The sequence below is a fragment of the Amblyraja radiata genome, chromosome 10 (genome assembly GCF_010909765.2).
Source record: "Amblyraja radiata isolate CabotCenter1 chromosome 10, sAmbRad1.1.pri, whole genome shotgun sequence".
Classification (NCBI taxonomy): domain Eukaryota; kingdom Metazoa; phylum Chordata; class Chondrichthyes; order Rajiformes; family Rajidae; genus Amblyraja; species Amblyraja radiata.
In genome coordinates, this window is record NC_045965.1 from 19,056,417 (window position 1) to 19,344,774 (window position 288,358).

At 40.5% G+C, this 288,358-nt stretch overlaps 4 protein-coding genes and 1 long non-coding RNA gene across 20 annotated transcripts; 4 read left to right on the forward strand and 1 right to left on the reverse strand.

The window, feature by feature from the left end:
• The first annotated feature begins 4,112 nt into the window (after positions 1 to 4,112).
• usp1 (ubiquitin specific peptidase 1) lies at positions 4,113 to 33,252 on the forward strand. Of its 5 annotated transcripts, none has more exons than XM_033028265.1 (10): positions 4,117 to 4,362; positions 5,372 to 5,478; positions 10,601 to 10,772; positions 14,080 to 14,209; positions 16,950 to 17,057; positions 17,530 to 17,699; positions 21,092 to 21,819; positions 26,960 to 27,118; positions 28,130 to 28,331; positions 31,188 to 33,252. In XM_033028265.1, the coding sequence occupies exons 3-10, from the start codon at positions 10,609 to 10,611 to the stop codon at positions 31,939 to 31,941; spliced, it is 2,415 nt and encodes an 804-aa protein (XP_032884156.1). In that variant the 5' UTR covers positions 4,117 to 4,362; positions 5,372 to 5,478; positions 10,601 to 10,608; the 3' UTR covers positions 31,942 to 33,252. The 5 variants fall into 5 exon arrangements, with proteins under 5 accessions (XP_032884160.1, XP_032884156.1, XP_032884157.1 ...); XM_033028266.1 differs by having other exon boundaries at positions 4,293 to 4,414; XM_033028268.1 differs by lacking the exon at positions 4,117 to 4,362 and adding an exon at positions 4,465 to 4,483.
• A 776-nt stretch (positions 33,253 to 34,028) lies between these two features.
• dock7 (dedicator of cytokinesis 7) lies at positions 34,029 to 166,272 on the reverse strand. 11 transcript variants are annotated; one of them, XM_033028253.1, is made up of 51 exons: positions 166,133 to 166,272; positions 163,162 to 163,264; positions 152,239 to 152,414; positions 148,379 to 148,447; positions 148,156 to 148,285; positions 147,407 to 147,619; positions 141,639 to 141,724; positions 138,691 to 138,757; positions 137,329 to 137,478; positions 135,853 to 135,933; positions 135,424 to 135,589; positions 132,018 to 132,160; positions 131,783 to 131,876; positions 129,212 to 129,374; positions 112,681 to 112,798; positions 111,263 to 111,333; positions 107,480 to 107,618; positions 105,373 to 105,474; positions 103,142 to 103,228; positions 101,757 to 101,988; positions 95,913 to 96,077; positions 93,598 to 93,773; positions 90,511 to 90,600; positions 85,528 to 85,614; positions 84,561 to 84,656; positions 81,489 to 81,629; positions 80,580 to 80,693; positions 79,535 to 79,705; positions 78,322 to 78,461; positions 76,966 to 77,135; positions 73,440 to 73,594; positions 72,470 to 72,652; positions 71,947 to 72,082; positions 68,725 to 68,821; positions 67,177 to 67,194; positions 61,697 to 61,793; positions 59,415 to 59,549; positions 58,274 to 58,426; positions 57,996 to 58,154; positions 56,756 to 56,856; positions 53,620 to 53,812; positions 51,129 to 51,272; positions 50,170 to 50,301; positions 49,903 to 49,917; positions 40,630 to 40,755; positions 39,151 to 39,240; positions 38,538 to 38,774; positions 37,704 to 37,847; positions 36,574 to 36,680; positions 35,074 to 35,241; positions 34,029 to 34,548 (listed from the first exon to the last, which is right to left on the reverse strand). In XM_033028253.1, exons 1-51 carry the CDS (start codon positions 166,168 to 166,170, stop codon positions 34,506 to 34,508), a joined length of 6,411 nt encoding a protein of 2,136 aa, XP_032884144.1. In that variant the 5' UTR covers positions 166,171 to 166,272; the 3' UTR covers positions 34,029 to 34,505. The 11 variants fall into 11 exon arrangements, with proteins under 11 accessions (XP_032884144.1, XP_032884150.1, XP_032884149.1 ...); XM_033028259.1 differs by lacking the exon at positions 90,511 to 90,600; XM_033028258.1 differs by lacking the exon at positions 85,528 to 85,614.
• LOC116977637 lies at positions 97,301 to 102,099 on the forward strand. The gene is made up of 3 exons (XR_004413264.1): positions 97,301 to 97,311; positions 98,664 to 98,667; positions 102,062 to 102,099. It is a non-coding gene; the product is annotated as an uncharacterized LOC116977637 (long non-coding RNA).
• On the forward strand, positions 116,037 to 119,308 carry angptl3 (angiopoietin like 3). The gene is made up of 2 exons (XM_033028270.1): positions 116,037 to 116,600; positions 118,122 to 119,308. The coding sequence occupies exons 1-2, from the start codon at positions 116,052 to 116,054 to the stop codon at positions 118,224 to 118,226; spliced, it is 654 nt and encodes a 217-aa protein (XP_032884161.1). The 5' UTR covers positions 116,037 to 116,051; the 3' UTR covers positions 118,227 to 119,308.
• A 6,132-nt stretch (positions 166,273 to 172,404) lies between the features above and the next one.
• On the forward strand, positions 172,405 to 218,499 carry atg4c (autophagy related 4C cysteine peptidase). 2 transcript variants are annotated; one of them, XM_033028272.1, is made up of 11 exons: positions 172,405 to 172,446; positions 178,521 to 178,630; positions 180,589 to 180,672; positions 191,368 to 191,601; positions 191,908 to 192,268; positions 197,405 to 197,475; positions 201,665 to 201,810; positions 206,694 to 206,772; positions 212,664 to 212,740; positions 214,349 to 214,468; positions 218,126 to 218,499. In XM_033028272.1, the coding sequence occupies exons 2-11, from the start codon at positions 178,555 to 178,557 to the stop codon at positions 218,300 to 218,302; spliced, it is 1,425 nt and encodes a 474-aa protein (XP_032884163.1). In that variant the 5' UTR covers positions 172,405 to 172,446; positions 178,521 to 178,554; the 3' UTR covers positions 218,303 to 218,499. The 2 variants fall into 2 exon arrangements, with proteins under 2 accessions (XP_032884163.1, XP_032884162.1); XM_033028271.1 differs by lacking the exon at positions 172,405 to 172,446 and adding an exon at positions 172,474 to 172,522 and having other exon boundaries at positions 218,126 to 218,460.
• Positions 218,500 to 288,358: the final 69,859 nt, after the last annotated feature.

Here is a 288,358-nt window from a genome sequence, read left to right on the forward strand (position 1 = left end):
ACCGGAACCTACCCGACCCGACTCGCAGGGTAATCTTTGGTCAATAGTGCGCCTGGGCAAATGCTTCTGCACTGCGCATGTGCGCTTGGGCAATTCTTCTGCACTGCTCACCAAAGATCCTATAGCAATAGGATCCTCCGCTATAGGATCTTTGCTGCGCACAGCGAATGCTTTCGTCGATGAGTTTGCTTTGTGGATAAGGTGATTCAGGGAGTTGTTAAGAAGGGATCGAGAAACGTATACGTTGCTCTGCGTTTTCAGGCACTCTTATTAGGCTGAATTCGGAGGTAGCAAGAAAGTTATGAAGACTGAAGGAACTACAGATGCTGGTTTACAAAAAAATAGACACAAAGTGCTGGAGTTCTTCATTCAGAATGCTTATTGTGTGCCATAGTCATGGAGAAGAGCATATATATGTGTGTTGTCACATGTTTCCAGGATATGATGAAAAGAGTAAAGGCTGCTGATATCCGCGAGTCTTGTAATTTAATTAAGCGGACTTTCAACCAAAGACCACAAGTGTAACCTGCAGTTGCAACGAATGCTACATGGATAATTTGGGTTGTGAAAAGATATCGGAAACCGAACCCTGCCATAACCTGCGGCGGGGGTGGGGGGCACCTGTGCCTTGGTTTAAAATACAGAAAAAATGTGACCTGGTGAGGTTGGCAACAACGTATTGGAAAGATGACTAAGTTAATAATGTATTGTAGCAAGTGAGGCCAGTGTGGGAATTGAAGACGTACAGATGGAATAGGAGATAGTTTATAGGAAGGGCAGGGTGCAGTTTATGAGGTGCACCACTTCTGCTGTTTACACAGGCTTTGGTGCTCAATGCTATCCCAAATACCCCACCTACACTCCCCATTTTGACTGGTCATGAGCCAGAGTGTGCAGTTTGGATCTCTTTACCTATAACAGGATATAACTACCATATAAGGGGCACGATGAATGTTCATCTGATTGTTTCCAGGCTGGTGGGCTACAGTAAGAGGCAAGATTAAGTAAACTAGGTTTATATTCACTAGACCTTGGATAAACTAAGATGATCTGATTGAAACTTGCAAAATGTTGACATGGCTGGACAGACAACACGTGCAGAGGATGTTTTCCCTGGCTGGGGGTATCTGAAATGAGAGTTCATGGTTTCAGGTTAAACAGCAAGAATTTGGACAGCTGAGAAATGTGTTCACAGAAGGAGCTGTGAACCTGTGAAATGTACTGTCATGTAGGGCTGTAAAAGTCAAGTCATAATGTTATTAAGAAAAAATAATTCTAGATGCAAAAGGAATAACGAGGGATAGGGCGAGTATAGGAATATGATATTGATGTACATTGAATGATTAAGTTGGCTCAAATGGCCTATGCTTCTATTTTCCATTGTTCTGTGTAAGCATCTAATACTCCATACCATTAATTTCAAAGTCAGGAAATTAGAGGATATAAGGTACACAAAAATGCTGGAGAAACTCAGTGGGTGCAACAGCATCTATGGAGCGAAGGAAATGGGCAACGTTTTGGGCCGAAACCCTTCTTCAGACTGATTAGAGGATATAAATGGAAACAAATGAAAGATTATTTTAAAATGTCACTACATTATAGTAAAGTAGATTTTGATTTTCATTCATTCTGATTTTTGAGACATTTTGTGGAGGAACAGAGTACTGGCTGCAAACGAATCATCTTTCATATTATAGTCTTACATTATAATAATTATAATGACGCTGCATAATTTACATTTAAAATCCTACAAGCATTCCATTTGTCATGAAAAAAGATTCCCATAAGAATCCAATATCAACATCTTTCTCAGATGAGTTGAATGGACTATAGTTTATATATACAATTATCTTTATGTCCACCCACCTAAACAACCATCATGCATTAGAAACATTACAGTAGTATTCTTAAATATTAAAGTAGAAATTTTAAGAAATATTTTTGAACCACTAGATGTTCTGTCAGGAAAGGAAACGTACAACATAGATATGCATCATCTGATTTTTATTTCAGTTTTATCCGTAAGCATCAGTCTAATCAACTCAAATTGTCTTGCTTCTTTGTTTGAACTGTGTGGAAATAATTATAATTCATCTATATATTACTAAAACTCTTATCTTGTTCGTGATTCTGTCTGTCTGCTTGCGTGGCCTTGTGCTCCTGGAACTACACCAAAACGGTACATGATAGCACTACAATATTTGGACCACCTTACTCACAATTGTCTTGTGGTGTTTTTTTTTTTAAATCAAGTTTTGTTCAGATTGATATATTTTACAAGTTATTCACATTTTTAACTTCACAAAATCGTAGTTGAAGTTGAAGTTGCAGTTAGCAGCTATGATGTCACAATGGGATCTCATTTACATAAACTACCCCTCAGCAGTGTTCCACTGGCAGTTAACAGCGAATGATGTCACAACGGGATCTCATTTACATAAACTGTCCATCAACAGTGTTCCACCCAGTGCAATGAGAGATTTGTTAATATTGTTGTAAGGAGAGGGAGGGAATGGGGGAGGAGAAATGTTATTTAAACATTATGTTTAGTGGGGGAGTGGGATTGGAGGGAGGGGGTGGGGAGGAGAGGGGAGAGAAGAGGGGGGTGAAGAGGAGGGGGAGTGAGTGTTGGCGGATGAGGGGGAATGGAGGATAGGGGTAGGAAGAGGGATGGCGAGGCGCAGTTGGGAGGGTTGCCGTGACTCACGTCACAGCGGGGATCTCTGACGTCACATGGGAAACCAGTCAGCCACGCCTGTGCAGTTGGGGGCTATGGGTGAGTGGTGGAATATTGCGTTTGGGGACCAGCCCTCCCGTGTGACAGGGACTCAACAGGTCCCACTTGGTCTAGTATTATTTAAAAACTCGAGCAATTGAGGACTTGGCCCACTAGCTCTGCATTTTGGAATAATTGCAGTATCATTGTTACAGTCGGTGGACAAGGCTCTGTATTACTCATTGCATCTTTACTGTTTTCTGTCCTTCAACAATGAATGAATATGAAAAGAAACATAATGTAAAATATTAAATTGACAGGCAGACCCCACCCCTATTCGATCCTAAAATCTCATTTGTTCAGTGTTCAACATTCAAAAGGGAGAAACGGCAACAGATAAAAATCAACAGATGGGGCTGGAGACTATTTACCACGATTACCATCTCACTGGTGTCTCACTAGTAGAGCCTCACAGCTCTGGCCACTCAGGTTCAATTCTCAACACAAAATAAAACTCCCAATTGCTGAATCATGAGCAAAATATAAAGTGTGGAAGAACACAATGAGTCAGGCAACATCTTTGGAGGTAATGGACCCTTCTTCAGACTGATCTTCTGACCTTCTTTAATCCTAAACTGGAGTTTGCACGTTCTCCTTGAGGTTCCTCTGGATTCTTCCTAGTTCTAAACACATGTGAGTTGGTGCATATCTACAGTGGCCAATATAAATGCCCATTGTGTAGTGTCCCTATTTTATAGGTGTGGTAGAATCTGCAAGAGGTCGATATGATTAGTGATGGTTGATGCAGATGTTTCCGTGCTGCCCTTTTCTATAAACTCTTCTATAAAACTAGCCGCCCTCTCATTTTTTAAATGTTTTAATTACACTGAAGATCTCGTGGGTCTGAGCTATAGGGGAGGTTGAGCAGGCTGGGACTCTGTTTCTTGGAGCGCAGGAGGATGAGGGGTGATCTTATAGAGGTGTATAAAATCATGAGAGGAATAGATTGGGTAGCTGCACAGAGACTCTTGTCCAGAGTAGGGGAATCGAGGACCAGAGGACATAGATTTAAGGTGAAGGGAAAAAGATTGAATAGGAATCTGAGGGGTAACCTTTTCACACAAAGGGTGGTGGGTGTATGGAAGAAGCTGCCATAGGAGGTAGTTGAGGCTGGGACTATCCCATTAAGAAACAGTTAGACAGATTTGGAGGGATATGGACCAAACGCGGGCAGGTGGGACTAGTGTAGCTGGTTGGCCGGTGTGGGCAAGTAGGGCCGAATGGCTTGTTTCCACGCTGTATCACTCTATCAGCCTGCCACCTCCTTGAGGCAACCTCGACTATTGGTTCACCCACTATTTCACTCCAGGTCCGGCTGCGGGTCCCGATCCGCCCACACACCATCCACGATGGACCCCTCATCGTTCACTCATGTACATCCTGTGAAGATTTATATTGGTCTGGCAAAACATAAAACGACCTTAACAGTTCGTTTAAAATTAAAAAAAAAAAAACAAACAGTTCATTGCCAGTCGGAATTGTAATAAAAATAAAGTCAATTAGTGAAAAGGGGAGGCGGGCGATCTGTGCAGCCGGCTCGTTGGGTCCTGGTGCGAGAAAGGGCGCCAAGCTCCGTTGCTAAGAAGGTGAGCGAGCGGCTCCGCGCCGGGGCTGGTGGTCGGTGGTTGGTGGGCCGGGGTCTGTAGGCCGGGGTATGTAGACCGGGGCCGGGGTCTGTAGACCGGGGCTGGTGGTCTGTGGGCCGGGGTCTGTAGACCGGGGCTGGTGGTCTGTGGGCCGGGGTCTGTAGACTGGGGCCGGGATCTGTAGACCGGGGCTGGTGGTCTGTGGGCCGGGGTCTGTAGACCGGGGCCGGGATCTGTAGACCGGGGCTGGTGGTCTGTGGGCCGGGGTATGTAGACCGGGGGTCGGTGGCCTGTGGGCCGGGGCCGGGATCTGTAGACCGGGGCCGGGGTCTGTAGACCGGGGCTGGTGGTCTGTTGACCGGGGTTGGTGGTCGGTGGGCCGGGGTTGGGGGTCTGTGAGCCGGGGTTTGTAGACGGGGCTGGTGGTCTGTGGGCCGGGGTCTGTAGACCGGAGCCGGGGGGGGGTCTGTGGGCTGGGGTCAGAGACTAGACCATCGCCGGGGTCGGGACCGGGTCTGTACACTGGCTCTGGGGTCACTGTACACCTTACCGCGGACCCTCGGGCTTCTAACAGGATGGGCGAGCGCGATGTACATACAAGGGTTGTCCACCGGTTTCTGGCCAAAAGGGAACGGGAGAACGAAACTAAGCGCGCGGGAGAGAAAGGGAAGGAATAGGAAGGTGGCGGGAATAAGACGGGGGTAAAGAAATATGTCTGTATCTTTCGGCCTTGTGTCATCCCAAAGCGTGTTTACGGACGATTAAGTTCTTTTGAAGTCTTCGTCTTGTCACTGTAATAAGGAGCAGGAAAAAAAAGAATGGGTGAAAGGAGGGAAAGTGATTTAGCGAGAAGGAATTAAAATTAATCCCTCATTTATGATGTGAAATGCTTATTGGAGAGCATGTCCCCGTCACGAATGGGTTCCGTTTTTCAGACATCCATAAGTTGAGTTTTGTTCATAAATCGGAAAATACACAATCGCTCAATATGGTAACCATATCTCCACAGCATTGTAATGTATGACATCAAAAGCAACAAGAAAAGACTGTTAAGAAAGAACAATTAATAAAAGTGGAGGAGAGGGGAAACTAATTCTGCCATTCACAGGAACAAACGTAAGTACATCCGAGCTGTTTTTTTAATTTAATATTATGTGTGCGTGTATGGCTGTCCTTAAGTCAGGTGTTTGTAATCTGGCGATGGCCTGAGTAGATTGAATACATTTTAGTTTGCAAAGAGTGCATGGAAGCTTCACATTCAAACTGCAAGATATAAATGTTTTGGTTTATTTGATATGCTTAAGACTTACAGTGAGTGTGACGTTGAAGTATTCTTCATCTGTAACTCAGCAGGTCAGGATAATGTGGATGGGTGACGTTTTGGTTTGGGACCCGTCTTGAGACTGAAAGTAGAGGGGAGGGAACTGGAGGTAAGAAAAGGCCAAAACAAAGCAGGGGTGGCAATAGATGACCAATGAGACTATAATGGCCCATCGTTAACTGGGGAAGAGGCGATAAATAATGAGGGATACAAGGAGGCAATCAGTGGAACTAGTAAAACGACTAGAGGGGGTGGGGAGGGAATGTAGTGGTTACTTGAAATTAGTGAAATCAGCGTTCATACCGATGCATTGTAAGCTGCACAACCCAGTGGTATGATCATTGATTTCTCTAATTTCAAGTAATTCCTTCCATTCCGCCCCCCCCCCCCCCCCCCCCCCCCGGCATCCTAATGGTTCCACTGTTTGCCTCCTTTCCTTACATCCCTTGTTAACACCTCTTTCCCTAGCCAACAATAGGCTATTGTAGGCTCCACACTTCCTTGGTCATCTGTACTGACCCTGCTTTGTTCTAGTCTTGTCTTCTCTCCGGTTCCCTCATCTGAATAAGGGTCCCGACCCAAAATGTTGCCATTTCTCGCCAGAGATGCTGCCTGACAAGATAACAAGAGAAGTTGAGTATAGGAGCAAAGAGGTAATTCTGCAGTTGTACAGGGCCTGAGTGAGACCTGGAGTATTGTGTACAGTTTTGGTCCCTTAATTTGAGGAAGGACATTCTTGCTATTGAGGGAGTGCAGCGTAGGTTTACAAGGTTATTTCCCGGGATGGCGGGACTGTCATATGCTGAGAGAATGGAGTGGCCGGGCTTGTATACTCTGGAATTTAGAAGGATGAGAGGGAATCTTATTGAAACATATAAGATTATTAAGGGTTTGGTCACGCTAAAGGCAGGTAACATGTTCCCGATGTTGGGGGAGTCCAGAACCTGGGGCTGCAGTTTAAGAATAAGGGGTAAGCCATTTAGAACGGAGATGAGGAAACACTTTTTCTACACAGAGTTATGAGTCTGGAATTCTCTGCCTCGGAGGGCGGTGGAGGCCGGTTCTCTGGATACTTTCAAGAGAGAGCTAGATAGGGCTCTTAAAGATAGCGGAGTCGGGGGATATAGGGAGAAGGTAGGAACGGAGGGGTACTGATTGGGGATGATCAGCCATGATCACATTGAATGGCGGTGCTGATTCGAAGGGCCGAATTTCCTATTCCTGCATCTATTGTCTGACCCACTGAATTACTCCAGCACTTCGTGAATAATTGTGTTCAGCTTGATTTGCCATTACAGTGCCAAAAGATGACATAATCTAATAACTTGTTTAAAGGCGTTTGCAACTACAATCAGATATCACTATTGTCATATTTAGAATCTTCCAAGTAATAACAAGCTCTTCCTGTTCCTGCTCAATGTGTTGCTTTCTGTGGCATTATCTTGAGCAAAGTGGTCATCTTCACATTTTTCGATGACAACCATCAGTGTTTTGACCCTTTTGTCTTTTTGTTTTGCTGTTTTACTATTTGCTGAATATCCATTCTGATGAGCCTCAAGGTATTCTAGCTACTTTAGCAAGAAGATTAAAGTAATTCCCTGATCTTTGTAGCAGACCCCATCAGTGGCTCACTGGCCATTTTTATTTTGCAAGCTTTTTTAAATGGTTTGATACTGCATTTTCCCCTTTACACTAAAACCTTCATTTGTGCTCATCCTCCCTCCCTCTGTTCTCTTCTGTTCTCTGTTTGGGGCTTTCCCGTGACAATTTGTGCTGGCCTCTTGTTGATGTGCTGACCTATTTTGAGTATTGCGTTAGTTGTACTGGTACAGTGTATTTGTTGGTATTTCTGTTGAGTGTTTCCTAATGTAAATATGAGGTACTACTGCAAAATAGTATACCTCTAACTTTGAGTGTAGGCTCTAAATAATTTGGCATATATGGCACTGATATAGGGCATTTAATCAATCCAATCCATGTGTTTCTGCTCCATTTGGGCTGTCTCCTTTGTTTCCTCATCCTATCAGCATAACTTTATATTACCTTCTTTTTGTTGTTACGCCTATCCAACTTGCTTCAGCCTATTGTAGCCAGTTCCACATTCTTGCCACTCTTCTGGCAAAGAAGATTCTTCTGAAGTCCCCATTAGATTTCATAGCATCTTTTTAATGGCCTCTCTTTTATGCTCCTCATAAATGGAAACATTGCTCTTTGTATCCACAACTTTCATAATTTCAAAGATCTCTATTAGATCAATGTCTTCTCAAGACAAAAGAAACATTGTTCTTCATGATATGTATATCCTTTCATTTCTGTTAGCAATGGTATACATATCAAAGAATAGCATTCCTTTCTAAATAATTTCTGCGACCATCCATTGCAGCTTCATCCTATTTGTAAAGACGACAACACAAACTGCCCAAGTTTTCCAAGTGTAGCGTGACATAGATTTAATGCAGTTGTAGTGTAACGTTTGCACTTTTCAATCATGTCCTCTGGAAATAAACCCTTCTTTTGGCATTTCTAACTGATGGTGAAACATTTTTCTATTCTACAGACATATTGATGTCCTTTTGAAATGTGTTGCATTTATGATCCATATTGACTAACTCTCACCTTCCATTCCCTCCAACCTTCCCCAAATAAAATGCTAGGTATCCATGGGTTTAGAAATAATATTATTGTTAAAATAATTAATATAAATTATGAACTGCATTAGACACAGCACTGATATTTGTGCAACATTTCTATCCATCATCATGCATTGTGAATAGCTAACTCTAACTTCCACATTGTTTTTAGTTTGAAGCCAACGAGCAATCATTTCTTCCATTTGAATCCTAACTTTGCATTCTCTGACCTTATTCATTCATTTATTATTGCATTGTCTATTTCCCATTACCTCTTCAAATAATTCAAAAAGGTTCTTCAAACTAGACCTGTCCTTTTGCAATCCATTCTTACTAATCCATGCATTCATATATTATTTGTTTCTGGATGATTTTCTATTTTACTTTAGTAAGAAATCCATTATTTCCCCCAGCAATGTTAAATTGACATCTATAATTCCCTGGAATATTCTATCCTTGCTCTTGTATTATTTTAGTTAGCTACTGATGATCATCTGGCATTAAACCTTTTCTAATGTATTAATACATGTGCATGTAATGCCTATTGTTCCCTAAATCATAACGTTTGTAGATGCAGCCATTCCCAACTGGTATTTTTATACGCCTTGCATTTATCAATTTTAATGTATCCATTTTTTTCTACATTAGATGCTCTAATGCTATTACCATCATACAACATTGTGTTCACCTGTCACATTGTCCCTTTGTGGAATATAAAATATATAACAAGCAAAATAGTAATAGCATACTATTGTTTTAGTTCGTATGATGTTTTAAACTTCTCAAAATCTGAACAATTTATACAGTGTAGTTAAACTTCAGATCGTTAATTTGTTAAATTTTCATCTGTTAAAAGAGCTCATTCTAATAAAACATTTCACTGAAATAGTTGAAATCGCATGATAATTTCTGACAAATGGTATCATTTTTTTTTCCATTTTGTTTTTTAAGTATGTCTTAAAGTATGTTTTTAGTGTTTCTTTGTGTGTTTTGTGTGGGGGGTGAGGGGGAAACCGTTTCGGCCGCCTCCTCCATGGAGAGGCGACTTTTTTCCAGGTCGCCTCCCCCGTGGCCTAACAATCAGGATCGGCGCGGCCTTTCCCGGAGACGCGCCCGGGGCTTCAGCGGCGGGCGCAGCGTGGACTCTCGCCGTGGAGCGGGTGAGCCCTCGCAGGGGCTCGCCAGAGGGGAGCGTTCCGCTTTGCTGGCCCGCGGCAGCCTGAAGCCGCAGTCTGCAGAGCTCCAGCTGGTGCGGCGTCTACAGCCCAGGATCTCACGTTGGGGACCCGGGGGGAAGAAGAAGCTCCATCGGCCGGCCCGCGGACAACTTCTACCGTGGGTCCGGCATGGACTTACCATCACCCCTAGAGGGGAGCTTCGACCGCCGACCCTGCAGTCTGTGGTGCTTCTGGCTGCGGCGCGGCGGGAACTTTAAATCTTTGACCGCCGGCCTGCGGCCTACACCATCCTGAAGCCGCGGTCTCCGGTGGGGAAGAGCCGATCCTGGGCTTACCTTGACTTTACTTTGTTCTTTACCATCTGGACGCCCGCAGCAATGGCTGCGGAGGTGGAGGTCCCGACCACGGGGGAAAATGGAGGACTGGCCAATTTCTGTGCCTTCCACCACAGTGATGAATGCTGTGGTGGATGTTTGTGTAAAATTTTTATTGTGGTTGTGTGTTCTTTATTATTGTACCGCTGCTGACAAAAAATCTGAATTTCCCTGAGGGGATCAATAAAGTATTTATTATTATTATTATTATTATTATTATTATTTAAGTAAATCTCTTTTTTCCATACAGCCAAAAATGAAACTTTCTACTTTCTACCTTATGCAGTTAGTGAGCCAAATTAGAAACCTGTGTAAATGCCAGTTGTCAATTATAAAGACAACTGTCACAATGCCTAGTGATGTCACAAAGTAACATCAACTGAATTTTCATAAAACAATAAATAATGATTTATTTTCAGTTGAAATTCTCCAAGCAAAATGGTCTTTTACTGTACTTCATCCCTGTGATTCTAGCTGGCAATATTCTTGTACCTTTTTCCTATTATTTGTGATGGGATCTGCATATTTGGCATGGCAAGAGGTTGGAATCAGGATTCTCGTAAATTCGACAGATATTGTTTGCCTATTGATAGTTTAATTTAACTGTGACATTGATTTCACAAGGCAACTGAATGAAGATTTATAACAAGTTTTAAATACTAAATCTATATGCTAAATCTGTTATGTTATTGCTCATATTTATTTTAATCCACAAACTTTGTTTCTGTTTTCTAGCGAAGAGGATGCCTGGCCTTGTCCAGAATGAGTGTAATGGAAGGGGAAGTCCTACCAAAAGAAAACGTCTTTCTCTTAAGTTCTTTCAGAAAAAAGAAGCCAAACGAGCACTGGATTTTACTGAGAAGCAAGAAAATGAGCCCATTACTTTAGAGCCAAAAAGGCTTGATAAGTATGATGCATAGTTTACTGCACCCAAAACATTTTCAGACAAAAATTTGTAGAAATGATATATTAATGTTTTATTTTAATCAAGTTTGAGGAAAATTTGATATACATTGAATAAAGGACAGAAGGCTACATCATAAATATGCCTTGATATGTTAGATACGCTGTAATAACAGAAAATCTTCCCAGAATTTTTCAAGCTGTTTGCCTGGAAGCTTTGGAGCTGATACAAACTATTATGTTTTTATAAACATTAATAATTGCGTTGGTCTTGTTTTTCACATCCATGTGTTTTATTAACTACTTTTTCTCAATCTGTCTTGCTGCTTTCAAAGTACCATGCAAGTATGCCTCCAGATCTCCATGTTCTAATGTATCAGAATTAATGTTTTAAAATTATTTCTTGTAGTTCATACTGCCACCTTTCTTCCTATCTACACTTCACATTTTCAAGCATTACATTTTGTCTGGCACTTGTGTCCCAAGTCACTAATAAAAACAGATGGTCCTTATAGCAAGTCACATGGGACTCCTATGTATTTCCCTCCAGGCAGAATTGCAGCCTTTTAGTTTAGTTCAGTTTAGAGATACAGAATGGAAACAGTCCCTTTGGCCCACCGAGTCCGCACCAACCAGCGATCCCCGCTCATTAACACCACCCTACACACACTAGGGACAATTTTTTTACATTTACACCAAGCCAATTAACCTACAAACTTGTATGTCTTTGGAGTGTGGGAGGAAATTGAAGATCTCAAAGCGAACCCACACAGGTCATGTGAAAAATGTACAAACTCGGTACAGACAGCACCCGTAGTTGGGATCGAACCCGGGTCTCTGGCGCGGTAAGGCAGTAGCTCTGTCGCCATGGGATTGTCTCCTGTAATGTACAAATGTTCGTCGCTGAGGCCAAGTTTATCTCTTGGTCTTTGATTGTGACAAGCCAATTAAGTAACATCGTATCATATGCGTTTTGCAGTGCATACATGTCATCTACATTTCCTTCATTGACCCTCCATGAAAAATCTCATCAAATTAGTTGGACACCATTAGCTTTTAACAGTTCAGCCCTGGCTTTTTGAACATCAATTCACAGTTGGATCCACAAGTGTTAATTCTGTCTCTACTTTGCCTAACACTGAGATTAAACTGATTGATCTATAGTTACTGGTTTATCCTTGAAGCCACATTTTCTAACAAGAGCATTGTTAATTTGCAATTTTCCAGTCCTTGGCATCACCTCTGCTTTTGGATTCCCTTTTCTGTTTGCTTCCAGGCTTTTCTCATCCAGTCTCTCTAGTTCTTATTTCATTTTTAACTTCTACTCCTGAACTTCTTATCGTCCAAGCTCTCATGTATTAACCACCTGTCTTTTTTTTTGTTTAAACCCTGGCGTATTTAAGGCCTTGTCCCACTTTCCCGAGTTACTCACGAGCTCTCCCGAGTTTTCCCCTTGATTTGAACTCGGGGAATGTTGGGTAATGTGTGTAGCGAGTCCGTACATGTTTCGTAGCGGCTCGTAATGCCAACTGTAGGAACTCGGGGCATCGGCTAAGTCAGGACGTTTTTTCAACATGTTGAAAAATGTCCACGAGTTTAAAAAATAGCCCCGAGTACCTATGAACGACTATTACTGTAATTCTCCGAGTTCGAATCAAGGGGAAAACTCGGGAGAGTTTGTGAGTAACTCGGGAAAGTGGGACAGGGCCTTTACACCCTGATCAACCAGGAAGATAGAGAACCTTGCATTTACCACACTTCCCAGTTTGATGTTATTTGCAATTTAGAAATGTTGATCTATACACAAATGTTTAATTTTTCGAAATATATCCAATAAACAGTGGTCTGAGCACTGATTCTTGAGATCTCTACTGACTACAATCCTCCAGTTGTAGGAAAAACACTACAAAAATTAATTATGACTTCAGTTATTATGGCAGGTTTTCTTTTATCAGTGATGTCGGTAATGCTTTTATTCTATTACCCTCATCTGTTAACCAGCCTTTATCAGTTTCTGAAAATCCATATAGATGAAATACCCTTCAATCCCTTCTACTAGCAGTCGTGACACCTGCCCTAAGGCTCGTCAACCGGCGGGACTGGGAACCCGCCTGAATATTCGGCGGAGCCCGCCTGAAAGCTCATCAGTTGGCAGGACCCGGAACTTGCCCAAAGGCTTGACGGTTGATGGGACCGGGATCCCGCCCGAAGGCTAGACAGCCGGCAGGATCGGCGTAACCGGGAGGGAGCTGAAGAAATCGGACGAGAGGAGCATGGAGTAGGAGGGTGAACTGGGGTAATGCCTCCAGCGTCTCCGAGAGACACAATTGGCCGGGCAAGGAGAGGATAGGGACAATGGTTCGCAGGAACTGATCCAGTACATCAAGCTCAGGGGCTGACCGGACTTTGAATAATGACGCCAAAAATGGCTGCTCCCGCATGTGCAATATATATATATATATACAAAATTAATTTCACTGCAATTGCATACGTAACAAATACAACATATTGTAATATCCCATTACTTATCTGCTAGTCTATTAATGCTTCCCATTATTTTCATAATTCAAAAAATAGATTTATATTCATGAATAAAATAGAGCTAACTGACACTGGACAAGTGCGCAACACAAGAACTTTGTATAAATGTGTCTTTAAATCTGGGAGAGTGCAAACAAAGACAGTGCATGAACGAATGGGAGAATCAGTTCTGATTGAACATTGCCCCGTGTAATCAAAAAAAAACAATCAGATGAGGAAGGGTTTAGAAATCTACAGATTTTTGTTACTAAACTGGCCATACGGAAAGTATAATTTCTCTTGCTAAGATCTGTAAACAGTTCACTTTTCAATGGTTCAGGTGTATGTTACCTAGCATTTAAGAAATAACTGGTTATATTTAAAAACAGCATTACTCATTCTCAAAAACAGGTTACTCATTCTTGCATTTCCATAATTTAAATTACATAAATGATCTTCAATGAAGGAAATTTTAAAGTATTTTTGTGTCATGTTGAAAACATTCGGGTAGCAGAGTAGTAGTTTTCAGGTAATGTAGCTTTCAGATAATGCTGCTTATTTACAGTGATCAACCCACATGTGAACTTTTGTTTCCCATTCTTTTGTCAGTATATTGATTTTATCTCCTCTCTTGCACCTCGCTATTGTTCCTTATTTACATTCAGAGTAATTTATTTTAATGTAATTTGATTTTGCTCAACTGTTGTAAGATTGTTTGAACTTTTTCAAAATTAATTACTGTTTTGGTAACTTGGTGTATTTTTCCTTCCCCATCTGCTCATTTAAAATAGATGTGACAAGAACATTTCTGGAGCCCAACTGGTATCTTCTGCAGTTGATTGTGAAAACAGGGAGGAGCTTCTACCTTTTGTGGGCCTGAACAATTTGGGAAATACATGTTACCTCAACAGTGTGCTTCAGGTAAAGTAGTCTGATCTTGGTGATGCAAATTCTTGGAACTATCTTCATTAGAATCAGTTACGTTGTATTTGTCACTTTCTGATTTTTGTAACGAATTAAGGGCACTGATTCTGGAATATTGTTTAGTTGGTACTTTTTAATTTGAATATGGAAGTTTTAAGTTCTTTTAAATATAAATTGACGAGCATTCAACATGATAATTATCTTAATTTATAAACTGGTATGCTAGTTTTAAAAATATACTTAATGTAAAAAATCAGATCCCTGTCAATATTCAATACTAAAATGGATATGGATTAGGTGAAAATGGTCTAATTTAATTCTGAAACAGAACCATGATAATCAAATTAAGTTTAAATTCTTTAATTGACTCTTGCTCTATGTGGGACTAAATCAGGCACGTGCCATGAGTAATTACTCAGGGTAGGCAGTCAGTCGGCTTTAAAAAATAAATTAAAAAAAAACTTAAACCGCGCATGCGCAGATTGTTCTCTCCGTAAAAATAAAAAATAAAAATAAAGACAGTAACAATTCAATTTGCCCAAGGCTTCCAAGTCTCCTTTATTCTGAATTACTGAATGGGTGGGTGTGGGGGTTGGGGGGGGGGGGGGGGGGGGGGTGAAGGGTGATGGCAGATGGAGAAATGGTGGGAAAAACGGGAGTACAGGGAAAAGTTGAATCAGTTGTCATCTTATTGAATGACAACACTTGTTCAAGGGACCAATTGGGGGGAGAGTTCCTTTCACAGCGTGTGGAGAGTCTGTGCCAGGGGTAAAGTTGCGGGGAGGGCAGGAGTGTTGAGAAGGAGGGGGTCGGGGATCATGCCAGTAACTCACTCACCGCTGCTGCTGCGCTCCGGACGTGGAGCCACCACATTGCAGCCGAGGATAGAAGCAGCTCGGGTAGCTGCGAGCGTCCGCCAGGACCGGACAGCGGACTGGCCACCACTTCAGCGCCTTCTGCCGGCCCGCTCACCTCTGGCAGTGCTCTCCGTCTGACCTCTCACCTGCCGCTCGCCGACTTAGCTCATGTCAGCTGCTTTCCGCAAATCCTTAAATTCCCACCGCCGAGTAACCTCAATCGCGCTGTCAGAATTTAAGGATTTGCGGGAAGCGGCTGACGTGAGTGAGGCCAGCGAGCGGCAGGAGAGAGGTTTTTAGATGGAGAGCAGTGCCAGAGGTGAGTGGGGGCCGGCAGAAGGCGCTGAGGTGGCGGCTGGTTCCGCTGTCCGACCCGCTCACAGCCACCCGAGCTACTTCTCCTCCCCCTGCTTCAATGTGGTGGCTCCGTGCAAGGAACGTCGCAAGTGGCATGATCCCGACCCCCTCCTTCACAACACTCCTGCCCACCCCGCAACTTTACCCAGGGCCAGACTCCCCAAATGCTGTGAAAGGAACTCCCCCCCCACATCGGGAAATACGTTATTTTAAAACATATAGCACCAAGAAATGTACTCACCACATTATTGGTACACGAACTCCATTCTTCTCTCTTTGTTTCCTAAGATACTCTTCTGATAATGGCAATCCCTATTTGAAAAACCCGCCAAGAAACTATCGCTGCGCCTGCGCAGTACAGCAAAGGCAGAATTTCAGCTGCCTTCAGCTCCCCTTGAAATTGACAGCTTGAAGCAGCGCTGAAGGCACCTGGGCTGCACAGAGCTCCGCGTGTTGTAAGTGCTGCGGATGAAAGGCACGGAGAATTATGCCTACCTAAGAGATCGATCTCTTAGATAGGCATAATTCTCCCATGCCTTTACTATTTATATTTAGTAATTACCATTTTATAATTATAGTCAGGGTAGGCAGTGCCTGGACTAAATGCACATTTCCTCTCGTAAGTTGCTGCTTTTCAAGCAATTTGGTGTTCTGAGGTGCTGTGGGACACAAATGTAACGAGCAGAGAAAAATATCTATTTTAATCAGTTCCATTGGTTATAGATAAATGTTGCAGAAACAGAAATGGCTATTCAGCCCAACCAGTCAATTTGCACCCCACTCAAACCAGCTTCACATATTTCATAATAATGCTTCCATTTTGAGTATTCCCTTGACCGCATGTGTGACAAAAAAAAATCCAAACGCAGTAAGCAGTATAATTTCTCAATTAGTCAGTGAGAAAATGAAAGGCCACATTTGTAAAATTATTCCGAAAGAAATTAAACTCGGGGAGGGCATGGCGGGTGGGTATCAATTTGAAAGTAAGCTTAAACCAAGGTTAGAATTTGCCATAGATCCATTGCTGGTCAGCTTTGGTTCAAATGATAGTACTTTCCTCCTGGGAGGATGTGAAATATCCCAGGAAACTTTGAAGAAAAGTAGGATAGTTATCAGGAATGTTCTTGTAATAAAAAAAGTGGTTAACCATTTTTTTGGTTTATGTTCATATTGGCTGCCATGTCCTTGTATAACAGTTATTCCATTTCACTGTCTGTAAAGCAATTGGGGATGTTTTGAGAACCTAATGCAGATCTTTCCTTATTGAAACAGTTGATAAAATATTTAATAAATCATAATTATTGTTGATTAAAAGAGCATTTTTGCCACAAGATGTGGACAAGCTGGCTGATGATAAAAGGCTGACAAACAAAATATCTGTTGTGCCATAATAAAGTGTGATTCCATTTAACAGTTCATAATGAGTGATTTTATGCTGATAAATGTCCATTTGTAAATTCAGACTAATATCTTAGTTTGTTTAGATTTGTTTAAATTGTTTAATTTGTTTAATAAATATCTAGGTGTTGTATTATTGCCCTGGATTTAAAAGTAGGATGGAATTTATGTATGACATAATCACCAAGAAACAGGAGATACTGAAGAGGGATGAGGACTCCAAAACAGACCAGGTAATTTAGAGTGGGGAAAAAAACTTGCATGTTATCTGTGGAAAATGTTATGCATTTATAGGGGCATTATAATTTACTGCTAGGTCTGTATCTAAAATAGCTTTCTTCATTTGTGTTGGTAATATAATCATGTTGTCCACTGGCAACGCTAAAAAAAGACTTGGTTTGAGTTCTTCTCAAACCTGTAAGTTGGTACGAGGTGGTATCTTAAACCAGCACCAACTTGGAGAAACTAAAGATTCCAGCAAAGTAAATCTCAAAAGTCAGTAAACAAGCGCAAAACTGTTATGATAAAAGTATGACGGCTTTTTACTTTTCAAAGTAACACGAACATATACATGTTATATTAACACGAGAACAACAGTAGTTAATCTTAATCAAGTATGTCCTGACAGTTCTAAATTTAAATTTGAAGCTAACTAAATTTATATAAAATGTACACGACTGATCTGTGAATGCTTCTGTGCTGCAGGACGTAACAAATGGCCGAGAACAGTTGCCAATTTGTCTAGAGCTGATCTGCAACTTGCATAGCTTGATTATATCTATGGAACAGATACGGTCCAGCTATCTTCTGAATACCGAGAATTACACAGAAGGGGAACTGGCTATTCAGCCTAAGAGATTGATGGGCACATTGAGGTAATGTAACAATAAATGCAGCAGCAAATTGTTAATAATATGTGGAAGGGGAATTGCAGAAGTTAGAATGCCCTTTCTCAACCACTGAGTACTTTACCTTTCATTAATTATTTTTAATACCAGAATTGTGTAAAAAGATCAGTAATATGAATATTTATACATGCCCAGGTAGAAATTTTGAACTAAGCATTTGTCATATATATACACAAGTATATATACTTAAATATACCATGAAAATCTTGCTTGCAATAGTATCATTGGCAGATAGATTCAGGCAACACATAAATATGTAAATTATTGATAAATTATCCAAATTCTACAAGACAGTGGGGAGAGAAATGCCTGCAAAAAAAAAAAAGACAGTAGTGCTAAACATGTGGAAAACGAGTCAATTAGAGTACAAGAGGCATTCCTTTGATGAGGTAGAATTAAGGTTGTGCAGGCTGGGTCAATAACATAATGGTTGTGACCTGGTGGTGCGGGACTTCAGATTTTTGTACTTCCTTTCCGGTGATAGAGTGAGAAGAGGGCATTCCACAGTTCCATGATGAAAAATAAGTTTTCATGAGGCAGTGCCTGAATGCAGATGCTTTTGATGTTGAGGAAGTCTGCCCACGTTGGACACTCTTAAGCAGGGGTCGGCAATCTTGTTCTGCATAGGGGCCAGGACTCATGTCTGAGCGGATGGCGGGCCACACCTATCACGTGTACACATGGATCCCGCATCGGATGGCAGGCATCAAATCGTGTTCACATAGATTCCGCCCTTTCGAGGACACCACCCGGAGCACTGGCACCTAGTTACGGCGTTCATGAACATGACGCACCTACGGACCATTGCTTTGGCTCTGTCCTGAAGATGGTGGCTCAAATACTCATACTCACTTGTCCCCGGTCTATTGACAACCCCGATCCCGACAGTGAAGCCTAGACACAGAAGGTGCGCGGCCGTGCGGCGGCTTTGCGCAGAATGCAGTACAGCCAGAGCTCGGCCGCGTTCTGCAGCTCCGCCATTGCGGCCGCCAGCGCAGGTTTCCTTGCGTCACCGCGCCTGGGCGCTGCAGCCTCGGGCCCGGGAGGAGGAGCCCGACCTCGCGCAGGGCGATGGGCAGCAGGATTGAATGTGGCTTTCACAGTGTTTCACCCGACCCTCAGTCCGAAAATCACCTTCCAGGTGACGGAAGTCTGAGGGCCTGATGATTACGGGGAAAAAGATACGCCTGCGGGCCGGATGATTTCGGCTTATGGGCCGCATTCGGCCCGTGGGCCGTAGGCTGCCGACCCCTGCTCTAATGTCTTGCATTCCTGTACATTGGAATGTTTAGATGTACCCCTCTTGTTTTTCCTATTCTTACTGCACGTCACTTATCGTAAAGGCGATGACAAGAAAATCACAATGTAACTCCATGTGCATACTTCAGACATTTAGTAGTTTAAAAGTATCCAATCTTCGTGAGCCTAAACTTTCATAGGTTGTCCTTTTCCAATAGTCTCTGTTTGAATTGCACTGCAGGTTACTCAATATCAGAAATAAATATGAAACTAAGATTGTCATTTTGCAGTCTGAAAACATCAAGTAATTTTTGCACTGTTTGTACAGCTCCTGACACTAATTGAATCATTCCTTGTCTCACTGTAATTGAACTTGGATTCATCATGGTCACTTATGTCGGATAAATGTTGCAGAAACAGAAATTACTATTCAGCAGAAGAGTACAAGTACATTAGCTTCCTAACAATGGCTTCACAGGCAGATAAGGTTGTGAAGGAGGCGTCTTCATTCGGGGTACTGAGTACAGAAGTTGGGACACAAGTTGTAGTTGTACATTAGCGAGGCTGCATTTATAGTATTGTATGCCGTTTTGGTTACTCTGCTATAGGAAAGATGAAATTAAGCTGGAAAGAGTGCAAAGGAGATTTTCTAGAGGTGCTTGAGTTATACGCTCAAGGGTGCCTGAGATAGACAGGCTAGGATTCTATTCCTTGGTGTGTAGGAGATTGAGGCTGGTCTTGGAGGGGGGTGCCTAGATGTGGTGAATGCACACAATCTTTTTCCAGGATAGGGTAATCAAAAACTGGAGGGCATAGATATAAGGTGAGAGGGGAAAGGTGCAATTTCTTCACACAAACGATGATAATGAGCTAATGGAGAAATTAGTGGTAGAGGAAGGTACAATATTTAAAAGACTCCCTTCTGCCTCCACAATGCTGCAGAAAAAACAATCTAAGTTTGTCCAACCTCTTCTTGTAACTAAAGACTCCCAATTCCTCCGTCGACGCTGCATCTACCTAAGACGCATGCGGTGCACCATAATTGGACATCCGAGATGTCCTCATTCTTTAGGGATCGGGGGTTCCCACCTTACACCCCATCAACTGTTGCATACAGTACATAATCCTCCAACATTTTCGCCACGTCCAGCGGGATCCCAACACTAGTCGCATCTTCCCATCTCCACTGCGTTTCGCAGAGACCGTTCCCTCCACTACTCCCTGATTAACACATCCCTTCCCACCCAAACCACCCCTTCCCCAGGTACTTTCCCCAACAACTGCAGGAGATGCAACACCTGTCCCAATACCTCCTCCCGCGACTCTGTCCAAAGCCCACGACAGTCCTTTCAGGGGAGGCATAGGTTCATTTACGCCATTTCCAACCTCATCTACTGTATCTGCTGTTCCAGGTGTGGACTCCTAGATATTGGCGAGACCAAATGCAGCCTCGGCGATTGTTTCGCTGAACACCTCCGCTCAGTCCGCCTGGGCCTACGTGATTTCCCGGTCGCTAAACACTTTATCTCCCCCTCCCATTCCTATGTTGACCTTTCTGTACTGTGCCTCCTTCAATGTCAATGAGGCCAAATGCAAATTGGAGGAACAGCATCTCATATTTCGCTCGGGCAGCTTACAACCCAGCAATATGAATATTGATTTCTCTACCTTCAAGTAATCCTTGCTTTCCCTTTCTCTCCGTCCCTCCCCCACCCTAGTTCTCCAACTAGTTTTACAGTCCTAATTAATTTTATGCCGTGTTATCTCCTTCCCCATAGCCAACAATGAACCATTCTTCTTGAATGAACACATTTCCTTAATCATCGTCTGCTTTGATTTGTATTTTTCACACCTTACCTTCTCTCTGTACCCTTCCATATCACTAGATTTCCTCTCCCCTGACTCCTTGAAGAAGGCTCGACCCGAAAAGTCACCCATTCCTTTCCAGAAATGCTGCCTGCCCTGCTGAGTTACTCCAGCATTTTGTCTACCTTCCTTATATGATTACAATTGCAATGTGTTACCAATATATCCAAGTTCAGTGTAAAGAATGAATTGACATCAGAATAAACTAATGCACAGTCCAAAATAATGATATATACTTTCCACATGTGTTTTAGAGAGCTGAATCCAATGTATGATGGATATCTCCAGCATGATGCACAGGAAGTTTTGCAGTGCATTTTAGGATATATCCTAGAAGCTTGCCAGTTATTAAAGAGTCACACATCTACTGAAGAAAATATCGATCCTGAAACAAGTATGGAGAATAAAACGAACAAGTCCATTGAAATCTCCAATAACAAAAATATTGTTGTACAAGACAACCATGAAATGCCTGATCTGAAGAAAGAGGATATACTCAAGAAAAACGGAAAAAGAAAAAGTGACACACAAACAGGCAATGCCATGAAAAGAGCCAAGTTGCCAAAGGATCCAAAAAACATAGAAGGGAAACGACAAACACGAGGGAAGAGGAAACCTTCAGGTGACGATATTGTGCAAGAACCTGACACTGATGTTAAGCGTGTATCTGTAAATGGCACTGCTTGCATAGTTGCTGAGAAAAAAAAACGACTTGGGTTAAGATGGCTAAAACCTACATTGAACCAGCCAAGTATACTTTCAAAATTCTGTAGTCTTGGAAAATCAGGATCAAATGTAGGCACGAAAGATTCACGTAATGTTGTACGACATCAGCCAAATGTTAGCAAAAATGTAAATGGGGACTGTTCGACAGATTGCAACTGTTCTTCCTCAAGCTGTGCAACCCAGTGTGTTAAAGAAATTGCCAATAAGAAAAATCAAGACTTGTGTGAAATTGAAGACGTGTGCAGAAGTAAAACAGGTTAGTGAATCTATAAGATCCATTGAGTTTTTTGAGCAAAGGGAGGATGCAGAATATCAGGATTCACTCATTTATCTCAATTGGCATCTTACAATGCCAGTTGTAGACTTTTTTTTGATCTTGGTATGATATAATTCCAGCAAGATGTAAAGGCAAATAAGATCTGGAAGAAAAGAAAAGCAAAGAGATGCAATCAAGTTGTTGAAAGTCATGACAGAAAAACGAGAAATGAAATTGTCCCTGAATCTGGTGGTATGTGTTTTCGCACTTCTGTACCTCTTGCCTGATGGGAGAGAGGAGAAGAGGGTGTCCGGGTGAGACTCGTCCTTGAATATGCTGGCGGCCTTGCTGAGGCAGCGTGAAGTGTAGATGGAGTCAATGGAAGGGAGGTTGGTTTGCGTGATGGCCTGGGTTGCGTCCACAATCTGCAAATCGGCGGAGCCCATGGCCTAGGTCAGAGCCTGCGGTTTATGGAGCACGTGGCTTATGGAGTCTGAGTTGGCAGAGCCCGCACACTGCGAGTCGAGAAACAAGCCACGGAAACGTATGGGGATGACCCGGCAGTGATAGTGAGAGGTCTGTGTGGCGGTCGACCGACGGACAAGGGCGGACCATGGGGAGTGAGGACGCCGCTGCCGAGGGAAGGAACAAAAGAGAATGCGACGTGGGGAGTCGCCATGAGGGAGAGGGAAGTACAATGTGGGGACCGTTGGGAAGGGGAGAACAAAGGGGGACCTGCCGCGGATACTGTGTATGCTTCGTAACTTAGTCAGCGCCCTTGTGTTGGCGACCTTTGCATACCTTGGGTATGCAAACAAAGAATTTCACTGTTGTCACGTGACAATAAAGTATTCATTCAATTTCTTGCGGTCTTGGATGGAGTTGTTCACAAACCATGCTGTGATACATCCCGATAAAATGCTATCTATAGCGCCTTTAGAAGTTGGTGAAATGCTGAACTTCTTAAGCCTTCTAAAGAAGTAGAGGTACTGGTGCGACTTACTTAAGGGTTACGTTCCATAAACCTTTGTGTAAGTCAGATTTTATGCAAGTCGGAATCAACAATAAACACAGACTCCCAAAATATATCTTGTATGGGAGAATGAGGGAGTAGGATTGAATGTATAAAACCAAACGTGAAGAGTATTCCTCAACAGACTATACCAATCCAAAGGGTCTTGTGCAAATTGCTCAGGACAAGTGATTGGAAGTTATTGACAAAATTAGCATATGGCAATTTTATGCTCGATCAAGAGATAACTTCTCCAAACTGTATGAAAGTTGATAGATCTGCCACTACAACCAACACTAACAGAATTCTCATGACCACACTGACCAGCAGTCTGCAGCTTAGATTGGATTTAAACACGATCACATTGCCTGTGATCGAGCATCTCTATTTGATCTTATTTTCAGAACCAGTTGCTATAAAAGAAACAGTAAGGGGTTTATTGCTTTTACATGATGAGTGAGCTGCTCAATAGGTTTCAGACTAATTCTAAGCGGAGTCAACAACTCAGTGTTTAGCGAGCACAGCATCAACTATTGATGCTTATGTAACAGATTGGTTACAGTTTCTGCCATGCTTTTGACATTTTCTATTGAGGCTGTACTTGTGTCTACAGTGCTGATTAACTGAACAATGGCTTTTGTCAAATTAGCAGACAGCTCCTTGTGCAGCCATGATTCGGTGAAATCCTTTACGAAACCCAGAGCAGCTCCTGTAAGTGGGACAGCGCACAGCTAGAATGGTGCTTGTCAGCATAATTTGCATGAACAATTGTACGATGTGCTAATGTCACTCGTGGGCTTTGGAGTTGGGTGCCTATGCTTCAACACTTATACAATGTGAGAGAGACATATTTTGGCACATCTCAGAAATTCAGAAGTGGGCTTAAAGGATTGTTTATGCGTAATTTATTTATTTACCCGTCATTTATTTATTTGCCCCTGTACTCTACAATTTGAGATTTGTAATAGACAGGCGTGATATTCTTCCAATTTAAATTGGAATTCAGTTTTTTTTTGTCGTCCAATCAGCCGCTGTTGCTAAGGGTGTCCCGTCCAATCACATAATGCGCTCCACACTTGGCGGCCAATCAACCGCTGTCTCTAACGGGGTTATGTCCCATCACCGACCAACTTCTCTTAAAATTCCCGTCCAATCAACAAATCGGTCTCCTGCCGTCCAATCAGCTGCTGTTTCCAAGGGCGTTGCGTCCAATCACATAATGCGCCGCTCACTCGCCGGCCAATCAGACGCAGTCTGAGGGGCGTTGCGATCAATCACTGACCAGCTTCCCTTACTGAAGCAGAAGATGGCTGCAGAAGCCAAGGGAAAGGAACATGTTAGCAGCTCAACAGGCAAGAAAAGCACAGGGAAGCCATGTTGAGCAAGTTTACAAAAATAAAGTGTCAGGCAAAGAGGAAGTCAAACTATTGTTTAGGTAATGCTACCTGTCATAGGTTTATCAATCACTTTTTCTGTGCTGTTTGCACACAGTGCTAGGTAGGCAAAGAGACATTTTCAGGTAACATTTTTTGTAAAGATTTTTTTAGCTATATGAAGTCATTTATTTCATGAAATATATATCTTTTGGGGGTTATTTTACTGGTTATGTGTTAGAAAAATTCTACGCTGTTATGTAAACTACCAGCAGAAAGCTTGGGAATCACTTTCAATTTATTGAAAATGCAGGAGCTTGCCATCTGAACCCCCACTGGGGCGTTGCCCCTGGATCCCACCGGGGGCCTAGCTGGCCTCCTGGACCTCCGGCCTATACGTCCTATTTTTTTTTTCTGGAGGTGAATATCATGCCCGAATAGAAAAAAATCACATGTGGTTAAAGTGCACATTGTCAGATTTTAATAAAGGCCATTTCCATACATTTTGGTTTCACCATGTAGAAATAACAGCAGTGTTTATACATAGCACCCTCACTTCAGGGCACCATAATGTTTGGGTCACAGCAGTCATGTAAATGAAAGTAGTCATGTTTAGTATTTTGTTGCACATCCTTTACATGCAATGACTGCTTGAAGTCTGTGATTCATGGACATTCATGGCTGGGTGTCTTCTCTGGTGATGCTCTGCCAGGCCTGTATTGCAGCCATCTTTAGCTTATGCTCGTTTTGGGGGCTAGTCCCCTTCAGTTTTCTCTTCAGCATATAAAAGGCATGCTCAATTGGGTTCAGATCGGGTGATTGACATGGCCACTCAAGAATTGACCATTTTTTAGCTTTGAAAAACTCCTTTGTTGCCTTAGCAGTATGTTTGGGATCATTGTCTTGCTGTAGAATGAACAGCCGGCCAATGAATTTTGGGGCATTTGTTTGAACTTTACCAGATAGGATGTGTATACACTTCAGAATTCATTATGCTAGTACCATCAGCAGCTGTATCATCAATGAAAATAAGTGAGCCAATACCTTCAGCAGCCATACATGCACAGGCCTTGACATCCCCACCACCGTGTTTCACTGATGAGGTGGTATGCTTTGGATCTTGGGTAGTTCCTTCTCTCCTCTTTGCTTTGCTTTTGCCATCCCTCTGATATAAGTTAATCTTCGTCTCATCTATCCACAGACCTTTTTCCAGAACTGTGGTTGCTCTTTTAAGATAGACAAAAATGCTGGAGAAACACAGCAGGTGAGGCAGCATCTATGGAGCGAAGGAAATAGGCAAAGTTTTGGGTCGAAAATGTTGCTCTTTTTAGCACTCTCTTGCTCTTTTAAGTTGCTCTTTTAAGTACTTCTTGTCAAACTGTAACCTAGCCATCCTATTTTTGCGGCTAACCAGTGGTTTGCATCTTGCGGTGTAGCCTCTGTATTTCTGTTCATAAAGTCTTCTGCGGACAGTGGTCATTGCCAAATCCACACCTGACTCCTGAAGAGTGTTTCTGATCTGTCGGACAGGTGTTTGGAGATTTTTCTTTATTATAGGGCGAATTCTTCTGTCATCAGCTGTGGAGGTCTTCCTTGGCCTGCCAGTCCCTTTGCGATTAGTAAGCTCACCAGTGCTCTTTTTCATCTTAATGATATTCCAAACAGTTGATTTTGGTAAGCCTAATGTTTGGCTGATATCTCTAAGTTTTATTCTTGTGTCTTAGTCGCATTATGGCTTCTTTGACTTTCATTGGCACAACTTTGGTCCTCATGTTGATAAATAGCAATAAAAGTTTTCAAAGGTGTTGGAAAGACTGGGTGCTGAGAGCTCTCTTTATACCTGCATTAAGGAGGCAATTAAACACACCTGAGCAATTACAAACACCTGTGAAGCCAGGTGTCCCAAACATTATAGTGCGCTGAAATGAGTGGGGACAATGTATAAACACAGCTGTAATTTCTACATGGTGAAACCAAAATGTATAAAAAATACCCTTTAATTAAAATCTGACAATGTGCACTTTAACCATATGTGATTTTTTTTTCCTATTACAAATCACAAATTGTGGAGAACAGAGGCAAATAAATAAATGATGGGTCTTTGTCCCAAACATGGAGGGCACTGTAGGTTGCTTATTGCGTAATTCGGAAACTCTATTTTAACGTACTTACTCCCTTATTTGAACAACTGCATTTCACACTGCAGATAATAACACTTAACTACAATTCAATCACTTTTCACCATTTGTACAATGGCAATGTAACTATCAAGGAACAAAAAAATCTCATTCATTGGGGAGTGTCTAATTGTGGCTGTCAGCAGAATGTGAGAAATTTGAAATGTAATGCTTCTGTGTTTCCAGATCATAAAAAATAATTCAAAGCTACATATGAGCTTTATTTCTGCAGTTTTTCGTTCAATTGTTGTGATTTATATGACATACAGGAGTAGCCTAATTGTTAAGTTACAGTATGTTATGATGAGATTTATATGTGGTAATTAGTGAATAGAATATAAATATCTGTACAGTAGTACAATATTTATCAATAGTTCCTACCATTCATTACCTTTATAATGCCTTCGCAAAGGTTTGGTTTGTTGATTTCTGTTCCAAAGCATAAAAGAGACAAGTGGGCAAGAAATTTAGCTTTGTAACTTCAAGGACACTTGCAAAAATGTCAACACTCTTCGCTCCTTAGATCACAGGATTTAAAAAAATATAACACATGGTATTAACAGTTCTTTTTTGTTTAGAATTGTCTGGCTTTGAACTGATGGATGCAATGTTCCAAGGGCAGTTAGTTCTAAGGACACGATGCTTGGAGTGTGAATGTTACTCTGAACGAAGAGAGAATTTCCAAGACATCAGTGTACCTGTTCAAGAGAATGACTCCAAGGAGAAGAGCTCTGAGAGTAAGTTATTTAATTACTCCTTTGCATTTAGTAAATGCAGTGCATAATATTTAGTATAGTGGAACATTATTTTATTGCTGTAAAAGCAAACTACCGCAAAAGCAAGAAATCTGAATTTTTAAAAAAATGCTGGAAATACTCACCTTATCAGGGAAAAAATATTGATTGCCCTGCTGGATATTTCTGTCTTTTTTGTTATGTTTTTGTGTTACTTTTGCATTTGGGTAGGTTGGAGAAAGCTTAAAAATTTGGGAGGAGAATGATATATCCATGAAATTACCTCTTCTCAAACACCAGATGTGGTCGGACTACATTTGAATACACTATTCAGTTCTGAATAAACCCAGTAACTACAGACCAGACAATTGAATGCTGGTGGCGGGGAATTATTCTAAGCAATGATCAGGGACAGAATTAACAATCGCTTGGAGAAGCGTAGATTGATTAGAGAATGTCTGCATCAATTTGTTTAAAGATAAATTCAGTCCAACTAATCTGAAAGTATTTGGATGGAGTAACAGAAAGAGTCAAAGATATGGTGGAATACAGTAGAACTCTGATATCTGACTTTGGCGCCAGCCAGACCGATTTCCAATTATTGGGGCAGTTATAGAAAAACCATCCAATACAGTATTCAGGTGACTTGAAAGAGAGCACAGCAAACATCACCTGGTGAGCCAGAAGCTGAACCATTCACATTTCTTAAGTCTAATAATTGGAGTTTTACTGTCAATAAATTTGCAACCATTATTTGATACTGTCATGGAATGGTCTTGTCATCAAGGTTGAAACCCATGGAATAAAATAAGCTGTAAAGTGAATTTTAAACACTTGGCTAATGAGCAGGCAGCCATTGTGATGAAAGTATATGGTCTGCGAAGTGTGCAGCGGTGATCCCCATGGTTCAGTACTGGGATTGTATTGGGAGTACTGAAGTTCTTAACAAATTGCTTTAAGGCACGAAATTACAAGGAAAAAATTGAATAACTTTTGTGATTAATTTTCTTCCAGTCTCACCCGAACCAAAGATGGAGATAAAAACATTGAAGTGGGCAATATCGCAGTTTGCTTCAGTGGAAAGAATAGTTGGTGAAGACAAGTATTTCTGTGAAAACTGTCGTCATTACACAGAAGCTGAACGCAGCTTGTTGTTTGACAAGATGCCAGAAGTTGTGACTATCCATTTAAAGTGCTTTGCAGCATGTAACTCAGAGTAAGTATGAAAATCACAGTGATTTGAATTTTATGTAATCTGAGTTTTATTTTCCCCCCATCTGCTTTGTTTTGCTCCTTGTATGAGATTTTACCATTATACTTTTTAATAGTGAAAACTAGGGGGAGAGAAACTCCACATACCTGTATAGATTTAAAAAAAAAAGAAAATTAACAATTGAAAAAGTGTTTCGCCGTCCACAGTGTTTTTATTCATTTCTTTCTGGATCTGGGCACTGCGGACGAGGTCAGCATTTATTGTCCATTCTAGTTGCCCTTTTAAGTTGGTGGTAAGCTGCCTTATTGTACCCTTGCCTTTCTTCTGATAAGGGTATTCCCGCAAAGTGTTCCAGGATTTTGACCCAGAGACGTTAAATGGCTTGATATTTCCAAGTCAAGACGGTGCATAACATGGAGGAGAAACATAGAAAAGGTGCAGGAGTAGGCCATTCAGCCCTTCGAGCCTGCACCGCCATTCAATATGATCATGGCTGATCATCCAACTCAGTATCCCGTACCTGCCTTCTCTCCATACCCTCTGATCCCTTTAGCCACAAGGGCCACATCTAACTCCCTCTTAAATATAGCCAATGAACTGGCCTCAACTACCCTCTGTGGCAGAGAGTTCCAGAGATTCACCACTCTCTGTGTGAAAAAAGTTTTCTCATCTCGGTTTTAAAGGATTTCCCCCTTATCCTTAAGCTGTGACCCCTTGTCCTGGACTTCCCCAACATCGGGAACAATCTTCCTGCATCTAGCCTGTCCAACCCCTTAAGTTGGACTGCAGGTATTCCATGGCATTCCATGTGTCTGCTGCCCTTGTCCTCCTGGCTGGTAGAGATTTTGGGTTTGGGAGATGTCCTTTCATTTTGTAGGTGGTATGCACTGTAGCCATTGTGCTGCTACTGAAGAGAATGAGGTGGAGATGAGTATTTAATTGTCATTTGTACCAAAACGGAACAATTAAATTATTTCTTGCAGCAGCATAAAGTTTGTAAACATAGTACACAAACAAAAAAGTTCAATAAGTAAAAATACCAATATAGTATAAAACAAATCCCTAAGTCTTTGGTACAATCAAGTCAGTTCGTAGTGTTTAATAAATAGCCTGATGGTTGTTGGGAAGAAGCTCTTCTTTAACCAGGCCGTCACAGTTTTCAGACTCGAATAACATCTTCCCGATTGTAGGAATGAAATGAGAGTGTGGCCAGGATGATGTGGGTCCTTGATGATGCTGGCATCCTTTTTGAGACAGCACCTTTGTTGGGGATGTCAGCACCCATGATGGGCCAGCCAGTATCCACCATTTATTGAAATCTCTCATTCCAGGGCGTTCCCGAGTTGCCAAACCAAGCCATAATGCTCTTAAGAGAGTATTTGTCGACATACCAAATCCCCTCAATCTTTTAAGGAAGTAGAGTTTTCATTATGATTGCATCAATGTACTAAGCCCAGGACAGATCTTCAGAGATATGCGCATCCAGGAACTTGAGCTGATGGTTATTGAGGAACTGTTGATGCCAATTCTTGCCAATTGTGTTCTGTTAATGAGGAAGTTGAGGATTCAGTTGCAGAGATGAGCTTGGCAACAGGTTTGGAGGAGATAGTGTTGAACGCTGAGTTGTTGCTGAACAACAGCACAATGTGTGTTTATATAGTCCAACTGGTCCAGTGTAGAGTGGAGAGCCAGTGAGATTGCATCCCCTGTTGATCAATTGTGGCAGTCGGCAAATTGTGTGTCCAGGTTCTTGCTAAGGTAGAAGTTGCTCTGCACCGTAACAAACCTCTTAAAACACTTCTTCACCATGGACGCAAGTGCCATTGGTCAGTAATCATTGAAGCACATCACCTTGTTCTTTTTGGCCTTTTTAAAGCAGGTGGGAACCCCAGACCTCAGTAATGATAACTTGGAGATGTCCGCATATTATTGATTGCTGGTGTGCCAAACAAATGGACTGCTTTGCCCTGGATCGTGTGAAACTTGTTGAGAATTATTAGAGCAGCAATACTCCCGGAAGCTAGCAACTTCATTTTTTTTTAGAGATACAGTGTGGTAACAGGACCTTCGGCCCACCCGAGTCCACACCAACCAACAATCATCCCGTTATTGTAGAGGGACAATTCACAGAAGCCAATTAATCTACAAACCTGCAAGTCTTTGGAATGTGGGAGGAAACGGGAACGTCTGGAGAAACCCCACTAGGAGAACGTGCAAACTTCGTACAGGCAGCATTTGTAGTCTGGCCTACCAGCTTTGCTGAAATTCATAATGTTTACTGCCCTGTTCTCATCAATTTTCTTAGTTTCCTCCTCATAAAAACTCAGACTTTGTCAAACAGGATTTTTGCTGCATAAAAAACCATGTTGACTCCTAATTTGCCTCTGCAATTCTAAGCAAACATGAATCCTATCCTTTAAAATTGATTTCAAATAATTTCCCTATTGATTACAATACTCACTGGTTTATAGTCTCCTGGCTTATCCCTTATGCCCTTTTTGAATAATGGAACCACATTGGCTATTCTCTGGTTAACGAAGAAGCAACTTCTCCCATGTAATGGCATCCGGCCTTGGGAATGTATCCATCTTAATGTGCTAATATATCTAACATTCCTACATAAAGATTGAAATATGATTTAGAAATTGATGTTTCACCAGCTTCACAAATCCCCTATTTTCAACAGCGCATGTGAAGATCGTGCAATTCAGATAACATTTTAAGATTTAATATGCCATTAAATGTGGGGAAACCCTAAAATTGCAATTAATTAGGCAAATCCCAATTGATTCATCTTTCATTGTTAATGCAAAATCCAAGCCTACGTCATTGCTATCTATGGTCTCTTATTATTTTTAGGTTGGAACCGTACGGCAATCTCTCAAAAGTGAATACTCCATTACTGACGCCTCTTACACTTTCGCTGGAAGAATGGAGTACTAAAGAGGCCAATGACAATTATGAACTGTTTGCGGTAGTCATGCATAATGGGGTGAGTATTAGTAGTGGTCATTACACAGCCTACATAAAAATGCCATATTTTGGCAGTCAAGAGATGCACAAAGAAGAATCTGCGCCAAACTGTGCGAAACAGGAATCACTCGGAGAAGAAGAGGCAAAGAACACTGTTTGTTCACATGAATATGATGATGGCGAGGTGTCGGTTACATTGAAAGGAAACCTCCAAACAGCACCTGGTAAAACTACAAAGAAGAATGCAGAAAGTGTTGGGCTGTTAGGTGGACAAAAACACATGTCCAGCTTTTATCTAAATGCCTCCAAGAACAAGAATAACCTTGAAAAACCTGGATTTGCATTAAATGAAAGTGACAAATCTAACGCAAACTATGAAGACAAACAACATTGTTTCCTCAACAACCAAAGCAGTTTTACCGGTCAGCATAGTGTATTTAAAACTGAGGGGAATACTCCAGAAAATCTATTTCCTCAAAGTTGCTCTAGTCTGCAGGAGCATGAAGGAAAATGGATGTTGTTCGATGATGCTGAGGTAAAGCTTACAGATGAGCAAGATTTTCTCAGCTCACTTTCTCCTTCAACTTCTTGCACATCAACTCCATATCTATTGTTTTATAAGAAAGTGGCAAATGCATAAAAATGCACCTTTAAAGATTACTATTAATAATTTCACCATGGGGAATCTTTCATTGCTTGTCTGTAATATAGAGGACTATTTAAACTTTACAGTGAAGCTTCATGAACAATCAAGTATAATCAAAACAGCCTGATAAAATAAGCCTCCAAATATGAAAAGATTGTAGGCTCTAAATTTATTACCAGTTAATAAAAATTAATATAAATACTGTATTCACACGTTGTGTGCAAATTATACATCCCTTGTCTCCTTAGGAGATGGTCTTGAATTTACAACTGTACTCCATCCTAATTTGTTCAACTGGTTAAATTTAAGTGATTTAAAATCACCACAGCTATGTGTAAAACACTTGCCGTATTTATAAAACTGCCCTGCAGCCCATAATAATAAAAATCTAAAGAATGTAATCACATCTATTTTAGATGATTGGAAGATGGTAGAAGCCAGAGTTTGATCTCAACCCCCTCCTTTACCCCTAACATTAAGATATCTTGAGGCACCTGCTATGCTACTCAACTCAAAGCCCAGATATTAAAGTTAAATGTGATTTACTGCCAAGCATTCGGTCCTTGATCTTGCTATGTTGGCGAAGATCAACTCTGAACAAACTGCCTATATAAAGTCTGAATGAATCTATTTAGATCTAATCTTGGCACTTTTTGCTGAGCTAACATCTTAATAAAACTACACATAATTTAAGAGTATAATGTTTTGCTCTTAGTTAAAACATCGATGTAGATATATCAGACATTAACATTTATCATTTATTTGCCACACAAGATGGTGATTTCAGATACTTCATATCCTAAAAGGGACCTGTCCTTTGATTACCTTCTTAGAAATTTCTACATTTGACAATATGTGCAAGGAATCTGGAATATTGTCACATTCTATTTTCTTATGCATTGTATTATAGATATTAGTAATGTAAATATAAGTCTTTGTACAGAATTATTTGAGTTTAATTATACAATTGGTGTCTAGTTTTTTAAGGCATTCTAGAAGCTGTCCTTATTAATTCAAATCCAATTTGTAAATGCACTTAAAGATTGTACATATACTGCACTGTCTTTCAATAACATTTATTTGAGTTGATTAGCCTGCATGCTCATGTCTATATTATGTCTTTGGTCTTTTTTTTACATTTCTCACAAGTGATATGTTTAGCATAATGTGGAGATGAAACAAGATCTGATCACTGACCTACGTGGGTATCAGTAAACCACAGCAGCTTTACTGCCATAGAAACTAAAGGTGTTTTGTAGATGTTCATTTAGCAACACAATTAAAAAAGAAAGCCATTACCACAAATATTGTATAAAGTGTTTTTTTTTCCTTTAACATTGGCAATTTTATCTTCACTTGAATATTTTAGTGAATTGTATGATTTCAATGTTGCTGTAACAGGCCTGTGCTATAATGGACTGTTTTCAATGAATTGGTGTGGGCATTGGCAGAACACCATTTACTTCTGATTTGAAGTTAACTAACCCTGAATACAACTTATTGTAGCATAAGAAACTATGTTCAACCCTTTCCTTCCCCCCACTTCTAATAAAAACAAAGGCAAAATCATATATGCATTGTTATAAATAACCTTTTTAATATTTTCATTAACTCCTTTTAAGAGTACAATTCTATGCAAACTATCTCAGTTTGAATGCGAGCAGTGATTCCAATCAGACCTCAATCCTGTTATTATTTTTTTCATATTTACTAGTCCTAAAACGAATCATTGTAAAACGTGCAGGAACATTCATATGCATATTTCTCACTTTAAAGGAATGCACAGTTGCAAGAAATTGCTGTTATTTCTCATTTTACTTTGGCATTAATATCAGTGCAGTCTTGTGTTCAGGTTGAGTAGCATATTAAGTGATATACGTGATAAATTAAGGGAGTAAATGTATTTCTTTTACATTAATCCAAAACTGTTAAAAGAATAGCTAATGCTTGATTGGTGTTTTTATTTAAAATATTCTTATCTAGATTACGCGAAGCGTGTTAGGTCTTAAATCCGCTCTCTCAGTAATCAAACACTTATATAAAAATGAACCGGCTAGAGGAAAACAAACCAATGTACCAGATTTTTAGTAATTACAATATTTAATCGTACCTTTTAAAAAAAATAAATGCCAATCACACAAAACTCTTCAAAAGATCTTGTTCAAACTTGATAAATAGTACATCAGCTGACATTAAGAACTTTTAATACATAATGGTAGATAAATAATATGAGTTAGTGAATCTGATCAACTGCAAATGCTTGTGACAAAACTAACAAAAGCACAATACCGACTTTGTGCAATTGAATATAACCGTGGGAATATTAAAATAATTACAAGTACCATCAATGCTGACATTTATCCTTGCTTTCGCACTTAAGGAAATGTAGTGTTTCTAAAATATCCCCACATGTGGTTGTATTAAAAAAATTGAGGTATGAATTTGTTTTTTAATTTTAAATTATCTTTTCATTACCATGTTTCTTGGGCGATGATGAAATGGATAGCTTTTTATTGTATTCCTTCACATGCAACCGGATAAATGTCAAGTCCGCCTTTTCAGATGTCTATTTTTCGAAGGCTCAGACGACTGAAAGAATCCCTGCAACCACAACATGAATGAATCAATTAGTGTGTTTTTAATTGCACATTGTGGAAAATTGAGACCAACTCCTCAAGGATATGATGGATGATAAACGTTGCTGAGATTTTAGGACAAGCTGTTCACTGATGTATTATACCCCAGTTAATGCCTGCCTTCACCCAGGATCTTTAAATGTACATTGCCGGGGAGCTTGTAATGTTACAACACCAATTTAGGAGATTTTACATCTTTTTTGGATTCTGGTTTAATAGCTCATGAGATGATACCTTGAACAGCGCTTTTGCAAATCAGGTCCCATAAGGAGAAATCGTCAATTTTTAACAGAATCCTAATCAAATTCAACTGACATAATATAGTGCTATTTAATTAATGTGCAATTGCAGATTTACCATCCTTACCGTTTTGTTTCCTGAAGACTTATTGGGCAGTGTGAAAATCTGAACAAATTCATATTAAGCAGACATCAAGCCAGTCTCATGAACAAAAGCAATGTCATAGGCGAGTATATGAATTATAACTTACCTATGGCAACTGATTGGTAGTACTGGTTTATAAAGTTGGGGAATTTTCCTGTTTATCAAAGGCTGGAGAGCTTCTTTGAGACGGTGATAGTTCCGTTCGAGCTCGCGTTGATATTCTTTCTGATCAGGACCTATTAAACTCTTATTCTTCCGCAATGCATCTTCACATCTTAATTTAAAAAAAATTGTCAATTAGCATCAACATCCCCACAACTACTAAACAGGAAATATGTTTCAAGCTGACAACATACTGTATTTCCTGGCAATGAAGACGCACACAGCGAAGTTTACTACTTGGTGCAGTCTAGGCCGTGCTGACCCAGGCCAGGCTCCCCACACGCTGTGAAAGGAACGCCTTCCCCACCCCCCCAGCAGCGCTGTCCTTTTACAGCCGTTTCCCATCAGCTGCCAGCAATGAGGGATAGACCTGGCTATTTTTCTTGGCTAACAACCTCCTAACCTTCGGCCTCCAAGACACAGTCAAATTTTCGTGCCTTATTTTTGGGTAAAAAATGGCGTCTTCATTACCGGGAAATATGGTAATGTTATTTCAACTTGTACTAATTATTTAATAGCATAGTTGAAGTACAATGTTCAGTCTAGAAATGCAGCCCACATGACGATTATTCAAAAGATATGGAAGTGATGTGATGACTGTACAGGGCCCTTATAATAATCTATTATGAAATGAACTTGCATTATACACACAATGCACATCAAGATCTACACAAATATATAGAACATTAAAATACATATTTTGAAGATAGTGCCAATTGGCCTGTTACATGCTTATTACAACATATTGTGTTTATCTGGTAAAGGCCTTGGTGCCACCTAAGTTGATCAGATTGCATTTATCTTTAAATGCACTTTATATAATTAATTAATTTAGCTGCCTTATCCTTAGCTGTATAGTGTATTTATTACACGAGTCATCAGAGGATCTTGGTCTAAACCTTGAGAAATAATGTCATATTAGTATAGACTTTTGTCACGCATCTTTCGTAAGCAAGACAATTTCTGATTCAGAAGTTTGCAGAAGTGAAGAGGGATCCAAGAAGTCTCAATATAGCATAAACAATGGCTTGCAGCAGTTAGGCCAGCTAATGAAAGGGAACACTGCCACCTAAGGACGACAGATGGCACAATGGGCTAAGTGTTCGGCTGGCAACCGGAAGGTAGCTGGTTCGAATCCCGCTTGGAGTGCATACTGTCGTTGTGTCCTTGGGCAAGACACTTCACCCACCTTTGCCTGTGTGTGTGGATGTAATTATGTGAAGCACTTTGGGGTCAATGCAAGTTGACTAAAAATGTGCTATATAAATAAAGACATTATTATTATTATTAAGGCTTTCTTCCTGAGTTGTATGAGCAAAGTGACATAGCAAATCTGACACTCAACATGATCAACAGCAATTCCAGATAGCTGAGATTTCAGTTCCATCTAAACACTAGCATGAATGATGGATTTCTTCAATATGGAAAATATAAGAAATCTTACTTTTTGGTGAAGTCTTTGAAGCACAAGCGTAACTTGTTGTGGTGTCGGAATAGCTTAGGATCATTGGGAATTTCAGACAAAAATACTTGAGCAACTTCTAAAGGTCCCTATGCAGAAAGATTAAACGTTACAGTAACAATTATTTAGCTTTCATGACCATCAACAACATTTAATGCAGGATGGAGGCAATATGCCAGGAACCTACTGTTCATGTTTGAGCATCGAGTGAGAAAAATAAATTGCTAGTTGACTATAGCGATATTAAATTAATATAAGAACAAATATCAGAAGTAGCATTACTGATACATTATTCCTAACCAAGCAACACAATGAGAACAAATGCTATCATTTTAACTTCTTTTACCTTTCAACCATCACATTTAAAAGGAATAACACATTTTCTTGACCAATAAATGTTTTTGTTGCCAAATGGGTATGATAACCTTGTAATGACATTTTCAGTATCATCAGCCTCTTCATTCTTTATCATTAGTTCCAATTTCCAAAAAGTAACATCAGTAATTCAATAAAACTAATTCTCAGAAACACTCTATTTGATTACGGGTTCAAATTAGATGAATTATAAAAACATAATGGTAGCCATAAAGCTGCACTGTGTTTCTTTCTGCCTAATGTTTGAATTCCATTTAATGTGCTTTTCTAATTCTAGTGTTTGCACCTTGCACATAATCTTTTCCCCTTAAAATAACCGGCCAGCCTCTTACATCACCCAAATAGCTACTCAGTGATTTCACAAAACTGCCAACCGTTTAAGGTACTGAGGAAAATAAGGAAGACACATTTCTGTCAAACTCAGGCTAAGTCCTCAAATGGAACATAGCCTGGGGTTGACTTAGTGGAAATGTGTTTACTTGAACTGAAGTAATTGAAACAATGCAGCACCCAGACTCGTAACAAAGCACCATATGAATAGGGCCTATCCTTAGGTGAAAATTTGTGTATTTATTACATAGGCCATCAGAGAATCATGGTCTGAACTTTGAGAAATAATGATATATTAGCGTAGACTTAAGTCACATAGCTTTTTATGCTGTTAGACTCTGGTTAATATAATAATATGTTAAATGTGGTATTGGATTTTTTTTCCTCTGGTAGATTAGAAGCCATACTTGATTAACTGTTGTTCCCACTGAGCCCTGTAACACCATCTGAAGCATTTTAGGATCAGCTGGATCTTGATGTGTTGCAAAAGCCAGCTCTTGAGTTTTTTTCTGCATGTCTTCTATTGCCACTTCGATTGGTGTTAAAATGACCTGTGGATAAAGAGTTTCATTGTGCTTAATTTTTAAACATCATTTCCATTAAACCCAGTAACATTTCTTAAGATGGACACAAATAGCTGGAGTAACTCAGCGGACCAGGCAGCATCTCTGGAGAGAAGGAATGGGTGATGTTTCGGGTCGAGACTGTTTGAAGAAGGGTCTCGACCCGAAACGTCACCCATTTCTTCTCTCCAGAGATGCTGCCTGTCCCTCTGAGTTACTCCAGCTGTTTGTGTCGATCTTCGGTTTAAACCAGCATCTGCAGTTCCTTCTTATACGTTTCTCAATGCTAACCCTGCCTGTTATTTTTTTTCAATGAGTAGGACAAGAAAAAATTAAGGACTGTTGATATATCAGTTGTTTCAAACTGTAGTCATCTATTTTCCCTCTTGGCTGTAATTACTGCACAATCTATGAAGAAAACGTTACCCTGAAAAGAATAGCCACACTTCCCAAAATAATTCAGTTTTTAAAATTTAGATATAGATTTCCACAATAGTAAAAAGTGAATACTGTTGAAATTATTTACATAACATCACAATGAAAGATGGACTAGAGATCACAAAACATTACCATTCTCGTATTCATTGAAAATTAAGCTCCAGAACGTACTATTTTCTGTTCATTTTGAGCTTCATCAACTGTAACAGTAAATGCCGAATCATGAAATCATTTCCTCACCTCTTCTTTGTGTATGGCATTGATCCTGGTTTTAATGTAAGGGAACGCATGTGACACTGTCAGGATCGTTTTGCGTTTGAACTGTTCATGAAGATCACCGTGTGCTCGTCCATCTAACGTGAATGGCGTGCAATACATGAAACGTCTCAGGTTATAATTTTTGTCAAAGTAAGTAATCCTATCCTTCATTTCATAGGCGTCAAAATATGGTTCCACGTAAGTTATCTGAATATACGCCTGTAAAAATAATTTATAGAACATCTGATGAGCACAAATTACAACTCTTTTTCAAATTACATAGGTTTAGATTTAGATTTGTTATCATTTAGGTTTAGTTGTATTGTACTGAGGTACAGTGAAAAGCTTTGTTTTGCATGCTATCCAATCAGTTCAGATACTACTATGCATAAATACAATAGTCGAATACAAATCAAGTCAAACTCAAGTACAACAGATAGAGCAAAATGCAGAATATGGTTCTTAGCATTGTAGCACCCCAGTTCCATAGACAAAACCTAATATCTGCAATGTGGTAGAGGTAAGAACCTTAGTTTATGGAAGGACCATTCAGAAGCCTGTATTACACCATACAGACATATTCATATGTTCTTACCTTATTAGGATCCAATTTGCATTTGTCCACTGGATTAGAGTCTTTGATAACTTCCACACCATCTTCACCAAAACGTTCCCCATAAAACGCCTAAATCAAAAGAAAACACGTTTGTTATTGATGTATGGTGTACAGGATTCTTTTGTGAAAATGCTATCAAGTCGGTGAAGAATGGTGCTCTGTACTTGCAGTACCTATTATGATGACAGGTGGCACTGGAACTGCCTTTCAAACATGAGTAGGTGCATCTGTTGTTGAACCAATGTTACAAAAAATATTCAATGTGATGAATTTACCTGCTTAGAAAAATGAGTTACCCTGCAGTCATGAGCAATGTCACTATTTGCTATTGGATAACAAATTCTGATCTGTCCCTTTGTGTTTACAAATACAATTATATATCAGAATTATATATATATATAATACAGGACAATTTACGATACTATATTTTGTACTCCCAATAAAACCACACAAAGGGGAGAGCATATGGAAGAACTCGGCGGGTCTGACGGCATTGTGGAAGGAAATGAACTAGATGTTTCGGGACAGGACCCTACATCTAGACTTTTCATTTCCCTCCAGACGATGCCTGACCTGTGTTCCTCCATGTGCTCTCCTATTTTGTTCCAGGTACCAGTCTCTTGTGCATCCTAATCAACCAAATGAGTAAATCATCCTTAGACTGACATATCTGGCCAGCAAGCAGTTGATTTCTCTGCTCCGCTCGCTGTAATCTGATGGTCTGTGATCTGTTCTTGCACAATTCTACATTTATCATGTGTGCAGTCGAACCATAACTTTGCTACTGCCTTTATGTCTAGGTAAGGAAACCATGATGTTCCCATGAATATGCTCAGCTCTTCTCTCAAGAATGCATCAATGTTGTAGTCTGACATTTGTCTCCTGAAAATTGTCTCTTGTTTTTTATTCCAGATTCCAGTTTCTTATGCATTCAATCAAGCAACCGAACAAATCCCCCTCCTCTGTTATGTTAATTGATTCCTCTCCTACAAGTTTGGGCTGTTTTACTTTAACCCCAGAAAAAATTAAAAACAGCTGCTGCAGTCTATATTCTTCCCTGCACTGTCCCAACTCTACCTGAACTTATGCTGATAACATTCAGTTTTCCCCCCTTTGGGTAGCAACCCACTGTGACAATCTCATTGGCCTTCAGGTTTCTTTATCACCTCTCCTCCTCTGGTCTTCTACAATGTTCAATCTTTTCCTGACATCTTTCAGGAAAGGTGGTAGCTTTCCTTTGCCACTTTCTCCCAGACACCAACTATTTTCACTTTCATTATCTCTTGCCTCTAATCAGATAGGATCTAAAGTTTTACCTGTTCTTGGTTCCTCGTCTATAAATCACTGTCAATTGACTAGGTTTTTGTTAAAAAGGAAGAAAATCTAGTAACAAAGGATTCAAATTGGCCATTTTTGTGGACAGAAGGTCAATATTATCCCATCATTATCTTAGCATACCTCAAGCCGATGAGAGATTTCAGCCAGTTTTGTAATGGCTGGTTCTTTGTAAACAAATTCTTGTTCATCCAGGTCACCAAACCTGGACCCATAAAAGCCAACACGGAAGTAGGTACCAAACATCCTCTTTCCATCCTATAGAGGGAGTAATTTGTATAATTATGTTGGAGTAACCAGATAACATCCAAAAGAAGCAAATATTCTTACTTTATGAAAACATGAAATGAGAAATGCCCATCAAGCTCCTTGCCTCCAAAGTTTATGCATATTCTGCTGCATTTATTCAAAATTACCATCTCAATATCCTTTCATTTGCAAAAGGGAAACTGAATTGCTTTTCCATTTAATCACAACTTTCTGCAGCAGTTTCCTTTTAAGTTTAACACCTCATTCATTTTAATTATTTATTGCATTTTAACCATGATGATCTATCATAATGTGGATTGTCTTCCTGCTCTAAGATATTTTCTGTCCATTCCGGCATTGTAAAGCATGTAGTGCATAAAGAATGAGAATTTCCCAATCTTCACATAAAAACTTAGGATAGATTTTACAATACCCCTCAATTTTCTTAACTCTCCAGTAAGAATTTATATGGCACTCTAATAGGCAGATGGCGACATTTTCATTCTGCCTTCCATTGATACAGTGTTTTGTTGGTATTTATATTTTCATATTTTCCTACCTAAAGTCAGTCATTTAAAGATTTAAGTTGGTGAAACTGTGTGAATTCTTATCACTAAAATGCCAGTTTATACTTTAAATGTATGAGCTATGATACATATCAGATTTAATCCTTACAATACCCTATATTTCTGCGCTCCACCTACGCTATTTCTCTGGAATGCTGAGGAGTTTGTGTGGTGAGTTGTTGCCATTATTGAGATAAACATGTTCAATACAGATTCACGACGTCCTTATCTACTGTACAATCACAAAAAATGAAAGGCAGCTTTTCAGTATTATAATGGTCGAAATGATCAAAGACTGAAGTGCCTACACATTTCTTCTGTTAATTTGTGACAAGGGGATTGTCCCAAGATAACTGTAATGCAGAAAGATATTTAAGAATTTGATCCTGGAGGCTTAGAAAGATTGTGCTGGATACTGATGTGCAAGCCCCACCATTCCAATGTGCAAAAACTGTATGTCCCAGCATCTCTGAAAGTAATACTTCAAAAAGTCCATTATTCCCTCAATAACATTTATGACAATTATATTAACACAAGTAATGTGCACAAGTTCTGTGCACATTTGGGTAGTGGAAAGAAATGATAAAAAAAACAATTCACACCAACACGTATTGTTAATCCTTAATCACCAACAAAAATCTTTTGATATGTTAATGATTGCTTTGATTGCATGTGTTGAATGCAATTATAAATAGATTGACAATTAAAATATACGTTTTATAATCATGAATAATTTTTGCCTGTTTATGTGGTTTATGCTAACTGTCATTTCTAGGTGTCAGTTATGGATGCCTTTGACGCATTCTGCTTGTCCAAAATATTCAAATTGCAGCTTTTAACGTAAATAATATCTGTCATACAGTGGAAAGGAAATACCTACTTTTAGCAAAGATCAAAAGCAGACACACAGATTTCAGATAAATGTTACTGGATTAGAAGATTGAGGATTTTGCTTTCAATTTGCTATTGTGGAGTGGGAAAACAGCATTTGCCTTCCCGATCTGTACTACTATATTGGCATTTCTGCATGTATATATTATTTTGTTTGTTTTGCTGTATGTAACTGAAGCACAATGAACCATGTATTTGCAACACATGGAAAGTGTACAAGTGAAACAAAGACATGGGAGATAACAGCAGGAAAAGCAACAATGATCAGCCACAAACTAACCATCAGAAGAATTACTAAACACAACAGATATTTAAGATTGTAGACTAAGTGCAACATGCAGGAGACAAAGCTGAGGTGATTTAAGATACATTCATGCAATATTCACTCCCAAAGGCATTACGTTAAAACCCCCCCCCATTATTTTTGTACATTAATGTGTTTGAAAGATCCACATTTAAATATGACCATATGTATTTACCTTACAGTTAAGTAATATGTGAACTAAAGAATAAGGTTGATAACTGAACTTTTAAGCAGATTGTTTATGTGCACAGAGACCATCAGAAAAAGGCTAGACTACATTAAATTGGACAATTGGAAGATAGACATAAACTGCTGGAGTAACTCAGTGGGACAGGCAGCATCTCTGGAGAGAAGGAATGGATCGAGATGCTTCTTCAGAGTGAGAGTCAAGAGAGAGGGAAACTAGAGACATGAAAGGGCAGGGTGTGAAAACAACAGATAAAACAGATGATCAAGGAAATGTAGAATGGTTCATTGTTGGCTGAGGGGAAGGTGACAACAGGGCATACACACAATAAAATTAGTCAGGAGGACAGTGAAACTAGTCAGAGAACTAGGGTGGACGGAGAGAGAGGGAACGTATTGGACTTGTCTTGGAAATAGGTCCTGGAAATTTTGTGTTTTTATGACTTGACAGATCAATTTCCCTCCTGGGATAAATAAAGTTTTATCGTATCTTCTTCTTCTTGCGTATGGTGTGCACAGCCTAACGTTGTAGGACAACTTGCTCTATTTGATCTTATTTGATTGTGTCCATCGTAACGAAATAGGAATACAGGATATGCATTCTGAGTGATGGGATTTAACACATGATGTCCTTCAGGGAGATGCTCTAGAGACTCAAATTTTTCACCAAACTTAAGGATGATTGTATTCATTCTTGAGTAGAAGCAACAATAAGTGATGTAAGCATTACAGAAACATAGCTGATTGAGGGGAAAAAGTTTAGCAAATTGTGTTTTACATGGACAAGTATATGAGGCCTTCTTTCTCACAACCAAGCATAAAATAGAATATATAATGAAGCAAAGAGAACTGGAAGATCAACCATAAATCATTAAAACCAAGTTAATAAAATTGCAACCAAGTTACAAGATATGGGGATGGTCATTTTAAACTGAGGTGCAAAATAATTTCTTCTCAGGGTGGTAATCTCTGGAATTGCTCTACCACGGAAGGTTATAGAGGACAACTAACTTGGGTTACTGAAAGAGGGAATTTGAAAGATCAAGAAATTGAGGGCAATCGGGAACTGGCACAGATGAGATGAGGTCCGAGTAGATCAGCCATGATCATATTGACTGGAGAACAGGCTTCAGGGGCTGGGTGGCCTATCGTTGGCTCTATCAATGAAGCAAGTAGCCTTTATTTCAAAGGAGATTGAAAATAAAGAAAAGGAAGTTAGTTATATTACATTTCTGCAGAGTTTTGGTTAGATCCCAACCGAAAATATAATTATTTTTTTTGGCACCGCTTGTCCCATTGTCTGTAGGGGCTGCATCACAAGTCCACCAGATTGATCATATATTTAGACGGTTCAGTTATGAAAGTGACTTGCACACATAAACGTAACTTGTATTCCTATGTGTTTGCGGAAGACTGAAGGGGTGGTAAACTGAATAAGATGTTTAAGCATGTTCATTCTTATTAGGTAACCAAATTCAGTACCACCCACGTAGCACAAATGTTCCAAACGATCAATGTAAGAACAATTCGACCATCTATTTTTTGGTGGTTTCAGTTGATAGAAATCAGACAACTCTTGGGACTCCAAATGATTACTCCAAAAATGACCAGGTTGTCAACTATTTTAATCTGATCTCATGAAACTAAACCTCTTTTATGATCATATATCACACTAAAATAGTATTTCGAAAATTACTTCTCAAAGAGAATCTTAGCAAGGCAAACACCAACCCAGGGAGAAATAGATAACATAATGGAATAGTTTCCTGTTTTTGTGTAACAATTCCATGGAACGGCATAATACACAAGCTATAATTAAGATATTAGACAGTAAGAAGCCTTTCTTCTGTTCCTCCAAGGAACAGTTATTCTTCCCATTCCAAAGGGACATTGGAGGTCTCTGCTCCCCATACGGGGCCTTGCGATTGAGAGTTTCCTGTGAGGTGAGTGCCTGCCTCTAGCTAAAGGCAAAGTGTGGCATGTCTAGAAGCTGTTCCCATTCTTCTTAGCTGAATATCCTCTGTATCCAGTATGCTGCTGATTTGAGAGAAAGCAGACTTTCGACTCGGCACCAGCTCATTTCAGGTCAGAAGAATGAATAGTCATAAAGTCATGTGATAGGAGTAGAATTAGCACATTCGGCCCATCAAGTCTACACTGCCATTCAATCATGGCTGATCTATCTCTCCTAACCCCATTCTCCTGCCCCCCCCCCCCCATAACCTCTGACACCTGTACTAATCAAAAATTTATGTCTCTGCCATAAAAATATCCACTGACTTGACCTCTACAGCTTTCTGTGGCAAATAATTTCACAGATTCACCACCAGCTGACGAAAGACATTTCTCATCTCCTTCCAAAAAGAACATCTTTTAATTCTATGACCTCTAGTCCTAGACTCTCCCACTAGTGGAAATATCCTCTCCACATCCACTCTATCCAAGCCTTTCACTGTTATGTATGTTTCAATGAGGTCCCGCCTCATTCTTCCAAACTCCAGCGAGTACAGGCCCAGTGCCGACAAATGCTCTTCATAGGCTAACCTATTCCTTCATAGTGACAGATAGCAAATAACAAGATTCTACTAGCAGGTCCCATTCAGCATTCAGTCAATGGACCAGGGAACATCATTGCAGTTTCATAGCTTTCTGGACAACAGCCAGAGGAATGACGAACAGCACTTGTCTTTTCTCAGATGGGACTCTGTTGGGGAGCTGGGGTGCAATGAGAAACTGCGCAGCCTTTTAAATGACATGACTCTGCAAACAAAGCTTTGCTTCATTCATTTCATTCATAGAGTTGCTGTCTCACAGAGCTTGTAACGCCAAAGACCCAGATTTGATCCCAACTATGGGTGCTGTCTGTACGGAGTTTGTACGTTCTCCCCGTGACAGCGTGGGTTTCCTCCTAGATATTCGGTTTCCTCCCACCCTCCAAAGACGTACAAATTTGTAGGTTAATTGGCTTGGTGCAAATTGTCCCTAGTTGGATAGTGTTGCGGGGATCATTGGTTGGTGCGGACTCAGTGGGCAGAAGGGCCTATTTCCGCACTGTATCTCTAAACTAAACTAAACTAAATCATGTGAGGTAGCTTCACACAAGGCATCAACTTATTAACAGGACATTAACTAGTTGAAGTACCTCTGCAATCTACAACCTTCTCTTTTGGGGAAACCCCCTTATACAGGTCTAAGATATGTTTACATATCAAGTCACCAACGATATAAGAGTTCTCCATGATGAGGGAAATGCAGCTCACATACATATGGACCTCCAAAGGATGTCCAATGAATTGGTGCGCAATAACATGCTTATCATCAAGATTGAAGGCAATGGGATAAAATAAACTTTCATATTATGAACAAAAAATTGCTTAAAGAAAATAATTATAGTGAAAGGGTTTTCAGACTGAAGGGAAGTATACAATATAGTGTACAATAGAGGTCAGTTCTAGATCACTGATATTCTTAATGTATATTAATCATCTGGACTTGGGTATACAGAGCGATAATTTAAAAGTTTTCAGATGACGTAAGACATGTAGTGAACTCTGAGGAGGTTAGTAGTATAGATTGAAACTCTCTGGTCTGGCACTCATGGATCCTGAATACAGACCTGATGGACTACAAACATTGCCCCCGATAGACCGTGGGCCGAGGTGCTTTTTCGTTTCATTTCGTGACCCAAATCACGTATCTACCTGTATTTATAACGAATTGTGTAAAAATATTATAGAATTCATACCTGAAACTCGTCAAGAACAAAACCTGCATATATTTTTTAAATATGAGAAAAATCTCAAATTTTCCGAGCAATAATTGTCCAATCAAAGCACGTTTGACATTGAGTCGGACGCCAATCACGCGCTTTGTTTCATGCTAGCTAGGCAGCGAGCACACTGGGATCATGGCTGCCTCCTAATAACATCACAAAAATAGCAAGGTTTCGAAGGAAGAAAGGTAATGCTAACATTTTGTATTACAACTGATTTATCTTTGTAAAGTTATAATGTTGAGAACTGAAATAAAAATCATAAATAAAAATGTAGAGCTAGGGTTAGGATTAGGGTTAGGGTCAGCGTTATTGTCAGGGTCAGGGTTAGGGTTAGGCATTTTCCTCTCAGTGGAAGAGGGTTAGGGTTAGGGCAACCTATGGCCCACGGGCCAGATCCTGCCCGTAACCCGAAAACATCCAGCCCGCAGACGTTTTTTTTTCTTCTGAGGACTTCCGTGACGGAGCCGGAACTATGGGGGTGCTGAAGGCGGCCCTGGGCCAGGCAGCAGGGGGTCAGTCAACGGTCGGGCAGTCGGCCAGCCGGTGGGTGCAGTGAGGGGTTGGTCGGGCAGTCGGCGGGTGCTGTGAGGGGTTGGTCGGCCAGCCGGTGGGTGCTGTGAGGGGTTGGTCGGGCAGTCAGCCAGCCGGTGGGTGCTGTGAGGTGTCGGTCGGCCAGCCGGTGGGTGCTGTGAGGGGTCGGTCGGGCCGTCGGACGGCCGGTGTTGCAGCGAGCGTTCGGGCGGACTGACGGAGCTGGCACTATGCGGGTGCTGAAGTCGGTCCGGGCGGCGTGCAGGGCAGAGCTACTCCCCACCATGTTGACATTCGGTGTAATCGTGGCGTCGGGTGGGCTGCTGCTGATGATCCAGAACGGCATGCTGGCTGAGGGGGACGCGCTGAGCGGCCACATGTACGGAGCCCGCAGCCGGTCCCAGATCGGCTCCAGCTCCAGTCGTTGGCAACTCTGGAAGAGGGCGGCGGGTTAGGGTTAGGCATTTTCCTTTCAGTGGAAGATGCCTTAGCCTTCCCCCAGCCCGGCACTGCCCCAGTCCCACTGTGGCCGTGACCCCCATTCTGCACACTGGCAGTCAGTGAGGTTCAGTAAACTGGGGAATGCACAGGATCTGCCCTCACCCATTTATTAGGCGGGTTCAGGAGCCGGTGAAACCCGGGACCTCTGCGGCAGTCCCGTATGCAATGTTCCCATATACCTATATATTATTGAGCACAAGAGGGCGCTATTACTTTTCCTAATTAGCTTAATTAATTAGTGTGTAACTTTTTGCACTGACGAGTTATGAATTCCTTATCAATAGGTAGACAAAAAGGCTGGAGAAACTCAGCAGATGAGGCAGCATCTGCCTCACCCGCTGAGCTTCTCCAACCTTATTGTCTACCTTCGATTTTCCAGCATCTGCAGTTCTTTCTTAAACAATTCCTTATCAATGATGTTTTATCTAAATCTGTGCCAAATTTCAAATAGATATCAGACATGGGTCACAAAAGTTGAAATCTAGAGCCCTTTTGGCACCTCGACCCACGGCCTGTGATAATCTTCCTCTGTGCAAGAGAACTATTAAGGGCCTGTCCCACTTAGGCAACTTTTTAAGTGAGTGCAGGAGACTCTGTGAAATTATACTTTTACGAATAATGAGAAGAGGCACTATAAACCTGAAGGCAGAATTTAAAAGGAAAAGAGAGATCTGGGACATACAAGCACTGTTCATTGAATGGGTAGGGTAGGGAGGATCCTGGGCTTCATAAAGAGAGACATAGAATACAAGAATAAGGAAATCATGGTCATATTTGGCCCTGTTTAAGGAACGATGTCACAGGCTTTTTAGTTGGCAAGGTAAAGATTTAGTAAAATTATTCCAGTAAAAGAGGCATTTGTTGTGTGGATATAATGGAGAAGCCGGTCCTGTTCTCCAAAGAATTGGAGATTGTCCCAGAATCTGAAAGAGATATTTTTAGTCAGCCAGGTAGATAGCGAGAGGCAGAATCAAGAACCAGAAAATCTAAATGAATTGGCAACAGAACCGAATCAGATGTGTGGAAAAGCCTTTTTTACACAGTGTCTGGGTCAAATTAGAACCACACTGCCTGGGAAGGCAGAGTAGGATAAGTGTATGAACGGAAAGAATGGGGAGAATGGGGTAGTGCTCCTACATAATGACTGTGTGGATGTGAAGCACACAATGACTTTCTTCTAAAAGTAAGAATGTAATTGCTCTATCTGGCACATTTGACAATAAAACACTCTTGACTATACTATACCTATTCTGTGATAACTGGATATGAAAGCTTTGTGGTAACTAACTGTCAGGATTTTGCCTCAATTGAATTTATTCGAGTGAACAAGTAATTGCTGCAGTAATCAACATAAACAGGAGAGGATTTGGCAAAACTGATGGTCCTGGAATAGGGTTGTTGGCTTCACCTTTTACTCTGCTAAAGTCAATAATAACTACAGATAAAAAAGGTTTTGGGAGTGAATATTGACGAATGATTTGAATATTTATTCACATAAAGCACCATCTTGATTCTAACAAAATGAACACAGGTAGGTGGGATGCAATACTTTGTGCAATACAGGAAAATAAAATAAAACGTGTTGAATTATAGCAAATTTAATTTCTTTCCCCCAACAAGGACTGCTCAGTGATTGCATCAGCTATTGCAATAGATCAACAAAGTGCAAAACTTACCACAATAGGAAAGTAATAAAAGTGGGAAGAAGGGGCCACCACCAGGGCGAGCAAAAAAAGGAGAGAGGGGAGAAAACATAAATTATTTTAATCAGGGCGGGGATCTTTGAAACAAAAATAGCAATAAATTCCAGCAATAAAAGTAAATTAAAAAGACAACATCAATCAAACACACTCAAATAGCACAGCAGAGCAGGCAGCATCTGTATAAGAGGGTTAACATGTACACACCACAAGATAAGTGATCAAGATGTAAAGGAAGCTAACAGTGATCACCATTGGACAGGCAAACAGGCTAGTAATGTACTTTACCATGCAATGTTGCGATGTGTGACTCGTGAATAATGAAGGCAAACAATTGCATTGAAGAAAAAATGTATAAGTCAGAACTAGAACAAATAATAACCTTACTGCCAATAGCAGTGAGAGGCAATAAGATGTCTGTGAAATAAAAAATAAATAAAAGCTAGCGATGATGGAAGTGACTCATTCACAGGACTCTTCATTAGTGAGAAAATGTTTATTTGACACGCACTGTCTGTGAGATCTGTTCTTTTGAAAGCATTTCATATGACCTCAGCAGAAGAATTTACAATTCTGAGATCAAAAGAAATGACTTCACAACAGAATCCCCACAGGCAGCACACACGGGCAAAGCATTCGCATGAGTCTCAGAATAAACATTAGTGCTCCAACATCAACTGAAGTGATACCTACCTCCCAGCCAGTACTCTGTGTAATAGAAAGTAGAGTCATGTCAAATCGTCACAAAACAGATAACGTTCCTGGAAAATTAGGATTAGCATGCACGTTCAATTTAAACCTAAACTTCCAGATACATGATTCCAAATGCGTAATTCTTACAGGAAAACTGACTTAAAGTCAATACTTTTGCTAAGAACTTACCTATATCAAATATTTTCAATTATATTTTTTCCAAAACATCTGAATTTACATTTAACCAAAGACTGTAAGGTTAATTACCTGATGAACTATTTTGCTGAATGCATCTTGGAGTCTACCATGAATAGCCGCTAGTTTTTTTGCATCACGATTAGCCTCGTGGATTGGAATTAGAACTTTGTAAACTTCATTAACTGCCTCGTACATTCCAGCCTGTTATTCGAAAGTCCGAAATTATTAACAATAGCAAGAGAAAAATGAGCCTCATATAATATGCAACAACCTTACTCAAAGTAAGTTATGAATTCACAGAAATCAACAATCATTCAGGGAATGTTTTCTTATACAACCTTAACCAGCTTCTTCCAGCATTATTTCTCTGTGTCTGTTTGCTGTCACTGTTCTGAAGTGTGTAACATCAAACACAGCTCAGTTACATATAGCCCATGGTATCCTGTAGTCTTGATTGCTGCTGTAGAATCACCTGTCTGTCACCCGAACTATCGAGTCTCCTCCACTTTAGCTCTGCCTGACATTACCTTTCACTGCTGTGCCTCAGAGACTGACTCAGTGCCACAGACCTGACTGCTGCTGCTCATCCCTGACTTCTCAGCCACCCCCCCACCCCCCCAACAGTATCCAAATCTGTTTTGAAGGAGAATGGACACAAGGGTCACCTGCACTTTCTGTCTACTACTTTTCCTCACGGTCACCCACTACCCTTTTCCTGTACCTTAGGTGTGACCACCTCATCATAACTTTGATCTGTGAAGCTCTCATTCTCCCGTATGATCCTGAGGTCATCCAGCTGCAGCTCGAGTTCCCCAACTCATCTTTAAGGAGCAGCACCTGGACACACTTCCCACAGGTGTAGCCAGTGACACCAGCAGTTTCCCCGACTTCCCACATTCTGCAGGAGGAACATTGCACCTGCCATCACTACTCATTCACATGTAACTTGGTCTGGTGCCCTTCATGGATACCATTCCACTCACCAAGACAGCAACACAAGACAGCTACGAAATTGGAACAATATATACCATTGAAAACAGGTCGGCGGCTTGCTCCATCAATCCCACAAGACCAGCTTCTGTAAAATACTTCCCAGAGCAGATCCCTTCCTCATCTGGTGAAAGGACATCATCAGAAACTGCAGACTCCTCCAAAACATTGAAAGAGATGTTCTGGAAGGAAACATAACAAGATACAAATTTCAGATGATTGCAATGACAAAAACACATTTTACCATATGCTTATTATAGAGTCTTACATTGTGGAAACATGTCCTTGACCCCATCTTGCCCACATCTGCCAACATGTCCCATCTACACTGATCCCACCTGCCTGCATTTGGTCAGTCTGTCTGTCTGTCTGTCTGTCTATATATATATATATAACTAAAAGTCTCATATTGTATGTATGTTTGTATGTATGTTCCCGAAATACAGTCAAAACGGTACACGATAGTACAACAATTTTAGGGGCGCCTTACTCACCATTCGCCTGCGGTGTGCAGTATCAACTTTCGTTATATTTTAAAAAGTAAATCACTTAAATTTTTTTTAATGAACTTTATATTGTGAATGGGACAAGTTTCAATGTGGCCGTCGCGCCTGCGCAGTGCGCTCCCACTAGCCAGGCCCGTCAGCCGCGCTTACGCAGTTGGGGGAGGGTTGCCAGGCCCAGCGCCATTTTCATCTAATACTTCCGTGTGCACTTAACTGGCGTCACAATGGCAACCCGACGGGCCGTCTAGTATATCCCTCTAAAACTGTTCTATCCATGTACCTGTCTAAATGTTTCTTAAACGTTAGGATCGTCCCTGCCTCAACTACCTACTTGGTAGTTCATTCCATACAGCTACCACCTTTTGTGTCAAAAAGTTACCCCTTGGGTTCCTATTAAATCTTTCCCCCTCACCTTAAACCTGTCCTCTAGTTCTCGATTCCCCTGCTCTGGGCAAGAGACTCTGTTCGCCTTCCTGATCTATTCCTCTCATGATTTTATACACCTCTATAAGATCATCAACCCTCCTGTGCTCCAAGGAATAGAGTCCTAGCCTGCTCAACCTCAATCTATGGCTCAGGCCCTGGAGTCCTGGCAACATCCTCATAATTTTTCTCCAGCTTATATTGATTATAGTCTACAGGTGTACAGTGGAGAGCATATTGACTAGTTGCAAAAGTAGATTGCAAAAAGTGGTGAACACTGGCCAGTCCATCACAAGTACTGACCTCTCCACTATCGAAGGAATCTACAGGAGTCGTTGCCTCAAAAAGGCAGCCAGCACCATCAGAGACCCACACCACCCTGGCCATGCTCTCATTTGTCTCTTGCTATCGGGAAGAATGTATAGGAGCCTATAAACTGCAATGAACTACATGAACTTGGTGTGTGTGGGGGGGGGGGGGGGGAATCATCTCATCCACGTTTGATCTTACCAATTAGGAGAGACCATATCAAGAAAACAAATTGCATCAGACGAGATTGGAGGAGGTGCGTGTCAACCTCTAGCTCACCTGGAAGGGCTGATTGGAGGTGAAGGATGATTGGGCGGACATGTTTGGCATCTGATGTTGCAAGGAAAAGTGCCTGGGGAGGAGGAAGGATGAGTGGGTAGGGTTTAGCAAACCAAGGAGTCAGAGAGAATGGTGTCTGCAGAAAGCAGAAACGGTAGGGGAAGATGTGACTGGTGGTAGAATCACCATTAAATCTCGCAGAAGCGTCAGAGAATAAAGTTTTGGATGCAGAGGCAGATAGGGTGAAAGGTAAGGGCAAGGGGAACTCAACCCCATTTCTATCTGGGGAAAGTGCAGGTGAGAGCAGAGTTGTGGGAAACAGAGGAGGTACATGGATGAAGTTGCCACCAGTATCTCCTCCAGTCAACGCTATTGCTATTGCCCCCGCTCCCTCCAGGAACATAAATTAAACTGGCTGTGATTAGAAAACGCACAGCAAAACATACAGACTTAAAAGGAGAGAGAGAGAAACAAGTTTCAACGTGGCAGTCGTGCCTGCGCAATGCGCTCCCACTTGCCAGGCCCGTCAGCCGCCCTTCATCCATGTATCTCCTCTTAAAGGGAGAGAGAGAGTTAATATTCTAGGTCTATGATCTTTCATCAGAATATTTATCAACCTGGCTGTAGTTCTCTTTCCAAACAAAGGGCTTTAAATGTAGTTAATATGTCTCCATCTGACACAAGTTCACAGCATCACCACACTATACAGGGAATGATCCTGATCTGAAGGTATAAGGGCATTTCTGTAATAACCATCACGTCAAACAATCAAAACAGTCATTTGGCCCAATTAGTCTGTGCCAATGCGTGCACCTTACAGGAACCTCCTTTCATCCTACTTCATTTCACCCTATCAGTACATCCTTTCATTCTCTTTATGGGATGGAACTTCATTTTGCTTCAGGCAACATTAACATTTATCCCAGGAATATCAAAAATGAGAGGATAAAGAAAAAAATCAATTTATACTGGATGATTTTATGCAGATGTGAAAAAACGAATCCTATCTCACCTGGAAGGTCACACATCCAACTGGGAGATACTTGCGATCTTCCAACATACTTAGGTATTCTGCTACAAGTGCTGCTGAATGCACCAGGCACTGTGCTGCTTCAGCACGGTTGCTCTTCTCTGAGTGCTTTCCAGCCATGTTTTGGAGCCATGTTAGACGCAGATCTGGTGAAGTCTGGTACCCTTTAGCAATTCTAACCGACGAAAAATGAAAAAAACATATCAAGCACTGATAAGCTTGCAGGCTCAAATCAAAATAACCCAAGCATACCATTTATTTTTAGTTTTCTTCTTCTCTTCCTTTATCCCATCTCCAAATCTTCTTCTTTTCCCTCCTGAAAGTATCTATTCTTCTCTGCAAGGATCAATTGGGTGCTGTCGAACTCTTAGGCATTTTTCTGAGTCTAAATAACAAGCCATGACTGACTAAAAGGAAGTACCATCTAATCCACAGTGGCCATCTCAGCTGTAAACTGTACAGATTCAACTTTTTGTTTTCACGCTACATGGCATCTTAATGGGTAATCTTGCTGAGATTAGATTATGCAGTGAATCTTGAAATCCTAGTTCCATGACTCAATAATATCCTCGATGGTGGATTTAAATAAGTCTATAGGTACGTCTCTACCCGAGTTATACTTACATTATTTCATCTATTACTGGAATCAGCCAAATAACTGGTTTCCCAGATATTCTGTTTTGTGGTCATTTTAATGTAATTGTTATACACACTTGGTCCATACTTCTAAACTACCACACTGAATCAATTTCCTTTACTGGATATTTCATTATTCATTACAATCTACAAAAATGAAAGTAGGAAAGTTACTGGAAAGGATTCTGAGGGATCAGATATAATTGCATTTGGGAAGACAGGGATTGATTAGGGATAGTCAGCATGGTTTTATGTCATGTGAATTTGATCGTTTTTTTTTAAAGAAGTAACCAAGAAGACTGATGAGGCCAGGGTCATGGATGTAGTCTTTCTGGAGTTCAGCAAGACCACTGATAAAGTTTTGCATGGCAGGCTGCCTGGAAGGTTAGATCACTTGGGTTTAAGAGTGAGCTAGCTAAATGAACACAGAATTGGCCTCATGGAAGGAAGTAGAGAATGGTGGTGCAGGAATTTTTTGGACTGGAGGCTGTACCTACTGGTGTGCCTCAGGAATCGGTGCTATGCGCATTGCTATCTGTATCAATGATTTGGATGTGAATATACAAGGCATGATTATTAAGTTTGCAGAAGACAGTAAAATAGGCGGTAGATTATGGTAATCAAGAATTACAATGCAATCTTGTGGAACTGGGCATGTGGGCTAAGGAATGGCCGATGGAGTTTAATTCAGATAAGTGTGAGGTGTTGCACTTTGAGATGTTGAACCACAGAAGGACCATCATGGTGAACGGTAGGGCCCTGAGGAGTGTTATACAGTAGAAGGGTCTTGGAAAACAAGGACATAATTTCCTGAAAGTGGCATCGTAGGTAGAAAGGGATGGTAAAGAAGGCTTGTGGCACACTAACATTTATCAGTCAGGAAATTAAGTATAAAAGCTGGGAAGTTATTACAGTTGCTCACAAGGTTGGTGAGTCGTGCCAGAAGTATTGTGTTCACCATGTTATAGGAAGGATATCATTAAACTGGATAGGCTGCAGAGAAGATTAACAGGGATGTTGCCAGAACTTGAGGGGCTGAGCTATAGGGGAGAGATTGGGCAGGCTATGACTTGCAGAGTGTTGGAGGTTGAGGGGTGGTCTTACAGAGATGTATAAAATCATGAGAGAAATAAATAAGATGAATGCACAGTCTTTTTTTTAGGTTAGGGAAATCACAAACTAGAAGGCATAGGTTTAAGGTGAAATGGGAAAGATTTGTAAGGAACCAGAGGGGCAAATATTTCACAGTGGGAGGTAGAATATTGAACAAGCTACCAGAGGAAGTAGATGAAGTAGATACAATAACAACATTTAAGTCATTTTAGTGGGTACATGGATAGAAAAGGTTTAGATGGACATGGGCCAAACGTGGGCAAGTGGAACTCACTTTGATGGGGAAACTTGGTCGGCATGGATGAGTTTGGCCCAAAACTCCAGGGAGCTGTATGACACTATGAATGCATTATTTGCAGCACAGAATGATAATAAGTGTTTAAAACTGTATGATAACTGACACATAGTTTGGCAGGAGATGTCATCCATATGGACCTACTGTTCTGCTTGTCCCTTCAGCCAGATGAATGGTAAGTGTGTAGGAAGGGATTACAGATGCTGGTTTACACCGAAGACGGACACAGAATACTGAAGTAACTCAGCAGGACAAGCAGCAGGGAAGGAATGGGTGACGTTTCGGGCCAAGACCCTTCGATGAATAGTAAGTTTTGGCTAGTGGATGGGAACAATTAAAATCACCCAAGTTGAACTATATCCTTCTTTTCTGATATTCCATTGCTCTCATAAATTCTGTTTTGTAACAACTGTTCAAGCGTTTTGTTCTAAAAGGGCTATTTCTGTCATAGTTTCCTTGAGGAAACCTGTTACTGGTCTACCAAATATTACTCAAGATTCAATGGAAATTTCTCACACGGATTCTTAGATGTTTCCGATATTCATGACTAAATATGATTGCTGCCTTTTGGAAGTACCAGCCTACAGACTTTTTTGTTAGCCAAGTTGCCGAACTTACATTTTTTATGTGGGAAGCACAAGAAGAGGCCACTCCCATGCATATTCCTACCACTCGCTTCACTGTTGAAGGATAAACAATCCTCCACCAACTTTCAAACAACTGCACGATTAAATCAGAGGCATGGCAAAAGGAACTCGGGGTGTAGGGCAAGCTGGATACTGAGAGCCAATAAATCTCATGGAAGGCAACGGTAGTGTTGAAAACTCCCAGCTAAGTTCCTGGTCTAGATTTCTATCTAATGATTCCTGCTCTGATGTTATGATGGATGAGTACAGCATGAATGTCTGTTAGCAATTTGATGTCTGAGTGAGGAGCCATGAATATTACTGCCCCTGTGACTTCATGAATTGGAGCCTTGAGAAAAGCAGAGGCTAGCGGAATAAATTCAGAGGAAATGTAGAAAGCATCCTATATTATTAATTTGACAGCCGCTGAACATTTGCAACAATGTACCTGTACATGAGATCAATGAGCATCTCTGGATCTTCTTGGTGTTCTTTCATTTTCACAGTGTCGGAGAGGATCATGTGGAGATTAAAAACCAGGTCCTGCACCTACAACAGAATTAGCACAGTAATAATGAACAGCGGGGAAATGCAAAATATTTACTTCAACCATGAAGAATACCCAAACAGTTCAGGCAATATTCAAAAACAAGCCCAAGAATAAAAATTAGAACACAGAGAATTATAATTTAACCAAAAATATCATGCAAAGCCAAATCAAAGGTTAATTTTAATACTATGCAATAAAAAAACAAATGACTTTGCTAATAAATCAATCACAAATATGCATTCTTAAAATGCACAAGATGACACATGTCCTGAGTTTCAGAGAGTGCCACTCCTTTGATTTAAAAACCTAGTTCTGGTCCAGGTAACTGTTTCCATAGTCCCATATCGTTTACTTCTCTTCCCTAAAGTGCAAATTCATGCTTCCAAAATAGAACGAGGTTATACTTATGTATTTGTTATCCAACAAAGTCCTTCTGACTCCAGTTGGAAGCATTTTATAAATTATGAGGAAAAGATTTTGAAATAAGTGTAATTAGGTTTTAGCTTGTAGCAATTTTGCTAAACAAGGTGGCAGGTTTATGTCCTACTCCAGATACAAGCACGTAATCCATGTTGGTACTCCAGTAAAGAACCGATGATGTTCTGCACTGTACAAGATGCCATCTTTCAGGTAAGAAAGGGTGACATAGTGGAATTACTGCCTCACAGCCTCCAGCAACCCAGGTTCAATCCTGACCTCAGGTGCCGTCTGCTTGGAGTTTGCCAGTTCTCCATGTGGATTTAATCTGATGCTTGTCTCTCCCACAAAACAGACAGGTTAATTAACCACTGTAAATTGCATAGGGAGAATAAAATGGGATTAGAGTAGAGTTGGTATGAATGAGTGCTTGACGATTAGCATGGACTCTGTGGGCTGAAGGGCCTATTTCCATGCCAAGTTTAATCAAGCACCTATCTGCTCTTGCAGGTAGATTTAAAATATATAATTGCTCTATTTGTAATTAAGCTGGGAGTTCGCCAGTTGTCCTGGCCAATATTTATTCTTTAGCCAAATGTCACTAAAAACAAATAATCTGGACATATATCCCACAGATGTATCTAATCTAGATGTGCTGAATTTACTGCAAAGGACTTTGTGATATCCCGTAGTCTTAAATTGTATTATGTAAATAAATTACCTGGTCAGGGAAGGTCGTTTCTCTCAATTCCAGATCCTCCTCGGCATATGTCAGTATTGTCTTTAAAGACCTTCTCAGGAATTCTTCATTAAAATTCTGGGACGTTCCAACCAGCGAGGAAAGGGACATAGTCACTTGCATCTTCACCCGTGCAAAGTTCTGAGAGCAAAAACAACAATTACCTAATGTTCCTACTCAGACTGGATTTTTAACAACAATTAGAAAATATAACATCTGAAAACTTTAAGCAAAGTTCAAATGGTGTTGAAAACTCTTACATTTCCAATCTCAAAGTTTTGCCTCATGAGGAGGTAAAGTGATGCACTGGCATGTGCTCGGATCGTGCCAATACTGCTGCTGCAATGTCGCAGGAGCCTTAAGCAAAGATCAGCACACTGTTCAGTTTCTTCTTCAAAAAGCAGTTCAGGAAACTGTAACAAAGGGGATAAATCAAATTAATCAACTTCTTAAATTCCTTGTTTTTTGTTTTTTGAAAGAAACGATGCATATTTTCTTCAGTTCAATAGAGGTCATCAACATGTACTCTCGCCTTCATAGTAATAAGAAGTATAAGCATATTTTAAACCTGGAGAGTCACAGACATTTAATATGAAGAGTATGTTTCCACCACATCTAAGCTAATGGTAAAGTACTGCAGTCACCTAAATGCCGTCTTTTCACAATGTTTCTAACAGTAGTCTTTCAGTGTTGGTGCATTGCTAGCCTATTGAGACTGGATTTTCGAGTGCATCATTTAAAATAATCAAATATATTTAGCTATTCTAAATTCATCGCTCAGCAATATCCTGTGCTGTCAAGGTAAATTATTAAAAAGTAACATAAAAACAGAAAAAACACTGTCTGTTTAAAGAGATCTGAGGGTGACTGGTGCTTTGCTCTTTTTTCTCAAGTGAAAGAAATTGTTGGATTCTTTCCCTTATACATAATAGTGTGATGTCTGGATGGTAAGAAATTCTTTCCAAACATTTTTCAAATAAATTGATTGGACTGGCATATATTCTCCCATACAATATTGAAGAATCACACCAATGATCTTTTATATTACCAAAATGGAGAATCTAAGCTGGTAATTGGAGTAATGCTACATTCTTGTAGGTCATTGCTTCAAGTATACAGGGTCTGCTGCATCTTGTACTAGATCCATTGTGCAGCTCAACAGAGAAACCCCAACCCAAAGTCTGCAAGGAAGAGTAGGGTTTAGGTTTTACTCTTCTTCTCTCCTTATCTGGCATCTTTTTATCTCTTTTTCATCTCTAATCTTTATCACTTACTCCACCCATCTGCCAATGAAGCCCCTCCCCTCACCTATATCTACCTATCACTTGCTTTGTCCTGCCCCCACTTGTCTTTTTCAGCTCAACAGTCCTGCACGTTAATCCACAACAATGCAACACCTACTTTGGATACCAAGGCTCTCTGTGTCGCAAAACAATGCTGAAGGTAAAGCGCACTCTGGTTACAGGCCATAGTGTGAAGAAGAACCTTCAGGACTCCTCCAAGCACACTCTCCTTAGACTCTGTCACTGAAACAGTCTGTAGCAAGAGAAAATAAAGATTACATTCACAATTTTAAAAATCTGATATTCAACAAAAGGTTTTATATTGTTGTAGTGCCAGAGAGTCAGAGCTGTAGAGCATGGAATCAGGCCCTTCATCTTACCTTGTCCATGTCTACCAAGTTGGCATATTGAGCTAGACCCATTTGTCCACAGATGGTCTATGGCCCTCTAAACCTTTCCTTTCCATATATTTGTCCAAATAAAATTGTAATTGTACTCACTCTATGACTTGAGTAGCCTGAAAATTGTGAGCACCAAGTACAGAAATAGCTTCTTACCATCAACCATCGATGTAACAGCATGCTCATTGATCCTGGGTGTACAGAGTGTACATCAGCTGTGGAACAGGTTAGATGTAAAGCTGTCCCAGCCAATACTATCCCAATGTCATGATAATGTACAACGCATGATTAGTAAATTTCCAGATGATACTAAAGAGGGTGGTATAGTAGATAGCGAAGATGGTTATCAAAAATTACAGAAGCATCTTGATCAGTTGGGCAAGTGGGCTGAGGAATGGTTAATGGAGTTTAATGCAGATAAGTGCAAAGTGTTGCATTTTTGGGAAGTCAAACCCAGGACAGGACCTTCACAGTGAATTGCAGGGCTCTGGGGGATGTTGTAGAACAGAGAGATCTAGAGGTTCAGTCCATAGTTCCTTGAAAGTGGCACCACAGGTTGATAGGGTGGTCAAGAAGGATGGTCAAGAAGGATGGTCAAGAAGGCTTTCGGAACATTAGCCTTCATCAGTCAGGGTACTAAGTAGGGAATGTCATGTTACAGTTGCACAAGACATTGGTGAGGGCACACTTGGGAGTGTGTGGGAAGGGACTGAAGCTGCTGGTTTACACCGAATATAGACACAAAATGCTCGAGTAACTCAGCGGGGCAGGCAGCATCTCTGGAGAGAAGGAATGGGTAATGTTTTGAGTTGCGACCAGTTGCGTTCAGGTGCTGAGGGGTGATCTTATAGAGGTACAAGATAATGAGGGGAATAGATAGGGTGAACACACAAGAGTCTTTTGGCCAGAGTAGGAGAATCAAGAATCAGAGGACATAGGAATAAGGTGATGGGGGAAAGATTTAATAGAAACCCGAGGGGCAACATTTTCACACTTCCGTCAGAAGGGTGTAGCTAATTTCCTCTGATATTCAACAGCATTTCACATTGGGTGTATGGAACAGGCTGCCAGAGGGGGTAGTTGAGAAAGGTAATGTAATAACATTTAAAAGACATTTGGACTAATGTAGATGGGGTACCTTGGTCGGCATGAACAATTTAACCGACGGGCCTGTTTGCATGCTGTATGACTCCATGCATGGCAGTTAGTCAACTTCAGATCTATTAAGTATCAATGATGTAAAATAATTTAAATCTCCAAAACGCATTCCCACATCACCATGTGACCAATCACATAGTTTACATATATTTATGTTTTTTAGAGGCACTTCTTTTTAAAATTCCATTTCCATTTGCCAATTCTAAGAAAATTTAACATTTTGGAAAAATAGCGATATACCAATTTTCACAAATGAATAAACGAGCCTTTCAACCCCTTAACGCAACCTGAATTTGTCAAGATCTCAAAGTGGAAGACACTGTGAACTAGATTATATTTCATCTAGGTTAGAGTGCAAATAAGAAAGGTTGTTGAAATGATGCCAAATAACACAAATGCGCTGCAGATTGTGAAGATCTTTCTTTGTTCCAGCAACCCAGGTTCAATTCTCTTGCTGTTTGTATGGGATTTCAATGTTCCGCCTGTAACTGCATGAGTTTCTTCTGGGGGACTGCAGTTTCTTCCCACATCCAAAAGACATGCTGGTTGTTTGACTAAACTATTCCCAGTGCGGATGGCTGTTGGGAGAGTCAGAATGGAGGAAATGATAATGGGCATATCAGGAAGAGCAGGTCGCATGCAAATAAGTGAGGGAATAGGATCAATGGGATTATTCTGAAACCCATCATGGACTCAATGGGCCAAGTGGCCTCCTCCTATCTCATACAGCCAAATGAACAAAAAGTGAAAATAGGTGTCTTCAGCAGAACATTGCCAACTCTATCATTGGTACTTCCCCGTACCTTTGGGTTTGCTCGTATCTAAATTATTCTTCACTTACCTGAACAACTATTTCCAAAGTATCCAAAATAATAAGGCTTGCTTCTGTTGCGAGGTTACCGTCAATCAGTGCTTCATGTTCCAACTCTGCCCTTGATCTGCCATATACAAATATAGAGTCAGAAATTGTTCACACTTTTGCATGGTATCCTAAAATGTCATGAATTCAGCCATAATTTAAAGGCTAATTTAATCTGAAGGATTATCATGTTGTGTGCTTTGAATTTCGTCTTTGTGAGCTAGAAATTCATTATAATGTAAAACTAATATTTGAAATCAAGATATTTTGGTTAGCCTTCAGTTTTCTTCCTTATGAGTACTTGGTGTTTCCATGAATTGATTCCAAAAACAGCAGACTCCAATGCCTCCCTAGATTTTGTGCATCCTGTGGTAGGCCTGGAAGCCAAACCGTTTCCATCTTTTTATCTCTCAGTAAATCTGCAGAATTCAGTGGTAAATGATTTGAAATACAATATGTTGGGTAGTGATTACCCCTCGGGATGCTAATAACAAATTGCATACTTACTGCTTCCCCCATTGGAATTTGTTAAACAATAACCTTGCTGACCTACACAGTTGAGTTTCACAAATTGCAAATGACTACACAGTGGGAGGGCTAAAAAGTATGACAATAACTCATACAGTCAAGTAAAAGTTCTACCCACATCACTAGAAAGTGGGGAGGGGGAAACATGATAAAATATAACAATTTGGAAAGAAAGTAATATTTTCTACAATGGTGGGCAGTTCACTCCTGAAATACAGCCAACAGATACTCTCATTTATTTATAACTTGATTAATCATGTGACACAAGAGTTCGATCTTTTGCACTTTTACTGCAAAAATGTTAAATATATAATTGAATATTTATCTTTTTTTATGGCAATCATTTCTATTGCCTTTAAATCAAATTAACTGCCACAATAATGTGGAATTTCCAATAGTGATCAAGGATAAAATGAAGTAAGAATGTAGATAGCTGAGTAATTGAGCCATGAATGTGGTAGACTGTATATTTAACGGTGCAGATAGATATACATCTGAAAGATCGAGGAATTGAGGGTTATGGGGAACTGGCAGAAGAGTTGAGGCCAGCTAACATTAGCCATCATCATACTGAATGATGGAGCAGGCTCAAGGAACTTGATGGCCTAGTCCTGCTTCTATTTTCTTGTGTAGGGACAGAGCAGGTTTGCAATTTAACGACTATAAAATAAAATGTAAATCTGGTTTTAAATAAAGACAAGATCCTTAGGTGGGGCAAGAATTGAACAATTAGTGGAAATCTATGGCGAGTTCCGCATGGATTTCTGCACCCAAACCCAATGTATGGAAGAGGAACACACAAAGTGTAAATTAAACATGAATCAATATTGAAACCATCCTCTGTACGTGCTGCACTGAGAACTGAAAGCAGATGACCTCCCCTTCCACAATTCCCTGGGATTATATGTGAAGTGCACACTGGTGAGATTAGCTTCATGAAGGGACAATAAATCATTTATAAAAATTGTTACAGCAAAGAAACCTAACAAAAAAAACACGAAAATATCAGTGCCATGTTGGTGACTCCAAAAGTCAGCTTGAAATATATTCGACTAAAAGATCCTTGCTGCAATTTTCAACTGGCTATAGTCTAAAATGATAATTTAATTATTGGGATGACAAAAAATGGATTAAGGGGTTGAGGAGACAGGGAGAGAGGAAGAACTATTCTCACCATAAGGTGTAATATAACCTTAAAACATACTTTAAATAAATGTACACAAACCACGTAACAAAATTATAGGAAGAAAGATGTTTATTTAAATGCAAGAGTAAAAAAGGAGGCAGAGTGGAGAAAGATGAAATGAACTCGAGACAGAGATGCAGAGGAAAATGGATGGATAAAATGAGATGGTAAAGATTCATGAGGAGATAGAAAGAAAAAAAATCACACCCAGTTTTCATTTGTAAGATTTAGGCACAGCGTACCATGTTTGAATTAGAATGCAAAAATACCAGTCATGTATTGTGATTACAGGCCTTTGTAACCATCTAAAGGAAAGTAATGTAATAACTTAATATATGAAATTCTACTGTTGTACATGTCTCTTGTTACATGTAATCCCTTCAATATGAAACTGCAAAAGATTGTTAAATCTCACATTTTGCACTTCATTATTCATGCTGCAATCTCTCTGTAAATTTTGTTTTAGTGCTTTAATCTTCAAGCCACATGCAGACCAGCAGAGGCATCAGTGCAAGCAGAGTTTTTCCACACCTCTTAATGTCCAGTTGGTGTGCTTAGCAAGCATTCTACTCAGCGTTCAATTAATCGTACAGAAATAGCAATTGCACCAGTAGATTCAATAGGTCAAATTGTTTACAGATGAGTTGAATCTTTTAGGGTTTTAAATGACTTTTTTATTTGCTAACTGTCCTATATACTAGAAGAAACTTTTGCTAATTATTATTTGGGCTAAGTCCCAGTGAAGTAAAGATAGGTTAGTGGCCAAGAAAGCATGAAGCCAAATATTGGACATATGTTGAGGAACGTATTTCATTCACAGTATACATCAGCTGTCATACATTCAAACCTATTTATTAAGATGCACATTACTGTGTGTTGCTGCTTTCTGGACAGAATCATTAAGTAACCCCATAGTGATCCAATATCTACTTCACCAGTCCCTCACTTCAGCAAATGTTTCTAAAATAAAATCACTGTGGGGGTTGTACATTATCAAAAGTAATGGTTGCCTCCAGATATAAATCACCCCCAGCAACAAGCATAAATGACCTGTAATGACCATAATACAGCAAAGGTAACCTCTCATGCCGCAATGTAAATTAGCCACAGTGTGACTTGCATCATTTTGATCAACTGCAACATTTGCTCCTTTCATACCAAATCCACGCAACTAGAAAAATAGGAGGAATGTGGAACAACAGGAGCTGGATCACACGTGAAATAAATTGCAGTAGCCGTGCGACATTACTGAATGCTCTTAATGCTAAGGTGCTATTTAACCACTGCAGTATTAAAAAATCCTGGAAACTTAAGTCAATGGGAAACCAATGTATATAAACATATCGAGCATTAAGAAAAAAAAATTGTGGTCATTGGAGGCCAGTTCCCGCAAACCTAGAATATCAGAGTAGGAAACCATCCTGACATTGTCTTGGACCCAATCATCTTGAGCCAATTATCAATGACCTTGCCTTCGTCATAAAGTCATAATTCGGGGGAACCTTCAGTTCCATTCACAACTCTTCAAAAAAGGATGAGATCCCTGGGCTTATGAAGTCGATCTGGATAACTTTTAGGCAAGACTGATCTGAGGAAAGTCACTTTCATTCCACACAAGTTCATGCCAGGAGCATCCGTCAGAAGGGTGTAGCTAATTTCCTCTGATATTCAACAGCATTCTGCTGCCGCTACCCCCCCCCCCACCCCCCCCACCCCCCCCCCCCCCCCCACCTTCTGCGACAACAGCATTTTGAGGAGTGCTGAGATTGGGGTCATCATAATTATACCAGCCACACAAATTTTGAGGCTACAAGCAAAGATCAAAAGCTGGGTATCCTAAACTGAATGATTCATCATCTGAGCTTTTCCATCACATGGCAGTCAGAAGTTGATGGAATACTCTTATTTTGCCAGGATAAGTGCTGCTCCAACACACAAGAAACACAACACCATCCAGGCATGCTTAACTTGTATTCTAGCTTCCAAGAAAAAAGTTCTTCCTTAAACTGTGATTAGTCCACAATGGCAGGAGTATGTATCAATTGCATGGCAGGAACTCACCAATATATCTTTAATAGCAATGCTCAAATCCACAAAATTAAGTGCCTGGAAGGGCAAGGACAACAGTATCACACCTGTAATGATCCGATGATGACATGAAAGTTTGTTCCTGGTCCTTTACCAAAAAAAATAGTGGATCTCCCTATCATCATCACTTTGTCTTCAATCCACAAACAGATATGCAGCTGATCACTGTCCTCTTAAAAGTAGTTAGATGTGGGAGATACATATGGGCTTTGCCAACTACACACATCTTTAACAAAAAGATAGAAAGTGCCACTAAAACATCAACTATTTACAAACTAAAATAATGGCAGATGTACAAAATATGCTAAAACATAAAATGCTCAACAGATCTGGCAGCATCTGTGGAAAGACAAACAAGCGATAACACTTCAGGTGCAAGCTCTTTTGACAGATCTGAGAAAGAGAGAAAAACAAGTTAGTTTTAAGTTGCCACAATGGTAGGAGGGATGAATATGGTAAAGAGAATATCTCACAAAGGGTGAGGCAGTTAGAGGATACCTGACTGATAGGTTATAAGGACAATTAGAGAGAGAGAATATGATTCAGTCTTATCTCTCTCTAACCACTCACAAAAGTAGACCAACTAAATAATCAGGATAACAGAGCAGGTACGTTAAATTCATTTCCATTCTCTGATCCTCTTGGACCATTGGACCAATCAATAATTCTATACATAACTTAATCCCACAACAGCAGAGGCCTCACCCTATCCCAGCAGAACTTCCTTTAGTTTAGTTTAGAAATACTGCACGGAAACAGGCCCTTCGGCCCACCGGGTCCACGCCGACCAGCGATCCCCGCATATTAACACCATCCAACACCCACTATAGACAATTTTTACATTTACCAAGCCAATTAACCTACATACCTGTACATCTTTGGAGTGTGTGAGGAAACCAAAGATCTCGGAGCAAGCTCACGCAGGTCCCGGGGAAAACGTACAAACTCTGTACAGACACCGCCCGTCTCCGGCGCTGCATTCGCTGTAAGGCAGCAACTCTACCGCTGCGCCATCGTGACCTTTCTTTTACTTTAGAGCTCACCAGCTGGTATTCTGAGACTATTTGACCATGGAGCCAAGATCTCTGTCCATGAGCAAATCCATTATTTCTGACTGGATGGTGTTAAGTGGATGGAGATCTTGGCACTGCCTCTGCTAAAGCTGACTTTTTACGGAAAATGGCTTGATCAGCAAGCTTTCGAATGCTGCCCCATTAAAATGGCCGTGCACCACATTGTTATTTTGTATCCAATATCTGGCAAGATATATCCAGCTGGGCTGGCCAAACTTTTAAATGGGGTGGGATTTGAAGAAGGACATGAAACATCAAAACAGCAAAGTTATTTAGCTGGATAAAACGGAAAAATACAAATCCAGCATTTGCAACTAAAATTAATATTTTTAAAAGATGGTGGCTAATTTGTAAAGTGTTCCTTCTGGCATTTAGCAGGCTCATTCCACTTTTAAATTTAATACACAGAAATAATTTTTGCTATTGATCTCAGGGCACAATAATTATTCACACACACAAACACACACTACATATTATATCAAGCAGATGTGTGCACCAAACAGAGCCCAGTTGTAAATCAATGTTTTAATTTGTTCACCCATGTTATGCAGAAGCGGGGATGGAAGCAGCAGCCAGTGTTACCATACCTGACAGATTTCTGACTTCTTTAACAAACAGCACATGTGAAGAAATAATTACAGCTGTGGATTAGGATATAGGCAGTGAGACAGAATAAGAGCAAACTTAACAACCAAGAATGCTACATCAGGAACACACCTAGCAACTCAGCCAGCTCAGGTGCTTAAAGTCACTAACTCTGTTGTACTGAGCCAAGCAGACTGGGAAGGTCCCATACTCTATCCTTGGCCTTAATGAACCAACGAATCAGACAATCTCCTTAACATCAACATTGAAATATGTGAAAAACAGAAAAGCATTTGTCTGTTGAATTTGTCCAATCGCAGCTATCTTTCTTACAAATATCACTATTGGCCTCCAGAAATGTTTGCCCCCCCCCCCCCCCCCCCCCCTTCCAACCCCCTCACCCAACTACAGACCTTTATAACAGAGGGTCTTAATTAAATGAGGCACATACCACACTATTTTTTGAATCCTGGATGAATGCCAGGTGAAGAAAGTTTCAGGTACAGTAACTATTGTTTCAGTTAGTTGAACAGCCTGCTGACATTTAATTATATAACGAAGGGTGGGAGGATTGTAGGGAGTTGCATTTCAGCAATCAATGCTTTTAAAAGAGGGGAAAACATAAAGGGTTATAATTATTGGATGTTTTATCTCATAAAATTTGACTATTTTACCTGGGGGAAAAGGAAACACAACAGGCTGTGGATGTTGAAATTTGGAGCAACAAACAATTTGCTGGAGGAAATCAGGACTGATACAAACTTTCGACCTAAAACATCAACCAATTCCTTCCCCTACAGATGCTGCTCAATCTGCCGAGTTCCTCCAGCAGATTGTTTTTTATCCGAAAAAAGACCTGGTTTAATGCTCAAATATAATTCTGCTGGTACTTTTTAATCCAGATTTCACATCACACCTCACACCTTTTCCAAAATTTAAACCAGTGTTTGGAGGGCTGTGTGACCAGAAAATGCACCGTGTTCGAGTCTAATTCTTCCCTGATTTCATGTTAATGGATGCTCATTATACCAGCACGGTCTAGTGGCAGTAAAAAGTTTATGATAAATCACCCTTTTTTGTTTTTCTCATTCAGAATAGTTGCAGGATTCCCGAAATCAAATTTCCCCCAAATAAAGGCAAGTGCAGTGAAAATATTCTTAGTATGCATCAAAATGCATCTTCAAGTTTCAGCAGAAAACAGAACCAGTGCACACCTAGCGGTGTGTGTGTTCAAGTCAAATGACCTTTTAGTCTACCAAATCTACCAGGGACGGACAGGTGCTTCTTCACCAGACAGACCCAATGCATCTATGCAATGCAATTTAGACTGTCTTCTGGAATGCACTGCTGGCTCACAACATTAGGTAATTGGAGTCAATGCTCCCATCCAGCAACCAACAGCCATCAATAGAAATAAATGTTGTTGGAGGAACTATGTTTTATATACTGTGAATCCATCCTGATTCTCCATTTTCACAATCTATTATGGCAACAGTACAATGTGATATTGTTCCATCTTATTTACAATAATCTCATTATACTTAACGCACTTATCAAGTTTTTCGCTGTTCTGGCGCCAATGGGTCATATCTTTTCTCCACCTCAGATTTTCTTGGCTTCCAAAAGCACTGCCAGATGGACTTCGCTCTGCATGTGAAGCATACATTAGTAAAGTAACATTATATGTGACACGTAAAGGGACAGGACATACAATAAAAAGTATTTACTTAAAGATTATAATTACCAACTTAAATATGCATGCATTACTATTTTGTAAACAAGATTTTAAGAGTATAAATAGGTAAGCAGGTTCATAGGTTACAGTAAATTACCCTCCGTGTAGGTAAATGGTTAGAAGAATCAAAATGGAGTTAATGGACATTAAAAATCGAGGCAAATTTGATTTTTTCCCAGATGTTGGGAAGGACATAAAGGGCCTCATCATTGGACCTCTTTCCCAGGGTGGAAATGTCCACCACTAGAGGGCACGACTATAAGATGAGAAGGGGAAAGTTTAATGGAGAAGTGTGGGGCACATGAAGGCAGATATGCCAGTGGTGTTTAAGAGGCTTTTGGAAAGGCACATGGAAGTACAGGGATAGAGGGGAGATATGGATCATGTACAGGCAGGTGAGATCAGTTTAATATGGCATCATGTTCGGCATAAACATTGTGGGGCACAGGGCCCGTTCCTGTGCTGTACTGTTCTATGTTCTGAATAAACAGTAAGGTACAACATAGGAGCCGACAAAATGTGTAAGAAAAAACTGCAGATGCTGGTTTAAATCGAAGGTAGACACAAAATGCTGAAGTCACTCAGCAGGACAGGCAGCATCTCTGGAGAAGGAATGGGTGATGTTTCGGGTCAAGACCCTTCTTCACACTGATATCAGTGGAGTGGGTGGGACAAAGGTAGAATGTAGTCGGAGACAGTAAGTCTGGTGGGAGAACTGGGAAGGGGGAGGGGATAGAGAGGGGATTGAAAACCTCTTACTTTGGTTGTGCTTTTGCCAAGTAAAACCAAGGGCAATCTCTCCAAATGATATGAAATTAATTAAGAGTTGGTCTGATTACAAAATAACATTTAGATGTGCTGCACAAAGTCTATATCTAGGTAATCCAACTACAATTACTGCTGAGCAAATTTGCTAACACTAAAATAAAACCATGTGCTTGATTTTGTGATTCCCTCATATTTCAATGGCCATTATAGGCTGAATGGTGCCCTAGATTCCTATGATTATATCAAATATTTCAAAATTCAATAAATTTTGAATGAAAAGTAATTGTAAATAAAGCTTTGATAGTTTAGCTTCTACCATAATCACATGTATATATTCCAACCTTTATTTCACCCGTAGAATGTTTATAAAATGAATTTTAAAATGTTTTTTCCCTTGTGTTCAGTTTATTTAGAATGGAAACAGGCCCTTCAACCCACCAAGTTAACGTTGACCATCAATTACCCATTCACACTAATTCTATGTTATCCCATTCCCTACAAACTAGAAACAATTTAGAGGCCAATTAACCAAACCTGCACATCTTTGGGTGTGGGAAAAAACTGGAGCACCTAGAGGAAACCCACGTGAATACAGGGAGCTAGACAAAAATGCTGGAGAAACTCAACGGGCGAGGCAGCATCTATGGAGCGAAGGAATAGGTGACGTTTCGGGTCGAGACCCTTCTTCGGATCACAGGGAGAATGTGCAAACTCCACACAGACAGCACCCGAAGTCAGGATCGAACCAAGTGTCTGGCGATGTGTGGCAGGAGTTCTACCAGATGCTTCGCTGTGCCATCCTGTCTTACTGCCTGTGAAAATTCTTTAATGTAATTGGCTGGCCATCAGCCAGAGGACATTATTGCCTGGAATTATGTTAAAGTGACAGCAATCATGATTGGATAAAGAAAGGCTCTCTCCACTGAGATCAGTAGAATTTCTGTGCACCCTTTTTTCAAGGCCAGCCGTGACCACTGTTAATTTGCTGACCACTGCAGAATGCAACCCGAAAAACATGTCATTTAGAGGGTGAAACATTTCATTTAGAGGAAGAAAATTAATTTAAAGGATGAAGCAAGCTAAAAATACAGTGGAAAATCAGACTAGTGGAAATTGTAAATATTCAAAACCCAGAAAACTAAAACAAGGTTAGAAGGAAGTGTGATTGGAAAACAAGGTCAGAAAAAATGGCTGTCATTCGAATTTAACCTTCATTGCTTGTTCTTGGGAGAGGAAAAATATATATATTTTGGTTGAAGAAATTAATTTTTTTTAAATTGTGAATTGTAATGACAATCTGGATTTTGGAGTAAATTCTATTAAGAATAATGGTAGAATGGTAGAACAAATACATGGTATTAAATATTGAATCGTGTGGTTACATATCGTAAGCACAAACACTAGTTCATCTTGAGTCCATGTGAAATTTAAAAGGAGTAAATTGGGACAGTTTGTTTTATGGGAAAGATGTGGAAGAGAAATGGAGGACATTTCCCTGAAAGTGGAATCTCATGTAGATATGGTGGTAAAGAAAGCTTTTGGTGTGCTGGCCTTTATAAATCAGAGCATTGAGTATAGAAGTTGGGATGTAATGTTAAAATTGTACAAGGCATTGGTGAGGCCAATTCTGGAGTATGGTGTACAATTTTGGTCGCTTAATTATAGGAAGGATGTCAACAAAATAGAGAGAGTACAGAGGAGATTTACTAGAATGTTGCCTGGGTTTCAGCAACTAAGTTACAGAGAAAGGTTGAACAAGTTAGGGCTTTATTCTTTGGAGCGCAGAAGGTTAAGGGGGGACTTGATAGAGGTCTTTAAAATGCTGAGAGGGATAGACAGAGTTGACATGGATAAGCTTTTCCCACTGAGAGTAGGGAAGATTCAAACAAGGGGACATGACTTGAGAATTAAGGGACAGAAGTTTAGGGGTAACATGAGGGGGAACTTCTTTACTCAGAGAGTGGTGGCTGTGTGGAATGAGCTTCCAGTGAAGGTGGTGGAGGCAGGTTCGTTTTTATCATTTAAAAATAAATTGGATAGTTATATGGACGGGAAAGGAATGGAGGGTTATGGTGTGAGCGCAGGTATATGGGACTAGGGGAGAATACGTGTTCGGCACGGACTAGAAGGGTCGAGATGGCCTGTTTTCCGTGCTGTAATTGTTATATGGTTATATGGTTATATAAATGAGAAGTGTCCAGATAAAGGTACCAACAGTTAGAATGGGGTCTGACAAACATGTTGGTACGGGTGAAAATAATGAAAGTACCTAATTGGCCTCTGCTACGCCGAACCATTTCCTGACGAGCTCCAATGCTTCCTAGAATCGCTTCTTCAAGTTTTGCTTTCATGTCTTTTGATTTTTTGAATGTGAGACTGTTCATTCGCTCAAAGGCTTTCTTGCCCTGTTATGATTTGAAACAATATAAGCAACTCAATAACTTTTCAAACTGGTGTATGTAAGTATTGTGGTACAATTTTATGTCCGGTATGTAATTCACTTCAGCTTTGCAATATTCTATCTCCAACACAGCATTAGGGTTAGGCTTTGTGAACAGGGACCATAATGTTCAGAGGGCATTTAACTATGGAGTGCATTTAAACAGCTCAATTCAATCATGTTCTGACAAATATAGCAAAGTGCATTAAATAGCAGTAAAACAGGGATCATGGCTTTTCATTAACATTCTTTCACACAGAAATACAGTAAATTTGTTATTTCTGTTTCATGATTAAATGTTGGGTCTTGCATTAGCAAAATCAGGAAGCTTAGTGATTTGGGGGGCACATACCTTATACTCATAGCAGGACACACAAAGATACATCAAGTCCAATAAGCGGTTTAGTTGAAGGACAGAGAGATCCGCAAACCACTTCTGCAAAATCGCATCATCTGCATTTTTCAAAACCCAGAGAAGGCAAATCAGCAAGCTGCGGCTTGATTCTGCGGAGAAGGTAGTATACTGCCGTCCACTCTAAAACAAATCAGAGTTAAAACTCGGTTATTTCAATTCTAACTTTCTGCCACAAAGCAATGACTAAGATTCTGATACTGGTGCATATTTAGTTTTATTCATGGGCCTTTCTATCATTATTTCATTAGATTCACAGGTAATCTATATTTTCCCGTCAGTGAGGGATTGGCCTCTCAGCACCTTTTCCTTTAAATTGGAAGGTCATTTGTTCCATCCAATTCAAGAACCCAGCACATAATCCAGGTTAATATTAGAGTGCAATGGAGAGTGAGTGTTTGAATCACGATGTTCTATTGAATTGGATGTTAAACTGCATAAGTGTCCACCGACCCCCACCCCCTCTCTCCCCGTAAGCATAAAAGATCCAATGATACTCTAAGATGAGTCCCTTCAACATCCTGGGGAAAATCAATTTACATCCTTAAGACAGATGATTTGATTACTCATCTTACTGCTGATTATGCAGCTTTACTCTGCAAATCAGCTGCCGCATTCCCTCACTGCAACACTCCAAAGATATTCAATAGGCTGCAAAGAGCTTCAGCATGCCTTGAGGTCAGGAAAGGTGTTACAAGTACATTGTCCTCCAAACTACACTTCCTACACTGCATTAAAATTCATCGTTGCTGCATCATCTTCTCTGATTCTTTCAAAATTGTGATATCTAAAATCTTGTAAACGTTATTTAACCACTAACAACTGACCTATCCCATTTTCTCTTTTATTCTCTCTCTACGAGCCGTAGCCTCTCATTTGGACCCTCTTGTAATAAAGTTGATTGCATTACCCCAGATGTCAGCAAGAAACTGCTCGGCCGAGAAAGCTGAGGGACGGATGCTCCTGCGATTGCCATTGCGACAGTTTGATTGATCATGCTGCTGCTCTCCATCTCATAATCATCTGTAGATGCAACGTTAGGGCGACCTCGCAGATTTTGGGATTCTTGAGAGAGGGCAGGCAGAGCAGGGGAAATGAGGAAAAATAATATCTTACATGATGCTTGAAACGTTATCAACAAAGTCATTCTCAAATAAAAAAGATGCTAATTTAATGGTTTATAAATTCTGAGATAGTTGATATACTTTTATAACCTAAAAGATAGTTCAGTTTTTGTGAAAGGTCTGCAATTACTTATTTTGGTAAAGTAAGTACGCTCTACAGATGCATGGTTAGTTTCCTACAAAGCCAGGTTGGTGGCTAGTTGCCTTACATCAGACCAATTCGCCAAACACAGAAACACTTGTGTGATCAAATCCTTGTCAAGCACCCTGATGATGCCACCTGTAGGTACATACCAGAAAATTCTACATTAACAAGAATTGGTTCATCTGTTCATCTACCATAAGCATTTTTCACATGTTCATGTTCAAAGTATGTTTGATAATCTGGAGATTACAAATAAAAACAGAAAACACTAGAAATACTCCGTAGGGTAGGCAGCATCTGTGGAGAGGGGAAACTGGGGTTGACATTCTTTCATCAGAAGTGGATATTTTTATTAAAATAAAAGAGCTGAGAGCTCAGTGATGGGAACAAACAATTTCGAATTTAAGACACACTTTGGCAACATTGCTAGGTAAGATTATCAAGGATTAAATGTATAATACTTCCTCTCTTATAATGGACATCGATTTCAGCCTTGGAAGTGTACCTTGGAAGTGTGGTCAGTGTAATATTTTAAATTTTACATCAGTGTTTCGAGCCATTTCATGGGCAATCTCAAGCCAACTATCAATGAAGCTGAGACTGTCCCACAGCTAATTTAATCTATCATAGATATAAAAATACTTTTGTTTTACTCCAGGTGGGATTTGGACACTGAATCCAGATGTCTAAGGATAATTTGCAAAATAAATAAGAGGCAGAGAGAATGGGAGATGAACAGGAAGGAACACAGAGGAAATAAATGAATACAAAAATCAAATAGAAAAATGTAGCAGGAACAACTGAAAAACGTATCTGACATAAAAATAGGAGTGAAAGTCAAACAGAAAGAGAGAACAGGAAAGTGATATAACAAGAATTCACAATCTGCCTATAAAAAGAGAAAGTCCAGATTTTTCTTGGAGATATTTCCAGATTACACAATATACAACATTCTGAATCTGACCTTTCTGGTCTGGGCCTCCTCCACTGCCAGAGTGAGGCCCCAGCATAAATTGGAGGAACAACACCTCATATTTCACTTGGGTAGTTTACACCCCAACATCGACTTCTCGAATTTCAGGTAGTCCTTGCTTTCTCGCTCCTTCCCCTCCCCCTTCCTAACTCTCCCACATAGCCTACTGTCTCTGCCTCTTCCTTTCTTTTTCCCACCCCCCCTCCCCCCGACATCAGTCTGAAGAAGGGTCTCAACCCGAAACATCGCCTACTCCTTTTCTCCATAGATGCTGCCTCACCCGCTGAGTTTCTCTAGCATTTTTTGTCTACTTACAATATACAAGTACTTTGAAGACCATTAAATACTATCAGCCACAATACAGGTGCAAATTTTCCAGCCTACCCAGAGCATGAGATCCTTTGTAAATAACCAATGACTAACTCTTTTTCTCAAATACATCAGTACTCAATATTTATGTTATGATGAAACTATAGATATGTTAAAGACTGATTTTTTAATAAAGTGTTAGATATGGTAGAGACTGAATTAGACACTATGATGGGGAAGACTTATTTTGACTACATGGTTGGTTGGTTGGAATTATTGCCTTTCTTATCTATATCCATCTTTTGATTTTCTCACATCGACAAACTTTCGTTCAACTCCTGATTCAAGAACAGTTTCTTCTCAGCTGATATCAGGCAACTGAAATCATTTTCTCAGCAGCAGGAACACGATCCTAAAGATAGAGAACTATCTTTAATTGGACTTTATCTTGCACTAAACAATATCCCCTTTATCCTATCCCAAAACTCTGGGGATGGCTTAATCGTAATCATGAATCGCCTTCTTTTTGACTGGATAACACAACAAAAAATCATTTCACTTTATCTTGATACATGTGACAATAATAAACTAAACTAAATATCTTGCTCCTTATTTCTTCTAATTTAGCATCTATTTGCAGCAGTTTTCATGCTCATAATACTTTCTGATCTACCTTTCTCCTGAGAGGGGGAAGTGGCTTGAGTAAATTTCATGATTTCAAATGAAAGTTATGTTCAAGAATAGGTGTTTGTAATGAAATGTCTTTCGATACAATATTATTGAATGAATTTTCAGAATGAGATATCCTTAATGTTGCAAATCAGCATTTCCACAAAACAGTTTGTTCAGAATGGAAAAAAATGCCCAGTTGCAAAATATTTCCAAGGATTCTAACAAAACCCCAGTGCTTCACCAGGTGTGCCTTGACAATGCAGTACAACAAGCTGTTGACCAGTGGAAGTATCTTAATCAAGCCTGATGTTCTTAGGAGCACCATGGATAATTATCTTAAATGAGACCAAATAACAACTAATGACACCTTCAACCACATTAATAATTGCAATTGTTGGCAAAATCTGTTGAAGTGAACACTTTGATGTAAAAGCACTCCCTTGTTCAATTAAAGGATTTGAAAAATACCATCCTGACTTTCTATCCTGGCCCCCTCCATTGCCAGAATGAGGACACCCCCCTCCCCTTTTCCCCCAACTCTACCACCCATTTTTCCCCATTAACCCTTCCATTCCCCTCCTCCTACATCCCCTTCCACCTACATCCCTTACTCAGGCTTCACGTTTCATTCCTCCTTTCTCCTTTCTACACCGTTTTGTTCCATTTACATCTCTAGCCTTTGTCCACCCACCGAATCAAAACCTCCCCTCACCTGTATCAACTTATCAGATTTATCAGGTTTTGTCCCGCCTCCACCTCTTTTCCAGCTTTCTCCCTCCTACTACAATCACTTTAAAGAATCCCCGCCCAAAAGGTCACCTCTCCATGTCCTCCAGAGATTCTGTCTGACCCGCTGAGTTACTCTAACACTCTGTCGCTTTTTTGTTTGTAAATTGCCACCTGCACTTCCTTGTACCTCCGCAGCAAAAAGCTTTCTTATGGAACAAGTATTTAGAGTTGGAATTGCATTGCATCAATTGCATTTTAAAAGGAGCTGGACAAATATTTGAAAGTTTAAAAATTGCAGAATAGTAGGGGAAGATCAGTAGGCCAGCTGGATTGCTCTTAATAGACTCATTAGATGGGCCACAGAATTGAATCAATCCTTCCATGTTGTTTCTGTCATTCTTAGAAACTTACAAAATTCTTAAGGGGTTGGACAGGCTAGATACTAAAGATGTTATAAAGTGCTGCAGCAAATTGATTAAATTACCTGTGAAATCATAAAGCTGCGGTACAGTTTCCATAATGATGCCAATGAGCGGTAAGTATAACATTGCCACACGAGCTTTCACATCTGGGTCTGCATACCGAGGATCTGAATCATGACTCGACAGCAAGTTGTGAACAACACTGATGACCTTCTTGTGTAATCCAAACAAGCTGTAAAATGGTAGATTATTGGTAAAGGTTATCCAAACTACACCAACCTCATTAAGGAGACAGATTTGTTGTCAAGAGACAGTTACAGAGGCAGGTAAAAAATATTTACATATTATCCTCCGAAATTCACTTCAAAAATAAATCACAGTTATAACCAACCATTTTGGTTCATTCTTTTCCTGCTCTCATCTTTTTCTTTAAAGGTGCATCAATAACATTGGGACAATTCTGAATGTAGCAGTAGGATGGAGAAGTATTATTGGTTAATGCTGAATACAGTCGAACCTCGTTATTGCAGACCTCTTTATAACATATTTCGGTTGTAGAGGGCTCAGGCATCTGTTCATGATGGTGGTTTGCAGGCTGCGTGCAGCGCTGCGTTGGGCAAGGGACAGGCAGCAGACGGGAGAGAGCAGGCAGTAAAACATGGTCAAGGGTTACAGCGGCTGCAACAAAGCAAGACCCTGGGGTGTTGGATGCAGATGCAGCACCCGTCGCTGTAACGCATGCGTCAGTAAGCTGTTAAGAGCACGAGGCTCCGATTGCACCCCCCCCCCCCCCGCCCCCCACCAGGTTATCCAAAGAGCTGGCGCCACGTGGCGTGCTTCCGATTGTGAGATCGGAGAGAGCAAGCAACATGAAAGTGGTGGGAATCCCAGGCCATACCTGTTGCACCACATGTAGGGTCGGGGCTCTGCAGCTCCCAGGCCTGTGAATTCCCCCTGGATTAACCCCCCCCCCCCCCAAATCCCCCAGCGAGGTCGGGTAGTTTCCTCCCACCCGCCTCGAGTTAAACGAGTTGATATTTACCTTCCCTCACTCGGTTATAGGGGACATCGGCAATAACGGACACAATTCCCCCTCCATATTGTCCGTTATAACATGGGTTTATTATATTCCCATATTTAACATCCACCCACATCTAGTTAAGCAATACAACTCATTAGAATTAGATTCAGTTCTAAGTTCAGTTTCTAAAATCCCTTTTGTGCCAAGTTCACAATTTTGGTGAAATTGCCGAGTGAACAGAAGAGGAAAGTAGTTGTCTAGAAATTCGCCCTGGTCAGCATTGCAGAAATAAAATTGTATACTACATCCCCACTGCTCTGGAGAAGGATACTTTCTTTGACATGTAACAGTAACCTGTGTGCAAACATGCTATGAACATGCACATTTTCCAACTTACCCCTCTGCCTCTGGGTCTAGAATAAGTGTTAACTCAGTGAGCACAAGGCCTGCTGGGTAATGCTGCTGGCGGAATGGGACTGACAACTCAAACATATTTGCAATCTTCTGGTCTTGGACAATCGTAGAAAACCCAGAGCTCTAGAGAATTCAACACAATAGAATGAATTACATCATGCAAATCAACCCTACCCATTTTTCTATCCTTGTTCCTACATACATTTATTTTCACTTACTCAAAAACATCTTTTGATCCTTTTTTTGAATATAATAGATTTGAGTCCATTGCCTCTCAAACACGAGTGTAAAACAGTTTCTCTTGTCACTTATTGAAACGTCATTCATCCAATTATGTCCATTTTCCTCTAATCCAGTTCATTCATTTGCAAGAAGCACATTGTTTCTTCCTAACCTTTCCCATTATTTCATAATTTAGAACACCTCTAACAAATTATCCCTGTAATATTTCCTGAGTAAAAAAATATTTATTCTTTTCATTTTTTATTTTCAGTATCAGACAGCAGCCTAACAAATCCATATTTCACCAAATTTGCTCAACACTGTTCCAGAAGGGTAAATTGCAATAAAGACACACCTCAACCATGATTTTACCTACATTTTATAGGAATTATCCATTACATCCTCTGTTCCATATTTTTTTTTTTCACATTTACTCATAATTACCAGGTAATCGATTACATTTCTAAGGCCTTATCCATGTTAAATATCCCTTCTAATATTTTTCGAACCCAATTCCAAACTTCCCAGCTCTTCTAAATCATCCACCATACAGTTAACCCACTTTTAGTTAATTTCTTTTAAATTTACAATCTCAATTTAAGCACATTGATTTTAAAAAAAACGTTTTTTTTGTCATCCATGCATTTTATTGGCTTCTCATTAAAAGTTTCTAAAGTACCTTTGCAAATCCAAAGCCTACCGCCTTTAACGTTACTGATATAATCGCAGTGGTCTCACAACAGAATCCTGTGAGACATCATGAAATAAATTTTCAACCATTCTGATCCACTGGTCTTAGCTTCAGATTTGTTTCCTCCCTACCAATATCTTTTCAATCCACTTTGCCTACTTACCATTAATTCCACATCCCTAATCTTTCTGAATAATCTTATCCAATTATCTCCTGTCTGCTGCCTTGTTCAATGCTTGTTTTGTTTTAAAGTTTCAAATCAATTCCCAGTAAAGAAATCTACCTGACTAGTTGCAGACGACACGGAGGGGGATGGAGAGGATGGAGGCGTGAGGAGGCTGCATGGCAAATTCAGTGTGACGTAATGTTCATGACTACAAACGATCCGCAGAAAGTCTAATCTCAGTGATACAAGCATACTTGGTGTCTGCAATGCATAGAGCTTTGAGGAAACCTGCACAGAACAGATAAACAGCAGATACAATTTTTATAAAGACATGGAAATCATTGTAAAATGGTAAAGTCAAACAATACATATCTACAATTAAAATAAATAATATTTGACATATTATTAGTCACCATGAATATATTTTCCTGTCACGGTGGATGTGTGTGTATGTGTGTGTGTATATGTGTGTGTGTGTGTGTGTATGTGTGTGTGTGTGTGTACGTGTGTGTGTGTGTGTGTGTGTGTGTGTGTGTGTGTGTGTGTAAGTGTGTGTGTGTGTGTGTGTGTGTATGTGTGTGTGTGTGTGTGTGTGTGTGTGTGTGTGTGTGTGTGTGTGTGTGTGTGTGTGTGTGTGTGTACGTGTGTGTGTGTGTGTATGTTGTCAGCCATGATTTGCCAACAGTGGTAATATTTCATGGAATTATTTCCAAATGGGAACATGAAAGGATGATTTGCTATAATGCAATTTCTTTCTTTCTGTTAATCTGCATAAGTGACTTAAAATTCATTTTAAGATTACATTTTTTTTAAAGTGATGACTTATTTAATAACTTCAGAAAGCTATTTCCTGGGCAATTTGGTCTGCTTCATCTGTATTTAAAATTTAGTTTTCTGTTTGGAAAGGCTATGGAAGTTTATGGGTGGTTGAACACTAACATTTCTAATTTCATTCAGTGGGGTCAACATGAACAAGTCAAATGGAACCATGGTTAACTGCTGTTGTGCTTGATGTCAGTTATTTTTTGCGGAACAAGGAACAAGGAACAAGGAACAAATCTGGATTTTTTTACATGTACAGCTTGGTATCAAACTTGCAACTAACTTTATCTTTTGTATCATGGGGCAGAGACAAAAAGTAGGTCATCATAATTTCCAATACCTGCTTCCAATAGGTTTTGATGAGAGAAAAGACAAAGCCACGATCCATCACAGAAAACAGGTCGTTGAGAAAAAATGCAATACTGATGTTTAATCTCTCAATCAGTTCTACATCCTAAAAACAAAGGACTCATTAGTTGCACCATCAGCATCCTTCTGCAAATCTTAATTTGGTAAATAATACCGAATGAATACAGTAAAATCCTGTCACTAGAACCCAGAGCTGGAAAGAGAAAATTTATATTTTCATTTTGCCCCCACTCTTAGGACTGGAGTTATGGCTGGATTATCTGTTATTTACCCCCATCCCCTCCCCCCCCCCTGTTCCCACTGTTTTTCAAAATGTCTCTCCTTTTCTGAAAGCACGCTTTTCCAGCCAGCATCCTGCCTGTCCAATGCAGCCTTCATCATGTTGTTCAAGAAGGAACTGCAGATGCTGGAAGATCGAAGGTACACAAAAATGCTGGAGAAACTCAGCGGGTGCAGCAGCATCTATGGAGCGAAGGAAATTAAATTGGTAAATAATACCGAATCTGAGTCTGAAGAAGGGTTTTGGCCCGAAACGTCGCCTATTTCCTTCGCTCCATAGATGCTGCTGCACCCGCTGAGTTTCTCCAGCATTTTTGTGTACCTGCAGCCTTCATCATGCCTGCTCAACTATGAAAAGCTGCATGTGCAATCATAACCAAACTCCAATTATTTTGTTGCCTTATATTGACCCAACACCTGCAGGATAGAAATCAGAAACAGAAATCATATTTTGTTTCTCCTCTTCTTAGCCTGTAAATAACTAACTGATGATCTGACTGAGGTCAGTTAAGGCAGCAAAGATCACTAATCAAATTTGATTTTATCACATCCGTACTTTCAGGCAACTGAAAATTGAAATAAGAATGTATTCAGTCCTTACCTTTTGAAACCTTGTAACAATATCTCCTGTGATCATGCTGACCAGTGCAGCAATATCATCCATGAATCTTTCTGGAAATCGAGCTTTTCTCAGGATGTCAAGTTTATCAGAAAAATATAAATGGTGCACCATGCTTTTCACCTGTTTAATCAACAACAAATTAAACAGCATTAACCCAGATATATTTTAGTGATTTTAAAAGAAGAATTTTCAGAATACTTCAGGCTCTGTATGGGTGCCAATGGACCCAATGGCAAATCTAAATTGTGAAAGCAGGAAAAGATTATTTGGACCCAAAAGCCTCCCTATTATTGATTACCCCAAGCTCATTTAACTTGCATTATTTCTCAATTAATGGGGCTGTCCCACTGTACGAGCTAATTCAAGAGTTCTCCCGAGTTTCCCCTGATTCGAACTCGGAGAATTACGGTAATAGCCGCTCGTAGGTACTCGGGGCTCTCGTGGACATTTTTCAACATGTTGAAAAATCTTCACGAGTCTTCACGAGCTTACCGCGTTTCCCGAGTACCTGCAGTTAGCGTTACGAGCCGCTAAGAGACGTCCCGAGTTCCGACGTACCCGCTCCGTACATTCTACGTGCTAACCAGGGGTTTTTTTTTTTTTAAACTCGGGAGAGCTCTTGAATTACCTCGTACAGTGGGAAAGGCCCTTTATTCCCTTATCAAACATATAACTATTTATGTCGTTGATATACTTATACCCTCCACATCCATTAATTTCCCTTGAAACTTATTGCCTACTACTTTGAAAGGATTAGGGAAGGAAGGAAAATTATTTTTACTCATTAATTAGTTTCCTGATAATATAAAATAAGAGTTTAAAATAAGAAGTACGGTCACTATCTTGCAGAAGTTAATTGGGTAATTTTGAACTCTTTTGAAAGAGTACAGAGGAATCTAAAATTTGAGAGCATGGGTTTAGGGTATTGGGCAAGAGATATCGGAGGGATCTGAAGAAATAACTTTTCACCAAGACGGTAGATGGTATCTGGAAAATACCAACTACCTGAGAGGGTGATGGAATGGAATGTATTACTTTATTGCTAAGGCACAGGCACAGTGAATTTTTTTGTTTGCATACCCAAGGTATGCAAACTTAATTTTTGAATTAAGGGACCGTCACAATATTTAACAAGTATCCAGACAAGAAGTTACCTATAAAGCCATGGAGCCATGAGCTGGTAATTGGGATGAGTCAATATGGTGTTTGATTGACAATATGGACGTAAAAGACTGAGTGGCCTATTTCTGTGCTGTACAACGTTCACTGACTTCCCACTACAATTACATTTTTCAAATTTTCAATTGGAACAAGTCAAGAGTGTTTTATTGTCATATGTCCCAGATAGAACAATCAAACTCTTACTTGCTGCAGCTCAACAGAAAATGTAAACATAATACACTGTAAACAATATAATAAACAAGAGAAAAATAAGTTCAATGTGTATATATGCACATACTCACAAGTACACACATATCACACACATACATACACACACACACACAAACAATAGTAGTGCAATAATAATGATAGTCTATTGTAGTTCAGAGCTTATTTGAGGTTTAAGTGTTTAATAGCCTGATGGCTGTAGGGAAGAAGCTGTTCCTGAACCTGGACTTTACAGTTTTCAGGCTCCTGTACCTTCTTCCCGATGGCAGGGGTGAAATGAGTGTGTGGCCGGGATGGTGTGGGTCTCTGATGATGCTGGCTGCCTTTTTGAGGCAGCGACTCCGATAAATCCCTTTGATGGTGGGGAGGTCAGAGCCGGTGATGGACTGGGCAGTGTTCACAAAGTTTTGCTGTCTTTTCCGCTCCTGGGCGTTCAAGTTGCCAAACCAGGCCATGATGCAACCAGTCAATATGCTCTCTACTGTACTTAAGAAGGAAAATCAAAGGTACACAAAAATGCTGGAGAAACTCAGTGGGTGCAGTAGCATCTATGGAGCGAAGGAAATAGGCAACGTTTCGGGTCTGAAGAAGGGTTTCGGCCCGAAACGTTGCCTATTTCCTTCGCTCCTTAGATGCTGCTGCACCCGCTGAGTTTCTCCAGCATTTTTGTGTACCTTCCTGCTCTCTACTGTACGCCTGTAGAAGTTCAAGAGAATCCTCTCTGACAGACCGAATCTCTGTAATCTTCTCAGGAAGTAGAGGCATTGATGTGCTTTATTTATAATTACATCAGTGTGCTGGGTCCAGGGAAGATCTTTGGAAATATGCACCCCCAGGAATTTGAAGCTTTTGACTGTCTCCACCACTCTCTCCACCATTGATATAAACAGGATTGTGGGTCCTCGTCATCCTTTCTCTCCAAAAGTCCACAATCAGTTCATTGGTTTTACTGATGTTGAGAGCCAGATTATTGTGCTGGCATCATTTGGTCAATCGGTCGATCTCACTTCTATACTCTGACTCATCACTATCTGTAATTCGTCCAACAATGGGGCTGTCGTCGGTAAACTTGAAGATGGAGTTCCCACTGTGTCTGGCTACACAGTCATGAGAGTGTAGAGTGAGTAGAGCAGGGGGCTGAGCACGCAGCCTTGAGGTGTTCCTGTACTGATTGTTAATGAGGATGAAGTGTTTCTGCCAATTCGAACAGACTCTGGTCTGTGGATGAGGAAGTCGAGGTTCCAATTGCAGGGATGCGCTGAGACCCAGTTCCGTGAGCTTGGTAACCAGCTTGGAGGAGATGATGCTATAAACAACAGCCTGACATAAGTGTTTTTATTGTCCAAGTGGTCCTGTGCGGAGTGGCGAGCCAGTGAGATCGCATCCTCCGTTGACCTGTTGTGACGGTAGGCGAACTGTAGTGGGTCGAGGTTCTTGTTGAGGTAGGAGTTGATGAAAACATGAAGGCGGCTTACAAATGAGAACATTCTGGTTAAGGTAAGGGGAAGAGGAATAGGTTCATTCAAGTTTCAGATATCTTTAAAATCCAGAACAACATTCTCGTTTACTTCAATTGAGAATGAACTCTTCAATAATCGTCAATAGAATTTGGGTTTTAAAACTTTTAACCAGTGTTTCAGAGATCTTGTCTGGCTTACTCACCATTAATTCAAAGAAGAACCAAGCTTGATGGATGGCAGTTTCACGCACACTCCCACTGCTCACAACCCATTGTAGGGCCAGCTCCTCATGCAATAGCTGTGTTACACAAGTCACACAACACAGTAAGCATTAAAACTTATTCCAACATGATACTTTAAAAATAAAGAATAAGGTATTAATGCTGCCAGATCTCAACCATTTACAAAGAGATAACGACTATTATTTGAGCTTTTCCTGGTTTAACATTTTTGGAAGAAATGTCTATGTTTGTATATGTACAATATCCAGAATCTATTTGTAAAATATTCAAGTATTAAGTTGTAGCTTTATCAGAGAAATAGGAGATCCAACACAGTTTTTTAATCAATATTCATGCTTGAGAGAATATTGAGTGGGTTAAGGTAGGAGGGAATTCCATTATAAATGGTAATCCCGCATTGCAGAGAATTATATTTAATTATTATTAATTTTGTAAACATTTTGATAGTCCCTACCACCAATTTAAATCGCTCGGGAATCAAATGAATCAGCCACTGCTGTAACTGTGAAAGTTCAACGTCAGAGAAATGTTGTCGCTGTTAATAATTAATTGTGACCTACAAATGTCTATTTGTTCAAGTTATGTCCCAATATTAATAACAAGCTCTAATATGGAGTTATTTAAATGTATATAAGTCTGATTCATCTTTTTGTCTGCAATTCTGTATGAACTGAATCTATTTCAAGTTGGTTGATTTTTGTAACACTCGTGCATTCCAATTAGGTATTGGGTAACACATAAACTGGGTACAATCAATATAGTCCACAGATTCTGCAACTAATTCTCCCACAAAGCCCAACTTGATCTCGGTCTAAATTGCAATCTATTAAATCTGAGAAAGTAGAGCTGGAGGCTATATTTAAGATTTCCTGAGATATATTTATCCAACATTCCTTATGTGGCCCACACAACAGTACCATCCACTACCTTCTTAGTTGGCAATCGTCCCGTTAACGTTTGTAAAAAACTTGTACTCTCGGTATGCGATGACATGCGATTACTTCGATCCATGGCCTATGGAATGGAATGAATGTTGGTAACAGATTGGTGATGGAAGAGGTGGCACAAACGAATGTATTAATTTAAACAGACAAGAGTTGGAAGCATAGAATGGCTGCAATCAAATAACACACAAAAGAAAATGATTGTAATTTCTCGTCCATAAGATGGGTTATACTTTTACTCATTCCTGAAACTGAAATGACAGCAGATCAAGGGGATGATTTGTGCATTAAGTCCTTACAAGAATGTTTTTAATTGAAAATGTTAATTATTTCTTATGGGAGATGGAAAGTTAAGACACAGTATTTCATACATTTTCCACCAATATACAACTAAACATTAATTCATCGTGTTCTTTGCATTTACTGGATTGATGATACATTGTACCTTCCCATCATACTTAAAAAGTAAACTCTCTCCCTGATACTTAATTATCATTTTCTGAATACATTTTAATCACTCCAACTGCTTTAAGTTGATGATTTTTTTGTCAGAAATTTAAAGAAAACAGGCCGGTCTTATGATGCAGAGAAGGAGTAGCATTGGAGAAAACAAAGGGAATGCCACACAAATCCAGGTCACATTATATATAGGAGAGGATGGTGTATGCCTGTTAATCTCGACTGATCTGTCTGGAAGACGTATATGTTGAGGGAGGATGGTGCAGAAATAAGTCATAGAATCGGAGACCAGGAGAAAATAAGTCGTCGAGCAGGAGGAAGAAAGGTCTCGACCCGAAACGTCACCCATTCCTTCACTCCAGAGCTGCTGCCTGTCTCGCTGAGTTACTCCATTTTGGTTGATATGTTAAGGGAGCTCCATATGCCAAAGAAGTGAAAGAATAATCATTTGCCGAACACAGCACCTACTGGCAATGTGCAATAAAAGAAAATGTTGGAAAACCTCAGCAGCTCCAGCAGCATGTGTGGATTGAGAAAACCAAAATTAACGTTATAGCTGTTGAGTGTGAATTCAATATCAAATCTAGAAGATTGCAATGTGGCAACATGAAGATGCTATTCCTCAAGCTTGCATTGGGTATCAATATAACAATGCAGGAGGCATAGATAGATAGACCAGAGCTAAAATGGGATGGAGAATTAAAGTGGCACACAACAATAAATTCTGAGTTGCTCCACTGGGCTGAAGTAGGTGCTGCATCCATCCTTTTATCCCTTCTCTTCCTTCCATCCAGTCAATCCAAACTGACCTTCCAGGCAAAGCAGCGATTCACTTGTAGTTCTTTCAGCTAAGTGCACTGTATTCGCTGCACATGATATGATCTCCACTACACCGGATAAACCAAATGCTGTTAGGCGATTGCTTTGCAGAGCACCAGTTAGTCAGCGGGGAACTACCTCTTGCCTGCCATCTTAACTCTTCATCCCACTCGCACTCTGACCCATCTGTCTCTGGCTTCCTGCACTGTTGAATTGATATACACAAAGTAAGGTTGAGGAATAGCACCTCATCTTCCGTCTGGGCCTGTTACTGTTTTCTAGACTCAATATCAAACTCAATGACTTCAGTGAACTCACTTTCTGCTGTAGATAATCTGTAATATAAACTCAGTTCTCTCTCTCCATCTAACCTGCTGAGCATTTCCCACAACTCTGTCTTTCCCATCGGATTCTCCCTCTAACTGCATCGTCTTGTCAGAGATATCCTCATCGTTTCCTCACCCTCTGCAACTTAAAGGAAACCTATTTTCTCTTTTTCACCTATACCTACTCTGTTCAGTCCGCCTAACCTACCTGATCTCCCGGTTCCTCAGCACTTTAACTACCCCTCCCATTCCCAATGTGACCTTTCTGTCCTGGGCCTCCTCCATTGTCATAGTGAGGCCCAGTGCAAATTGGAGGAACAGCACCTCATATTTTGCTTGGGTAGCTTACACTTCAGCGGTATGAACATTGACTTCTCTAACTTCAAGTAGCCCTTGCTTTCCCTCTCTCTCTATCCCCTCCCCATTCTCCCACCAGTCTTACTCTGACTACATTTTATCTCTGTACCGCCCACTCCCGACATCAGTCTGAAGAAGGGTCTCGACCCGAAACGTCACCCATTCCTTCTCTCCAGAAATGCTGCCTGTCCCGCTGAGTTACTCCAGCATTTTGTGTCTACCTTCTCTTTTCCAACTTCATAAGATCATAAGTGATAGGAGCAGAATTAGGCCATTCTTCCCATCAAGTCTACTCCATCATTCAATCATGGTTGATCTATCTCTCCCGCCTAACCCCAATCTCCTGGCTTGTCCCCATAACCTCCGACACCCATACTAATCAAGAAATGCTGAGAGAACTAATCAAGAAGTTCTGACAAAGGTCTTCAACCTGAAACATTAACTTTCTCTTTCGAAGATGCTGCCCAATCTCTAGATTACTAATATATTAAATAGAAAATAGGAGCAGGGGGCCATTTGGTCCTCCGAGCCTGCATCGCCATTCATTGTGATCATGGCTGATCATCCACAATCAGTAACCCGTGCCTGCCTTCTCCCCATATCCCTTGATTCCACTCGCCCATAGATCTCCATCTAACTCTATTTTAAATTCATCGATTGAATTGGCCTCTCCTGCCTTCTGTGACAGAGAATGCCACAAATTCACAACTCTTGGGTGAAAAAGTTTTTTTCTCATCTCAGTTTTAAATGCCCCCCCACCCCCCTCTCGCCACCTTTCCCCATTCTCCACAAATTAGGACAAGTTTGTGTTCTCATATTTCCAGTTCTGATGAAAAGTCATCTGAGATATTAAATGTTTCTCTCTCCATGAATGTTGCCTAACCTACTGGGCATTTTCAGCATTTTCTGCATCACTATCCATAACTTACAAACTTTTCTCTTCCTCCTAAATACCTTAATCCAAACCAGAAGTTCAAAACTGTAATGTTTTTGCCTGCTCAGTCTTCTTAGCAGGAACATCATATTCAGAAAGTCATTTTATGTTAAGCAGAATCAGCCTGAGATTATAAAATTTCTGGATGCAAAAGGAATCAAAAGATATGGAGAGAAAGTAGAAATGTAATCCCATTGAATGGTAAATGAGGCTTAACAGGTTAAATGGCCTCCTTTTGTTCCTATTCCTGAAATCATTATGCCCTGTGATCTTCATGGTTTTGAAACCCAAGGTTAGTACTATCAAATCATTACATTCAATTTTATTCATTCTGATCCTCTTTAAGGATTCCCAATGAAAACTATGTAAATCGATTTTCTTTGCTTAAGAATAATTATCTGGATGCTTTTCTAAACACTATTCAAATATCCAATGAAGATAAGTTAAAAATGTGAAAATACCATGCAGCCAATTTTGAAAAATGTTATTTTACACATGAACCTCCACAGTCATTTGGTACTGAGGTATTTTCTACCACAATTCCTAAGTACTGGTTTAATCATGACAAAGTGCTTTTTAATGATTTTTTTAAAAGTTTTTTAATTTAGAGATACAACGCGGAAACAGGCCCTTTCGGCCCACCGAGTCCGTGCCGACCAGCGATCCCCGCACATTAACACTATCCTATACCCACTAGGGACAATTTTTACATTTACCAGGCCAATTAACCTACATTCTGTACGTCTTTGGAGTGTGGGAGGAAACCGAAGATCTCGAAGAAAACCCACACAGGTCACAGGGAGAACGTACAAACTCCGTACAGACAGCACCCGTAGTCAGGATCGAACCCGGGTCTCCGGCGCTGCATTCGCTGTAAGGCAGCAACTCTACCGCTGGGCCCGACTATATAACACATGCAATGATCAGACTCTGAATTTTATAAATTAATAAAATGAACATGGAAAGTAACTTAAGGGATTCAGTTTTTATTTTCAGACAAGCTTCTTGACTATCCATTCTCTCTCTGTTAAAGCAATGTCCAATGTTCACATACCAAGTGGTCTAGTCACATAGGAGATTGGGGCTGTTGACATACAACCCACACTCCCTCCCACACTCAGTTATGAATATATCTTTTCATCTTTAGCTCCATTCCAAGGTCACATGTAGCCTCCATTGATGAAAAAAAAAACAGGCGACTTGCAGACACTATTTGACCACGGCCAATAAGCAATGTTTTTTCTGAAATTATTTATGTTAGTGCTATAAGTATTTTCTAAACTGGAAAAGAGGTATATATTTAAACACTGCAGTCGCAATACACTTTAAAAAATGCAAAGATGCTGGATATTGCGATAAAATGCGTTTCTGTGACTTTTCCTTTAAAGATGGTAATGGATGACAAATGTATATGCTGCATAAGCCAGAGTTTAATATCCTTCAGTTGAAATGATGTAACCATACAATTACTCTGTTCTTTCAAGCTTGCATTATGTAAGGTGATTACACTTTGAGCTGCACATTTCCACACTGGAGTAATGGTGATCGCTTTTATCACTAGTGTGGCAACATTTAGAAAAAAATCAATTAATTCCAACAAGAGTGTTGCACTCCATTAAACAGAGTTAGTTTTGAGATCACTTTCCTGACACCCACCGACCGGTAAAAGTACAGTAAATAAGTTGAGAGGCATTAGCAACATGAGAACTTTCAGCAATTGAATGACCATAAATAAATTATTTTATTAAATATGCAATGAATCATAACTTATTCCAGAATTCATTTATGATTGTTACTCAACCTATAACCATAAATTTATAACTATGAAAATACATATATTTGAAACACATGCAATGATGTCTTGATGCACTATGTACTTCATGCATTTTTATTGCATGCACAGGCACTTAAGCATAAAGCTATGGAAAATGGACAAAAGAAAAAATCAGACGCACGCACTATTGTTCAAAGTACACAAAATAATAAAATAATGAAATGGAAGGAAGTTTAAAAGAAAAATCAAGCTGCAAAATAATATCCTAAAAAAAGATGTATTAGCATCTGAAACCACCTGCATTACTTCAGAGCTTGATCTGGGGGGGCTTCTCCATGGGACAGTTGGGCCACCAGCATTAACCCAGGAATTGGAACGATCTAGTCCCTGAGCAGGTGAACGAAGCAAAGGGAAAAGCGAATTTTTAAGTATTTAGCTGGATATTCCCTAAATTCCTCCAAAAGCATACAATTTACAAGGAAATTAACTTGGAAGAAGTCCATCGTAGATTAACCAGAGTAATGATATATCTTTCTCCCAAACTTCTCATTAATTACTCAAGATTTTAATTGTTTCTGTATCTCACCGTACTTGTGCATACGACAATAAACCAGACTTGACGACCATCTCTGGCGTAGGATTCTACAATAAATGGGAAATCCTCCAATTTGCACAGACACCCTTTATTTTGAGCATGGAAGTTAAAGGGAGTACAGTACGAGAGAAACAAAGCAGAATAACATATTATCCTGCTCTGATGTCCATGCATATACACTTTCCAGTTTGGACCACTGAAAATAATCAGCAGGAATGCACTGATTTTGACCCGCTTCCCCACAAAAAGTGACAAAAGGCTAATTACATTTAACGAGAAGGTAATTCAATACGGAATACTTATCGAATTTTCCAGATTTACATGCCTTGAAACTAGCCAACTGCTAACGACCTGGCCCACTAGGGTAGATGTAGGAGAACTTCATAATTGAAATAAGCAGAAGAATGAAATTGCAAAAGCAACAGGAGCATCAGAAACATAATGTTTTTTTGCAAAGCCTTTTAAGTATTTAAATCTCAATTAAGTTAGATTAATACTGCAGATGATTTTAACCATAGTTAAGAAGGTTAAAAATGCAAAATATATTTACTTAATCCAAACTTTAGAATTAGAGAGACAGAAAAGTATGTCAAATACAAATTATTATTCACGGTGAAAATACAAGATAAAACAGAAAATGCTGGAAATACACAACAAATCAGGCAGCAATAACAGAGCTAACATTTCATGTTGATCTCCTCCCTATCACATATATCCCTTTCGTCTTCTCTGCAACTTAAATCTTACTTCATTTCTATTTTTTCCCCGATCGGATGGGAGTTTGTTGACCTGAATGATTAAGCCTGTCCCAAAGATGGACGCAAAATGGTGGAGTAACTCACAGGCAGCATCTCTGGAGAGAAGGAATGGGTGACATTTCAGGTCGAGACCATTCTTCAGCTGGTGTAAACCAGCATCTGCAATTGTTTCCTGTGCAGAACAATTCCTTCCTATGCATAACAGAGGGTCTGAAGAAAGGTCTCGATCTGAAACATCACCCTCTGCTCTCCTGAGAGGCTGCCTGGCCCACTGAGTTATTCCAGCATTTTGTGTCTATCTTCAATAATAATAATAATAATACATTTTATTTATGGGTGCCTTTCAAGAGTCTCAAGGACACCTTACAAAAATTTAGCAGGTAGAGGAAAAACATGTAAGGGGAATGAAATAAATAGTAGAGACATGACTAGTACACAAAGTAAAGACAGAATTCAATTCAAAACACAGTATGAGGCAATTAATGCACAGATGAAAAGGGAGGGGGACGTGGGGCTAATGATAGGCAGAGGTGAAGAGATGGGTCTTGAGGCGGGATTGGAAGATGGTGAGGGACACGGATTTGCGGATCAGTTGGGGGAGGGAGTTCCAGAGCCTGGGAGCTGCCCTGTAGAAGGCTCTGTCCCCAAAACTGCGGAGGTTGGACTTGTGGATGGAGAGGAGACCGGCTGATGTGGATCTGAGGAACCGTGAGGGTTGGTAGGGTGAGAGGAGGACAGTGAGATATGGGGGGGCCAGATGGTGGAGGGCTTTGTAGGTGAGGATCAGGATTTTGTAGGTGATCCGGTGGGAGATGGGAAGCCAGTGAAGTTGTTTGAGGACTGGAGTGATGTGATGCCAGGATTTGGTGTGGGTGATGAGTCGGGCGGCTGCGTTCTGGACCAGTTGGAGTCGGTTGATGTAGGTGGAGCTGATGCCAAGGAGAAGTGAGTTGCAATAGTTCAGTCGGGAGGAGATGAAGGCATGGATGAGTCTTTCAGCAGCGGGAGGTGTGAGAGAGGGTCTGAGTTTGGTGATGTTGCGGAGATGAAAGAAGGAAGTTTTAATGACATGGCGGATGTGAAGCTCAAGGGAGAGGATGGAATCAAAGATCACGCCAAGGTTGCGGGCCTGGGGAGATGGGGAGACAGTGGTGCCGTCGATGGTGAGAGTGGGGTTATTGATTTTGTTGAGTGTGGCTTTGGAGCCTATGAGGAGGAATTCTGTCTTATCGCTGTTGAGTTTGAGGAAGTTATGTTGCATCCAGATTTTTATAGCTGACAAACAGGAGTTGATATGGGAGAGGGGGGGGGGTTGTGGGGGGATTTGGTGCCGAGGTAGATCTGGGTGTCATCGGCGTAACAGTGGAAGTCCAGGTTGAAGTGGCGGAGTATCTGACCAAGGGGGAGGATGTAGATGATGAAGAGGAGGGGGCCGAGTACGGAGCCTTGGGGAACGCCTTGAGTGACTGTGGCTGTAGCAGAGGTGTGGTTGTGGAGAGAGAGATGAAGTGGGATCTGTTGGAAAGGTAGGAACGGAGCCAGCTGAGTGCAGAGCCTTCAATGCCGAGGTCTTTGAGTCTGATGAGCAGGATGTTATGGTTCACTGTATCGAAGGCTGCGCTCAGGTCGAGGAGGATGAGGATGTTGAGGGAACCAGTGTCAGCAGAGGTGAGGAGGTCGTTGAGGACTTTGAGGAGAGCAGTTTCTGTGCTATGGAGGGGGCTAACGCCAGATTGGAGCCACAATGTAAACCAGCATCTGCAGTTCCTTCCTACACATTAAGTCTGTCCCAATCTCTCCACAGATGCTGCTTGACCTATTGAGTATTTCCAGAATTACAGGATACAGAATTAAATATCCAGGATATTTAAACGGGTAATTTTATCACCAACCCACCTTCTAATTATTAATTTTGTTTTACCACACTGGAAAGAACTCATCAAGTGAAATAATAATTCAGTTTCAACACTACAAAATGTTTAACTCCTCTTAATACTTATCAATGTCTATGGAGTGAAATAAACTGTTTACCTTGCTGCCAATAATTGTCCTTACTTCATCATCTGGTGAGGCTGGAGTACCTGAGATGTCTGGGTTGCTGTTGCTGAGACTCCTGGACCGACTGAGGCTCAGGCTGGCCAGCCTTGCTGCTGAACGGGCCATCGTAGCATAATGCATAGATCCCCCCAACATACAGCCACCAGGCCCTGCCGCAAGGATTCAAACATGAGCAATGTGTACAGATGCAGGCCCTGCCTAAATTCAGATGAACTACAAGATGAGACATTTAAATAAGCACATCAATATGCAGGGAATGGATGGATACGGTTCACATGTAAGCAGAAAAGATTAATTTAACTTGACATCATGTTCGGCAGAGAGTGTGGGCCAAAGGCCTGTTCCTGTGCTGTACTGTTCTATGTTTTTTTTGCAACAAAAGTAAATATTTTGTGTGCTTCTTAATTACTTGCTTATCTACATGCTAACTTTCAGTGATTTGTGTACAAGGCCACCAGGTCCTTCCTTACACAAACAATTTTCAATCTCTCATCACTTGAAAATACTCTATTTTTCTATATGGTACATTTTTCTATATACATTTTACAAATTTCACACTTTTCTATATTATATTTTATCTTCCCTGCCTTTGCCTGCTCACTTATCTCCTTTGCTGTCTCTCTGCATCCTTCTGCCAAACAGCTTTGATTTATCTGCACATTAGGATATATTGCACCTTGTCCCTTTATCTAAATCATTGACCTAGATGGTTAACAAATTAATTTCTAACATTAGTTCCTGTATCAGTTATAACTTTCAATTTATTCCTACACTGTTTTCTGTCTGTTAACCAATCCCTAATCCATACCAATATATTAACCCTAATGGTAATATATTAACCCTAATGGTATGTTATTAAAGGCCTTCTGAAAATCCATATACATATCAACTAGTTCATCCTTGTTTACTCTGTATAATGAATTTCAAAATTAAGCCAGAAATCAGGAAAACAACCCTTCACAACTACCCTTTGACTTCTTTCCCCAAAGCAATTTTGAATCCAATTGGTCAACTAACCTTAGATTCCATGCACTCTAACCGTACAGACTAGCCGACCATGCAGGACTGTGTCAAAGGCCTCGATAAAGTCCACATGGACAATGCCCACTGCCCTGTCCTCGTCAATCCTCTTGGGGACCTCTTCAAAAATACCTTATCAGCTTTGCGAGACTTGATTTCCCAAGCATAAAGCCACACTGACTATCCCTAAACAGCCCGTGCTGGTAGATCCCGTCTCTAAGAATTTACTCTGTAGTGGCCATTTGGCCTGTTTTGAATGTCATTGAGGATGGCATGTGCCTTTAAATTTTAGACTGCCCATTATACTGTGGGTGGGATTTATGATGTGTATTTGGGCGTGTTTGGAGCTTAGATGCTTGTGCAGAAGTTTAGTTTTTAGATTAGTTTGGAGAGACCATGGGGAAGGTTAACCCTTCGACCATGTGAGATCGTGCGGGCCATGCGGGGTCCATGGGAGATCTAAAGGAGATCATGCCAGATCTTGCCAGTGTTACGGAGACACGAGGAGTTTACTAATATCTAAAGTAATAAGCTGGAGTTCGAAGAATATTGTAGTAACGAGTCGGAAGAAACTTGGATGTATCTCACTGTTTTCTATCAATAATAAAGCATTTATTCATCAAAAGACTGTGTTTTGAAGCCATATCTGAGAAGAAGCTCTGAAGGTCTCTGTGAGCGAGCTTGCATGCGTTTAGAAGACACCCCCTTCAACCATTCTCATCCAAATAGCGGCTAGGGTGCTAATTACCTGAAAGATTTGAAAATCTGCCGCTACACCCTCAAATAACCATTCATCAGATTCATCTTCCAAATTCTAATCTGCCTCTTTCTGCTCTGTGACACTCTCCCCTGCCATCCCAGTTTAAACCCTCCCAAGTAGCATTAGCAAACCTTCCTCCCAGGATATTGGTCCCCTTCCAATTCACATGCAATTCTTCCCTCTTGTACAACTCACCTCTGCCCCGGAAGAGATCCCAATGATCAATGAAGACCTGTCCTTCTATTCCTGCCCTCATTAGCACATGCCACTGGGAATAATCCAGAGATTACCACATACAAGGTATTACTTTTTAACATCTTTCCTAACTCCCTATATTCACTCCGCAGAATCTTACTCCTTTCCCAACCCATGCTGTTCGTAAAGATGCACACGACGACTTCTGGCTGCTCACCCTCCCACTGCTTTGCAGACTGTAGACTGGTGTATATTTTCATAAACTAATCCGAATTTGTCGCGGAATCTGAAGAAAGAGAGATTTTACTCTGACCTGGCGACGCCGGGGTTGACTCTGTGCTTGGAAGACGGAAAACATAGTAAATGTAGGATGCCAACAAATTGTGTCTGCCATGCTGGTCCTGGCTTGTTTCTAAATTCTTGTGCAATCTGTTCACAATGGATGTCATTGCCTCAAAAGATGGTTGTCCCATGTTCACTGAAACCAAAAATATGGCATACAATTGTTTACAATCACTAAGTTGCAATTTAATCTTTAGTTCTTCAGGCAAAGTCAGGGAGGCAGTGGAATAGAGAAATAAAGTGGTTGGCAAAAGGGACCTCTGAGTCTCCCCTGCAGTGAACTTGCCCTTCTTCCAATCTCATGTTCTGTACTTAGTGTTCACAATGTGATCTCCTCTACAGTGGAGAAACTAAACACTGTTTGGGTAACTACTCTGCAAGGCGCCTGTTGCCCACCATTATAATTCAGCATCCCACGCTCACTCTGATCTATCTGCGGCCTCCTGCAGTGAAGTCCAATGTAAGCAGGAACAGTATCTCGGTTTCCGACTGAGCACATTATAATCTTTGGACCCAATGATGATTCTATAATTCATATAACTTGCTTTCCCCATCTGTATCAAAATGGATCATTTGTGTTTTAAGTTATCCATTTGTAACATCAGCTCACCTTTTCTCCCGCAATTAGCAGAGCCTGACCTGCTAATGGGTGCATCCTACGGCTCTGCATTTCATATCTTTTTGTCTACCTTTGTCTCTATTCCCACTCTCTAATGCCCTCATTTCAGATTTTGTTCCTTGTTTTTCTCTTTAGAACTGCCTCCATTAACCCATTGACCAAATGACCTCTACATCTTGTCCCAATGGCAACCATTTTGTGTACTATCAAAGATATTCTCATGCTTCCCTTCCCCACCTTCTCTGTAATTTAGGAGTTGTAGATGGGTTATGCATGCAACCTATAATGTAGTTACCTCATCACCACTAACCACGCCCCATCATATTAGTATAACTGTAGTATCCTCCCATTGTTCCTCCCACTAGGTTCCAGTACGCCTGAAGGCTGGATGCAGTCAGTGCTGGGACGTGTGTGCCACGTGCTATATTAAACTCACAGTAAATCTTACAGTGTGTCAGCTATCACTCATTTACATGGTGTCAGAAGTTTAAAAGACTCGCGTTTCCCGTTTACCGGTTTTCATTTATTTTGTCCCCGTTAGTGCCCAGTGTTGGGTTTCCCTTGACATGGCATCTTCATGCCGAAAGCCATCTCCCCTTGTCTTCGACGCTGACATTGCGGAGCGATGGTCGACTTTTGTGATGGACTACACGCAGCTGCATGCAGGTCCCGTGGGAAAGTGCCCTCAGCTCCCAGACAACTCCTAAACAACCTTCTACAAGTTGATAGTGAGTTGGATTCTCAGCCCTCTGTTGACGCTGCCCCCGACTCTGAGCTCAGCTATTCCACGGGAGATGTAAGTATTTACACTCTCCTCCACAGCCGATCTCGCCTCCCCGATCCTTCTGTGAACATAACTGTAAACAAAAAGTCCTTCTCTGCTAAACTCGACACGGGGGCAAAAGTGAACGTAATGTCAACAAAGTTGTTCCACCAGATAAGGAATAATGAGCTGCTGATTGCAGACCGCTCTGTTTTGCGTGCCTATGGGGGAGAGGAACTAACACCTGTGGGGAGGGCGACTTTCCACTGCGTGCTGCAGGAATCTTCCCAGGACCTGTCTTTCTTCATTCTGGACAGTGACTGTGTGACGTTGCTGAGCAACCAGGCCTGCCAGGATCTTGGTCTGGTGTCGTTTGCCCCTACGGTCCACGAGGTGCAACCAGTGATGGATCCACTATGTGAGTACCCAGACCTGTTTGATGACAAGTTGGGGAAGCTGCCGTTGGTGTACAAGATCGTGACTGACCCATCTGTGGTGCCTGTGATCCGTCCACCCCACAGAGTGTCTTTTGCCATGAAGGGCAAGGTGGAAAATATGCTGACGGACATGGTCAACATGGGAGTGCTGGAGGCTGTCAGCGATCCAACCCTATGGGTCTCCACCATGGTCGCCATGTTGAAGAAAGGAAAGAATGAGATACGGATATGCATCAACCCCAAGGACTTGAATATGGCGATTAAACGGCCCCACTACCCCATGAGGACGGTCGAAGATGTTGCCGCCCAGGTGGGACAAGCCACTGTGTTCTCCGTCCTCGATGCCAAAAGTTCGTTTTGGCAGATACCACTGGACAAACGCTCCACGGACCTGACCACTTTCAGCACGCCCTTCGGCAGGTTTAAGTTTTTACGGATGCCGTTCGGCATCAACTCTGCCAGCGAGGTATTTCAGCGTTCAATGGAACAATTATTTGCAGGTCTGCCCTGCGCAATTATTGTGGACGACATTCTGGTCTATGGGAGGGATGTGGCCGAACATGACCACAACCTCCGGCGGATTTTGGACCGTGCTCGGCAGATCAATTTGAAGCTCAATCGGTCAAAGTGCAAGTTCCGGGTGCCTGAGGTCACATACGTCGGCCACATTTTCACGGCCCAAGGGTTGAAACCAGACCCGCAAAAAACCAGCGCAATCTCTGAGCTGCCCGCCCCGACAGACGCTGTCAGTCTGCAGCGCTTCCTGGGTATGGTGAATTACCTGGGGAAGTTTATCCCCGACCTCAGCGAGTTGAGCGCACCCCTGAGACAGCTCACAAAGAAGGACATTGCCTGGGCATGGTTTCCACACCACCAGCAGGCGTTCGACCTGCTGAAGACGAGGCTGGTCAGCACACCTACACTAAAGTTTTTTGATCTGCTGCTTCCGATCGTGGTCACCTGCGACGCCTCTCGGTTTGGTCTGGGTGCTGCCTGCCTGCAACTCCACGCTGACGACTCGCTGCTGCCTATCTCCTATGCCTCTAGGACCATGACGGACACAGAGCAGCGCTATGCTCAGATAGAGAAGGAGCTGCTGGCGGTGGTTTTCGCGTGTTCGAAGTTTAAGGACTTCTTATTTGGCACCAGGTTCACCGTTGAAACGGATCACCAGCCACTGGTAACAATACTTAACAAACCGATACACTGTGCTCCTGCCAGGCTACAGCGGATGATGCTGCAACTACAGCGCTTTGACTTTAAAATCATATATAAGAGGGGCACCGAGATGCACGTGGCCGATGCACTGTCCCGGGCCCCCCGGACCTCTTGTGACCAACACCCCTTCGAGCAGTCGGACTTACAGGTACTGAACGTTAACTTCGTCCCTTCTCACCAGCTGCAGTGCTTGGTTGAACATACCGCTAACGACCCCGACCTACAGCAGCTTGCTGCTGTCATCAAGCGCGGGTGGCCCACCAAGCGGAATTCGTTGCCTGCCAGCGTCCACCCCTATTTTCTGGTCCGCGATGAGTTAGTCCTCCGTGACGGTATTATTATCAAAGGGCACAAAGTTGTCATCCCGGCATCGCTGCATAGCTTGTATTTTGATGCCGCCCACATGGGTCATCCCGGGGCAGAAGCCACTATCTCTCATGCCCAGGAACAGTACTACTGGCCGGCCATGGCTAAATACATCCAGGCAAGGGTGGATTCCTGTTCGGACTGTCACTCGCTTGCCCCGCATCAGCAAAGACAACCACTTTTGCAGCAGCCGGCACCTGAAATGCCCTGGTCTTCTCTGGCTGCCGACATTTTCGATTGGCGCGGGAGGCATTACCTTGTGCTAGTGGACTCTTACTCGAATTGGTTCGAGGTTGACCTCCTCCCTGCCATCACCTCCGAGATGGTGATCAGCAAGCTTCGCCGCCACTTTGCCACGTTTGGTTCCCCGGTCCGGCTGCAGACCGACAACGGTCGCCAGTTCACCAGCACGGAGTTTCGAGCGTTTGCCACGAAGTGGAACTTTAATCATTTCACCAGCAGCCCGGAGTACCCGCAAAGCAATGGTCTAGCTGAACGGGCGGTCCGCAGCGCTAAGCACCTGCTTGAGCAAACCCGCCTCTCGAACGGGGATTTCTATCAGTGTCTCCTGAACCTTCGCAACATTTCCAGAGACAGTACCATGGGATCCCCTGCCCAGCGACTCATGTCCCGAGTTGTCCGCCCTCCGATGCCTATTGCCCAGCAGTCCCTGATGCCTAAAGTCCTGCAGCCTGCTGATGTCCAGAAACGTATTGCCCAGAAGCACGAGATCCAGCGCCGCTCGCATGATAAATCCTGCCGCCCTCTTTCGCCACTGATGCCTGGACAGGTCGTCCGTTTGCAAACGCCCACCGGCTATTCCCGACTTGCCACCGTTGTCGGGTTTGACAGCGCGCCACGGTCCTACCTCGTGGATTTCGAAGGGACTGTATACCGACGCAGCCGCCAGCACCTGTTGGCGGTCAACGAGCCCAAACCACCTCCTGCGATTCCGTATACCCCTCCATCGCGTGTCGAGCCTTCCTCCACTAATGTACCATCTGCTCCCTGCATGCCGCGGTCGGTCCTTTTGCCTCGGGTAGCCCCCCCTGCTCCTCCCGGTTTTGCTCCCCAGGCTCTGTTGTCCCCTGCAAAATCTTCTCTCTCTCCAACTTCAGCTCGTTCTACCCCTTCGTTCTCACCTGGCTCACCTGTGCCTCTCCGTTCCCCCTTCAAGCTGGGTTCCCCACCCATCTTCTCTCCCCCTCCTGTTTCTGTTCCTGTCCCTCCTCCTATTCTTTCGGGTGGGGAGGGTGAAGGTGCTGTGCGCACTCGCTCGGGTCGGGTTGTAAAACCTCCGGCTCGCTACGGAGAGTTTGCTTAGCTTTGCAGGTTCTGTATAATAAACCTGCCACTGTAGTAACTTGTTTAAATCGTAAGGGAAAGGATGTAGATGGGTTATGCATGCAACCTATAATGTAGTTACCTCATCACCACTAACCACGCCCCATCATATTAGTATAACTGTAGTATCCTCCCATTGTTCCTCCCACTAGGTTCCAGTACGCCTGAAGGCTGGATGCAGTCAGTGCTGGGACGTGTGTGCCACGTGCTATATTAAACTCACAGTAAATCTTACAGTGTGTCAGCTCATTTACAGGAGTGAATAAGCATGATCCATGCTTCAGATCTTTGCTGTGTAATCTGATGATCCATCACAAAGAAGATATTTCTACCTCCATGCACAGTCTGCCTCTGACCCCTTTACCGCTTAAATCTCGAATCTATTTTAGATTATCCACAAACACAACTATTCCAATTACATTATGGCTGGCTGTCCATCTCATACTCTCCCTAAATGCATTAAGAACTTTAATCTCTTTCATCCAAACCACACCATGCTCCAGAAATATTTTAAAATTTGTCCATATAAATTTCCCAACTTGTAATAAACTTTCTGACATTTGTCCTGCAGGCACTGGTTTGTGTTGATGCCCACACACAAACACTTCATGCCAGAGGCTTTAATGGCATCCAATCTTGAATATTAGGTATTAACAAGCTATTAGAATAACATCCATTCAAACATAAGCACATGCCCCCCCATCAGTGGTGTTTGCTTAGTGACCAGAGCAGGTCCAAAACATTTATCCTTCTGCCTTCCTTATTTTAACTGTAGTAAACCTAATACTGATGTGGCCAGGATATCTAAGCCAGTGTACAACTAGGATCAAATCTATTCTATGTATTTGCGAGTTTTGTGCATTGCTGACAAATATTCATGGCTAAATAAGAACATACATTTGTCTTCCAAGACAGTTGAATCATATATTCAGCATTTTTGACAATAATGTGGCCTCCTGACCTATTTGACATTTAATGCAGAGTTTTCTGTAAATTCACTTTAGTAAACAGAGAGTAAACTCACAGTTAACCCACTAAAAGAATCCAAACAAACATAAATGGGCATACCAATCTGTCCAGCAATTACTGGGGGCCTCACAACCAACAAGGCAAGCTTGTCAAGTAGCTGATGGAGGAATCGAACCACCAATTCCAGTTGAGCTGAACTCAACGACGCTATACTGCTCTTCAACTCATTCTCCAAGTCAATCTCCAGAATTCTTAGATCTCCAATCCGCACAGGAAAAGAATGCTCCTCCAGGGCATGGACTAGCGCAAAGAACTTGTCAAGGGAGGAATCCTGTAACAGACATGAAATTCATAGATTTTTTTTAATGTTAGTCCTTTAAAATAAAATATCTCTAATATCTTAGCTATTGTAGAAAAAAAGAAACTCCAGATACTGGTTTACCAAGGAAAGTCACAAAATGTTGGAGTAATTCAGCAGGTCAGGTAGCATCTCTGGAGGACATAGATAGGCGACATTTCAGGTCTGGTCCCTTCATTAGATTGATTGAAGGGATGGGGTGATAAAAAGCAAGAAGAGTGAACAGGCAGGAGGACAGGTCGTAGGTGAACATAAGCAAGGGGGTTTTTAGCTGTTATTCTTTGCTCAATCCTGTGTGTTCAGTGAGTGATACAAATCTAATACAATTTTTCCGATTAAGATCCGACTACCCTCTGTGTGAAGAATTTTACGCTAACCATTGCCAACAAAAGAAAGCCAAACCATATTTCTGTTAAAACAATAGTGCCAATTCCGGGTGACATTTCGGGTTGAGACCCTTCTTCAGACTGAGAGTCAGGGGAAAGGGGAACGGGGAGGGGGCACTACCCTTTCCCAGATCTTGTTCACAATAATCCTTACACGGGTATATATTGCTCATCCTTCATTCCCATGGAGTCAGTATCCTAGTGGTCAAACTAAACAGCAATTACAGAGAGGTGTAGGACTGTACATGGTGTAGGTTCCAGAAATGGGGTTAACTAGGGAGGTACAAAAACACTGACCTGGCCAGTAATGCACATACGCTGAAAGTGAGAAATACACAAACTTGGTGGATCAATGTTACATGGACCCTCTGATCTGATGGGCTAACAAATGTTCATCTAATCACTTGCTGGACATGTATTTGTATCTTTGTGTTTTTGGTAAGAACTCCATAAACCCCACAGGCAATTCTGGAATCTCTGTCAAAAGTTTATCTCCAAAGTAAACAAAATGTGCCTCACTTCTTATTTTCCATGCACCCATGTACAGAAAAAATATTATCTTTTTTTTTCCATTACCTCTGACGATATCACCTTTAATGAGACAGCTCTGGTCCAAAATAAATTGTATGAGACGACACATAAATCATTTAGGCATAACTCAATCCTTGGGGCACAATGCAGAACATGGAAAGAATCTCACTTTCCAATTAAGTGTAAATCAAATTCAGCTTTGTTCTCACCTGGGTGTGAATGGAAGATACAGCAACCACCTCCACATTGAATACACCCTTATGATTATCCACCCATTTCATTCCAGGCAATGGTACCTAAAAAAGTTGCAAACTCGTACATATTAGTACATCTTGCATGAATCCGAATGGTTCATTTGTCAAGTACAATATTCATGTTTCACAAAGTTTAAACTTCAATTAAAAAGTTAACACACAGATGGAATTTATTTTCAACCAGTGGCTATGATAAGGCCAATGGCTATCTGTACTCAGTGGCACAGCATGCAAGTTTGATACTCAACATAGGATCCAGTGGAGGGGCACTGGCATACTGGAGAGACGGGCTGGACGATGTACGCCAAGGCTGACTGGTGCAAGAACTGCATTGGTCACCAAACCCACAAAAACACTGAAGTTACTGCAAATGGATCATTTATTTTGTTTTATTTTATGAAGTTAATGCAAATGGATCATTTATTTTGTTTTATTTTAATATTTACATGCAAGGTATTTTCAATTAAATGTGATTAATTTAAATTCTTGTACTTTATTAGCTTATAGGTATCCTTTAGTTTAGAACAATTTGATAGTCAGAGACATTTAAAAGCTGTTGCTTTTGACAATGGTAAGTAGCCAAATGTTCTCGGGGCATTCTCGGGCAAGGCCTCAATATCTCAGGCCCAAGACCTGTTCAGTGTAGGTTGCCCATTCTATTTTACATGATACCTCTCAGATATCAGCTATCCTCTGTATCCAGATAAGTTAGTGTTGGTGGATTGGCACAAGAGTGATGAGTACGGACAGTGGTAAAGCACCAGAATGTTTCTGGCTAATGATCCTAAAGGGGAAACCAGTTACAGGAATGTAGGAACTCCGAACCCACTGGGGAATGGCCCAGGTGAACAAACACAAACCAAGTTAACGTCAGGTAAGTTGAAATGAAAGAACTACACCTATCAAATCTCAAATACTAGTGACACCAAATAAAGTAGGAGGTAGACAAAAACTGCTGGAGGAACTCAGCGGGTGAGGCAGCATTTATGGAGAGAAGGAATAGGTGACGTTTCGGGTCGAGACCCTTCTTCAGACCAAATAAAGTAGCTACACATATTAAATCCAAAAATAAATTGCACTTAAAAATAGCCATTATTCTATTGGCTCCTGTTCAGGGCATCCCACATCCGACAATATAACTATAAACACACAAGCACTTATGATTGTTTTCTGCTTCATTTATTTGAGGCACAATGGATCATTTATTAGAATTATCATTTGACCTAAAGAGCATTTTCGTTTGTATTTTCCTGAAAGCAGATATAAACCTGAATTTAACCTGAAGGCAAGTATTAACATTAGAAAAGTAAAATGACAGCAGTTTCATGTCAAACTGTTGACATTTTTCAATGTAAGACCACTAGGTTTGAGTATCTTATATAAATGTGGAATTCCAAACTTGCTGACTGTACTCCACTGAGATTTTTCCAAAAGTGCTCTAACATCAGGGTCCACATGAGATCCAGCAACACCCAACATTATGCTGGGGAATCAACCCAATGAACATCGAGCCCATCCATTTCAATATGTCGGAGAATATCTTTTCATACACATATTTTGAATTGAGTTGTATCTTTCAATTAATTTATTTTTCATTTTTTATGAATGTATCCCTTGTTGATTTGTATTTTAGTTTCTAAATGCTTCTGAAATATCATAGACTGTTTGACAACTGGCAAAGCCCATAGGCTGGGTTTAGCAGACTGTCAACTATTTCCATGAATAAGGCTTCTTCTAACCCACCTACGTGTGTGATGGCACTGCATCACAGAAGATGTGGCAAGGACCTCACAGCTCCTGATCAAAACCATTTTCAAAACACTTCCCATTGTGACTGATGCAGGGTTATCATCAACCCGTGATTTTCTTTAAAACAAACCCACATGCACTCAGAGCTGATCTGATCAAACAAGCGAAATGAATATTTTTTCACTCAGTGACTCTCGTGCACAATTTTGTATCACTTGTTTCGCTGGCACAATCAAAGATTTTTGAAGTTCTGTGTTGTTATTTTCACAGAGCACCACTTTTGCCAGCAGGAGTGAAGTTCAAAGTCAGCTACCCAAGATGAAAGGACAAACAACTCAAGAACTGTCTCCTTGTTTCCCTCTGTCGAACAGCAAATCTGAGCAAATGTGATACAGGGCGAATATAATCTAAATGAAGTATTAATTAAAGTAACTTACTTCTGGAGATAAAACTGAATAAGACTGTGGTGGCTTCTCAAGTGACACAGGAAGGCATAACTGACCAGTTTTCAGGCGACCATTCTGGAGCATTGGAATCCACTGACATGGAGGGAAGAATAAGGAAAGATTACTGCCAACCTGTGTCTGGTCACAATTACTTTTTTTATGAGAGAAAGTGAGATTCTAAGTTATTTGCATGAACTATATTGCCCTGGGGAAACAGCTGGGACATCTGCGGCTCACTACAGTAAAATGACTGTGAACGGAAAATGCACGGACTGAGAGAAATATATTTCTATATCCCATCTGCGGAGCGGTGTGGAGAGAATGAAGGGAATTTCTGTGATAGGGTGCAGACCAATAATGTAGCAGCATCAATTACATTAAAAAACAGCAGAGACAGAATTTTAACTATAAAAAAAACTAATTTAAACCGGAAGGTACAGCAACATCTGTCAAAAGAGAAAAAAAAGGGCGGATGCCTGAAATTATTGAAATCAAAATTGAGTCTAGATAGTTGCAAAATTTCCAAATGAAAAATGTGATGCTGCTCTCAAGCTTACATTGGAATAATACAGGAGGCCAATGACAGAGAGTTCGGAGTAGGGGTGACAGGCAACTGAAAGCTCTAATACTCTTGTGGACTGAACGGAGGTGTCACCCCATCGCCGTTTGGTTTTTACAGTGTGGAGGAGACCGTATTGCAAGCACCAAATGCAATACACTAGGCGTGACAGTGAATTACTGCTTTATCTATAAGAACTGTATGGATCACCGGCTGGTGAGATAGAGGTAAAAAGGTATATGTTGCATTTTCCCGTGGTTGCCTGCATAACTGCAAAGCGAAGTGATTCATGGAGATAGAAGAGCCAAAGAGGGAGTCGTTGAAAGCTTAAGGGGAGGGAATGAAAAGACCAGTTTGGTGCTGAAATGCTGTAGAAGGTGACAGATTTATGTAGGGTAATCCACTGAATGTGGAGGCTGGCAGGGTTGAAGTTGAGGGTGAGGAAATCCTACACTTGTTCTGGGTGGGGGCAGCGTGGTGAGTACAGAACAGGGTAAATAGAGACAAGGTAAAGACTCTGGCAAAGGGAAAGTCACAATGAAAGAAGAGGATGATGCCTTAAAGGAGGTGTAGAGCAGATAGTCACAGAGTAATACAGGGGAAACAGACCCTTGAGCCCAACTTGCCCACGCCGATGGAGATGTAGAAACTGGGAGAGTTACAGAGGTGTAGAAACTGGGAGAATGGAAGGGAATTCTTAAAGGACGCAGGTTGGAAAAATTCGTAGTTAAGAAATATATTGTCTGTTCATTTATTCCTTTACGGGACGACAAAATGATCATGTCAGGCCAAAGAAAGTAGTTGAAAAACATTTAAATATCAACTCAATGGATTAGTGTTAAAGCTCTAAACATCACAGTCCTAAAATCTATGGCAAACCTCCTGGTTCTTCCCCTTCCACCCCACCCTCAATCGCAACTGAGAGGCTGCCCATGCAATTATAGGAGGTCTCGGTGACCCCACCTGATGGCTGCAATGAGACCCGTGCTGAAGTATATGGCCATGCATGGACACTGGGTCCAGATGGGTTAGGCTCAATTGCAACAGCCACACATCATTTCTTGGCAATCGAATAGCCTCACCAAACCCACGCACAATATAACGTGATGGAAGTTTTAAAGGTTCAGGGCATAGAGCAGAGAATGGGCACGTCCTTTTGTTTAAAGATGCAGCATGGAAACAGGCCCATTGGCCCACCAAGTTCACGCCGACCATCGATCACCCGTCCACATTGGCTTTATATTATCCCACTTTCTCATCCTCCCCCCACACATTAGGGCCAATGTACAGAGGCCAATTGCAAACCTACACATCTTTGGACGAAATCCTCACGGTCACAGGGAGAATGTGAGAACTCCACACGGACAGCACCCGAGGTCAGGATTGAACACTGGTCCCTGGTGGTGTGAGGCAGCAGCTCTATCGACTCTAAAGACAGTATTTGCATGGGACATGTTATATTTCATGTATTCTCACTTTGAACATGTCATGATCACCACCGAGAGACCAAAACAACAAAGTCTGAAAGTTAGAACATACCGTGTACCCGACTGGAGTTTCTAAGGGCGTGTTCTGCTTCTGCTGACAGCTGACGTGGTAGAAGGTGAAGAGCAAGTGATGGTGATCAGTCAGATAAGCAGGAAGTTTTATTTTAATCTCTTCATGAAAATCAGGGGATCTAACAAAATAAAAATACATTTCATGTAAAATACCACTCACACATTTAATCCAATGTGAAAGGTTATTAACCTACACAATGGTTCCTTCATAGTGTCAACACGCTTTCTCATAAGATACCTATGAAGTTGCCAAGTTTATTTTGGTTTAGTTTATCCAGTCTGTATTATGCAGTCCCCAGTTAGAAGTCAAAAGTTAGCACTACTGTTATGTTGTTCCGTGGAAAGTTTGCATTCATAAAAACAAGATAAGATTTGGCGGTGGAATCTTCCACATCTCTGCCAGCTCCATATCACGAAAAATGACAAATCAAAATAGCTAGTTAGGGAAGCTGTTAAAAGGTTTTCAGGATCCTCGACCTTTATCATAAATTAAACACTTCAGGAGTGAAGGAGTGAGAATTGCAAAAATAAATGCACCAAATGCTTTAAGTATTTAATTGTATGCGCACCATTTTTGCACACTCTTGAGCATTGGTACCCAATTCAAGTTTTACAAAGCAATGCAATGTTGTACGGTAGTATGACATGAACTATCGTTATTCAGTCTAAGGGCCTGTTTTACAAATACTGATGTAACAGAGCCTGCATATAACCAATTTGCTAACTTACTCTCCACAGCGGTAGAGTTGCAGCCTTAAGGCCTTGTCCCACTTACGTGTCCTTGGCACGCAAATTACGCGACCTTGTTGTCGCGATGAGGCACACGGGCATCTGGTGGCCGCGCGGGGCCGGTCCTACTAAGAAGCGCGGAGGAGTATGGAGTTGTGCGCGGTATCGCGCGGTGCTCTGAAATTTTGTGTAGCGAACAAAATCTTCGCGCGCCTCCGGCCTGTCGCGTAACTGACGGCCAAAGTGGGTCAGGCCCAAGACCCTGGCGCGATGCAACGTCTCACCTCCAACAGCAACAGAAGCAGGCTCGGCCTGGTGCTCACGGCCGTTGCGGTCCGGATCTGCCCCCACTTCTACTCCCAGAGCGGGGCCAAGAAAATTGAAGATAGACACAAAATGCTGGAGTAACTCAGCGGGACTGGCAGCATCTCTGGAGAGAAGGAATGGATGACGTTTCGGGTCAAGACCCTTCTTTCAGACTGAAGAAGGGTCTCGACCGGAAACATGACCCATTGCTTCTCTCCAGAGATGCTGCCGGTCCCGCTGAGTTACTCCTGCATTTTGTGTCCATCTTCAAATGCTCCAGACGGCTGTGCGGGCGCATGAAGTCGCGCGCGACCTTCGCGGGACCGTCGCGCCTCAACGCGACCACAAGGTCCCACTTAGAGTGCCAAGGACACGTAAGTGGGACAGGGGCTTTACAGCACCAGAGACCCGGGTTCGATCCAACCACGGGTGCTGTCAGTAAGGAGTTTGTACGTTCTCCTTGGGACCGCATGGGTTTAATCCGGTGCTCTGGTTTTCTCCCACACTTCAAAGGTGTGCAGGTTTGTAGGTTCATTGGCTTCGGTAAAATAGTAAATTATCCCTAGTGTGCAGGACAGTGCCAGTGTATAGCGTGATCACAGGGGGCAATGGGTGATCTTATAGAGCTGTACAAAATCATGAAGGAAATAGATAGGGTGAACGTAAAGTCTTTTACCCAGAGAAGGGGAATCAAGAACCAGAGGACAGAGGTTTAATGTGAGAGCGGAACGATTTAATAGGAACCTGAGGGGCAAAGTTTCACACAAAAGGTGGAGGGTATATTGAATGTGCTGCGTGGAGGTAGTTTAAGCAGCTACATTTAAAACATTTAAAAAGACATTTAAAAGACACCGGGACAGGTATATGTTTAAACAGATATGGGTCAAACGCAAGCAGGTGGGACTAGTGTTGATGGGACATGGACAAGTGGGACGAAGGGCTTGTTTCCGTGCTGTATGATTCCTAAGGTTTCCATTAATGGATGCAGAATTGAAGAAACCATGCAAACATTTCTCAGAGTATATTGAGAGCAGGGAAAGACTCTTGGTAAAGCACACTTCCAGAAATGGAACCTCTTTAAAAAAAAAAGAAACAAGCAGTCTATGTATTAGCATTTTGCAAAGGCATATGGTCATGAAAAATTGGAACGAGAAGCTAAATGATTTCATCATCATTTGAACTTTAAAGCATGACATGTCATTGACCACAGTTACATAGATCTCATTCACTTTCTGGTGGACTGTATGTACTGCTGATGAAATCTACCGAGGGTCACTTCACTGGTCAGCAATTTCACAGCCATGCCAACTCAATAACTGGTGCTTATGTTTTGCCATTAACCATTTCTGAATATTTCAAACTGAAGGTAAAATAATTTCATAACTTTAATGTTTCCACAATTATATTTCACCCTTGATGACTATCATCACAATGTTAGATTCCACTAACTGAAGTAATTTAGTTTCATAGTACATTTTTACAGATCTTTATCAATGGGTTAACATTATGCATAAACAGGCATCCTAACCACGAAGGATGAAACAACAAAGTCCAATATTGACTTTATCTAATATCCAGCCAATTGCATTTTTCAGCAGAGGTCAGCTATAAGGGGCAGAAACCTCGGCTGATTTTATTCAACCATGGGGCAGGTGTCATGAAAAAGGAATTCAGCGGGTCAGGCACTATCTGCAGATGGAATGAACAGACAACATTTTGGGTCAGGACCTTTCTTCAGACTGATTCTTCATGACCAGGTGGTCATGACCAGTTCAAATACTTCGACCGTCTCCTGACCAACGTGAAATCATAGTGTAAATATACAAGATTTTATTGTGGTGTCACTTTGGTTCAAGAACAAACGTGTGAATGAAATGAAGCTATTTAATATAACACTTTCAGATTTTGGGAGGTCTTATGTAGCACTGGAAATAATTTCATACACTGAAGCAAACACACATTTTTAACCATCTTAGATAACATGAAAATATGGTCAACCACAGAGGAAACACCCACAGTTTACCCCACAAAATTCAACTTTGTTTGACTCAGACATGACAATGAAAAAATTAGGAAGAGATCCATTTTGAACAACAATCTACTTTACCTAGCACTACAAAGAAACACAACAAAAATATATATCTTCATGTAATGTAAAAATAAATGTTGGATAAAAACCCAGCAAGTCAGAAAGTATGTGAAGAGTAAAACAGAGTTGCCATTTCATGGTGACGACTTTTATCAGATCAAGGTAAAAGCATAACTCAAAACATTGCTTAAGACAGAGTGAAGCAGAAAACAAAGAGAATGCCTGTGATAACTGGAGACCTCGAAAGATGGAATACTACAAGTGGAGGTGATGCTAGCTTTGATAGAGTATTGAAGGCTGGTTAATAGTCATGAACAATGAACAAGGGAAAAAAAATCATAAAGACCCTTCTGGTTCACCAATATCCTTCAGTGGGGGAAATCTGTCCTTGTTCCCTGTGCCCTATTTGTGAAAACAGTCTCGCTAATGTTGACTCTTCACTGTCTCTTCATTTCATGGGCAGATAGAATGGACAGTAACTGATGGTCTTACGAGCGGTGTCCACGTTTTGGGAATAGCTTTTTTTAAAAAACAAAAACAATCTCTCTAAATCGCTCACTTCTTTATCAAGTATAAACCAAAAGAATATAAATAATCTGATTGTTACTAAGACAAAAATATTTCAGGACTTTTACTTACCTGTTGTGGTATATAACTGCAGTATATGACTCTCTTGTAAATTCTGCACAACTTGACTTTCCAAAAATGGCCTAAAATGGATAAAGGTCATATTCATGAAGATTTATTCATTAGTTTAGTGCCCTTGCTCAAGCCAATCCATTACTCCATCATTCAAACAAGCCTACAGCCCCTACCCTCCCACCACTGACTCCATTTGTATTTTACGTTGTTTTGGGAAAGCAACCAACAATATCATGGACTGCTCATACTCCACTCATCCCCCCTTCTCCCCTCTTCCTTCAGGCAGAATATACAAAAGCTTGAAAACATGTACCACCAGATTCAAGAACAGCTTCTCTGCTGTTATTAGATTCTTGAGCGGAATTCCCAAATGCCAAGAGTGTATTTTTTAACCTGCACTTTCTCTGTAACTGTAAAATTATATTCAGCATTATATTTATTTCTTCTTTTACACTGCTGTTGTCCTAATGTATGGCATAATTGTAATTATGTATAATCCCATCTGCCTGGATAGCACACAAAGGTTTTCACTGTATCTCGGTACACATGACAATAATGAACCAATACCAATACCAACTTTAGAAATGATTATATGAATGACGAAGGTCCTTGCTACAATAATCAGACAGGTGCATACTTGGCGATGCTGTTCATGTAGACATAAAAGATGCCACCGAGCTTTTAAAATCACTTAAATTGGGCTGAGATATACCGCAAAAATCTTGTGAAGGAACATTGCCAATAATGTTTTGACAATACTGGCCAGGAGGCAAATCCAAGGGGAGGGAATGCCTTGAAATTGAACAGACATTTAAAAAAAAAACATTTATCCCTGGTGTTAACAAAAAAGGAAAGCGGTTGAAGGACTTCAGCAGGTCAAGCTGCATCTTTGGAGGGAAATGGACATCAATATTTTGGGTAACGATCCTTCTTTTGACTGAAAGAATAGAGAGGAAGTACATGTTATGAAGAAGTTAGCAGGAGAAGGGAGTGGGGGGGGGTGCGGGATCCACTGGAAGCAGTATGTGGGGAAGGATGGAAAAAGGAACAGCGTGATGCGGACAGTGGGTAAGGTAGGAGAAGAATGTGAGAAAGGACTAGGGCAGATAGCAGAAGAGAGAAAGGGACAGGGGGGTATAATCTTTGGGGTTATTTAGAATGAATTCTGAGAGCTAAGTGTGCAATGTTTACATTTCCCACAACCACTTTCCCGGTAACATTCCTTGATGGCACTCAACATCCTAATCTAAATTCATACCATCTTCAGGCTTCCTCTTTAAATTCTCATCTGGTATCACCTAACCTCTATCAGTGAACTTACTTTACTGCCACTTCACTTTTCAGAGTTTAATGATGTAATGGAAGATTAAACTGCACCAATTTTTTTACAATTATAAAATGATAATTTGTTTTACCTGCATTGCATTGTTCTGATCTTCCCCAGCCATAAACTGGACTTTCACAGTAATGTTTCGAGCTGAACCTTGACGATTTGCAAAATTAAGACTCTGTGGATACACATACAGCAAGTTCCTAGGGAATTAAACAAAGTTTTTTTTTATTTTTATATTTTATTTTATTAGAAGTTAATACAATACAAAACAATACAGTGGTACCTAATTTTAGGTGCCAACTATGTCATAACATAATACATTCTATGTACAACCTCTAGTTTTATGTTTTTGAAAAGTTTTTGAAAAGGAAGTAAGAAAGACAGGAAAAAAAAAAGAGAAGAAAAAGAGGTAAAATAGATAGTAGAAAATAGAAAAACGTGAAGTGTGTATATAAGAAAAGTAGAAAGTAGAAATAGGAGAAAGACCCTTAAAAAAGAAATGTTCAAATCTTTGTTCGGAGATGTAAATCTATCCACGACCTGACCTGAAATCAGCAATCTTTACGGTACCGCTGCATCATATGATTCCAAAAAGTCGATGAAAGGAGACCAACTCCTTAAGAATTGGTTCCACAATTCCTTTGCGCCCTCGAAAGTTGAAAGTGAAGCTAATGCTTTCTCAATAGTTGAGTGACAAGTGGGGAGAACTATTTATTTAAGAAAGAACTGCAGATGCTGGAAAAATCGAAGGTAGCCAAAAATGCTGGAGAAACTCAGCGGGTGAGGCAGCATCTATGGAGCGAAGGAATAGGCGACGTTTCGGGTCGAGACCCTTTTTCAGACTGATGTGGGCGGGGGGCGGGATAAAGAAAGGAAGAGGCAGAAACAGTAGTAAGAACAACTTATTACTTAATTACTTAAAGTGGGGAGAACTAGATGATTAATGCCAGTAAAGCAGTCGTATAATCTTTTCATTCCAGCCTCAAGTATACCTATGAAACATTGATGATCATTTGCAACAGTCCCTAAGAGATGTTAATGAATAAACATCCATGAATAACCATCCAAGAGTCCCAAAATCCATAATGAAACAAACCTCTAATGTTCAATGTTGACAACAGTCTTGTTGTTGATTACATTAATGTCTGTTTGAGTAGAAATCATGAATCCAATGATCTATCAGTCAGTTAGCCCAACATTCATTTTCATCCAAATAAGAACATGAACACACAGTTTAATGATTCCCTTGTGCATCTCATGACTGCAGATTTTCAGTATGCCTTTACCAGCAACTGCTTCCGCTCAGTGTGGCTGAGTGATAGCAACCAGCTGGAAGATGGATAGTTCCTTGCCACAGAGGATGCAGCAGATGTTTACTAAGGACAATCTCAAGCAGGTCTGGGCTTAGACTTCAGATGAGAGTGTCTCACCCCCAGTGCAGCAGTCTGGGATAGATAGACATCCAGGCAGTGGAGAGGGTAATATATCGTAAGGCTGAGTTGCCTGCTACCAGTGCAAGTGCTGGAGTAGTGGTAGATGTATGGAGGTGCGACTGCTTAAATGAATGTTAGGTTAGGTACGAAGAGTAACTGCTGGAGATTATTGTTCAGAAAGTGTCAACAGAAAGGTGCAGAGAGTAGTGCATGAACATTTTGGAAGGGAATTGCAGAAGCATTCACTGATTTTCACTGCATGCTGTGATTATTAAGCTTCCTGTCGCAATGCGACCTGGTCCGAGGGTCATCACTCCAAGCATTAACCTTTGTGCCAGTCTCCTCTTATTGTCCATCCCCACGTAAGCAAGCAAGCACACTCTCTCTCAGCATCAATCTCTTCAAAGATTTGCAGGGGAAGTGATGAAAAGCAGTCAAAATTCCAGAGTCCGAGTAGACAGTATTATGCCAAGTGCAGCCACAGCTATCCAATGATATTCAGCAATCATTTCTGGCAGTGAACAGCTCCACTTCAAAAGATGCCGGTAAGACCTCAATCAAGGTTAAGATTAACTGGTCCATGTAATTTCTCTTATTGAAGACTATTTGCAATACAATCTAATTAGTGCTGACTGAACATTGGACAAATCATTTTAGGTCCTCAAAGCATCAACATCTCCATTGTCAGAACATACCTGTTTGGGAATACATTTCATCAGGCTCTGGGGGTTAATCCACCATTCAGTGCTCCAAGACTTCCAATATTTTTTTTTTCTAGAATTCCAATATCTCTTTGTTCCTTGTTTCTACTTAGATTCTTATTTCTGAGCAATTTGACTCAGTATAACTCTGCTAATCCATCAAATTTGGGACTTCGGTGCTGCCACCCAGGCATATTTTCCAGACTACTACTGTTATTCTAATTAACGCTCCAACACACTTTTTACTCACAATTTTCCAAAGAATCCAGTATATTTAAAGGAAGCTCAGGGACTGGGTCCTTGTGAGTTTCAAGAGAACACAGGACTTGGGCTGAAATGAGTTTCAAGGGAGACAGCAGAAACTGCAAGTGGTAGAATCTTGAGCAAAGCACAAAGTTTAGTTTAGTTTAGAGATACAGCGTGGAAACAGGCTCTTCGGCCCACCGTGTCCGCGCCGACCAATGGTCACCCATACACTAGTTCCATGTTATCTCAATTTTGCATCCCTGACATTCTACAAACTCTGTACAGACAGCACACGTAGTCAGGATCGAAACCAGGTCTCTGACACTGTAAAGCAACAACTCTACCACTGCACTTGCTCTTAATGCTGGAGGATTTCAGTTGTCAGGCAGCATCTGTGGAGGGAATGGACAGATGGCGTTTCGAGTTGGGAGTCTGCTTGAGACTGAGACGAAACGTCAGTCCATTTCCTCCACAGATGCTGTCTGACCTGCTGAGTTCCTCCAGCACTTTGAGTTTCTGGAGACCACAGATATGGGGGCCCTGTGTATTAAAGGGAGGTGCATGTACTGTGGCTCAAAAGAGTTTAAAGGGAGCATGGAATCCAAGGTCCCAACATATTGAAGAAAATGTGAACAACCCAAATTTCCAATTAATCACATAGCAGAATATTGGAGTTTTATCGAGCCATATATCTGTTGGAATTTATCTGATTAACAACATTTTCAATTATCCTGGTCATAATGCAGCAACCTGCTGAAATCGTCTATTCTTGCTCTGTCCAGGAGGTAAGGGGTTAAGTGCAGAGCTGTGGGATATAAATGATGTGCAATCAAAAACTCTATCCACTTTGGTGGAAGGGAAGTCCAGTTAAGGAAATAAGGACGACATTTCAGAGAAACAAAGGAATGATGTACATGTGGGGTAAAACATCTTAGTATTTAACTAAGTAACAATCATATTGTTTGCTCAGTTTTGTACTATTTACACATGTTGACTTTACCGGTGGTTCTTCCCCGTTATGTCTCAACACCAGTTCAAGATGAGCCTGTTTAATCATCAATTTGTGAAATGAAATGGTCAACACAGGCATGTATAAAAAGGACTTTGCTGGAAGGGCCAGTGACACAACTACTGACAGAACGAAAATGTTTTTTGCAGCATTCCTCATTTTATTACTGTCCGGTTACTCTGTCCAGATGCATGTTGACTATTCTGGTTCAAAACCTTCTTCTGGGTTTGCAATGCTGGATGATGTGAGGATTTTAGCCAATGGGCTACTTCAGTTGGGACATGGTCTGAAAGACTTTGTCCAGAAAACTAAAGATCAAGTGAAGGAAATATTTGAAAAAATTAGCATTTTCGACAGATCCTTCACTGAACTCTCAAAGGAAACCAACGGGATCAAACTTGATGAGCAGACGCTGAAAAACCACACTGCAATTCTGCAAGCCAGAAATGATGAGCTGAAAATTATATCACTTGATATCAGAGAAAAATTAAATGGCATCGTGGAGAATCAAACTGTTCTAGAAACAAAAGTAGAAGGTCTAGAAGACAAATTATACAAACTGAATGAAATCAAATCAGAAATATTGGAGATAAAGAAGATCCCATCTCTAAAAGTAGGTATATTTTTATGTTAAAAATATGGGGTAGTATGGCTTGGATCTTGTGTTAGAGACCAGAAAGGGCCTGGGAATGAACATTTCTCACTGTGCTTAGCCGTCTCAGTCAAGTGGGAATACTACTGCTCTCCGTGCACTTGAGCCAATAAACAACCTTCCACAATCCCATTTAGTGATCCCCGTTGGAAAGGGAATTTGTGGATATTAGGTGCAGGCAATGTAAGTTGGCTACAACCCATATGGTCAAGTGACATAGCAGTACTATCTAAATTTACATTTGAAAGAATCGTCCCTTGCATGACTTGCTGTAATTTAAACAACATACAATACCACAGAAACCCAGCAGAGAAAGGGAGGGGGTAGATCACTAAGAATGCAAGATTCCATTATGCCAATCCAGCTGCGAAATATTGAGAGTTTCAGTGAAATTTTGTATTTAATTTCTCACCAGCAAAAGTATAGAACGCCATTAATATGGGCGCAAAGATCAATACAAGAATAACAACGTGCACACAAGAATAACAATTTTTTTTTTTAATTAATGGCTTTAGAGGGTTTTTTCCATTAGACAAAGTCCGTACTGTCATGACTGATATATAGGCTTGCTTTGAAAATGACAAATACTGATCTCTGTCATGTCTCATGTGGTGCGGCTTAATTACTGCGTTCTTTAGAGCAGCTCACAAGTATAGCTTAGAGAATAGAAATGTTTAGCTACAGCTTAGCATGTTAAATTACACTGTACTATATTTGTATCTACTGCGAGAAATAAGTGTGTTCTGAAATCAGTGCCGAGTTATTGAGAAGCTTGAGATGCATGCCAATAGTTAATGGCTTTCCATATGTTGTATTGCAGAATGCATTATTGTGTAAATGCCTTACACCACGTGCTACACTCATCTTGTGAAAGAATCCATGCAAGATGTGATAGAGAAACATTTCACAGTAGAAACTGTTTTGTGCTGGAAAGGGCACATTAAAACAGTAAGGTTTGGTGGGCCATAAACATTTAATTGTGGACCTCCCATAGTTAAATCCTATGGTAAAGTTTACTCTCATTAGGCGTTGTCAGGGTCAGGTCAGGGTATCGGGAGAGTGGGGTATGGGATTTGCGAAATTGCAATTGGATCTTGAGAAAGGTGTCTGGCATTATTTGGGATAATAAGAGATTCCATATATAATGGCGGGCATCCAAAGGAGAATTGCGTAGAGGGCAAATACAACATTTGAAGGAGTCCAACCTGAAGGTTCTCTTCCACCACTGAGTTTAATTGTGCACATCTGAGCACTTCCTTTCAATCAAGCACCATATGCACAGAGCATCCTAAAGCAGTTGACAACCTTCATAAACTTTTACTGCCATGTTCATATCAACATCGCACTGTACCAATAGCAATGACGACCTACAAATTACATTTAGTTATTCGTTACAAATGTTAAAATGGTCATTGGGAAGTCTGGTACAGAAATTTACTGTTATTTACTTTGAGTATTATTTCATCCATTTTGTTTCACTAGGTTCTTATTGAAGAACAAAACAAAAATATCAAAAGCTTGATCAACACTTTACATAATCAACTGAACAAGCAGAAGCTTCAAATACAGAAACTGGATGAAAAGTAGCTGCTTTTTCCGAGTCGTTTTTCTTTCAAACAAATAAAACTCTAAAACTGTTGTGTCACACAATCCATTTAGGAGCTTAATGAACTGGGCAGAACTATCAAAACTCTGATTGTAAGGACCATTTCTCACCAATAGCCAGGTTCAGCCTTACAATAAAGTTTATGTGGTATCTTGATTGATAATTTCCCTTGTAAATACATACAGATCAGCAACACCCTACGTCCAAGGATATGTAATGATACAGGAAATTACAACTATTCTCAGCGTCTGTTTATTTCATATGGAAACAAAATCGAGATTACAAATTCTGCACCCCATCTACAGCCAGTCAATATTCACAGACAAGACTCATAAACAAGCATGTCTAATCTGTGATGAAATGGACAAGAGCAAAGTGTGGTGGGTCTGTTAAGCCAGAAATTATGCAAACTACAAAGAACGTGCTGAAGACAGAACTATGCTTAAAACATGAAGGGGTGAAAGCTGAGCACTAATTTAGACTGTAGACCACGGGACTGAAAAATCACATGAAATAAAGCGCTATGGAGACAGGTATATTGATTAAATAGCATGCTGATGAAGTAAGGCACTGGAAACAGTTGGGCCAGAACACTAATTAAGAAATAAATAGAGCAAAGGAAGGGTCAAATGGTTCATGCTGTTGAGGCAAGCAACATTTGTCACACAATTCTCCACAATTAGTACAAGGGTCCCATTCAAGTCTGTAAGAAAGTGAACAAGGATGATGAAGAATAGCTCAATCTGCAGAAGAGAGGAGAAGGCAAGTAATAAATTAAAATACAAAATGCAGTTTTGAAAGGAAAGGAACCCGAGGAAGATTCTGTGAATACAGTATGTAGTTTGAGGTTAGATTAAAGAGAAAAAGCACATCAAATATAGGGTGCGTGAGAGAGGGAGAGAGAGAGATATAGAGGGAGAGAAAGTGCAACCAGAGGGAAGAGAATCTACGGTCAACAGGGGACAACAGACACAACACCACCAACTATCATCTTTGTAATGTATTGCTTCTTTGTACAGGTTACAACTTGCGTAATAAATCTGTTATTCATATAATCAATATACCTGTCTCCATAGCGCTTTGTTATACAAACAAATCTCTTGGGAAAGATTAAATTAATTATGGATTGGCAAATCCTACAATCCCTTTTAGTTAAGTACTATTAATTTTGATTCCGATATCTAATCTTTTATTTTTAATAAATGCAGACCTTCCGGCTAATTGCAAAGGCTTTTATAGTCAGTGAAAATACAACAAAACTGACATACTGTAAAGTCAATCATTGTATGTTAATGTTCCTGTAGCCAGTTGGATGTTTGGAGAGTGCTACATAAAAGCAAGTGCTGCCATATAAGTACTACACAAATACTACACCAGCAGTACAGAGACATAGCAGGTAATGTTGCTGTCTCTTGGCTTCAAGGACCAGGGACTAATCTGACCGTGGGTGTTGTCACTGTGGAGTTTACACACCCTCCCCATGACCGATGTGTTTCTGCTGAGTGCTCTAATTTCCTCCACCATTCCAGAGACATGGTGGTAGAATAACTGACTATTGGACATTTTCTTTTTATACAAAAAATGCAACAGAAAATGAGGGGGTTGCTCTGTGGGGTTGCTCTGTGGGGACCTGCAAGGATCTGCTTAGGTAAATGACCTTCTTCGGGGATGTAATGATAGGTAAATTGTTGTAGTGTGGACAGCACCATTCAGAAAACTGTTGAAATAAAATCCAGAAGACTTGAGTGAAATAAAGTGAGAAAACATTACCAAAAAAAAAATAGAACAAATCAGAGCCAGCAACAGATGAGGTGGTACAGGAGGTAAGTAAGGAGGTTTGTTGGGCAATTGTTGGCTCGAGACAGGTGGGATTTCAAGAGGGAAACATAGTTGTGAACTGTGGAACTGGTTAAAGGACTTTTAGTGGAGGAAGAATGGGTAGGAAGGGGATTTGTCGAAGTTACTTAATATTGGAGAATTCAACATTCATACCACTGGGTTGTAAGCTACCGAAGCTGAACACCTTTGTTCAGTCCGCCTTGGCCGACCGACTGCCAAACACTTTAACTCCCCTTCCCATTCCCACAATGACCTTTCTGCCCTGAGCCTCCTCCACTGCCAGTGTGAGGCCAAACGCAAATTGGAGGAACAGCGCCTCATATTTTGCTTGGCAGCTTACAACCCATAAATATTGATTTATCTAAATTTAAGTAACCCTTACATCCCCTCTCTCTCCGTCCCTCCCCCACCCTAGTCTTCATACTAGTTTATTTGTCGTCCTGCTGAGTTTCACTGTGTTTGTATCACTTGTTATCACCTTCTCCACAGCCAACAATGGACCACTGTGGGCTCCACCTTTCCTTGGTCATTATTGCTGGGTTAGATTTGTCTTTTTGCATACCATTCATTCATTTTCTCTATGTACCTTGTCATATCTCTCGTGTCCCTCTCCCCTGAAGATGGGTCTAAACTCAAAACATCACCTATTCTTTTTCTCCTGAGATGCTACCCGACCCGCTGAGTTATTCCAACGTTTTCCGTTCCTCTGGCAATGGAGGAGGCCCAGGACAGAAAGGTCAGTATGGGAATGGGAAGAGGAGTTAAAATGGTTAGCAACCAGGAGATCCAGTAGCCCTTGGTGGGCCGTCAACCCTATGCTTCATCTCACCAATGTACAGGACCTCCTACTGGCCTGTCTATCCTGGGCCTCCTCCTTTTCCAGTGAGGCCACATGCAAATTGGAAGAACAGCACCTCATGTTTCGCTTGGGTAGCTTACATCCCAGCAGTATGAATGTTGAATTCTCCAATTTCAGGTAACTTGTACAAACACCTCTCTCCACCCTCCCTTCCCTATTTTCCTCATGTTCCAGTTTCTCTCCCCCCCCCCCCCCCCCCCCGACTGCAATCAGTCTGACGAAGATTCACGACCTGAAATGTCACCTAATCCTTTTTTCCAGAGATGCTGTCTGACCTGCTGAGTTACACCAGCCTTTTGTCTGCCTTCAGCAGAAATCTTATGTGGTACTATAAATATCTTTGAAACAATGTTTTGTGCAGTTTATTCATTGTTTATGCTCAATGTTCCTCCTTATGGAGGAGCTACTGTAGGGTTTTTACATTTGGTTCTTAGTCATCCAGCAAAGATTTAATGGATCAGGCAGATTTGACCAGCCTATAAAAATGGCTTTGATTCACTGGAAGATAAGAAGATTATCTCAACATCTCTGGAAAAATCTTCAGTAAATTATATCCGTCAATTTGAGAGGGATTGTTATGATGGAGTAGAGTTGGGAGTTGTTGAGATGCTGGTTGAGTTAGATTAATATACATCAAATTGTACTTGGTCATTCCCATGGAAACAAGCGTGTACGTGCATTAATGAATATTATACGAATTGGGCAGAATCATTTTTTGGTTACAGAAAGACCTGCTAACACTGACCAGACCTACACTAAAAAAATCAGAATTTGATAAGATATCAAAATTGCAGTTTCCAGAGGGACAACATCTTTGTAAAAGGAATTCAGAAAACTAAATTGAATAAAATGGTCTCAACATTTATTTCTCATATACTGATTAATTTCAATATCACTGAAGTTTATATGAAATGCAATTCCATCAAAGATGGATCCAAAAATCCTCCCAACCAATGAACCATTCTGGTTTCCTGCTGAGCTTAAAACGTGGAGAGAACATTTTAAAAAGAGCCAACATGGAGGCCTATTTCCATCCGGCTGTTTGGGGGAGGAGAAAAAAAATTACATTTAAAGTCTCTTTATTAAATTGGTCAGGTAGGGCACAGCAGCACACTACACAAAGTCAGGCAGAAGTACAGTAGCACAGTACAGGTCGCAAGGGGAACAGTAGTACAGTACACTAAGATTGGAAGGGCTACAATAGCATTACTGCAAGTCAGGCAGAGATATAGCAGCACTGTACAGTCAGTCAGGTAGGAGTACAGCAGCACAATATACAAAGTCAGGCAGGAGTACAGCAGCACAATACACTGTGTCAGGCAGTAGCATATTACAGTGAATCAAGCAAAGACTCAGCCAGTGGATTCTGGTTTGGAACTCCAACCAGACTGACATTTTTTTTTGGGTTTGGTGTACATTAGATGTCAGAAGGTTACTTTCTGAACTTTCACAAACACGTGTCTCCGTTGTTTAAGCTGTTTTCGTGAAGGGCTCTTTCCAGCATGTGTTAAACACCAAACCAGCATCATCTGACCCTGTTTCCCCAACCCTCAATCTCTGAAAGCCACTCAGCAGAGATGATTAATAGCTTCTTGATCTGTAACCAATGTGCCCACAAAAAAAAACCGGAACTATTGGGAGCTTTCAAAGTTCTGCCCAGAGTTTGAACTTTCGGTCATGTACCTCTTTCCGCAAGTTCCATTAAAAAAAGCGAGCCAATCATATCAAGCAAGCTTTATCTGACCTCAATAACCACCACAGTCAATTTTTAACCCTAAAACCTCAAATGATAATTAAAGCAAACATTACAGTCCTATTACACAACCCTCCATCAAACTTACTGATCCTACATGTTCTTTACATGCCTTAGCAATGATATGGTGATTGCATCAATAAAATAGGTGCATAGTAGGTTTATAGTGCATTCACAAAAATACAAAAAGCGTTTTAAACAAGGTTGGTGATCCACAAGTGCAGCTAATCACATGGGATTCTGGTGTCACATTAACAGAGGACATACTAAAAAAAAGATAGGTTTGCGTCTAAATCTAACCTAGAAACTAGGTGTTAAATAATCATAAAACACAGGAAGGGAAGAACGAAGCAGACACTAAAGACAGTACTAATAGTATTGCATCTCTGGAGAGAGTTGACATCCTGAAATGATCAAGAACGGAATCTATCTGTTAAGACATAAAAAGCTAAAGAGGTGCAATGACTCCACTGGGACTGCTCTATAGGTTGCCATATACAAGGAACTAAGGGTAATGGCAGAGAGGTGTTAACTTTACAGAAGAATGATAATGATGATTTAACTATCCAAATATAGACCTGGATATTATAAAAGGCAAAGTAAGAGTGAGGTTTCTGAAGGTGACCAAGTCTCTTCACCAATATGTTTTTAGTCCATTGCTAGACCTAGTTCTGGAATAGAGTCAGCAAAGAGGTAACAAGTATTAATGGGAACATTTGGCTGAAAATATCCTACGATATAAAGCAGTACAGAAAAGAATGCAGACTGATCCAAGATAAAATCAGTGAATCAGAGAAGGCCCAATTTCAAATAGATGAAATCAGATACAGATCAGGTAAACTGGAATCAAAGACTTACAGGCAGAAATGTCATTAAACAATGGGAAGCCTTTAAGATTAAGATTTTCAGCTAGTCTAGGTACACTCCATGATGGTGGAAAGCAGAGAAATTAAAAGCAGTGCTTCATGGATAAGCAAGCAGAGAGTAATATAGTGCAGAAAAAATAAAACACAGCTGTTAACATAATTGAAAACAATCGTCACCTATCCATATTCACCAGAGATGCTGCCTGACCTGTTGAGTCACTCCAGCACATTGTGTCTTTTTTGTAAACCAACATGTGCTGTTCTTTGTTTCAGCATGTGTAGCTAACTGTACAGAAATGTTGGATACTGGGGTCTAATGAGGCAAGTCTTGTTGATGAGGTATACTAGACTCTCAAAAAGCTTCTAATGAAATGCCCCAGCAGCATTGTCAGTAAACTGGTTCAGCAACATGGAAACAGGGAGTAGCAGTGAAAGGTTACTTTTTGAACTGGAGGCAAGTGGAATACTTCAAAGGTAAGTACCAGGACTATTGTTCATCTTAATATACATAGGTCCAAGGTGAAGGGGAAAAGATTTAATAGGAATCCGAGGGGTAACTTTTTCACACAAAGTTACAAGTATATGGAACAAACTGCCAGGAGAGTTAGTTGAGGCTGGGACTATCCCAACTTTTAATAAAGTTAGACAGGTACATGGATAGGACAGGTTTGGAAGGATATCCAAATGCAGGCGGGTGGCACTAGTGTAGCTGGGATATGTTGGCCGGTGTGGGCAAGTTGGGCCAAAGGGCCTGTTTCCACACTGTATCACTCTATGACTCTGTACACTAATGACTTGGATCAAGTATAATTTTACAAAGTACAAATCTGCAGATAACGCAAAACTTCAGAGGCATAGTAAATTTTTAAAGAACAATAAGACGTATCTAAATCCTCTGGTGAAATTGAAAAACAGATGGCAGATGAAATTTGAAGTTTTACATTTTGGTGAGAAGAATGTGAGGAGGCAAAGTTATAAAAGGGGCAAAGAAAGTATATGTACACAGTTAGTTGATACATGAGCAGGATGAGAAAGTGATTCAAAATCATTTAGGAAAATGTTTTTCATTATAGCACCTCCATGACCTCTACCATCAAGGACAAGGGCATTTGGAGCAGGGGAACACTGTGAGGAGCTGTGAGGAGATCTGAAAGAGGTATTTAACATATGGTGGAAAGGTGAAGACCAGTGTACAAAGAATGAAAGTGATTAGTTAAAATAGAAACACCATGAGAAACATTTTATTTACACAGAGAGTGGTTTGAGTATGGGATGAATTGGCAAGGCTTGCAGTTGGAAGCAGATTCAACCGTACCATTCTAAAAGGTACCTGCTATGGGAAGAGGGCAGGACAGAGACCAGATGCCAATTTGGTAACATTCAGCCAAAGGGAGCATTTCCTTTTCTCTCTGTTTTCGCTGAATAATACAGTACAATAGCACAGGTACCTCAAGAGATAAAGTAAGATAGTAAAACGAAAGAGAGAGAGAGAGAGAGAGAAAATAAACAAGCAAGCACAGACTTATAAAAGTCAGAAGTCTATTGAAAGGACATCACAGTTAAACAGTTAAGCTCATATTTATATTCACGAGTACATTTGAGAATGAGTCAGTGGAGAACAATCTTACGCTGAAATGCTACATCATTGGACAGGCGAGAGTAATTAATTTCCTTCCTTTGGTACCCAAAATGAAATCAGGAACTCAGCAAGACTAAGGATGGAAACTATGATCATCCAAAGTTCAAATAACTTTTTAATTTGGCCTCCACAGAAATTATGAAGATACAATGCTGTGTTAGACTTTGGCTATGATTTCTACTCAGGTCACCATTTTTCAAAATGATAAAGTGGGTCACTTGGACATGCGGAGCTTGGCTGAGTGGAATCAAAGCTGATCTGGGCCTTAAGTTCCACTTCAAGCATGTACTAATTCACTTTTATAAATGTTTTTATTCTCAAATTCTTCTTCAATGTTGTTTAAAGCTGGCAGCATATAGCAGATGCTTATGATACATAAATTCTGGTTCAGACTGGAAAAGGTACACCATACAATATGACAAGGAGATTACAGCCTGCACGTTGAATTGGAAGACTAGAAAAGTGACAGGCATTTCATAAAGTATACCTCCAGTCTGCAAGAAAGGGAGATAGATTACACTGTCTAGTAACCTCCTGGGAAATCTCTTCAATACAATGACTGAAAAGACAAGAATGAAATTCTCTACTAAAGACAGAGACAACAGCATGAGAAATGATACCGGCTATGCTTAAAGTTATTCAGGTAAATCTAATGAAATAAAGCCTTAACTATCATTTCCCATGACAATGGATTCAAATACAAAATAAAAAATAGGTGATTAGAAGAAAGGACATCATGGTTTTCATCTGAAAGGTAATTAAATTTTGAAAGAGGGTAGCTGTAAAAGACAAAGAAAGCAGCCAGTAATTGGGATCCAATAAACATTACAAAGGATTTGGGGAAAGGTGAAGATTAAGAGATCTGATGAGGTAATGAATAAATGCATTAAAGAGAAATTGAAATAGAACTGGCTGTTGTGTGTAAAAGAATGTCCCTGTGCTGCAACATGCTCATTCAGTCAGACAGCACGTTCTAGAATTTAGACTTAGCAACGATGAAAAAACAGATGTTTCCAATTCAGGATAATGTGTTAATTAAAGGGGAACCTGTAGATGGTGGCTCCCATATGTCTGATCTGAGCGAAGGTAGACACAAACAGCTGGTCAGACAGCATCTCTGGAGAGAAGGAATGGGTGACGTTTCGGGTCGAGACCCTTCTTCAGACCTGATCCTCCTGCTTGAAAGCAGGGACAGAAGATATGCAAGGTTCAATCATATAGCCCAAGCAAGTAACCACAATATTTTCTTTTTGTGGCACCCATTGAAGTCACAGCGTTTCAGTGGTGAAGGATATGACTGTTTAGTTGGATGGGATGGGTACAAAAGGATGGGGCTCAGCTGACCACTATTTTCTGGACGATGTTGAATATCTCAAGTGTTGCTGAAGTTACAGTCATCTAAGCTAAGTAAAAGAGTACTTATTCACACACCTGACCATGTTTAAAAGCCCTAGAGGTGAAACATTTAATGAAAGGTGCCCAAATTCTAAGTTGCTCCTCTGGCCGAAATAGTTATGTGACTGATTCAGCTGAGTTTCTGGTGACCCCAGGATGTTGATGATAATGGAATCTATGGTGGTATTCCCCAAAACATCAAGGTTGAGTCATTACTTTATCTTCTAGGATTATTGCCAGGCACTTGTGTGGTGCAAATATTAAATGCTATTATCTAACCAATGCCAAAATAATGTTAGTGCAGCAAAGACTTTGAGCTTCTAGTCACTCAGAAAAATAAGCATAAATATCAAGTTTAAATATTATACTACTCTATTTTGTGTCAATAATATTGACTTAAAAAAAGTTTAGGGTGACAAGTTTAGGGTAATAGTAAATGAGCTGAAAGGGATTCAAAAAGTCAAACTCGGGTACTGGATGTATTAGTCTTCGGCCTGGATACAAAGCACTTCTCCATCAATCATGAACTCAATCATTTCAGATAACCAGTTTTTGTCAGAAAGGTGTAGGAAGGAACTGCAGATGCTGGTTGAAACCGAACATAGACATAAAATGTAGGAGTAACTCTCTTTGTCAGAAAGGCCCTTTCTAATGCTTGTGCATCAACCTGAGTTCAGCTTTTCTCAGGTGCTGCTTGATCTGCTGATATTAGCAAGATTTTTTCAGCTCCAGCATATTGTTTGATCCCAATTTGCGCACAATGTTGTTGATGGGTTTGAAGAGATTACAGAGAACAAAAGGAGAGAAATATTAAATCTGTCTGAGTCATGGGTGGATGGCCCAGCATGGTTGGGATACAAGGAACAGAGTTGTAAATGAGAGAAGATGGACAAGTGGCCAAGAGAACATCACAAAACTTGAGTCTGAACATAATGAAAGTATGGACAATGCAGAGAAAGAGGTGCGTGATGTTACTGACATTACAGTAGATGGGTTATATCTATAGAGAGTGCATGAGCTCGGAAGTTCACCTTGATGTCTAACAGTTGGCTGATTCAGCCTATGGCTGTGCCTCGAAAAGGGGGTGGAATCATTAACAGATGTGAGTGGAGGGTTGTGGTCAAGAAATCTGACCGTACAGAGAGAGTAGAGTGGTTGGGAGGATTGAGGAGGGTGGTGCTGAGACAAACCAAAAGTGTGAACGGGTTCACATGGAACCTGAAATTGTGTCTTGAATGTGGTGTTTTACTGTTCTTAACATTTTTATTTCGAAAATTATAAATGTTAAATTCTTGTTAAAATGTTCATAAAGTTAACTAATCACGTCATAGGTACAATGACAGCTGAACCAAACTGAAAACAATAGCACTGCATTTTTAATTTTAATTGAAAAAAATCTTCCAAAATAATTCCATTGTAAATTAGCTTTTATTTGTTTCTTTACGTCTACACAGATACTAATTCCAAATAATTACATTAATGTCTGATAAGATAAAGTAGAATAAAGATATATTCCTGGCTCGGAATACTTCCATTGTACTGAATGCTATTTTACTCATATAATTAGTCATATTATTTGTTTGATCCTTTATCTAATCTTCATGGTAAGTCACAATCAGGTTTCCCATGAATTAGTAGAAATAATACCATCTTGACCTAGTTAAGCACTTTTCCAAGGTGCCTCGACAGAGTGACCACAGTGAATATAATGTTGCTAATTTCATAAAAAATCTTTACATAAAGACTAACCCGTAAAAGACAAGATACCACTAACTCCTTTAAACTTTTACAGAATAACGTAAAAGTGGGACAGTTAGAAGAAAATCTACCAAAGGAAGGTAAAAATGCCGCGGGATAATTCAAGAGAAACATTATCTCCCGGAAATCCAATCTCATTAAATCTAATCTTTATTGACAAATTCTCAGTGTTCTCACAAAAACAAATCCCCAAATCCTGATGGCAAACTGATATTCAATCTTATCTTCATCTGCTTTATCCAAATCTGCATAGAAGATATACAGGTCACTGTATTGGCACCGGTAACACAGCAGTTTATAGACAAATTTAGATGCAAGATGATGAGATGGCTTTTGATCCCAATTTTACTCCGTCATTTTGACATCGCTATATTTGCAGTACTTCATTGGCTATTTTCATGCAGTAAATACAGATAGAATAACACATTTCTGCAGCCTTTCAACCAAACAGATTAATCATAACAATCACAAAAGAGAAGCCTTTGACAGGAACTACTCCACAGCCTCAAATGGTCCATATTCAATGTATTAATGACAGCAATGTTCAATTAGACACAAAATGCTGGAGTAACTCAGTGGGATAGGCAGCATCTCTGGAGAAAGAATGGGTGACATTTCAGGTCGAGACCCTTCTTCAGACCCTTCTAATGCTGCCTGTCCCGCTGCGTTACTCCAGCATTTTGTGCCTATCTTTGGTTTAAACCAGCACCTGCAGTTCCTTCCAACACAAATGTTCAATCAGAATTGACTGGGAGTTGCAGCTCTGCTCAATGTCCCTATCTATTTCCCCCAAAGAATTATTTGCACACTATACAAGTTATGAAGAACCAGTATAGTGTATGGTGTATTAATCTCACCTGTAGGTGGTGTAAGGAACATAGACATCCCTCGATGGAAACTCCAGGATATCTCTTGTCGGTCTGACTCGAGTGTCAGGATAGGGTTTGACCTGCAGTAACTCGGGCGTGAGGCAATAATGGGGATTTTCTGGAGCTGGAGAAATATCGATTTTGAGTTGGGCTGCATAAAGAAAATAAAAATGAAACATTAAGTGATGCCCTTTCAGGGAAAGGAGAACTTCAAAAAATTTTAACACTATTACATTTCAGAATTTTTAGGGTTTAATTTTTTCAGACGGTAGAGCTGCAAATTATGGAATTTTGAAACAATGAATCATCGTTTAAAAATGTTGGTACATTTCATCATAGCTAAGTGGGAGGCTCCGAAGATGTCCTGAATGTGAATGGACAGAGAATGAACTGAAGGGTAAAAGATTAGTGAGACTCAAGCCGAGTGATACATCTCTGAAGAAGGATCTTGTCCCGAAACGTCACCCATTCCTTCTCTCCGGAGATGCTGTCTGTCCCGCTGAGTTACGCCAACTTTTTGGCTATCTTCGATATATCTCAGTACGTCAGTCCAGTCAAACTCTGGCCTTTGATTCAACCATCTGCCTCACTTGCGTCTAGCTATTACCTGTCACGCTTTGTCCTGCCTCTCCTCTCTCCTCACCCCTGCAATCAGTCTGAAGAAGGGTCCCGACCTGAAACTTCATCTATCCATGTTCTCCAGGGATGCTGCCACACCCGCTGAATTACTCCAGCACTTTCATATCCCAGTGATACAAAGATTATTCAGTCATTTTTGTGAATTTTAAGAACCAGGCAGAAAGGAGGATCAATTTGGAAAACAACGAGTAGGAAAGGGGGAAGATGATCTGCCTTAGAATGTTGGGAACATTTGAAAATAAAGTTAATGTTGAAGATCACATGAAAATCTAGTACTTCAACAGCTGACAGATCCTGATTGTGCATTTCCAGTATTTTCTAGGTTTAGAAGTATTTTTTAGGAATGAAAGAAAAAACTCTCTACAATCACTAGAAATCACCTTTGTCTTACAGCACAGTTGGAGGCCATTAAGTTCATCAGGACAATGCCGACTGCTAGAAGCACAATTCCTTGGTCCCATTCTTCTGTTTAATGCTCTGTCAATTATTCTTTCTATCCAATTCTTTATTGAAGGCATCATTTGAATTTTTTCCACTATCCCTACAGACAGCGAGTTCCAGATGATGACTCTCTCTGGTGAATATAAGGTCATCCTCGTATCACTCTTGTGCCTTGCGCGCAAGATTTTAAAACTGTATCCCTTGGCCCACACACCATCTGCTAATGAATGCAAAATCCCTCTATTTATCTGATATAAACAAGTCATTATCTTGGGCACTTCCAGCAAATCTTCTTTCAATCTTTTTTGCTCAAGGAGAATAATCCCAGATTCTCCATTTTGAAATTAATCTGAAAAGAGCCATTCAAATCCTTGTTGCATACCTCAGTATAAGATCCATCCTGCAATCCAAACGTTTTTGCAACCTACATCCTTGTTTAACATTAGACTTGATTTATGCAATAAATATTTACATGATTGACTGACAAGGAAACTTCCATATCTCGTTTTAATTTTTTCATCTGTAGAATATGGATATCGCTGGAAGAGTAACTGCAAATTTACATTTAAATAATTAAATGAAAAATTCTTATTACTAATAGCATTTATGGCCATTCTCAATTGCCCTTCAGAAGATCTGCTTGAACCACTGCAGTCTTTCAGGTGAAGCTAATAGACAATAGACAATAGGTGTAGTAATAGGCCATTCGGTCCTTCGAGCCAGCACCACCATTCAATGTGATCATGGCTGATCATCCCCAATCAGTACCCCGTTCCTGCCTTATGCCCATATCCCCTGACTCCACTATTTTTAAGAGCCCTATCTAGCTCTCTCTTCGCTCTAGATATTCCCACATTATTCTTATATTGGAAATTCCAGGCAATAAAAGAGCAGTAAATATTTCAAAGTTCAGATGATGTTAGAGGGGAACCTGAAGCTTCAGGTGTTCCCTTGACACGTTTGCAGACGTAGTGGATTTGTGAGCATTGTGGGAGCAGCCAATATGTGCAACTGCAGTGCATTTTGTACGTGGTCCACAATGCAGCCACTGTGTATCAGTGGTGGAAGGAATGAATGTACAGGGTGGTTGGATGGTATCTAACTCTTTGAGATTCATCTCACTCAGGCAAGCATAAAGCACTCAATAATAATCTTGTGTGATACGATACCCATCCTACTGACCTGTTCTTTTAGCCACCACATCTGTGTGGGTGAGTTGAGTTTCTGGTCAGTGGCAACCCTTGAGTGTTGATGAAGGGGGATTTGGGAACAATAATGTCTTTGAATTACGATCATAAGTTGGGTGCCCGGCTGATTTTCTCTGGCCACTGAGACTAAATATCATGCTTCAACCATTCTGTCTGCAGAATAGAGGCTTTACCATGAAACATTCCATGTCAGCATGTACTGTCCCATTAACTGTAGTACTTTCACCCACATTTCAGCTACTGTCAGCAGCAACAGAGAAGAACAACTTACCTGTGATTGGTCTTAGTCTTCTCAAAACAGATGAAGGTCTTCTCATGTCAGCAAGGAATTTATACAAATCTTCATCACTAAGACGATCTCCCTCCTAGACATTAGCGTGAGGTGAAAGAGAAGCAAAGAAGGGAGTGAAAGAGGTATGTTGTATTTATGGATAAAATTACTAACTGCTTTTATATCAGGTGGCCTTATCTCCTCTTATGTATGATGTGAAACTATGTCAGGATACCTGTTTGAAGAAGTTTGTGACCGTCAGTGTAGCAGGCCGGAAGCTCGAAAGGTTGCACGATTCGTCCCCGGTTGACGTTCGTTCAAGAGAGCGTCTCCCGACCAATCCGGAGTTCCTTCTTTCTGACCAAGAACCTTTTCGCTCTATCGGGAAATTACGTCACACAATTAAGAATATCCTCAGTGTCACAGAAAGCCCCTTCCCTCAAATACTGCAACATAACTTCACAAGTTGTATCTAATTTCCTCCCCCAAGCCTTAAACTTTGAACATCCCTCCAAAATCCCACATGTTATTTCCGCCATTCTCAATCCCATCATTCCTTCTGATGTTGCTGTTCAGGAATAACTGCTGCATTGGTCCTTTAAAATAGTAATTGTATTCCTTTACATGAAGAACTAAACCAGTAATTTCCACAGAGTTAAAGTATTTTTTTTTAATTCACCTGTTGCTTACTAGGCAGTGCCTTAATACTAATCCATCAACCAACAGTCAGTCTTTTTCCCCAAGGCAGGAATATCAAATACTAGAGGGCATAGCTTTAAGGCGAGGTGGGGAAAGTCTAAAATTGAATTTCACCGAGACAGGAATGTGCTGCAAAAAGAAGTGGTGGAAACAGATATAACAGCGACGTTTAGACGGCATTTAGACGGACACAAACAGGCAACAAATATGAATGTAGACCACGTGCAGACAGATGTGCAGTTTAAATTGGCATGATGGTCGGCACCAATACAGTGGGCTGAAAGGCCTGTTCTTATGTCGCACTGTTCTATATTCTAAAGCTTTGACAGCAACAGCAGAATCTGGGAACGAGAAAACCAAAAATCTGCAGATGCAGGAAAACTGAAATAAAACAGAAAAGTTTGGAAATACTCGGCTGGTCAGGAAGAATCAGTGGAAAGTGAAAAAAAGTTAACATTTTATATAAAAAATGACCCTTCATCAGAACTGTGAAAGAGAAAACAAGTTAGTGTTAATCTACAGAGAGAATACCTCAGGTCAGGCTAGTCACAAGCAGTGGTAGGTGAGGAAGCAGTCTGGTTGATCGTTTAATAAGGACAGTTATAAGAGCAAAATAATTTTTTAAAAAACACAAATAAAATCAGGGAGATGACTGGCATGTTAGACCTTGTCAGTTCACAAGAATAAATAAACAATTATATAATAGATGAACGACATACAGTAGAAATGGCCAGTGATAATACTCCAAGTGAAAACAGGAGCTTTTAAATAATTTTTAAATTTAACATTGAATCTGGAAGGCTACAAAATCCCATTAGGAAGATTAGATACTATTTCTCAAGCTTCCATTGTAGCATTGTTACAAAACCTACCATCAGCGGCGCTAGAGATCTGCCACTGCCTCTGCATGCGATTCCGGAGGCTTTGGGTGGGCGGGATTAAAATGCAGGTTTGTATTGGTTGTCGGAGAGGGATTTCCTCGTGCTGCTAGCTGATGAAGAAAAATCATTCGCACTATCGTTCCCGTTAAAAAAAAAAAAAAATTGCTGGACGATTTAATCGCTGGATTGAAGTTAAACGTGACTAAAACAAAAGGTATGTTGTTTATTTAACATATTATCTTGCCGTTTGGTGTGGCTTCATTTGTTATTTGGGCCCCCATACTAATCGGCCGTGTCTTACCTGCCGATATGGGCTTAAAATTTATGGCAACGGCAACATTCCAATCGATCACATTCCAGAAACATCCACTCTCAAGATAATCAAATTCATTCTTTTTTTGCACAATAATGTCATAACAACATCTAAATCATCTATATTTTGTGTTATTGTCCATCCATGATCAATATTTTCAAACTAAATATCCACACTACAGTTTTAGTCAGACGTATTGTGCAAAAAATAATGATTTTGATTATCCTGAGAGTGGATGTTTCTGGATTAGTTTATGTGAATTAAACATTAAATTATTTCCATTTGGCATAGAAATTCATGACAAAGTGAGATTTAAAAATCATGTTATATTGTGAATTCTTGTGTGAATGGGATCAGTTTGTTATTTGTTATTTGGATATTTAGGCTATTTAAAATGGATAGATGTTTAGATCTTAGTAATTGAATTTAGATGAATTTATTAATTGATCAGATTAATTTAATTTATTTGATGAAACTGATGAATATGATTTTTTTGTTGTGGGTATTTACTATTTGTTTTAGCGTTTAACATTATCATTTCTACCTTTTTTTCTAAAACTGCAAACAATAACTTGTTTTTGTTAATGCTGTTCAGTGTTTTATTTTCTTTACATTTTAAACAGATGTCTCCGAAGAAGAAATGCAAAATTGTCAATCCAAATGCCCAGCAAAAGAGACTGATTTAGACAGCATTCACAGAGATTATCTGAATTTGGACTACTACAAATGTGATGATCTACAGGACATTCTTAATGGGAAAGTAGTGGGTACAAAGGCATGTCATGCGTGATTTGAAGAGCATAAACCTATAGTTTACAATGCCAAATTTGAAAGGTTGAGGAAAAACCAGGTGCACAGAGTTGCTTATTGGTTACAATCTGAGGAGTATGATGATGCTACTGATTATGATATGCCAATATACCAACTAGCAACTGATCTTCTCCATAAAGACTTGGTCTTTTGTTAGAAATTGTAATTTCTTTATCTGTCTGTTATGGACAGTATATAATATAATAATATTAAAGTTCTGATCTTGAGAATATCACATTTTTAAATTTTCGAGGCAGTCTGGGTGTTTATTACTATTTCCTTCACAACAGTCAGATTTGTAATTAGCTACAATTAGGTAACTAACTAATTATATGCTTTAATTTCAAGTCATCCAAGTAAGATATTTCATATTTGATTTGGAATGCTTCAATCTATAATAAATGAAAATTTCATTCAGTTCTCCTAATTTTTAAGAAAGTTATGGCTTTTGACTGTTCTCGATCTTTTGGTTTGATCAATAGAAAAGCAATAGGGAACAAGATGCTAATTTCTGAGTATGAAAATGACCATAACCTTTCTAATACTGAAGATATGAAAGTGAATTAGATATTAAATTACAGTTCTTTTTATTCTTTATCTGATGGGATAAATTACAGGCTTGATTTTTTAAATCTCAAACTTTTGTATCATTGCTACACATTGGGCCTTGTTATGACAATGCACAAGGCCAGGGATGGACGAGTCAGGAGTGAGATAGAGAACTAAAATGGTACGCAGCAGGAAGGTTGGGATCACCCGCACGATCTAAAACAGATGCTCCACAAAGCAGTCACCCAATGTGCATTTGGTTTCTCCAAAGCAGAGGACACCGCAAAATGAGCAGGGAATACCATTCTCTAGACTGAATCGTTGCTTCACTTGGAGGAACTGTTTGGAATGGAAAGTTATTTACAAAAATTCAGTTAAATGTGCATCACCTCCTGTTCCAATCTCCAAATCTGTACTGTCTCGCTCCAGGCTTCCTGCACTGTTAACAATGTTCATTAGATGTATGGCAGTCCAAGCAAAAGGCATGCGGTACTTTCCCAGTCTATGACAGAACTGTTCTGCTTGGCTCTTCAGCTTCTCCAACTTTTCCTTGTTCTGTAAGAAATGAAAATATATATATAATTAGGGGCAACTGAAGTTCTGTCACCGTTCTTAAACTTGCGAGTTAGAAACTCAGCTAGGGCAGTCTACCCTTCACTGTCACATAATTAATAACTATGTGCAAGCTTGTTAAAAGCAAATCAGAATTATAACATTTCAATTACAATTTAGAAATTATTTATTAGGTTTAGGTTAGAGTCATTGCTTGGTAAATATAAATTCCTAACATTCCCAAAATATTTCAGAAAGACTATTACTTTGGCTGTTTCTGACTCCTTGAAGATCATGTAGGGTTCTGCACATTCACCAATGTCTCCTTGTTGCAGAACTTTCTCCAACTGAAAAACGAAACAAAATCATTTATAAATTGCTTTAGTGAACCTAGCCTGAGTCTCTTGGCCAGCAAAGAGTTTATGCACTACCTTCAAAATAAATATAAATTGCCTTTCACAGAGGGATGACTCAAATGGAAATAAATCTAAAGCTAAAGACTGGTGACTGAATGCTTATTCAAAAAGTGAATTTAAAGAAGCATCTTGAAAGATGTGAAGAGGCGAGAAAGTTTTATGTGAATAATGCCTGACTAGAGATCTTTGACAGCATATTGCACACACCTATGATGAAAGAGATCATCAAAATCGTTTTGCGAAGGGAATCTGTAATTGAGTATGACTGCTCTATATAAACATCTGTAGTACAGTCCTAACCTGTAGGTGAGAAACAGTAAGCTTCCTGACAAAATGTAGTTAAACAAGGTGCCCTCTCCCATCTCTTCTTTGGGTGATACATAGGGCCTTTGGCTAGATCTGGAAATGCATAGATACAAGAAGCTTACCTGCATATGGGTGATATCTTCTGTTCAATCTCAATGTCAGTCTGCCGATGAATCTGCCATCTCCGACCAGTTTGAACTGGCCATGAGGGCCAAAGTCAATTCCGGCAAAGCTGCATTCTTCAGCAGCTAGTGCAACCAATTTGTTACCTTCACTGTCACGATTGCCTGAAGGCGTTGCTCCAGAGGGGCTGGAGCATGCACCAAGATCAGGGTGGAGCATATTATTAAGGTAAAGAAAAAAAACAATATACTGGCAACGGCAATCACTGTCCGTCAGGGGAAAGAACCTGGTCAGCAACGCAAGGTGCACTTGATCTTGCTGAACCTGGCACAGGTGTGGCCCATACCCAACAAATGTCCTGTGGCAATCACAAACGTTTCTCCTTGATTTTGAGCTCATAAAATAAATGATCTTGTAGCTTGAGTATATTATACATATATTGCAAGGAGTGTATGGGGAAAGACACTTTCCCCACATTATTCACGTAAATTTAAAAAAGACCAATTAAAACTATACTTAATTGAGCAGAGCAAGTTCACTGGGTGATAATTTGGCACTTCACTCCAGTAATCTGCAAATGGCTTGAATATTCATGCACTAGTTTTGGGTAACAGGGCAGTAAGAAATATCAATCAATGTTTAACATTAAAGCTGCTTCAATAAATCCAAGTTGTTATTGTTGCTCCTCCCCTCTCCTTCTGATTTCAAGTAACTTCTGCCACTAAGCAAAGGTAACAAAACCCATGCTGTTCTCCCACCCCCATGCCCATTACCATATAATCAGTGTCCAGGTTCACATTTGAAGCAGAATAAAGGGAAAACGAACATGACTACATCTTACCAGTGTTAAGAGAGCTGTAGAAGGGAAGAAAATATTTAAAAACAAACATTTCTTACCTTTATTACTAAAAAAACATCCTGACATGGATAAGTGATTGAAAAAATTGCTGATCGGGCTAACGTTGAAATAGCTGCAGGAGGAACATGAGGACGCAGCATGCCTTTAGTTTGCTCAGAATTCAAATCAAAGAAGAAGTTTTCAGAAATCTGTGGAGTAGAAACAATATTTGGTATAACGTAGAAAAATTAAAGACCCGATTTTAAAAACTTACAAAATATTCAATGGAGCTATAGCATTTCGTTCAGACCGAAAGGTCTGAATGACAAATAAAGGTATTCAATTCAATTCAATTCAATATTTGCATTAGCTCCACGCTACCCTCTAGAGATGCACATTTGGAATTTCAGTTAATAGGGAACAATGCACAATGAAGTAGACAAGCCAAACACAATTATTAATTTAAAAGTAACAGCACAGCAACTAGAAAATAGATAACATTACATTTCATGGAAAGGTGAGTTTAACATTTGCAAATTAATTTCCTCTTAAAAAAAATGACCATTAATATTACTATCATAGATGCCTTAATATTACTATCAAAGTCATTTTTTTTAATAGATTGAATGCATTGGGGAGAACCTACAAATTCAGCCTTGGAGTATTCCTCATGTCACTTGCTATCTTTGATTATAAAAATATAACAATTCCAAATTTTAAATTAACAAATGACCCTGCATCAACTGACATTTACAGAGGAATTCAAACATTCGCATCTTTTGCATGCTGATTTTTGTTTTCCTCTCTTCACCTCTAAAAACACCTTAATTGCCCCACAAAGGTTCCAATTTTAGATTATATGCCTTAATCCAACATTCCCTAACAAGCAAAAATAGTCGCTGGCCCATGGGTACTTTAGGTTGTGTCCTATCCCAGTTATTTACAATGCAACAATCAGATCAAGGAAAAGTACAGCAAGGAAAATCTGCAATCCATCATATAAACAAAACTGCATCAAAACAGAACCAACATTGTAACTGGCCCATGAGAAAATTCTGTTGCGAACTGCATTCACATGACATGTGATGAGCAAAATAACATTAATCAAAGGATCTATTTTACGAATCCAGACACTTTGGTTGGTTATGGTGCTGTCCAAAGTTGGTTATGCACCGCTGCGCAGGGGGCCGAGATATTTCACGTTTGAATACTTAATTGGTTGATCTCACGCAAGACAGTATTTCGAATAGGAAGAAGAAAATGTAACCCGAATTTCTGCTCTTAATTCTTGTCCAGCATTAAATGCAAATTTGACAAAAGGTTCCTATTTATATTTAAGGGAACACAAGTTTCATTAACTTGCTAAGTGTCCTTTAGAGAATAAAAACAATTAAGGGCCGAAATATATTTACAGTACAAACCTTTTTCTTTTCTCTCACGTCATACAAGGCCAAACTTGCAAAAATTGGCTCAATTTCAATTTCAAACCTATAAAGACAAGAATTTTGTAGTCAAATTGCATAAACATAGAAATTAGAAACAAGCCTCTTGTATCTGCTCCACCATTCAAGCCAACGATGGTTGATCCATTTACTCAATATCATATTCTTGCTCCATCGCTTATGTCTAGATACTTTTTGTGTCCTAAAATCTACCATCTTAAATACATTTAGCAATAAGCGAGTTCGGTATTCCGATAAATGCAAGGAATCATTGGATTTGTCAAGTCATTCTGGAAAAAGTGAGCGCAGCGCTGTATAAACTGTCTATAAATTGTTAACTATTCTACCAATGAATTAATCTAGAATTTTGTCAACTCAATAACTTCCTTTCTTGTTCTACTGTTCACACACTACTTACACAGTCCCAGTTCTAGTTCAGTTCATTAATCTGCAATTATGAGATATTCAAAAAGTTAAAGAATTTATTATTTTCATTTAATCCTTAATGTGTTTGCTACTGGAATAAGAAAATATTACTTGTGTTTAAAACATTTTCTTATCTTTATTCATAATTTATGTGTAAAAATATATTTAATCTGAGGCAGGCAGCGACTGTATCAGTGTGATGTGTGCTGATGCTTTACCTACAGGTGGTGTGAATGTACCGTTAAGGCAAAGATTAATCTCCAAGGAAAACTGAGTATATGGTTGGCCCTGTGAAGGAGCCGCCAATCCGATATAAGACATTTAACTGCAAAATGCCTGCCCTTTAGTATTGGATAGATTAGGTGGAGAGTCTGTGCTGTTCCACATTTGCGGTGAGTTCCCCCAGCCATCGGGTTGGCTCCGCGTTTGCCCACTCGCTGGGCCGGGCGGCACCTCCTTCAAAGAGAGCGAGAACAGGTACCATCAGCTGGGGAGCTGCGACCCACTCCTGATTGAAGCCTCTAGTTTGGCTGCGGTTCAAATGGCTGCAAGTTCTCATAATTAGTTGACTACACAACCTGTAATTCGTGTAAATCAATATCAAATTTGAATGGCTGTGACTCAGGCTAATGCCAGGGATTTGATAATTGACAGGTTCGTTCCAGGCATTCTTGCATTTTCAAGGCTGGTGCTGTATTGAGTCAATAATTTAAATAGATACAATTGTGGATTTGTGCAGCCTGTAGTACACTGGGGCCTACTGCTGACGTATTTGACGGATACATTTATTTATAAATCTCATTGAAATGAATAAGCAGGTCCATACACACGCAGCAGTTCAGCCAGCGAGAATGTTTTTCCCGAGTGACCTATGACCTGGGCATGCGCAGTTGAAATACCAAACTCGCTTATTTGGTCTCCTCCCCACCCCCCTCAAATGAAGAAATCTCTCTTCAGATTTCTCTTCATTTCATTTGTGTCTTTTTGTTGTACCAACATGGCAACCCCTGGTTCTAGACACTCCCAACTGCCACCCACCCTCATCCCAACCAAAGAAAATATCCTTCCTGTATCCAGTTTCCCTATACGTCAGAAATTAACATAATTGAGATCCCTTCGCAACCTTCTAAACTCAAGTGAATTCAGGCCTAGTTACATCAAACATTTCTCATTTTGTTATACCATCTTCAGAATCACTCCGATCAACCTTCACTGCATTCGCTTTAACGGCAGGTATATCACTCTTTAGATATGGAGACCAAAATTTCACACAATGTGGTTCCACGGTATTATTATAGATATACACTCCAGTATCATTATAAACACCCCACATATTTTGAGTTTCTGAAGCCAAACCAGTGCAGAACCTTCAGTAAATAGTAGGGTGCTGGGGAGTGATATAGAGCAGAGGGATCGAGGAGTACAGTTACATCGTTCCCTGAAAATTGTGTCACAGGTAGATACGGTGGGAAAGAGGACTTTTGGTACATTGGTCTTTATCAGTCAAGAGATGGCGTGTAGAAGTTGGGACATTATGTTGCAGTTGTGCAAGACTTTGGTGAGGCTGCATTAAGCCCAGTTTTGGTTACCTTGGAAGAATGTCATTAAGAGGGAAAGACTGCACAGAAGATTTACAAAGATGTTGCCAGAACCAGAGGACCTGATCTATAGGGAGAGGTCGAGCAAGCTTAATCCTTAGAGTGCAAAAGGCTAATAGGGGATCTTATAGAGGTGTATTAAATCATGGGGAATTGATAGGATGAATGTACAGTATTTAACCCACAGTATGCAAATCAAGAAACAGAGAACAAGTTTAAGGTGAGAGGGAAAGATTTAATAGAAACCCAAGGGGCAACTTTATCACTGGGAACTTTATGTGGAACAAGCTGCCCAAGGAGGTAGTTGAGGCAGGTACCAAAACAGCATTTAAAGGACACTTGGACAAGTACATGGATAGGAAGGGTTTGGAGGGATATGGGTCAAATGCAGGTAAATAGGACTAGCTTAGATGGGGTACCTTAGTCAGCATGGATGGGTTGGTCTAAGGGGCCTATTTTCTTGCTGTGTGGCTCTATGTCAATCAATTTTCAAACAATGCATGCATATTATCCCCAATCCTGTATGCCTTTATTTCCCACATGTGGAATTCCTTACATGGAACTTTATCAAAGGCTTACTGCAAATTTAAATAATCTATATCCTTTCTTTCCAATTTATTTATTTATTCAACAGTTACATCCCAACTCCAGTCGGTTTGTCAAAAATGATTTTCCATTCATAAATTCATGTTGTCTTTGGCTAATCCCCTTGAAATTTTCTGAGGATCCTGTTATCATCCTTTATAACAGACTCCAGATAATGTTAGGCTAACTGGCCTATACTATCTGTTTTCTCTCTCCCTCCTTTATGAGATGGTGGGGATTGCATTTGCCATAATTCAATCTGCAATATAATTTAAGCATACCATATAGAATTTATTTTTAAAAGGTAAACATACATACTTCAATGATAAGCATTTTACAAGGAGCCTTTGACCAAAATGTTCCCTGGGAACTTCTGGAATACTGTGCCTTTCTATTGGTTCATCCTGCAATTAGAGAAGTTAGTACATGTCAAGGAAACATCAATGAACATTTCATACTGGCCTTAATCTCCCAAGAATGGGATATAAAATGTCTCACTTTTATACGTCACATTCATCACTGCATCATTCTGGATATCTTCCCTAATGAGAAATATGTTGTGATTTTGAGCCAAGCATGCAGATAACTCATTTCTAGACAGGATAGCTGCTGGGCTACTCCAATTAGCCTTTAGACTTTAGTGATGCAACATGGAAACAAGCCCTTTGGCCCACTGAGTCTACACCAACGAGCAATAACCTGCACACTGGCACTATCCTACACACTGGGGATAATGTACACAAGCCAATTAACCTACAAACGTTACATCTTTACGACTAGGGAGGAAACCAGAGCACCCGGAGGAAACCACCGCAGTCATAGGGAGAATGTACAAACTCCGTACAGACAGCATCTGTAGTCAGAATCCAACCTGGGTGGCTGGCGCTGTAAGGCAGCAACATACTACAATACAATACAATTCAATTTATTGTCATTTGGACCCCTTGAGGTCCAAACGAAATGCCGTTTCTGCAGCCATACATTACAAACAAATAGACCCAAGACACAACATAATTTACATAAACATCCATCACATTGCTGTGATGGAAGGCCAAAAAAACTTCTCTCTCCACTGCACTCTCCCCCCCGATGTCAGAGTCAAAGTCAAAGCCCCCGGCGGGCGATGGCGAATTGTCCCGTGGCCATTAAAGCCACGCCGGGTGATGCAAGGTCGCGCACCGGGTCTTGGTGTTAGAGCCCCCGGCGCGCGCTCGCAGCCCGCAGCCATTCCAAGCCGCACGGGGCGGTGCTGTAAGGCCCCGCTCCAGGTGCTCTTCAACCCCGCAACTCGGGCGGGAGAAGTCGCCGCTGCGGAAGCCCCGAAAAGCGGTCTCCCTCCAGGGACCCGCGGGCTCCCGGTGCTACCGTCCGCCAAACCCGCAGTTGCAGCCACCGAATCTCCGGGGGTCGGGTCGCAGCAGCGTCCACCACAGCTCCACTCGCTCTGGACTCGGCCAGCTCCGCGACGGTGAGGTGAGTAGTCGGCACCAGAGCCCCCGGTCTTCCTGTTGGAGGCCGCTCCTCGTTGCAGCCCCAACGACAACGGAGACCCGACAAAGAAAAGGTCGGGTCTCCCGTGCAGGGAGAGATTTAAAAGTTACCCCCTCCCCCCCACACCACCCCCACCCCCCCACACACATACCCCAACAAAAATAACAAAAACTACATAAAAACATAGACATAAAATAATAAAAACGCAGACGGACTGCAGAGGCCGCTGCTGACGAGAGTCGCGCCGCCTACCGGATATACTGCTGTGCCTTGTTCTTAATTTTGCAGCAAGGGAAATCAGACAGAACTCAAACTTCTGAGAACTGAAAATGAGCTCTGCCAGAAAGTACCATATGGGCGTTGGGTGAAGACAGATCTAGGAAAGTACCAATACCCTTCAGTATTAAATAGTCTGAGATATATGGAGCAGGCTCCTGCATGAAGTTTGGCAATCAGAACAGTGGGGAATTGAAATCAGTGAACGGTACTCCGGTAGAATCATCTTCTGAACAGTCAGCCATGGCTCAGTAAAACTATAAAGGATAGTATTCGGCTGAAGGCAAGGGCATATAAGGTAGCCAGAGATAGTGGGAGGGCAGAGGATTGGGAAGCATTTAAAGGTCAGCAAAAAATAACTAAGAGATTAATTAAGACGGGGAAAATAGACTATGAAAGGAATTTAGCGAACAACATAAAAACTAATAGTAAGAGTTTTTATAGCTATATAAAAAGAAAAAGGGTGGCTAAGGTGAACGTTGGTCCATTGGAGGGTGAGACTGGAGAGTTGTTGGTGGGGAACATGGAAATGGCAAAGGCATTAAACGAGTATTTTGTATCAGTCTTCACCATAGAAGACACAAAAAATATTCCAACGCTGGATAAACAGGGGGCGGTAGGAATGGAGGAGCTAAATACTATTAAGATCACCAAGGAGGTGGTATTAGGGAAATTAATGAGACTGAAGGAGGATAAATCCCCTGGGCCTGATGGATTACATCCAAGGGTCTTGAGGGAGATAGCGGTGGGGATTGTGGATGCATTGGTGATAATTTTCCAAAACTCCCTGGAGGCAGGAACGGTCCCAGTGGATTGGAAAATGGCCAATGTAACACCTATATTTAAAAAAGGAAGTAAACAGAAGGCGGGTAACTATAGACCGGTTAGTCTAACATCGGTGGTGGGTAAAATGTTAGAGACAATTATTAAAGAAACACTAACGGGGCACTTGGATAAACATGACTTCATCGGACAGAACCAGCATGGTTTTGTGAAGGGGAAGTCCTGTTTAACGAATCTGCTCGAATTCTTTGAGGAAGTAACAACCCGGGTGGATAAAGGGGAACCGGTGGATGTGGTATACTTGGACTTCCAAAAGGCTTTTGACAAGGTGCCACATAAGAGACTATTGCTAAAAATAAAAAATTATGGGATTGGGGGTAATATATTAGCATGGGTAGAGGATTGGCTAACAAATAGGAAGCAGAGAGTGGGGATAAATGGTTCATACTCGGGATGGCAACCGGTAACTAGCGGGGTTCCGCAAGGGTCGGTGCTGGGACCCCAGTTGTTCACAATTTATATAAATGATTTGGAGGAGGGAACCAAGTGTAATATATCAAAATTTGCGGACGATACAAAAATGGGAGGAAAAGTAGGGGATGAGGAGGATAGGAAGAGTCTGCAAAAGGATATAGATAAGCTAGGTGAGTGGGCAACAACTTGGCAGATGAAATTTAATACTAATAAATGTGAAGTCATTCACTTTGGGAAAAAAAATGATAGGGCAAGTTATTTTCTAAATGAGGAGGAGCTGCGTTGTAATGCAACGCAAAGGGATCTAGGGGTATTAGTACATGAATCACTAAAAGTTAGTATGCAGGTGCAGCAAGCAATCAGGAAGGCCAATGGAGTTTTGGCCTTTATTGCTAGGGGGATTGAGTATAAAAACACGGAGGTCTTGCTGCAGCTGTACACAGTATTAGTGAGACCACATTTGGAATACTGTGTACAGTTCTGGGGTCCATACTTAAGAAAGGATGTACTAGCCCTGGAGGCAGTGCAGCGAAGGTTTACAAGATTAATTCCTGCAATGAGGGGATTGACATATGAGGAAAGGTTAGGTAGGCTGGAACTCTACTCTTTGGAGTTTAGAAGAATGAGAGGCGATCTCATTGAAACATATAAGATCGTGAGGGGCCTTGATCGGGTGGATGCACCGAGGATGTTCCCAATGATCGGGGAAACTAGAACTAGGGGACATAGTCGCAGAATAAGGGGGGGCTCTTTTAAAACTGAGATGAGGAAGAACTTCTTCACCCAGAGGGTGGTTAATTTATGGAATTCACTGCCCCAGGGAGCAGTGGAAGCAGAAACGTTAAATATATTTAAGTCTAAAATAGATGGTTTTTTAGCTGCCAAGGGGATAAGGGGCTACGGGGAGAGGGCAGGGATATGGACATAGGTATGGTTAGTATAGTAAGACCTGAGTGATCTCCTGGACAAGTGTCGATCGCCTGGATTGGGGTCGGAGAGGAATTTCCCGGATTTTTTTCCCGAATTGGACCTGGGTTTTTATCCGGTTTTTTGCCTCCCCCAGGAGATCACGCGGTTCTTGGGGTGGAGAGGGGTGATAGCGGTATAAAGGGGAGGGTAGTGTCTTGTGTTCTGTGTCTTGTGTCTACTGTTTGTGGGTAAGTGTGTCTGTTTAGTGTTCAGCCATGAGCGAATGGCGGTGCGGGCTCGACGGACCTGGTGGTCTACTCTCGCACCTACTTTCTATGTTTCTATGTTTCTATGTTTTCAAAAAGTAAAATCGAAAATTGGAGAAGTTAGGGTGCGAGGAGGTGTGTGTGTGTGTGTGTGTGTGTGTGTGTGTGTGTGTGTGTGTGTGTGTGTGTGTGTGTGTGTGTAGGCGGGGGGGAGGGGGAGGGCAGTTCGAGTCAAAGGAGTGTTGGAAAAAGCAATTATTTAAAAGCAGTCAATAAGTTCATAAGAAAAGTTTCTCGCAAAGTGGTAAGTATAAATTAAAAGACTGGGTGAAACCCTGTTCCTGTTCTTGTATTTTTCTGGGAATAGAGAAATGAAAGTACTAAGTAGAACCCATGGACTGACAACAATAGAATAAGGAAAATAAGCATAGTCATTCAAAATGAAAACTTTCTTATTACTGGTTTTCACCCAGCTGTCCACACAAACTGCCACCAAATAGCATCAAATTCAGAAACTATTTTGCAGGAAAAGCAATCTAATCGTGCTAAGCTTTGGATAGCATATGCCTTCAGCTAACTGAACAGCACAGCAGAGCAGAACATTATGTGGAACAAAAATGGAAAGGGCTTCATCATATTAGTCCCAAATAGTTAATTTACACATACATGAAGCATTTTATAGCAACAATAAGTACATTTTATATAACATAAGTTTTTCCTGACCAATTTTTTAAAATGTTGTACATAGTAGTGAAGAACTTCAGTTCTGCACAATAGAACAGTTCACAATACAGGTGTTCAACATCCACATCAAGTATTATAATGGTAAGCAAAGCACATTGGATATAAACATAGAACATAAAATAATACAGCATTGAATAGTGCCCTTCGGCCCACATTGTGCCTAACATGAAAAAGTTAAACTGATCACAGCCGCCTGTACATGATCTATATCTCTCTATTCTTCACTTCCATGTGCCTATCTAAAAATCTCTTAAACGCCATTATCATACCAATCTCCATCACCACCCCGGCAATGCGTTCCAGGCCTCCACTGCTCTGTGTAAAAAAGTTGCCCCGCACATCCCCATTAAACTTCCCTCTCTCACCTTATAAGCTATGCCCTCTAGTGTTGGACATTTCCAATCTGGGAAAAAAGGTCTGAATGTCTACCCTATCAATGCCTCTCATAATGTTATACAGTATACTTCTATCGGGTCTCCCCTCAACCTCCAATATTCCAGAGAAAACAATCAAAATCTAGTCAACTGCTCCCTGTAGCACCAAGTGCGGCCTAACCAGACTCATAGGGAGCTGCATCCTGAATTCCTGACTCTTATATTCCTGCAATGATGGCAAGCGTACCATACGTCTTCTTTACAACCCTATCTACTTTTATCTATTCACCTTTAGTGAGCTATGAACTTGGAGTCCAAGATCCCTCTGCATATCAATGTTGTAAAGGGTATTGCCATTAACTGAATGAATTATACTTTATTAACTGTATATTCTCTCCTTACATTCAACCTCCCAAAGTGTGATACCTCACACTTGCTCAGGTTAAACTCCATCTGTCATTTCTCCACCCACTTCTGCAGCTGGTCTATCTCCCACTGTATCTTCAGACAGAATTCCTCACTGTCTGCAGCTCCCCCGATGTTGATGTCGTCAACAACCCTACTGGTCATCTAAAGCAATCTCAGTGTATCTCCTATAGCACCAGTAGGACAATTTTCATTTCCGATACCTGCAATTGTGTGGTTTATGAATGAAGTTGCCATCAATTAATACCAAACTTAAGTTACCTATAGATAAAGTCACACATTATGTAACTCTGTAAAGAACACAATATGCAAGTGCTCCATGAAACACAATTAATTTTCCAACCTCATCTGGTGCAGGATAAAGTGCAAATAGCTCCCTGTGTCGATTTCCCTTCCTCTGTTCTTCATTCAGTTGGTCTATTTCTTCAATAGGGGAACGATCTAGTAGATTTGGAAGGACAGCATCAGGAAGCGAGTTTTTGAGATCAAAAATACTGCAGGCCCAGCTACCTCTAGGAGTATCATCTATTGATACAGAACGCCGTTTCAAATCATCCTGCAATCAGAGAGCCGTTTGTTAAATTCCATGCTCCAATTTTTTGCTCTAAAATAAAAGTAATTGAATGTCGATTTGTTTGTTTCCAAATGAGGCGATAACTCCAGCAAGTCATGGTGAGTGAGAACATTTGGAAAGTTAGAAATATTTGAAGAGGCATCATGTAATAAAATTTCTAATCACATAAAATCATCTAATTCTGCATAGATTGTAGCCTGCACATTAATCCTTGGAATTGATCATTCCACATGACCATTTGATTAGATATAATGACTTGAATTTATATAGTGCTTTCACAATTTCAAGATGTCTCAAAGCACTTTATAGCCAATTAAGTACTTTGTTGTGTTGCCATTATTGGAATGTATGAAATATGATCAATTTGTCCATAATAGCTTCCCATAAAGAAGAATGGAATAATAATCAGAGATTTCATTTTATTGATCTCTATATTAGATAATATGAGCCAATAATTCATATTGGGTTTTGTATCTAGTTATAACTTTGCAAATACATTCAATGAAATGCCGCCTCACCTGATCGTCCTGGTAACTGTTGGTGTCTGGCATTTCATCCGATTCAAAGATCTGCTTTGGCAAACCTTTCTGCCTTTCCTTCTGTTTGTCAAGTGTGTTGGGATTAAATCCTGTGCTGAGTTTGTGATACCTGTATTTGTGAATGTTTAAAATTTACGTTACAATAAAACTTCACTAAACAAGTAGAACGAAATCTAGTGAAAATATACTACCTAAAGCTTACTTGCGATTCACAATGGCCCAATCTTCAGTGTACGTTCGCACACAGTCCCTGACATGAGGGTCCATGTCACTGAAAGTAAGAATGAACATATCAATAACAAAAATGTTGAGATGAAAACTGGCTTTCATCGTACTCTATGAAAACTTATAAAAAAACAATTGACATTCAACCAGTCCCCCTAAAATGCTTCTACTGGATGTTCAGAAAGGAAGAATATTCCACAGAAACTCATGTAACTCTGCTTTGCCATTGAAATAAATCAAGGATGAGCTTCGGTTTTACTATCTTACACCATATCCTTTGACTGCCCTAATGAGAATCACGAGCCTTCTGGGAGAGGATTCCTAAGATCTGGAACCTTCTTTATTTCAGTCCCTACCCTGAAACCGCAAGTCCAGTGAGGGGAAACAGACTCTCAGCAACTACCTTGTCAAGACCTCAAAGAATTTCATTTATTGCAGTCTCCATGATCTTCTAGTTTCACTTCATCAAAAATAACGTTTGTTGCTTTGAAATGTAGAAACAAGGAACTGCAGATGTTAGTTTACAAAAGAAGACAGTGAACACTGGAGTAGCTTGGCAGATCAGGCAGCATCTCAGAAGATAGGCGATGTTTCTGATCAGAACCCTTCCTCAGAGTGTGTGTGTGTGTGTGTGTGTGTGTGTGTGTGTGTGTGTGTGTGTGTGTGTGTGTGTGTGTGTGGAAGAAGGAAGAAAGCTGGAAGAGTGTGCGTGTATGGGGCGGGGGGTTGGGGGAGAAGAGGGAAGAAAGCTGGAAGAGAGGAAGAGCAGGACAAAGCCAGGCAGGTAAGAGCCCAACGCAGGTGAAGAGGGTTATTTGATAGCAGAAGGTTGGACAAGGACAAAATACAGAATACAGAAGATATGAGACAAAAGTATTGAGGAGGTAAATTGTGAAACTAGAGGAACAAATGGAGGTAGGAGTGGAGAAATGTGTAAGTCCAGGTGGGGCACACGAAAAGGGGGGTGGGGGGGGGGAGAAAAGAAAAGGGGAATCTGTTATATGGAGGAAGAATGGAGAAGGGGAGGGTTATGTGGCTACCTAAAATTGGAGAATTTGATGTTCATACCTTTGGGTTGGAAGCTACCCAAGCGTAATATGAGGTATTGTTCCGATAGTTTGCGTGTGGCCTCACTCTGGCAATGGAGGAGGTCCAGATCAGAAAGGTCGGTACGAGAATGGGAAGAGAAAGAGGAGTTAAAATTGATATCAACTGGGATAAACCGGGATATCCTGCAGGCCTTGGCATATCAAGCGTACATTACAATGGTCACTGAGTCTATGCTTGGTCTGGCCAATGCACAGGAGGCCGGATCGGGAACACAAGATGTAGTACATCTTAGACAAGGTGCATGTGAACCTCTGTTTCACATGGAAGGATTGCTGGAGTCCCTGGACAGAGGTGAGGGAGGAGGTATAGAGACAGATGTTACGCTGTCTCCCGCCTCCTGCGGGGGATAGTACCTGTGTGGGGTGGTTTGGGTGGGAATAGATGAGTGAACGAAGGAGTTGCGGAGGGAGGGGTCTCTGCGGAAGACATAAATGGTGGGGATGGGAAGATGTAACAGGTGGTGGGATCACATTCGAGGTGACAGAAATGTTGGAGAATGATGTATTGGATGCAAAGTCTGGTGGGGTGACAATCAGTCTGAAGAAGGGCCTTAACCCAAAAGTTGCCTAATCGTGTTCTCCTGAGATGCTGCCTGACCCGCTGAGCTATTCGGGCAGTGTGTCTTCATCCTTTCATTGAACCCCATTTGCCATTGTTTTACCTACTCAATAAGCCAGAATATGTTATCAAAGATTCTTTTTCATGAATATGCAAACACCACCAGAACTTCAACCCTCAGGTAAATAACCAGGGAATAACCGTGCATAGTTCCTTGAAAGTGGAATCCCATATAGATAGGGTGGTAAAGAAAGCTTTTGGTATGCTAGCCTTTATAAATCAGAGCATTGAGTATAGAAGCTGGGATGTAATGTTAAAATTGTACAAGGCATTGGTGAGACCAAATCTGGAGTATGGTGTACAATTTTGGTCGCCCAATTATAGGAAGGATGTCAACAAAATAGAGAGAGTACAGAGGAGATTTACTAGAATGTTGCCTGGGTTTCAACAACTAAGTTACAGAGAAAGGTTGAATAAGTTAGGTCTTTATTCTCTGGAGCGCAGAAGGTTAAGGGGGGACTTGATAGAGGTCTTTAAAATGATGAGAGGGATAGACAGAGTTGATGTGATCAAGCTTTTCCCTTTGAGAATAGGGAAGATTCAAACAAGAGGACATGACTTCAGAATTAAGGGACAGAAGTTTAGGGGTAACATGAGGGGGAACTTCTTTACTCAGAGAGTGGTAGCGGTGTGGAATGAGCTTCCAGTGGAAGTGGTGGCGGCAGGTTCGTTGGTATCATTTAAAAATAAATTGGATAGGCATATGGATGAGAAGGGAATGGAGGGTTATGGTATGAGTGCAGGCAGGTGGGACTAAGGGAAAAAAGTTGTTCGGCACGGACTTGTAGGGCCGAGATGGCCTGTTTCCGTGCTGTAATTGTTATATGGTTATATGGTTAAAGTGCAGATGTTAGTTGAATGCCAATGCTGATGTCAAGGTTAGGCAAATCCATCTGAGATTTTGAGAAAATGCAATCTTGCTGTCTTTCTCGCTATTGAAATTTGTTGAATAACATAACGTTTCAATGCTTATCATTTAATGACAGGCACAATGAGTGTCTCTGGATTTTCTGTTTTGATTTTAAATGTCTTTTAGACACAGTACTACTCAGCATGGCAGTGACCTTTTCAAAACTAGGTCTATCAGAAATGACTGATCTTCACAAACCTTTCATCTCTTCATACTTATGCAAGTGGTGGTGTGTCTCCGAAGATCAAAGCTACTGACTCGCAAACATTTATAATTACTTTATTGCCTTCTCTCTCCAATCCAAAAGGCACAATTTCGGAGTTATGAGTTTCAAGGTTATGAAAAATGCTATCCAACTAATCTGCAATTTCCTCACCAATTTAGTCTTAGAATCATAAAGTCGTACAGCATGGAAACAGACGCTTCGGCCCAACTTGCCCACACCGACCAAGTTGCTCAGTCTCCATTTGTCTCACCTACCTGCATTTCGCCCATATCCTTCTAAACATTGCAACAAAATTGAACTGCAGATGCTGGTTTATACCAAAGATAGACACAAAATGCTCGATAAACTCAGCAGGTCAGGCAACATCTCTGGAGAACATGGATAGGTGACATTTGGGTTGGGCCCCTCTTCAGAACCTTTCCTATCCATGTATCTTTGTAAATGTCTTTTAAATGTTGATGGTACATGTCTCAACTACCTCTGGCAGCTCATTCCATATACCCACCACCCTTTGTGTGAAAAAGTTGCCCCTCCGGTTCCTATTAAATCTTTCCCCTCTCACCTTAAACCTATATCCTCTGAATCTAGATTCCCCAACTTCTTTCATAACTCAGTCATTCTTGCCCTTTGTTAAGTCAACATGTGATTAGTTATGTTGTTCAAATGCAAACATTGTGCTGATGTTCTGTAATCCAAATAACAGATAATTGCAACAAGAATTTCAAACAAAAATATCCAAGTTGATCAAATACTCGACCCTCACACTGCATTCCTTCACCTAAACCACAGCAAGAACGAATACAGAAAAGTGCAAATACATCAGAATTGCCATAATTTAATATTTCAAACATTTACTCTCCATTAAACCAAGTTTTAGCTATCATATATTCACATGACTATTCTGTGCATACAATAACTTATTTTTAGCTTACATCTGATCAAACTCTCAGCAAAGGTAGAATGTAGTTCTTACCTTTCATCAGGTACTGCTTGTACTAGTGTTCGACATTCTCTCGGGCTGTAAATAACTTCAACGTCATCTGGTGGAAATTCCAGCAAGTCCCTTAAGGGACCTGGATCAATTATGGGAGGGTGCATTATCAAATAATCTTCAAAATCCACTGGATCCACTGCCTCAGTTAACGGAACCTGGAATTCACACATTAATAATGGTAGATATTGTCTGAAAGATCCCCATTTTAAACTTGAACTAAATAATCAACATTTTGTTTTGGTTGTATGATCAAGGAACAGCTCTATAGATTTCACTCCTTTGCTAAATGTGTTGATCAAACAGGAGTACAAGCTCACTCATTTTCTACAATTTAGATCATAGTTGATCTGTACCTCTACTGCAGTTTGCCTCCCATTACACCCCCAACCAAACTAATCCCATGATACCTTATCAAATAAACAATCAGTTTATCAAATAGAGAATCAACCTGCTAAATTTCACTGCCATAACTGGCATAAGAATGGGCACTTGAACAAAGTATTGGTGGATACATTCCCAAGATTGAGTGAAAAGTGGAGTGTGCTAAAAACTGGTTATTAAAAAAGCTAATTTGACAATACCTGTGGAAAGAGTCATAACTTGCATTCCTGCAAGACAAAGCTAAACTTCCTCAGGCAATTCAGCTGGGCACTAAGAAATAAAATTTGACAGCCACAGAGAGAGATATTAGGGCAGGTAATTGTAAATTTAGTCAAAAAGATAGGCTTTCAGAATCATCATAAAAGAGAAAATGTGAGGCCTGGAGATGGAACCATAAACCTTTGGTTTGAATAACGATTGAAATCAGAGTGCTCACTGGTGGAATTAAAATCAGCAAAATACAAAAGGCCAGAATTGAAGACATGCAAAGATCTTGGAGGGCTCCATGGATGGAAGAAGTTACAGTTGATAGGGAAAGCAAGGCCTTGGAGGGAGTTGAATGTTACAATCAGGAGGTTTCTGAATTATTAGCCAGTGGACTTACAAAGTGGACTTTGTAAGAATTAAGATACCGACAGCAAAATTACAGAAGAGTTCACATTTATGGAAGGTTACCGGAAGGGAGGCTTTCCAGGAGAATTCTGGAAGTCAAGATTAGAGATAACAATGACATACATAGAAGAGTTTCCCAGATGCAGACAAACTGAGGCTGCCAAAACCTGAAAAAACCCTCAGAAAACATATACATTTGCAGATCTGTGTAACATCCCTTCAAGCTTGATTTGCTATACAGTAAGATCTTGCTGATCTTGGCCTCTATTTTCTTGCCTCATATCCAAAAGCTATAAGGTAAAAAAAATTCTAAAGAAGTTCCTCATCATCTCAATCTTTATTGGATCACTTCTATACTTGAGACTGCCTCAGCAGAGGAAGCCCACACAAGAAGCCTGCACAAGTTCTAATATACTACAATACGTTCAGTTTGCATTCTTATCTCCAGAGAATATAAACTCAATTTGATTAATCTTATTCATAAATAAACCCCTTTGTCCTGGAATCAATCCAGTGAAACTTATTTTTGCTGTCTCCAAGGCAGGTATATCCAGTACAAATGAATGCAAAGTGGTACACATGCAGCATGGAAAGGGACCCTTCAGCCCAAGCCCTCCATTTTGACCAAGATGACCATCAAAGCTAATCCCATTTTTTTGTGTTAGACCCTTTAAACCGATCCTATCCATGTATCCCTACCACCCAGGTTCCCAATAATCATTCCCCTCTCACCTTAAACCCATGCCCTCTGGTTCTTCATTCCCCAACTCCAGGAAAAAGCATTCACCCTATCTATGCCACTCATCAATTCATACACCTCTGTAAGATCACTTCTCAGGCTCGCACGCTCCACCAGGGCTCTCGCTTAACTTTTTTTCCCTGTTGCCAGCCGGGCAACCTTGGCAGCTTTTTAGGTTGCCAAATGACAGTTTAGGTGGTCATTTAAGATGGCTTGCATGACGCGTGCTCGGACGAAGCGCGTAGTTACCAGTCGGAATTATGCTCAATGAAGCATTCACATATTATTTCTGCTTCAAATAAAGTCACAAACTAACATATTCACCATTCAAGACATGATACGGTATCTCAACACTTTTTACACATTGCAATTAATGCAATTTTTATTATTTCTTTCCACTTCCAGACAAAAATGTGGTTGGATTATTCAGCATATGATCAACCTGTGTCAATAAATCCTGGACCTTGATAACATATATGCTTAACCATGCACACTACAGATTGATGCAAGCATGTTTTCTGTGAAGGACCGAATGTTATCATGACATGGCCATAGCATGGGTCGTTATTGCTATTGGTACAGAAACACTCTCGCTTCCCACATAATTTATCTACAACAAAATATACAGGTTGCAAGGAATTTTCTAAAGGCATTTTATGATAATAGCTGTTAAAACTGACTATACCCATCTGACAGGTTAAACATTACACTAACTGACAAGAGATGGCCAAAGGACATAAATGCAGCAAATGTTCTTTTGGTAATATATTTAAAGGTGTCAAGACGCCACATTACCGGACATTCAGATTAGATGTATGTGGCAATGAAGATACCCAGTTTGAAAGCAACAATTTTTTTGTAAAATTCGTGATAAACGTTTTTTCCATCATTCCCTCTTCAGAATTAACGTTAAAATTTCAACTGAAATATCTCCTGACCAAATTTGTGATGTATATGACTGATTGTGGAAGTAAATGCAGCTCAACTGCCTGTCTCGCCCAAAGATACTAGAGGAGCTCCTCTATAATCTCTGGTCTCCCCTACAGCCTTGTCTCAATCCACACAGGGATAGGCAGACTTGAGCAGCGCTGCTTCTCTGCGCTGGCTGTGGGCCTGGGGGCACCGCTCCCGTCTGACTCCCGACGCCTCTGGCCACCCCCGGGGGGGGGGGGGGGGGGCGCAGGGGTGGGGGCGGGGATGGTCCAGTGGCAGGATTGGGATCGATCCTGGCTGCGGTGCAGGTCTGCCGAGAGTGTTTTGGCACGTCTCCCTCCTCCAATCACCGCGCTCTATCCTCCCCCCCAATCCCCCCCACCCAATACGTCCACCACTGACCGACACCTCCAAGGGTTTGTTTTGGAAGCGCCGTTGGCGGAGTGGGTGCGGGAGGAGGAGGAGGAGGAGGAGATGGAGCTGCCACCGCTGCTGCTGTGCGGGGCCCGACATTCGCTCGGACCCTCCGTCACGCCACACTTTCCCACAACCGTCGCCGACACAAAACGTCACGTTCCTTTTCTCCAGAGATGCTGCCGGACCCGCGGAGTTACTCCAGTTTTTTGTGTCTATCTTCGGTATAAACCAAGTTGTCAAGCCGGGCAAAAAGACTCGCCGTTTAGGTTGCCCGGCGGCACTTTGAGTGGTCAGTGGCACCCGGGCAACCGTTAATTTCGAGCCCTGCTCTCCGTATAATTTAGTCCCTCCAGTCTTTTTTTAGATAACATAGGCATCTAGGAAGAAAGGATACAAGACCAATATGCCTTTATGAAAACTGCTAATAGTCGAGGCACACAGGTCAGCCAGCATCTATGAAGAGATACACAGTTAATGCTTTAGGTTAGTAACAGTTCATCAGAACTAAGACATTTTAGAAATCAAACATGTTGATTTTTAATTTCTTGGTTCAGATGGAAGATCATTCACCTGAAACTCTAACCCTATTTCTCATTCCCCAGTTGCTGCCAGGACCACTGCCATATCCCCCCACTCGGTTTCATTTTCAGCATCAGCAGTTTTTGCTTTATAATTTGCACAATATTCATCCCCTGGGTACATTTTAACCAGGAATGCTGCCTTCAAAGCTCCTTGGTGAGAAAGGTAAGGAAAAAAAAATGTTACTGTTCAGTGACTGGAAAGTAATGCTGCTGACATTCACTGTACAATCTCATGTAAAAAAATTATACCTGGATGAAGAAACCTTAGCGGGCGGCACGGTGGCACAGCGGTAGAGTTGCTGCCTTACAGTGCCAGAGACCCGTGTTCGATCTTAACTACCAGTGCTTCTCTGTACAGAGTTTGCTTCTGAACCTGCATGGGTTTTCCCTGGGAACTCCAGTTTCCTCCCACACACAAAAGACATAGGTTTGTAGGCTGAAGGTACACAAAATTGCTGGGGAAACTCAGCGGGTGCAGCAGCATCTATGGAGCGAAGGAAATAGGCGACGTTTCGGGCCGAAACCCTTCTTCAGACCCAGACACATAGGTTTGTAGGCTAATTGACTTGCGAAAATTATAAATTGTCCCAAGTGTGTGTAGGATACTGTTAATGTCTGGGGATCGATGGTCGGCGGGGACTCAATGAGCCGAAGGACCTGTTTCCGCGCTGTATCTCAAAACTAAACTAAACCAAAGCCAGCTAATGTGGCTTTAAGTAAAGAAATGCAGCAAATCAGATTTAGAACCAAACTATAGTGAAGGAAATTGGTATTGGTTTATTAATGTCACATGTACCGAGGCACAGCAAAAGGCTTTTGTTTGGGTGCTATCAAGTCAAATCAAATTATACTGTCGTCTAATCAAGCCATACACATGTACAACCAGTAGTGCAAAAAGTAAAATACTAGAGTGCGGAATATAGTGCTACAGCATTATAACTTTACAGTTACAGAGAACATGTCCAAGATATCCAATGAGGTTGGTCATAAGATTGAGATGACACCCTAGTTTATGGGAGAACAATGCAAGAGTCTGATAACAGCAGGGAAGAAGCCGTTCCAGAATCAAGTAGCATGTGCTTTCACACTTTTGTATCTTCTGCCCGACTTAAGAAGAGGGAATGACTAGTGTAAATGGTCTATGATAATGTTTGCTGCTTTCGCAAGGCAGCATGAACTGTAGATGGAGTTGATGGGAGATAGACATTGGTCTGTGTGATAGACTGGGCCACATTGAGGGAGAGGGTGTTGCCTTGACACCATGTTACTGACTCCCTATTCCTACTTGTATTCCGACTTCTCATTATTTGAGATCTGGCTCACTACTGTGTTGTTATCCTCAAACTTGTAAATGGATATAGAGCATAATTTAGCTGCGCAGTCGTGAGTATATGCAATACAGTTTATTGTCATTGGAACCTCAGATGAAATTTGGTTTCTGCAGAAAAAAACAAAGACACACAATTAACACAAACATCCATCACAGTGAATCTTCTCCTCACTGTGATGGAAGGCAAAGTCATTGTCTCTCCTGTTTTCCATTCCTCTCCTGATGTTAAAGCCCCAGGCGGGCAATGGTAAGTCCCACGGACGTTAAGGCCACGCCAGGCGTTGTAAGGCCCCGCTCCGGGTCTTGACGTTGGAGCCCCGGCGGGCGATGGCAAGTCCCGCGGCCGTTAAAGCCGCGACGGGCGATGTAAGGCCCCGCTCCGGGTCGTTTTCAACCTCGCAACCCGGGCGGTAGAAGTTGCCGTTGCGGGAGCTCCGAAAAGCGGTCTCCCACCAGGGACCCGCAAGCTCCCGATGTCACCGTCCACCAGACCTGCGGCTGGAGCCTCCGAAGCTCCGAAGACGGGTCGCAGTCGCGCGTCACCACAGCTCTCCACGCTCCGAAGCCGGCCAGCCCCACGATGGTGTGTCCGCAGGTTCCGCGACTGGAGGCCCTAGGTTGTTCCGGTTGGAGGCCGCTCCATGGTGCTAGGCCCCAACGACAACGGAGACCCGACAGGGAAAAGGTCGGGTCGTCCGTACAGGGAAGAGATTTAAAAGTTTCCCCCCCGCCCCCCACATAAACACAGCTAAAAACAATATATAAACTACAACCAAACTATACACTCAACAAGACAAAAATGTTTTAAAAGACAGACGGACTGCAGAGGCCGCTGCTGCGAGGTGCCGCCATCTTTACATATAGGGAATATAAGGGGTTGAGAATGCATTCTCGTGAAGCACCAGTGTTGAGAATTATGTGGGGGAAATCTTTTGCCCATAGTCACTGATTGTGGTCTATGCGTCAGGAAGTCAAGGTTCCAGCAGCAGAGGAGGGTGACACCTAGATCCAGGAGTTTGGAAATTACTTTGATATCAGATCTTTATTTAAGTTACAGATCAACACTCATCAAAGTCCTGTGAGTGTAAGGAGACAAAATACATTTCAGTCTTGACGTAACTTTGCCAAATGCTTAGAAATCATTGTGGTGACAAATCATTTCAGAAAATGCCCAAACATGTGGATGTTGGTGAACACAGCTTTGAGCAAAAAGGGATGGAATGCAAGATTAAATGAGGACTTACGAATCAACCTCAACCAAGGTTGTTACATTCCTCTTTACTGATGTGTAAACATGAAGTAATGGTTCCTCAAAACAAATCCACTTCCTTAACCCCCAAACACCCCCCCAAAAAAATTGATATCACACTGAATTCCAGCATATTTAACTGGAAGTAGCTGTATCATTCATGTCTGCTTTGTGAGATGCCAGACCAAGAGGTGCTACAATTACATTTGCTGACTTGGATTATGACAGAAATTAAAGCAGAAAGCTTGACTTTAGTTGCTACACCGAATCATCGCCCTCAATCTTGTGTTCAAAAGCATCGATCTGAAGACTCCATGAGAACACAACTAATTTTACTGACTTGTAAATTTTCCAAAAAACTGTGATTTAGGTGGTTTTGGAGAATCGACCTGTTAAGAAGATCATCTCTGAACCCTCATCTCCTTGAGGCTTTCCCTTTACAACCTCCAACCTCAGAAATCTCAACCTTAATATTGTCCATTTTTAACTTATTTTCAAGGTGAGGACTGGGGGGGGGGAGGCGGGGGGGGGGGCTCAGTCCTGTTGCGACTGGGGGAGGGGGAGCAAGAGAAGAGCTGCGGGGTAACATGGGGACAAGTGCGAGGGCCGCATCTATGATAGAAGCACAGTAGGCAATGGCAAATTTCAAAGTAAATACCTGCTTTCACAGAGAGATGGCATCCCAAATTATGGGAGTACTTTTATGCATAATATATTAATCAATATCCACAGCCCATACTAATTCTTATGATATGCTTTATTTTCTCCTAAACACAGTGTTTCACCTCCATCTTAGGTTCAGTACATTGACCGCACTCTTCTCTCAGATTTCCTTTCCTTCCTTGTATAGAGGTCCCCATGTGTAGTGTTCCCCATGTCCTCACTTTCCACCCTATCATGCTCCACATTCAGAGGCACAATGGGGTGGGAGATTGCAACCTTCACGTGGTCCGCCCTGTTTCGACGAATGCAATCAACCCGGTGTGCACAACCAAATAAGATCAAATAGAACAAGTTGTCCTACAACTTTAGGCTGTGCACGCCATACGCAAGAAGAAGAGGCGTAATCTTTGGTGCTATACCATCACTCAGCAATCCAAGTGGATTACTTGGGCATCCGAGTTCATTTTCCAATCACGACAAAATCCTGACACCTTCCTGTGGGTTCTCCTCCAGCAAGTACAGAAAATACTTAACTATTCCATTCCCAAATAGTTCTTCTGGACAAATTTGTAATTCCTATTAATCCCTTCATGTTATTATTTGTATTAGCTAGTCATGGTACAATTTCCACTCCATTGCGAAAACCAAACACAAACTGGCTTTGCTGAGCACTGTCATTGAATGAGATCATTAAAAGCCCAATTGAGTCCATGCTCTTGCTCAAAGCAAATACCGTCAATCTCATTCCCCATTTATTTCCCTGTAACCTATTTTCACTCTTACTTGCCGATTAACCTCCTGCTGATTCTTGTGATACCCACCTAGTCTGGTAGTCGACAGCCAATTAACCAGTCAACCAGCATGTTAACGGAATGTAGGAGGTACCGAGGCACCCGAGGAAAACCCACTAGTCACAGAGTGAACGTGCAAACTCTGCAAAAACAGCACCGGAGGTCAGGGTCAAACCAGAGTTTTGAGGCAGTAGCACTGTCAGCTATGCGACCACCATCTCTTATTTTCATTTCTGTCTTTGGTTCATACTTAATATATTGATTAATCTTTTCCTGTTCTGATGAGGTTCAGTGACCTTAATTTTTTAACATTGTTTCTCCCTCCAAATGCTATTTTTTGTTTAAATCAGATGTCTTGCTTTTATCGTCATTTCCTTTATTCCTGACTTAAATTTAAGGACAGTGGTTTAGTGCACAAGTAAAATGTGGAAACATTTTGTTCATATCCACAAGTTTATAAACAAAACTAATGTGATTCCACTAAAAATAAATTACAGACATCTTTAAGAAGCTAAATGCCGTGAAAAACAAATCAGATGCACAGCAATTTATAGCTGATATAATAAGTGTGAACTCCAGGGACTTTTTTGAGCTGCTAATTTTCAATGTTATTATTTCAATATTTCTTTCACATATTCAAACACTAATTCTACCAGACACATGAATAGTTACTGTGCGAGTGCATCACACACACAGACATACAGTATAATTCATTGTTTTCATTTTAGATTCAAGGAGTAATATTGGAAGCTTCTGTGCTTGCTCTATAGACGTGGCATTTATATAAATCAGTACCAGCCAGTATAATTCTGAGACAGGATTGAAACTTGCTTTGTGTTAAATTTGTTATATCAGGGATAATATATATTCCATAATTCACAGCAACATCCACTATTGAAGCAAGAAAATGAGTGCAATTCAACAACTTTTATATTTTACACAGAAAACACTTGTGGGTGCACTTGACAAAGGAAATACCATGAAGCTATCTACATTCAGATACCGTCAGTCATATTCTCAGCTCAACTTGATGAACCGCAATGGCAAAATATCAGCATACTTTTGTCATTATCAGGAAAAGACATAATCAGGCAGCATGCAGCTGGTTTCAGGAGAAACCTGCATCACAGATTAATCCACCGAGCAATACTGATTTTAGCATTGCTGTTTTAGATGCTCATTGCACCATAGATGTTTGTTCTACCTGCCTATTTAACATCAAGAACATTAGTGGGATTACAGAACAGTAATTTCATGCCAGATAATACACAAATTACATATGTTAAAACTGTTGAACGCAGAACAATTTCCTAAATTGTCAGAGCAATGGAATTCCAATGCTTGTAGGGTCTTTCGGTTCTCCTCAATATCTCTATTGCAGCTGAACTACGAAGCACACTGAGACACCAACATACCCATTATCCCCCCAGAACCACATCTATTTGTGTGCAGTTGAAATAAAATCCTCTCAGTTGGCACAGAAAATAAGAGATATTTCAAAATCACAATAATAAACAGCAATATAAATCCTTGCAATATATTTGTTTTAATTTTACACAAGCCAGACAAGGTTTTCCTATGTTTATCACTTTCGTAATGATGTGGCTGGCAGCTTATCAAATCATATTACATCTTTTGTGGCCAATTTCTCAACGTACAAGTGATTTAGTTATCCATGAGATCCCAGCCAACTATAACTAAAAGCAAATTTATTTTGAACAGATATAAACTTTTTTTTTTAAACTCAGGAACTTCAGTAGATTATCAGGAATCATCCTTCAATCGTGGATTACAATAAAATCGCTTTAAAAAATTTTCTCTATGACTCCATATTTTATATACTTTACACAATTGTGATTTATTCCATAGCTTTGTTGTACTTTTAGATCCCAATTCTATTTCGGTTTTTAGAATCATAATTTATGAAAAACTAAAACCATTGCTGCCAAAAAAATCCAAAGAATTTTTGTTTAAAAAAAAAGTTGAAACTCCATGGTCAAATTGAGAGATTTTACACTAGGGAATGAAATGTTTTATGCTGCAAACGCACATTAAACATGAAAGTCTTGAGGTTGAATTGATTGCGTGCATTTAAAATTCCCTTGAGACTATTGATCTATCCTCAAGTCTCATCATTTTAGCCCTGCTTCTCTGCTTATCATGACTACTTCCTCTACCAAAAATTACATTATTACATTAAGATAAATAACTGGAACATGCAGAAAAAAACATAACCCAGTTATCTACAACTGTTTAACACAATGAAGTCACCAATTCATTAAACAAGAAACCGAATATTTTGGAAACACACGGCAGTTACTTAGCATTCTGAATCGAGACAAAACAGATTTACACATCCTTCTTCAGAACAGTTAAAAAGACTTGATTAAAATTTTGTTCCTTTCATTTTTCATACAGAGCAGAGACAGATGTATGCCATGATAGTCATCTGAAATTCATTTTGGCTTCTCTAGTGTAGAGTTGACACCATAAGCAATCGATGCAACCTACAATGTTATTTATCTCCTAATACTGACAAAGGTATGAATTTAAATTTTAAGCATTCTTTTTATTCCACGTGGTGATTGACCTCGCTTTTCCTTCCATCATCGCTGTTTTATTTCTATTATTACATTTTATACTTTTTTCATTTTAATAATTATTTGTTTGGTTCTTGAAACTGACTATTTCTATTAAATACAATCCACTTATTCACAAATCCAGAATCAAACACCCAGTTGTAATTTTTGCTTAATGAGGAAAAAACATCAATTTCAATGGGGGAACTGATTAATTACTTTGTCATTCTTTATGTAATCTCCCTTGGCGAGCCATGTAGTTATCTCCATGATCAAAAACATTATAGGGAATAATTCTTACATTATAATATATGCTATTCTTCCCCTTCTTAAGATTTAATCACATTCCAGGTATTGTTAAAAGGGATTTGGCTGGTATTTCTATTGAACAAGTTGCATTTTAATGTGGAAATTTTTGGTAAAACCAAGCAATGGGATATTTAACTGAAGATGCCATTACAAACCAAACCCAATCACAACACTACATTCAAGGGCAGTCCTGCTCACTTCCACTCTTGTATGATCTTTGGGTCATCCTCCAAGAAATGTTGAATTTGGCAAAGAACGTCTTATCAAACCAAATCCCATCAATTCGCAATGTTCTAATATATTTTTTAATGAACTTACTGAATGGTGGGAAACGTTTGCCCCCACATTGAGGTTTTTGAGCAGCTGTGGAGAGCTGCCATACTGACCAGAGATTTGCTTCCTTACTTCAGCTGCCACAGTCCTGGAGAAAAATTGAAAAAAGTATTTTACTTCAATTTTGTGTTAAGAATACAACTGTGTCCCAGTATATTTAAAACACATCAACAATCAGCACAGGTGGTGCAACAGAACATTATGATGTCATTCAGGAAGACCTTCTCTCTCCTCTGTTATCAGGCTTCTGATCTAGGGTAAAGTCATATGAAGAAAGACTGGATAGACTTGGCTTGTACTCGCTAGAATTTAGAAGATTGAGGGGGGAATCTTATAGAAACTTACAAAATTCTTAAGGGGTTGGACAGGCTAGATGCAGGAAGATTGTTCCCGATGTTGGGGAAGTCCAGAACGAGGGGTCACAGTTTAAGGATAAGGGGGAAGTCTTTTAGGACCGAGATGAGAAAAACATTTTTCACACAGAGAGTGGTGAATCTGTGGAATTCTCTGCCACAGAAGGTAGTTGAGGCCAGTTCATTTGCTATATTTAAGAGGGAGTTAGATGTGGCCCTTGTGGCTAAGGGGATATGGAGAGAAGGCAGGTACTGGATACTGAGTTGGATGATCAGCCATGATCATATTGAATGGCGGTGCAGGCTCGAAGGGGCGAATGGCCTATTCCTGCACCTATTTTCGATGTTTCTATGTCATAAACCAGAATATACTGTCAAATTTGACCTGTGGCATACTTGGGCCATGAGTATAAAGCACGAGTAATCAGTATGTTTTCAAAATATTTATCTGTTTCATGTCAGGGAATGAATAATGAAATTTGCAAATAATGCTCAGAACAAGATCAAAATGGATTGGAACACTAGGCAATTCTTTCAGTAGCATGTGAGCTAATATAAGCAAAATCTTTATAAGTAATGTTTTAACAATGAGATTAATGGCATTCATATTTAAACAAACAGTGTTTTTCACCAACTGTTTTCATCAATGAATTGGTGGTGGGACAGACCAAATAGTTCATGGTAAAAGACTATTGTACAGAAAAAGGCATCAATTTGGCAGTAAGCAGGATCTATTGAAAGATCAAAAAACAGCAACTTTTCCCTACAAAAGCCTCTTCAGGAAACAAAATCATGAAATGTGGATAACTGCATCTAAAACTGTGCATAAAATCAGTTTGTCAATTACCGTTCACCTAGTTTCATTGAAATTATCTCTGCCTGACTATTCCAATATCACAATGCAGCCAAATAATACAGTAAATTAAACTTCCTGAACTTTAGAATTTGAAAGTTGACATTGCATTTGGTACAGGACAGACCAATGATATCATAAATGCACCAACGGCAAAATTAGAACTGCCCTTAAAATTGAAGTGCCACAAGATGAAAACCAGGATGTGTCAAAGTTAAACCGCACCACAACTGGCCAATTCACGTTTCAAGTAACATATTTTTGGGCTCTGGAGTTCTTTTCAGTTTCCATAAAGGAAATCCACCAACCACAAAGAGGTCAAAATCTAAATGACTTCTAAAAGAGGAATAAATGAACTTGTGCTGGTTCTATTCCGCCGGCAATTTTTACCGCACACAATAAAATGCTGTTTGGCTTGATTACATTTACATCACTTTTAAGAATCACTTTGAAACAGTCAATTCAAATTGAAGTCTATTTTTTTTTTTTTAAATCTATTCTAACGTCTATTGTCGATAGATCATATTTTACGGGAAAAATGTCACAAAATGTTATAATCCAAAATTTAAAGAAGGTTTTTCCGATATATTTCTTGTTGGAAATGGTGTTGTTTGAAAATATATTTTAAAAACGTTATTTATATTCACGTGTAGTTACAACTGATAAACCATATATGGCTCTGAAACATTATTTTCTCAACTGAATGGAAATTGTTTTTTATATTGTATGTAGCAGACTACAAAACCTGGATCAAACAGAAAAGCGTAGCCCAAAGTAAACCTAGCAAATCCAACCAGCATTCCATTTCTTAAAATAACTCTCAGTAAGATTTTATCTGCAGATTGCATTCTGAACGTCAAACATTCTTAAAACAGACGTAATAGTTCACAGTATCAAGAAAATTGCGGGCCAGGAGTCGGCAATTTTGCGCATGGAGTGATTGTAAATGTATGAATATGTCTAATTTCAATAACTACATTTTTTACTTTCAAACTTATGGTCCACAAATGGTGCTCGCCAGAACCAGAAGAGAACACCGTATTTACACTATATAGGTGCCAATCTAATTTAATATAAAATATAAATTACATAACACCATCTTACATCTTTAAATCTCATCTCATATACAATAAAGATGCCGCTGAGATCACACCGTATTCGTCCGTTTACTTTCCCCCATGCATCATGCATTTAGACTGCACATTCATAAGTTATGTCAAAAATAATTTATTCGTGGGTGGGAATGCCCTATGCAGAGCGAACTAAACTTTTATTGGAATTAACATTTCGTTGCATTTAATATGCAATCTGGAATAGATAATGCAAATCAGATCAACTGCACCGCTCGGGCACTGCGCTTTCTCCGGAGTACACGATCCCACTCCGCATAACAACAGCTGGGATTGTCGCTGTTGCATGGAATGGCATTTGGAAACTCTTTGTACGGATTTGTAATTGCAATCACTTTGTCATTCTGTGCAGCCTCACGGATTGTTTATTATTTTTTAAATGATCTGTCCCGGTAATGTTGCTCTGTTGATTGCAGCGCTTGAAGCAGACTGCTCCTCTGCTGCAATGCAATGCTCTGCTCTTCACCGCTACATCTGTCTACAAAGCTGGGTCAGGCTGGGCCGCGCCGGGCCGAGTTGAGCTGGCGAGGCGGGCAAACCTCCTCCCCCAGACCAGCCGACCACTAACTGCTCACGGTGAGCCACGGTTCTGCCAAGCAGACGGGAGGAAAAAGCTTTACCTGCTGATTTTTTGAGCGAAGGCGCGTCGCTCGGCCATTTGTACCGAGAGAGAGGGAAAAAAGTGTAGGCAGGGCGGTGGCGCAAAACCGAGCCCCCCCCCCCCGACCGTAAAACACCGGAGAGTGCGACTACCGTAATACACCGGAGAGAGGGGTGGGGGGCTTCCACCGTAATGCACTGAGAGGGGGGTCGATTACCGTAATACACCAGAGCGAGGGTGGGGCTTCACCGTAATACACAGAGAGGGGCTAAATTACCGTAATACACCAGAGCGAGGGGGGCTTCACCATAATACACAGAGAGGGGCTAAATTACCGTAATACACCAGAGCGAGGGGGGGCTTCACTGTAATACACAGAGAGGGGCTAAATTACCGTAATACACCAGAGCGAGGGGGGGCTTCACCGTAATACACAGAGAGGGGCTAAATTACCGTAATACACCAGAGCGAGGGGGGCTTCACCATAATACACAGAGAGGGGCTAAATTACCGTAATACACCAGAGCGAGGGGGGGCTTCACCGTAATACACAGAGAGGGGCTAAATTACCGTAATACACCAGAGAGAGTGAGAAAGAGAGAGGGAGGGAACTTCCACTAATACACAGAGAGATGGAGACTATCACCGTAATACATGGAGGGAGTCAATTACTGTAATACACCTAAGGAAAAGGGGCTTCTACCCTAGCACACCCTACTATGACTCCGTCACCTTAATATGTTGACTAAAAGATAGAAGGCGAAACTATCCGTACTCTGGTCTCACTTTAATAAACTAGATGGTAGACAAAAAAATGCTGGAGAAACTCAGCGGGTGAGGCAGCATTTATGGAGAGAAGGAATAGGCGACGTTTCGGGTCGAGATCCTTCTTCAGACTATTAAACTAGAAGGTCTGATTTACCCCCCAACACATCGGAAGGTAAGAGCCTAATGTCTCCCGGATACCAAACAGTTTAACTCTCCTTCCCATTCCCACACTGACTTTGCTATCTGGGGCCGCCTCCATTGTCAGAGTGAGGACAAATGCAAATTGGAGGAACAGTACCTCATATTTCGCTTTTGCAGCTCACAACCTAGTGGTATGAATATTGATTTCTCTAATTTAAAGAACCTTTGCATTCCCCCACCCAAGTCTGTAACTCGTTTTCTCCTAGCCCACAGCTAACAATGGCCTGTTTCCTTTATCCTCGTTACTTCTTTTAAATATCTTTCATTCATTTGTTCTATATTTCTCGTTTCCTTTTCCCCTGGCTGAAGAAGGGTCTCGACCGGACACATCACCTATTCCTTTTCTCCAGAGATGCTGTCTGAGCTACTCCAGCTTTTTATGTCCATCTTCAGTCCAATGTTATACCCGAGGAGAGTGTAGAATGGAAGTTGCCAACCTACATACCAGAAAGGAATGTTGCTCAGAGGATGTATTTTCAGAGTGTAATTGATATTAAAATGTAGAAGTAGCAGTGTTATATGAGAGGCCTTCTGGTCTTCTCTAATAGTGTTAAGATATTTTTACTCCCAAGTTGGGGACCAGATATGTTTCACCCATCCTATCCAACATTGGAATACAACCCACAGTGCAGCATTCCCTCAAGGGGCTGTCCCACTGCGGCGACCTAATCCGCGAGTTCTGGCGAGTTTGCCCTTGACTCGTACTCGCAGCATGGTCGACACGAGGTCCTAGGAGGTCTTTGTAACTCTCCTTCATGCTCGAGAGTAGTCCCCGCATTCTCAAGGCCTCAGCTAGGTCGCGGCGTATTTTTCAACATGTTGAAAAATGCTCTCGAGTAAAATAATGTCGCCATGGAAAAAATCTATACTTTTTTTACTCGTAGGTTTAGTCAATGTAGGTCGTAGTAGGTCAGCATGTTATTTGTAGGTAATCAAGGGTAGCCGAAGGTAATCAAAGGTAGTCGAAGGTAGTCGTAGATAGTCTTCAATATAGTCGAAGGGAGGTCGAAGGAAATCGAAGGAGGTCGTTTTCACTCTACACTATTCGGTGTCCATTTTTCCCAAAGTTAGGATTCAACATAGTCGAAGGAGGTCTTCAACATGACATTTTTTCAATCTCTCCTAAACTCTTCTAAACTCACCAATTAGGTCGCCGCAGTTGGACAGCCCCTTTAGTATTGTGCTGCTGATTTTGTGCTGGGTACTGCATACTCTAAAATCCAACTTGGATTCACCATGTGATTTTCTAAATCTAATGAAAATAACAAAACCAGAGCTGGCATGTGGCAATTATTGTGATATTTCCCAATGATTGAACGGCTTTTAGTTCTATTCACAACTCTTCAGATAATGAAGCAGACTCCTCATAAATGTTGCAAGACTGTGACAATAACCAAGCTTGAGCTGGTTCAAATTGGTGTATTGGTATATTATTGTCGGATGTACTGAGATACTATGAAAAACCTTTTGTGTGCTCTCCAGGTAAATCATGCAATATATCAGTACAATCAAACCAAACACGAGTACAAAAAGTACAAAGTGCTGGAGTAACTCAATGGTCAGGCAGCATCTCTGGAGAAAATGTATAGGCAATGTTTCAAATCAGGACCCTTATTCAGATTGTAGAAAAGAACTGCAGATGCTGGTTTAAATCGAAGGTAGATACAAAATGCTGGAGTAGTTCAGCGAGACAAGCAGCATCTCTGGAGAGAAGAAATGGGTGACGTTTTGGATCGAGATCCTTCTTCAGACTGATTGTAGTAGGCGAAGAAAGCTGAAAGAGAGGTGGGGTGGGGAAAAGCCAGCAAGTGATGGATGGATGTGGGGGAGGGGGGTTAGGTTGATTGGCAAATGAATGGACAAATGCCAGAGATTTTTTAAAAAGATACAAAGTCTGTGAGATAAGGATAGGTGAGGCAGAACTGTGAGTCCAGAGGAAGGTGGAAGCGGAAGGTAAAAAGGAGGTGGGAGGTGGGTGTGCATCCAGGTGGGGAAAAGGAAGAGAGCAGGGGTGGGGTTGAAACAACGTGGGGTGGGGTGGGGGTGGGTGTTGTTGATGGGTAGTTACAAAAACTAGACGTATTTTGTGCTCTTACCATTGAATTGTAAGCTACTCAAGCGGAATATGAGGTGCTATTTCTCTAGTTTCTGTATGGCCTCATGATGGCAATGGAGAATGTCCATGACAGAAAGCTCCAGCAGTCCTTGGTGAACTGAGGCCAAGGTTTCAGTGAAATGTTCACCTGGTATATAAAGATGCTCACATCAGGATATCAAATGCAGTAGATGAGGTTAGAGCAGGTGCATGTGAATCTGTCTTACCTGGAAGAACTGCTCGGGCCACTGGATGGATGTGAGGGAGGAGGTGTAGGGACAGATGTTACATCTCCTGCGGTTGCAGGGGAAAGTATCTGGGGAGGGGGTGGTTTGGGTAGGACGGGATGAGTGAGCTGAGGAGTTATGGAGGGAGTGGTCTCTGTGGAAAGGTGGGTTGGGAAGATGTGTCTGGAGGTGCAATCACATTGAAAGTGGCAGAAATGTTTTTAGCATAATGTGTTTGTTGCGGAGGCTGGTGGGGTGAAAGGAGAGGACTGGGGGAATTCTATCGTTGTTCCATCTGGAGGGAGGGGGAACAAGAGCAGTACTACAGTTCATAGATGAGACAATGGATTTTACATTCTCTCCACGATGGCATTCAAGACATACTAGCCAGAGGGTCTGCAACAAACCAATTTCACTGAAGATCAACATCAAACAAGGATGCATCATTGCTCCCACACTTTTCTCAATCTTTCTTATTACAGTGTTGCATTTCACCTAGACATGATTACCTGTGAAGTGCAGCTAATCTTTGGAACATATGGGAAACCTGGTTGCGGTAACTGCACTCCAGAGCCAAGGTCACCTGAATCTCAGTAGTTCAGCTGCAGGAGGCAATTGATACTTGTGCTTTTGTGCCTGCTTTGTGATTAAGTTCCAAGACATTTGTTGCCTCGTTCACTGAAGCAAACAAGGGGATTGCCATTACATGTTAAGCCAACAAGACCGAGGTCCTTGACCAATTAGCCGTGCTGCACCACACTGATCTTTGACAATAAAGGTTCATGACAAAACTCTTGCAAAAAGTAGACAACTTCCCCTATCTCAGAAGGTGATTCTTAGCAACGGCCCACATGGATGAAATTCACCTTTTTTCTCATACTATTTGAACCATTTGCAATGTCTGTTATTTTATAATGTCATTCATTGTTTTATAACAAATAATACATTTGGGCAATACAGTGGCGCAGTGGTAGAGTTGATGCCTTACAGGATCAGAGACTCGGGTTCAATCCTGACTACAGGATTACAGGTGTGGTCTGTACGGAGTTTGTAGTTCTCCGGGTGACTGCGTGGGTTTTCTCCAAGTGCTTCGGTTTCCTCCCACATCCCAAAGACTTGTGGGTTTGTAGGCTTATTGGCTTCTGTCAATGTCCCTAGTGTGTAGGTTAATCGCTGGTTGGCATGGACTCGGTGGGCTGAAGGGCCTGTTTCTGCATTGTGTGTCTAGAGTCTACTGTGTACAACCTATATCACATTGCTAATCTTTTCTGTATATGGTCTATTTACAAAGCTTGCAATGTATCTGCATTGTAAATGATACATTATGACAGCATGTGGAATCTTTGTAAAAGTGTGTGGTATTTGATCCACTCATGAAATTCATATAATATTAATTTGTTATGTTTTCCATTTAAATTGTACAAACTTATTTAATGTAATGCATGATGCAGTTACGCACGTAGATTATTTATGTTAATTATGCTGAATACGCAGTTTTTGAACTGCCTTCAATGTGTCTACATCATAATTATCCCTGTTGTTGATAATATGATCCATTTACAATGAATGAAATCTAGATATTGCTAATCCCTATTAAAAAGCGTGTGATCCCACAACAATTTGAGCAAATTAAATGACATTACTAATCCCTTTTGGATACACGATACCTCGATCGTTTGTGCCATCTATTTTTAGCAATGTTACAAAATTTTGAGATTTTAAAAATCAAGTCTGTAATTTATCCCATCAGATAAAGCATAAAAATAAGTTTAATTTGACATCTAATTCACTTTCATATCTCAAGTATTTAAAAAGTTATGGCCATTTTCATACTCGGAAATGAGCATCTTGTTCCCTATTGATTTTCTATGGACATAACAAAAAAGTTGTGATCGTGAACAGTCAAAAGCCCATAACTTTCTTAAAAATTAAGAGAACTGAATGAAATTTTCAGTTATCATAGATTGAAGCATTCTGAAACAAATATAAAATAATCTTACTTGGATGACCTGAAATTAAAGCATATAATTAGTTAGTTACCTAATTGTAGCTAATTTCAGACTTCAATTACTAGATCTAAACATCTATCCATTTCTTAATAAATGATTAACATTTTTAAATAGCCTAAATGTCCAAATAATATTCACAAATAATTCACAATAAAACATGATTTTTAAATCTCATTTACATTAATTTATAGGCCAAATGGAAGGAATTCAGTGTTTAATTGCTGTAAATAAATGCCCATTTAAATCAGCTTTCTAGTGGGTTCCTGTGGAACGCGCTGGTTTAGAACGTTCACATTGCGGTAGATTTGTGCCTCAAATGCCGAGAAAAATACTGCGCGATATAATGCGCCCAAATTGAGCTACTCGCAATATTAAATTTTGTATAAAGGGATCTTTAGAAGCCCTTTTGAATGTAAAAATATACAACCTAACTTCTGCTATTTTCTTTATGAGACCCTGCGGTTGCTGGCGCTCGCGGGTTTAAAGATTGATTTTTAAACTACTATAACTATTATTCAAGGCCTTTAAACCTAATAATAGCTTTTGCGACGGGGTCTTCCAGCGATTTTTCGTTAATAATTAACTAGGCTGAACATCTTCGATTTGAACAGCTTAGAGAAAATCGCGTTTTAAACCCGCCCCCTCTAAACGGCGCCAAAATCGCGCACACCCTCAGCAGCAGATCTTCAAAGACGCTTCAGGTAGGCTTTGCAACATACCTACTATTTTATTCTCATTTGCAAAGTGAGCAAGATTATTAATTGACATATGGCAAATATTACAAACAACGGGATCTATATAATATTGCTAATTGCTTTAATGCAACGATTTGAAAGCAATCGGGATCTCCAATTCCTGTCAAATGTGCAATGCATGCAGCATTATACATGATGGTGTTTGAGCCGGCTGCTTTCCGGCACGTTGCTATAGGATCTTTGCGTTGCACGGTGAGACGCTGCTCAGTCCGCCCATCTTCCGCCAGCTGCACCATTTTAGAGGAGGAGCGTGTGCGCCCGGAAGCGGGGCTCCCATTGTAAGTGTATGGGGGAAAACTTCAAAATAGAGAGTAAATTATAATGTGACATGCGAACATAAAAATAAATGGGCAGGTGAACGTGTGTGCAGATTGAGTTTGTTAAGGTGGGGGTTGGAGGGAGCCGTGGATACGCCGTCTAACGGGTTATTGTAGTTGACGCGGGTATGCTGTGGTCTAGGGGAGTGTTTCTGCACCGTTGATGCAAAGGTGAACCAGCTACAGGTATTTGCACCGACGCACGGCGTTTTTGCTCACCCTGACTGCATCGCTTCTGACAGCAGTTTCCTTTGTTTTTAATACTACTGTGCTGTGATATTGAATGCGGTCAAAATCGGGTGCACCTTAGATATTTATGTCTCTCTGGATTGGGAAAAACTGATGGGAAGGTAAATTGGATGGCGGAAAGGCTAAACCAAAACTAATTTCGCACTTGGTGACACTTCAGAGAGGTAGTTCTTAATTTGCCGCTGTTATTGTATTGACTGCTAGAAATGAAAGGCAAAACTAAAACTTTGTTTTGTGCTCTCGCCAGAATTGAACTTAGTTCGTAATGGGAATAGTTTGAATTTTGATTCAAATGACGAAAAGATCCGTGTAACGGGTACAGATGAAAGTGCAGAATGAATTTTAGTTCTAAAATTGAACATTTTGTCTCTTTTGTTCACTTTAAAACGCTGACCCAAACTTCTCCTTGTATTAATTATATCACTATTTTAGTGACATTGTCATTATATAATTTATCAATTTCCTTTGTGTTTGTTTTTGAACTGTTTAGGCGATGTCTTAAAATTTGTTCCTAACTATTTTTGAGATACCCCAGTAATAACAATACCTGATATTCAACTTGTGGTTATGTAACTGAAAAAAGGAAGTGTAAGTCAATTTCAGTTGCTGCAGTAGAAAACTTTTTTTAAATCCACATTACCTCAGCCATGCAGCTGTGGCACAAACAAAGGACTCTCAAAGGAAGACAATGTGGAGAAAATGAGCATTCTGATAAAAAAAATCTTAATTTCATTTCCAAAAAATATGCAAGATTTCATCCTTGGCAATAACAGTCACATTTATTACTCACCCTTACTTGTTCTCTAAATTGGATCCTTGGTCAAACTCTTTAAAAAGGCAGATAAAAAAATTATTGGAACTCAAGTCACATTAGCCAAATTGGGGAAATGCAGATTTTTTTTGTTCTTTAAGTGCGCAGGTAAACCAGATGAGGTTTTTCTCCAGTAATCAAAAGGATTGGTTTCAATATCTAAATTTCTGAATTTAAAAATAGATATGGTTATTAGTTTAATTTTTTGCTTTTGTATCCAAAATGTTCAGGCTTTGCAGTATGACTTAAACCTGTAAATCAGATTGTCTTGAGATTTTGTGTACTCGTGCGATAGCATAAATAGACATGTACATCAGATAAAATGATAAATTGATGCCTCTACTCATTAGTCTGTGAATTGTCAACAATCATGTTCTGCCTAGCTAAATGGATCACATGTTGACTGAGAATGACTTGCCTCCATACTAGTTTTTGGGGATTCTGAAGTGCCTACTGAAGTCAACACTACACTCAAAGTACTGTGTAGATGGGCCAAGTGTTAGCTGATGGATTGGACTGGTGGCTAATTTATGAGATGATCATTCAATTTGCATATCTAGGATCTAGGGATGTAATGCTGAGGTTTTATAAGCCAGTGGTCGGACCTCATTTGGAGTATTGTGAGCAGTTTTGTGCCCCATATCTGAGGAAGGATGTGCTAGAGTTGGAGAGGATCCAGAGGTGGTTTACCAGAATGATCCCAGGAATGATTGGGTTAACATATGATGAGCGTTTGGGCCTGCACTCACTGGAGTTTGGAAGGATGAGGAGAGACCTCATTGAAGCTTACCGAATAGTGAAAGGCCTGGATAGATTGACTGTGGAGAGGATGTTTCCAGTAGTAGGAGAGACTAGGACCAGAGCCTCAGAATAAAAGGACGTGCCTTTAGAAAGGAAATGAGGAGTAATTTTGTTCATCAGAGGGTGGTGAATCTGTGGAATTCATTCCCACAGAAGGCTGTGGAGGCCAAGTCAATGGATATTTTTGAGGTGGAGGTTGACAGATTCGTGATTAGTAAGCGTGTCAGGGGTTATGAGGGAGAAGGCAGGAGAATGGGGTTGAGAGGGAAAGATAGATCGACCACCATTGAATGGTAGAGTAGACTTGATAGGCCGAACGGCCTAATTTTGCTCCTATCACTTATGGCCTTATGTGCTTCCAGTGCTGAAAAGTCTCAATGCTGTCCCAAATGGTCTTTCTCAATTTGAGGTGTCATTGGTCTACAGATTCCAAGAAGACGTTTGGATTGTTACATTTCTTCATTGTTGCATATACTTGAATCTCATCATTTGTCTAGTTCTCATGAAAGAGCTTGGAAAGGTTTCTGGTATTGGATATATGACTGACATGGCTTGGTTAAAGTAACTTAGTGTAACTAGAATCTCAATCCTGGAAATATTGGCCTGGGAGAGAGAAAAATGTTTGTTTGCTCGTCCTTCATGTAAATTGAGAGGATTTTGCAGACTGCTATTGTTGGTATTTGTTCTGTGCTTTAAGCAGCCTGAGGTGTTAAGTAGATATCTCAGAATTATATAAATCACTGCTGCTCAATAAAGTGTTTTGCTTAGTCCTGAGCTCATAAAATGCTCTCTTCAATCAGCCAAAGACTACCGTTCATATCTGCCTTTACTGAAAGATGGCTTCCAAGAAATGGGAAGTGTTCAATGTTGGCTGGGGTTCGCTCCATGAATCGTAATAGTTGGGGGGCATCATGATAGAGCAGGGAATGGATGTGGAGGCCACAGCATTGTGGCTATTCTGTGTAAGGCGTAGCCTCTCATTTTTAGGAAAATAATGACAATACCCTAGCGCTTGGTCTCTTGCTCATGCACAAATATAAGCAATGTCTACATATTACAGCTTGGGTAACCTTTGTCTGCACATTGCAGTGTTGAGCCGTTCACAGTGTTTATATACAAATTACTTTTTTTAATGCAAGCTAAATGGAAAAACAAACTACTTGTTAAAAGATTTATTTGTCACAAATTTTGGAAGAAAGTTTACAAACTAACAGTTGCTTTTGTTAATGGTAACAATTAAACGCAAATTATGTTTTTTTTAAAGGAAGAATTGTTAGGAAAATAAATTCCAGAGCATTAAATTCAGGTGCTCTGTTGTTTGTCTTTCAAACTCGTATTTAATGTGGTTTAGCTAGTAATCGCTAGATTTTAATGCTATTTATGAAGATTATGATTTCTTTAAGTTTAAAAAAAGTCCAACCTAGCACAGGATACTGAGTTGGATGATCAGCCATGATTATATTGAATGGCGGTGCAGGCTCGAAGGGCCGAATGGCCTATCCTGCACCTATTTTCTATGTTTCAAAAATGTTTAGGCAAAATGAGTGTATGGGAAAATAATCAATGTGTATAATTTCTAAGTATAGCGTACGTTACGGGGGCAGGGGGGAATGATGTATGTTATATGCCAATTGTCTGTTATAACCGAGTACGGTATTATCATTGTATGAAGTTGAAACAAAGAACTGCAGATGATGGTTAATACACAAAAGGACACAAAGAGGTGGAGGCATTCAGTGGGCCAGGCAGCATCGCTGGAGAACATGGATCGGCGACATCAGGACAACTTCTTCAGACTGATTCCGTCTGCTGAGTTACTCCAGCACTTTGTGTAATTTCACCATAAAACAAAGCACCAATGCCACTGGACTGCACCAGCGAGCCCTTCTTCACTAGCTGCTGCATGGTCGGATGATGTGGCTGTTGTAGCAGATCATGTTGTAGCCCCTGGGGACAGCGCTTTCTTGACGTCACTGCCAATGACAATGACAATCCTCTCGCCTGCTGCCACGTCCAAGGGGCAGTATATCGGCAATTCAGAGGGAGAAGGGGAGAAAATGGCGGTGGAGGAGGGGATAGAGGCTGAGTGGACAGAGCGATGGGAGAAGGAGGTGGCAGCGGATAAAGCAGGTGAGGGGAGGGAGCCCCACAGTGTCCAAGCACGTCCTGTTAGTGGCAGCAGCCTGAAGAAAGCATTGTCCCCAGGGGCTAAAAATGAGCCTCGGCAATTGCCGCTTCAACTGGACCATGCAGTGGGTGAAGAAGGGCTCACTGGTGCACCTTGCGAGCAGGTGGGCTCAGAAGCTTCAAAAGCCAGAGCTCAGTCCTGAAGATCTGAGAGTGGAGCAGGAGGGAGCCACTGGCAGCGACAGATGCAAGGAGTGGACCGGTAGGAGAGGGACCAGGGTATTGCCTTCAGCACCTGCGAGGTTGGTCGGCTTAGGAGACGCCCCCAGGACACAAATGTGGTCGGGTGAGGAGCGGGATAGCGAGGGCGATGGAGGAGGCATAGCAGCCTGGGGCTTACCTGGATCGGGTTCATGTACATCGAGAGCCTGGACCGGACTGGACTTTTTGTAAATGGCGCCAAAATATAGCGACTTGTGCATGTGTGCGATGCAAAAAGAATTTCACTGCACGTGACGGTGACAACAAAGCACCATTGAGATTGAAACAAGTAACGCAGGAAACTATAAGTTTTAAAGCCTTTACTTTTGACACAAGAAATTTCATATGTTGAAATGGTGCAGGAATTGGAAAAATGTGCATTTTCTATCCGATACATTTGCACATTCTTTCTACATGTACTGTTCCCCAAGTCAAGTTAAGTCTGGGCACCAGTTTGTGGGCCAGGACTGCTGGATGTTACTATTTTCGGCTTGCACAAGTCATCAGTTATTTAAATTCATGCTACCCGTCCCAACATGAGTGTAACGCCATATTTTCGCTTTTACTAAAGCTTCCCTTTTTTGACTTCTGTAAAATAATCTGACTCCATCCTCGCTTCAGTCCATCTGTGAAACTCTGCTTTGACTATTCCAGCGCATTCCTCCACACATATCCTATCCTTCATAGACTTGAGGTAATCCAAAACTATTTTGCCAAGTTCTAATTTGTGCTATCCCAGTGCTTGTTGGTTTTCATGTTGTACATTTAGGTCACTAAATTAAGCCACACACTGACAGCATGGATTATTTTTCTATTTAATATTGATGCTGTTTTTGCTTGGGATTGTTTGGTGATATTTCATTTGTCAATAAATACACAAATAGGTAAATCGTTTGTACTTTACCAAATAAAACTGACGTTTGAACATTTTTTAAATGAAAATAGAAACTCCAAGAAGGAAGAGAAATGTCAAGCTAGTGGCACTATCTGCTTGAGAATGAATATATGATGCATATTTCCGATAATTTGTTGCCAAAATATCTTTCTGACTGAGTAATGTAGTTCTACCGGTAATAAAACATAATTAAATGTGAGAGAAAATAAATGTTAAAATGATAGTAGGAGCAAAAAAAAAAAGCCTAGCCTAAAATTCAAAATTGTTTCTATCCTCTCTATGATTTGGATTTTTGAAGTTTTCACGTGTGTACAGTTAATATTGCAAAAAATTGGCCTGATTGTCTAGTTGGGTAAATGTCCATCCACCCTTTACTGATGGGTTGTGGCCTCCACATGCACTGCTCGGCTTTCGGAACTCTCAACTGTTGGTAACAGGTTGTCAATGTGAATGTAGGTACAAAGTCACAAACCCAATATCCCTATTCAAAGCTGACCAATCTGCCCAGCATCTTGCTGGGAATGATGGCAAGTATGGTCAGTATGGCATGGGTTGGATAATTAGTAAAGCTCTTCAGGCACTTTTGGATAATTTCATTTCTGTAATAGAGTTTACTGAAATGGTAGAATATTTATGTTTTTTCAACAAAAAAATCAATCAAAATAGCTTACCAGTGAAGTTGTATCAATTGGATGTTGATGTGGATAGATGATGATCAGTCTTTTGGATTTTAGTAGTTCATTTTGACACGTGCGTTTTTTAGTCATTCATCCATTACAGTGATGTCTTGTGAGTTGAAATAGATCCTTTATCAATTTTAATTTTAAGTTGCTAATCCCAATTTTATCTGTTTTCTCCCCTGTTTGATACATGTCCCGTATTGGAATAAAGTTTTCATTCATGAAAGAAATGCTGAAGGCTGAAAATGAAAGATAGTGATCCTGATGAAGTGGATAAACTGAAGATGAAGTTTATGTCCGCATGGCACAATGTGAAATATGGTAGGTGATATTCACATATACATACCGTAGAGATTAGGGGATTAAATTTTAAAGCAAGTTCATCTTGAAGAATACGGACCAATTCCAACAAATACTTGGATAAACTCCATATGGCAAGAGGTTTGATCCCTGAAATTTGCTAAATTTGGTATTGACTGGATAGCAGTGGATTGTACAGTTGGTCTCCATATCTCTTACTTTTGGAAAGGAAACATTGGCCAGAATTCCCCTTCTGATGCTTTAGGAAATTTTGCAGGGAAGAATAGATTGAGCTTGACTCTGATATTTCCTACGACTAAATCGGCTACCCTAGCAAAGTCCGGTTCCCTTGGAAACACAACTAGGAACTCAAATGAAACCAGATTCCATCACAACTGGCTACAACTGTATGAAGTTTGTATGTTCTTCCTGTGAGTGCATGGGTTTTCTCCGGGTTCTCCGGTTTTCGCCCACGTTCCAAAGACACGTAGGTTTATTGGCCTCTGTAAATTGTCCCTAGTGTTGGGATACAACCAGTGTTCGTGAGATCGCATGTCGGTGTGGACTCGGTGGGCTGAAGGGCCTGTTTCCACACCGTCTCTAAAACAAACCTTAATGAGAGGGAGAGTAAAATGTTGAGCAGGGACAACATCAATAAAGGCAACAATGGGTTATTGAAAAGATCTCTTCCAGTGCCAGCACAGTGATCAGAACATTTTCCCTGGAATGAATTTCTGATTTTAAATCTTGCTTCAAGAAAAGATTGCAATAAAGTACTGAATTAGTGCAATATTTTTGTTGGGTGGTCTTTTGAAAGAGTTGAGAGTGTTTTATTATCATATGTACCAGAACAGAAAAGGAGGTCTTGGCTCATGAAATATTTACATGGAATTATTCAATTTTGCAGAATTCGCGTTAACAGTCGGTCTAGAGCTTGGAGGGCAAGTCTTCAGTATTATAGCTGGGATATTGACTGGCCCCATTGCTGCCTGTGATAGTGGAGCTCTCAGGAGAATGCTGTGATGGATCATCTTTTGACCGTGCTTCAGCCTCTCATTCTGAGCCTTGCTGAGGTGTTCAGAATCACACGGTTTTATAGTTTTTTCCCCCCCAGGGCACGAGTCAGTAAACGGAAGATGCCAATTTAAGGGAATATGCAACAAAGATGCCATGAATTAAGGAATTGTAATGCAGAGGTAGTATCAGGAGCGGAGACAGATTTAATGACAACTTTCAAAAAGTAATTGCATCAATATTTTCATGGGAAAGCATTTGCAGGGAAATAAGCCCAATTGGATAGTTCAAATTTGATAGGAAAATCTTGGTTTTAAATGTTGATATTAAAATATAGCATTAATAAAAATCCAGAGTGAAATATTTAACTGAAGATTGCCACACAAATGTAGTTTTTGAGAGGCCTTTGCAGAATGGCATGATATGGAGGTCTTCAAGCTTCTAATGCCGAATTTAGTGTTTTGCATTCATTATCTGACTCTGACAGACCAAGAATGGAAGCCTGTGCTGTGTGATTGAAAACCATGTCAGGCTGCACAATTAGAAATAGCCATTGTAAATAATGGGCAAATATTTTCTCGGTAAATGGACTTTTCAACAAGTGATTCAACTTGGTAGTTTTGCATCAGCTTATTCATTTTAATGACATCTAATGAATGGTGATGGTGCTCACAAAATTGATATCTCTAACTTAAGCCATCCCAGTATAAAAGTCTCAACTAATGCGACCCCAACCCCATACTCACCCCCCCCCCCCCCCACCCCCCAATTGTATTAATGAAATCCTAAACGCTGACACTGCAGGTTTTTGCCAGTGGCAGTGTAAAAAAATTGATACAATGAGCTTCTGTATTTTTTGTCTGTACAGCCTTTTCTAAATCTCTGTGGAAATAATGGGAAATTCCCCATGAAGGACTTTGTAGTGTTGCTTGCTAATAATACCCTTCTGTCTTCCATCCCTTCAGGCTGGGTTCTCAGAATCAAAACAAAATTTAGTAGAAATTCGCCTGTCTTTTTGCTGGGAAAATGCTATCATTTCAAGTCAGAGGGTAAGTATAAATGCTTGTTGTTGATTTACTTCAAATAATTGACTCTTTTCATGAATGCCTGGTAAGGAGAGGAGCTTGAAGTTGATGTGGGTTACACATTCTTTTAGTTTTGGGGCTGTATTTGAAATAACAAGGTAAAATCTGAAGAAGGGTCTCGACCCGAAACGTCACCCATTCCTTCTCTCCAGAGTTGCTGCCTGTCCTGCCATGTTACTCCAGCTTGTTGTGTCTATCTTTCTTTAAAATAAAACAGAAGTAGGCTGGGACTCTATTCCATGGAGCGTAGGAGGATCTTAGAGATGTATAAAATCACGAGAAGAATAGATCTGGTAGATGCACAAAGTTTCTTGCCCAGAGTAGGGGAATCAAGGACCAGAGGACATGAATTTAAGGTGAAGGGGAAAAGATTTAATCGGAATCTGAGGGGTAACTTTTTCACGCAAAGGATGGTGGGTGTATGGAACGAGCTGCCAGAGGAGGTAGTTGAGGCAGGGATTATCACAACGTTTAAGAAACAATTAGACAGGTGCATGGATAGGACGGATTTAGAAGGATATATGGCCAAACGTAAGCAGGTGGAACACGTGTAGCTGGAACATGTGGGCAAGTTGGGCCAAAGGGCCTGTTTCCACGGTGTATGGCTCTGAGATAATACTGGAAATGCTCAGAGGGCTGATCATCCCCTAAAAGTAAAAAATGGCATTGCCAGCATAAATATTCTGAGATCCAGGCTCCACCTAACTTTTATTTCAACCTCTGTCTCTGTTAATTGAGTCCTTCATCTTTTTGTTTTTAATTTTCAATTTAACTTCCTGGACTGAATACCTATGCCTGCTATGGATTTCATCTTGAGCAGTCCCGAGGGATTGTGGCAGACTGGCTTCCCCTTTATTTCAATGGCTTCTATTTTGGGACTGTGCCAATGTGGGACTTGCAGTCTCTGATGAAAGAAGTGCTGGGTGGGTGGGTGGGCAGTTCTGGAGCTAGTATCGATGGTATACTGGACGTGTGTTCCCAATTAATGGTTTTGGGTTCTTGGTGTCCTCCTGAATGTTATTCCTCATTTTGAGTGATTATGGACCATGAACATTACACTTTTCCAAGGAGGCTTTGAAAAATACATTTAATCATTTCCTATTGGTATTGGTTTATTATTGTCATGTGTACTGAGATAAAGTGAAAAAAGGTTTTGCATGCTATCTAGGTAAACCATAGCCGTACATGAGTATATCAAGTAGTGCAAAAGAGGAAATAATCAGTGCAGAATATAGTGTTACAACTACTGAGAAAATGTAGATGATTAGGGTAAAGGCCGCAACTTGGTAGGTTGGAAGATTGGAAATTAATCCCGAGCATATCAGATGTCTGCTTCAGAGTCTGATAATCGTGGGTAAGAAGCTTTTGTCTCTCCATGCTTTTGTACCTTCTGCCTGATGCGAGATAATGGCCGGACAGTGCAAAGGGTAGATAAGAGTTGATTGGGCAGGGTGGAGTAATGGAGAGGTTGGCTTGCCTGATGGACTGGCCGTGTTCACAACTCACTGCAACTTCTTGCAGTCTTGGGCATCAACATAGGATGCTTTCTATGTTGCATCTGTAGAAATTGGCAAGAGTCATTGGAGGCGTGCTGAATTTCCTTTTCCTTCTGAGGAAATAGGCCATTGATGTAAGTTTTTGGCCGAAATGTCAATGTAGTTTGACCAGGATGAATTGTAGATTATATTTACATCTTGGAACATGAAGCTCTTGACCACTTTGACTTCAGCACCATTGTTACAGTCTGGGGTGTGTACTTGAGGGAGTGGTTGTTGTCTTTTCTCTCTCGCCTTCCTATATTCCCTTTCGAGTCACTGTTTGAGATCTGGCAACTGCGATGGTGTCATCTGCAAACTTGTGATTAAAGTAAGAGCAAAATTTGGCTAAACTGTTGAGAATGTATGGGAAGAATCATAGGGAGTTTAAAAAAAAAATAGCCTTGCAGGACACTGCTGCTGAAAACCATAATGGAGGATAATTTGTCACCTTTCTTTACTGATTGTGGTTTATGGGTCAAGGAGTAAAGGATCCAGTTGCAAAGGGGATGCTGAGTCATGAGTCAAGTCAAGAGTGTTTTATTGTCGTATGTCTCAGACAGAACAACAAAATTCTTACTTGCAGCAGCACAATAAACATAGTACTCTGTAAGCAATGTAATAAATAAGAAAAAAAGGTCTGTGTGGACAGATATATATACACACACACACACACACTCACACCTGAACATTACAGTTCAACACAAAATGCTGGAGTAACTCAGCGGGACAGGCAGCATCTCTGGAGAGAAGGAATGGGTGATGTTTCGAGTTGAGACCCTTCGGATGTTTCGAGCCGAAACTTCACCCATTCTTTCTCTCCAGAGTCCCGCTGAGTTACTCCAGCATTTTGAGTCTACCTTCGATTTAAACCAGCATCTGCAGTTCTTTCCTGGACATTACAGTTTTCAGGCTCCCATATCTTCTTCCCGATGGCAGGAGTGAAATGAGTGTGTGGCCAGGGTGGTGTCTGATAATGCTGGCTGCCTTTTTGCGGCAGTAAGTCTTACAAATCCCTTCGATGGTGGGGAGGTCAGTACCCTTGATGGATTGGGCAGTGCTCACCACTTTTTGACGTCATCTTCATTCCTTGGCGTTCAAGTTGCCAAACCAGGCACTATGCTCTCTACTGTACACCTGTAGAAGTTCAAGAGAATCCTCTGACATACCAAATCACTGCAATCTTCTTGGAAAGTGGAGGCGTTGATGGGCTTTCTTTATAATTGCATCAGTGCGCTGGGTCCAGGAAGGATCTTCAGAAATATGCACGCCAAGGAATTTGAAGCTTTTGACTCTCTCCTCCATCGATATTGACAGGTTTATATTTATCCTTTCTCTTCCAAAAGTCTGCAATCGGTTCCTTGGTCTGACTGACATTGAGAGCCAGGTTGTGGCGCTGACACCATTTGGTCAGTCAATTGATCTCCCTTTTATATACTCTGACTCATCTATATAATTAAACGTCTCATCTTGACCACTTCCTGTCCGCGCTGTATATTGATTTTAGAAAAAATGCTACCCTGTATCGCTGTGATTTTTGGCCATCTTACTCAGTCCTAACTCGCTGAGCCAGCCCCGAGGATTTTTCCCATCTGGGTAGGTTGGAATGACATTGATTTTAAGATGAAGATGCACAAATTTACCATATTTAAAAAAAAAAGGTGTTCAAGATCCACTGGGGTAAAAAAAACTTTAAAAAAAACTTAAAAAACTTAAAAAAAAAAAAAACCTCATAAAACCTTGAGATCAGCTAAATGGTCCTCTCGCCTGTCAATCACCGCGATGAAGGTGACGCCCCTTCCGGGGGGGGGGGGGGGGCAGGACTATAAAACCCCAGATGCCTGGACGTGGGTTAGTCATTCTGCAAGATCGCGAGGGATAGGCCACGACTGTCATTCTACGCTGTGAATCAACTGAACTGTGAGTCTGCAATGTACTTGCGATAAATGATTTGTTAGCCCTTAATGCCAATGCCATAAGTTGTTTGACCTGCTGCCCTTCCTGTGCTTGAAAGTGCAATGCTTAATTGGAAATGAAATGACAATGCCATGAGTTGTTTGGCCTGCTGCCCTACCTGTGCTTGAAACTGCAATGCTTTGTTAGGTCCGACTGTGTTTGGAAGGAATAAATGCTTTATTGGGTATGACTGTGTTTGGAAGGAATAAATGTTTTATTAGCTCCGACTGTGTTTGGAAGGAATAAATGCTTTATTAGGTCTGACTGTGTTTGGAAGGAATAAATGCTTTATTAGGTCGGACTGTTTATTCCAAAAGTCCCACTCATTTTGTGACTTCCGCTCAGTGGACAGGTCACTCTGATTGCGTAATTTCCGGTGAGTGCAGAGGTCGCACTGATAGGGTACTTTCCGTAATTTCCGGTAAGTGCGAGGTCACGCTGATTGCGGAAGTGCCGCTGACTGCGGAAGCCCCACAGTGGAGAGGCCGCGCTCAGCCGTGTGAGTAGATTCAAGAAAGTTTACTGTCATATATTGTGAGTGCATGTGTGAGTGTGAGTGCATGTGTGAATGTGAGTGTGTGTGTGTATATATGTATATTGGAATTGGTGGAGAAGTGGAATATTGCGTTGGGGGACCACCCCTCCCGCGTGAAGCTGGGACCCAATGGGTCCCACTTAGTCTAGTAATCATCTGTAATTCGTCCAACAATGGTGATGTTGTCGGCAAACTTGAAGATGGGTCCCACTCTCTCTCTGCTTATACATTTTCCCTTTATGTACATACAATATCTTGGGATTACCCTTAACGCCATCTGCCAGAGCTATCTACTGTTCCCTTTGATCCAAATGTGTCCAACCTCAACTCATACTCTCTAATCCTGGCAGCATCCTGATAAACATCTTCTGCACTCTCTCCAAAGCGTCCACATCCTTCCTGCAATAGGGCAATCAGTTATTTAAAACTTTCGTCTAAATTATTCAAAATTATTGTTCAGACATAGCCAAGGAAAAAAATAATGTTTCTAGTCCAGAATATTGTTTTTTAAGCAAAGTACCCCATAAGTGCAGGATTCCTTTTTACCCCAGTGGATCTTGAACACCTTTTTTTTTAAAATATGGTAAATTTGTGCATCTTCATCTTAAAATCAATGTCATTCCAACCTACCCAGATGAAATAATGAGTAATTGTTCATTCTGAGAACTACTAAAAAAAATCTTGTAATCTATAATGCACAAGATAACTTTTACAGTAATGCAGTGCCCTTTACTTGTCACTTGATGTCAGTGCTACCAACATTTAGTTGGATTGTTTTGTTGTGCTATCTAGTTCTAGCCACTGAGTGGCACTGCAGGAAATAAATTGCACCAACTATCCACAGCGCTACCCAGTACTCAATATTACATTATCACCTTTGATATCCAGTGTAACAAGAACGTGTTGTATAAATTGGTGATTAGTGGAGGAGAAAAATAAACATTTTCTTGGTGTAAATAGGTTTAACAAATTTGCAAATTACTTTTCATTGGGTGCTTTTGTTTAAAAAGATCTGGAGCTTGTAAGAAAACTGGAAACACAAATTGCAGATGCTGAAATATTGAGAAAACACAATGCTGGAGGAACAAAGTGTTGGGCAGCTTCTGTAGATGGAATGGAATGATTATGTTTTGAATCGGGGCCCTTCTTCAATTAATCAGATCAGTCAATCATGATCAGAAACATCATCTGCCCATTCCCTCCACAGATGCTGCCTGACCCACTGAGTTCCTCCAGCATTTTTTTAGGAAAACTGGAATCAGAATTATCGAGTGAGAGAGGTAAAAGTCATTGATTCAGAAAATGTATGGAATAAGCATTTCAAATTAGTATCATAGAGCTATGGGGCGGATAGATATTGGATAGAGAGGAAAAAAACGCCATTCCAAACAGCATGTATCTATACATATTGTGGAATTTTGTGATGGAAATGTAGCAAACCATCTTCCAGTCTCTTTGAAGAGATTTCAGGGTACCGAAAAATTGAAATGTAAAGAAGAAACCAATCAATCCAATTTCAGTCACGTGGAAACTCTTGGAGATGACAATCGAAGGAAAAAATAATTCCTACTTGGCAGATTTTAATGTGCTTTCATCTGGAAATTCAGAGGGTTGATCGTGATGTGATAGATCTCTATACAGTGTTCAAAAGGCAGTCTACCATTCTCTGCACCCTTTGTGTTCCTAAGCATTGGAAAAGACATAACAGGATGCAAATTGGATACTTTCTACAACGCATATGCAGCGTATTCGGTGACATGACAAATCTCTTTCCAAACTACAGGCAGTGAAGAAAGCAAATGGTATGTTAGCATTCATAGCAAAAGGATTTGAGTATAAGAGCAGGGAGGTTCTACTGCAGTTGTACAGGGTCTTGGTGAGACCACACCTGGAGTATTGCGTACAGTTTTGGTCTCCTAATCTGAGGAAAGACATTCTTGCCATAGAGGGAGTACAGAGAAGGTTCACCAGACTGATTCCTGGGATGGCAGGACTTTAGTATGAAGAAAGACTGGATAGACTCGGCTTGTACTCGCTAGAATTTAGAAGATTGAGGGGGGATCTTATAGAAACTTACAAAATTCTTAAGGGGTTGGACAGGCTAGATGCAGGAAGATTATTCCCGATGTTGCGGAAGTCCAGAACTAGGGGTCACCGTTTAAGGATAAGAGGGAAGTCTTTTAGGACCGAGATGAGAAAATCATTTTTTACACAGAGAGTGGTGAATCTGTGGAATTCTCTGCCACAGAAGGTAGTTGAGGCCAGTTCATTGGCTATATTTAAGAGGGAGTTAGATGTGGCCCTTGTGGCTAAAGGGATCAGGGGATATGGAGAGAAGGCAGGGATGGGATACTGAGTTGGATGATCAGCCATGATCATATTGAATGGCGGTGCAGGCTCGAAGAGCCGAATGGCCTACTCCTGCACCTATTTTCTATGTTTCTATGAGATGCTGGTGTACTGTCTTTGATTGCATCTCTATGTAGGTCGTCTAAGATGTTAAAGTCCAGCCATTTGAAACTGCTAACTCTTTCCACCAGGAGCCCACCAAGGAAAACTGATGCGTCTTTTCCCAACTTCTTCTTTATGAAGTCAATGATTAATTCTTTGGTTCTGTTGATGTTGACGACTGGTTGGTGCATCATTCCAACTGGTGTCATATCTCTCTCCTGTAACCTGATTCATCACCACCAGTGAATTGACCAACAATAGTGGTGTTGTCAGCAAATTTATGGATGGCATTGGAGCTGTGCTTAGCCACGCTGTCATGAGTGTAAAGAAAGTGGAGCAGGGGGATAAGTCTGTAACCTTGAGGTGCTACTGTATTGGTGGTCATTGAAGAGGAGACATTATCAAACTGCACTGCTTGCATTTATCCCAACTGCTGTGATAAAGAGGTATTCTAGTGCTAGATACACACTAACCACATTGTTCTTGATCACTTACAACACAGGCGTTCAATTTGATAAGGTGGATAATTCATCCTGTATCTCAATTAGGTTAATTATTGCCCCAATAATTTCCAAACAATTTTATTTGCTGGTAAGTGGAAGTTGAGAGAATCCATTGGTTTTCTTGGCTACCACATCTCCAGTATGTTTCTTCAGTTCGAGGAACTTCAGTTTCAAGTTGGTGAGATAGAATCCCTTGGAAGTTGAGGTGCATCAGCGAGAAGGAAAGTTACCTGAGCATTTTATTCCAGGAGGCGATCACATATCCTAGATTAAGTTCTGTACTTTTGGTCAGTCAAAAGTTAAAGGATAATGTGACTACAGGGGAGATGGGTATGAAAATTATTTTGTAAGGTTGCAGTCGTGTCTGCTCTTGCAGTTGTCCAACAATCTTGGGATAGATGTTTTTGATGCTGGAATCTTGTTGAAAGTAGTGAAAGTAGTGAAAATTCATAGGAGAATTACAGATTGAATAAGAAGGCCAATGGGATTGCAAGTAGAGAGAAAGTGGGAACCTGCTATTGTTCTCGTTGAAAGTCATGATTAAGGAAATGTAATACAAAGTTAAGGGATAGCTTATCATGCATGACGATAAGAAAGTTTAAATATAATACCATCATATTTCCAATCCAAATGACAACATTAGAGTTGTGAACATGAAATTTAATGGATTAATGTCTATAAAATGTGAAATTATGTTACTATTTCTGTTAGCTTCAAAATTGGTTCCTGCTTCCATTTAAGACCTCACATAATTATCACTTTATATATTTCATGTTCTATCAAGCAATCAGCAATGATTTTATTTATTTCCTCTTTATTGATGACTATATTGAAGAAGAGCATTATTGGAGATGCCATTTTTCAGAGAAGTGGCAACACTTTAAAAGTGATTGTAGACATAGAATACTGGAGTAACTCAGCGGGACAGGCAGCATCTCTGGAGGGAAGGAATGGGTGACGTTTCGGGTCGAGACCCTTGTTCAAACGTGATTCTTTGGTTATGAAGCATATTGCTGTGCCTTGTGCTGAATAGTGCAATTTGTCTCTTTTCAGTTGTTAGTGTGCTTTGATAGTTCATCGTGGTACAAGGAAGGAAAGTATTGGCAAATTGCTGTGCTCCAATTTCTGCTTTCTGAAAGAAATATAATTTTTTAAATAAATGCTACTTAAGAATGGGAGGGATAAACTTGTTTGCCTGTAAATTACTTTTGTGGTGTCAATAATGATTAACAATCATATGTATCTTGAAGCATGTTCATCACTTGTAACAGGGTCTGCAACCATAAGCAGAGCCCCTAACAACAATGGAGCACTATTCATACTGAGAAAACATCTAGTGCTGAGGGATTTTTCTGGTATTTGATGGAATGCCAGATTGCAGTCTTTGATTAAAGTATGTCAGAGTTTCTCAAGGTTGCCCTTCAGTGGTCCCTAGAACCCTCTGTGGCTTGAACTGAATGAAGGCAACCTTTAGTAAGTCTATACTTTGGGAGTACTTCAGGATAAGAATTGCATGAGGAAGGAGCTGAAGCGAAAATGTCAAAAAAATGAAAATGTTTTGAGTGCCAGGGTATTCCTTGGTTATACCCTGGTCAATTTTACTGGATGTGAAACACTACCACTATGGTTAGCTTTTTTCTTCATTTGTGTACCTTTTAAGACAATCGTGAGAACATATGGAATGAGAAATAGTGCTTCAGCGTTGCTTTTTCGCAGAGCATGTGCAAGCCTTCTTTTAAAGTACTTAAAGGCCAGAGATAAAAAGACAAAATGTTTGAGATAACGATAGAAGAAGGGTGAATTGTGAAACAGGAGGAAAGAATATGTGAAAATGGGAGGGGGAAGGGAACAAATGGGTGTGTGAATCAGGTGGGGCACAGCGAAAAAAGGGTGAGAAAAAGGGGATGGGAGACGTGAGAGTGGTTTTGTAGGTTAGTTACTGAAAATTTGAGAATTAATTGTGCATAAAATTAGGTTGTAAGTCAACCAAGCGGAATATGTTCCTGTTCTTCAATTTGCCTGTGACCTCATTCTGGAAATGGAGAAGGCCCAGGAGAGAGATGTTAGTATGCAGAGGGAGTTGAAATGGTTAGCAACTGGGAGATCCAAGAGGCCTTTGCGGACCCTACGCGAGTGTTCGACGAAATACGTCACCTAATCTACCCTCTGCTGATGTAAAGGAGACCACATCGGGAACACTGAATGTAGTAGATGAGTTTAGAGGGGGTTCGTGTGAACCTCTGGAAAGACTTCTGAGGTACTTGGGTGGGAGGAGGTATAGGGACAGGTGTTACATCTCTCGTGTTTGCAGGGGAAAATACCTGGCTTGGGTGGGAAGGGATGAGTGAATGAAGGAGTTGCTGAGGAAGCGGTCTATGCGGAAGATGGAAAGGGTTTGGGATGGGCTGATGTGACAGGTGGGATCATATTGGTGTCAAAAATGTCAGAATGATGTGTTGAATAGAGTTGTAGCGTGATGCTGCGTGGAAACAGGCCCTTTGGCCCATCTTGCCCAATACCGGCTGCACCAGCCAATAAGTCCCAGCTACACTAGTCTCAGCAGCCCATGTTTGGTCCATACCCTTCCAAACCTGTTCTATCCATGTCCATATCTAAGTTGAACGTTGGGATAGTCGCGGGGTTGGAACGACCCGGAGCGGGGCCGTACATCACCCGGCGCGGCTTTAAATGGCCGTGGGACTTACCATCATCCGCCTGGGGCTTCGACATCAAGAGAGAAATGGTGCAGGGGAGAGAAAAGACTTTGCCTTCCATCACAGTGAGGAGGAGATTCACTGTGATGGATGTTTGTGTAAATTGCATTGTTTGTATGTCTTGTAGGAATTGTCTTTGTTTGTATGGCTGTGGAAACGGAGTTTCGTTTGAGCCTCACTGAGGTTCAAATGACATGTAATAAAATATTGTATATTGTATTGTATTGTAGTTAGCTCACCAATGCACTCTTTCTTCTTAATGATGTTCCAAACAGTTAACAGTTAAAGCCTAATGTTTGGCTGATGTCTCTAACAGTTGTATTCTTGTTTCTCAGTCTCATAATGGCTTCTTTGACTTTCATTGGCACAACTTTGGTCTTCATGTTGATAAACAGCAATATAAGTTTCCAAAGGTGATGGAAAGACTGGAGGAAAGACTAGGTGCTGAGAGCTCTCTCATACATTCATGAAAGAGGCAATTAAACACACCTGAGCAATTACAAAGCCTGTGAAGCCATGTGTCCCAAACATTACCATGCCCTGATATTGGGGGACTATGTATAAACACAGCTGTAATTTCTACATGGTGAAACCAAAATGTATATAAATGGCCTTTGTTAAAATCTGACAATGTGCACTTTATACTCATGTGATTTTTTTTCTTCTCTCTATTACAAATATCAAATTGAGGGGTACAGAGGCAAATAAATAAATGATGGGTCTTTGTCCCAAACATTATGGAGGGCACTGTATTTCTGTGATATCCTACATGACTTCTTTACATCCCAAAACACTTTATAATTAATAAGCAGTTTTGAAGTGTAGTCATTGTTATAATGAACACTCCTTGTTGGTTCTCCATAGAATAGAACAAATTGCCTTTTCTGTTACTGTCAGGTTATTGTAACAAAACGTCAAAGCGATTGATTTTTAATGTTTATATTTTACTGCTTTTCATTTTCCAGGAACGGACGAGACTGCACCAAGCTGCATGGGTGCAGCTACAAACACTAAACTGGTTTCAAATAATGCGCATCAATTCCGTAAGGACTTCATCAGTAGGGTTTGGCTCACATACCGCCGTGAATTCCCACAGTTAAAAGGATCCTCTCTCACAACAGATTGTGGCTGGGGCTGCACGCTAAGGTCTGGTCAAATGTTGTTAGCACAAAGTCTTCTGCTCCATTTTCTTGGTCGAGGTGAGTGTGTTGTTTTGATGAGAAACTGCATTAGACTTTACAATGCTGTTTTGGTATATACATATTAAAATGCTCACTCTCTGTATGCAATTGACTATACGGATCAACAGTATACCTAGCTTGATCACTGTTTGTACCATGTTAGCTGATTTGAAAGGGAGTGATAATAGGATGACAACATGGGGAGGAATTGGTAATCAGAATGTTGTGAGTCTCCTGAAAATACATGTATTTTATGACACTATTATGGTCAAGATAAGGTTTTGCAGTTTAAAAAATATATATATTTGACATTTTCTTTTGCAGATTGGGTCTGGGAAGATGTGCCACAAATGGTTCCCATGGAATCTGAATTCTTCAAGTTGAACATATCAGAATCTGATGATGATGATGATGATGATAATGCAGGTTTTACCTTTCTGCCACCTTTGGAAAACTCACTTCAGGACATAAGTCAACAACCGGACTTGTCTATTGATGAAAAACTATCTTTAAATACAGTCGATGCAACAAGCGAGGATGAAAAGCTGCATCGGACCATAGTCTCTTGGTTGGGGGACAGTCCAGCAGCAACATTTGGAATACATAGACTGATAGAGTTGGGTGAAAACTCTGGCAAGCGAGCTGGGGATTGGTATGGCCCATCTGTAGTGGCACACATTTTAAGGTGAGTGGATTTTACAGGTTTTCTATTGACAAACTCGGTGTGATACAGCTACCATGATACAGCTACCAGGGCTCAAAAATGTAGGGGTATTAAATATTTTGGAAGAACAAAGTTCAAATAGCTAACTACATTGTGAATATTGATTTTGCACATTGCGGTTTGGAAAGGAAGCAGGGAGCCTTTAAATTGTACACTTGGTTTAAATCACAGATATTGTGATGAGGCTTAAAACCAAAAGAATCAAATATAACCAAAATGTTTTTTTTACACATTATTTTGGATACCTTTCTTTTGCCTTGCCCACTTGGCTAGATAACTAGCCAAGAGAGTTGGCACATGCCTTGCTGAATGATGCCATATTTATCTATTTCTTGTGATCATACTCCTGAAGTAGCTGAATGTAATTGGGTTCAAACATGCACTCGTTCCTGCCTGAAACTGCAGTTCACTTTCCATAATGCATTTTATGCTCTGAACATTTTTGTATATGAAATAACTTTATTGTAATCACATGCAAAATGTGTTTTAATGCAATTGAAATGTGGAGGAAGTCTGCATTGATCTTTGCTACACGTCATTGGTCGTAGGCTCCCAATCTGAAAAACAACCCTCCATTGCCATCCTCTGACTCGTAGAGCTATGCCAGTTTTACATCCAATTTGCCAGGTCGCCCTCGATCACATGTATTCTAACCTTCCAGACAAGCCTTCTTAAAGGCAGTCATGTACAGCGTGGGGGCAAATTTAAGTAAAATTGTCACAACAGAGTGGCTGTTATGATAGAGGTTGTAGAAAACAGTAGCTATTGTTGAAGTAAACTTGACAAGCTGTGGTGCTGAATACTTTAAATGGTATTCGCTATAGGTGGATGGATATGCAGTCCAATGTTGGGAGGACTGATTAACTAGCCTTCTGCTATGCTGCTTATTTAGTACAATACAGAACAATCCTGTAACTTATTCTCTGTAGGAGTTCCATCAACTCCCATGTGCTTCTTTTGGAAGTTATCTACATTAGGGCGTATTTTACAGCGATGGGTTAATATTTCAGCATATCTTTGGGATGGATGAAGAACTAGGAAATCCAGTGTAAACTTCATCACCTGCTCCCAGGTCCCCAGGGTTGTAACACAGCTGCATTAACTGCTGCACCACTATTGTGCTTTTTTTTTATCTTTGAAATCTACTGATTCCTTGGCATGAATAATCAAAGGTGGGGTACTTTGAAATGATTATGCCTTCATGGTCAGGAGAGATTTTAAGTCTCAGTTTGAAGGCCTCTTTATCTGATGCTTATTGGAATGGCACAATGGTGCAGCAGGGAGTCCTGCTTTCTGGTGGTTAGAGTGACCCGGTTCTATCCGAAGCTCTAGTGCTGTCCATGTGGAAGTATGCATATTCCCCCTGTACACTGTGGTTTCCTCTCACACTACAAATATGGGCTAGCTGATGGGTTAATTGGCTACTGTAAATTACCCCTCCTGTAGTTGAGTGGTAGGAGAATAGGGGGGGGGGGGGGGGGGGGGGGAGTGATGGCTATGAGGTAAAATAGTTATTGGGGAATGTGAGCGAATGAATTTAGTTGGGTTGCTTTGAGAGGTGGTATAGACTTGATGGGCCAAATGCTGCTATGTCGTAAGAAAGGATGATAACACGAGTATGCTGCCAGTGTTGTTTCATTATGAATAGATTGGATAAATGGAGCCCAGTACTGTGGAATTGTTTTTGATTAAATACAGTGGTGACTTATTAGGAAAAATGTAAATGAAATAGTGGAACAGCCAAGGAAGCTACCTTGAGGAATATTTATACAGATATTTTCAAGCGGCAATAATTATCTTCTAATTACTGTAATGAACGTGTACTGGTATGATTCCAACTGCTATGCAGTTTTCTTTTCAAGTAAGGCCTAGTTGAATATATGTTTGATCCTGAAGGCATGCACTCTCCCTTTCATTCATGTATATTTAAGTTCGTACCAAATCTTTGAGTTCAAGAACAAGTGGTTCAGTGGGTTATTGATTATTATGTGTCACTTAATGGTACAAAGTGATGGTTCCAACACCTTTTGATTGGGAAGAGAGTGATAATTGTTCATTGCTAGATTTATCTTGGGATTTTATTTTGTGTGGTAACACATATCTGGGCAACTTTCCAAATTGTTGGCTAGATACCAGCATCAAAGATGTATTGCAACAGCTTGCTTGAGATGAAGGGTCGTTTAATTCTGATGTGCTGGCCTTTACCAGTAGAGCCAAGATGTTATCAAGCCTACAACCTTTGCTGTAAAAATGGGCCATTGTAATTGTGAATAATTAGCCCTATGTATGCATCCTTAATCTAGATCTGGTTTCTATGTCAAGCACCACCCGGTGTTTAAAATATGTCCTCCTCATTTCCCCGCACTGTTACTACCTTTTTGCAACCATTCTCCCCCACTTCCCTCCTTCCCTCCAAAGATCGTTTGCTAATGTGAAGAGTGGTACGACAATTGTGCTGCATGCAGCTAACTTGAGTTAATAGAAATATAACATTTAGTCGTCATCTTCAAAGATGATTGATTGCAGTCATTGATGTCTTGCTTCCACTCAGGGCCGGATTTACCTATAAGCTAGACAAGCTTAAGCTTAGGGCCTCGAGGTCTAGGGGGGCCTCCAGCCAAGGCAGGCCACCTACCGTTCAACTCTGGGCGGGCCCCCCTCTCTATCTCTCTCTCTCTCCATCTCCCCCCGCTATCCGTGTCCGGGCCGCCGGGCTCCACTCGCTCCTCATCCGCCGGCACGGCAGGCCGCCTTGCACATGCGCATTGCTGCGACCTGCACGTCCTTCCCCCTGCACATGCGCACAACCACGGCCAGCACATCATCGGCCGCCCTGCGCATGCGCACTGCAACGGCAACTGGTCGGCGCTGGGCACTTTCTCCCTTGCTTTGAATTGTGGGAGATTTGGCCGCCATGGCTGTCCGGTCGCTGCCTCGCCGCCAGCGCTGAAAACCAACGCGGAGGGGGCCTCACAAGTGGAACAGCTTAGGGCCTCTCTGCATCTAAATCCGGCCCTGCTTCCACTCCAGTTAGTGGCAGCTAAACACCATTGTGCACGACTTGCACACTGTTGTGATACTTATGGGATAGGCATATGGGTTGTTTAGAATGTTATACAGGTATAAATACTCTTGCCCTTATCAATGCTTCTCCTCTATTCTGTGTGGTCACAGGCCATGATCTCCTTTGAGGCAGTGTGGATATTACATTTTAAGAGGTTTGTGAACATTTTTTGTTCATTTTTTAATTTGTGTTTTAGTATCATGGCATTACAGGCAAGGCCAGCATTTATTGCCAATCACTAATTCCTCTTGAGAAGGTGATGGTGATCCATCATCTTGAACCGCTGAAATCCTGTGGTGTTTGGAGTGCCTGCATTTATACCCAATGATAGTGAAAGACCAGTGATATGTTTCTAAAACAGAATGTGCAACTTGGAGGGGAACCTGCTGGTGGAGGCATTCTCATGCCCCTGCTACTCTTGCTTATCTTGGTGGTACAAGTCATGGGCGTGGGAGTTCCTGTTGTAATAGTGTGGCAAGTAACTGCAATGACATTTTTGTATGGTATATATGCTGCTAATTTCACCAACAGCAGACCGAATAAATGTTTAGGATGATGGACGATATAGTAACTAAGTGGATCATTTTGTGCTCTGTGATGTCAAGCTCCTTGAGCTGTCAGAGCTGCGTTCACCCAGATGAGTAGATTTATGCTATTTAGATGGTGGGAAGGTTTTGGAATGTCAGGAGGAGAGTCATTTGTTGCAGGATACCCAGTTCTAAACCTGCTTTTACAGTATTCATGCTATTGATGTGGTTGAATTTCTCCTATGATTGTAGGTGACGTTAATACCATTGAACGTCAAGGTTAGGTGGTTAGCCTCTTGTTATAGATGGTCATTGCCTGGCACTTTGTATCATGAATATTATATGCCACTTACCAGCCAATGCACAAATGTTGTGTTAGTCTTGCTGTGTTTATGCATGGACTATTTCCTTTGTTGAGGGGTTGTAAATGAATTGAAGATATCCACTTCTGATCTTGTGAGATGGAAGGACAGTCACTGATGAATCGGTGGAACATTGGACAGCTCCTGCACTGAAGACTGCTGCAATGATGTGTGGGGCTAGAATGATTCACTTCCATCATCTACTACCATCATTTTTATGCAAGGTTTGACTCCAGCCACGAGCGCAGTTTCTGCTCGATGTAAATTGATACAAGTTTTACAAGGACTTCTTTATGCTGCAGTCAGTCAAAAGTCACCTTGATATCTCCTCACCTCTGCAATTTGTCCGATTGGTCATCAGTAGGACGAAGGCCTGGAGCTCGATGGTCTTGATGAGGAACTGGATATCGGTGAACAGGCTTTTGGAGAGTAATTGTCACCTAGCAGCACTGTTGATGACCCTCCCATTACTCTGCTGATGGTTGAGTGCAGACTGATTAGACGGTCTGAGTGATTAAAAAGTCTGATATAATCTTACATCCAGATAGTTTGACCCTTGGTTCACCAAGCAGCTTTTTAAAAGAAGAATAAATGATAAATGGGTTGGAGTGACAGTTGGAACAGCATCTGATAGTCCAGAAAATCTGACAATCTGATACCATCAAAGTCACAAGGTTGTCAGATTATTGGTGTTTTACTGCAATTAGTCAAATTGGATGACCTGCATTTTGGTGAACATTATGTATCAGGCAATTTTGCAAATTATTGGAAATGTCAACATTGTAACAGCACGTTGTATTTCAAGGTTAGATGGTTTATCTCTTTTTAAAATGCGCAATGTTTGGCCCTTCGCCATGATATAAGTTGGAGTCCCCATGCTGTCTTGGGAAGCATGAATGAGTAATATATTTACCAACAGTGTTCATTTTAGGTACAATTTTTAAAAAAAAGTTTAACATTTTAAAGAAAGTTATTCAAAATGGTGCTGAAGTGCAGAATATTGATTGGTTGTCCTTAAACTTTTCTTCAGTTTAAAAAAAAAAAATCAGCTGTTTCAGAGTTTTTTTAGAATTAAAGTGAGTCCAATTTGATTAACATTGATTCGATGGTGAATGTCTAAACCTATTTAAATTCATTTTGTTAGGAGAGCAGTGGAAGATGCAGTGGAGCCCGAGCTACAAGGAATAACAGTTTATGTTGCTCAGGACTGTACGGGTGAGTGCCATGGTATGGTAATGAGGAGAGCTGGCTGGGCATTCTGCCCAGTTCTGCCAGTCATTTGAAATTGATGATGCCAGGCAGCATTTAACATTATTGAACATAACTCGTGTTTGATTTATTAAGAGTCAATGCTCTTGTGTTTTCCAGGAGCATAATTTTAATCCTTTTTGTTCACTGCTGTCAATTTGGAATGAAGATCAAGGTGGTTGTGGCGGCATATTTATTCCTGTATAAACAATGTCATTGTTTTAGTAAACCACAACTCCCACTTTCATTTTGTATAAATACAGAAAATGGTTGAACTGTACAATGGGTCAGGCAGCATCTGAATTAGAAAGAAAAAAGATAGGTTACCATTTTAGGGATATGGGATGGAAGAGCTTTGATTAAGACACCATAAGAGTACAAATGTAATAACATATTTTGCAAGAAGACAAGACTTTATGTTGTTGTCCGTAGGTTTATGGTTTTATATACAATATCTCCATCTTAGAAAGATGGTGCAAAGGGCATTATGCTTCAAAATGTCAACTCAGGCAGTCATATAAAGCACATGAGAAAGATCGACGGCCTTGATTTTAATCTCTCCTGCCAGACGACCGGAAGGTGTGTTTAGGTCAGTTGCAATTTACTCTCAGCCCGAACTGTCTATTTATTTATTTATTTATTTATTTGTTCATTTGCTTCAGTGAAGTCTGTGGAGCATGAAGCAGTGTGTGCTATAAATTGAGCCTCTGATACCTGCTTGTCCTCTCCAGCTAAGAAGTTTGGGTATCATCTTGCAGTTTATATCACCTTGTGATCTTTTATCATCTTTTATTTATTTCCTAATTGATTGCACTTGTCTTGGTCTCTTTATAAATGTCAGGAAAGACATTTTATATTAATTTTGAAGTTAATTATTTTGCTTATTGAATGGGAATGGATTGAGATGTGTCAAGGTAGGTTGTGTGAAGTTATTTAATATTTTAATAGTGTATTCTGAAACATTTGTAAACAGAAATGTTTAAATGTTCATGTAATTTGTGTAGTATTTAAGAGATAGGTCTTATTTCCTGATTCATGGCTTAAAGTCCTCCTTGAGGGATGAAAATTTGATTCTGTTGCATGAAAATGCCCAATGTGAACTGTATCCAATCTCAACACAAACTAGACTACAGAACCAAATTTAGTTTAAAACTAGAACCTGGAAATCCATTGGCCCATTTTTGGGTGCCTTAATTTTGGTACATGACTCTCCTAACACTGTTTTTAAAAAAGCTCTTGAAAGATTGTAAAATTCATTCATGCCCATTTGAAAAATATGTTATTGGTTTAACGCTACTCTGCTTTGTAACCACGGATCATTAATGAATACAAGCAGCACTCTTCCACTCACTGGGGTTTGAATGAACGCTGCATGATGACAAAGATGTGGTTGATTGCTTTTGATGGTTGGAGCGCGGAGGGTGCAGAATAGTATGTGCAATAGCTGTGATCTTTGTTCAGGGACACTTCTGGCAGGAAATTGTCAGGGTCTTGTCTAAGGACATGAGTGCACTCTCTGAATGCTTCCACTCTGGAGAACCTTGCAATGCAGTCAAAAATCTTGAATGCTTGTGCCATGTAAATAAATAATGTGGGTGGAGCATACTTGCTGCCAACTCTTGGGATGGGAAATATACCAGGGACTAAACTATGAGAGCAGAGCAAGAGCATGTGAATCTGCTTGAGCTTTAAAGTCACAGACACTAGTGAGGACCAGCTTGTGGAAGGGTTTCCTGTGTTAACATTCTTTTAAGAGATATGTGGGTAAGAGAATTGCTCCTGGCTATGCCTAGGTAGATCATGTTGCTGGGTGTTTTCCCTTCTCTTCCCTTCTCTTCCGTGCCCCGCAACATCACTTCTCCATCATTAAAAATAGAGGAGGTGGAGAGGCTTTTCAGAAGACAGAAAAGCCGGAAAGCACTAGGACCAGACAATGTTTCCCCCTCTACTCTCAAGCTCTGTGCCGAACAACTGGCACCGGTCTATACAGACATTTTCAACCAGTCCCTGCAAACCCGTACTGTCCCAGCCTGCTTCAAAGTCTCCACTATTGTCCCTTTACCCAAAAAGGCAAGGATTACTGGTCTTAATGACTACAGGCCTGTCGCACTGACCTCTGTAGTAATGAAGACCCTTGAAAGGCTTGTGCTGGCCAAGCTGAAAAATATCACGAACCCCCTGCTGGACCCTCTGCAGTTTGCATATCGGTCCAAGAGATCTGTGGATGGTGCAGTCAACCTGGGCCTGCACTTCATCCTCCAGCACCTAGATGGCCAGGGGACCTAAGCGAGTATTTTGTTTGTTGATTTTAGCTCTGCATTCAACACCATTGTGCCAGAGCTACTACACTCCAAACTTTCTGAGTTGACTGTGCCTGAACCTCTCTGTCGGTGGATCACCAGCTTCCTGACAGGCAGGAAGCAGCATGTGAGGCTGGGAAAGCACATCTCGGACCCGCAAACCCTCAGCATAGGAGCACCGCAAGTCTGCGTACTTTCCCCTCTCCTCTACACCAATGGCTGCACGTCCACTGACACCTCTGTCAAGCTTCTCCAGTTTGCGGACGGCACAACCCTGATTGGACTGATCCAGGATGGGGAGGAATCTGCCTACAGACAGGAAGTGTCACAGCTGCCGTCCTGGTGCCATCGCAACAACCTGGAGCTCAATGCTCTTAAGACATGGAATTGATAGTAGACTTTATGAGAGCTTCCCCTCCCCTCCCTCAACTCACCATCAACAACACCACAGTCACATCTGTGGCGTCTTTTAAGTTCCTGGGAACCATCATCTCCAAGGACCTTACGTGGGAGGCTACCATCGACTCCACAGTCAAAAAGGCACAACAGAGAATGTACTTCCTGCGGCAGCTGAGGAAGTACAATCTGCCACAGGCAATGATGGTCCAATTCTATATGGCTATCGTAGAGTCTGTCCTCACCGTCTTCATCATGGTCTGGTTTTTGCTCAGCCACCAAGCACGACATCCAGAGGCTGCAGCGAATCGTCTGATCAGCTGAGAAGGTTATTGACTGCAACCTTCCCTCCATTGACGAACTGTACACTGCAAGGGCCAGGAAGTGAGTGGATAAGATCATCTCTGATCCCTCTTACCCTGGCCACAAACTCTTTGAATCACTTCCCTCTGGAAGGCGACTACGGACTGTCAAAGCTGCCACAGCCAGACATAAAACAGCTTTTTTTCGACGAGTAGTAGCTCTACTCAGTAACCAAAAATCTGTAGCCTCCTTTTGCTCTGGTATTTTATTTAATTCACATGTTTAATCAATAATGTTTTATAATTAATGTTTAATGTTTTATGTATCATTCCTAACTGTCACTGTATGTCAAGTTGTCATTTGCAGGCGGAGCACCAAGGCAAATTCCTTGTATGTGAATACTTGGCCAATAAACGTATTCATTCATTCAATATTAGTCACCTGCCAGTCCACTGGCACCTCACCCATATCTAATGATAATTCAGATATCTCAGCCAGGGCGCTTGCAATTTATTTTCTAGCTACCCATAACGTCTTTGTGCATATTTGATCAGACCGGTGAGATGTGTCTACCTGCATGCACCCGAGGACGTTTAGCACCTCCTCTACCATAATATGAACTTCCGCAAGACACTTCCATTCACTGTCCCAAGTTCCCCAGTCTTCATAACTTTCTCCACAGTAAGAACATAGGAGAAATACTCATTGAGGATTTTGCCTACGGAAGCAAATAACTCCTGCGGCTCCACACAGAGATGACACTCTGGATTCTGAGGGGCCCTATTTTCTCTCCAGTCATTCAATTTCCCTTACATTACAAACACAGATAGCGTAATTTATCCATTTTTAGAAGATTAAATAATGTTTCTACATTAACAGAATGAATAATAATGTAATTTCTGAAGTCATTTAGTTGAATAGATATTTTTTCAACTCATGAGAAACCAGGTGAGAGCCAAATTGAACTAAATGTGGGCAAAAAACGTTGATTTCCAATTTGCTTGGGGAAGGCAAGAAATAAAGGACACATTTTCAAGGGAATAGAGCATGTTGCCTTGATTTTTTAATTGAACATAATGTATGTGCAGGGAAGCAAAAGAACATATTTGCAAATGTTATAAGAACAAACTGTGACTAACGTGTTGCACTCTTTTTAGTTTATATTGCTGATGTAATGGAAAAACATTTACAAACCCATGAACATGGAATGCCAAATTCATCAGAAAGAAATGCTGTTGTTATCCTAATACCAGTGAGACTTGGAGGGGAGAAGGTCAACCCTGAATACAAAGAGATTGTAAAGGTATCGGTGATAGGAAATCTTTCCATCATATTTAGATGATTCTTTGCTGCTTTGTTGTAACTTTTTTTCATTTTAGTTTCAAATCCTATAATACTGACCTGGGTCATATTAAATTACTAATGGTGAGGAAATTCTACACATTTTAAAACAAATTTTGATTTATACTGGTGTTGTGGTTCCAGTAAGGCTCATCCTTAACCAAAGAAGTAGAAACATTGACTTCCTGTTACTAATTATTCTTGAGTAACTTCTGCCAAGTACTACATTTGTATTTAAGATTGATGAGATCCAGATTTGTTTTGGTTGTGATGCTCTCCATTGTTACAAAGGCTGGTGCCTCAATGAAAAGTATTTGTATTTGGGGAAGGTGGTCTATATTAACCTCAATAATGTAATGAAACATAGAGCAGTACAGCATACGAACAGGCCCTTCGGCCCACCATGTCTGTGCCAAACATGGTAGCAAGACCATCTTTTTTCCACCTGCACAAAATCCATATCCCTCCATTTCCCTTCATGTCCTTATGCCCAAAGATTATAGAGCAGAGCAAGATGCGCCACTGTGCGAAAAAAGAGTAGTATGACATGGGTATGACACGACGCCATTTTATTGAGCAGCAATTTACAATAGTATTAATAACATTTACAATGATATTAACTAAATATGTGAAGTGATCGATTATATATAACACACTTTTCCCTACAACACTGATTACACCAAAGATGATAGAGCGGATCAATCTTTGGAACGGATTACACCAAAGAAACTAGAGGAGCATTGCCCGCTGCCTCGGGAGCGCAGACCGCGGGCAGACGCTTGAGGCTCTCCCGCCGGCTGCCTTCATCTGGTATCGTGGGGACCGAGAATCAGTCCTGGATCAACTCAGGAGTACAGGAAACGTCCTCTTCCCCCAAAGATACTAGAGGAGCCTCTTGTATTTTAGCTTTTCCCTGCGACCTGATGTAAGAGCAGATTGTATAACTGTGGAGTCCGTCCCCCCTACCAAAAATGTCGCGTTTGGCATAAACAAATTGCGGCCGTGACGTTCCGTTACGTACTACACGTCAGCCCATTGGATTTCGGAGGAGTGGTCTATCTTGTTCTGCTCTATAATCTTTGCTTATGCCTATCCAAAAGCCTCTTAAATGCCATATTTGTATCTACCGCAACCACCAACAATGGCAACATGTTCCAGGCACTCAAAATCCTGTGCCCCGCACATCTCCTTTAAATTTGCCCTTCTCACTGAAAGCTATGCCCTCTAGTTTGATGTTTCCATGCTGGGGAAAAAAGATTCTGTCTGTCTACCCTATCTATGCCTCATAATTTTATATACCTATCAGATCTCCCCGCAGCCATTGGCGTTCCAGAGGAAACAATCCAAGTCTGTCCAACTTTAGGATTACCTTAGCTCACCTGTATCTAATGCCCTCTACTCCAGTCATGGGAAGCATTTTTGTTTTGTGGGAATGGGGTGCTCAAAAGTGCAAGGTGACTAATGATGCTTTTGAATGGTTATGACTCGGGAGTGGAATAATGAAGATTTTCTGATGTGTCTGGAAACTTTTATTCATCACTGGAAATTGATCTATGAACTACCTCTGCTAGGTCACATCCTCATTTTGTATGATTTAATACATATATTTGCTTATTTGTGACTTACAAATTAGACTTTTTCTCACAACCCATAATGAAAAATGAGAGCTTTCTAACAATTTGGAACAAGGAGCCAGTTTGATTTTGCTGTTTAACTTGCAAGAATTTCTTTTTGGGGGGGGCGGGGAGGGTAATTTTTCATATTTGATCCACTGTCAAGATTTTGAATAGTTAATTTTTTTTCATCCATATCTTTTGTACAAACTTTGCAAAGAGTAATTCAGGTCGGGCTTTGAATTGTCTGCTGCATAGCTTATAAGTACTGATCCAAGCACAATCCATGTTTAAATCTCATCTGGACCAGAAAGCCCAAATAGATTTTCACTTTTTGTTTGGTAATCGTATGACCACTAGAACAGTAATATTTTAACAAAAACTGATTGGTGGAGATTGAGCAGAGGAAGTCCAAAGAAGGGTCTTGACCCGAAACGTCACCCATTGCTTCTCTCCAGAGATGCTGCCGGTCCCGCTGAGTTACTCCTGCATTTTGTGTCTATCTTCAATTTTCTTGGCCCTGCTCTGGGAGTAGAAATGGGGGCGGATCCGGACCGCAACGGCCGTGAGCCCCAGGCCGAGTTCGGCGATCGTTTGCCTGCTTCTGCTGCTGTTGAAAATTAGACGTTGCGTCGCTCCAGGGTCTTGGGCCTGTCCCATCTTGATTGTCAGTTCCACGACAGGCCGTTGGCGCGCGAAGATTTCGTTCACTGCAAGAATTTCGGAGCCCCACGCGATGTCGCGCACAACTACATACCCCTCCGCGCTTCTAAGTGGGACCGGCCCCGCGCGGCCATATGGTGCCCGTACGCCTCAAGCGAGCACGAGGTTGCGTAATTTGCGAGCCAAGGACGCGTAAGTGGGACAGGCCCTTAACTCAGCAGATCGGGCAGCAACTCTGGAGGACATGGTTCCAAAGTGTCACCGATCCACCTCCCGACCCATTCCACTCAGGTTGAAAGCATTCTCAAAACAACCTGCAGACTCCTGCTTAGCTCAGCTATTTACTCAGCTGAGCTTTTTTGATTATATAGTGAAAGAGAAACAACATGGAAAAATGCTGACGAGCAACTACCCATTTACACTAATCTTATTAACCATTTAAAAAATTCTTCCCACATTCATCAATTCCTCGCAGATATCACCACTTACCTACACACCAGGGGCAACTTGCACATCTTTGGGAACCGGAATATGTAGAGGAAACCCACATGGTCACAGAGAGAACATGCAAACTCCTCACAGACAGTACTTGAGGTCAGGACAGAACAGTTTCTAGCATTATGAAGCTACAGTTCTAATAGCTGTGCCACTATGCAACTCTGCTCTGTAGCCTGAATATTTGTTTATTTGAAATTTCATTGAAATTACTTGTAGCATTTTAAAAAAATCATTACAGCATCATGGAATGATGTTATAATAGAATGTTGTTTTGAAGATGTGTTAAAAGCCTCCTAAACCATGTAATAGATTACCCATGCCTACGGCCTTGAATTTATCCACATGATAAGTTTTTATTGCACTTCACTTAACATATGAAAAGAGTGCTAACTAAGCATGCTTAGCAGGACAGGTAATAAATACCTTGAATGTTTCCAGAGTCAAGGCTGCTCAGTCATTTAAACAAACAGTTTTTATGTTCTTTATAGAGATTTTACAATGAAAGACAGTTAACAGCCAATTAAATACTTGTGTTTTTGTGGCCATTAAACACTGTTTGGAATTTTATAAATACCAATGTTAAAAACTCAATCCTGTTTTCTTTTAAATAGCAATCACCTCTATGGTTCAATAGGATGCATAATATCTCAGGAAATTAATCAACCTTGCAGATTACCAGAGTCTCAGGTTCTTAAATTAGGCAAGATCTTTCAGAATGATAGAATTGGCCACAGTTACACAGACACATTGCTGGTGCAGACATTAGCTCAGGGCATAATCAGATTTAGCCATGGTCTTGTTTTTCAGTATTTTTATTGTCACTGTTTTGTCTAATTTATATTTTGTGTGTTTGAGTCTATGCCTGTGATGCTGCTGCAAGCAACATTTTCATTATACCTGTATCTCACTGTACTTGTGCATAGGATAATTAACTCTATTTGACTTGATTTTTTAATAACTTGCCAAAAATTTAGTAAAATGTAGAACAAATATAATTTTAATGGATGACTGCCGGAATCCACACCACTACAGCATAATTAGGATCTTTGAGACAGAAAATTAAGGGCCTGTCCTACTAACGTGACTTTTCAGCGACTGTCTTCGACCTTCAAGCTCGAGGGCACTTGCCTGAAACCACAAGCTCGATCGACCGCGTGCACACACACACACGCACACGTACGTACACACGTGTCGGGGGCCAGGGACAGCGGGGGAGCGCTGTCTGAAATTCACACACGTGATGAACAGGAAGGTAAAAGACGGCTGGCACAGTGTACAGTAAGTCCTTTAGAGAGCGCGGGTGGGTGGAGGAGGGGGGGAGGGAAGGAGTGGAGACACTTTTAAGAAGCCAGACAACTTTTAATAAAGTTTAGCGGGCATTTAACAATACCAGTCAATTTTCCTTGGTTCTGAAAACCCCAATGAGCCAATTAAAATGCCCAGTCAGCAAAGGGATTGCCTACGGCTACCTTGACTGCCTATAACTACATAGCGACGTCACTCCACTCGAACCATGCCGATCAATTTTTACTGGCGGAAATTTTTTCAGCATGCTGAAATTGTTTCCTCATCCAAACTGAGGCTGCGAGTATGCGGGAACTTCCCTCAAGCATGAAGGAGAGTTACAGTGACCTCCTAGGACCACGAGTCGACCATGCTGCGAGTTTGCGTCGAGCGCAAACTTTTCTAAACTTGCAAATTAGGTCACCGCAGTGGGACAGGGCCTTTAGGAAAAAGGTGTTGTTTCACTACACCCTAATTTCTTCACCACCTTCACTCACTACATCAATGATGGTAATGGAGATTAACATCAAAATAAATATGAAAAGATCTGCCATTATGCAAACACTAGTTATCCATTTCCTGCACAATCATTACCAATGTTTTGAATTCTCCACAGCTGTATTGTCAGTTTTTTTATGGCTTATACCATAAATGATTGTAGACCAAATGCAAAATCATTGTGGGGGTTGAATATTGTTTTCCAATTTAGAAAGGATATGATTGTAGAGTTGTCATTTAAAAAAAAAAAAAAAGTAGAACATGTTTTAACAGTTCTTTTCTTAAATAGGGGGTCTTGAGTCTTGAGTTCTGTGTTGGAATTATTGGTGGAAAGCCAAAGCAATCTTTCTACTTTGTCGGATTTCAAGGTTTGTATATTTAGCAATTGGTGTGGGATTTTTTTTTCTCCAATGACCACCAATGTAATTATCATACATGTTGCCCTTCTGATTTGGTTGCAAATTGTAATATATTACAATTTTATCAGTGATGGAAGCATTGAGATATTATTGTCCAAAAAATTCTAAGGAAATGTGGTAGCCTTTCCTAGGTCATATAATAGAACATTGAACATTACTGTCTCGGGCTTCCAACTCACAATGTTGTGCTGAATGTGATGCCAAATTAAACTAATTTCTTCTGCCTGCATTTGATCCATATTCCTCCATTCCCTGTAGAGTTATGATCCTATCTAAATGCCACTATCATTTCTCCTTCCATCACCACTCCTGAAAGCACGACGCAGGCATCCGCCACTCTGTGTTTAAAAAATAAACTTGCCCTGCCCATCTCCTTTAAACTTCTGCCCTCTTGCCTTAAAGCTATGTTCTCTCATATTGGGCATTTCCATCCTTGTTAAAAGGTTCTGACTGTCTACCCTACAATATCCCTTTCATAATTTGATAAAGTTCTGTCGGGTCTCTCCTTGTTCTTTAATATTTTGGAGAAAACAATCCAAGTTAGCACAAGCTCTCCTTATGGCTAATACCCCTCGTACCCAATAACATCATGGTAAGCCTCTTCAGCACTCTGTCCAAATCCTCCTACATTTACATCCAAACCGTTTACATATATCACAGACAACAGGGGTTCCACATTCTTCCTGTAATGGGGTGACCGGGAAAAAAAGCTGCAACATGACTTACTAACTTTTAAACGCAATTCCCTGATCAATGAATCTGTCCTGTGGTATGCTCTGACAGTTTTCTTCAGTGCCCACAACTCCACCAATTGCTGTGCCATCTGCAAATTTACTAACCAACTTATCTATACTTCTGTCAGGGCCATTGATATATATACCACAACATTATGAGCATGTATTGTTATGGAATTACTATTTAAAGGAAACTTTTAGGACATCAACAATAATACCCCTGCATTTCTTCAAAAATCATGCAATATTTTAAGTTTATTTAAAGAGAGGTTAGGGCCTTCAATTTAAGATCTGATCTGAAAACACAATTTTTATGAATATTGCCTCAATATTACATTTGAATATTGGCCTTGATTTTAGTACAAAACTAATATGGGACTTGAACCTGGAACAACTGGCTTTGAGGCAAAATGCTCCAAGTAAGCAAGTTTAAATAAACCTCTTTATAGCGAATGGCCTCTAATCCAGGCAGCGTTCTGGTAAACATCTTCTGCACCCTCTGCGAAGCCTTCACATCCTTCCTTAAAGGGGCAACCAGAACTCCACATAACACTCCAAATGCGGCCTAACCAAAGTCTTACAAAGCTGCAGCATGACTTCCTGACTCGTATGCAATGCCCCAACTGTACCCTACACCTCCTTTACCGCTTTATCTACTTGTGTTGCCCCTTTCAGAGAGCTCAGACCCTGAACCTCAAGAATCCTCAACACCAATCCTGTTAAGGGTCTTGCCATTAACTTTATACCTTTTCCTTACATTTCACCTGCCAAAATGCAACACCTCACATTTGCATGGATTAAACTCCATCTGCCAATTCTCTGCTCATTTCTGCAACTGATCTATATCGCACTGTCTACTTTGACAACCTTGCTACCTCTCTGCAACTCCATCAATTTTGATGTTGTCTGTAAAATTACTAACCAACCCATTTACATTTATTTCCAAGCCGTTTATATGTATCACAAACAAAGGATCCAGTATAGATACCTATGATAATCTAGCCACAGGCATCTACCTATAGACACCTGTGGCTAGAGGAGATACAAAGATCTTCGTCAAGATCCCTACAATACCTTCTTGCCTCCCTCTGTAACCTGGGATAGATCCTATCAGGCTCTGTGAATATTAGTCGCAGCATATTAGTATTCCCTCCATTGATCTCACTGTCCACCATGTCCTTCTCCTTGGTGAATACAGATTCAAAGTTCTTGTTTACAATATACAATACAATACAATACAATACAATACCTTTTATTTGTCATTTGAACCTCAGATAAGGTTCAAACGAAATTTGGTTTCTGCAGCCATACAAAAAAAGAACCAAGACACACACCAACACAATTCAATTCACATAAACATTTATCACAGTGAGTCCTCCTCACTGTGATGGAAGGCAAAACTTAAACATATCTCTCCCCTGCACTCCCCTCTCCCCCCCATGTCAGAGTCAAAGACAGAGTCAAAGCCCCCGGCGGGCGATGTTAAATGTCCCGCAGCCATTAAACCCACGCCGGGTGATGCAAGGCCACGCACCGGGTCTTGGTGTTGGAGCCCCGGCGGGCTCTTGGTGTTGGAGCCCCGGCGGGCGCTCACAAAGTCCCGCGGCCATTCCAAGCCGCGCGGGGCGGTGATGTAGGCCCCGCTCCAGGTAATCTTCAACCCCGCAACTCGGGCGGGAGAAGTCGCCGTTGCGGAAGCCCCGAAAAGCGGTCTCCCACCAGGGACCCGCGAGCTCCCGGTATTACTGTCCACAGACCTGCGGTTGGAGCTTCCGAATCTCCGGGTGTCGGGTCACAGCAGCGCTCCACCACAGCTCCACCCGCTCCGGACTCGGCCAGCTCCATGATGGTGAGTAAATCCGCAGCTCCGCGACTGGAGCCCCAGGTCATTCCTGTTGGAGGCCGCTCCACGTTGCAGCCCCAACGACAGCGGAGACCCGACAAAGAAAAGGTCGGGTCTCCCGTGCAGGGGAAAGACCTTAAAGTTCCCCCACCCCACCCCACCCCCACACACATACCCCGACAAAAAAAACAATAAAAACTACATAGAACAAGACAGAAAACAATAAAAAGACAGACGGACTGCAGAGGCTGCTGCTGACAAGAGTCGCGCCGCCCACCTGTACATTACTACTTTGTATACACTCTTGTGTCTCCTAGAATAAATTCCCTTTATCCTTTAGCAGTCCTGCCTTCTCCCTGGCTATTTTCTTGTTTTTAATGTACTTATAAAAAAAACTTTGGGATCTCCTTTATTCCCAAAGAAAGGGATTCTTTTTTTCTTATTTAAGAAAATGGTATGTTCTAGAACTAGAGAGAAAGAATGAATGATTACTGAAGATGAACCTGGGAACTGCATCTAGAGAAGAATTGAGTGAATTGAGTTTATACATTAATGACTTGTCTCTTATTAACTGTGCATGCAGAGTAACATTTTCTGAATTTCGGAATAAAGCGAAGCTTGGAGGTGTGATAAAGAATCTGCATAGTGGTTAGCCATGTGAAGTTGTGGGATAGCTAATGGGCAAATATGGCAGATGGAACCAAGTACAGAGGATTGTGAAATGAAGAGAATTGTGAAGTGACAACCTGGGAACTGCAGGTCCTCTGGCCTGGTCCCCACCCAGGATTTCCGCCCATATACTGCCGGGTATTGATGCTTGCCCAATAACGACATCTCTCAGGAAACAACTTCAGCTGGGAGACTTCCCACTCCTGGTAAAGTGGCAGAGTAAAAGTAACTGGTGATCACGGTTTAATGAACCAGATCTGCTGCAAAAATTACCGGTGAGCACAGGGCGGAGAACAGCTCGTATCCACCTCCATTAAGATAGTTCATGTGTTCACCTCACACCGCATCTCAGTGTCACTTTAATCTTACCTTCTAAATGTAACTTTTTATTTTTAATAAACTCAGGTTATTAGAAATCTCAGCTATTGGCAGCAATCTAGAGTTTTCCTGTCACGGATACAATGATGGAATGTTAACTCCTGATTCATGAATTCTTGCAGAATAAAAAATGTTTTTAAAGAATGTAAACCCATTGTAATTAAGGGAGTCTGCATGCACTTCTTGATAACTTCAGGAACATTTGCTGGAAATGGGAAAATTCATTCATTTCCTGAGCAGAAAAATTGAGTTGGTTTCTTATGCCCCTGGTCCCACTTAGGAAACCTGAACGGAAACCTCTGGAGACTTTGCGCCCCACCCAAGGTTTCCGTGCGGTTCCCGGAGGTTTTTGTAAGTCTCCCTACCTGCTTCCACTACCTGCAACCTCCAGCAACCACCTGCAACCTCCGGGAACCGCACGGAAACCTTGGGTGGGGCGCAAAGTCTCCAGAGGTTTCCGTTCAGGTTTCCTAAGTGGACAGGGGTTACTGTAATTGTAATGTAACTACACAGCCCACTGATGCTGGTTGTTAGAATGTGGAGATGATGCAAAGAACACTTTGCTGGAATTATTCCAGGGGTGAAAAATTCAGTTACAAGGTTTGAAAGATAATGAATGAAAACAGGACCTTCAGCCCACTGTGTCCATGCTGACCCTTGATCACCTGCTAACACTAGTTCTATGTTATTCCACTTGTTCATCCACACCCTACACACTAGGGAAAATTTACAAAGGCCAGTAAACTTACAAACAACTTGGGATGGGAGTTGACGGGCTTGTCCTTGTAGCAGAAAAGTTCGAAAAAATACTTTGAAAGAGCTACAAAATAATGACTGGTGCAGAATGTAAGCAGGGAAGCTATTCCCAAAAGGCAGATGATTTGAGAACTTAATTTGGGGCAAAAGATACAAAAGAGCATAAGAAAAAAGGTTTTTGTTATTGAGTGACATTGATATTGAACTCGCTACCGATAGGGATGGGTCGGAAAGAAATCAATAGATGCTTTCAAAAAGGATTTTAGCACTTGACAAAGTATATAATACATAGTGTTGTGAATAATTAGGGAATGGTACTGACTGGATTGCTGTACCGAGAGCTAATGTAAACACTTTGCTGTTTAGCCACTTGTGCTGTAACAATTATTTGGTTCTCTTACTGATAATTTGCATTCTTCATTTGTATTAATTAAAAGTTAGCCAATGGATATTGAATTATATTGAAGTTGCACTTTTACACAAATCATTTGGCTCTACCAGCTGAACTAGTTCAACCGATCCTTTCCTTCACCAACTTTGCCTTTTGAAATGGTCTGTGCTTAGTTTCTTACTGTAATTGTAATCAACAGACTTCCTTCATTCTGATAAACATGATCTTTTGCTTTCACCTTTTCCTGAATGCCTTGCATTTAGTCTGTTGCATGTATTCACTTATTTTAGATTCTCTCTCTTCCCCTCCAGATGTCCAATTCTGTATGTTCAAGAAGGAACTGCAGATGCTGGAAGACCGAAGGTACACAAAAATGCTGGAGAAACTCAGCGGGTGCAGCAGCATCTATGGAGCGAAGGAAATAGGCGACGTTTCGGGCCGAAACCCTTCTTCAGACGAAGGGTTGAAGAAGGGTTTCGGCCCGAAACGTCGCCTATTTCCTTCGCTCCATAGATGCTGCTGCACCCGCTGAGTTTCTCCAGCTTTTTTGTGTACGTCCAATTCTGTATGGTGGCTCCATAAGCATTATAATGCAGCAGCTACACATCCTACTGTCTCTGAAACTGAGATCTGTTGATTTTGGTCCTAAAATTGTAATGTATTAACTGTTGCCTTTAATTGAGTCACCAGTCTCTTTACATTTGTCACCTGAGGCAGACCTTACTCTTTCTTTATATCCCTGTATATATGATATTTTTTCCATATAATTAGTTTTTTTTTTGTACTGCATGGAACATTGAGACTTATTGACAGAAGATCATACTATTAAATTGTCTTTTATTTTTGATTGAGTTTTGCAAAATTAAAAAAAATATTGATAATTGCTTGTGTGAAATAAATTATTTTGTTCAAAGTATGGGTCGACCATTCAAAATGTCTGAAAGACTGCAGCCAAACTGTGTTTGTAAGGTGATGTATAGGTATCATGCACTCGTTGCACATTTTGAAGGAATGAAATTTGAAGAACAGGTCTGATTAGGGGTTTTGAATTTCTTTTTTGTCCTTCAAGATGACAGTTTAATTTACATGGATCCTCATTACTGCCAATCAGTCGTGGATGTCAGCTTGGAGGATTTCCCACTCGAGGTGAAGTTTTGTTTCTGTAAACCGCTAACTTCTCCTTCTCCTTTTACCTGTAAATTAAAATGATTTTGTTTGTGGTGAGGGGCCACGTTACATCTAATATAAACACATTTCCATCGTCGTTAAAACTTGTCAGTAATACAGTTGACAGAACCTTTTAAGCTTTCCTGTTTGTTAAATTTATGAGGGTTACTCGTGAATGTGTGGCATATGTTTCAACGTTACGTACATACAAATCCAATTAAGACTATTTGAAGTTCCAATTTCATAGAAACATTTGTGCACCAAGAGATTATTTCAAAACAATGCCTGTAAACTAACCAGGTAGTGGTTTGAGATTGGCTCTCATTTTGCGCAGGATCCATACATTTGGCAACATTTCTAGGTTACACTTGAAGCTAAACATTTAATTTTAAAAGAAATGGAAGTTCTTATTGATGTGTTATAATTCTTGTGTATAGTTGTGTTCCTGTTATATTTACAAAATTAAGTAGGTATAGTGGTGATGCAGTGGTTTAGTTACCTGATTGGTGACTAGGAAGCCTGGACTCGTACTTAATAGGGGTACAGGGTTTAAATTCAGTTAACAGCATGAAATTAAAAAAAAAAAAATCTTAGTAATGATGACAATGAATCTATTAGATTGTTGAAGCTGATAATTAATGGTAGATGTTAGAAAGTGATAAAACAAAGTGACGTAAAATGCCAACAAATTCAAATGTGTATGCTTAACAGCAGGTCACACTGTGCTAAAGGGGAGAAAGAAGCCGCATGCGACTGAGTTGCTGCAATAATGACCAGTTCTAATAAAGACAGAGAAAGCAGATTGCTGAAAGTTGAAGAATTTGATATTAAATCTGGAAGAAGCCCAGATGGGACATGAGGTGGTTTGTTAAGCTTGCATTGGGTAGAGGGCCACAGACAGATAGGTCAAAGAGGGAATAGGATGGAGGGCCTCTGTTATCCTGCAGAGACACAACATGTGCCCTCTCACCTCTTCCAATTCCAAAGTCCAGAGATCAAAAAGTCCTTCCAGTTGAAGCATACACTTCGTCCAGTCCAGAGTACTGCATTTGATATACACAGTATTGGAGAAACAACTCAGATTGGGCTACAGCTTTACAGAGCACCCATATTAAAGTGCTTGACAATTGACATCTCTGGGAGTGTGTTTAATGTTGGGGAAATGTTTGATCTGATCCCATGCATCTTATCCAGAAAAGCCAGTCCAATTTTGCAATTGGTGCAATTTCTTCAGGAATTTACCAGGTGACTTTTACTCTGGCTACCATCAATTTTGTATCATGTAACACAATTGTGTGACATGATCTAATTTATAGGCAAATGCATCCAACTAACTCTGATTCTGTCTTTTTTATTTTCCATTGGTAACCATGCATTACAACTTTATTTGATTGCATGAGACAGGTTTGGAATTAATTATATAATTTAAATTATTTTGTGGTAAGTTTTCTCTAATAGAAACATAGGTGTTTAAGGAAAGAAAAGTTGATGTTATATACGGTTGTATATATTTTAGTTAGTGAATTAGTGGAGCAGGCAGCGTTTTTTTGTCGAAGGGCTGATTCTACTATTTTGTTTTACATTTAGTCATATCACTGTCCATCTCCGAAAAAAATGCCATTTGGCAAAATGGATCCCAGCTGCACCATAGGACTTTATGCTTCCAGCCAATATTATTTTGAACAAATAATTGATGAAGTCACAAAGGTAAGTGGCAGGAATTATTGATGGTGTAGGTTGGGAGCAATCACTGGGTAAATTGTTCTTTCCCTGTTTGTCGTGAAATGTATTCAACTATTATTACAAGAGGTAAATGCTCTAAGTTAATATGGAAATGCTAATTTGGTGTGGCATCAAACCACAATTCTTGGATGCTCTGAGTTAATTGAGATTTGCTGCACTAATGCTAAGCAGTAGCAAAATAATCCAGGATTCCAACATTGATACTGGAGAATAGACTTCAATGTTTACGCATTATTTCTTCAGTATAAAACTAAAGCAACCATACTTACGAACCTTAAGCTTAGTTGAACTGCAGATGTTCACACTTTATTGGTTAATGATGGAGGAACAAGAAACATAATTGTCAATGGTGTGTGATTGTATTAGTACTGTATTGAAAAGACAATAGCTAATTATTTTCTTGGTTAGCAGCTGGAAGCCAAAGGGGAAAAGTAGAGATGCCCCAATTGTTTTTTAGTTTCATTTGAATTCTTAGGATCGGAAGTCAGAAAGCTACCAAGCCTGTCTTTTTTTTTGATTGGCCGTGCCATCTTCCTGATGTGGCCTTCAGTCCTTCCTTTTCCATAAAATCCGTTCCTGAGAATATTCATATTATTCGCTTCAAAAGGCTTCTGTGATTTCATATACACTTCTATTATGTTTTTGGAACACAAGTTCTGCCTCGCTTCCATTTTTCATAACATACCTGGTTTTTGAATTAATTCATGCAATGAGCAAATTGCCTAGGTCAATCTTGTCAATTCCTTTCATAACCTTAAACTTAATTAACTCACCACCTCAAGTTCAACTAATTTTGTGTACCATACTCATCAAAGCTATATTGAAAGCAGTTTGGTGACGACTGCATGCAAATTAACAATAAACATTCCTGTCAATGAGAAGTCCAGTATTAAATTTACTTTTTTATTAGCATTGTTCATTCATTTAATAGTCAGTTTTTCTCAAATAGTTGTCAAATATTGTCACCAGTAGGTGGCAATATTGAAAGTAAAATAGATCTAAGCTTGGCAAATCACTTTCATTAATACTCTGACTTAAATGAAGCTTTACATTGTGTGCAGTTCTGATAGATTATTTCATTCATGGCACACATTAAAGTTGGTTTGAATTGGGGAGGAAATGATTCTATTAATGCATGAAAATGTGCTTAACTGCAAGGAAATGTAATTTATCTTAAATTCTATTCTGTGTAAAAATTAGAATTAGCCATTTTAAATGTAAAAACTATTGATTTAACAGATGTAAAGCTATCCTTTGTTTAAATATAGTCACCACATTAGCAAACTCTTCCTCAGGTAGTCTTTGTATTGCATATCACTCAGATCTTTATGACCTAATTTCCTTGGGTGATGTACCCACCACAACGTCCAGCCACAGACCCCCAATTCTATACAGTTCAGTTCTACCCCTTCCAAAGATCTATAAAAAACACTGTTCTGGTAGAGGCATTGATTCAGCTTGTTCTTACCCTCTGAGTCTCTTTCTTCCTACTTTGACTCTATTCTTTCTTCCTTCGATCACTTCCTTCCCATCTTCTTCTTCTTCTTGCGTACGGCGTGTACAGCCTAAAGTTGGCGGACAACTTGTTCTATTTGATCTTATTTGATTGTGCACGTTGGGTTGATTGCATTAGTTGAAACCGGGTGGACCGCGTGAAGGCTGCAATCTCCCACCCCAAAGATTACCCAACTCCCTTCCCATATCCATCCATGATAACTCCGATACCCTCCATTAGATAGTGTCTGGTTTCCTAATCCCAGCTGGCACGTTACCTCAGTCCATCCCATACTACAATGGTCTGAGGGACCCACTTCCTTCAATAGAAGCCTAATAAGTCATTCTCCACGTCACTCTTCATTACCTGCCTGAACTCATTCTTCCATTGAACAATTTATCTTTCAACTCGTACTTGCTTTCTCCAGGTCAAAGATGTAACTATGGCAACTTCTTGGACTCAACCTATGCCTGTCTTTTTGTTAAATACATGGAATGGTTCGTGTTTCAGTCCAATTAGGTTCACCTCCATCAACTTTTTTTCTATAACATTCATAACTATTGCAGCTTCATGTCCTTGTATAGGACTGATATTTAATTGGTTTCACTGGCAATTTCCAACCTACTCTCATATGGTCCATTTCTGGGTACTTCGTGTTTTGACAGCTCTCTCTATTTTGGGACAGGTTAGCTACCAATAACCATTATGAGCCCACTGATTCACACAGCTGTCTTGCCTACATCCACATTTTTTTGTTGTGACTAAGTTCCATTTCTTTTTTCCATTGTATCTATTCTTCTGACAAGATTTTCCATGCTAGTTCCATGTAAGATGTTTTCCTTGTTCCTTAAACGTGTTTTCACTCCACCTTGGTTGTAGCTCTCAACCATGTCTCCTCAATTCCCTGCACTACTGCTCCCATTTCATCTACTCCGAGCCAGATCCCAGATCAGCTTCATCAATCGCACAGTCAACCCCCAGCAGGATCATCCATAAATCCTGTTCCCTCCAGTGGGATTCCACGACTCATTGTATCTTCTCATTCTCCTCCCCTGTTTTCAACATTCTGATGGTATTGTTCTGTCTGTGCCTCTGGTCCTACTCTTCCATCTCCACCATCGACTACCATCCCGTGGCATATTCCAATATAACTGTGAAAAATGCAACACTTGCTATTTTGCCATGTCCCTTCCCATTCTCCAGGGACCCAAACAGTCTTCCAGATGAAACAGAAATTAATTTGCACTTCTTCCAATTTAGCGTATTGAATTGGGTTCTATTGCAACCATGGTCCCTTCAATGGAGAAACCAAGTACAGATTGAGTGACCACATTTTCAACTTCTGCATTGCAATGCACAAGGTTGAACATCAGGAATGCACTGGCCCATACACTGCAGCTTGCTTGTGTCTCCACAGAACTGCTGACTAGCGAACAGCATGATCCGGCCCATTGAAGTTTAAAAAAAAATTTAGGCACATTAAATAAATGCCTGAGAGGAATTGAGAATCTCTTCATTCATTTATAGTTTTATCAGTGGTCTTATGCAGCATTATATGTATAATTTCACATTTCTGCAGTTTTACCTTTCATCATTGATCTGGGACTTGGTTAGAATGTCTGCTTGAAGTATTGTTAAAATGTAATCACTGGGTTCCCCAGTACGATTATTAATGGTCTCTGATGTGATACTGAATTACACAAACCTGGAAGGTTCCTGGTTTAGTCATTGTTCTATATTGAATGTACTCATTTTAACTAGGACTTGCTCTTGTATTGTAATAAGAAGCGGGATTTCCTGTTTCATATCATTAATTAGGTGTTCCTGCTCCCAGTTAATCTGAATTTTACTGAAAAGTACATGTGCAAAGGTTGAGTGTGAAAAGGATTGTGCATTATTATAGCCTGGTGATAAAGTCATATATCTGGGTAAAGGCATACACAAACAGTAATAGTTTTGTTGCAACTGCTAATGCACAGCCAGTCTGGAGGGAGGCCGAGGCGAGAGAGAGAATGAGCGATAATATTGAACTCATAAGGGGTAGTTTTAAGATTTTTTTATAAAAGAATTGGTTTAAAAATGTAGATCATGTTCTGAAAAGTATTTAATTTCTATTTCAATTTTAGGTTTTGATCTCTCCTTCCAAGGATAATTATCCAATATTTACCTTTTCAAAGGGGCATGCTAAAGATTATGAAGTTGATAAACATTGCACAATGAAAACTGAATCAGCAGTACAGGTCTCTGGAACTCGGAGGAGGAAAGCAGAGAGGTTGAGTAATGAGGAATTTGTTTTGTTGTAACAATTTCACAGTAACTACAATAGTTTCCTGTCATTGGTGACAGAAACTATGGGTGTCTCTGTATAATTGATGGATAATCTGTGATTAGATAGCTTGATGTTATTGATTTAAAATTTTGCACAAGTATATATTTTACTGTATATAAAAATTTAATCTTCAGTGTCATTTTTGTAATTTTCTTTAAATAAAAGTATGTAAATACTAGAGTTTTTCCACAGCCTAACATTTTTCATTGATTTGCTTCATGCATCTTCATCTCTCTAAGTTAAATTGCAGCTATTTGAGATCTTTAAAACATGATCACAGGGACATTGTGATGGAATTAATTAAATCAGTCATTGTGCACCAGAGATTATCCAGTTTTCCAACCTCACTCTGAACATACTGCCTTACATTTATTTAGTCTCCCCCTTAACCTTGCTGGTGTGGTCATAAAATCATAACTGATAGGTATTTTACCTCCATTCACCTGCCTTTCCCTTTTATCCCTTAAAACAATCTAAAATCAGTCTCTGAATAAAGTTAATGATTGACTGTTGTTATTTGTGACAGTTCCTAATTTCTACCACCATTGCATTGAGTAAAATCACAATGAAAATGATGAACATACGGGATAACTACTTAGCATCGGTGAATAGGCTCTCTCTTGTTTCTCAACTGTGCATAGACTTGTAGCCCATGGCTGCAAGAAAATCATTTTATCACCCTTAAAATTTCCCTTTAACTTCTCAAATTCATTCAAATTACCGTCTAAATTCCAAGGAATATAGCCCCAATTCCAGTACATGCCTATTTTCCCGACCCTCTACACTGCTTACCACGTTTCCAAGTAAGTAATTTGCCTTCAATTTGTGAGCTTCAACATTAACTGAAAATAAGGAGATGCCTTCAATCAGTCAAGGCAGGGGAAAATGGTAAAACAAAACTGAACTTATTTATCTGAATCACACAGTATTTGTAGCATGCTGGGTGAATTAAAGCACAAATATAAATAAGTGGGTATGATCTTGTAGCCATTTGACTCCATCTACACTTCACGCTGCCTCGGAAAAGCAGCCAACATAATCAAAGACATCCCAGTCGGTCATTCCTCCTTTCCCTACATTGATTTGGTTGTGGAAATCTTGTGTAATCTATTCAAGTAGAAACGAGGAACTGAAGATGCTGGTTTATTTTTTTTAAAAAGACTTCAAGTGCTTGAGTAACTCAGCACGTCAGGCAGCAAGTCTGAAGAAGAGTCCTGACCTGAAATAAGGTCATAAGTGATAGGAACAGAGTTAGGCCATTCAGCCCATCAAGTCTACTCTGCCGTTCAATCATGGCTGATCTATCTCTCCCTCCTAACCCCATTCTCCTGCCTTCTCCCCATAACCCTGACACCTGGTCTGAATACCCAGTCTGAAACTGCCTTCCTTATTCACATACAGCCAAATTTTGAATTAACTGCAAATTTCTTTGTTATAGCACTTACATTTAAGTCTTAAACTTTGAAATACACTCTGGGAGAGCGAAAGTGTCTTGATTTACTTAATCCAATAAATGTGCCAATTTTTTTGTTTTTAACCTTTATTCTGAGCACAGTTATCTACTTACTAATTAGAGGTGCATCGTGTTTAAAGATCACTTGCTGAGTTACTCCAGCACTTTGTGTCTTTCTTTGTAATGTATCCAAGTTTGTGAATGATACAAAGCCAAGCTGTGATATGGCTGCATTGTTCCTGCAGAGGATCTGGGATGTGTAGACAGGTTAAGGAAATTGGAAAGGACACGGCAGATAGAATATAATGTGGAGAACTGTGAGGTTATATACTTTGGTGGGAAAAAGATAAGTATTTTTTAAATGGTGAGCTACTAAAAGGTGCTGGTATTCAGTGAGATCTGGGTGCCATCGTACATGAATCACTAAAAGTAAACCTGCAAATATAGCAAGTAATTAGGTAATGATATATTGTTTTTTGTAAGTGGATTTGAGTATAGGATTAGCGATGTCTTGCTCCAATTATGTAGACCCCTGTTGAGACACATTGACTCGTATTGTGTACATGTCTGTTTTCCATATCAAAGGGATGATGTAGTTGCAATGGAGGGAGTGCAATGAAGGTTCATGAATTGATGGTGAGCCCGTGGTATCAGGAGAGACTCAGCAGACTGAACAAAAATGTATTTAATTTAAAAGAACGAAGGGCGATCTTACTAAAGCATACAGATTTCTTACAACTGTCAGAATAAATGCTGAATTGATTGTTTTCACCAGTTTGGGTGTTGAGATCAGGGGCTGCAGTCTCAAAATTATGAGTCGGCTATTTGTGACAGATGAGAAGAAATTTCTTCACCTAGAGGGTAGTAAATCTTTGGAATTCTCTATCCAAGTGGACTGTAGGCGCAGCGGTTATGTATATTCAAGATTGAGATCCAGAGGTTTTTAAATTTTAAGGGGATCTTATGATTATGAATCATCGGGTTTTGCTGAAGAGCAAGGTCAAAAAAGGATGGGTATGCTGGAGGTTTAGTTCTTGTGAGGACTGGTGTAAACAAGAGTGAACATGTTGGGGCAATGCCCATATCTGGATGTACTAAATGTGCCACTATATTTGCCGTTCTTGATCTGATTATCTGATTGCCGTTCTTGATCTGAAGTGTGTTATCACAATCGTGATTCTATTCTCTGTTAAAACCTCCAGCCATGCCTTCCTATTATCAATGGCAGCCTTTTTCCTCTGCCGGCAGAGAACAGTGTTTCCCTTTACGACCACACAGTTCTAACAATTATTTCAAATGAGAGGCAGCCCTTGAGCATCATCATTGCCTAATTCTCACTTGTATTCTCCCCAACTCCAGAATATATGAAATGTCATATTTGCAATGTCTAACAAAACGTGTGTGTTGTTATTACTGTTCAGCCAAACTTGTGAAGAAACTCAGAAATAATGAAGCTGCAGGAATACAAAGCCACCAACTGACATATGCACAAACCTCTGGACTTTTTTACAGTCAGAATCAACCTTCTACTCCTCACTCTCTGTGCTACAACTTAAAATTCAGCTATATGAATAAAAATCAATGCCACAATTGGTGGAAATCTAAAAAATAAACAGAAAATACCAGAAACACACAGCAGGTAAAGAAGCATCCGTGGACATGAGTTAACATTACAGGTGGAAGACACTTGACCACTTTGTACTGAAAATGTGGTGTTGGCCCTTCTTAAACCATTGTCATTTTTGGGATGATTGTACTTGCATAATCAGTTTAGATTGAGATTTTAAGAAGCCGAGTGTCAAAAGGAACTGAAACATGCATTTCTATATGAATGTGGTGTGTGAAGCTCTTGCTTTAGTTATCCTACTCCATGGTTGAGGTTGCAAGCAAGGATCCTATAGCGGAGCGTATAGGATCTTTGGTTGCAAGCAGGACAGCTGCTGTTCAAGTAACCTGAGCTAATTGTTGTGATGCATTCCTCACTTTATATACATTTCAGCCTCAATGCACTGTAGATGGAACTGATGGATATTGTCACCTCTGTCAGGATGCTGATCAGCAATATATTCTGCCTGCATGTTGATGAGTGCCCTACAGAAGTAATATCTTTGGTTGGTATAAAGCTTCATCATGCTTTATGTGAAGTTCTGTGTATGGTGAGGAAAAGTAAAGATCTGGAAGTGTGCCAATGAAACAATACCTACCCTTTGTTGATAGACCTCATTCAGCTGGGCTTCTGATCAATTGTGACTGTGAATATATCTATCGATGGTGTACAATCTCGACGCTTTTAAAGATTTGTAGAGGTTATCTTGTCTTCTTGTTTGAGGTGGTAATATGGGTGAAATGTAGCCTTTATCTATATATAAATTAACAGCACCACTTTAGACTTTGAGGGAAAGTCAGCACAAACATCTTCAACCAACTTATTAATTAGAAAATCTCTTTAAGGTGCTCCTACTCTGATACCCTAAAGGTTATTTGATTGGCCTTGCGATATTATAATTCTCCTCGAAAGCAGGTATAACTTTGAGCTGTCATTGACCTTTCCCAAGCTGCACCTCCTTGCTGCTGTTGAGATCAGCTATTCTGATATTAACCTCTTGTTGTCCACATCCAAATCAATGATTTGATAGTCTGATGCTCGACGTTTGTGGCAGAACTCAAATGGAACAGGTGATAGGTTAGTAAATGTTAAGTAGTATGGGGGGAATTCATGTGCCACAATTAGTTCAAGACTGCTGGTTTTCTCTAGATTAGTAGGAAAATATTAAAGCTTGATTTGTCAGCAGGTGGATGAGCCACAGAGGCAGGGGCTGCAGGGGCTTATAGTGTGGTAAGTGTACTGACTGGCGAGAAAACCAGCATGAAAATCATTGAGAGAACTCAGCACATTGAGTGAAGGCGTTAAGATACAAGAGTATTATTTCCATCAGTTAAGCATAAACAAATATATTCATTAATGTTTTATTTTCATAGAACAACACATAGCAAACAGTGACAGGAAGAGATGAAGCTCTGTTAAAGTACATGATAGTATGATAATACTTTATGTGGCAGTGACTATGATGTCCATATTTGGCAGAGTTGAGGGAATAAGAGAAGTATCTTCCATATGCTATGATCCTTCACATTGTCATTGCCTTCTACAATTTTCACTGGTCTGCAGGTCGACCACCACTGTGGCTCCTAAGGAAAGTTGAATTGCTGTTTCAGGGCCAGTTGTTTCACCCTGAGCTGGACACTTCTGGTCAGACTCGCTAAAGTCCCTACACCCCAGAACAGGGTCACCCGGGCGTCTCCCATCCGGCTGAATATGACGACTTGGAGCTCAAGTGGTGAGCGATTAATTACATGAACTGTAAATTTCAGCACAGAGGATACGTGCAGTGTTTAGGCATTCCTTACATGCACAGAATTTGCTTGACCCTGGCCAAACGTCACTCCTTTTCAGGAATTCAATAAGTATGTTACACATTGAAAATAAACGGAGTATACAGACCAAACGTCGAAAAGTAAATTTTTGCCTCATTTACGATGACACCTTTTGATGTGCAGAAGATTTCTGATTAATTTTAGTCAGCAATATTAACATTCAACACATGATCTTATCTACAGCCATTCACTTTCCCTACCCTCTTCATTCAATTTCTTGTTTTGGAATTATCAAATGATGATAACTCTAAGTAAAGCTGCTATGAATCATTTTGCAGCTGGTTCTTCATTGCCACCAAGAGGCAAGTTTGGTCATTTATTGCATGTTGCTATGAAGTCCGACCCAGCTTATGAACACCTGACTTGCGCACAGCCCATACATACAAAAGTGTGAGAGACCGGTGGGATGGATTTGTCGGCAATTGCAGGGCTGCAAGCATCTTCTGCTGTGTGGGAACTCAGTTCATGACTGCATTTTCAACTTGCAAACTGCTGGAAATCTGAATGGAATCTAGCCATAACCTGGGTAGGACCTGTAATCACATCTTCATTTAAAAAAGATAAATTATTAGGTCAACTATTGTCTTAAATACAAGTTAGGACAACTTAGCAATTTTAGTGCAAAAATGGTCACTTAATTGGCCTTGGGAAATTTTGCTATGCAAGCCTTTTGTGAAAATCATCTCTCTATACTGGAGTACTTTTATACTGTGACGCCAGTGCCTACCTCCTCCGCTCCACTGAGGGATGATCCATAGGAGCTAATCTAGAACCATGCTGTCTGTCTAAAACTAAAGGGAGCAATGGTAGAGTTGCTGCCATACAGCACCAGAAACCCGAGTTAGATCTGTCTGTACGGAGTTTATACGTTCTCCCTGTGACTAACGGGTTTTTCTGAGTGTTCCGGTTTCCTCCCACATTCCAAAGACATGCAGGCTTGTAAATTAATTGTCTTCTGTAAATTGTCCCTAGTGTGTAGGATAGAATGGGTTAGGATAGAACTATAGTGTACGTGTTATTGTTGGTTAGTGAGGATGGTGTGCCGAAGGGCCTGTTTCCACGCTGTATCTCAAAGCTAAACTAAAATTAAAGAATGTTGCCCCATTAACCTTGTTTTGTTCTTTTCCTGCTAGGTGTACTGGTTCACTCAAAAATTTCAAGCAGGTTCATAAGACAAAACCCAACATTTACAAATCCATGTGTAGGAAAAAACTGCAGATGCTGGTTTAAATCGAAGATAGACACAAAATGCTGGAGTAACTCAGTTGGACAGGCAGCATCTCTGGAGAGAAGGAATAGGTAATGTTTTGGGTCGAGACCCTTCAGACTTTACAAATCCATGCTGCCTTTCTCTGATCAAGTGAAAATATTCAGTTTGTAATGTCTTCTATCTTTTATCGCTGACTCTAGTGAACGGTCTACAGTCCAATGGTTTCCATCCCCCAACCCCACCTATATTTCATATGACAGAATGTTGTGGGCAATTTTCCAATCAAATAAAGTTTCAAATATAGTCTTCAGGTGCCTCATTCACACACCTTAAAATCTGAGTCCGTTTCTTTCAACCTCACTTTTATCTCTTAAACTTGCTTTCGTATTTTGGCACTTGTTATACCCTTTTGTCTGTGAGACTCAGTGGGTATTACTTTGAAGACTCTATACAAATGCACGTTGTTGTTTGCCATTCTGATCTGAAATGTCACAAAGGTCACATAGGGTACTGTAATTTCCAAAGGCGAGAGTGTAAACTATATTTTTCATACATCGACCACTAAAAAGGTGCAAATATTGTTTAAGGTGCACAAAAATGCTGGAGAAACTCAGCAGGTGCAGCAGCATCTATGGAGCGAAGGAAATGGACAACGTTTCGGGTCGAAACCTTTCTTCATACTTCGCTCCATAGATGCTGCCTCACCCGCTGAGTTTCTCCAGCATTTTTATCTACCTTCGATTTTCCAGCATCTGCAGTTCCTTCTTCAACAAATATTGTTTAAGATTCCTTTTGTTATTATTAGTTGCATTTTTCAAAAAATACATGACTGTTGATCATTATTCTGGCTATGACATTGAAGTCACCTGTTACTTTCTAGTGGGTTAATAATGGAGGCGACACCCACCCGTGTTTTCTTGTTGGTTACTTATCAGAGGGATATTGAATTTGCCAGTGGCAATCATGCCCTAATTTAAATTGAGTTTTAGAAATCATTTTACTGAGTGGTCTACTTGGCTATAGACTTAAGACATTATTTTGCAGATTGGTTCGTAATTTTGGATGAAGTTTAATTGAAGAAGGGGTATCATTTATTTTTCGATCAGCGAAACACTTGTGAGGCATTCATTCGATGCATAAATATGAATTGTATCAGTATATCCTTGTTTATATCAGATAATTTTCAAAAATATTATTTTTCACTACGGATTTGAGTGCAGAACAGATATTTACAACACAGCAGAGTAAAATGTCCATACATGCTCAATTTTTCAGCAAGAATCACTGGATGTTAAAGCTCCTTGGCATCAGCTCCACCTACATCAACCGACTCTCCTTGGCATCAGCACCACCTACATCAACCGACTCCAACTGGTCCAGAACGCAGCCGCCTGACTCATCACCCACACCAAATCCTGGCATCACATCACTCCAGTCCTCAAAAAACTTCACTGGCTTCCCATCTCCCACCGGATCACCTACAAAATCCTGGTCCTCACCTACAAAGCCCTCCACCATCTGGCCCCCCCATATCTCACTGACCTCCTCTCCCCCTACCAACCCTCACGGTCCCTCAGATCCACATCAGCCGGTCTCCTCTCCATCCACAAGTCCAACCTCCGCAGTTTTGGGGACAGAGCCTTCTCCAGGGCAGCTCCCAGGCTCTGGAACTCCCTCCCCCAACTGATCCGCAATTCCGTGTCCCTCACCATCTTCCAGTCCCGCCTCAAGACCCATCTCTTCACCTCTGCCTATCCTTAGCCCCACATCCCCGTCCCTTTTCATCTGTGCATTAATTGCCTCATACTGTGTTTTGTATTGAATTCTGTCTTTACTTTGTGTACTAGTCATGTCTCTACTATTTATTTCATTCCCCTTACATGTTTTTCCTCTACATGCTCAATTTTTGTAAGGTGTCCTTGAGACTCTTGAAAGGCGCCCATAAATAAAATTTATTATTATTATTATTAAGACAGGATTTAGATGCCAATCACAATTTTGCTGTATTTGATGAAATCAACACAATAACCAAGGAATCAGAGCTTCCTGTGACACTACCATGAAGTAGGTTTTCCCAGTCATGACCTGTCCTCCTCCCATCACCACCACCTTGCATCCAATAGATTATGCTTCCAGAGGTGATAAGTTAATGTGAAGACATGGAATTATTCAATGAAACAAGGCATGACATACTATTTCAAAAGTAAGGATTGGAAGCAATATGGAGATTTATTGACTGATGTGGGAATAATTTTGAAAGAAAATCATTTACAAGTGTAGAAAAAAATTGCAAACATTTATCAAAATGACAGCCGTGCAATTTATTAAAGATTTTCATGAAATATGTGTGCATATGATTGTATTTTGTTTTGAAGGGATAACTAGCTCTGGGGTCATTGTTAGGAAGGGGGCACTTTCCATCTTACGAACTCTGTGTCAAAAGGAAATGCTCCATTAATTTACTGCATGGTTTAGATCTAAATTCCCTCTACTTTGTTTTTTGAAGCAATGGCTAAGTGTACCCTCAATTATATGCAGGATACATTTCTGCTCCATTAAGCATTCCAACTTCAGATATGGAAAGATGGGTTCCCCCCCACCCCCCCCCCCCCCCCCCCCCCCCCCCCCCCCCCTTAGCCCTGTTCTTGTGGATTTTAGTGCCAAACTAGACTAAGTGGGACCCGTTGAGTCCCTGTCACACTGGAGGCCTGGTTCCCCCAACGCAACCCGTTCCCCTACGCAATATTCCACCACTCACCCATAGCTCCCAACTGCGCAGGGGCAGCTCATTTCCCCTCAACCCCCAGCACTCCCTTCCCCCTCCTCTTCATCCTCCCTCTTCTTTCCCCTCTCTTCCTCCCCTCCCCAATCCCTCCCTCCCTCTCCTTTCCCCTACCCTCAGTCACTCCCTCCCTCCATACCTCTTCTCACCTCCCTACCCCTCTTCTATCCCTCTATCCATAATCCTCACCTCCCCTATCCCCTCCCCCCCACTATCCCTCCTCACCTCCCCCACTTCCCTCCTCTCCCTCTGTACCCCACTCCCTACCTCCCCCACTCCTCTCCCTCTATTACCCCCTCCTCCCCCACTTTCCCCCTCTCCATCCCTACCCCCTCCTCTTCCTCAATCCCCCCACTCTCCCTCCTTACCTCCCCAGGACCTTCCTCTTTGCGTGCCTCACTCACCTCTCCCTCCCTCTCATTTCCCCTACCCTCAGTCACTCCCTCAATCCCTCCATAACTCCTCTCCCCTGCCTACCCCCTCCTATTCCTCTATCTCCATCCCTCCCCCCCACTCGCTCTCCTCACCTGGCCACACATTCCCCACTCCCTACCTCCCCCCTCCTCTCCCTCTATTCCCCCTTCTCCCCCACTCTTCCTCCTCACATCTCCCCTTTCCCCCTCTCTCTCTCCCTCCCAACCCCCTCCTCTCCCTCAATTCCCCCCCACTCTCTCTAGTCACCTCCCCAGGATCTCGAGGTTGCCGCTCCTTTCCCCCGGAGTAGCTGTGGCCGTCCCCTCCGGCCGCTTCTGGCTGACTGTGTGGCTGTGGCCATGCAACGCTGGGCGAGGCGGGCGCCACTGGTGAATGACAGGACAGGCGACCAATCTGCGTGCCGGTCACTGACAGGAGAAGAGACCAATCTGCGCATGCGCGGCTTTTAAGATTTTCAAAGCTTAATAACTTTGAAACTATACCATCGATTCGAACAAAACTTGGTGCACTTGAGCACAGGAGAATGGTGAGTAAGGTGCCGAAAAAACGTAGCGCTATCGTGTACTGTTTTTGCGCAAAGAGAAATAAAACGCAAACCAGAACACAAGATCAGAGTTTTAGAGTTTTAGAGTTTTAGAGATAGATAGATAGATAGATAGATAGATAGATAGATAGATAGATAAGATGCAATGATAACCACAAAGTACATAAGAGGAATGATTACGCATTCTCCTTGTGCAACTGGACATAGTGAGTGTCCTTGGCTATTTACCTAACTTGTGAGATAAAAGGCAGGGATTGAGGATATGTCCACAGTCCATTCTTCTCTTCCCCACTGTCCACTTGCATATAATTTTTCACCATGCAGCATGAGCAACAACTTGTAACAAGAATGCTTGCTGAACTTCCACTTTTAAATGCAGAGTTCCAAGGAACAATTGTTGCTTTGCCACTGCTGTCCTGGTAAAACCAACTAAGTCAAAGCAGGCTGGAGATTGAACCTAAACATTAAATACCCATGCAAATGTTTATCAAAGACATTAGTTTACTGTGAACAGATTTTAAAATTGATGTCGGGAGAATGCATTTTATACAGAAGCAAAGAAATGTGTAAAAGATATCCAGTTATTTCAACTTGTAGTTGTATGCTAAGCAACTGGGAAACACCCCACAGTAAAATATGTTTTTAAGATTGTGTTCTGTTGGCAGTGTCAACAATACTATGTTGTCATGCTAAATACAAATTCTTGTAGTAATGGGTCAATGGCCTAAGTTTCTCCATCTGTATTTGAGAACCTATTGAATTGATGGTAAACAAGAGAACAGAAGAATAATTCATTGTGGGCCTCTTGGTAACAGAATAAAAATGGTTGGTATGAAGGAATGAAAGAATAATTTTTAATTTAATTGTCCAACCATGAACATTTTGTAATCGGTCAGAGGGGTACAGTTATGTCCTTTTTGGAAATGGCATTGGAGAGCTTCACTAGCATTGTAAATGCAAAAACATGACCGCATGTTCTGAGGATTTTTTGTTTAAGTTTCTACATGAAAGGGTGCTTGTACTAGGACGCTTTTCTCTAAGGGGATATACTGTTCTGTGTGTATTTACAGAGAGGTATGAATATTTGATTAAATGAGTCATGGTCTCTGGAGAAATTTAATAACTATGGCATACACAGCACACTCCTTTCACAGTTAACACAGCTGCCAATAATGTCAGTGACATTCAGACCTTACAAATCTAATATATTCTGTGGAGTAAATTCCTGGTTACAAAGAGATCTATAAAGTGACACTATTCAGATATCAGTTTTGAACTATTATCAGACCAATTTACTGTGTCTAATTTGTAAAGATTTTTTTCCTACGGAAATGAGTAGCCATGGGAAAGAATCAGCGGTTTACATCGTGGGCACATGACACTGGAGGCCGCATAACTTGACTAATTTTGCTTAAGAAACTCATGATAGAAAAAATGTTTGTATGAACAATACAATGGAAGTAATTTTTAGTTGAAGGTTGATTGAATAAAGCAAAAAGTTTTTCATTAATGAAAAACTGTTTATTCCGCTTTCATGTTCCAAGGAAGCCTGAGTCTTTGGCACCTTTGCCCAAGATTTTCATGCACAACAATACATAAAGAGTGCTGGCCAACTATTCCCTGGGGTGGAAGAATCATAGTCAAATCTGATCACCCTGCATCTGGACATACACACTCCTCAGCCGAGATTACTCAAAGGCATGCTTTAACTTGTAATGTAAAGGAGTTTTTCTGCCTCCTATTCGCAACTAAAAACTTAAGATTAGTTTTCTTTCCACCTGCAGTCTCCAACTATTTCTGTATAATGGGGATTTTAAAACTCAAAAGAGAAAAGAGAAAACAAGAAAGAGAGAGATGAAAAGTAAATTAGATTTGTCTATTTAAAAAAATAATGTAATTAGTTCCTGGGTAAACTTAGTGTTGTAAGATAAGTAAGTTGTGGACACTACAATTACCACATCTTTGATATTAATACTGTCAACAATAATAGCTTTTTTAAAAATACCACTTGGTCATGTATTGGTTTCAAAGTTAGGTCTCAGATTGTGAGGGCCAGAAATACACTTCAAATATACCCAGGGCACTCACGTAGTGGTCTAGCGACAGATCATCGAGGATTTAGTGAGGAAGCAGTATTGGTGAGTCAGTAACATTGATTTAAGTAATGACAGCGGCAGGGTGGGGAGGGGGGGGGGGGGGGCAGGGGTCAAGGAACTTAGCAGCTTTGAAGACTTTAGAAACTGGCAACTGAATCAATTTGTTCTCATGTACCAAACGCAAGAAACTATCAGGAGAGGTAACCCTGCAGAATTTTTCATCTTGACCGCATGAGATATAGAGGCTATTTAAAATAATATTAGTGCCATGCCAGCTAAGATCAAATTGTTGCACAATGATTGGAAACAATGTGGGGTTTGCTTATTTATAAAGTTCAATATTGTTCCAGGGTTATTTCATGGCATGTTACACAGGGACACTGGTCTGGACAGAGGAGTGTCATATACAGAGATTTAAACTCATGCTTATCAGCTCATCTACTAAATTAATATAAATGCTGTCATCCATTTTAATTACTAAAGGATGTAGATATCTAAGATTCTAGTTTGGACAAGTTCAGTAATGTGATGGCCTTGCGTTTATCAATACACGGATCTCACCCATGAGTCTACGTGTCGGCAATCAAAGTGAAAGAAGACAAAATGGTGGGAATGGAAAGTATCTTAATCAGCAACTGTTAGAAAAGGAGGATCAATACTTTGTGAGATACTCACTCGATTTAAACGGAGACACGAGGAACTGCAGATGCTGGTTTACAACAAAAAGTGTTGGAGTAACTTGGTCATTCTGGCAGCATCTCTGGAGGACATTAGTTTAGTTTAGAGATACAGCGCGAAAACAGGCCCTTCGGCCCACCGGGTCTGTGCCGACCCGTGATCCCCGCACATTAACATTATCCGACACCCACTAGGGACAATTTTTACATTTACCAACATTTACTAACCTACAAACCTGTACGTCTTTGGAGAGTGTGAGGAAAACGAAGATCCTGGAGAAAACCCACGCAGGTCATGGGGGGAAAGTACAAACACCGTACAGACAGCACTCGTAGACGGGATCGAACCCGGGTCTCCGGCGCTGCCTTCGCTGTAAGGCAGCAACTCTACCGCTGCGCCACCGTGATCGACATGGATAGGCAACATTTCGAGATTATCTGAGGAAGGGTCCTGACCCGAATCGTCACCTATCCATTACTTCCAGAGAAGCTGTTTGACCCACTGCGTTACTCCAGCACTTTTTCTTCATTTGATTTAAATGCTACTTATGATATACAAAAATATTTAACTGTGATAATTGCTTTGGTGGCATCTTAGCCACCAAACTAAACATTCATTCATCTGCCAACAATGCACAGTGTCTTCAGTGTGTGCAATGTACAAGATGCACTGCAGTGCATTACCTAAATCATCTGACAACAACCTCTACCACCAAAGAGGACATGGGCTTTGGGGACATGGAAACACCACTGCCTGCATGTTCCCTACAACTTGCACAAATAACAATATTAATTAAAATACCAAGAAACAGAATTGGGAGTAGGTCATTCAGCCCATCATTCCTTAGTCTATCATTCTCCACTTTGAATAAACCAAGCGCCTGAGCTTCCACTAGGACTGCAGATGTTCAAGAGAATGTGTCTCACCACCAGCTTCTCAAGGGCAGTCAGGGATGAACAATGACCGCTGAGCACACCAGCAATGCTCAGATCCTAAACAATGGAAACAATGTGTTTAATTGGCCAATAATACCTCTTGATAAAGATAAGCTTCATCTACCTGTAAAGGCTCATTTCAGCCACAGAATAACAGTGAGTGGATGAATTTCTTGCCTCTGTCCAAATTTAGCACACAAGTAATTAATAGTTTGTTATAGGGTTGCAATAAACATTATGGTAACTCATTGGCAGTCAGTTGTAATTGTGATCATGAATCAGCTCAATTGATAATCGCAGTGAGCAAAGCACCATCAACTTAATGTTTTAATCCAACCTTTTGTTGAGCATGAATGGTTTATATTTAAAACAAAAAGGATCATGTTTCATGTGTAGAGAGCTAAACGTGAACAATTTTATATTTTGATATGTTCACAACATTTTGTTTTTCTAAAGAAATATATTAATATGCTGAGGGAAAATTACAACCATTTTCATGAAAGATGTAATCAGTCACAATTTACAACCTGGAGAGGCTCATGTTTAAGTAAGAACTATAAAATGGAACTGATTTGTGACGGACTAAATACACACTTAAACTGGAAGTTGTTAATATTTTGGCCTCTCCCATTGACAACAAATTTAAATATTAATGTTACACCAGTACAGAAATGTTAAAATATATAAATGGCAACAAACGTCCTATTCTTATCATTGAGGTGCTGTTTCTAGGATGGCTTTTAATAGTTTTTTGTGTCATCTTACCTAAAGGCATCAAGGATGAAAAAGGTATTTAATGATAGCAAATTGTCAGCCCATTATACACCTGCTTGGTTCTGTTTTCTGTTGAAGTCAACAAAAAAATAAAATGAGGCAGAATGTATGTGGGGTGACTGATTTATTATAGGCTGTTTTGTGCTATCGTCAAAGATAAATATCATCCCCTATGACTCTTGCTGATGTACTGTTCTGCAGATGGTGATAGCCCCCGGTGATTCATCCAAATAGTTGCTTATTACATGTGACCCAAGGCAGTGGGTTTTGTCCAGATTTTGAATCTTGGGGCAGGGCACAATTAAATGCAATTCCGTGCTTATCAAATGTACATCGACCCACTGCAAAATGTTTCTGGACAGCAATCGGAAGGAAAACTCTGTTTGATTTTTACTTGCCTATGACACTGAAGACAACTGTTGACAGGCAGATGAAATCTCAGCACAAACCAGGGTGGGTGGGTAAATCAATATAATAAAATAAAGTGCTGGGAACACACAGCAAGTCAGGCTGCATCAATAGAGAGAGAAACAGAACAAATGTTTCAAGACAATGAGCCATTTATTGATGGATAAATGGAAGCAGTGAGATTAAGACAATTAACCAGTGTCGCTACAAATTTAGAGGTGGCAAGCTACGCTCTCAATTTCTGTTATATATATATCAAGTACTTGTTAAAGTAGCTAGAGATTGTGAAAATCCAGTTGACTGAGGAAATGGCAACTCAAATCAACTGTAAATGAAAATCAAACAACTAAAGGTAGTATAAAAGCAGAAATAAACTCAGCAGAAGAAGCAAAGAACTGCAGATGCTCATTAATACAAAAATAAGGACACAAAGTGCTGGAGTAACTCAGCAGGCCAGGCAGGACCTTGATCAGAAGTCAACGAAGGATCGCAGACCCGAAACATCATTTGTTTTTCTTCCCACAGATACTGTCGAGCCTGCTGGGAATTTTCAGTATTTTGTCCTTATCAACTTAAATCAATTGTTAGAAACTATATAATGTTATAAACTTAGATTTGTAAAAGCATTTAATCAAATTCTACACAGATATTATTTAAGCTGCAAATTGGGTATTCAGGGTAAAATTTGGATGTGGATGAGAAATTGGATGAAGGGTGGAAAACAATGTAAGAGTTGATGATAACCTGAGAAGTGGACAGAGGCGGCACTGACAAAGGTGCTCTGCTAGGAGAAGTGCTGCTCTTCCTCATTCACAATTAATTTGATTTCAGAAACTCAGATGTCTCCCAAATTTGGAGGAGAGGTGGTCAAATTGGAAGCAGTCTTCACAGAAACTGCAAAATGTGATTAATTATGTGAGTGGATGATGGAAATTGAAGTTTCATAGAAAAAAACATTAAGATTTATGCATTGGAAGGAGGAATGGAGAGGAAATATAAATCCGTATGCTGCACTGAAATAGCTGAGTGCATTTGGGAATCAATGCTATGCACAAATCAACAAAGTCAACAGAATACTGAACTTCCACATTATCATACTAATCAAAATACATTGCAATCAATCACCAGAGAGCTTACCTTGAACACTATGTCCATTTCTGATCAGATCATACCTTGAGCACATGAGCTCCATGAACAGTTCTAGTTAGGTCATACTTAAGATCAGCTATTGAGACCCAAAGCATGCTTCTAAGCATGGGTAAGAGTGCAGAAAAGAACTGAGGTTCATCACTGGGTCTTGATTTTACATGTTTCAATGAAGCCTAACCAGCAGCTGTCCGTTCAATTCACTTTTTTAAACTAGTTTTTAGTGAATTTTGTCCTATATTTGTTGGGGAATTTGACTTTTTTATGTGGGGGGGAAGGGGGAAACTATTTTCTAGGTCCCTACCTGGTCGGTGAGGCAGCTTTTACCCCGGGCTGCACCGTCGACCCGTCCTTGCGGCCTACCAGCGGGAGTGGAGTGGCGTTTTCCTGGCGGGGTCCGCCCAGCACCTTCAGCTTCGGTGGTGGCACAGCGCTGGAGTCGCCGCGCTGGGTCGCCGCGCTGGAGCTCCGGTATGCTGAGACTGCCGTGATCAACACCGTCGAGCTGCGGGACTGTGGAGCGGCCAGCCGCGGGCGGCGGCGCCAGCTTTAACATCGGGAGCCTCGGAGCACCAACCGACACGGCCCTGTCGGCTTCGGAATGCCACAGACTCCGGTAGGGAATCGGCCGTTCACGCTGTCCCAGCCGCTGTGAGGACTCTCCTGACGCCGGAGCAACACCACCCGGCGAGAACGGCCAGGAACATCGGGCCTCTGTAGAGGCAACTGTGGAGGCCTCAATAGGCCTGACTATGGGAGAACTGGGGATGGGGACTGGACATTGTGCCTTCCCCCACAGTGGTAACCATTGTGGGGGGATGTTTTTTTGTGTGTAAATGATTATTTTATTCTGTGTCCAAGATGGCTGCCGGAAGGGAGAGTGTACGCTAGCGCGCTTTAGCTGCCGCTGCTCTCTCTTCATATTGTGTTTTTGATTTTTGTCTTTGGATTGAATTCTGTCTTTAATTTGTGTACTGGTGATGTCTTTACTATTTATTTCATTACGCTTACATGTTTTTACTCTATTTGCTAAATTTTGTAAGGTGTCCTTGAGACTCTTGAAAGGCGCCCATAAATAAAATGTATTATTATTATTGACATGTTATCTTGGCAATCTTAATGGAAGAACGTCAATGATCATTGGTGCTTTATTATCACATGTGCAAACACACTGTAAAAATATTTTTTCCCATACACTTCAGTAAAGTATTGGGATGGGAGATTGCAACCTTCATGTGGTCCACATTGTTTCGACTAATCAACCCGACGTGCACAAACAAAAGATCAAATAGAACAAGTTGACCTACAACTTTAGGCTGTGCACGCCATACGCAAGAAGAAGTAAAGTATTGTCATATCTAAGCACAATCCCTGATTGGCAAAGTGTAGTGAAGTAGTCCACTTAGACCACATGCAGGAGGCACCATGTTTTGGCACCATTTTCAAAGTGCGTTATCAGGTCATCCTATCAACAACTAGAGAGCAGTCCTGATCTACTATCTACTTAATTGGAAATCCTTGGAATATCTTTAATCAAGCTCTACTGAACTTTATCTTCCACCAATTGTAATTCCCTTTATGATGTACCTGTACACTGGATGGCTTGATTGTAATCATGTATAGTCTTTCTGCTGACTGGCTAGTAGGCAGCAAAAGCTTTTCACTGTACCTTGGTACACATGACAATGGACTAAACCAAAGTCCAATCCACACTCTAAGTCTTATGAGTGGTGCCCAATCCAGGCAAGCACCAGGCTGCTGCAAGGTTAGCCGTCACCCTCCTTGGACGTTTGGATCATCCAGTGAACCGATGTCTGTCTGTCTCACCCGTCCACCTTTGTGCCCCAGAGCCGACCTTGAGGACGTGGAAGGCCAGACCCCATTCACTCTCCTACCTGCCTTGCTCCTCGCGTCCACTATCACCAACTCCTCGCCAGTCTCTAGTCTTCATGGGATGAGCAGGGGCCGCCTGTGCAGACTTCCCCACACAGGCCATTGGTCTTGAGCGTCCAGCCGCGCGGTCCGCCGGGTCTCATGCCAGTCAAGGTATGTCTGGAGCAGGGAAGTTAGCAGAATTGGCTGGCAGTAAAACATGTAAAAGAAGGAACTTAAATTTGCAGTGTCTGTGGTTGCGCAATTGTGGTGATTATGAAAAGGGGAAGTCAAGATCTCCTTGTAATCTGCTTTGCTGTTCTTTTTGATTCACCTGAAATTGAAACACAGACAAATAGTCAAAACTTTCTATTGAGCCTCTGACACAGTGTTGCTTACAGAGTCATTTTAGGCTGAAGTATCAATGACTTAATCAGTTTATGACTTTTAAATGATAGCTACTTTCCGCCCCTCTGCCATTGGGATCCTCGTTGACGGCATAATTCATCATCATTACAATCATGGAAACTAAGACTTTGGCAGGGTTGAGATAACATTCTCAATGATGACTTTAAATGATGCTAGGGTTAAAAACAGGGCCTAATATTGGGTGCCGCAGCTACTGTATATATAGTAAGGAATGGTAGCCTTTATAACCTAGAAGAAAAGTGTGTTAATTTTAAGGAAACATAAGATGGTTTAAAAAATATTCATCCAGAACAGGAACTGGAGCAAAAATCTGCAGATTCTGGAAATCTGAAACAAAACAGGTCAAACAGGGGAGATTACCAGTGCCAATGTTTCAAGATATTGACTTAGTTTCTCTCCCCATTCATGCTGCTTGAAGTCCTGAATGCTTCTAATATTATCTGCTTTTATTACTAATGTGGATGAAATGTTAGCAAAAATAAGTTGCTGATCCTCATATTGGGGCAAATGAATAAATACATGATCCAAGGGATAGGTTTTAAGGAGTATGACTCAATGAGAATCTTAAAGGAATGGCACAGAGGCGCAGCGATAGAATTGCTACCTTATAGCGCCAGAGATCCGGCTTCAATCCTGACTACGGCGTTGTCTGTATGGACTTTGTACGTTCTCCGGTGAGGTGAGGACATTTGCTGATGATTGCAGTTTTAGTTCCATTCATTGCTGCTCAGCAAGTGAATGGGTCCGTGCCTGCATGCAGCCAGACTTAGATGACATTTGAGCAAGGGATGATATGTGGTCAGTACAATTTGTTCCACAAAAAATGCCAGGCCATAACCATCTCCAACAAGATAGAATCTAACTATCTTCCCTTGACATTCAACATCATTACTATTGTGTCCCCCTCCCCCCCCATCACAAATGTGCAGTGGCTACATTATGTAACATTTACAAATGCACTGTGTTTTACACAGACACCCAAATCGATGACTTTCATCACAAAAAGGAGGACAACAGTTGTATTGGAGCACCATGAGCCTGTTTCCTTCTCCAAATCACATGCCATCTGAAAGTGGAAGTATATTGTTATCCCTTCATCATTGCTGTGTTTGAATCCTGTTCCTCCTTACCCAACAGCACCATAAGAGTGACCTCACCAGCAGAACTGCAATGGTTTAGAACCATCTTCACAAGAGTAATTAAGAAGGGGCATATATGTTGGCCTTATCCTGGAAAATGCTTTTTTTTTAACTATATAGTTAATTCTTACTGTTTATATAACTCAAAGAAACGGGGCACATGTATGAGGATATGAAGGATATTTTGACATCAATGAAACTAAAGCATATGGGAAGTCACTTACCTCAGCAAAACATGGGAGATGCTTAAAACATAAAGCAGTACTGCACAGGTACAGGCCCTTCGGTCCACTCAGGGAGATTTAAGCTAATCTCCTCTGCCTGCATGTGATCCACGTCTCTCCATTTCCTGCATGTTCATGTGCCTATCTAATGCCCCTGTCCCACTTAGGAAACCTGAACGGAAACCTCTGGAGACTTTGCGCCCCACCCAAGGTTTCTGTGCGGTTCCCGGAGGTTGCAGGTGGTTGCCGGAGGTTGCAGGAGGTTGCAGGTGGTGGAAGCAGGTAGGGAGACTGACAAAAACCTCCGGGAACCGCACGGGAACCTTGGGTGGGTCGCAAAGTCTCCAGAGGTTTCCGTTCAGGTTTCCTAAGTGGGACAGGGGCATAAAACCCTAAAAACCTTGTTAATGTCCCTATCATATCTGCCTCCACCACCAACCCTGGCACTGCATTCCAGGCACCCACCACTCTGTTTAAGAAACTTGTCCTGCATATCTCCTTTAAACCTAGCTTCTTTTGCCTTAAATCTATTCCTTTAGTCTTTGACTTTTCCACCCTGAGAAAAAAAAGTTCTGTCAACCCTATTTATTCCTCTCATAATTGTTATATACTTCTATCAGGTGTTACCTCAACCTGGCACATTCCAGAGAAAACAATCCAAATTTGTCCAACCTCCCATTATAGCTAATACCCTGTAATCCAAGCGGCATACCAAAATGCTACCTGGAATAGAGGGTATAAGCAATAGAGAGATTGGACAAACTTGAATTGTTTTCTCTGGAACATACCAGGTTGAGGTAACAACGTCTCCAAAGCCTTCACATCCTTCCTGTAATGTGGTGACCTGAACTGCATATAATACTCCAAATGTGGCCTAACCATAGTCTTCAGTGCTATTGATGATTTAATAAATAGTAAGTGTATATAAATTGTTCCCTGTTCTAATTTACTTAAAACAGTGAATCCAGTGCGTTGTTGCTGAAAACAGCAGCAAGCTCAAAAGAAAGCTGCCTTTTGTTCACGAGAGCATTTTATTTACTTTGTTATCAGATTATAAACATAAACCATGTTGATCAATTCATCCTTTCATTTCTAGGGACGTGGATAAAAGTCAGTGAATTTGTCTAATTTCTTGCACCTGTTTAAATTTTTATTACAAAGGATGAACAAATCCCACAGTAACATTTTATAGAGCTTATTTCTGTAATACGCACCAATGCCCTGCAGCAATTTACTTTGTTTTCTAGGCCCTGTCCTGGGTGAAGCTGTTCAACTTGTGTACAGATGGGTCTCTGACAGGCCTACAGCTGTTCCCTAATTGTCCATTAAGTGTTCTATTGATTGTATGATTCAAACTACATGTGTCTTTCAGCGAAAGGCTCTCATGTAAAGTGGCAGAAACATTCCAGGCAGGATGACAGTCAGTCCAAAGCTAAAATGTGAACTGCCAGTTTCAATAGAAGGGATCCTGCAGTGAACAGCAAAGCCTGCAGTAAAACAAAGATTTGTAAGACTGATAACAATTTTTTTTATCTTTCCAAACATTAAAAATGAAGCAATTCAACCCAGAGTAGCTGCATTTTAAAAAAAAACGATTATATTTTCCTTTAAAAAATAAATCTGCATGTATGAAAAATTCTTCACAGGTTTTTTTTTCACTGTGAATTTTGGGCTAATTAGATAATAGAAACGTGGAATTATAGGACTTTACAGCACAGGAGGTACTCATACATCTTGATGTGTCCCCTGCCACCTAAAGAAAAGGATCTACTTAGGTTAATCCCATACACAGTTCTCTGTAGGTTAGTTCTAGGGAACTGAATGTTTTCCTCATTTCAGGTTCTCAGTGTTAAATACACTGTACTCCTTAGGGTAGCTATGACAATATATTTCATCCCCAAGCTTGAAAAGCTCCCCCTCCCACAAAATGTTTGCCAAACCAAGCATTCGGGGCCTTCCTCAGTGAAATAACCAATGATAGACATTGGTTTGTGATTTGACTGTGTAGCTGCTATGTGTTGGAATCAGATCCTCACAACCAAGTAAAGAAAAAAAAATATTTGTCCCATCGATCTGGACTAGATTTTAGTTGGAATTTAAATTGGAAAAGGCCTTGTTCTAAACTAATTAAATGTATTTGTCCATGCCTTGTTATATGAAGTCAGTGCATGTAACAACAACTTATTACTTGTTTTGATTCGGTTTTTTCCTGTTTTCTTCCCTCCGCTCTGCAAAACACTGGCTTGCATGTGGACAAATGAATTTTAGACAAACAGCAAGAAGAAAGACAGACTTGCAGTTTACATGACACTTTTTACATCCTTTTGACATCTAAAGTATGTAAAGAATCTTGAAAATCTAATCCTTCTTGATTAGTACAGGTGTCAGGGGTTATGGGGAGAAGGCAGGAGAATGGGGTTGAGAGGGAGAGATAGATCAGCCATGATTGAATGGCATAGTCGACTTGATGGGCCAAACGGCCTAATTCTGCTCCTAGAAATATGAATTTCAGTTTAGTTTATTGTCACGTACCGAGGTACAGTGAAAAGCTTTTGTTGTGAGCTGTCCAGTCAGCAGAAAGACAATACATGTCTGAATAATGAATTTTTAAGATTCTGTAATCTTATATAGATAATGAAATACTTTTGAAATAATGTCATTGCTATAATGTAGGAAGCATAGCGACCAATTTACACACAGCAAGTTCCATGCATGATAATCCTCAGATAATGTTTTAATTGTGTAAGAAAGAACTGCAGATGCAGGTTTAGACCAAAGATTGACACAAATAGCTGGAGAAGGGTCTCTACCTGAAATGTCACCCATTCCTTCTCTCCAGAGTTGCTGCCTGTCCTGCTGAGCTACTTCAATGTTTTAATTGTGTTGAGTAATAGGTAAATGTTGATTGGAAACTGAGGATAACTCCTTTTTCACATTTCAAAATACTGCCATCAGCTCTTTTAAAATCACTGTGAATTCCCTCATGAGAGGAATAGATCGGGTAGATGCACGGAGTCTCTTGCCCAGAGTGGGTGAATCGAGGACCAGAGGACATGGGTTAAGGGTGATGGGGAAAAGATTTAATAGGAATCTGAGAGGTAACTTTTTCACACAAAGGGTGGTGGGTGTATGGAACAAGCTGTCAGAGGAGGTAGTTGAGGCAGGGACTATCCCAACATATAAGAAACAGTTAGACAGGTACATGGATAGGACAGATTTGGAGGGATATGGACCAAATGCAGGCAGGTGGGACTAGTGTAGCTGGGACATGTTGGCCAGTGCAGGCAGGTTGGGCCGAAGGGCCTGTTTCCACACTTTATCACTCAATGACACTAAAAGCCTACTGGATCTCAATCTCAATCAAATGATATATCTCATCGAAATGTCATAACTTCCAACAGTGCAGTAACCTCTCAGGACTGCCCTGGAGCACAGCATAGATTCTTGTGCTCACATCTCATGAGGTGGTCTTGGACACAAGTGTCAACATGTTATTTGACCAGCAGGTTATGAATTCTGAACCTCATGAACCTGAACAAATGATGTTCATATTCACACCAGCCACACTAGATTGTGACCAAGAAGAGGAATGTTTGCTGCTGTGGCCTCTTCTTAAATTTGGAGCGTTATTGCGGCCAGCAGTTAGTTAAATGCACGGGGTTTAGATGGAATCTGTCTAATTCGTGACCAGTAGGGTTCGGTAATGAGGCTATCTGGATTCAAACCAATGTCAGTCAGAACAAAAGCTTTTAATCTTTTTATTTTAAACCAAATGCATAACTGAAAAGATACTTAAAATAGACAGTGGTAACACATCTTCAAAAAGTTGGTCTCATTTGGATCCCGACAAACAGAGCAATATATTTCCTTTGACTATCTTAATACAAAGAGTTCTGTCATTCTAATGTTCAGTACAGTTTATTCCATTTTGAGCCTTAATTATAGTCTTTCTGAGCTGACATTTTCAGATTACAATGTGATTATTGAAACTTATTTTCATTACAGAATAAAGAAAGAGTGGTGATCGTCACAAAGGATTTTTGGTTGAGTCTACATTGCACAATGAAAACTAACTGAAGGGGAAAAATAGTGTATTCAATTCCTGATACATGGGGGGGGGGGAGAGAGATTGAATGAATATAATCTGTTCTCAGCTGGTAGAGGCGTTACAATTGGCCTCAATGAACTTGGCTGAGTAAGGGGAACAATCAGATTGAGTTCAGCTGCTCACTATCTGGTCTCTACTGCTGGTAAGTGTGTGAATGTGAACATTGGGGGTGCACAGGACAAATTCTTTGTGGTTCAATAGGGATTTTTTTCAAACATTCACTGTCTATGTTCAGACACGAAAAAATAAATATTTGAGAGGTATCAGTGGAAAAACTGGCAGATCAGAAATGATCTGTCACCAAGGAGTCACCGCACTTAGGAGAACAAGGAATAAATGTGTAGCTGGTGGAGGTGGCATGGTGCAGAAGTGGAGGGCAATATAAATACAAATTTATACAATAACAATTCAAGAAACTGGGCAGCCTGATGGCTGAGGTAATTCCTGGAAGTCAAGTTTTGATCTAAATATTAGTTTAGATAGATCTAGATAGGCCTCTTAAAGATAGCGGAGTCAGGGGATATGGGGAGAAGGCAGGAACGGGGTACTGATTGGGGATGATCACATTGAATGGCGGTGCTGGCTCGAAGGGCCGAATGGCCTACTCCTGCACCCTATTGTCTATTGTCTATTGCCTATTAATTGGCCCATTATTTCAAAACGTTGACCTAGTAGAGTGAAAGTTATGGTTTTCCCAGCCAAGCAACTGTAGGAAAAAAGCAGGCATTTGGGCCTGTGGAAAAATGGTGGGGTTAGATTGTAGTTGTCTGTGTACAATAAGTTAGGAGGCTGAAGAGAGACATTTTCCTTGTGGTAGATGGGGATTGGTAAGACCTGGAATGTTGAGCAGAGGGGAGAAGGTGGTGGTAAGATAAAAGCAAGTATTAATAAAAGGAGCAAGAGAAACCACTATATGCCCTCATCGCATGTCACACTTCATTCTTGCCACTAGTTTGACAGGTAGCAAGTCTGGCATTAGAATTGTGAATATTTATACGAATACTTTACACAATATATAGATTGGAGAACAGATTGGAGAACAGAACAGCAGGGCTGGAGAGCTAAGATCTGCCCAGTTGATGTTACTCCAGCATTTTGTGTCTACCTTCGATTTAAACCAGCATCTGCAGTTCTTTCCCACACAAGCAGGACTGATTGTCAATACTGGGGGGGAAATAGCAAAAAGGTTAAAAAAGGCTCTTTAATTGAGGTTCACTGACTGGGAAAAATCCTGTTCAACCCTCAGACTGTGTTGATTTCAGGCAGAGAGGCACTCCAATTAGTTATAAAATCTCCTGAGTTAGCAAGGTGTAATCTAGCAGCTGTGGTTTCTGGAGCTAAACATTACATTGAAGTAATGTCATGAAAATAATCTAAAAGAAAAAAATAGGAAAACTGCTTTTTCTTTAAAAAGCATCAAACTTACTTTTACGGGCAAGAGTGTGACGTAAAAAACAAATTGATCTAAGATTTGACAAGGATCGCAAATGCATTTTAAAGGGAGAAGAATTGCATGGTGATTAAAGGAATGCAGACTCACGTGCATCGAATGATAGAGCTCTTTCCTCCAGAAAGCTTTTAACATTGTGGATAAGATGTTCATTGCAGATGATGGTCCCAGTGACAGTGTTTTGTCAGTGTCACCACTTTGCTCCATGTAATAATCTGTGGTTTGCCACTGCTCCCTGATGTTCCAAATTATCATTTGTTGATGTGCTAAGTATATGCAGTACAAAAATTGAATCATTTAGTGAGATTACTGTGTAGTTGTCTGCGTGCAGTAGGAGTGTAGGGTGGAGAGAAGCGACTCCCTGCGGTGCATGGGGATTGGTAAGACTTGTGATCTTTTGACCACATTCCTGATTCATGGCAGAATGATTGATGAAGGTTCACAACCAAAATTGAGTAAGCTAACATTATCACTGTCTAGTATTTCAAGCTATTTTCTATTACAGGAACTAGGCTACATGACTGAAAATTACATGTGGGTCATCATGATGAGAACCTTACAATTTGACACCTAATTTTTTTTTTTAGAATCACTGCACTCTCTTAAACTGATAGTGTCTTCATGAGGTAGACATAGCTTTTTTGGTGTGATTGGGGGATGGGGCACGGGCTAGATGCAAGAGAGAAGCAGAGCGCACAAATTATTTTCATGAAGCCATGACCTGTGAGTGATGCGATGATATATTTCTAATCTCCTGCCCTAGATATTCAAAGGCATTACCCTCACTGTGTCACCACCATCAATATTCGGTAGGGTCAGTATTGACCAGAAGAAGCTCAACTGAACCGCCTATATAAATAGTCTGCCTCTGTGGATAGGCCAATTCTGAATATTCTGCTTCATGTGGCTCATTTGTGGCCTGTGATGCCCGGGTGAGTGCAATTCAATGACCCCCAAGAAGTTTAGGAGCATTAAGGACAAAGCTCCCCAAAGCTTCACTCCTTGAAATACAATGGCCGCAGTGTGCACTACCTGCAAAAGTACCGCAGTTGCTCTCCCAGGATAGTGCCATTGCTCCTTCCAAACCCCTAATCTCTACCATCAAGCAGAGCAAGGACATCGGAACACCACCACTTGCACACTCTCCTTCAAGCACACATCATCCTCGCATGGAAATGTATCACCATGTCTTCATCATTACTATGTCTAAATCTAGGAATCTCGCAATAATATTGTGGGAATACCTTCATCTGAAGGACTGCAACAGTTCAATTGTGGTGGTGAGCCACTATCTTCTTAATGGTGCTTGGCAATGAGCAACAAATGCTAGTCTATGCTCTACAACGCAACATAGTCATGGTTATTGTTCCAAAACCTGCACCCTGTACTGCTCACACCCCTTATCCCTTGATCCTTTTAGCAATTAGAACCATATCCAACTCCTACTTGAATAGATTTTATAATTTTGCTTCAATAGTTCCTTGCAATAGATAATTTAACTATTCTCTGAAGAATTTCTCTTTATCTTCCACCTAAATTGTAAACCATGTATCCTTAGACTATGACCCCTGCAATAGAAATTATTCTTCAAAAGATCACATCATTCTTGAAAAAATGTTTGGTCTGTTCAACAGATAACTTTATTGTGACAATCTATTACTGTTTAATACATTTTTAATCATCTATGTACCATTAATAATAAAAACAATGTGAATAAATAAGGTTCAGGAATAGATAGAAATAGTATAATGTGGAACAATATACTTTTTAAACAGTTTTGAAAATTAAGTGTTGTTTTTAGAAATATTTGTATTTTCTTGTACTACACATATACATTATACTGTTTTCAAAGAAAAATTACATTTAATCACACGTTAATAAATATTTGTACAATAGTTCTGTTTAAAAGGATGAAAACTATAATACTTGATTAAATTGCTTCTACTACCACCTAGCATTGATAACTGAGTTTGTTCTGAGTAATGCCAAATTAAATGCAGGTTTGCCTTAAGAAGGTGGTATCTATCATTTAAGGTATCCCCACCATCCGGGCTATTCTCTCTTCTTACTACCAGAAGCTTGTAATTGCATACAGCACCAGGTTCAGGAACAGCTATTTTCCTATAACTATCAGGTTCTTGAATGAACCTACATAACCCCAATCCCACCTCGACAACAGATCACCTTCCACTATTATGGACTTGGTTTTTATTTTAATTATGTTTTTGCACTAATGCCTTGATTTTTATAGTCTTCTTTTAGAATTTTATGTAGAATGTCTTTATGTGTGCTTGTCTCAATCTATTTGCCTGTGAACCTGCTGTAAGCAATATTTTTCATTATATCTGAACCTTGCCGTACTTGCGCATATGACAATAAACCTGAACTTGAACTTCAATTACCGATGGCCAACTCCTACGGGACAGGACAACATTTTTTTTTGTATTTCTCATTGAGCCTTTTTGAGGTTCTTTTGGGGTACATTATCCATTTTGCCACGATTTTGAGCTGCACCCACCAGGAACTGGACCAAGGTTGCCGAGACTCATTGAGCACAAACAGCCAGACTTTAATCAACCATTTCCCCAAAGTATTGCAGTTATAAAATGCATTGGGATGAATTAGATTGAAATTCAGGTTCTAAAAGAGAAAGGCAGGTCATAACTCACTTTGATATTTACTTTCTTTATTTAAAAAAAATCTCTGGTCATTGCTCATCTGAGCATACTCTTATTTATTTCTCCCATGCTACAGTGTGCATACCAAATATATTCTCCTCTTCCATCTCCATTTATCCGATGTTAAATATTCTGACTCTTACCCTAACTTATCTACTTCAGGTATTTCAAAACTATGAAACTCCTAACTCTGTACGTGGTCTATCCACTCTATCCTCTTTCCCCACCTTTCTTGCAACCTACAATATTTCTGTTCCAGAAAATGCATTGGCATTACTTTACAAATACTTAATAACATATCTCAGTGGTGCACAATCTTATGTGCATGATTTAAATATGGATGGGAGAACACGAAAGATTATAAAAGGCTTTAGTAACATCGAGGTAATTTGACGTTGTAAAAAATATAAAGATAAATAAAGGTAATTTCATCATAATAACTGCTCAGATTTTGTGGAATGTTGCCAGCCCTTCAGAATTTCCAGGACTGCACCAGCTCATTAAAAGGAGTCACTTGTGATGATATCAATGGTTTATGGAGGTCCATGTATTTCACTAAGAAGGGCTTTCTTTGTAATGATTTGAATCCATTGATCTGTCTAATTAACATACCTTTCCAACAGGCAATTTTCAGATATTTTCATCCCATATTTTCATATTTAAATAGCATTGGTGATGACTTTTCTTTTAAACACCTGGACGAGTTAGAATAAACTAATTTGCCATCATAATATTGATGAAGATAATGTTGGTCAGAAAAATAAGAATAATCTAACTCTGACCTGTAAAGGGGACCCAATGCTCATTGATAAGCCTAATATCTCGTCTGGATGCACTGGAAAGGGTGCTTCTTAATTATTTAACTGCCTTATAAATAAGAATAATTGGTTAAGGGTAAATATTATCTAGTAGTTTGTATGGAACATTGTTGTGATACCTTGTTGCGACACCTTGTTTTGCTCCATAAAACAATACTACCAATCTTATTAATTGGATAATTTCCAGGCATTCTCTTTCCAGCAGATGAAACATGAGTAGAAGGAAATAACGAGAGAGGGTAGACACAAAATGCTGGAGCAACTCAGTGGGACAGGTAGCATCTCTGGAGAGTAGGAACAGGTGATGCTTCGGGTCAAGACCCTTCAGACTCAGTCTGAAGAACTCCCGCTGAGCTACTCAAGCATTTTGTGTCTACCCTTGATTTAAACCAGCGTCTGAGTTCTTTCCAACACGAGATTATGAGAGAAATCTGTTATTAAAGTTCATAGGCATTTATTAACAATTCATTGAGATTTACTTTCATTTTAAGTGTGTGTCAACATTATAGCTTAATTCATAAATCGTTGGATTTTAATAATAATAAATTAATAACAACGACTCTAAAAGTCACTTCCATTGTGTTTGACACCATCCTCTGCTGAAGAGATGTGTCTCTTTGCACTCCCTAATTAATCTTAGCTTCTCTCTAATTTAAACTATATTACTTTCAGGAACTGAGCATCACGAGCTATGCCAGCATTTATTACTCCTCCCATGTTGCCTTTCGACTGAGTAGCTTGCTTCAGTAGACATATAAAATAACTCACACAGGAAGTGTTTGGAGAAGGATGGCACTTTGTCTCTCTGAAGAGCATTAATAAACCAGACAGGTTTCAACAACAATCCTATAGCTATTGCACTCATTGCTAAGAGTAGTATTTGTTGCTCTTTTGAAATTTCAGATCAGGAATTTAATTTAAATTCCATAGTTGCTGTTGCAGGATTTGAACTCGGGTCTCTGGATTATGGTTAAGGGTTCTGCATTAATAGTTCCACCACTGTACTCAAAATGTTTCCACATGCAGGTTCACCTTATGGCAATGCATACTCATGATTGGGAAAGGGTGGAAGAGCTAAACAATCACTCTGGTTATTATTTTACCCGCACTGTTTCTTGGATAGTGAGGTAAACATAATCTGGTCAGATTTATGCGAACTTCAGGAATTAAAGATTTACTGAGAATACCAAATGCTTATTGAGGTAGAAGTACTTTGGTTAATAATAGACTGAGAATCTAAAGTCTGCTTCTCTTGCATCCATTAGGTGGATCCCTCCTTCGCATCTCCTCTGTGTCCCATAGTTCTGCTCTCACTCCCCCTGCCCTCAATCGGAATAAGGATAGAGTTTTCCTGGTCCTCACCTGTCACAACACCAAATGCTCGGCCCGCCAAAGCCTGCTGGATTTCCCGGCTACCAACCATTACTCTTCCCATTCCCATACTGTCCTTTCTGTCCTGGGCCTCCTCCATTGCCAGAGCAAGGTCACATGCAAATTGGAGGAACAGCACCTCATATTCCACTTTGGCAGCTTATCACCTACCAGTATGAAGATTGAATTCTCCAATTTTAGGTAACTACAACACCCCCCCCCCCCCCTCCCCCCATGGTCCTGTTTTCCCACCCCTCCCCCACATCCTCTTCCATGTGCCCCACATGCACTCATACCAATTCCTCCCTTTCATCCCCAAGCTTCACAATTTGCGACTCTTCAATCCTTTTGTCTCACACCCTCTGTTTTTTCATATATGGCCTTTGTTCAACTATCTGCCTACGAAATAAAACCCTCACCTGTATACAACGATTACCTGCCAAGATTTTTCCTGCCCCTCCTCTTTCAGCTTCCTTCCACCCCACCGGCCCTTTCCACCACCATCTGACTGAAAAAGGATCCAGACCTGAAACATCACGTATCCGTTTCCTCCAGAGTTGCTGCCTGACTCGTTGAGTTTCTCTAGCACTTTGTGTCTATTATTGTAAACATCTGAGTTCCTTGTTCCTACTCTCTCTTGTATCATTGTTGCTTTTTTTTTCAAGAAAGGAGGCCAATAAACTATGCAGTACCTACATTAAAACACAAAAGGGATCATTTGGAATATTTTGAAATGTAGCAAGAAAATTCTCTGAATTTGTAGCAATTTTGCCAGTAATTAGATCTTTATTTAATATTAGTGCAGAAGTTATAACAGTACGGGCCAAAGGGTTGAAATATTGTACATTTATCTAGCTACAAATATTTTTTTTTAACTTGCATGGTTTTAATTGATAGAAGTTTGTCATTGCAATTGAAATTTTTTTTTTTCTGGAGTGATAACAATAGTTTATATCATGGAATTCTGGAAATCTGAGTATAAAATATTGCTTCATCTATGAGGTAATTTCTGTCATAGTGCACAAGAATTTCTACTCTCATAGGACCTCATAGTAACATTGTGCATTAGTGCACTCTGAAGGTACTTTTCAATTTTCCCAAATGGATAAGGTTGGGCAGGACAAGTCACCAGCTTCATTCCACCTACATTCCTTCTTCTAGCTTCATGTTTCACAACTCCTCAACCCTTTTGTCTCATACCTTGTCTCATCATCTCAGCCCTTTCTGCCTATCAATCCCCCCTTACCTGTATTGCCTATGCCCTGTCAGGCTTTGTCTTGCCTCTCCTCTCTTCCAGCTTTCTTCCCTGCCCTCCAATCAATTTGAAGAAGGATATTTGTCACCTAACCATTGTCCTCCAGAGTTGCTGCCTGACCCTCCGAGTTACTCCAGCACTTGTGTCTTTTTTTGGAAATCTGCAGTTCCTTGCATCTAATTCACCTGCAGTTGGGCATTTCAGCCTCCCGGGTTAAAACTCCAGCAGTGATTTTAAGAATTACTCCCGCTGTGTTTGAAACCTTTCCACGTTACAGAGATGAATGCTTCTGTTCAATGCAAGTTATGGGGACCTCTATGAAGACATGTACACTAGGAAGTACTTGTTATATACTCGTTATGTACTTGGTACTTCATCCTTATGTAGGAAGACTTGTTCCACAGAGAGCAGAAGGACAAAGTCCCAACTGTGCTCAGTTGGCTGATCCCTGTGGCAGTTGGAGTCCAACAACTGGTGGTGATATCCTTAAACAGACAGGAGTCAAAACCTGAGGAGGTTCTTGCTTCCTGTTGCTACCAAGTGAATGTCATTTGGTAGCAGAAGACTCGGCTTCCACTTCTTGACAGTTGGACATTCATTCGGGTTTTGCATGAAAACTGACACATGACATATGAGACATGGACATTGGAGTAAGTTATGTCTTGTAAATGCATTTAGAGTCACTTATGTTGAACGGTGAATTATGTGTGGTTGAGTGTGGAAACTGTGATGTGGCCCCGAGTGGGATTATCACTTGAGTGAGGTATGAGAATGTTGCCACATTTTGTGAATCGCTGAATCAGCACTCGGAGGGGGACAGTAAAATGGGAAATTGGGGGAAAAAAAGTATTAAGGTTAACAGAAATGGAAGATGTATTTAAGAGAAATATAACCTGCCCTCACAAAGCTGTTTCAATGAGAACCAACCAGTCTGTAGTTTAAGGGGTAACATTGCTGCCTCTGGCTCAGAAAGAACAGGATTAAAGACATTTCCAACAACCGTAAGTCATGAGTGGCTAGAATGTATGTGTTCACACCCAGTGTCATCAGTGATTGCTCCCTACAATGGCTATGTACTAAGGCACTGCACTTACAGTACCATGACTTATGTTGGAGTGTGATGCTGTTGTTCTGTAGGCAAATGTGGTAGCCATGTGGTATCCCATCAGCATCACAGCATGATGAGATGCGTTAGCTAATTAATCTGCTGTTGATCATGTCAGTTGAGGGAGGAATATTTACAAGGGCATTGGGAAATTACCTGACCTTTCAATAGAACTGCGATAGACTGGCAGACAGGTCCAATCTTAACATTTCATCTGAAAGTCTATTCTTTGATTCAGCGGTTAACATAAACACTATTTTTTTGATACATTAAAGTTTGGGATTAAAGTATTTCCGCAATCTGCTTTTCAGTTTTGTTTTAATTTAACAGGTTTGGCAAAACACTATGTCAGAGAAAAAGGTACATTTATGACACTTTGCAGAGAAAGCTGGCAGAATTCATAGCCACTCCGAGTAATAAAGACCTACCTTAAAGCTCACGTAGCATAATAAAAACTATGGGGTCACCGTAAAGTTTGGGTTTATTGACAAGAACAAATAACTTTAATATTTGGCAGAAGCACTGAACCCTGAGCAGCATTTGTATTTGACACATCAGCAGCCAACTAGCCGTGACTGTTCCTCCACTTGTGCTCATCTCCTCTACAATGATTCACGCTCTGAGCATGACAGGTGTCCATTTATAGAGTCATTCATTTGGAAATTGTAGCATGTTCTGGGGTTTAGAGCCCTAGTTAATTGTCAGTGCACAGATGTCACAGCCCCCCACCTCCTCCTCCCCCCCCCCCCCCACACCACCACCACCAACTAGCCTTCCCCTCATTTGTATCCATTGTTCATCCTTTCACAAGCTGAAAACGACTGATGTAGACATGAAAATTTGTTTTAAAAACAATAGGATTTGAATCAGAACCAGAGTATCCTCACAACAATTAAATAAGCACAAAAATATTAAATTTCCAAACATGGAATAGCGACATCATGTGGCTTTTGTAAATTTACCTGGAGACAGCTGCTATTGCCAATAGCCTGTATTTGTTGAGCAGCTACATCACTGCAATCTTTTATTTTTATATGCCAGGCATTGACTGCTGTAACAGAGTGGGTTGATGGTCTGGACTCGTAACTGTTGGTAAAATGTTATGCTAATTTCTCCACGTGGTCACGGACTTGGATACCCAAGGGACTGCTTGACAGAAGAGCCATGATGATTATCATAATTAACACCAGCTTTGAAACAGGCGCAGATCCAAGAGCTTCCCGCAACTCTTCCTGGTCTACTAAATGTTTCCCTATTATTCTAAAACAATAGCTCGTGTTAATATAGAAAAACCTGGGGCCAGATGTACAATGCTATTCTCGGGGATTGCAACAACTCTCTGGTGACAATAAAAAAAAAGAAACTTTAGTTTAAACAAAAAAAAAAGTTCCACCATATTTGCTCAGACTAACTATGATGAAAGGCAATGAAGGCAAAAAGGCTTCTCGTGTAAGTATCAATATAAATATTACTGCAAGGTCAATTAATATGTAAATTAACTCCTACATTTAATTAGCTATTTAACTATTTTCTGAAGCATGGACATATTAAATCATGCTTAAAGACCCCTCTAACTAGCCTCCTGACAATAGTGCTGGGGAGTCACAGGCTCATAAAACACCGACTTGACCTATAAAGGGCTTTGAGTCTGCTAATTCCATCTCAGCCTAATTTTATTACTTGCATAAAATAACCATAGTGTAGCTTTGTGGCTGTAAAACTGATAAGGATAATAAAACATAGCCAGGAAAGCATCTGAAATTTCCTCTTTTTTCCAGTGTCCTCATTTATTATTCTATTATTCTTTGCTAGATACCGAACCCATGCAAAAGACAAATGACCTTATTATATTAAATAATTTGTGAGGATATTAACCGTTAATCACACACAAACAGCATTTAAAGGGTATTGATTTTCCGCACTCTCAACAGCTTGTAAAATTTATGTCCAATAACAAGATTATAGATAATCCGGTGAATTATATGAGTCAAATAGGGACAAAGAGAGATGAGGTCAAGACATAGGGGTCAAACTTGCACAAGAACACTAGGTATAGCTTAGCCTGTGGGTAAACAATTTGCACTGACCACATCCAACAATTTAGAATAACAACCTGAAATAAATTAAAGGTAAAACCGGAAATTTAAAACAGCAAATTCCAGAATGCATTGCTGGTCACTCAGTAACTGAAGGAGAAAAAACAGCACATATTTTAATCAATATACTTGAAGATGCTGTATAAACCGTGTTGTAATCCATTTTTTCCACATTTCTCCCCTCCTATGCTAACATACATTAGAATGACCTTCTTCAGCCATATAACCGACACCTTGTTAAAATGCCCATTCTTTTTGCCAGTCTTGATAATGATCACTGGCAAATCATTTAACGCTGGGAATTATTATTAGGTAAATTGATTCTTTCCTTACTTGATGTCCATGGATCTTCCAGCAGGTGTCACTGGATAGCAATTAGAAGTGGAAGCACTGGGTAATTTTCCTCTCCCTAGTCCTTGGGTACTGGGCACTAAGGCAATTGCACTAATCCTACCTTCTGCTTAGCAGAGATCGACGAAGCACAGATGTAAAAACAAACCTAGGTCATCCAAAACTGGGAAAACTCAGTGCCAGCTTGGGCAATACTCACATAGCCACTGAAAGCTGTAAGAATGGAGACCATTTTCTTTAACAATGCATATTGATGTATACTTTATTCTCTTCAAACATTTATTCTCTTCAAAATTAAAATATGAATGTTTCATATCTAATTTTATTGAATGGTACCTTGTACATTCTGCCTACCCTCTTTTGATTCTGCAACAGTGGTGCTCCTGTCTGTTACAATCTTGCAATCAGGAAGGCAAAACACAGCTCTCAGCATTCAATGTCTTTGTCACTAACAGCATTGCCTTTTGCCTAGAATCAATTCCTTTCTGTTTACAGACCATTTCACAGCCCTTTACCTGCGCCGGCACTTGTGTCATTCATATAACCACTTTCAGATATAACGCTTGAATTAGCATAATGGTAAATGCATGACTCTCAAAAAATGCAAGAGGAAAAAAGGCCAGTGTCAACATGGTTCTTTCAGTGAGGCAATTAGAGCCCATTATATTGCTTCACTGGAAATATCATCAAGGTTAAACCCTTTCCAACAACCCCTCCAACCTTTTTAGACCTCATCTATTAAATGAAGCATAGAAACTGATATGTTAGTAAACAATTTTGCTTTCCAGCCTTTTTAACTTTCAGAATTAATCAGCTCACTTAATTCCTTTTCTTAACGGGTTGGACAGGCTAGATGCAGGAAGATTGTTCCCGATGTTGGGGAAGTCCAGAACAAGGGGTCACAGTTTAAGGATAAAGGGGAAATCTTTTAGGACTGAGATGAGAAAAAAAAAATTTACACAGAGTGGTGAATCTCTGGAATTCTCTGCCACAGAATGTAGTTGAGGCCAGTTCATTGACTATATTTAAGAGGGAGTTAGATGTGGCCCTTGCGGCTAAAGGGATCAGGGGGTATGGAGAGAAAGCAGGTACAGGATACTGAGTTGGATGATCAGCCATGATCATATTGAATGGCGGTGCAGGTTCGAAGGGCCGAATGGCCTACTCCTGCACCTATTTTCTATGTTTCTATGTATCTATGTTTCCTGAATGTAGCATGCAATATCTCCCCCGATCTTAAGGGTTGCTGGGCTTTCCATTTTGCTGGTTTATTTCCCCACTCCTGAATATGTGACAGGATTTCCGCAATGTTCATCAGAGTACTACTACCTCAGCCAAATGGCCACTCTTCCAGTATGTGGCTGAACAGTAAATGTGGGTGGTCTTTTTGACCAGAACAGGCTGAACTTGATATCTTCCTTCATATCAAGGAATATGCATTCCAGCAGGGACTACCTGATAATAGCCATAAAAAAGTGGAATCTGTCCTGAATCTTCCCATCGAAGTGCAGGAATGCCTATGCCAATAATAAAAAATAGCAATTGCCTTATTGTATCCTAAGTTTAGAGACTTTAGTTTATACCATCTAATTTAACACAGATATGACTCTATATGTGCTTTTAAATGTAGGCACATTTCTACGTTGGCCTTAACACCAGACAATGGCAGGAGTGCGTTTAGCTTTCAGAACATTTTCCTTTTTTTGTGTCTCCTTATTGCATTGGCCTAGCTTGTATATTTCATGCTGGTTGAGATGAATAGAGGGAATGTTGGAGATGGAGATGTTATTGTGGCCTCTTAGTGACAATAATGAGGTGATAAGTGTACAAAAAGGCAAACTCCAGCTGCTCTATCCCTCACTTGTCACCCAAGCTGATCCAATGCCTGGGGTTTTTCTCTTTAACATGCTTGGAGCTAGCTGATTTCCATCATATTCACAAGCAACACTTAAAACAATACCAGGAATGATTATCTTTGCTGTTAACTCTTCCTCTTTCACATAATGCTTTATGGTATCACACCTATATTGTTATTTAAGTAGAATCCATGGGAGTGAGCTTTTGCTGGCTACTAAACATAGGAGGATATAACAGGAGTGCCAATTTTCTAATTTCTACCAGGAGGAAGTGTAGTCCTATTCAAATTGGTGCCTTGCAGAGAAGCAATAAGTGCAAACCAAACTGTATTTTGGAACCTTGACAATGTACTACCAGCATCTCCCCAAATAATGAACTGCCCATGCCTACATGCAACAAAACCTTGATAATATTCAGGCAAGTAATGTTTTTGTGACATAATTGCCAGCCACCAACCATCTGCAATATGATAATATCTAACCAGCGAATTATTACCAACCAACACAATGTCTTCGGCATCTCTATGATATCCACCTTCAGTGTCTGCGATTTCACCACTAATCTGAATTTTTTGGAATCAGAGGCTGGCTATGTTTTGTAGAATCACTTATGCCATAATTGTTAAAAGTTTTTTTTACCCTCCAATATACAAGGCATAAGTTCCTAGGTGATAGGAGCAGAATTAGGCCATTCAGCCCATCAGGTCTACTCCACAATTCAATCATGGCTGATCTATCTTTGCCTCATAGCCTCATAGCCCCATTCTCCCACCTTCTCCCCATAACCCCTAACACCCTGGGAACACAATGGAATATTTTCCAAATATCTGGCTAAGTGCAGTTCCGTTATCCAAGAAGCTCAATACCATCCAAAACAAAGCAGTCTGTTTGAATGTTACACGTCCACCATTTTAAGCATTCATTTCCACCACCACAGGTTCAAATTTGCTGCATTGTACAATGAAGACTGCAGCAACTCACCGCAGCTTCTTCAGAAGCGCTCTCCAAACCCATGCTCTCTGCCAGAACAGCTAGGACATGGTATCTCCAAGTTCCACTCCAACTCTCACGTTACCCTGACATTGGAAACATATTCCTTCACTGTCACTGGGTCAGAACCTTTGTTATAAGAACAGTTGGGATTGTAGAATGTTCAGCAGCACTTTTTCAAGGGCAATTAGGGAACGTTAAATATATTGTACATCTATCATAGATGCCCACATCTTGTAAAGTAAATTAAGAAAATAGAATGTTGAGGGATTAATTTACCCACTGAAACACCAAAGGGAGTTGAAAAAAGAAAACCAGAGAGATTTAAAAAAAATTGTGCTGGTATATTCATGGCCTGTGAGTTATGACTCCTTTATGCTGATAAAGGATCGGCTGTAACACACACCAGTGGTACAATAAGTATTAGACACCAATTCTACCTCTTTTTTAAAAAAAAGCCCATTAAATGGGATCATCCATATTACTGTAATTTTTTTATTGCAAAATCTGTATTATTGAATTGTGGACAGGTTAATGATAACAGCAAGAATTAAACTAAACAAACTGTGGGAAATCAACATTTAATTCTGTGTGAATGTTTTATCTGAAATTATTTGCAAAATCTCTCCTTTCAGGATGGTTATTAATTTCTTGCTGGCGTTTGAAGAATGTAGATTTGCTACCTTGCACACTTAAATTCTGTTAACCTGTCATGACAAATTCTGATATTTTGACTGTTAATACGTTAGAAACGAAAATTATTTATACATATTTTTTGCGGTTGACTAGCTTGTATTTGATCACTGCTGCTGGAAATGAAAGCAGAAACCACGAAATTTACATGTCATCTCTTGATGTATTTCTAGATTATAAAATGATCAGAAACACAAAAAATAATTTGCATCAAATGATGGCTATCGTGATCCTGCTGACAAGCTCTCTTGATATTCCCCCCTTGGTTTCTGATACATTTCATGCGATTTCAATCTATTGACAAGCCCAGCCATTAAACACAGTCAGTGGAGACAGCAAGAAAAATTTCTAAAGGTTATTTTTCCTTCACTCACCATTGCACACATACACTGTGTAGAATCAGGAGTGAATCATATTTAGAATCTGCATGCATTATGATACGCTACATGGCATTCATCAACCCTGTTTAGTTATGGTTAGGCTGAGAGGTAAAAGATGCAATCTAGACTCTGCATGGGGTCTGAAATAGAGATGTGTGGAACTGCAATAAATTATTCACGTCTTACAAGGAAGGAGAAAAATTTCTTTTCAGCTGTATAAAATGACAATTTGCCATTGAAGGTGGAAGGAATGCCATCATTTTTTGTTCAATTACAAAGGCAAATATTTATTATTTATAAGTACTAATCTTGTAGGGGCTTAATGTTATTTATAAACCTGTTGCACAGTGATTTTCAATGTAACTCATTATTTTTAGCCTGAGGGTGTTGTAAAAGAGCAGTGATATATTTAATGACACCGGGCTAGTCAGCGCAATTACAGTGTAATCATTGTGTAAAATGTGCTATTAATTAAACCAAATTCTTCGTGGTACGTGGTTGTCTGCGGAGGTTTTAATCTTCATCTCCAGTAATCTTCTTTACAGCTTTTCACCTGTTACTTTCTGTTGTTAGTTAGCAAATGAAATATTTCAGAAGGGTAAAAATTATTCAATATCCAGTCTCTTTATTTTAAATTAAATAATCCTATACTGCTACCCAGTTTTTGGATTTTCCTTTAGGTTGGTTTCAGGCACAGCTTTGCAGTGAGTGATTGGGGAAGTCAAATGGTTCTACCCTCAGCTTCTCATATTTTCAAAATAACTGATTAAATGTAGATAAAGAGCCAAGGCATGTAACATGGTAAAGGTGGTGAAAAATGTAAGAAAAGGCAGTTTAAATATTTTTTTTAAAGCACAATAGTGATAATATAAGTTTTCAAAACCCGTGCATTGCAAATAGCAAAAAAAGACTGAGATGGATGAAATTATAAAGCAGTCACATGGTTGCATTGAAAGAATAAGTTACAGTACCATGCATACTAATAATTTTGATTCCAGCGCAAGTGAAGGTACAAAAAATGAAGGGTTAGGGACAAGAGAGGAATGCATGGACATTCAATCATATCACACTGTTTACCTCAATTTTTTCCCCAGAACAAAACATGATAATCATCATTCAGTTTTTCTGTATCAGATTCAATGAGGGGACGTCATAACCCTAAACATTCTTTTTGATGCATTGTTGGGAAATTTAAACTGGCCATTGCTGGTCACTGCCCTGACAATCTGGTCTTCCAAGTGCCGTGCCAGGTACCTAGCTTTTATCATTTTATCTGGTCTCCGATTGAAGGCGTGGGTTCGAATCCCACATCTGACACCATGTAGTTACCAGACTCATACACATTAGAAGATACATCACATCTTTATTAAACTACTTACAGTATTGGATATGCAGCACATTACATGTCCAAAGTTCTACATGTACCGCCTGACGTAGGCGAGTTCCTAATATTACAAAGCATGTACTAGGCGTGGGCTACTATTAACAAACTCTAATTGGCTAGCATGCAATAGCCAATCTACAATGTGGATTCCCTCCACTCCACCCTACACCAACAAACCCGCCCCCCCCTCCCCGCCCCCCGAACTCTATACCCAGCTTTGTTCAATTTCTGATCTCTCGACCATAGTTTTTGCCCAATTTATACCATCAGATGGTAATCCCACCCATCCCTTTCACACCCACAAAATCATGTATCACTCTGCTGGTATCCTGCTTTCCTCCCCATAAATTATTTGTCACTGCGTGGATATCCTGATCCCACATCACCCTCAACTATCCATCAGCTTGCTGGTATCTATATCCTCACTCCCAATGACCATTCTTCAGCCCTGAGCTCCAATGAAGATCAGTCTAACTGAAACATTCAGTTGGGGGGAAGGGGATGGAGATCCACCACCTATTAGCGTGCGTTAGAATTTCTAAGCTGAAAGATTGAAGAAGCAAAGACCACAAAGTATTAATAAAATAAATGAAAAGCTGTCATGGACTTAGAGGTTTGATCGAGAGATGAGAGAATAATCACCTGCAAATGACATATTCTTTCTTGCGTTCCAGTCAGCAATGTAAGAAATATTATATCTATATGTAAGGACTTTGAAAGATTAAAAATGTACAAAGAGTCATTACCAATTGGAAAAAATTAATCAATCAATACAAATAGACCCCAGATTCAGGAGTTATTAAATTTTCATCGGCTCGATGATTGTTGTGTAATCTGCTGGGGAGACAGAGCAGGGAGGTTGTGAAGTGCAATAATTTGACACTGATCTTTTACTTTTGGTACCAAAGTTTAAATCTTTGTCTAACTGTTAGAAATATATTTCCCTTTCCATGCTGGCTGTGAAAATTCAATCTGAGTTTAATTTTCTGGTCTGCATGGGCTGATGGCCATGAGGTGCTAATACTGGCAATCAAACACAGAGAAACACTGGGATGGCCGGTAGGGAGATACAAAGAAATGCTGCGTTGGTGGGGATGAATTTTCCTATGTTTGGTATTATGCTCTAGATGCATAATAAAATATAATTTATCCATATATTATTGTTATTGCTGGTCTGGTAATATGCTCCATTTCATATTATCAGCCTCACGATCATTAGCAAGGGACTAGTTCCACGACTTAATTTTCTGACAGAAGTTTCTACCTGACTTTTCCTGAACCCAGAATTAATTGAGCTGATTTAGTAAATACATACTCATCCTTATATTTCTGCAAATCAAACCTAGCCAACTGACTTCCTTTCCTCATGCGATCCCGTGAAGTGTTTATCGCCACTCCCACTCTTACCTAACAATTTCAATCTCATTCTGAAAGGAACTTTACGCAATTAATTTTTGAGGAGTTAATCAGACACAGTAGGACAATGTTGAATAGTGATTTACAACGTCTGAATATGCTAAAGGACGTAAAGCAATTAGCTAAAAGAAATATGAATGGAAAGACATTGTGTTCTATTGTTGGTACATGACAGAAAATAATAATTTAAACTATTAATTAGAAAGACATTCTTGGTTTTGAGTTTAACTGGGATTTCCTGTGAAGAATTGTATGAGCAAAATTGGGATGATGAAAACATTAACCTTCTCAGGATTTTCACTCGTGTTTCTTAGAACAAAAACATTTATAGGCATTCCTTGTCTTACAGATTAAATACATCTGTGAGAATTCCTGATTGTGAAAGTTTTAACACTGCCCACGAAAACAGGGAAAGGCACAGAGTGCTGGAGTAACTCGGCAGGTCAGAGAGCGTATCTGCACAACATGGATAGATGACGTTTTAGTTTGGGACTTTCTTCAGACTGGTTGCAGTAAAGGGGCTGTCCCACTTGGGCGACCTAATCCGTGAGTTCTGGCGAGTTTGCCCTTGACTGATACTCGCAGCATGGTCGACACGAGGTCGTAGGAGGTCTTCGTAACTCTCCTTCATGCTCAAGAGTGGTCTCCGTGTACTCGAGGCCTCAGCTAAGCCGCGGTGTTTTTTTCAATATTTAAAAAAATGCCGTGAGTAAAAAAAGGTCGCCATGGAAAAAATTGATACTTTTTTTACTCGTAGGTTTAGTCATAGTAGGTCGTAATAGGTCATAGTAGGTCGGCATGTTAGTCGTAGGTAATCGAGGGTAGTCGAAGGTAGTCATAGATAGTCTTCATCATAGACGAAGGGAGGTCGAAAGGAGATCAAAGGAGGTCGTCTTCACTCTCCACTATTCGGTGTCCAATTTTCTTTCTCATTGCTTCTTGCATAAGCTCTGGGGAAGTATGTTCAACAGTTAATATTACATGAAATAGAACAACGTTATTTCCGGAAGCCAATTACTTTAACAGGCTACACCGGGTCATGGGATAATGAGTGGGAATATCAACCTGTATCTTCACCCTTGTTTGCAACCTAATGCAATGCCACTTTAGCTTGAATGTCTCAGGAGTTTTCAAGAGATGTACTCATACATATGGAAAGAATACTTGAGCAAGAGTACAGACAGTGAATGAAATCCATGAAATTGTCTCGTGGAAATGAATGCCTTCAAGAGGGAAGCAGACATTTAAAGGGAGAAAAGGCAGAAAACAAGCATGCTTGTAATATTTCAAAATAATTTCATCATGTCAAGGTTGCGTTTCAGATATTGAGAGGGAGTGCCTTGGCTTGAGATTAAAGATACACCAATCCCATTCACATGTCAGGCTTTGGTAGCCATACTACTGGGAGTTGACCATGTCATGGAGAAGGAGATGGTGCTGATCAGAGCAATGTGCCTCAAAGAAGACCTGTGGAATTCTCTGCCTCTGCCTGGTGGTCGGTTCTCTGGAAACTTTCAAGAGAGAGCTAGATAGGGCTCTTAAAGATAGCGGAGTCAGGGGATATGGGGAGAAGGCAGGAATGGGGTACTGATTGGGGATGATCAGCCATGATCACATTGAATGGCGGTGCTGGCTCAAAGGGCCGAATGGCCTACTCCTGCACCTATTTTCTATTGAGACAAGGGCGAAGTGTGAGACAAGTTTTGAGTAGGAGGCCATATCAACAATGGATTTAGAAAGAAGGAACTGCAGATACTGGTTTGCCAAGAAAAGATACTAAATGCTGGAGTAACTCAATGATCAGCCAGCATCCCTGGGGAACATGAATAGGTGACATTTTGGGTCAGGATCCTTCTTTAGACACTGAAGTAGGGTTCCAATTTGAAATAACACCTATCCATGTTCTCCACGAATGCTGCCTGACATGCTGAGCTGTTGCAGCATTTTGTATATTTCTTTAACAATGGATTTACAGGGAGATCTTCACTTGAGAGCAAAGCTTGAGGGCACTCTGCTTCTCCAAGAAGGTCCTTCAGGAGATTGAGCAGTCACTCCAACTGCAGAGCTGGGCCAGAAATGCTTTACCAGTGGCTATCAAAATAACAGCTTACTTGAACATATATGCCCCTGACTCTTTGAATCTGGCACTGGAAAACATATGCGTTAGGACATGAGAAAACAAAATATGAGTAGACAACTTGTTGCCTCATGCCTACTTTACCATACAACATCATGAGTGATATTTGCAGTAGAGCCACGTCCTTGCACAAACCCATTTCTGGTTCTAGACACTCAATCCTGGGGAAATATAATCAAAAGCATCTGCCCTTTCAAGCCCCGTTGGAATGTTATATATTTCAGTGAGACCATCTCTCATTCTTCTTAACTCAAGAGAGCAAATACGGAGTCTGCTAAATCACTCCTCATCTGACAATATTACCAATCCAACATGCTGCATGTTTTAGTCACCCGGCTTTCAACCCAAAATGACCCATTAAGTCTTGGTTCTTCTTTACTTGTTCCCTGCTATCTCTGTTCACTAATTCTAGACTGCCCCTTGTGTTTATTCCCAATGCTATAACCATGTATTGTCTTTTTGCTGACTGGATAGCACACAACATGTACCTCGGTACATGTGACAATAAACTAATCTGAACTGAACTCATTAATTTTGTTTAGTTTTCGTGACACTTTATTTCACGTTTTTCAGTCTCATTAGTTGATTCAATGCTAACATTTTATTACGGCTAATCCCTTTACACGTTTCTTTAAACATTACATAGCTTGTGATACGTTACTGCATAGGGGAGATGATGCAGGCTTTGCTCTCAAAGACTACCTGATTCCACTTCATTAAGTACAGTGGGGATTTTCCAGGGTGACAAGATTCCTGTAGGTGAAAGGAGTATTTTTGTTGCATCCATATCACATTGAGAGCCCGGATATGGTCACAAAATAACAAGGACTATCATTGTCACAGTTGCCCTGATCATTCTGCCCCTCAGCCAGCTATTTTGTAAAGAACACAACTACAGATGGAGCGTAAGGAAGATATAGATAGATTCTTGATTAGTGCAGGTGTCAGAGGTTATGGGGAGAATGGGGCTAGGAGGGAGAAATAGATCAACTTGATGGGCTGAATGGCCTAATTCTACTCCTATTCCTCATAACAGCTTTGTGCAGTTTAGCATATTCCTCAGTTCTGCATCTGTGCATTAGAGTGAGCATACGAGGAGCAGTGCTGGGGGTCTACTCCAGGACATCTGATCTCTCAGTCTATCATTGGATTCAACAACTTGTATCCGGCTCCGCAGCTTGATCCTTATCACAGAACATTGTTCAGTTCAGTTTAGTTTATTGTCAGATGTACTGAGGTTGCGCACTTTGTTGGGTGCTGACCACTCAGTGGCAAGACAATACATGATTACAATCAGGCCATTCACAGCTTACAGATACATGATAAGGGAATAACGTTTAGTGCAAGATTAAGATAAGGTATTGAAGATGTAAACAGAGATAGGCTTGATCTTATTTTATTAAATGTTGACACTTTTAATTTATGCCAATTTAATGTTTTCTTAAATAAAGTTTATTTTAAATGTTTTAAAAAAATATTTCAACTGATGTTTCCCATCATCAGAAACAATTAAAACGTTGAAATGGCCCTTGAGAACTGCCAGGGCAGTTGGGGAGAAGTAATGTTGCTGTTTGCAATCTCCCACCTGAGTTAAATGTTCTGCTTGCAGTCTGCTACATGTTGTGAGTTAGGGGTGATGGTGAATTCTGGAGGCTGGTTATTATGTTGTGGGAATTTCATCATACTCCTCTAATCATTTCCACCATTTACAAGCACAGTCCCTGACAATAATGAAATGGTCTTCATTCACTTGGAGGATTGCAGCCCCATCAACAGTCAAAAAGTTCAACATCACCCAGGGTAAGGGAATTGGTTGATGGGCACAGCAGCCTGAACGTTCATCCTGGCAACTATCCCTGCACTAAGGCTACAGGATGTAACATCAAAGATGCACATCATCGTGTTCCATGATTTATTTGATAGCCCCTCCCAAGCAGCAATCTCCTTCCATCCAGAAGTACAAAAGAGCAGGGTCGTGAAAACGCTACAAACTGTAGTTTCTTTAACAAGTCATATCTCATCCTGACTTGAAAATTCGCTTCCATTCCTTCATTCCCAATTCTCATTCCTACTCTCAACATGAGATACCTTCAACACACAAACAACAGTAGTTTAAGTAAGTAATACTCTTATATCTTTGCTTAGACAATTGGGACCAGCATTAAATGTTGGCCTTTTCAATAACACCCACACCCATGAGTGAACAAAAATGTAAAATAAATCCATATTCCATCCCAGTTTCCATCTTAGCTGGTTCCTATTCTGATTGTCTCAGTGTCTGTTTGCCCACAATTGATGAATACAAGACCAGACCAAATTAATAATCCAAACTAAATATATGGGTCCATTTAAAACAATTTAAATGTTATTCTCTGCTGTTATGAAGTATCGTCCCAGTATGTGCTAATGGAGGTCTGCTGACTTTCAGTGAAGCAACCTTGTTGGCAACCCCTAGTAGCTCTGGCTCAACAAAAGTTGAACTGGGATAATAGCGTCTCACCATTAAATGTAGCAATCTGGCTGTTTGTATTTAGTTGATTGTCAAACAAGCAAAAGAAAAAATACTGGCAGAATGACAGTGGTGGTGAGATCACGAATGCTGACACCCTGAGGTAAGATATCTGATCAGTGTTACAACTAACCCCAGCCTTTGCCCAGGACAGTACCTCACCAATTTCAGTAATGTGCTGTAGGATAGATTGTTGGTGTGCCATGTTAAGCTTACAGCACCTTTCAAAGTAGGTATCAAAAGTCCTCATTGCTGATATCCACAGCAAAGCATACACACTGGGTAGCCTATGCTTGCACTAGTTTAAACATTTCATGCTGGTATGGTTCAGTTTCAAGCTGCGCACAAACCCCTGTACAAGGGAATCCCTATTTTCATGACTGTTGCTGCCTGCGACCAGAGAAAATAACATTTCCAAGGTGGGGGTTATAATGATGGGAGTGGTGGCGATGTGGATGAGGTGGTTGGCAAGTAAAATACAAGTAAAATATCATCGGTAGAATTTAAATCAGAAAAGATAGTGGAATGAAGAAGAAATGGGAATCAGAAAGAGTTTTGGGTATGAGCATACAGTTGTCATCAATAATCTATGTGTTGATGGGCACTGACTCTGTGGCAGCTACTCCAACATTGCGATCCTACCACTAATTTCCAATGGTATCCAATTTCTCCCGTCATGAACTCTTGTCTCATGATAGTCCTTCACTATCTAACCCAAGTGATCAACAATCCCATTATGGCAGACGTAATTGGATAACAATTTCTTTCTTCTCTCTCATCTCGAGAATTCCTATTAGAGATGTTTACATTATTTTGAAGAACAAAATGTTCCAATTCTGAATGGTTCAGTGCCACACTGGATAGTGCGTGCGTTAACTCAACTAACTGAGAGTGGATACAGTGTAGCAATTGTAATTGATGACTAGTTCATACAACATCAGTAGTTCTTATTAATTGGAATTTCTTTCCCTTTAGAACCAGTTTTTTGTTAATGCATTGAAGTCTTTGAACAAAAATCATGGACGTTTGCTTCATGTGTTGACTATCTTGATGTGACAGTACAATTATAACTTTTGCAGAATGCAGTTATGTTAAAATTGCGAAGACTAGTTCATGTTTTGTGACTCATCTTACTTGCAAGATGGATGTGTTATAAAAATTTTTATGGCACTGTGTGCACTGGGTAATATATCGACACCTTCAAAAAAGTAACATTAAGACAGAGACGTACAGTATTTGATGAAACATAAATCACACCCTGCTTTTGGTTTTAGCACTTGGTTTTTGTGAACTCGTATAAGTCACATTGGAGTATAAGCTGCACTTGATATATTATGGACAGGTGGCATCAACGTGGATAAAACATATGTCAATCAAAAGCTTCAGTTGCCCATTTTGGGTTGTAATATTTATAAAGGTTTATTTAAATTTTTTATTGTCATAAAGTAAGTAAACTTTGAAGTTGTTTGTAGATTTGTGGAGTCAAAGTTACTTGTAAATGCATTTTCCAATTAGCTAGTACACCTAAATCAGAATAAATGTTGATGTTATTATACTTTTATTATTATTGTATGTACATATTGTACCACATAAGAGCATAAACATATTAAAAAAACAATGGCAATTATGTACAACAAGGCCACTCCTTTTCAATTGATTAGCCCTCTTTGAAATTTCCTATGATCTATTTTCTTTCCAGTTATTCCAGTTATTCAGTTGTTTGTACGTCATATACTTATTCCCTGTAATTTTATTAACTTCTGATGAAAACTTCCAAAACAATTATTTTCTTCGAACATTCAGATATTTTATTTGTATAACCTGTTGTTTGAATTTATTATTTTGCTTGGATCAACCTCAATAATTCTTACAATAATCCTGAAAATATAATTCCGGTTATCCAAAAGAGTTTACTTTGAAAAGAGCCTAAAGCAGTTCCCTAAACTTTTCGGATTAATGTACATATTGGAATTATCTTTGTGCTCCCATAAAAAGGTCTGTCAGATAGGATTAAAACCTCAAACCCATAACAGGATGGTTACAAACACAACTCACCTGATTGCCTATGATTGCCACATTTTACCAAATATAAAAGGGACATTAACAGGTTCCCCGGGGCCGTGCTCTAATTTTTTCCATCTAAGATTTTTCTTAAGACATAAACTCTGGAACAGAACCCTGTCCCACTGACGGAGCGACATGTGTTTTACCTGCATTTGAGTAACTTAATTTTATTATTAGAGTATCTTTCATGACCTAACTATTGTTTCACAGCCAATTGCATTAAGTATTGAATTGAGAGAAAAGTACCTACCAAATTGCATTTACCAAGATTATATAATAGTAATAATTTATTATATTTAGATGGTGTATTTACTATTAAAAAAAATGTTCCAAGGTAACTCACAGGAGCATTAACAACAACAAAAAAGAGTTTAAGGTGCTCTATATACAGGCAAGTGTGACTTTGTTCCTTTGATTCAGATATAAAAGGGCTGTCTATGGGGGCATGGTTTTCATTAGTGATCCTGGTGGAAGAGTAACTATTGGTCTGTGGGAAACCTGACTTGTTCTCCTGTAGAATCTTTTACATCTCACACAAATATCATAGCTACTCAAGATGCAAAGTTTGAACTTAAAAGTAATACTCAGCCAATCTGCAGACAAGGCTTTCATCCAACTAAATGGTGGATGGAGCAGTCTGAAGAGCTGTTTGTGTTTTGAACATCTTTGCTGAAGTTTGTTTTCAAGCTATTTTTTTCTTGAATAATAGTGCACATTTTCACTTCAGCATGTTTTTCAGGAGGAACTGGAAGGAATAAAACAGTGGTTTCCCCATTTGTTAGAATCATTTCCTTTGCCCATCAGTTATGATGATTACTGATTAAAGTTGTACAATAATATTTCATCCACAAACTACCAAAGAACACAATGGGAGTATTCACGAGATCAACTGCAGTTGTTTAGGACAGAAGCTCATTATTACTTTCTCGTGGGTGGTGAATCTGTGGATGTTTTTGCCACAGAAGGCTGTGGAGGCCAAGTCAATGGATATTTTTAAGGCAGAGATCAATAGATTCTTGATTAGTTTGGGTGTCGTTGGTTATGGGGAGAAGGCAGGAGAATGGGGTTAGTAGGAAGAGATAGATCAGCCATGATTGAATGGCGGAGTAGAATTGATGGGCCGAATGTGACCTTAATACCTTATGGGCAATTTGTGATAGACAATAAATACTGGCCTTGTCAGTTATGTACACATATACAAAAATAATTTTAAATAATTTTAGAAATTAAATTTCCTGTTGACAGTTTTCAGGTTATCCTTCCTGGAACAAAATGAGTTTATCAGTCGGCACACAGAAGTAAAGAAAAAGGCTTCCACTTTTCTTAATAGCAACATAAGCTAATGTTTTAAAGCAATTAGCCCAAATAAGCACTGTCTTAATTCTTTCTTTGAGCCGCTGCCCACTTTCCCCTGCTGAATATCAATCAATATTTCATCAAGATATCTTGTCATTAACGCTTTAACTGCCAGCATTCCCAAACTCAATAGATTATATGTGTTAGGCAATTGAAAGGAAATATTCTTCACAGGAAATGTAATTACGAAAATATTTTATTTGTTCACCAATAGTTATATAAATCGTGTCAAAAAAAGCCTTGCAATAGATGTATATGATCACATTGTGAAGTTCTTACCACATTGAAGAAAAGACCAAAATATAATAAAAAAAACACTGCCCTTTTAATTTTATTCAAAAATAGTTAGACAATACAATACATTAATTCACTTTTCAAGAAAAAATAAGATTATATTCCAGCGTAATTTTAATAAACAATTATGTTTTATTACCTACAATACAATATTATTTCATATTTCATGCATTTTTAGTCAAAAGAATATTTAATGAACTAACATTTTCTGTTAAAAAATGAAACTGCCATTTTTATACTTAGTCAATAGACCAGCAATAACGAAGGATTGAAAAGTATAAATCGACAAAAAAATGTATCAATCGCTGGCAACCATTCTTAATAGAAAATCAAATGGAGCTACATTGATATGAAAAAAATCAAATGATCAGAACCTTGAACTTACATGACCTGAAGATGTCCCAAACATTTTGTCGAGGAAGTTTTTTTATATATATAATATCAGTTATAATAAAGGAAAAGCATTTTTGTACAACAATATTTGTACATAACCAGCTCCCACAAGTACAGGTTATATAAAATCATATTGAAGAAGTCTTTAAACTTAACATAATCAAAGCCTGGTAAAATACACAAGCAAAGAAATTCCAAAAAGCAGGGGCTTGTACAATAATTATTTTTTTTAGTAGGCGAATATTAAATATATAATATCATGCATATATATGTACACATCTTTAATATATTTAATGATTATTAGGGATTCCAGCCTTGCTGATGTACACAACTCTACAAATAAAAATAATGTTTATTCCATTGTACTGAATAATATTACAATAATATTCTGGCCCTAAATTAATCTCTATAATCTCCAATGCACTCTATGCCAGAAAGGAACTCATTAAGTAATAACTACCTCTCTTGAAAGAACTTTCAATGAATGCTTCATTTGTTCTAAGTACAACTTCTTATGAATCTCTAGAACTTTGGAATAGTTTGATGGTCTTCAATCTATGTTTTGTAGTCATAAATGTTTTAAATCATAAATGAAGTAGCAGAATGTCACACAATAAAATAAAATAGGAGCAGGAGTAGAAGAAGGCCAACAGGCCCCCTCAAACCTGTCCTGCCATGTATGCTGAACTCAACCCCTCATCTCTACCAGTGCCCCAATCCATACTTCAATCCCCATAATTATCTATCTCCACCTTAAATGGCATCCATTACCCTTGGGACAGAGAGTTCCAGAGATTCTCTACCTATGTCATACATTAACCAATCCTACATTTATTTTAAAATTTGAATTATCATCCCTTTCTGTCCTTCAGATAAACACATTGTTTCTTTGGTTAATCCTTCCACAGATTTATGAGTTGCTGGATTAACCAGAAGCAGGAACAGGCCATTCAGCACCTTCACCATTCAACATGATCACAGTTGATCATTTACCTCAGCGTTATTATCTTATACCAACCTCATATCCCTTAACTCCCTTAATACCCAAAATATATGAAACTCTATATTGAATAAAACCGACTGAACCTAGACACCCTACTTGGGTAGAGAAATCTAAAGATGCATGAATTGGCAACCCCTTAATTTGAGACTATAATCACTGATCCAGCCACCTCCACCAACATTAACAGTGTATTTAACCTGTGAGGCCCCTAAAGAAATCTGTACGTTCAAATGTGTTTACCTCATAATTTTCTAAAAATAAAGTGAGTGCAGGCCTAGAGTGCTTAAATGTTTCTCATACAGTAAACCCACCATCCCAGCAATCTATTGAGTGGGCTTTCACTGCACCACCCCTGTTGCAACTTATCCTACCTCATGTAGCAAAATCTCATTAGGTCCTTTTTATTTGGAGCACAATAACTCTATTCTTGCACTCAAATCCTCATGTAATATAGACCACATACCGTTTACCTTGCTAATTGCTTGCTAAATCTACAAAGCTAAATTACTGCAGATTGTGCACAGGGTCATTTGCGTTAACACCAACATCTTTCTATCTCTCACATTAAAAAAAACTCCACAACATAGAACGGTAGAGCAGAGGAACAGATCCTTTTTCCCCATGGTATCTGTGCTAATAATGATGCCAACCTAAACTAATTCCTGCCCATTCATGTGTCTGTCTAAATGCTTCTTCAACATTGCTATTGTATCACTTCTATCACTGCCCCTCACAGTGTCTATCACTCTCTGTGTAAAAAAAGCTTGCCTTGTAAATCTCCTTTGAACTTGCCTCTTCTCACACTAAACCTATGCTCCCTTGTTTTTGATATTTCCATCTATATCTATGGCTCTCATTATTTTGTATTTATAAACTTCTAGCCAAACATCCCTCATCTTCCTATTCTCCAGCGAAAACATCCTTAGTTTAGTTTATTATTGTCATGTGCACAGTGAAAAGTTTATGTTTGCGTAATATCCTTTCAGAGGACTATACATGAATACAATCAGAACGTCATTTAAAGCTGTACTACTCTCCCATCTAGGCAACATCCTGGTGAATCTCTTCAGCACCCCCAGCATGGTGATGCAGCTTTCCTCTGGGATTAATAGGATGGCATGGTGGTGCCGCTTGTAGAGCTGCTACTCCATTCCACCAGTTGCCCAGGTTCAATCCTGACCTCGGGTGCTGTCTCTGTGGAGTTGGTGATTCTCCCTGTAAATGTGTGGTAGATTCATTGACTGCTTTAATTTGCCTATAGCGTGCAGGTGAGTGCTAGAATTTAGGATTGTGGTTCGGATAGGTTGCAGGAAAAACAGTGTGAGAACCGTATTGCTGTGTGAGCTAGCATGGACTGAATGGGCTGAACAGCTTCCATCTCTGTTATAAGAACATATGGCAAAATGATTGCTGTTGATTACACTGCATAGAAGTTAACTTAACCTGAACAAAGACTGAACACCCCCATTTTGTCTGATTCAGTGCCAGGAGGTGCAACTCATTCACAGAGATAATCATTTGGGGGTGGTCAACTTTTAAGTCTGTATTAGAAAACAGGAGGACCCTAAATATCCTCCAGTCTGTGCTGTATAATTTAGATCTAAAATGAATGAAGAGCAACTTGAATTGTACTAAAATACACTTGATATGTTTCTATACATTCAAAATTATGGTGGTAGATAAATCTTCAACTGTTCCTTTATAGCATGCCATAAATGCCAATGCATCATTTGAAACTTTCCAAATGTAGTAATATGTTTGTAATTTGTTTCAGCACAATGCAGCTGGATTGCACCGACAAGGTTAGTTGACCCTCCCATTCAACTAGTTATGCTTTCTTCTCACAACTAAACTCCCGTGGGGCTGTAGAAAAGATTGCTTTGAGACTGCTTGTTTACACCCTGAAATCCCAACACTTCGACAGCCACGTTACAGAATATAGAAATGCTTTATGAAGAGCAAAAGTTGAAAAAGCTTCTAAAAATGCTTTATTTTTAATCTCCCTTTTGAGTTGTTCAGGGAGAAGGAGCCACAATCACTTAGAGATTAATATGCTATGAAGATGCACTGAAATGTATGAGAATTCTCCCTTCTTGTTTTGTTTAGCTACAAGATTGAACCTTTGATGGATTAGCTAGTTTACATACGATCAGAGTAAAATTAAGTTCATGACCATGTTCATTTCTTCAAACATGGCTAGTCATTAGCTTGATGTTGGGAATTGAAGTGAATATATTGTCCTTGCTGCTTGCTTAAAAATAAATACTAGGAAAACAAAAAAACATGAAAATTATGTTTGCAATAATGCGAAGTTTAAAGCACCCTGACTTAGGATTCGTTTGAAAATTCCACTCCCATTTATAAAAATTTAGATAAAAGCAAATGTCCCGTTGCATGATATGCTCAGAATCTGCACCGAGTGGATAAAACTATCACTAAAATGAGGTTATACAGCACAATTGGTTAGATTAGGAAAAGAAAGCATCAGCCAATCCAGTAACCAGCTAGGCCGCAAGAATTGGCCATCTTTCTCTGTGTGTGTCAGTGAAAATAGACTGATGGATCACTTTGCTGTGTCAAAAGCTGCGACTGGTGACAATCAGGGAAATGATTGTGTCTGCCTCTACACATATTTGTAATTGATTGCCCAAACCCTAAGACTCTCTTTTGCTGTTGATATGATGGAACATTGTACCACAATCACTCTAGACGAGGAGGAGCCGAGGCCATTTGTTATTTACTTGTGTGAGTTGCTCCTCTCTCACTCTATTCGAATTGTGTCGCAAGAACACATTATGGTAATAAGTGGAAATGTGTGTACAGGAATCAATCAAAGAGTGAGGCTTTACAAGACTTATGACGTTGCAAACTCTGTTTGTAACTTTTGATTTATGGAAGAATTTCAATTTTATAAATTGCGAAAGAGGCATGGTGGGAAGTTTTAACCCCTTGAGTGCTCAAGAACTTAAAGCTCCTTGTCCACCTTCAGAAAAACAATGTTTGTATAGTTCTAAATATTTTCTGTAAGTATTGTCAAGAAACCTATGTTTGCATGGTAACTGTGGGCATGTTTTGTTAAACAATAAAAATGCTTCATTGCTAATCATTTTCATGCATAATTAATATAAAAACACCCCTTCTACACAGAGTGAATATTGCTCAAATTGGAGGGATTTTATCGATTGGGGCACAACAGATTGACATTGAGGGGTGCATGCACATGAGATCGAGGATGCTAAACCTGTATTTCCTCATGCATTCTGAAATCACAGTGTAAATTGGAAATTGCAATATGATAACCTTAATCGAGATGCCAAAAGTTTAATTAAAACATGTTTAGTTTCTAATGTGAATAACGGAATCCGGTTTCCCTCCTGCTCCCAATGTGCACACAGAATGATATATTACATGTGGCAAGAACAACTTTTAAGATATAGCTGTAAAATGCAAGCCACATCTTTTATTCAGAAAGGTTGTCAATGATTTCTGACAGCATTGAAACAACTCAAATTCTAGCTAACATATCCTGCCAGTGTTTATATCAGGACAGAAACTGCTTTCAGTTGGAATTAGGATTTACAAAGATCAAGACATAGTAAATGAACTTTTTGTTGAAATGAATGAATCATTCATTTCATTCACATTTAAAAATTAGGAAAGGAAAATATACTTCCCATATATAGAATATTTTAATAACAATTACAGAAAGGGCAAAGTCAAAAACAGTACTATCTAAATATGGAACAATCATCTGAGTTGCATTTTATAAATAGCAAGAAGTAGTTACACAGGATAAAGGCTGATATTTCTCTGGCAGTGTCGAATTAAGGCATTCCAATTCAGTCGCATTCAAAATATACTGAACCAAGAACCAGAAGATAAAAAAAGGAAGTGTTCATCTTTCTTTCTGATATTCAGGATGCGTTTTTTTTCCAATTTATACTAGTGAATGACCTTGCTTTGTGGGCACCTCGCACCACCAAATCTGTTTCTGAGCCATATAGATCAGGAAGATTCCACATTTATTGCCTTGATGGATTGCATTAATTGATCTTTGCAAAGGCAGCATACAGAGAAGAGAGGGCTTTTGCAATTGACCCTAGTGCCTCTGGATTGTGTAAAAGAACAAAAATCTTAACCTGCATTCTTGGAGCCAATTGTTGCCCAGTGAGCACGGTTTAGGGGTACAAATGAGTGGATTCTGAATGAGTACAATATTTGGTACAGTTGTGATGCCACTGTAGATTAATAGTTTATCCACACTAAATTATGAGGTAGGTAAACACAAAAAGCTGGAGTGACTAACGTCACCCATTCCTTCCTTCCAGAGATGCTGCCTGTCCCACTGAGTTACTCCAGCATTTTGTGTCCATCTTCAGTTTAAACCAGCATCTGCAGTTCCTTCCTACAAATTATGAGGAAGCACTGGTTTGACAAGATATTATACTGCTATCCATAATTTAGGTCCACAGCACATCAATGGAAAAAATTGGCATGTCATGTTTTATCATGGGTGCCTACATGTGAATTTGGAGAGATGAGAATCATTTTGGACAGGTTGGGTGAGTGGGCAGATGCATGGCAGATGCAGTTTAATGTGGATAAATGTGAGGTTATCCACTTAGGTGGCAAAAACAGGAAGGCAGATTATTATCTAAATGGTGTCAGGTTGGGTAAAGAGGAAGTACAACGGGATCTGGGGGTCCTTGTTCATCAGTCAATGAAAGTAAGCATGCAGGTACAGCAGGCAGTGAAGAAAGCGAATGGCATGTTAGCCTTCATAACAAGAGGAGTTGAGTATCGGAGCAAAGAGGTCCTTCTGCAGTTGTACAGGGCCCTAGTGAGACCACACCTGGAGTATTTTGTGCAATTTTGGTCCCCTAATTTGAGGAAGGACATTCTTGCTATTGAGGGAGTGCAGCGTAGGTTTACAAGTTTAATTTCAGGGATGGCGGGACTGTCATATGCTGAGAGAATGGAGCGACAGGGCTTGTATACTCTGGAATTTAGAAGGATGAGAGCATATCTTATTGAAACATATAAGATTATAAAGGGTTTGGACATGCTAGAGACAGGAAATATGTTCCCGATGTTGGGGGAGTCCAGAACCACGGGCCACAGTTTAAGAATAAGGGGTAAGCCATTTAGAACGGAGACGAAGAAACACTTTTTCACACAGAGAGTTGTGAGTCTGTGGAATTCTCTGCCTCAGAGGTGGAGGCCGGTTCTCTGGATACTTTCAAGAGAGAGCTCGACAGGACCCTTAAAGATAGTGGAGTCAGGGGATATGGGGAGAAGGCAGGAACGGGGTGCTGATTGGAGATGATCTGCCATGATCACATTGAATGGCGGTGCTGGCTCAAAGGGCCGAATGGCCTACTCCTACACCTATTGTCTATTGTCTATTGTCTATTGTTTATGACTTTCATTAATTTTATTTTATATTCTCTTTTATTATCAAACCAGATTTTGGTATACATGAAACAACAAGAAGCTTTGAGTTTCATCTTAAAAATAACTCTTTTGTGTCTTACGTACTTTCCTATTGCCAAGAAAGTTACATTCACAATGTTACATCTGCCTTCTCTAGGTAGTGCCAGGAATTTGCAAGCCGGTTGCATCGTGGCTTGGTTCGGCAACTTGAGCGCCCTGGAGAGGAAGAGACTACAAAAAGTAGTAAACACTGCCCAGTCCATCATCGGCTCTGACCTTCCTTCCATCGAGGGAATTTATCGAAGTCGCTGCCTCAAAAAGGCTGGCAGTATTATCAAAGACCCACACCATCCTGGCCACACATTCATCTCCCTGCTACCTTCAGGTAGAAGGTACAGGAGCCTGAAGACTGCAACAACCAGGTTCAGGAATAGCTTGTTCCCCACAGCCATCAGGCTATTAAACCTGGCTCGGACAAAACTCTGAACATTAATAACCCATTATTTGTTATTTGCACTTTATCAGTTTATTTATTCATGTGTTTTGTAGTCAATGCGTATTATGTTCTGTGTGCTGAAGCAAAGCAAGAATTTCATTGTCCTATCAGGGACACATGACAATAAACTTGAACTTGAACTTGAATTTAACACTATTATAATACTGGATCTGGGCAGAGGCTGGAAATAACACATTTTTTGGTTTGAGTAATCTGGAGTAAAGCTCAAAATGCAAAAAGATCTATCCAGATTAAGAAATGTTTAAGACAACACCATGTAAATTTGACAATCAAAAATGCTGGAAATCTGAAAAAACCCCATAACCTGCTGGAAACACGCAGAATGTCAAGCAGCATCTGGAAGGAGAAACATGTTAATGCGACTCTTGCAATCCGCTGAGTGTTTCCCCGCATTTTCTGCATTACAAGATACATTTACTGGTTATTACATGCCTAAAGTTTAAATTTGCAAGGGATGTTGGAATTCCATGGAATTAAGGAAATAGAGAGTTTCATGCTTGGACAATTTATGAAAGAAACAAAACTACAAGCCCCAATGATCACTCCTAATTTTCATGCAGCATCAGGTTGGAGGAAGACTATATAGGACAGATTATTCCAGGTTTAAGAACAACAAAAGAAAACATTCAGAACAGCAATGACCATAACGGCATAGCTATAATAAGAAAAGATCGTTTGCAATGGAAAAAACTGAGAACTTGGATGACATAGCCGAAAGTAAAATCATTCTGGTAAACTAAAAATCAAAGCAAGTCCTTACCCCAGAGAGGAAAATAGATTGGACTGCATTCCTAAAGTGTGCTGTCAGCAGGCTGGGGAACTTTGCAAGATATTAGGTCTGTAAATCCAAGATGCAAATTGTTTGTGGGATCTTCATTAAGCTCCTTAAAATATTGTCATTTGCAATCAGCCCAGTAGAAAAACAGAGCACTGAAAGGGGAGAAAAATCATTTGATCCACTGAACCATCTTGGGTCTGAATATGCAGATAAGGTCAGTGGTCAGATGATAGGTGACATTTTGGGTCAGGATTCAGGACTAGAGAGATGAAACCTTTTATGTATATCTGTGAATGACCTGATGAAACAAAACTCTCAAGAGGAATACCTTTTTTTATGAAGTCAGCTGCTTTCTTTGCAGATTGCTATTTTGGCCTGCAGATCCTGCTGACGATACCAGTAACCACATCACCAGGTCAGCGTCTGGGCACCCAGCTTGATGGCAATTGATGTATTTGAGGAAATGTTTTGAGAAAACAACCTTTGTCTTATTTCAACAGCCTCAAGTCTTACTTAAATGATGTGTATGTATACACACACACCCCCACACACCCACACACACACATGCACACATGGTATATATGCAGACACATATTTATTAATGTGCACACGTAATTACTTCATGATAAATTAAATATCCAATAAAAGTATGAATATAAGGTTTGATTTGTGATATTTCAAAAAAGGAATAGAATAAAGGGAATGAAAAGAAGATGATGTAAGTTAATAATAAAGTATGGTTTGAGCACCAGAGATATATATTTTGTGTTCTTGTAAGAAATGGAACAAGATGATCGAAGGCTTTGAAAGTGAGGATAATACTTTGGAATCAGTAATTGGGAAGATGAAACACAATGGAAAGGATTTGTTGCTTGTCATCCATATTAATGATTTGGTTGAGAATATATGTCGTATTGTTAGTGAATTTGTGAATGGTACCAAAGCTGGTGGTGCGGTGATGGTGAAGCAGGTTATCTAAGGTTACAACAGGTTCTAGATCAACTGGGAAAGTGGGCCAAAGAATGACAGATGAAATTTAACTTAGACAAGTATGAAGTTTTGCACTTTGGGAAGTTAAATCAGGGCAAGACATACACGATAAACGACATGGCCCTGGAGGATGTAGTACAACAGCGATACCGAGCGGTGCAAGTGCATTGTTTCCTGGAAGTGGCGGCACAGATATACACAGTGATGAAGATGGTGTTTGGCGCGCTTGCCTTCGTCAATCAGGGCAGAGAGTATAAGAGTTATTGCTGCAAAAGATGCTGTTGAGCCCACACTTGAAGGAACAATGCAGGACCCGGCATGGGGGAAACAGTCGTGAGGGAGGGGGAGGGGGAGGGGGAAGTGTGGGAGAACAAAGGGGGACCGGGGGGAGGGGGAGAAGAACAAAGGAGGACCTGGCATGGAGGTACTTTGTAACTTTGTAAGACCTCTCTATGTGGCAACTATTTGCATTCCTTGGATGGATATTTAGAGTGATACATATGATACATAGAGTATGGAAACAGGCCCTTCTGCCCAACTCGCCCACACCGGCCAACAATGACCCAGCTACCCCAGTCCCACTTGCCTACGCTTGGTCCATAACCCTCCAAATCTGTCCTATCCATGTACCTGTCCCTCAGAATACTCTCCAGTAACTTACCAACTACAGATGTTAAGCCCACCAGCCTATAGTTACCAGCATTTTCCGTGCAGCCCTTCTTGAAAAGAGATGATTGGTTCAGGGGTCTGAGAGCAGTGGGGAAGAAGCTGTTCTTAAATTTGGTCGTCTGGACTTCCAAGTGGCAGCTATCCATGACGATACTTCCAGCCTTCCTGATACAGCTCACCGTAAAGATGGACTGGGTGGAAGGCAGTGATGGGCCTGTGACGGACTGGGTTGTGTTTTCTGCAGGTTTAGGCAGTCAAAAGCAAAGCAGCTGCCGTATCAGGCTGAGATGCACCCTGTGCTCTATAGAAAGATTCACCATAGAGTTCTATAGTGCATCTGTAAAAGTTCCAGAGAACCTCCCTGCACTTGCCGAATCTTTCCAGCCACTTAATAAAGTAAACACGCTGATGTGCTTTCTTATTCACCGCATCAGTGTGAAGGGATGAAGTTCAGTTGCTGGTGGTATGGATGTCTTGGAACCTGCGACTGCCGACTATCTCTACAGCAGCTCCACTGATGTGGACAGGATTGTATTCACACCCTCGCTTCCTTCGGTCAACAGCCAACTCTTTTGTCCTGACATTATGACATAATTGTTCTTGATCTCTTTTCCGCATGTTGTCTCATTGTTGTTGTTGCAGCCAACACCAATGGTATCATAGGCGAACTTAAACATCGGCTTGTCATTGTACGTGACCACACACTCATTGCGGTACAGAGAGTAGAACAAGGAACTGTGCAGACAACCCCGATATACCGAGGTATACTCATTCAGGCTGGATGAAGAGGTCTTGAACAACCTCTAGTCCTGAAGTCGGCACTCAGCCCTCTCAGCCCACTGCTATATGACTCTCCTTAATGGTGCCTCGCAATTCAATCTTTGTCTTTTACTCCTCAGGAACAGCACCAATACATGATGTACATGATGGTAGTGCAGAGTGTAACATCCTTTTTGGGGTAGGAGACATTATGATGGTATTTGGAAAGTTCGTTGCTGATGATAGCTTGAGTGAAGTCACTGACTATGATAAACATTAGAGTCTGGTGTCTCAAGAGAATTGTGTATAATTCATCCAGTGCCACCTTGGCATTGGCTTGGCGTGGTACCCAGATCACCGACAAGATAGTAGGGGCAAATTCCTTTGGGGATAAAAGGGACATCGTTTCATAAACAGAAATTCCAGGTCAGGGGAGCAGAATTGACCAAAGAACGTCACATGAATACAACAAAGAACTCGCCACAAAGCAGCCGCCGCCTTTTCCTTTGCCTGAGGACTCTGGACGGTCATTACAATAAATGAAGAAACCACATATTGTATGGCAAGGTCAGGTGAGTCAGGGGTGACCCATATTTCAATGAAACAAAGAACACAGTAGTCCCTGATCTCCCTTTGAATCAGCAGCCTTGCTCGAAACTCTTCAATCTTGATGTTGAGTGGTTCAACGCTAGCTAAGAGTTTGCTGGGGGGGAGCCACAGCTGGAGACCCCCCACCCCCTGACTGCCATGCTTCCATGTTTTGTATGTTCCCACGGCTGTGTCGGCAGCACCATATCTAACGTGGATCGGTAGATTCGAGGCTGCCTTGTTTTAGCTACGTTTGGCAAGTGGCTTACAGCACTGGAACTAGCGACATTCTCAACACTGGAACAAATAGATAATGAGGAGAAACGTTCATAGACCAGTTTTGACAGCTTTCAGAGGGGTATCACGTAAAGTTTAAGGTTTGGTGCAGAGTAACACTCTGTCCCAGCATTATCACTTTAGCTTTGCAAGAACGTGCACCTTTTTAAGGAATGTTATGCTATAATTGCTAAGGTAGAATTGAGAATAGTTACTCAAGAGAAAACAATAAAAAAGTTTTTTTTAAATAGTGTATCGGGAAAAAAAAATTATTGGAGAAGATATTTTATTTAAAAACTCACTTCTGCCCCATAAACTTTTCTCTCCATTAAAACCCAAACATAATAAAATATCATCAGATTGAATATCTAGTCTTGTAATCGTTTTTCACCATTTGTTGTTGCCTTGCTGTAAAATTCTCAATGGGTTGTTTGTCCGTCTGCTGCTAAGACTATATGTGTACCGATTAAATGTGAAACCGCTTTCAGGTAAATGAGTCCATCTGGCTCATTCTTACATTGCATTTAACACAAAAAGACCTCTGGAAGGGGCCCTCTGAGGACTCTGCTGATGACCCATCAGACCTCTGCACAACACTATCCTATACATCATCTTAGGATTTGTTTCAATCAGCAGAAAGCAAAATGATTGACCAGCTTTAAGAAAATGAAAATTCTTGAAGTCTCTGGGTGTCATACGTAGTTGGGCATAGTATCATCAGTGATGGGGTCAAAAAATTGTATGTCATATATTAAAATGCAATTGTAGTTGTGGAAAAAAATCTGATAGATTTAATACATTAACTCTTGCCATATTTGCCTTGCCCGAGATGTACAGAATTCCAATTATTAGTTTGAAATTCATTCATAAACCTCCGCCTACCTCTTTGATAGACCACTTGTGTTAATATAATGAATAGGCTTAGTTTTATATATATTTTATAACATTCTTGTGAATCACCTTGGGAACCTGCAGCACATTAAAGGCATTAAATAAAGCAAATTGATGACATATCAAACATCATATGTTATGCTATGATTGGAGGTGCAGACTCTCAATTCTTTACCCCTGAACAAGCAAGCTAAATTGGTGATGCAGGGCCAACAAATTAAAGTGTTTCCAGGGTCAATCAGCAAAAGTGAAAGTATGAGGTTCAAAAAACATTGTATGTTATAGACCAGGCATTACACCATTAATATGCTGACTGTCTGCATTATGAATTATGGGGAAGAAAACAGGCTGATTATGAGTTCCAGATGGGATGGATTACAGGAATTGAGGCCTAGATGGATGGTGGGATACTTAGAACATTAGATGTTGAGAGGTTCAGTTTGGGTGCAATAAGTGGGAAGGTTGTGGGCATGATGGCTGCCCAATCAAGTTTTCAATCCTGGTGGCACAACCCAGAAGGTGGTTAAAGAAGTAAGGGAATCCACCATAAGGGGAATGTTTTAAAGTCAAAGTGAACCAACTTCAAGAGTTGGTTTAGAGTTTTGGATTCCACAGCATGGAAATTGATCAGGATACTTACTTTAACCATTGATAAAGTAAGCCACATACATGTTGTGAAAGGATATTATTGGATACCACTGTCCATGTCCACAGCTTTTATGCATTAGTGAATTAGAAGCAGCCTGTGATCTGGCTAGATAATCAGCTATCAAGATCTAAGCAGTAAATCATTGATATTCTTTCAAATAAAATGTATTCAGAGAATGTCAATCATGCAATTAGCAAGACTGAAGACCATGGAATAAAATGGGCAGCAGCAGTATGGTTAGGGTTTTGGGTGAGTATGTAGTTGGAAACATAGAGTGAAAGGCTGTTTCCCAGATAAGAGGAAAGTTTACAGTGGAGTTACTCAGGAGTCAGCACTATAAACACTGACATTTTACTGGACATTGGTGCATTGGGCACAGTTTTCTGCTTTCCAAATTACACAAAAATTGGCGGCATGGTAAAGTACAATGAGGATAGTAATAGAAGCTGGCAGAATGGCTGGATAAATGGCAGAAACTTACTGCTGAGAAATATGAAGTGTTACATTTTAGTGGGAAGAATAAGAGGCAATATAGACGAGAAGTATAATCCTAACAGAGGACCAATAACACAGAAAACTGCACAGTTAATTGCAAATTGTTTTTATAAAAAGCACATGGGCTTTGTAAATGGACATAGAGAATATAAGAAAATAACTCACTATGAACATGCACAAAACACTAGTTCAGCCATAACTTGAGTATTGTGTCTAGTTATGGGTACCCACCATCGGAAAGATGTGAATGCTTTGCAGACGGTGCAAAAAATAATTCTGGCGCTGGAGGATTTTATGTACATTGACAGATTGGAGAAGTTGGTGTTCTCCTTTGAATAAGGTTGCAAGGATATTTATTAGTGACATTTATAACAAAGATAGGTATAGGACAGATGACAGAAACAACTGGAGCAAACAAGAACCAAGAGATGTAGAATGAACCTGATTGTCAAAAGAACCAAAGTGATATAAGGAATTATTTTTTCACATGAAGTGGATGAAGTCTGCATAGTAACTTCCAGGATTTGTAATGAATTACCAAATGTGATGAGTGTTCTAATGGGAGCTGAAAACCCCCTGAAAATAGCAAATTGCAGAACCATAGAGAAGGGTGAGTGGGACCCTAGCTATTTACAATATATCTTAATGATTTGGACGAGGGAATTGAATGCAACATCTCCAAGTTTGCGGATGACACGAAGGTGGGGGGCAGTGTTAGCTGTGAGGAGGATGCTAGGAGGCTGCAAGGTGACTTGGATAGGTTGGGTGAGTGGGCATGGCAGATGCAGTATAATGTGGATAAATGTGAGGTTATCCACTTTGGTGGCAAGAACAGGAAAGTAGACTATTATCTGAATGGCGGCCGATTAGGAAAAGGGGAGATGCAACGAGACCTGGGTGTCATGGTACACCAGTCATTGAAAGTAGGCATGCAGGTGCAGCAGGCAGTGAAGAAAGCGAATGGTATGATAACATTCATAGCAAATGGATTTGAGTATAGGAGCAGGGAGGTTCTACTGCAGTTGTACAGGGCCTTGGTGAGACTACACCTGGAGTATTGTGTACAGTTTTGGTCTCCTAATCTGAGGAAAGACATTCTTGCCATAGAGGGAGTACAGAGAAGGTTCGCCAGACTGATTCCTGGGATGGCAGGACTTTCATATGAAGAAAGACTGGATACACTCAGCTTGTACTCGCTGCAATTTAGAAGATTGAGGGGAGATCTTATGGAAACTTAAAAAATTCTTAACGGGTTGGGCAGGCTAGATGCAAGAAGATTGTTCCTGATGTTGGGGAAGTCCAGAACTAGGGGTCACAGTTTAAGGATAAGGGGGAAGTCTTTTAGGACCGAGATGAGAATTTTTTTTTTCACACAGAGAGTGGTGAATCTGTGGAATTCTCTCCCACAGAAAGCCAGTTCATTGGTTATATTTAAGAGGGAGTTTGATGTGGCCCTTGTGGCTAAAGGGATCAGGGGGTATGGAGAGAAGGCAGGTACAAGATACTGAGTTGGATGATCAGCCATGATCATATTAAATGGCGGTGCAGGCTCGAAGGACCGAATGGCCTACTCCTGCACCTATTTTCTATGTTTCTATGCTAGCTAGATTGCTCTTGCATAGGGACCACTGACACTGATTGATCAAATGGTCTTCTTTAATGCTGTAACAACTCTGAGGTTCTGTAATGCACATAAACCTTGCACTGTACTGTAGAATGTCCGGGCTACAATGCTGGCACCCCACTTCCCCAGTGTCTTCACCACAAACATTTTTATTATATCTTCCCATAAACCATTACTTTCCTTCGAGCTACTTCTGTAGCATTACAGCAGAAGCACAGTTTGCATAAGTTGGGGATTTTGAGCGAGTTAGATAGAGCTCTAGGGGCTAGCGGAATCAAGGGGTAAGGGGAGAAGGTAGGCATGGGTTACTGATTGTGGATGATCAGCCATGATCACAATGAATGGAGGTGCAGGATCGAAGGGCCAAATGGCCACCTCCTGCACCTATTTTCTATGTTTACAATATGAGTTGTGTATGATTACAAGAGCAACAGTTCCAACTAAATTCTAAGATTTTATAACCACTCTTATTTAAAAGGGAATTTTCAATAGCCAGACTTTCAAATGAATGTTGCTTAAGGATGTTATTGAAAAATGATAGATCTAACGGGATATCATGATGCTTCAATACAAATAGGTATTGATATTATTCTTAAATTTAAAAGCTGTTGTCCATTAAAGGGATGCTCTCCTCAAATGTTTTTCTCAGTTCACCTAAAGGCATTTATTGATGCAGAGGTATTACTCTGCAGATCATTATATCCATGATATATGCTCTGATATCGGTCACTTCAACGATAGACAAGAAACTTTACATATGTGTTTTCTAGATTTAAAATGTGCTAGAGGAACACAGCAGCTAAATAAAAGTTGGACACATCATAAGAACTCAGCTGAGATGGCTTATCGTTGCTTAGGCTGCTATCCAGGATATCAGCATTTGTCTGAACACAGCAGAAAAAGTGAATCTATTTATAGATTAGCCACTGACTTCTTGAAATGCTTCCAATCAATGGAACAAAACAAAGTGGAAATCGGCTTTGCTTACACATAATGTTTTTCTCTGATTATGCAGGCTGCCTAAAAAAATATTCCTCACAGGAAATCAAGAAAAGTGATCAACTACTTTGCAATTTTCTTTGCATTATAATGATTTCACTTTTCATCAAACATAACTTAATTTAGTTTGTAGTTTAACTATTTGCTTTGCTCCAGTTATCGGTTTCATACCATTCTATAGAAGCTTAAAACATGGTGCCCCACTTCTTGGGAATAGATGAATAGATACACATTTGAACTCACTGTTGCTGCATAAGGTATTGGTCTGACCCCATCTGGAAGAACTGCTGACCATCCTGGTCACCTAACTACAGGAAGGATATTATTGCTCTTGAGAGGGCATGGGGCGAATAACCAGTATGATTACAGGTCTCAGAAACTGAACTTCAGAGGAATGGTGAAGGAAGTTACACTTGTTCTCTTTGGGGGGAAAAAAGAGACTGAGGTGAACTAATGACATTTTTAGGGTTATATAAAGTCAGTTGCTATTTCTATGCTGAAGATTTCACACTCTAGTAGAGGCAGATGAAAAATAAAGGAATGATCAGCATAAGAAGCATACTTATGTGGGATGAGTGTTTACACAATTTCATACAAGATTATTGAACAAAATACTATCATTGAACATAAAAGGGACTAAGATATGTTTATGGGGAATAATATGATTACCATGCAATTCTACAGAAACTCAATGGTCTTGGGCAGACAATTGGATGCAGGGGAAATATATTTTAAGTTATGCACTCCTCAATTATCTTGTACCAAGAGCAACATAGCTTGCCTTACTCTTCCTAATATCCCACAGTGTCTAATTATCCTTTATGCCCCCCAATCCTATTAAGATACACATTAGGAGCAGAATTAGGCCATTTGGCCCCTCTGCCATGTAATAAGATCATGTGCGATCTAACTGTAACCTTAATTCCACATTGTGTCTGCAACAGTAACCTTTGACCTTCTTGCCTGTCAAATGTCTATTCCATCACAACGTTCAAAACATTCCAACTGTAGTTGATTTACCAAATCTTTTTCAAAACAATTACTTCAATTCCAGGAGAATAAAATTCTGCTAAAGCTCAAAAGCAGGGAAGTAAGATTGATAGCAGTTATTGTTTTGGGATTCAAAGTGCCTTCTCATATGTGTGTATGCTTAAGCAGTGAATTGCAACAGATGCTATACTGGTGAAAGTAACAATGGCCGCACAACTAACATCCCTAAAGATATGTGGAAAAGATAGACCATGGCGATATTGATGTCTGCGCTGCCATTTTGGAGGTGAAATTATCCCTGCAGTCCCCTAGCAAGTCTGCATACGTATAAAGTGCCGGCGAGGATCCATCAACTTACCTTCCTCCCAGTGCTATTTGGTGATCATCAACTATTTATTGTATAATTGCTTGTTGATTTTTGTTTTATGCTAATGCTTTTCAAAGTAGTTTCAAATTCAAGTAGGCTATGGGTAGAGGTAAAGATAAGGTAGTATGAAACTGTATGCAATATGGCAATTATGGTGAGAAATTGACATGATTGTCCAATAAGAAATATGTGATACTGGTTGCCTTGTTGAGGCAGCAGGGAAGTGTAGATGGAGTCAATGGAAGGGAGGTCGGTTTGCGTGATAGTCTGGGCTACGTCCACAACTCTCTGCAATTTCTTGCGATCTTGGATGGACCTGTTCCCAAACCATGCTGTGATGCATCCTGATAAAATGCTTTTTACGGCGCATCTGTAGAAGTTGGTGAGGAATGTTGAAGACATGCTGAATGTCCTAATTCTTCTGAGGAAGTAGAGGTATTGGTGTGCTTTCTTGGCCATCACTTCGATGTAGCTGGCCCAGGACAAATTGCACATGATATTTATTCTTAAGAACTTGAAGCTTTCAATCACCTCTACTTTGGCAGCATCAATGTATGGTACCGCTTTGCTTCCTGAAGTCAATCAAAATCGCCTTTGTCTTGCTGACATTGACCGAGAGCAGTTTGGCTTGGCACCAGGTTACGTGGTTCTCAATCTCCTTCCTGTTCTCCTTCTTGTCATTATTTCATATCCAGCCCACATCTGCAAATTTGTAAATTGAGTTATATTGGTATTTGGCTGCACAGTCATTAGTGTATAGGAGTTTAGAAGGAGGCTGAGAACACATACCTGTGGGGCACCAGTGTTGAGGACTATCGTAGAGGATGATTTGTTACCTATCCTCACTGATTGTGATCTGTTGGTCAGGAAGTCAAGGATCAAGTTGCAGAGGGGAATGCTGGCTCCAAGATCCATGAGTTTGGGGATGAGCCTGGATGGAATAATGGTATTGAAAGCAGAGCTATACTTTATGAATAGGAGTCTGACGTATGTATCCTTCTTATCCATGTGTTCCAGGGATGAGTGTAGGGCCAGGGACATGGCATCTGCCATAGAACTTTTGTAGAGAGAAAAGGCCAGAACAAATTAGGCCGGCAACCGATGACCCCAGGAAGGGTGGAGTCCATAATGGCACAACAGATAACCTCAGGAAGGGTGGAGTCCATCTGCAGTTCCTTCCTCCCATTTTGATCTCCAGAGATGCTGCCTGACGCACTGAGATACTCTTGCATTTTGTGTCTATCTTCAGTATACATAGATACATAGACAATAGATGTAGGCGTAGGCCATTCGTCCCTTCGAGCCAGCACCGCCATTCACCGTCATGTGGCTGATCATCCACAATCAATACCCCGTTCCTGCCTTCTTCCCATACCCCTTGATTCCACTAGCTCTAATCTAACTCTATTTTGAATAGTGACTCGGCCTCCACTGCCTTCTGAGGTAGAGAATTCCACAAATTCCCCACTCTCTGTGTGAAAAGGTTTTTCCTCATCGCAGTTCAAAATGGCCTACCACTTATTCTTAAACTGTGGCCCCTGGTTCTGGACTCCCCCAACATCGGGAACACGTTTCCTGCATCTAGCGTGTTTAATCCCTTAATAATGTTTCAATAAGATTCCCTCTCATCCTTCTAAATTCCAGCGTATACAAGCCCAGTCGTTCCATTCTTTCATCATATGACAGTCCCGCCATCCCGGGAATTAACCTCGTGAACCTATGCTGCACTCCCTCAATAGCAAGAATGTCCTTCCTCAAATTAGGAGATCAAAACTGCACACAATACTTCAGGGGTGGTCTCACTGCAGAAGGACCTCTATGCTCATCTACTCAAATCCTCCCGTTATGAAGGCCAACATGCCATTAGCTTTCTTCACTGCCTGGTATACCTGTATGCTTACTTTCAGTGACGGATGTACAAGGACACCCAGGTCTTGTTGTACTTCCCCTTTTCCTAACCTGACACCATTCAGATAATCTGCCTTCCCGTTCTGGCCACCAAAGTGGATAACCTCACACTTTTCTATATTATACTGCATCTACCATGCATTTGCCCACTCACCCAACCTGTCCAAGTCACTGCATCCTCATAACATCCTCTTCACAGTTCACACGGCCACCCTGCTTTGTGTCATCTGCAAATTTGCTAATGTTACTTTTAATTCCTTTATCTAAATCATTAATGTATATTGTATATAACTGCGGTCCCAGCACCGTACCTTGTGCCACTGCCTGCCGTTCGAAAGGGACCCGTTAATCCCTACTCTTTGTTTCCTGTCTGCAAACCAATTTTCTATCCATGTCAATACCCTACCCCCAATACCATGTGCTCTAATTTTGCCCACTAATCTCCTGTGTGGGACCTTATCAAAGGCTTTCTGAAAGTCCAGGTACACTACATCCACTGGCTCTCCCTTGTCCATTTTGCTTGTTACATCCTCCAAAAAGATTTGTCAAGCATGATTTCCCCTTCGTAAATCCATGCTGACTTGGATCAATCCTGTTACCGCTATCCAAATGCGTCGCTATTACATCTTTGATGATCGACTCCAGCATCTTCCCCATCACTGATGCCAGGCTAACAGGTCTATAATTCCCTGCTTTCTCTATCCCTCCTTTCTTAAAAATTGGGATAACATTAGCTACCCTCCAATCCACAGGAACTGATCCAGAATCTATAGAACATTGGAAAATGATCACCAATGCGTCCACGATTTTTAGAGCCACCTTGAGTACCC

Excerpts from the sequence above, each read along its gene's own strand:
- atg4c (XM_033028272.1), top strand. The coding sequence starts at position 178,555 with ATGAAAGATAGTGATCCTGATGAAGTGGATAAACTGAAGATGAAGTTT. Across the intron at positions 197,476-201,664 it reads TGTTGCTCAGGACTGTACGG|TTTATATTGCTGATGTAATG; the intron begins GTGAGTGCCATG and ends CACTCTTTTTAG. Across the intron at positions 214,469-218,125 it reads TAATTGATGAAGTCACAAAG|GTTTTGATCTCTCCTTCCAA; the intron begins GTAAGTGGCAGG and ends TTTCAATTTTAG.
- angptl3 (XM_033028270.1), top strand. The coding sequence starts at position 116,052 with ATGGTCAACACAGGCATGTATAAAAAGGACTTTGCTGGAAGGGCCAGT. Across the intron at positions 116,601-118,121 it reads AGAAGATCCCATCTCTAAAA|GTTCTTATTGAAGAACAAAA; the intron begins GTAGGTATATTT and ends TTGTTTCACTAG.
- usp1 (XM_033028269.1), top strand. The coding sequence starts at position 10,609 with ATGCCTGGCCTTGTCCAGAATGAGTGTAATGGAAGGGGAAGTCCTACC. Across the intron at positions 17,700-21,091 it reads AGATTGATGGGCACATTGAG|AGAGCTGAATCCAATGTATG; the intron begins GTAATGTAACAA and ends CATGTGTTTTAG. Across the intron at positions 21,820-26,959 it reads CGTGTGCAGAAGTAAAACAG|AATTGTCTGGCTTTGAACTG; the intron begins GTTAGTGAATCT and ends TTTTTTGTTTAG.
- dock7 (XM_033028253.1), bottom strand. The coding sequence starts at position 166,170 with ATGGCCGAGCGACGCGCCTTCGCTCAAAAAATCAGCAG. Across the intron at positions 147,620-148,155 it reads ACAGTTACCAGGACGATCAG|GATGATTTGAAACGGCGTTC; the intron begins GTGAGGCGGCAT and ends CTCTGATTGCAG. Across the intron at positions 59,550-61,696 it reads CTTTGGAAATAGTTGTTCAG|ACTGTTTCAGTGACAGAGTC; the intron begins GTAAGTGAAGAA and ends CTCTTGCTACAG.